The 288,358-nt window shown below is 39.1% G+C and overlaps 3 protein-coding genes across 8 annotated transcripts; all 3 read left to right on the forward strand.

Annotated features, from left to right (window-relative positions):
• The first annotated feature begins 25,317 nt into the window (after positions 1 to 25,317).
• ddhd1a (DDHD domain containing 1a) lies at positions 25,318 to 67,164 on the forward strand. 3 transcript variants are annotated; one of them, XM_052145585.1, is made up of 14 exons: positions 25,318 to 26,765; positions 31,989 to 32,165; positions 44,958 to 45,056; positions 46,206 to 46,334; positions 49,345 to 49,492; positions 51,125 to 51,234; positions 51,528 to 51,634; positions 60,827 to 61,089; positions 63,352 to 63,427; positions 63,518 to 63,667; positions 63,770 to 63,834; positions 64,012 to 64,184; positions 64,751 to 64,921; positions 65,531 to 67,164. In XM_052145585.1, exons 1-14 carry the CDS (start codon positions 25,988 to 25,990, stop codon positions 65,674 to 65,676), a joined length of 2,592 nt encoding a protein of 863 aa, XP_052001545.1. In that variant the 5' UTR covers positions 25,318 to 25,987; the 3' UTR covers positions 65,677 to 67,164. The 3 variants fall into 3 exon arrangements, with proteins under 3 accessions (XP_052001545.1, XP_052001547.1, XP_052001546.1); XM_052145587.1 differs by lacking the exon at positions 64,751 to 64,921; XM_052145586.1 differs by lacking the exon at positions 44,958 to 45,056.
• Positions 67,165 to 72,481: 5,317 nt separating this feature from the next.
• Positions 72,482 to 155,661, forward strand: fermt2 (FERM domain containing kindlin 2). 4 transcript variants are annotated; one of them, XM_052145275.1, is made up of 17 exons: positions 72,482 to 72,655; positions 73,214 to 73,371; positions 110,377 to 110,610; positions 122,943 to 123,071; positions 128,835 to 128,867; positions 132,959 to 133,184; positions 133,261 to 133,363; positions 135,830 to 135,937; positions 138,150 to 138,284; positions 138,446 to 138,495; positions 138,705 to 138,829; positions 138,907 to 139,013; positions 141,013 to 141,231; positions 144,718 to 144,738; positions 147,747 to 147,871; positions 152,629 to 152,770; positions 153,196 to 155,661. In XM_052145275.1, the coding sequence occupies exons 2-17, from the start codon at positions 73,215 to 73,217 to the stop codon at positions 153,367 to 153,369; spliced, it is 2,088 nt and encodes a 695-aa protein (XP_052001235.1). In that variant the 5' UTR covers positions 72,482 to 72,655; position 73,214; the 3' UTR covers positions 153,370 to 155,661. The 4 variants fall into 4 exon arrangements, with proteins under 4 accessions (XP_052001235.1, XP_052001236.1, XP_052001237.1 ...); XM_052145276.1 differs by lacking the exon at positions 144,718 to 144,738 and having other exon boundaries at positions 153,196 to 155,660; XM_052145277.1 differs by lacking the exon at positions 128,835 to 128,867 and having other exon boundaries at positions 153,196 to 155,660.
• A 5,506-nt stretch (positions 155,662 to 161,167) lies between these two features.
• On the forward strand, positions 161,168 to 231,749 carry LOC127656592 (syntaxin-binding protein 6-like). The gene is made up of 6 exons (XM_052144976.1): positions 161,168 to 161,220; positions 171,043 to 171,240; positions 223,571 to 223,701; positions 223,813 to 223,978; positions 226,470 to 226,627; positions 228,876 to 231,749. The coding sequence occupies exons 2-6, from the start codon at positions 171,087 to 171,089 to the stop codon at positions 228,897 to 228,899; spliced, it is 633 nt and encodes a 210-aa protein (XP_052000936.1). The 5' UTR covers positions 161,168 to 161,220; positions 171,043 to 171,086; the 3' UTR covers positions 228,900 to 231,749.
• The last annotated feature ends 56,609 nt before the right edge of the window (positions 231,750 to 288,358 follow it).

Consider the following 288,358-nt stretch of genomic DNA (forward strand, 5'->3'; position numbering starts at 1 on the left):
GGCTGGTGGTGGTGGTGTAATGGGGTGGGGGATGTTTTCTTGGCACACTTTAGGCCCCTTAGTGCCAATTGGGCATCGTTTAAATGCCACGGCCTACCTGAGCATTGTTTCTGACCATGTCCATCCCTTTATGGCCACCATGTACCCATCCTCTGATGGCTACTTCCAGCAGGATAATGCACCATGTCACAAAGCTCGAATCATTTCAAATTGGTTTCTTGAACATGACAATGAGTTCACTGTACTAAAATGGCCCCCACAGTCACCAGATCTCAACCCAATAGAGCATCTTTGGGATGTGGTGGAACAGGAGCTTCATGCCCTGGATGTGCATCCCACAAATCTCCATCAACTGCAAGATGCTATCCTATCAATATGGGCCAACATTTCTAAAGAATGCTTTCAGCACCTTGTTGAATCAATGCCACGTAGAATTAAGGCAGTTCTGAAGGCGAAAGGGGGTCAAACACAGTATTAGTATGGTGTTCCTAATAATCCTTTAGGTGAGTGTATGTATATATATATATATATATATATATGCATTCTACATGTTGATATATACAAACATTTATATAGCTGACATATACTGACATTAATAGCATTCTACAATTTCGCTGTGTATGACACAGTTTAAAGCTGACATCAATCAAACAGAAAATACTCACAATGCATTTGGCTCTTGGTGGGTGTTAACGTCGGACCCTGTCTGTGATTATATTTTCAAAAGACATGGCAAGGTGTCATGGCAGTCCACTAATAATGTTAAAGTGACAGCAGTAGGAATGCCCAATGGCGACTTAATACCTTGAACATCTAAAAAGACCACATCTGTTGCATTTGAAAAAATCGTTCAGTCGCTGTAGCAGGCTCTTGTGGTCACGTCAAGTGACTAAATGAGTTTGTTCTCATGCAGAAGAACTGTCATGCTCTGTTCTGAATGTTTTCATCAGCGAACGCACTTGGAAACATATGCAGATGCAGATTGTAATCCATGGTGATTGTCACCAACTGTTTTGGGTTTCCCATACACCAAAATAATAACATAATAACATCAGAAAGTGATGGCAGAACTGTCTGTATTTATTGGACTTAAAACCTTTTCACTCTGAAGCTGCGTATGGACATAGGGCAATCCCCGTATGGATAAATACACAATCACACACATTTACAGGGTGAAGTTACTCTATGAATTGCAATCTTATTCAGTCGACTAAAATTGTTTGTGTTCACGTGGTACTCCTGTTGTTATTTCAATGTGCTTCACGTGACAGGGAATCAGAGAAGACGGAAATAAATTACAATCATTTTCAATGTCTTTAATCGTACTGTACATTTGATTAGGCGCTGTTTTCTCAGCTATGAGAAATAAATTGAAGCCCTTTGGAGAGGTGAAAGTAGAACAGTTGACAATAACCTGCGGACAACACTTTGATATGGTCTGGTAATAACACACAACATCATCCAAGACTGGACACAATCATGCATACAGTGCATCCATGACTATAAAATAAGGAACATCTAAGTATTTGTTTTGTCATTTCCAGAGTTCTCGTCCTGTTTACTATGTTGGTACACAGAAAAAAATTATTTGATATCATAAACAGGCCCAGTGTTTCCTTTCATAATGCGTTTTATATGCATCTCCAGTCAACACAGAAGAATACCGTGCAACACAATGTCGAAAAAATGTAAGGTGAAGAAACAAAAGTTCTTCAATGTCCTGCCAGCTTTAGACAAGTGATGTTTTACTCTGATATGTTGAATGCCAGAGTTTTTTTTTGTACACAGCGTGTGGGCCAGCCAATTTCTAAAGAAAAATTGGATTTGAAAGCCAGGTGCAGTACTGAAACTGTGTAGGGAACTATTTCCTGTTGTTGTAACTTTATGCCCTTCAATCGCAGATTAGCAACAGCTGGAAATAGGTACATCAACCCTTGGTGCTGGAGACAGACTTAAAATATGAATACTAAAGCTTTAGTTAAGAGGAAATGTCTTCTACATTACAAGATACAGTGCTGTGAAAAAGTATTTCCTGATTTCTTCTGTTTTTGTGTATGTCTCAAACAAAATTGTTTCAAATATTCAAACAAAATCTAACATAAAAATGGCAAACAAAGTACAGTTTTTAAATTATAATGTTATTTATTGAAGCAAAAAAGTTATTCAATACCACATTTAGTTACTAAATCTCCAAATCTATGAAACTGCATTCATGATGGAGTTCAGCTGGACTTGACACATGCAGACCTGATTACTGACAGCCCTGTTCAATCAAATCAACACCTAAATATAACTTTTTCAGCAGCATGAAGTTAGCTAAAAGGTCTCACCCAGGAGTACACTATGCCAAGGTCGAAAGAAATTCCAGAAATGATGAGGAAAAAGGTGATTGTAATACATCAGTCTGGGAAGGGTTACAAAGCTATTTTAAAGGCTCTGGGACTCCAAATAACCAACGTGAGAGCCATTATCTCCAAATGGAGAAAACTTGGCATGGTAGTGAACATTCCCAGAAGTGACCTTCCAAAATTCCGCCAAAAGCACAGCAACGATTCATCCAGGAAGTCACAAAAAAGCCAAGGACAACATCCAAGGAACTGCAGGCCTCTCTTGCATCAATAATGGTCACTGTACATGACTCCACTATCAGTAAGACACTGGGTAAAAATGACATGCACGGAAGAATGACGAGGCGAAAACCACTGCTAACCCAGAAGAAGATTGAGGCTCATCTGAATTTTGCCAAAACACACCTTGATGATCCTCAAAGCTTTTGGGAGAATGTTCTGTGGACTGATAAGTTAAAAGTGGAATTTTTTGGAAGACAGGGATCCTGTTTCATCTGGTGTAAATCAAAAAGAGAATTCCACAAAAAGAACATCATTCCTATGGTCAAGCATGGTGGTGGTAGTGTGATGGTGTGGAGATGCTTTTCTGCTTCAGGGCCAGGGTGACTTGCAATAATTGAGGTAAACATAAATTCTGCTGTCTACCAGAAAAACCTAAAGTCAAGTAATTTTTATTTGTATATAACTTTCACAACACGCAGCTTTACAGAAAATTAAATTGTAAAATCTATAAAGTTTTAGAGAGATCATTGTGTGGTTTGATTAAATGTGATTGTAAATGTGTATACAATTAAATAATATTTGTATTAATAACCCCAGTGAGCAGCTGAAGGCGACTTTGGCAAGGAACACAAAACTCCATAAGATGTTGATTAATGGAGAAAAATAACCTTGGGAGAAACCAGACTGACTGTTCCCCTCTGGCTAAACAGCATGAATATAATGCCAATATTAGTTATTTATGTGCAATGCAAGTCATGATTTAAAATTATTTAACTAAGTAAGTGTTACGGGCCATTGTTTAAGCAAACATTTTGTAAGAACTGTAAGATTAATGACTAATGTCTTTGGATTACCTGCAGAAGTTCACATAGATGAATTTTACTTTGCTAGTTCCCTACCTGTCACTCACTCGACGTTGTGTCAATGTTGTGACACTAGGTGTCACTCTTGAGAGATCTTTGAGAAAAGGCCAATGGAAATTGGCAAGTGGAATTTGCATGCCACTCCCCCGGACATGCGGATATAAAAGGAGCTGGCTCACAACCACTCATTCAGATTTTTTCCTCAGAGCCAAGCGGTTGATTCGCAGAGAGCTGAATTCCACTGCCAGTCCATTCACCTCTGCATGCTTTTGGATTTACAGTGCATTACAGCAATTTCTACCCCTCGTGCATGGATTGAGTGCAGAAAACACCCCTGGGCACTTCGACAGCCTAAAAGAGTACACATTCTTGCAAAGATGATATTTTCTCTAAAGAGTGGCACTGAAGGAGAGTGTCTTTTTAAAGATGCCTTTCCGTCTGTGTTTAGTCCCTGTTGCAGTCGCTACCTCTCTGCCTCTGATGGCCATAATCACTGTCTCACCTTTATGGGCTGCACCCGTGCTGAGACAGCGTTCGTAGATGGATCAAGTTCTCACTGTGAGAACATGACCATGGCAACGTTGCGGTCGCAGCTTTCATTCTTCTCAGGGAAACCACTCCAGCTGCTCCCTGCCACGGACCTGTTACCTATGGGTATGAGGCCACTTCGGTTAGCACTGGGGGCCATTTGGGGATCCCAATGGGAGTGGTTACACCAGGAAATCCCCCACGGACCTCCCATTCCCCAATACGCTCATTTGCTCTGGTGGAGTTCTGGTATGAGACAGGCGACTCACCCCACGGTGAGTTTAATGTCTCATTTGGTGCTCGGGAACAGGATAAGCACTTGATCGCAGCATCAGAGAGCGGGCTGATCCAGTCGATGCAGAGGACTCGACTGGGCTCCCACCTTCAGGTGCGGTTGCCCAGTCTGAGGCCAGTGCAGAGCTGGCGGCCATGCTTGCCCGGATGGAGTTGAACCCTCCACCCTGCCCTGAACTCTCGCGGTTCCTGGGCTCAGAGCGCAGCTCATGGCCCTGCCCCGGTCTTCCTAGAGGTGCACGACGAGCTCACGAAATTATGGCAGGCACCTTTTACTGCATCCATGTCCATCAAGAGGGTTGGGGACCTCCAGGCATCCTCTGTCAGTGACACCTGCCTGGAGTTTGGTCCGGCACACTCTCACGTGATCCTGATACTCATCCTGATATGTGCCCAAGGTTCCCACAACCCCGTTTAGGGATCAGGAGGAGGCAGACCCAGCCTTGCCGTCGCTTTGTCTGGAGTGTGCTTTGCGCATCTACATGGATCGCGCACAGAGCTTTAGACACTCTGAGCAGCTCTTTATCTGCTTCAGAGGACAGCGGAAAGGGAGGGCTGTCTCCAAACAGAGGATCGCCCACTGGGTCAGTGACGCTATCGCTTTGGAATACCAGGCCCTGTACGTGCTGCCTCCCTTGGGGCTTCGAGCACACTCCACCAGGAGTGTGGCGGCTTCCTGGGCCCTTACCAGTGGCGATAAATAAATTAGGTGTATGCCTAATACACAAATAAGAAATCCTTTTGTGAATATTTATATTCTAGGAACTATTAACTGGCCCGAATTTTATGATTGTAATGAATGTGATGGAATATAGCATGGTAGAAGATCACTTAAGTACTGTGAAGCTAGACCAGTCAAAGCTTTGTATGTAGTTAACAGAACTCAAAAAAATTATCAAAAATTTAACAGATAGCCAATGTAACAACGAGAAAATTGAGCTAATATGATCATATTTCTTGGTTCTAGTCAGCGCTCTGACAGCTGCATTTTGAACCAATAGAAGTTTATTTATTGAACTTGCTGTAATGCATTACAATAATCTTGTCTTGAGGTCATAAACGCATAAATTACTTTTTTATCATCAGCAACAGAGTGCATGTGTCATAACTGGAAGGTGGAAGCATGCTGTTCTACAAATATTGGAAATTTTATTTTCAAAGGACTGATTGGTATCAAATAGAACACCTAAGTTTACATTGTAGAAGATGGCGTAACAGTACATCCATCGAGAGACAAAATATATTTTAGCAGCTTATTTTTTAGAGGTTTTTGGTCCAATAGTTAGTAGCTCTTTTTTGTCGAAATTGAGTAGAAGGAAATCTCTGGCCATCAAATCTTAGATTTCATTGACTGCTAATTTGGAGATTTGTGAAGTGGGTATCGTCTGCATAACTTGAAACTTAGCTTCAAGATGGCACAGAATATGGCTGCGAGCGCCGACCCAATATAGCAGTTTTTGTCATATTTATTTCCACTGATTACATGGGAGTTGTACAGTGTATTTTTATTGTATAAAGTCTTCTTATTTTGTGTATACTGTATATTGTATATTATTTGTATTGTATAAAGTCTTCTTATTTTGGGTATACTGTATATTGTGTTGTGTAACAAGATGTGTTATGTGTAAATCAGACGTTTACTGTAATTTTCATACTGCTATGTTGCTTGGAACTGCACCCAAGACTTTCACCCACAGTTCAACTTGTGTATATGCTTGATTGACAATAAAGGGATTTGAAACGTATAGCTTGTTTGCATTCACGTGAATCTTATGATGCGCAAAATTCAGATGGAGGGAAGTCCGAACTGTAGATGCGATTACGAGAGAATGATATAAACAGAAAATCACAACATATGTTGGACGTGATCCTTATGTTATGAAGAGGAGCGATTTTTCAACTGAATTGAAATACTTGCCTGCCATCGAGGCGGTAGATTTAAGCAACTACCCTGTCCTCCAGACATCCTTCTACTCCAGAAAACAAATTAAAGCATACAACTTTTTTGTTAGTGGTTGGGTCAGTGACCACGGTACCAATGTGCTCCACAATGACTGTTGTTTGGTTTTCGCCCAAGAGAGTAGCATTTATTTTTTGTCCTGTGGATTAACCTAACAACAAACATTAACTCTCGTTGTTAGCATTACGGTTGTTTACGTGATTAGGTTAACCACTCTCAAAGGTCCGCCGAAACCCCACTAAAGACATGGATCATTGCGAAACAAGACGGAAAATTAATGCATGGCAGGGTAAGTTAATTACGTTCGCGTGCATATACTTTGTAATTAGCTTTGCTATAGTTATGTATTTTTGTTCAGTTACAGAGGTACAAACTCAAAGAGAAGAAAAAACTATTACTTTAACTTCACAAAGTACGGAAACGGCTAACGTTACATAAACATAGAGACATAAGTTGTATTAACTTACCTTTGACGAAGTGGTCGCTGCACACATGAGCATTACTGACTTGGCTCCTCCAGACCGCAGACACAGGTTTACAAGCCATTTTTCTAGCGTTTTCCAGTCAATTTCTTGCATTTTCCCCCTTATGAACAACAACTTTTAGTACACGATAAAAGCTCCTTGTGGTTTCTCGGTTTGAGCAACCGTAAACGACGCAAAACATGGGCATTTTGAGTTTGTGATAGTGCTTTCCTATGTAGAAAATCACTTCCTGCCCTCCATCTGCATTTCGTGCCACAGTAACGCAGTGCCATGACGTCATGTGCAAACAAGCTATTCCATGATTCCTGATAATACCTCCCTTGGGAGTCAAGTCAATTCAAATCAATTTTATTTGCATAGCGCCTGTCACCACACACATCGTTTCAAAGCAGCTTTACAGAAGATCAGGTATTAACAGAAGATAAAACTGTAATGTCGATGAATCATCATTGTGTAATTAGATAAAATACGATTGTTTATCATGTTTAAAAATAAGTAATTAAATAATAATTGTATTAATAACCCCAGTGAGCAGCTGAAGGCGACTATGGCAAGGAACACAAAACTCCATAAGATGTTGATTAATGGAGAAAAATAACCTTGGGAGAAACCAGACTCACTGTGGGGGCCAGTTCCCCTCTGACTAACATCATGAATATAATGTAAATATTACTTATTTATAGTTCAAGTCATGGTTTAAAATAATGAAACTAAGTAAGTGTTAAGGGTCAGTAGACCCTTAACATAGATTTTCTATGAACTGTAAGATTAATGACTAATGTCTTTGAAGTCCATCCTGGATTAACTGCAGAAGTTCACATAGGTGCAATTGTCCTTGTTAGTTGTCCTTGTTAGTTGGCTGATGAAGGTTTTTGTTGGCAATTGATTGTCTATGTATCCCATTATAAGAGTGTCGTCCATCAATAGACAGATGATGGTAGAGATCAGTGAGGTGCATCGCAGTTCAACCTGGCCGATAATTTCGGTGAGGTTCAGTGAGGTCCATCCTAAATCCAAGGTTCAGACAATGGCATATGAAGTATCCCATGTCTTATGGTTGGAATTGGCATCAGTTCATACTCTGAAGTCCATCATAATAGACTGAAATGATGTTTGGCTGGCACCGGCTGCATTTAGTCATCATCACACAGTGACATGTAGCAGTGGAGCCCGACACCAAGCAGGAACGGAGCTGGATCCAGCTAGTTCTGTTCACCTCAGGATAGGAGTCCCAAGGTTGAGACAGGGAAAAAAATTTAATAATATAAGCAGAGATGCCATTCGATTTATTGCAGAGTTATAGATCATGATCAATGTTTCTGGTTCCAGCAGACTAAACTGAGGGAATGTGTCTGCATCTCGAACAGTGTTAAGGAGACTATTCCATAGTTTAGGAGCCAAATATAGGGTAGAAGGTCACTTAAGTACTGCAGAGCTAGACCATTCAAAGCTTTGTACATAGTTAACAGAATTTTAAAATGAATACGAAATTTAACAGGTAGCCAATGTAGCGTTGATAAAATGGGGCTAATATGATCATATTTCTTGGTTCTCGTCAGCACTCTGGCTGCTGCATTTTGAACCAATTGAAGTGTATTTATTGATCTGCTGGACATCCTCCCAGTAATGCATTACAATAATCTAGTCTTGAGGTCATGAACGCATGAATTAGTTTTTCGGCATCAGCAACAGAGAGCATGTTTCGTAACTTAGCAATATTTCTTAGGTGGAAGAATGCTGTTCTACAAACATTGGTAATTTGATTTTCAAAGGACAGATGGGTATCAAATATAAGTTCTTCGCAGCTGAAGATAATGTAACAGTACATCTATCGAGAGTCAAATTATATTTTAGTGGCTTATCTTTTTGGTCCGATAATAAGTACCTCTCTTTTGTCAGAATTGAGTAGAAGGAAATTTCTGCTCATCCAATCTTCACTCTGCTAATTTGGAGAATTGTGAAATCTCATCAGGTTTTGAAGAAATATTAAGTTGTGTATCGTCGGCATAGCAGTGGAAACTTATTCCACGATTCCTGATAATATCTCCCAGGGGAAGCATGTACAAGAAGAAAAGCAGAGGCCCTAAAACTGATCCCTGTGGCACTCCATGTTTACTTTTGTTTGGTTTGACAATTCCTCATTTACATAGACAAGGTGGTAGCAGTCTGCTAAATATGACCTAAACCATGCTAATGCAACTCCACAAATTCCAACATAATTCTCCAGCCTATTCAAGAGAATGTTGTGATCTATCGTGTCGAATGCAGCACTAAGATCTAAAAGCACTAGAAGAGAAGTGCAGCCGCGATCAGATGATAAGAGCAAATCATTTGTAACTTTGATAAGTGCAGTCTCTGTACTGTGATGAGGCTTAAATCCTGACTGAAATTCTTTGTATATACTATTTCTCTGTAGAAATTAACATATTTGGGAGGATACTACCTTTTCTAGTATTTTCGACATAAACGGGAGTGTAAAGATTTCCACTAAGGATGACATGGGAAACAGCATTCTTGGCTTCAAAGGTAAGACTATTTAATTTAGACACTCTTTAGAATTTACAATACAACAGTTCATCCACTTCTTCTGGTGGCTTTGGTGTCGGGGCTATCTCTCTCTCGAGGCTGCTTTTTATGCCGCTCTCCCCATACTTACTGCAATTAGACACAGGTGTTAGACATAATTTAGCGCAGGTGTAAGCGCCCTTACCGCTTTTCTCTCCCGGACGGGCGCTTGACCACGCCCCCGCTGCCACAGGGAGGTATGAAATCGGTCTATAATTAGCCAGTTCTCCAGGATCAAGTTGTGGCTTCTTAATAAGCGGTTTGATAACTGCCATTTTAAAGTTTCTTGGGACATGTTCTAAGCATAGTGAGGAGTTAATGATATTAAGAAGAGGTTCTGAAATTACAGGAGATACCTCTCTTCATGACCTATGAGCGAAGGATTGAAGTTGCACGTGAGGAAAATTATTAGACAGTTTTCTGAGGTGCTATGACAGATGATTGCACAATTCCAATTTTATTTCTGATTATGTCAATTTTATCTGTAAAGAAATTCATGAAGTCATTACTCTTGTGCTGCGACATAATATCTGGTTCTGTTGAGGCTTTATTCCTAACCAATTTAGCCACAGTACTGAATAAACACCTAGGATTTTTGTTGTTATTTTCTATGAGTTTGCTAAAATATTCTGACCTGGCAGCTTTTAGTGCCTGTCTGTAGCTACAAACACTATCCTTCCATGCACCACGAAATACTTCTAATTTTGTATTCTTCCACATGCACTCCATTTTCCGAGCTGCTCTCTTGAGAGCATGTGTGTGATCATTGTACCATGGTGCGGGGCTCATTTCTTTAATTTTCTTTAATCAAAGTGGGGCGATACTATCAAGAGTGCTAGAGAAAACTGCATTTATATTTTTTGTTATTTTGTTAAGTTCTTCTGGGCTTTGGGGTTTATTGAGTGTATGAGATAGATCTGGAAGATTATTTAGTGATCGAAAGAATAGTTCTATCTTAACAATAGCGTGGTGTAGATTGTGTAACATTAGCTGATTGCAGCATACAAGAGACGAGGTAATGATCCGAGATGTCATCGCTCTGCTGCAGAATTTCTATATTATCAACATCAACTCCATATGACAGAATTAAATCTAGCATATGATTATGGCGATGAGTTGGTCCTGTTACATTTTGTCTGACTCCAAGAGAGTTGAGAATATCAATAAATGCTAATCCCAATGTGTCATTTTCATTATCTGTGTGAATGTTGAAATCACCAACAATTAAAGCTCTATCTACAGTAACTACAAGATCTGATAAAAAAAAATTGCCCGGGTGATCTATACAATGTAGCAAGGTTAAAAGATGACATTGTTTTTTTATTTATATCTGACGGTGTCACATTAAGCATTATTAGTTCAAAAGACTTACATTTATATCCTGTCCTCTGAGTAACACCAAAAACTTCTCTGTAAATTGTAGCAACACCTCCTCCTCGACCCTTCAGACGAGGTTCATGTTTATAACAATAACCTGGGGGAGTAGATTCATTTAAACTAATATATTCATCCGGTTTAAGACAGGTTTCAGCCAAATAGAGCACATCCAAACAATGATCTGTAATCATTTCATTGACAATTAGTGCTTTGGTAGCAAGAGATCTAATGTTTAGTAGCCCTATTTTTATATGATGTTTATCTTTAATTAGTTTGTTTTGTTCAAGTTTGACCTCAATCAAATTTTTTCTAAATGATTTAGTGAGGGTTTTGTGGTTTGTAGTTTGGGGAACAGACACAGTCTCTATGAGATATCTAGGAGATACAGTCTCTGTGTTGTAGTTTATGTGACCTGTGTGATGTCTCAAGGCAGCTAGCAGACGTTCGGATTAACCAGTTTGTCTGCTTCCTGACCTGGGCCCCAGTTAGTCAAATACTATCATTATTAAGACTATGAGCCAAATTACTAGAGAGGAGAGCGGCACCTTCCCTGGATGGATGGAGTCTGTCTCTCTTTAGCAGGTCAGGTCTACCCCAAAAACTCTTCCAATTGACTATAAATCCTATTTTATTCTTCAGATACCACTCAGACATCCAGCCATTCAATGTCACTAATCTAATATAAACCTTGTCCCCAAAACGAGCAGGGAGGGGACCAGAGCATATTACAGTGTCTGACATAACTCTTTAACATTATCATTAGTGATCTCTGACTGGCGAAGCCGGACATCGTTAATGCCGACATGGATAACAATTTTAGAAAATCTATGTTTAGCATTAGCCTGCACTTGTAAATTTGATTTGATGTCAGACGCTCTGGCACCCAAATGCAATTAACAATAGTGGCTGGAGTCTTTATTTCCACGTTCCTTACAATAGAATCTCCTATAATCAAGACTCTTTCAACATGATTCTCAGTGAGTACATCACTGAGTCAGGAAAATCGATTGGAAACCCTAACAGGAATGGGAGAGTGGTGACTCTTTGCTGAGCGAGTATGCCGCCGAGACGTCACCCAAATGCCCTGCTGCGGGGGCTCTACAGCCGGAACCAAAGTGTGTGTGTTGCTCTCTGAACTGCCCGCATCCAAAACAGTATCTACAGGCTTCTCTTTCTCACTGACCTCCACTAGCGTTCAGATGCGTGTCTCTAACGCATTAACATTCTCTGTCAGCCTGACTAATTCCTTACATTACATGAGAATCCCTCACTGCTGATGAATGAAGCTATAGTAAAAATGTGGCATGCATTGCAGGAAGAAATAACATGAGTGGATGCCATGACTTACCGCAATTGTTTGTTGTTGTTGTTGTTGTTATGGTTGTTCTTGAGTGGCGAGGGTTTGAGATCGATGTGGTTCCTGATCAAAAAATCTTTGAGATTGATGCAATAATCCATTTAAAACACAGAGGAGACAACAAATGCACACAGTTGAGTTTCAAGTCAAGCCAAAAAAAGAAAAGTAAAAAGAGAGAAATGGGTGCACGTGGTAAAATACACTCAGTTGAAACAGCAGAAAAGCTAAAAAAAAAAAAAAAACTAAACATGCAGTAAAATGGCAAAGGATAAAACAATGAATGGATAAGAAAGGAGAACGTCCAGTCATCAGTCTGTGAGTTAAAGCTCAAGTGCAACTGGATTATGCAGCAAGACAATGATCAAAGCATAGGAGTAAGTCCACATCTGAATGGCTTAAAAGAAGCTAAATTAATGTTTTGGAGTGGCCTAGTCAAAGTCCTGACTTGAATCCAATTGATATGCTGTGGAAGGAACTTAAATGGGTAGATCATGCTCAAAAACCCTCCAATGTTTCTGAACTAAAGTAGTTCTGCAAAGAAGAGTGGGCCAAAATTCCACCACAGCATTGTGAAAGTCTCTTTATAATAATAATCTCCAGTTATCATAAGCGTTTGGTTGCAGTTGTTGCAAGGTGGCACAACCAGCTATTAAGTTTAAGGGGACAGTTAGTTTCTCACATGGGTGATGTGACTGGCGGCCAAAAGTTTGGAATAATGTACTGATTTTGCTCTTATGGAAATAAATTGGTACTTTTATTCACCAAAGTTGCATTCAACTGATCACAATGTGTAGTTAGAACATTAATAACATGACAAATTACTATTACAATTTGAAGAAAAGTTTCAGAACTTCTTGAACTACTTCAAAGAGTTCTCATCAAAAATCCTCCACGTTCAGCAATGACAGATTTGCAGATCCTTGACATTCTAGCTGTCAGTTTGTCCAGATACTCAGGTGACATTTCACCCCACACTTCCTGTAGCACTTGCCATAGATGTGTCTGTCTTATCGGGTACTTCTCACGCACCTTACAGTCTAGCTGATCCCACAAAAACTCAATGGGGTGAAAATCCAGAACACTCTTTTCCAATGATCTGTTGTCCAATGTATGTATTTTGCCCACTCAAACCTTTTCTTTTTGTTTTTCTGTTTCAAAAGTGGCTTTTTCTTTGCTATTCTTCCCCTTACGCCCGTTTCACACATACTCCGTTTGCAGTCCGATGTATGCGGTGAGTATTTTTTTCTGTACCCATGTTAACAGGTTAGAGCTTTTACACTGCACGCGGATGCAGTCTGTCGATCCGTTCCAGTTGCGGTGCGTATACAGCAGTGCAGCGATCGTTTACGCACCGAGTCTATTTTTGCTGTGCTGCACCGCACTGAATTAATGTGGCAGTGCATTGTTCACATTAAAATAGACATAGACTGTCAAGAAACTAATAATTTCATCATATATGCATAATTACAGTTAATGTGTTCTACAGTTACTAAATTACAGGACCAAGAAAAACAAAAAAGTATGATTATAGTCCCAAAAGTTGCAAAATGCCATCATATATGATTTTTTTACCCTAAAAAAAAAAAGACAGAGTGAACCCAAATGCGTCTCATTATTCTCCTCCTTAGCAACAGATATAGCACGATAGCTTTTCTTCTGTCAACAACTCGAACTACATGTAAAACAAAAAATCACATATTTTCATACGGTTTCAATGCCTTAAACAATCTCAAAGTTAACGTTTGTATTTAAAATCAAAATTCCTTACACATTTTTGATTTTGTGGCACACAGAAACTGCGGATCAGTAGCACACTGCAAACGCAGCATATGTGAAAGCACTATAGCACGTGCTGCTCCTGTACCGTATACGCACCACAATACGCACCGCATACGCACTGCACACGGAGTATGTGTGAAACGGGCGTAAGTCCTGCACCCCTGAGTCTTCTCTTTACCGTTGTACATGAAACTGGTGTTGAGCAGGTAGAATTCAATGAAGCTGTCAGCTGAGGACATGTGAGGCGTCTATTTCTCAAACTAGAGTCTCTGATGTACTTATCCTCTTGTTTAGTTGTACATCTGGTCTTCCACATCTCTTTCTGTACTTGTTAGAGCCAGTTGTCCTTTGTCTTTGAAGACTTTAGTGTACACCTTTGGATGAAATCTTTCAATTTCAAGCATTGTATATCCTTCATTCCTCAAAACAATGATTGACTGACGAGTTTCTAGAGTAAGCCTTTTTCTTTTTTGCCATTTTTTACCTAAAATTGACCTTAAGACATGCCAGTCTATTGCATACTGCGGCAGCTCAAAAACAAACACAAAGACAATATTAAGCTTCATTTAACAAACCAAATAGCTTTCATATGTGTTTGATATAACGGCAAGTGATTTTCTAGTACCAAATGATCAATTTATCATGATTACTCAAGGATAAGGTGTTGGAGTGATGCTGCTGTCTAGATTTGGTCAAAAATGACTTTTTTCAAATAGTGATGGTGCTGTTTTTTACATCAGTAATGTCCTGACTATACTTTTTGATCAGCGTAATGCCACTTTGGTGAATTAAAGTACCAATTTCCTCCTTAAACAGCAAGATCTGTACATTATTCCAAACTTTTGGCCACCCGAGGTGTTGGATAACTTATTTGCTTTAGTAAAAAAAATTACAAAATTATTAAAACTGCATTTCCTATTTACTCAGGTTGCCTTTGTTTTATGTTAGATTTTGTTTGAAGATCTAAAAAAAAAAAAACTTGTTAGGAAAAATACAAAAAAACAGAAGAAATCAGGATGGGGCAAATACTTTTCCACAGCACTGTATATTGAATTGAATTTGTACTAGGTCTGTCAATTTAACATGCTAATTTAGTGCAGTTAATAAAACTGTTAATAAAGCAATTAACGCATTTAATTAATTTGCACTTTGCTAAAACCCTAGCAAACACTAATTAGCAAACACAAACACAGCGTATTACATTCAAAGTTGTTCAGAATCCTTTTGACATTCCTCTTTGGTTAACTCTTTCAAAATGAGGTAAAATTCTGTAAATTACACATAATCTTTACATCTGTACACAAACATCTGGAGGAATGTTACTAATTCCAAGACAAATGTGAGGATTGCTTTAAGCAGGTCTCATCACATCGAATGGACTTGAACAAAGAGTGTCTAAGGTGAACGTCTTAACACAAGAACAGCTTCCTTTCTCCTCTGCTGAGCCAGTGAAATCTCCTCTGGACCTATGAGGACGGAGTGAATCAATTGTAAATCAATTTCAGAATAACAGAGTCAAGGCATCTGGGGTCTTATAAATCTAGAGAGAGTGCGAATAAGGATCAAAGTTAACGTAAGAGTAAGTTTCATTAGATTGATTGAATCAGAGGAGCGTCAGACTGGACCGTCCATGTCAAAACAAATATGCACACCTTGCAATAGCATATCAGACTACAGGGTCACATGATGGCACAAAAATGCACAATCATTTTAGAATGTAACTGGGAGTAAAGATAAAGTAGGACTGTGCTGAAATGAAACTGATGAATGCGTTTAACAGTTTAACAGCTGCGGTAATAATAAGAGATCTGGAATGTGCAAAAAGTCATCCAAAACGCAAGAGAAATGTAGATTATAAATAAAGCTAATTAATTAAATGCCGGAAACTATGTATCATCTACTACTTTATGAGATATTTGTGTGTGCTTTGTATTTTTATGCAAATTGGGAAACGCTGTGCCTATTCCAGAAAGGCGCTCAGTTTTGTACCTGACAGACTAATCGATAGTTTAGCAACATGCTAAGTTCTTTTGGAATCAATTATGAACACTTATTGTTTAGCAGCGATTACATCTTCTTCTAGTGCTTCTGAGTGAAAGCAATGGCTCAACTGTGAGTGTTGCCACCTTGTGGAGCCACTAATTAGTGCAAATTATTACAGCATCTGCATACTGTTCAGAGGTTTCAAAAATTGGGCTGCACGCGTCCTGTGCTGAAGCACTCTGCTGAAGAATACCTTTGCATTAAATGTCCTGTGCGCAAACGTGTTCTCATCTATTCTATTTATATTTTGGGCTTTAGCAATCACCCAGCACACCCTAGTTTTTCACGACGAACTGTCACTTTCTAGTTAATAACTGAATGTTAATTTGGATTTTGTCCTTTTGTTGTGGACCGCCATACTGTGTATGATTATGATATATAATTAAACAATATTAAATTGTTATAAATAATAATAATATATCACAAGTGTCAAGTTAATCTAAGGTCAACACTGTAGTATATTTTCCATCATCTGTCACTGTAAATTTTGGACGTAAGCTTCTCCATTTTCCTGAGGGGCATTTCCTCACACCCCCTAGTCTACACACAACAACAAAAAAGCTTTTACTCAGTCGTGTTGAACTTTGACCTGCAGGGATTTTTTTTACTCCCAAGCCAGTGTTTTCATGCGACTGCATGAATATTATTCATGTGTTTTGATGAGTCTATGACAGACTACATTTATAGGCCCAGATGGAATCTGCATACTTTTTTCTCCCATGGATTTAAGGATGCTACAATGTGTTAAACTGAGCTTAAACCACTAGTCTTACTGGTAGCTCAAAGTGTTATCAAATTAGCCAATGTTTTTAACAATTGAGCATGCATGGGGTGGGGGATGCATGTTACGCTTATGTTATTGATTACATGATTATGATTATGGCATTACTGCACCTTCCTAGGTAAAACTTTTATCTCTATTTTATTTTACAATCTGTTGAACATGTTATTTCAGGTTTGGGTTGCACTCATTTGTAACTTCTTATTTTCCTATGATGAAATGTGGCCTTTTTGTTATAGATTAGTAAAGTTAGGTTCGTATTTCAGAGAGAAGCACATGATTTTATTGGTAATGAAAAGGAGGAAGTTGATCGCTCTTAAAGGTTTGTGTGTGTGGGGGGGTGTTTGGTGATGAGGGAAGGTAATATCATACGGATTGTAGTATACGGGGGTCATGAGGGTCTCCAGACGGACCCCTGTCCTCACCTCTCCTCTATCTCTGTGTTTTCAGAAGGTTTCTTTTCAGTCCTTGTATAGAAGTTTAGTGGGAAACCCAACCCAGCAATAACCAAACACAAAGCCAACAAGGACATGTGGTGACCAGACCTGCAGACCCCCACAAACCACCTCCACAATTCACCCTCAACTCTCTTGTTGCCGGACCCCAGATGGGGGGAAAAGTGTGTGTGTGTGTGTGTGTTTGAAGAGGCCCAGTAACAACTGATGCTCTTTCAGAGTGTCTAACACTAACAAAACTTCATTTCTAAAGAACAGAACTGTAAAAAAAAAAAAAAGAAAAAGCCTATAGGCAGCCTAGAGTCTAGAGTCGCAGCTTTTGTACTGTGCTGCCCTCATGTGGAGATGAGCTTGTATTCTTACAACACACCTGATCTCATCAGAGCAACCACACTTTGGAGAAAGAGCTACATTTCCTCCTTTATTTCTTATTTTCTAATAGACATTTTCTAGAGTGCTTTAAAATATATTTTACACAACAAGTCTCAATCAAGCTCAACCCAGAATGAAAAATTCTGTCATCTTTAATTCACCTTTGTTCCAAACCTGTTTGACTTTATTCTGTGAGGAAATCATTTAATGATGAATTCAGTACAATGGCAGAACAAAGTAACTCACTTTAACACAAAAAAAGCACCCAAAAGTGTCATTAAAGTAGTCCAATGCATCATATTCTAATGCACACAATCACTTTTCATCATGAACAGAAGTTGTTTTAAGTTGTTTTTCCTCTTTGAAATTGAAATCACATCATTGATACGCATATATAAACAGCGTTGAATCCAATATGATATCATGCCGTTTGGTCATGAGATGCACAAGAACCATTGAGGTTTGATCGCAAATTGAATTCAGCTTTTTGGTGCTTTTCTATGTACTTCCTTTGTACTGAATTCAGACTGGATTAATTTAATATAAAATTATCTCCTTTTGTGTTTCACAGAAGAAAGTAAGTCACATGGGTTTGGAACAAGATGAGGATAGGTAAATGATGACAGAATAATTTTTTTGGGTGAACTATTCCTTTAACATAAATTGACCACAGTGGAAATATTTCCTAATGTTTCTATATCTTGTTCCTAACTTTGCTCCTATTACACATACGCACACACACACACACACACACACACACACACACACCAACCATAAATATCCTTCAAAACAAACCACAGAGAGCAATACACAGAAATTAATAAACGTCTGAGTTTGTCTGGATTTCTCAAGCATGTCATAACTATGTCTGACAATGATATCCTGTTTAGATTGTACAGCATGAGTGCTGATGATGTTGATTTGGGAATGTTTAGAGTTGCTCACGCTGTCTGGAACTTTTCAAATAATGTCTGACAACTTCCAACACCCACCAAACACACACGTGCTTCTCTTGCCATCTGTTAGTGCCGGGAATTACAATCAGTCAGTCGGTGAGGTTTTTTCAGCACTATACATTAAAAATCTACTTTGCAACTATATGTATTGTGAAAACGCTACTTAAAGTCAATTTAATTGAATATTTATTGTAATTTTTTCCCCCAGTTATTGAGATGAATAATTTTTTTAAATGATGCGCACAGATACAGGTACAAGAGGTTACAAAAACTGGGCTATGCGCGGACAGTCAGAACAGACTGTGCTGTTGACAAAATTTACATTGTTTGCACCGTGTGAAAACCGAAGCGTTTACACATTTCACGAAGCACTCCAAATGACGTAATCGAATCAAACCAAAAACAACGTATAAAATAAAACTATAACTTACAGTCATTAATGTAGTAGGAAATTTTTATAATAAATTAACATTAATTGCAAAATATAAAAAAATATACAAACATATAACTAATTTGAGAGTGTAGAGAGACTGACTAGATTATGTAATTCACAACCCTTACAAAAATATAAACAAGCCGCAAACTTGACACAAATTTGCAGATTTTGATTCGCCGCAAATGTTTGCCAGAAGTTTGCAACTCTTCGCCAGTAGTGGTGAACCTCCGGAAAACCTTTGGCAATTATGGACAATTTGCCACAAATTTGCCACAAAGCTCATTTGCATGTGAAAATGCTAAGTGTGAACTCGTGATTTTGAAAGGAATGCAAATGAGTGGGCAACACTGCTTTTGCCTGTTCCCATTTCCATTTCAGGATTATGGGTAGCATAATACTTCACTAGGAATTTACCCTTTGCTAAGCTCCACCCCATTGCTTACTATATAGCTTTTCAGTTGAAACGTCAATTTGCCATGGGTTCCTTCAGGGTTCTTGTAATGGGGGTTTTCAATTTATGAGTAAAATATCATCTGTGGTAAACATTACTTCAAGATACTTGGAAGTTTTTTCTACAACATAAATTACACACAGTCATAACCCAAATGTAAATTTTTAAGATGCAGTGTTTTTTTGTTTTTTTATTTATCTTGCTAACAAGTTGTTAAATAAGGACTACAACTACCATAAGCATGTGTGTGTATGTGCCTGATGAAACCGCTGTAGTCCTTACTGTAAATAGCACCTTGTTAGCAACATAGAACAAAACACCCAAGTACAGTTGAAGTCAGAAGTTTACATACACTTAGGTTGAAGTCATTAAAATGTATTTTTTAACCACTCCACATATTTAATATTAGCAAACTATAGTTTTGGCAAGTCGTTTAGGACATCTACTGGGTGCATGAAACGAATAATTTTTCCAACAATTGTTTATAGACAGATTGTTTCCCTTTGAATTGACTATATCACAATTCCAGTGTGTCAGAAGTTTACATACAGTTAATAAGTTAACTGTGCCTTGAAGCAGCTTGGAAAATTCCAGAAAATTATGTCAAGCCTTTAGACAATTAGACAATTAGTTTTGATAGGTGTACTGAATTGGAAGTGTACCTGTGGAAATAAACTCAGTGCCTCTTTGCTTGACATCATGACAATCAAAAGAAATCAGCCAAAAAATGAAGAAACAAACTGTGAAATTTCACAAGTCTGGTTCATCCTTAGGAGCAATTTCCAAACACCTGAAGGTACCATGTTCGTCTGTACAAACAATAGTACACAAGTATAAACACCATGGGACCACGCAGTCATCATACCGCACAGGAAGGAGACTCATTCTGTCTCCTAGAGATGAATATAATTTGGTGCAAAAAGTGCAAATCAATCCCAGAACAACAGCAAAGGACCTTGTGAAGATGCTGGAGGAAACAGGAAGACAAGTATCTATATCCACAGAAAAACGAATCCTATATCGACATAGCCTGAAAGGGTGCTCAGCAAATAAGAAGGCACTTCTCCAAAACCGGCATAAAAAGCCAGACTACAGTTTGCAAGTGCACATGGGACAAAGATCTCTTTGGAGAAATGCTACCCAAAACATTTGACCCAAGTTAAACAATTTAAGTCAGGAATTGTGAAAAACTGAGTTTAAATGTATTTGGCTAATGGCTCCTACACACTACACGACTTTCAAAGACGTCGGATTGTGGTACCGTTCATATTACACAACTGTCTGTCTTGTCATTTAAGTCATAGCATTTTCAAATTACACGAGGAATCGGCGACAGTGGTGAACACATTACAAGACATTTCACCATTGATGAATCCCCGATGACTCCGAAAACAAATGCATGATCATATGTTATGCATTTCATAATATGTTTTGTATGTTTTTTAATATGTATGTTTTTAATCGCCCAAAGGCATCATATATTTTATTGGTTACAATATGAAAAAGCACCTCCTACTGAAAAATCTACCTATTTGTTTACCTGACTGTCCAAGAGAATTGGCAATTTCTCTCCAACACTTCTCTTTCTCCACCCGGTTGTGGTGCAGTTCAGATGAAACATCAAATAGGCACTGGTGCTCCTGCCAATGTTCCACAAATTTTTCCTCCATTTCTTGGTCCAATGAGACTTCCTTGATATCGCAGCCTGTTGCAGGTACATCAGGACTCACACTGAAACTTCCCGTGCCCCGTTTCTTGCGCTCTCATTGGCTGTAGGTCAACACTGCAGTTGTATTCAGTGAAAACATATTTCACACTGCACGATTTGGAGTCGCAGACAGGTCCAGATATTAAACATCCTAGATATCTCACTGACATCGGCGACACGTCGGTGCTTCTCTCAGATCGCGTCTTTGATAATTCATATATTACGATCGTCGTTCACGGGAGTGAGCTCCGATTTGCCCACGATTTCAGGCTTTTGTCGGCGATCTCCACCAAACTGTCGGAGAGCGAAAATCGGGCTTAAAATCGTGTAGTGTAAACTCGGCATAAGGTGTATGCAAACTTCAGACTTCAACTGTATCTTCAGGTAATGTTTAACAGAGACATTATTTTACTCATAAATACAAATCCTGAACAGAACAGCTCATAACGTGTCTACAACACACTCACTCTCATGCTATGAACTCTTTAGTATATCGCCTACGACACCATGAATTAGTACTTTATAAATTAAGTAACTTTAAGTTATTAGGTTAATTTACTTTAGAGCAAATGTAGGTGTCCTTACAAAAAATCTAAACTAGTGAAAATAAACAGCAATTTTGTTGCAACAAACACAAATGTTTGCCAGAAGTTTGCAGCTCTTCACTGTTAGTCAAAACTTTGGCAACAATTTGCCGCCAAGCTCATTTGCATGTGAAAGTTATCAGTGGCGAATTTGCTGCAAGTTTGCAGCAAATATGCCAAGAACTCTCGATTTTCACAAGGGATGTTATACATGTTCATTTGGAAATGAGGGTTGACACATAGTTTAATCCATAGAATCTCTTCTCAAGATTTATTTAAAGATCTAAATGTATATACAGTGAAAAAACATGCATTCTCTCTGGGTACCTTCGGTCACTACTAAGGCCATGACTACACTAAGTTTTTGATATAAAATACATTAATTTCACTACGTTTTGCCTTTCCGTCCACAATGAGAAGGCGTTTTTGTCCAGCGAAAACTGAGCTTTTTGAAAACGCTCTCCCAAGGGGATACATTTCCTTAAGTCTTCCTGTTGTGGTGTGGACAGCGAAAGCAGAGATATCTAAAAACGATGGCATATGTGTTGTCATGTGTTCCATTCAACCCAAAACAATCAAGATGGCAGTCCATGTTGTAGCCGCATTATTGTGCCAGTTATTCACCTTTAGAAAGTTGTTAAAGATAAATGTTACTTTGTACAACCTTCACATTACATTTCTTCAAAGACGAAGGTAAGTTTACTCTTATTGTCCAGCAGCGGAACACAAAAACAGTTGCGCTTCAGACCGAACATGGAAATGACGCAGAGCCACACTTCTCATACTTTCCCCCCACACGCGCAGTAAGAAAGTTTAAGAGTTGCAGACATTTCAGTGTGGACATGCAACTTTTGGTAAAATGTTTGTTTTCAAGGCTTTTTTTTTCTCCCCAATTTGGAATGACCAATTCCCAATGCACTCTAATCTAAGTGTGGAGGCCCACAATATTCATCCAAGCACAACTCACCACGTGCCCCACCGAGAGAGAACCACATTATTGCGACCAAGAGGAGGTTACCCCATGTGACTCTACCCTCCCTAGCAACCGGGCCAATTTGGTTGTTTAGGAGACCTGACTGGAGTCACTCAGCACACCCTGGATTTGATCTCATGACTCCAGGGGTGGAAGTCAGCATCTTTTCTCGCTGAGATACCCAGGCCCCTGTTTCCAATGCTTTTTACGTTTTTTGGGGATAATTTCTCTAATATTACACTTACCAACTACTCAAACACACGACTGCCATAGACATAGAAAAAGCTTGTCAAATGAAAATGGCGGATGGCAACATTTGCTAAGATAGTATTGGACAGTAACAGTTTGAAGGAAGGGCTTAGTGAAGGGTCGATTTGGCTATTAAAAAGGCCTACCCAATTTTTGTACAGTTAAAATCCCTCTGCATATATCATCAGAGCTCACAGTAAGTCCGTCTTGAAAAAATACACTATGGCTAAAATCAATTTAGTTCTGGAGATAATTAATAAGATTTCAACATGCTGAACCAGACTGTTATGCTCCATTGGATGTCTGGAATCTAAAGAGTTAAAGATGTCTGACCACATCTCTAACTGCATGGTGAGCTTGTGTATTCACAGGGAAGCTCTCTGACTTTACATGTGGACTCAATGATGCTGTCCAGAGTGTGCAGTGTTTCTATGAAATATGAAATCTGCTGCCAGATCCCAAGAGCCAACAGACCACCTGCAAGCACTGAATGTGCAGAGCAACATCACATACGTAAAACAACACTCATTTTATATATACAATATACACACACAGGAAATGTAATTGTTTAGATGTTGGTCTTACATAGCTCTGGAGACTTAAAGGAATAGTTCTTCGAAAAATTTAAATTCTCTCATCATCTACTGGGAATAAGGTCTATCGTGTATGTGCATAAACACCTCAGACAGTCTGGCTGTATAGTAGTAGAACATTAGCTGTACTGATTCCCTGTTGAACTAGCTCTCACAACGTAAACAATACAAGCAGACACATCCATCCACACTCACAAGCTTATCTTCAGCTTCCTTGAAAACATGGCTTGACAGTGGAGTTTAGCGGCCTGTGCAGCGTTTACTCATTGCGAGAGCTCCTTGACGTTTCCACATGGGCTTGTTTTGTTCAAATGTGATGCTGTTTTTGTCTATTATCGCCTAGTGGCAGCGGTGGGGGTGCGTTCTCTCTGTTAGGACTGTAAAACTGCCCCAACGCATTAGTGTTGACAGGGATTCGAAATTGAGATACATAACTCATAAACAACATATTTAAAAAATCAAAGACATCAGTTAAATGAATTAGAGAGCCTTTAATTACAAAGATTAACGCATACGAGTGAACAGAAGTCTCACTTCAACAAAGACAACAGCGGCATCTTGTGGGCAATTTTGTTACTATATTGTCAAGAGTGTGGACGAAATCCAATCTATGCGCTGAAATTGGGCTAGTTTTTTGTTTTGTTTTGCAATAGTAAACAAAAGTAAGAAGTGAAAGGTTGAAAGCTACACATAAAAAAACAGAGTTATTAACATAGCATTGATAATTATTAAGCATTTCCCCATTTTTAAAAGACCATTTTGGATTTTATTTTGAAAAGCTAATATTTTATGAATTTATTCAAGAATGTATTAATGTATTTTCAGATTAAATCTAAAATAAATGAACATTCAGAACTACAAAACCCATTGGGACAATGTTTGCATTGAATGTTACTTCAGTTGTGTACTTTAATAATGATTTATAATAGCTCTTAATAATTTAAGAATACGTTAATAATACAAATTGTCATAGATTAAAGCTTTTACTGTATTGATTACACGTCTTTTAATAACAAAGTACTGTGGAAATACAAAAATCTTTATTACCATTTTTTTAATTAATATTATATAATTGTTATATATAATATATCTCCCATACATTATCCCATGCATAGCTCATATTATATATAAAATCTCCACGCCACAACCCCATTTAAGTAAACTACTAAAAAACGGCAACCAACGGTCAACATGTGTAGAAAGGAAGTCCCTCCTTACAGGTACAAGAGCCAATCATCTTTCAGATACAGATATCGCCTGTCAATCAACTCGAGAACGCGCATGTGCATTAGCTACACAACCTGGGAAAATTAGTTTAAAAATTGCGAGGTAAAGAGGCACCATTTATGATTCCAGTGTTGTCAGATGTTACTGCTGATTTGAAATATGTTCTTTGATCGTAGTCTTGACCAACTGTGGTAGAGATTTCGATGTTTCCCCATTCAAGTAGATAGGAGCTGCACTGTCATGACTGGAAATAGCCTCCCGAGAGCGTTACAAAGATGGCCGCCAGTGGACTGACTTGCTAGGAAGACTTTGTTCAATCGTTCATATAATTTTAACCTTGATAAAGAAAATTACATTAAATAATTAAGCGTCAGCAAAATGACGACAATTTTATTTTTCATATTTTCTTTCTTTCTCAGACAGCAGGTCATTTGACATGACACTTTCAGCCTACTGTATCATGTGCGCGCTTTGGCTGGCGTTGGAATATTCCACCAAAACAGCCCGGTTGCCTAGTTTTTTTATTTATTTATTTTTTAATTCAACAATTGCACAGTTTACAGGAACGTTCATCTCCATTATAAAAATAATACATTGTGCAGATTCCAACATTGCGGGTGTTGCCCGGTTGCCTAGTAAGAAGTGCGTGATGTTGCGACCTGACGTAGAAGGATACGTACTGCGTACTGACGTTGGGGCGTATTACGCCATCAGGTCATTCAATCCACATACTTGCGGTAAACTGTCTAAATATTGAACAGAATACAGAGTTATGTTTTGTTTTGGACGCGGACATATTCATGGATAAACAGACGGTGGAGGAATATCATTCTGTGAAATGACGCGCTCCGTTCGGTTGAGTGACAGTAGACTGGTTTGCCTGCGCGTGTAAATCCAGTAGTACAGATTTAAGTGCAGAGAGAATCTTCAAAAGCTTTCAGACGGGTCTTGTTCTTCGTCTAGTCGCAACTGTTAAGTATAAAGCGATAAACAACATAATAACATGACATAGTGCCGTTTATTGTATGCATAAAAAAGGGTAAGCTGCATTTTTAGCACTTTTTGTTGTGATATGACGTCATAAAGTCAGGGTATATGGCTTCTCACCGGTCACTTGGCCTGTTGTACAGCAAAATATATCATGACAATGCCGTTTATTTAATTAATAGTTGGTGTTAAGTTGCTTTTTTGTTCTTTTTGATTTGATATGATGTTTTTATGAATTCAGAGCAGTCAGACAGTCATTAAATGCTTTCAGACCAGTTATAATGCAATACTCAACTGAATAACATAAGTGTCATATCGTTTACATACACATTTGTTATGCATAAGTAGATTTTTAGTACTTTTTCTTTTGATATGATGCCATTAGCTTATATATATGACATCACGGCAGCCAGTTATGAGCAGTCTTACCAAGAAGACACGCTTTAATACAGGAAATAGACTGTCTTTTGGCAATAGAGACTGGGGTGATGGTACCTTCATCAGTTTCTATAATGAGTCAGTTGACAGAGGGATGTACAGAGTGCAGTCGGACATGGACAGACACTGTTCACCACAGGACGGTATGACGCTGAGACCTGGGGACCCTTTCAATCACAAAAGTCCTGCTTTGGACCACCTTCCTACCAGCCACGTGGACCCCAGCAAGACTCCCTTCTCAAACTACCTCCATGCCAGCAATATAGATTACAGCACAAGCCCTGCCTCAAACTACCTCCATAGGAGCTATCTAGACCACAGCGAGGGTCCTCCATCCGAATTCCAGAAAGGGAACCGGTCCAGCACTCCCAGACACAGTTTCGAGGTGGTTGCCGAGTTGGGGCCAGAGGAAGTCAGGTGGTTTTACAAGGAGGACAAAAAGACTTGGAAGCCGTTTATGGGGCATGATTCACTCAGAATAGAAATGATGTATCGCAGGTTCTGTGAGTTAAACCCAGAGAGGAGTGAAAACCAGGAGAGCCGTGGTGGAGAGGAGATGCTTAGAGACGGGTTTGATGCGGATGATGCGGTGCCAGCTGTGCCTACATCCTCACTGGAGACCGCCGAGGAGACATATGAAAGTGTGGACATCACCATAGAAGCAGTGTGTGTCCGAGGAGGACTCTATGAAGTGGATGTGAGAAACAAAGAGTGCTATCCAGTGTACTGGAATCGTAAGTATTGCTCCTCGGTGGGTTTTAGTCCTGATTGGCTGAATTACAAGTGCCAAAATTCTCAACCTTAGGTTTATCGCATGTGTTACACCTGTTCATAACTCAATGAAATGAGTTATTATGTATGTTGCTGTCTGTGATTTCCTGGTTAAAAGTATTTTGAGTTGTTGGCTCCTGTCTAACCTTTCTGGGAACATGTCCAGGTCATATTTCAGCCCAAAATCAAAAGAAAGAAATTTTATATTGTGCTTTGTGTCATTACTTTAGTACAATTTAAGAAATCTTCCGGGTTCAGTACAAGTTAAAGGAATAGTTTACCCAAAAATGAAAATTCTCTCATTATTCACTCACCCCGATGCCATCCCATTTATTCAGCTGAACACAAATTAAGATTTTTAGAATAAGATAAAGCTCTGTCAGGTCCTTATAATGAAAGTATTTGGGTAAATTTAGGGTTTACGGCATTGCGTTGTCATGTTGGCTATAACGTTACACAGAAAAGTTTAGTAAGTGATTTTATCACACTAAAATCATGTTAACACATATTGCTTACGTCTTGTGGTTATACTTTTGAAACAGTGAGTATTTTAACATTTATGGATTGGACCATTCACTTCCATTGTGTCTCACTGGAACACAGATTTTTGCTTTTTGAAAGGAGGGACGAGTCAAAATTGATTTATTGTACTGCCTTTAATTAATCCTTATTTTAAACACTAAAATTCAGTATTACTGTAATTTGTGTACTGTATTAATAACAAATGACTTGCTTTAAACGGATAGTCCACCCAAAAAGGAAAATTCTGTCATCATTTAAGCCCCGAACGCACATGCAGCGACTTTATCGCTTGATGTCGCTAGTCTCTGTACTGTGAAGTTGACAGTGGACGTTTCTACAGGTCTCAACGTTATTGGTGGACTTCACGTCTGGCCAGATCTTTGGAAAATATGATCACTCATGATATATTTTTCCAGTCAAATTATGATATCACTGTAATGTGACAAGGAATTGCTGGGATTTTGTCCCATTCCTCCAGACAGAACTGGTGTAACTGAGTCAAGTTTGTAGGCCTTGCTTGCACACACTTTTTCAGTTCTGCCCACAACTTGACTGTATTTAGGTCAAGGCTTTGTGATGGCCACTCCAATACCTTGACTTTGTTGTCCTTATGTCATTTTGACACAATTTTGGAAGCATGGCAGATGTCTTGAGATTTTGCTTCAATATATCTATATATTTTTCCTGCCTCATGATTCCATCTATTTTGTGAAGTGCACTAGTCCCTCCTGCATTAAAGCACCCCCACAACATGATGCTGCCACCCCCATGATTCACGGTTGGGATGGTGTTCTTTGGCTTGCAAGTCGCACACTTTTTCCTCCAAACATAATAAGGGTCATTATGGCCAAACAGTTCCATATTTGTTTCATCAGACCAGAGGACATTTCTCCAAAAAGTAATATCTTTGTCCCCATGTGCACTTGCAAACTGTAGTCTAGCTTTTTTATGGCGGTTTTGGAGCAGTGACTTCTTCATTCCTGAACAGTCTTTCAGGTTATGTTCATATAGGACTCATTTTACTGTGGATATAGATACTTGTCTTCCTGTTTCCTCCAGCATCTTCACAAGGTCCTTTGCTGTTGTTCTGGGATTGATTTGCACTTTTTGCACCAAATTATATTCATCTCTAGGAGACAGAATGCTTCTCCTTCCTGTGCGGTATGATGACTGCGTGGTCCTATGGTGTTTATACTTGTGTACTATTGTTTGTACAGATGAACATGGTACCTTCAGGTGTTTGGAAATTGCTCCCAAGAATGAAACAGACTTGTGGAAGTCCACAATTGTTTTTGAGGTCTTGGGTGATTTCTTTAGATTTTCCCATTATGTCAAGCAAAGAGGCACTGAGTTTGCAGGTAGGCCTTAAAATTCATCGACAGGTACACCTCCATTTTGGTACACCTCCTATCAGAAGCTAATTGTCTAAAGGCTTGGCATAATTTTCTGGAGTTTTCCAAGCTGCTTAAAGGCACAGTTAACTTTGTGTATGTAAACATCTGACCCACTGTAATTGTGATATAGTCAATTAAAAGTGAAACAATCTGTCTATAAACAAATGTTGGAAGAATTATTCGTTTCATGCACAAAGTTGATTTCCAAAACGACTTGCCAAAACTATAGTTTGCTGATATTAAATCTGTGGAGTGGTTAAAAAATGAGTTTTAATGACTTCAACCTAAGTGTATGTAAACTTCTGACTCACTCGAAACTGCCGACAATTTCTTTTCTACAAATATTTTTTTTAATGTCTATTTAAATGATTACAGACAAATTATATAGAACAGTGTAAACACTCACAAAAACTTTAACTTCTCTGTGTTGCCTGCACTCGACTAGGAGATTGTTGACTTGAGCTCCACTGACGTCTTCTCTCCTATTGGTTGTCGCTGCCAAAGTTCGCTGCATGTGTGTACGGGGCTTTACTCACCCTGATGTCATCTCTTTCTTTCTTCTGCAGAACACAAATTAAGATTTTTAGAAGAATATCTCCGCTCTTTTTCAGACTACAGTGGTTTAATCCATATCTTCTGAAGCGATATCTAGCGCTCTGTTCATGGATCGAGCTCTAGGAAGTGTAATCGAGCATGAAATCATGATTGTGCCTAGAGACTGCAATGGCAAGATGTACAATGAAAAAGGTTCTCACCCAAAATCAATTTGATTAAGAAGACAGATTTAACCACTTGAGTCGTATGGATTACGTTTATTTACTTTTTTGAGCTTCAAAGTTCTGGTCATCATTCACTTGTATTGTATGCATCTACAGTGCTGAAATATTCTTCTGAAAATGTTTGTTTGTGTTCTGAAGAAGAAAGTAAGTCACACATCTGGGATGGTATGAGGGTAAAGTAAATGATAAGCAAATTTGCTTTAAAATTTAAATTGTTTTAGACCGTCTGTACAAAGGAGTTAACATGGTTGACAGATTTTGTCACAAATTTGCTTATATTTGATTAGTGAGGTAGAAATAGTGCAGATCTTAAAGATTTCTTCTTTGTTTTAAATTGTTCAAAATACCAAAAAATTGGAATCCCAGATTCTGAATGATTCTCAATGAATGGCCTAATGCAAAAAACCTTAATGGTTCTTTATGTAAAATGTAACATACTTTTGATGTTTTTAAATTTTTGGGTGATATTCACCCTGAAAATATTAGCATATTGTTCTTTGCTCATGTACTCAAAAACACAGGCATCATACTTGGCTTTAGACCAAGAAGTAGCAGTTATTGTCAATGAATTATTAACATGGCATTGGTGTCTGTGACACCTGGAATATTATTCTCAAGATGTCAGGTGTGAAATCATGTCTCTGAACAGCTCCGGTAACGCTGACCACATTGGTACCGCGGGTGTAACAGGAGGCAGGTGGGATTAGTTGCTAGTTATTTCAGTATGTAACCTGCCTAACTTTTAACCCAGGGTTAATGGAATAGTCCTAACAGAAATGAAAATTCCGTCATCATTTACCCACCCTTAGAATAGAAGAACAGGGAAATGTCCCCCACAGACCCCCACTGAACATCGAGTCCGTCAGAGATTACATGAAGAGACACTGTCTATTGAGGCAGCCGAAATAGACAGAAGAAATGTGGAGAATTCTCTAAGAAGCTTGAACATCTGATCTGCCAACAGCTCAGAATAACTGTGTGCAGGTGTATCTAGGAGGATTTAAAGGCAAAGGTGGTCACTGAATATTGATTTAGCTCTTTTTCTGTTTACTGACTTTGTAGGATGTTCATTGTTTAATGAAAACTATTTCTGTCATATTTTTTTTAAGAAATCCTCACTTTGAAAGTTTTTCACAAGTGCCTAAAACTTTTGCACAGTCCTGTATGTCACATTTATCAAGGTTATTTTTATAGTTTCTGTGTGTGGTTACGATATTGTTTTTTTATAACAAATTACATTTGTTTTGTTTTTTGTTTATTTATTTTTATTCTGCTACAACTAACCATGGTAATGATGAGCATGGTTTTAGCTGTGATTACCATGATCTTACAGATAACACAGTTAAACTCTTGAATGTATATCATAGTTCTTTTACATTGTATCCAAAGAGAAATTCAAAGTTGGGGAAAAGCACTTTTAATGCAACAATGCAAAAGAAGCCTAACGTCAACAAAAGAACAGATTTCTGACATGCGGTACCGCTTCAAGTGCGGCCTCGATCAGCCGTTGTCTGCCGTCTCTCTCCTATTGAAAATGAACCTTGAACCCCATGTGTAGGCTACCCCTTGTAAAAGATCCTTTCATTAGGCTATTTCAAGTACAAAACATAAACCTTGATTGGTAAGGAAAGGATTTACACTAAAATAACCAACAATAAGATAATCTGCAGTTTTCTTTAAGAACGAAGAGAAGAGTGTGTAAAGACGGTGTAAAACCAATGCATCCAAATCAGCACCAAAGGAAATGAACAGCGACCGATCAAACAAAAACATAGACATCGCTATATATTTGACTATAAAAAGAAATCTATTTGACTGTTCCACAGAGATCCGATATAGCTGGCAAACATTACCTGCACATACGTTGATACAATTAATTACCTATTATTAATATAACACAATTTGAAATAATCCATTCAAAAATCTGAGAGGGCAAATGCATATGAATGGGCATAAAGCCTCTGGATATAATATAGGGATGCTAATCAGCCTGTAGGTATCATATAGAAAAGCTCAAATAAAAGTCCTTTAGTCATTCCGCTCTAAACAGTTCCACATGACCGTTGATGCTGTCGTTTTCACTCGGTTATGCTTCAACACATTTAAACCGTGTGCACAATGGCTAATGCAAGTGTGCGTATGATAAATGATAATCAATTTATGGTAATGTTTTAATTGGCTAATAATTTCTGGTGTCCATTTACTTAGCAGCAAGCTAATACATCTTTGTGATTTGGGTTGCAGCAAATTAAAAAGCGCCAAAGAAAAGTGATGTCCATTGGACAGAAAATCTAAATGAGTTCGAACAGACACTAATTTAGACTAGTTGACAAAGTTGTCAAGTTATCACCTGAAATATGAAATATACGGCATCAGATTGCTGGAAGCTTTCGCTGTAAACAATACATAATACATTGAAAAAATCAAGCAGTTTTTTGTTTTGTTTTTCCTGCAGTTTCATTGTGTGAATTTCGTTGTGTCTCTCTTTCAGAACAGGACTGTATCCCCGTCATGAGAGGCCAGTGGTTCATTGACGGCACATGGACACCTGTGGAGGAGGATGAGAGTGACCTCATTGAGAAAGAACACTTGGTCTGTTTCCAAGGGCAACAGATACAGAACGCTTTTGAGACCGATGCGTTGGCCAAGACTTTGGACAGGAAAGATGGTGAGAGATTGTGATCATAACACAACATTTTTAAGATCTACAGACATTCATTGTACAGAGACAGATCTCTCTTGAGTTGTGTGTGAGGCTGTGTTATACAGAGAGCTGCTAAAGATCTGGGATGTTTTTTAATGATTTAAACCTGAAAATAAGCAGAACATTTTAGGATTTATTTTTTCAGGATTTTAGACAATGCAAAATTGATGCATTTTCTCTAGTGATCTCAGATGTTTGGACCCCACTGTATGTTCAGTTCAGAAGTTGGAGGTTGGTAAACTAATGAAGGAACAGAACAGTTGTTTACATCATGCAGGTGATCATATCTGTTGCAGGCTGTCAGATGAATGTTTGTATCCGTCAGTGACAGCTTTTGTTCAAGGTCACACCTGGCCTTATTGTCACTCTGTGTTGATAAAGGTCTGTTTGTGTGTGTCAGTGTGTGTGATATCTCTCACAGGACCTGATACTCATTTCATAGTGTCAGAAATGACTTTTTATTACAATCATTTTTTAATGTGAATAAATATGGCTGTTTATTAAAAAATCTAATCGACATCAAATACTAAAGTAGCTGTATAAAATACTACACAAGATGTTAGAATATACCGCTCTAATGTCAACCGTCACAGTAGATTTTAATGTTATCGCCGTTTTAAAGATTTAGTTTTTTCAGAGCTGATTTTATCAGCCTGATCTCATGAAAATTATTTGACCGTGGTGACAAAACTGTATTACGTGGGTCATTACACGCATCGCAGCAGTTCTGAGGTGAAATGTCCACTGTGTGGCGCTAAAAGCGAGTTAACTGTTCTCTCAAACATCCAGTGGGTACAGAAAGTATTCAGACCCCCTTAAATTTTTCACTCTTTGTTATATTGCAGCCATTTCCTAAAATCATTTAAGTTCATTTTTTTTCCTCATTATTGTACACACAGCACCCCATATTGACAGAAAAACACAGAATTGTTGACATTTTTGCTCATTTATTAAAAAAGAAAAACTGAAATATCACATGGTCCTAAGTATTCAGACCCTTTGCTGTGACACTCATATATTTAACTCAGGTGCTGTCCATTTCTTCTGATCATCCTTGAGATGGTTCTACAACTTCAATTGAGTCCAGCTGTGTTTGATTATACTGATTGGACTTGATTAGGAAAGCCACACACCTGTCTATATAAGACCTTACAGCTCACAGTGCATGTCAGAGCAAATGAGAATCATGAGGTCAAAGGAACTGCCTGAAGAGCTCAGAGACAGAATTGTGGCAAGGCACAGATCTGGCCAAGGTTACAAAAAATTTCTGCTGCCCTTAAGGTTCATAAGAGCACAGTGGCCTCCATAATCCTTAAATGGAAGACGTTTGGGACGACCAGAACCCTTCCTAGAGCTGGCCGTCCGGCCAAACTGAGCTATCGGGGGAGAAGAGCCTTGGTGAGAGAGGTAAAGAAGAACCCAAAGATCACTGTGGCTGAGTTCCAGAGATGCAGTCAGGAGATGGGAGAAAGTTGTAGTAAGTCAACCATCACTGCAGCCATCCGCCAGTCGGGGCTTTATGGCAGAGTGGCCCGACGGAAGCCTCTCCTCAGTGCAAGACACATGAAAGCCCGCATGGAGTTTGCTAAAAAACACCTGAAGGACTCCAAGATGGTGATAAATAAGATTCTCTGGTCTGATGAGACCAAGATATAACTTTTTGGCCTTAATTCTAAGCGATATGTGTGGAGAAAACCAGGCACTGCTCATCACCTGTCCAATACAGTCTCAGCAGTGAAGCATGGTGGTGGCAGCATCATGCTGTGGGGGTGTTTTTCAGCTGCAGGGACAGGAAGACTGGTTGCAATCGAGGGAAAGATGAATGCGGCCAAGTACAGGGATATCCTGGACGAAAACCTTCTCCAGAGTGCTCTGGACCTTAGACTGGGCCGAAGGTTCACCTTCCAACAAGACAATGACCCTAAGCACACCGCTAAAATAACGAAGGAGTGGCTTCACAACAACTCCGTGACTGTTCTTGAATGGCCCAGCCAGAGCCCTGACTTAAACCCAATTGAGCATCTCTGGAGAGACCGAAAATGGCTGTCCACCAACGTTTACCATCCAACCTGACAGAACTGGAGAGGATCTGCAAGGAGGAATGGCAGAGGATACCCAAATCCAGATGTGAAAAACTTGTTGCATCTTTCCCAAAAAGACTTATGGCTGTATTAGATCAAAAGGGTGCTTCTACTAAATACTGAACAAAGGGTCTGAATACTTAGGACCATGTGATATTTCAGTTTTTCTTTTTTAATAAATGTGCAAAAATGTCAACAATTCTGTGTTTTTCTGTCAATATGGGGTGCTGTATGTACAATAATGAGGGAAAAAAATGAACTAAAATGATTTTAGCAAATGGCTGCAATATAACAAAGAGTGAAAAATTTAAGGGGGTCTGAATACTTTCTGTACCCACTGTATTTCTGTCAATATGGGGTGCTGTATGTACAATAATGAGGGAAAAAAATGAACTAAAATGATTTTAGCAAATGGCTGCAATATAACAAAGAGTGAAAAATTTAAGGGGGTCTGAATACTTTCTGTACCCACTGTATGAGGTTTTTAAGGTTAATGATTGTAAAATAGCTCAAGGATGGGCAAGGAGGAGGCGAGAACCGGCTTGTCAATATAAATGATAATTTAATGAAAACTTAAACCAAAACACATAAACAAACACACACGACGGACATGCCCATAATTCTCTCTCTCTCGAACCATCGTCACCGGCCGCCTTTATCCCTCGCGCGCCTCATCAGGCCGATTGGGGACCGGGCGCGCGATATTCTGATCGGCCGCGCCCCCCCCCTCCGCTCCACAATGATCTATTGAGTTTTAAAACAACAAAACGACTCGGTTACTAACGTAACCTCGGTTCCCTGAGAGGAGGGAACGACTATTGCGTAAGTAGCTTACGCTATGGGAAAACTCAGTTTCTCGAGAAATAGTGAAGTCTTTATGTAAAACGCATTGCAGCTGCACAGCAGACAGTGATGAGCAAGGCAGCTCGGTCATTGGCTGTGCTGCGGCAACTGCTCGAACCAGTGACGGGGCGACTTAGAACGCGCGACCAATGGGGCGCGTCCGCGATTCAGCGCTCAGAGCCTGCTGAAATTAGCATATGAGGGCTATATAATGAACGTCCCGTCATGCCAGTTCTTTTAGGTTCAATCGACTGAAGCGAACTGACCAAGCACAGACACGGCAGCTTATGCAATAGTCGTTCCCCCCTCTCAGGGAACCGAGGTTACGCTAGTAACCGAGTCGTTCCCTATCGAGAGGTCTCTCCTATTGTGTAAGTAGCTTACGCTATGGGAACACCATGTAAAACGCCGTGCGTGCTGACTTCGCTCTATAAAGCCAGAGGCAGGTGCCTGAGCCTTAAAGCAAAGTGATATTCCACGAGCCGGCCAGCGGCGAGCTATATAGTGGGGTATGACAGGGCCCTTGCCTTCAAGGTGGGAGCTCCTTGTACAAACACAAGCACATATCTCATGTACTGAGCTTTTGTGTACTGACGCATAATAAACCCTCTAAGTCGGTCAGAGACGGACCTTATAAGGGAGGAGATGATGCCCAGCATATACATACTCCAGTTCATTCCACAGTCAGACTGATAGAATGTTGGAATGCAGTGAGGGGACCTGTAGGTTATAAAACCTGATAAATGTCGAAGGCGAGGCCCAGCCTGCCGCCGCACAAATATCTTCAATGGGTATCCCACTCGACCATGCCCACGAGGAGGCCATGCTCCTCGTAGAGTGAGCTCTGACGCCTAAGGGGCATTGAAGGCCCTTGGCTCCATAAGCTAGTGCTATAGCATCCACTATCCAGCGCGATATTCGTTGCTTTGAGACAGCGAGACCCTTAGTTCGGCCGCCAAAGCATACGAATAATTGTCTGTCTGAACAGGGCAGAACGTTCCAAATATACTCTGAGCGCCCTGACCGGGCAGAGTAAATTTGCATCACCTTCGTCTGCTGAGGACGATAGCGCTGCCAGAGATATCACCTGTGCTCTGAAGGGTGTAGAGAGCACCTTAGGAATATACCCGTGCTTTGGCCTAAGGACAACTCTGCAGTCGTTAGGTCCAAATTCCAGGCAAGCAGCTTGATGACAGCGCGTGCAGGTCAGCCCACTCTTTTAACTGAAGCGAGTGCCAGCAAGAGCGTGGTTTTGAGCGAGCTGCTTGAGGTGCACGGTTCGGAGAGGTTCGAACGGGGCACCTTTGAGTGCGTCCAGGACCGTGGCCAGGTCCCAGATCGGCACCGAAGGTGCGCGAGGAGGGTTCATCCTCCTAAGCCTCTTAGGAAACGAGCGATCAGATCGTTTTTCCTAATGAATGTCCTTTATCAGGATTGTGTGGCGCCGCTATGGCAGCCACATAGACTTTGAGCGTGGAGGGTGTGCGGCCCGCCTCCAGCAGCTCCTGCAAAAGGCGAGTACACTTGGTATCTCGCGACGTTTTGGGGTTCAAGCTCTTGGTATCACACCAGTCACTGAACACTTTCCACTTTTGGGCATACAAGCGCCTCGTAGAGGGCTCGCGCCTCAGTAATGGTTTTCAGAACTCCACTGGGGAGGTTCTCGGGAACCCGTTGAGGGGCCATGCATGGAGGGCCCACAGATCGGGGCGGGGATGAAGAATCATCCCGCTGGCCTGTCCGAGGAGGTCTTGCCTCAGCGGAATCGGCCATGGGGCAGATTGCATCATCTGTACCAGCTCTGGAAACCACGTCTGGTTTTTCCAGAGTGGGGCTACCAGGAGCACTGCACATTTCACCTCCCTGATCCGACTGATGACCTGAGGCAGCATCGCGATCGGGGGAAAAGCATACAAGGGGCGGCTCGGCCAAACTTGGGCGAGCAGGTCCATGCTTTTTGAGAAGAAGAGAGGGCAGTGCGCGTTTTCCTTGGAGGCGAAGAGGTCGACCTCTGCCTCGCCAAAGGTTCGCCATAACCACTGAACCGTCAGAGGGTGGAGAGACCATTCTCCTGGGAGAACTTTGTCTCTGGATAGCATGTCCGCTCCTTGGTTCAGGACGCGGCAGCGCGTCGCTGCCCTTAGCGGCGCAGGTGGTGTTGTGACCATAGGATGAGCTCCTGGCCATAGAGTGCAGGAGCTCGACCTGAGCCCACCTTGGTGATTTATATACTGAAACTACCGTCATGTTGTCCGTTCGGGCCAGGGCGTGTTCGCTTTGCAGGTACGGAAGCAGGGCTCTGAGAGCCAAGGCGACCGCTTTCATTTCCAGACAGTTTATGTGTAGGCGCTTTTCGGGTTTGACCAAAAGCCGGAAACAGGCCTGCCCTCGTTAAGGGCCCCCATCCTATTTTGGAGGCATCTGTCGTGATCATTTTTCTCCGCGTATTCACGCCCAGACTCACGCCGGTTTGATACCAGTTTATGGCTTTCCAGGGCGTCAGGGCTTTTATACAGCCGTGATTCGCTCTGATCAAAAAGTGGCCCGAGCGCCACGCGTGAGTGGGGACACGGCTCTTGAGCCAGCTGGAGAGGACGCATGTGCAACAATCCTAGCTGGAGTACAGCTGATGCCGAGGCCATGAGACCGAGCATTCTCTGAAATCGTTTGACGGGCGTCGGCGCCGTTCTGAACGATGTTGCAAGGCGTCGAATAGAGAGCGCGCTCTGATGAGAGGCGCACTGTCATCTGCACTGAGTCTAGCACTATTCCCAGAAAAGAAATATTCTGGCTGGGGATAGCACGCTCTTTGCAAAATTTATTCTCAGACCCAGGCATTGTAAATGGCTGATAGTCCAAGATCTGTGTGTCATTAACTGAACCTCTGATTGTGCTATGATTAGCCAATCGTCGAGGTAATTCAGTATCCGCACTCCCGCTGTCTCAGGGGAAAGTGCCGCGTCCATACATTGCGTGAATGTACGGGGGCCAATGATAGGCGAATGGTAGTACTGTGTACTGGTATGACTGTCCCTCAAAGCGAATCTCAGAAAGGGCCTGTGGTGAGCGCTATCGGGATGTGAAAGTAAGCGTCTTTCAAATCCATTGATAGAAACCAATCCCGGGCGAACTTGCGCGAGGATATGTTTGGTTGTTAACATTCTGAACGAGCGAATCATTAGCGCTTTGTTCAGATGTCTGAGATCCAGGATGGGCGAAGGCCACCGTCCTTTTCGGGACGAAAATAGCGGCTGTAAAACCCGCCTCGCTCAAAGAGGGAGGAACAGTTTCTATAGCCCTTCTCTATCAGTTTGAGCACCTCGGTGCGTAGAACATGTGACACATCTTTCCTCACTTTCGTCTCGACCACCGCTGAAAAGCGGGGTGGTCTGCGAGCGAATTGAAGTGAGTATCGGTGTTTTATTATGTTCAAAACCTATTTCGGCATGTCGAGGATTTTTTCCCAGGCTTCTGCTTGCACAGATATGGCAAATCGCTTTGTGCTAACACAGAATCTACGGCTCTCAGAGGCGCAGGTGCGCGCTGAGCAGCCGTATTGAGTGCCGAGTGCAGAGGTGCGTGTGAGAGTACAGGCACATGCGCTATTTCCGAAATGCTCACAGCATGAGTCGGAGGGGTGCTTGAAACTGTATGAACAGTGTTTTGAAGTGGGGGTGCATTCATCATTATGGGCACGCGCGCCACATTCATAAAGCTTTCCGCATTTAGCGGGGAGTTTCTTAGCTCGCGCATTGCATCTGTGATGTTTGCGGCATAGCTGTTTGAAACTGTGTGGGTAGCTGTGTGTAGGGGTGCGTGCAATCACGGCAGGCACACGCGCTACACTTATAGCACTTCCCGTTTTACTGGGGAAGTGTTTATAACTGTGGGAACAGTGCTTGTGTGTAGTGGTGCATACATGACAATAGGCACACGATCTACATTTTTGAGACATCCAGCCTGAGCTGGGGAGGTGTTTGGCACTGTTTGGACAGTATTGATATGTGGGAATGCGCACTTTAGTGTGGACATGTGAACCCTTAGTGACACAGGCAGAAAATGACTCTTTTGGTGATTTCTGTGTGTCGCCGTGAAGACGGCGTTTGATTGCAGGTGAGCGAGTTTTTATAACTGGCCCATTGACTGCTGTATAGACATTTCCAGCCGCCTGTAAGGGGACTGGGTAATGTTTTAAATGTTTGCGAGGGAGCGGTCCGGCATTTGCGAGACGCGTACTCCCTCTCTTTCTTCCTGCTGCTAGGAAGACTTACGAGGCTCTGTGTTCAGGGTGATTCTGGGTCAAGGCTTCTTCGGCCAGCGGAACGCGAGCGGTGTCGAGCGTCCTTTTCAGGTCTGCTCTTCGGCTGGGAGACGGGCGGCTCTGCCCTGGCTCGCTGCTGCTGCTGGGGCGGTTTTTGAGATGAGCTGGAGGCGCTTAGGCAGGAAGTGATGCATAGCTTGCGAATCCTTCCGCGCCTCAGTGAAGCGCTCCCTGAAATCTCTAACCGTAGGTCCAAACAGGCCGCTCGGAGTGACAGGTGCGTCAAGGAAGGGTGCCATATCCGCGTCCTTCATCTCCGTTAGCGTTAGCCACAGATGGCGCTCAAGGACGATCAAATTAGCCATGGCTCGGCCAATGAATTGGGCGGTGGCCTTTGTGGCTCGCAGAGCTACGTCCGAAGCACTGCGCAGGTCCTTAAAAGCGTCGGGTTCAGGTCCAGACTCGTCCATAGAGCGGAGAAGTTTGGCCTGAAACACTTGTAGAACCGCCATCGAATGCAGCGCTGACGCAGCACTGATGTGGTTCTGCACGGCTTCGATGGGTGAGAAGCTCTGGCCTTCCATCCAGCGGTGGAGGGTGGGCATAGATGGTTGGCCACAGTCTCCTCTAGGGGCGGAGTTGCCTCGTAGCCTCTTTCTCTCGCGCCGTCCACTGAGGAGAGCGAAGAAGAGAAAGAAGGCTTTAGGCGAGCCGAGTGCGGGGCTTTCCACGACTTTGTGAGCTCGTCGTGCACCTCAGGGAAGAAAGGAGAGGGTCTCTGTCGGGGTCCTGCCGGCGCCCCTGCAGGAACCACTCATCCAGCCGGCTGCGGGCAGGTTCTTCCGGAGAAGACCAGTCGAGCCCGAGGTCTTCCACGGCCTTAGACAGGATACGGACGATCTCCGAGTCCATGCTGGTACCCGCGCTTGTGTCCGCTGATGCCGATGGCGCGGGGTCGAACGAGCCCGACCAGTCGTCGGATGCAGCGTCAAGAGAGAGGCTGTCATCCTTTCCGTCGTCGTCCCCTGATGTGCCGAACGAGACGAGACCCACCGCTTTGTTGGAGGGGTGCAGGTCCGCTCGCTGAAATGGACCGGCGGCGGGAGATATCTGGTAGCGGTGATGCCCGCGGGGACTGAGCCAGCGTGACATCACCGAGTCGGGTGCTCTGGCAGCCTCTGTGAGCGGCGCTTTTTCTTGCGCGGCTCGAACAGAGGTGGCAGCACGGGCAGCCAGCTCAGCTGGCGGTGAAAACGGCAAAGCGAGTCGCGCTTCGGCGAGGCCCAGGAGTCGCATTCAGGGCATCCGCCCTGAATGAGTGCAGCTTCTGCGTGGTCCAGACCCAGGCAGCGAGTGCAGATGGTGTGCCGATCTCCATCGGAAAGAGGGCCTCTGCACGAGGCGCAGGCTGAAGGCATTTGAAACAACGCCTGGAAAATAACTCTTTTACTCTTAAAAGCATCGCAGGGGCGAACGCTTGTTCAGTAAAGGATATGCGATGCGCGCCGGATGGCGTAGCAGAAGGCTTCGAAGGCGGCTGAAGATGCCGGCGTCCTCTCAGCAGTCCCGCTGTAAGCTTGTCCATGGCGGCGAAAGACTCCAAAAATCCGGAAGGTCTTTGCTGAAGGAGATTAAATCTAAAAGAACTGGCATGACGGGACGTTCATTATATAGCCCTCATATGCTAATTTCAGCAGGCTCTGAGCGCGCGAATGCGGGACGCGCCCCCATTGGTCGCAGCGTTCTAAGTCGCCCCGTCACTGGTTCGAGCAGTTGCCGCAGCACAGCCAATGACCGAGCTGCCTCGCTCATCACTGTCTGCTGTGCAGCTGCAATGCGTTTTACATAAAGACTTCAATATTTCTCGAGAAACGGAGTTTTCCCATAGCGTAAGCTACTTACGCAATAGGAGAGACCTCTCGATAGGGAACCAACTTCTACCTTAAACCTAATCAAAAGAGTCAGAAAAAGCAAATGTGAGATGAGAAACACTTTTTATTTTCTGGTTCTTCTATGACGTTTTGGGCTCATGTGCTCTTCAGGGCTCGTACCTCAGAAGAGGGCGAATAGCAAGTGTTTATGAACTGATAATCTGCCGTTTTACTCGTGATTTGTGTGAAACTGAATAAAGTCGTTGTTACCGTTTACTGTTAAGCTTTTTAAGGATTATTACTCTTTCAAAATAAGTCTCGCTTCTTTTTTGCACTGCAGGGAACTCCGAGTTCTCACAAGGAGCTGAATCTAGTTCAGGCTTGATCCTTACAGTCGCTTTATTTAAACATCAGGAGTCTCCTGCAGACTACATCTATGGCAGTAACTGTTTTTCATGTCTCTGGAAGTGTTGAAAGGGCTGAAGATAGAGTCCAGCTGGAATCTGTGTTGACCTTGTTGACTCTGATCAGTGTATGGCAGCAGGTGATGTGATGAGAATGTAACAGAGAGATAAAGGTTTAGAAAAGAAAAGATAATAAATAACACAGCCTCACAGTAAGGGATTTCTCACTGTTAACCAACTGTTCAAACTTCTGTTTTCCTGAATAACGTCCTGAATACAACATAATAACTGAATGATTGGAAGTATAGCCTATAGCCTACTGTAGGAAACACAACAGCTCTTTTAAACAGTTAAATGGCTAAATAATATATAGCAATATTCATTTGATTTATAAAGGAATTAAGGGTTATACATTTGGATGAATACCACGAAACCTGTCAAGAAAATGTCCTGGTCATATTTAACCTCAAATCAATACAGAAAAGTTATTATTTTTTGCATTAAGAAGATGAAGCCTATTTTAGGGCCATAAAGATTGTATGAATTTTACCCCTCAATTCTCATTACGTAATGCATCCAGACATTTTACTTTTACTATTCCCATTGTTTTCATTGATGATTCTCAATACTTTACAATTAACAAAAAAAGCACATTGCATTAATGAGAATATCATAATCACCATCTTGGACCCACTTTGTATTAGGTGCTTCAACTACTATGTACTTAAGAATTTAATGAATGTACATTTACATTTAAAGAATCTGCATTTAATTAAATTTGTACTTACACTGTTAACCTAACCCTATTCCTAAACCTAGCTGTACCTCAACCTCAGTAGCAGTAAATGTATATTTTGAGAATTTTCCAGAACAATATGTAGTTGCACGATAAATATGTTGTATTGTATGTATTTAATGTTAGGACATAGTAGTTAAAGACACCTAATTTAAAGTGGGACCACCATGTTTTTTTGCATTGCGGTAATAAGAATTGGGTGGTAAAATTTGGGTTTTTCTTTATGCAAAATATAATTGATTGGTTTCTTTTGATTTAAGAGTAAAATAAAACATTTTCTGGACAGGTTTCATGAGAATTACCCATTTATCATGAATTGTATTACCAGTCAAAAGTTTGGACACACCGACTCTTTCTTTGTAATTATTTCCTACATTTTAACATCATCAGAACTATGAAATAACACTAATTGATGTTTTGGAATTATGTAGTGACAAAAAAATATATATAAATGTATATATAATTTATTTGTTTTTGATCCCCTTTACTCCCAACTTGGAATGCCCAATTCCCACTATTTAGTAGATCCTTGTGGTGGCGCGGTTACTCACCTCAATCGCGTGACTCGTTATGCATGACACTGCGGAGACTCACAGCATGTGGAGGCTCATGCTACTCTCCACAATCCACACACATCTCACCACACGCCCCATTGAGAGTGAGAACCACTAATCACCACCATGAGGAGGTTACCCCATGTGACTCTACACTCCCTAGCAACCGGGCCAATTGGGTTGCTTAGGAGACCTGACTGGAGTCACTCAGCACACCTTGGTTTAGATATCATGACTCCAGGTGTGATAGTCGGCGTCAGACACCCAGACACCAAAATATATGGTTTTACCTAAAACTACTAACTAAAGTTTGAGGTTGTTCAATGTTGCCACTCTGTGTGTAGATTAAAACCTGAAATAAATTGACAGTAAAATGACACAAGATATTGAGAAAAACGTAACAACATTTATTCTTATAAAAAGACAAATCTATTTGCCAATGGGGAAGAAAAATAAACTTGTTTTCCTTTTTGTAAAGGAATTATTGGAAAGGAGGCGGCGAGAAATCTCTCTCTCTGTCGCACTGCCGTCTTCGGTCGGCATTTATCCCTCTCGAGGGCTAATTAGCCTGATTAGGGGCCGGGTGTGCAGAATCACAACCTGGCCCTCCGCCCTTCCACATTCCTCCCCCGTTCTCTCAGGCCGGGGAGCCCCCGGCAAGACATACATCCCCACCCCCTTTCCCTGGGGGGTGTGCCTTGCGCCCCATCTGCCGGCAGGTCATCACCATCTACCTGGATCAGGGGAGGGGACAAGGGAAGGGAAACCAAAAAAAATGTGGCACCTACACGCCATAGCGGCGATCATGCCAAATAAAACATTTTGAAAAAGAGAAGGAAAGGAAAACACGGAGCAGCAGTGGGAGAGAGAGAGAGAAAACACTCACCGGTTCTCCGATATGCCATAGCTTGGTCCTCGGCCACTCCTCCACCCTCCAGTGGACGACAGCTGTGCCTCCCCGGGTGGATCAGAGGCAGTCTTGCGGCCCCTGGTGGATGAAATGCCCGCTGCATTCTCGGGAAACAGAAGGGGTCTCCCCCGCCCCTGGCAGCGGTTCCCCTGCTCCAAGCGGACGGCATTTTTCACGACCCCGCCATGTTTAGTGGCTCCTCCGTCCCTCAGCAGATGGCCTCTCCATTGGGGTGGATGGTAGTGGCGAGGACTCTTCTACGCCACATCCCTCCTCCTTCCCGGGTTTCGACACTAGTGTAAAGGGATTAATGGAAATGAGGAGGCGAGAATTGGCTTGACAATATAAATAATATTTTAATTATAAACTTAACCAAAAAGACAAACACACACACAGGTGTCGGACAGCTGCACTGCCGTCTTCGGTCGGCCTTTATCCCTCTTGAGGGCTAATTAGCCTGATTAGGGGCCGGGTGTGCGGAATCCCGACCCCGCCCTCCGCCCTGCCACACCTTTGAATCATATTATTTTTAGTTTCTAGTTTCTGATCTGAAATATTTTTTCATGTTATAAGCATAAACATTTTTTTTTTTTAGATTTCTCTGAAAACAAGTAATTTTGCTTCAGAAGTAAATGTATCTCCTTTTAAGAATGTTTAGATATTTTTACTGGAAAACAAGACAAAAATGCTTTTTTGCAGCGTATCCACTCATTGTGTGTTTTATTTATTTCTTTTTATTTTTTATTAAAATATTGTTTTATAAACACATTTATGCTTGGAAACAATTTACAAAACTCATTTAATTTAAGGCTTTATATAAAAAGATCATGAGAAACTAATTAATTCAAGTGTGTCCAAACTTTAACTGAAGATAACACCATATGAGCACTGTTAACAGCTGAATATAAAACATTCAAACAAAGTAATAATGCTGTGAGTTTTTATTTACATTTAGATTCTACCTGTACACATTGTGTAGGGTGACACAGACGGGTGATATTTGTCAATAACACTGACTGTGTTTTTGGTTTGTTAGTTCTTTCCCATTTGCCCCCATTCTACCTCCCCTTTCTGTTCAAATGGAGCGGATATCATCCGACGAGCACTAAAAGTCACAAGAGAAAGCGATGTCAAGGTACTGAAGCCCATAGATTCATGATCTCCTTGTAGATGCTCAGTTGGCCTCCCCCTTCCCCTCCCCCCTATGCTCGTTAGAAATACTCCTCATTAGCGTTCATCTTATTTTCTACTTTACTAATTCTTCAACCCAAAAGGGTTCTTCAAGATATGGTTCTAAGTAGAACTATTAAGAGATTAAGAAACTTTGAAGAACCATCTTTTTTTAGATTGTACACTGAGAATAGATGGGTGAATCTCACAAAACCTATCAAGAACATGTCCGGGACATATTTCACCTCAAAATAAGAAGAAAGAAATTGTTTAACATAAAGAAGAAGCCTTTTTGTCTTTTCATGACTATTAAAGACCCAATTCTCAGTACTCTAAATCAAATGTATTAAATAATTAATAATATGTACTGTAAGGGATACATGTCATTCACAAAATAAACCCTGGTGATTAGGACCCCAACGCAGACCAGGCTTTGTCCCACTTATTACATGGCTGCTTACCAAATAAACAGTTAAATGGATATGAAATAATTATTTGCATTGAAATGACATTAATGTAAGAAGAAAGAGACGGCAGAGTATCCAGAAAACCCCATAATGCCAGTGGAATTCTAGAAAAATAATGTCAGAAATGCTACAAAAACAAATAAAAAATGGGCTGCTTCTTTATGCAAAACAAACTTTATGCAGGAGTGAGTGAGTGAGTGAGTGAGTGAGTGAGAGAGAGAGAGAGAGAGATGTAACCTGACCATGTTTTCGTGACATTCACTCTGAAACATTAGACATTTTTATTTATTTTCTGTACATTTCATCTCATTTGTTGGTGAGATGTGACCCAGAGCTGCTCTTGAGGACAGGTGAGTGTTTGCTGATGTGATCAACTCCTCCAGTTCTTGTTCATGTCTCTCTTGATTGTAAGAGAGAATGACAGGTGGCTTTTCAGTGCGTTCGCTTTAAGGATATTTCAACTCCAAGATTCTGTGCTGTGGCACTTTTAACATCTGAAAAAGGATCCTTAGGGCAAAATGAATGTCTGTGCACTGAAAAGACATTATTTGCTTTCTGTAGTTGTGTGATTTGTGTTCTAGCCCTGCCTGTGATGTGAATGTAATGCCAACATACACTTACTGTTCATGTCATGTTCCTCCATGCAGCCATTCACAGTGTGCAGCTGAGTCGCAGTCATGTTGACTGGTACAGTGACGATGAAGTCTATCTGTACAGTGATGCCACCACGTCTAAGATTGCACGTACTGTCTCACAGAAGCTGGGATTTTCTAAAGGTAAGTACAGAAGCTAGACGTTGACCAATGAATAGGTGCTTATAGTTGTAATAAATATATATTATTTTCTATTCGTGGCCGGTGCTAGAAGACTTAAACAGTATAACATCAGCCTCTAGACAATCACTGACTCCGTGTGGAGTTTGTTTGGATTTTGCCATTTAACTATTTAATGCACAGAACTAACTGATATTGGAGGATGCTAACATTTGCGGTGAGAATGTTACAGTAAGGAAAGACTTAATGTTTTTAATATTGGATAAATCGATTTTTAAAAAACTATCGTCCGATTAATCAGGTATTGGCGTTTTCCATCAGTTTAGATATTGGTATCTGTAAAATCCACTATCGGCCAACCAAGGTTGTTGCAAACTTTTCAGATATATACAAATATAGACGTAGTTTGAGTGTATGGGAAGAGCGACTCGATTACGTCATTCAGAGTGGGCGGTCTCTGCTCAGATCTTTAGTTCGCCTCTATTCTCTGATTGGTCGATTTCCCCTCAGGATCATGGATAGTGTAGTTCTTCACCAAAAATGTTGCGATTTAAATATTTTTTATCAATTAATTTGAAATAATGTGGACTGATGTATTCTATAGACGCGCATACCTTTGATTCACAACCTCAGAGCTCGCGGTTAGTCTATCTTTAAAGGTTTATTCGTTTTATCATTTAAAGCAATTCGTGATTGGTTGACTTGTCCTTCCCAGTGTTCACGTGAAAGTTACGCCACTGAAGGTAATGCAAGTTTTCAAGAGAACAGCTCTATAAAATCTTTTGTCTTTCTTTCAAAAGAAGAGAACAGAAGGTAAAATATTGCTATGATGAGTGTACAGTTACAATGTGTACATGATTTTAACTCAAACCGTTTTCAGGATTTCGCCCATTACGAAGGTAAAATAGTGTCTAAAGGATTTGCATGCGCAGAGTAAGATTTGTGAAAGCGTAAATCATTGCAAGCGTAAAAATAAATTGGATGTGCACAGAAGATTTTGTAAAGCTGTAAGAAAAAATATTAGCAATACTTATGCTTTGCATAAGTGTAATTCATGTGTTGTGGATCTATAATTGCGTATTATCAAAGTAAATTTGGTGTGTATTCTTCTGACTTCCTTTTTTCACACTGTGCCTAAACATGGCCAAAAACAGCATAGAATCAGTCTATATGTGTAAAATAAATTACTGCTAACATGTAATGCCGAGTTTACGCTACTTTTTAATTTTAAGCTCGCCGACAGTTTGGTGGAGATCACCGACAAAAGCCTGAAATCGTGGGCAACTCTGTGCTCACTCCCGTGAACGACGATCACAATATATGAATTATCAAAGACGCGATCTGAGAGAAGCACCAACGTGTCGCCGATGTCAGTGAGATATCTAGGATGTTTAATATCTGGACCTGTCTGCGACTCCAAATCGTGCAGTGTGATATGTTTTGACTGAATACAACTGCAGTGTTGACCTACAGCCAATGAGAGCGCAAGAAACGGGGCACGGGAAGTTTCAGTGAGAGTCCTGATGTACCTGAAACAGGCTGCGATATCAAGTAAGTCACATTGGACCGAAGAAATGGAGGAACAATTAGTGGAAGAGTTGGAGAGAAATTGCCAATTCTCTTGGACAGTCAGGTGAACAAATAGGTTTTTCAGTAGGAGGTGCTTTTTCATATTGTAACCAATAAAATATATGATGCCTTTGGGCGATTAAAAACATACACATCATATTATGAAATGCATAACATATGATCATGCATTTGTTTTCATATCTCGTAACACTTCTCGCATGTATTCTGTTGTGAAATGTAATTTGGAGTACAGACAGAGTCGTCGGGGATTCATCAATAGTGAAATGTCTTGTAATGTGTTCACCACTGTCACCGATTCCTCGTGTAATTTCGAATCACATGCAAATCATTTAGGCACTATTTTACCTTCATAGCCCATAAAACAATTTTGTGTGTAGAACAACTTTTTTATAGCACCGTTTAAACATCCTTCATCAAAACAGCCCAAACTTCCTTTACTAGTTCAGTTATTGGAGTAGAAAAAATTTGTGTCTGTGACAGTGGATGACTGATCTAGAATATTTTTTTTTTCATGATCTTAACATGGATTCTTTACACAAGATTCATCATAAAATAAAATAACCAAGGGTAAAAGGTGCATATTATGGCCATGTGTCCTAAGGGTCAATGATGAAGTGATGCTAATTTTTGTCCAGATCTATTACATTAAAAATACATTTACACAAAACATTTACTTGAATTCACCTCTTCTATGATGAGCATATATTCAATTTCTCAGTTTAAAGTCATATTGATCATTTTCTGGGGCTTAAAGTAAAAAATGTCATGTGGTGTCCAGAGACAGTAAAAAACAAAAAAGAGTAAAAGTCTCATTAACAGCTGAAAAAGAATTGTTGGCATGACTAGAGCCGAATAATCTTTTATTGTTATTTAAAAAAAACAAGTGAAATCATTTGGTCATAGTCATTTGGTGTAACCAACATGTAGGTAGCCATTTTGTTGTTTATGTTGATGATAAAAACACTCAGACACCTTTAGACCCTCAAGACTGAGTGTGAAGTTTTAAAAAAAAACATCTGATATTCATTTTGACATTTTTATGAAAAGCAACATTTTGTTCAAGTCGTGTGCTGGAACCCTGAGAAAACTTCTTGACATTTCTGACTCATTAAAACTGTTTGAAAACTTTTTAAATGAATGATTAAGTTGTTTATACTGTCATATATTCAAGGTGCAAATAAAGCATTATTACTTTATACTTGATGGTTACACCACATGACAATTTTCAAGTTAAAAAAGTGGAAAATGCTATAAAGGATATTCAAAAGTATATGAAACCAAATTGGACACAGATATCTCATTTTAACACATTGGACAACATTATTTGGCAATGACAACACCATCCCACTTGAAACTTTTACAAATAGAGCACTGACAATATTATAATGTACATTAACGTGTTTTATTTTCATTGGCACGTCAGTCTCCAGCAGTGGCACAAAGCTACATCGTGGGTTTGTAGAAGAGGCTTCGCTGGATGATAAACCCCCTCAGACCACTCACATCGTGTTCGTGGTTCACGGCATCGGACAGAAGATGGACAAAGATCGCATCATCAAGAACACTGGCATGTGAGTACTCGAGAGCTGTTATTAATCATCAGGAAATCACTCCGGAATCAAACTATAGGACAGCAGTTGATTTGTGTGAAGTCACTGAATTTCCAATTTTTCTGAACAGTTGTGTTGTTATTAACCAATATCTGCTCTTCACATGTGACTACTGTAGCTTTGATCAAAATCATATGAAATACCATATGCATACACTGTTTATTAGCACATTTTTAATGCATTATTAATATTGCTCAGATTACAGTGTTCACAGGCACAATTCATAACATGTTGTGCAAATAATTAAATCGGCTTCTTTCAGCTTGTTGAATATGCATTTTCATTTGGGCATTTCTAATTTTGTGTTGGATAATGACAGAGAGCAGCAGAGCATGTGAGTCGTTGTCATGGTAACCAGTTAGATTATGAGCGGATTGATAGAATGAAAGTATCGTTAAATCATCATGCAACGCAATAAAATATCTTCCCTCCCCTGCAATCGATACCAGACACGATACTAAGAAGGACGTTGAGGATATTTAATTTCAAAGAAAAAAAAACTGGACATTATTAAAGTTTTTAGAGAAATGACGGGACACCGGGACACACCTCGTAAAACCAGGACTGACTTCTGGTCACCCTAGATTTGTACCTGTTTTGCTTCTCTCCTTGATGTACTGTAGTGATTCCCTCCCGCTCTGTCTTATATAATGAGGGCAATAGAACATCTGCTAGTGCTATCGCCACCTAGTGGCATCTTCATGTTAGCGTGATAGCGGGTTTAAAGGGTTAACAATCTATTTCAACAATAAAAAAAACTTAATATTTTTTACTATTATTTTTACTTTAGTTTAGTTTTTCAGAGCCATGAACATTTACAAGTGACATTTCTCTTGACTTTTCATTGTTTGGTCTCATATTTCAAGCGTGAAGATCACTGACACTTTTGTCCGCTTGGTTAACAAGTGCAATAACTTTTGATCAAACTTTATTGGGAGCAAAATGGAAATAATGCCACAACTGTGGGACAATCGTAATTTTTGAAAAATGTATATAATTTCTTTTTACACAATAAATATTGAGATAGTTTATTTCACTCTTTGTTTAGATGATCATTGTTTTAAACATGTAATTATATATATTTTATGATGCATTTTCATCATTTAATATTAAAATCTGGGTGTGGGACAAGATGAATACAATAAAATCTATAAAGTAAAGGAACCAAAAATAAATGATGCTGACCTGGTAAAGAGTTTCTAAGTCTGTTTTAATGTGATCTTCATATAACAAAAAGAAGAAAAAATCTGTTTGTTTTTATTCAAATCGAAATTGCCCAAAGGTGAAGAATCATCCATATATGTATATATTACATTTTTTAGGTTACACACTAGAAAATACAGGGGTATTATGCTATAAATGTTGTTTATGAGGCCCCCCTAGTGTCCCTGTAATTCAAAAGGCTTATGCTAAACATGCTAAACCATTGTTTTTTTTATATATAAATGCCAAAAGATTTCTGTAAGGGTTTGGTTTAGGGGTAGGGAATAAAATATATAGTTTGCACAGTATAAAACTCAATGTCTATGGAGAGTTCTCGTAATGATAGGATTACCAACGTGTGTCCGTGTGTGTGTGTGTTTGTATTTTCAGGCTGCGTGAAGCTGTGAGGAAAATGGAGGAGAAGCACTTTACAAAACAAAGACAGGAGCACGTGGAGTTTCTGCCCGTTGAGTGGCGATCTAAACTTGCTTTAGATGGCGGTAAGACATTCACCACAACACTGCCACTGCTGTCTGTCTGTCTGCATTCACTCTGAGCAGATGCTGTCAACATACACACACTCTTTTAATGGACAACATTAACAAAAACATGTCACTCAAGAATATAGGTCACTCATATGTCATCTAGTCCTCTGTCAGCTGTGTAAACAAAACAGCACAAACATTGAAATGCACTAATATTTATAAAGTAATGTTGAGAGAAAAATACATTAGCTGATTAATTCATGTTTTGACGTGTGATTTTAAGAGTGTTCTCTTCATGCTGTTTACAGACACTGTGGAGTCCATCACACCAGATAAAGTGAGAGGATTGAGAGATTTACTCAACAGCAGCGCCATGGACATCATGTACTACACCAGCCCGCTCTACAGAAATGAGGTAACACACATTTTACATTGTATCCAAACCTGTATGACTTTTTGTCTTCGGTGTAATATAAAAGGAAAATAGCAGAATGTTCAAGCTATTATTTTTTCTATAGAACACCAAAGCTTTCAGTGACCATGGTAGGGTTGCACCAGCTGTGAGTAAGGTCTTGCTTAAACTGGGATGTAAAGTTTAAACTATGGCGCTAGTAACTACTCAGTGCTTAATTTGGTTGCACCACCAGTTCTTAGGGCAAGACTTCACTTGTTGTTCCTTAGCTCTCCGTAAAGCAATGTGTTTTCATTAACGTTTATCTTTATTGATACAATAAGCAGCCTTCAAATTTGTAAATAGAAGTGTTATCTTGTTACAGTTGATGTTCTAACCTTTTTTGTATCATGTAACTGTCAGTGGTAATTACAGTTTCTATTGAAATTTGAAGCTGGAAAATAAGTAGAATAAATATAATAAATAGTATATTTAAATGTCAATAATAATGTTAAGGAACTGTATCTAAAATTAATGGGAGGCAGTAAATAAATACTAATACAACAGACTGGAAAAATTAACATTTCTTCATTTTAATATCCTACAGTGGGAAGAAAACACATGTGAACCCTTTGGAATTTGCTGGTTTTCTGCATTAATTGGTCATAAAATGTGATCTCATCTTCATCGAAGTCACAATTATAGACAAACACAATGTGCTTAAACTAACAACACACAAACAATTATAATCTTTCATATCTTTATTGAACACATCCCATTAAACATTCACAGTACTGTGGAAAACGTAAGTGAACCCCTAGGCTAAATATGCCAATAAATGCTAATTAGATTTTGGAGTTGGCAAACCTGGCATCCAATTAATAAAAATGAGATTGGAGGTGTGGGTTAGAGCTACTTTGACTTATAAAAAGCACTCAAACATTTTGAGTTCTCTATTCACACGAATCATCTGCATATGTGAACAATGACCCTCAAAAAAAAAAGAAGAGATTTCAGAGGACCTATGATCAAGAATTGCTGCTTTGCATAAAGTTGGAAAGGGTTACAAAGTTATCTGGAAGAGTTTAGATATTCATCTGTCAACAGTTAGACAAACTCTCTATAAATGGAGATGATTTAGTACTATGGGTACTCTCACTAGAAGAGGCCGTTCTGGCAAGATGACTCTACCTCAATGAGGTAAAAAAGATCCCCTGAGTGACAGATAAAGACTTGAAGGAATCATTGGAACTGGTAACATCTCTGTTCATGAGTCTAATATACAGAAAACATGAATGTTTTCTGTATATTACACCACGGAGGATGCCGCTACTTTCCAAAAAACATTCCTGCACCCCTGAAGTTTTCCAAAGACCACTTTGACACTCCACAATGCTACTGGGAAAATGTTTTGTGGACTGATAAAAGTAAGGTTGAATTGTTTGGGAAGAACACTCAGCACTACGTATTAGAGGTCGATCAATATAGGATTTTGCCGATACTGATAACTAAGTTGGGAAGACAAGCTGATAACAGATTAATTGGCCGATGGTTTTTAAAATTGATACTGAATGAAAAAAACAAAACATTTAAAGTAGGGATGCACCGATACCACTTTTTCTCTTCTGATTCTGATTCCGGAAATCTCAGTATCGGCCAAAACCGATCCTAAGCCGATACCAGTGTTGTTTTTTGCATAATCAGTTTAGAATATCTTTACATTATTGTGTGGAACTACATATAGAAGAGTACTCCCAATTAAAGAAACACAAACCTCAAACGACACATTATTTCACTATAAATGTATAGCTTATTAAGAAACACTTTATAAATAACTAGTATAATGGATAATGCAGCAGCAAAATTAACAGTAATTCCAGTCTTCAGTAGAAAAGAAACCAGTGTTTTATTTATTTATTTTTCAAAAAATCAACATGTATCTGGACTTTAAAGGATTCAGATCTCTTTTTTTGTTCAGTTTAGTTGTAAGACATCAGTCCACTTTTCATTCACACAGTTATTTTTGGAACCCATTCAATTTAAATATTATTATAAATTGTAAACAAATACTAATGATGCCAATATATATATATATATATATATATATATATTATTATTATTTTATTATTTTTTTAAATACAACAGTAATATCTATAAATCATGCCCTTTTTAAACTCTCACACTTTTATTTTGACATTTTGAACTCGCCAGGAAATCCTGTATGTGTCTGTTTGTAGGCAAGTTCACAGTAGTTTAATTTGCTTCTAATTCAAATTCTGGTCAAATGCACCTCCGGTGCCGTTCTAAATGCATATTATAAGTGAGCCGACCTGCTGAGCATCTACATCTGAGATGTTGTTTGTGAGTAGCGCTCAAATATCGCGCACCGTTGAAGGCAATAAATAGCCGCGAGTGTGTAAACAGAGCAGCACAATTCACTGACACGCTGCAGCTGCGCATACTATTTACATATTAAACAGCCTTTTGTGATTCACAGAGCTGTTGCACGTGTTCAAGTGGCTGATCACTTCTGGTGAGGGGTCTTTAATGTGAAACTAGGGCAAACCAGAGCCATATAGAGAGAGAGTTGCGACAACGGAAGTTCTAAATGCTTGATCGTCACGTGATTCACGTAGACTTCAGATAGTTCCAGGAAGTGCTTTGGCGGGCATTTCAAACTGTAGAGTGACAGAACTGCGATTTCTGGTAATTAGTAGTCAATAAATGCATTTATTTTATATATTTATGTAACACACCGACATATGTATGTAGCATGAGTATGTTGTTACAGTGATGTTTTTTTAAAGATCAAATCAGCTAATATTTGAGGATTAGTGTTCGCTTACCGTTATTTGCCTCAACTTATTTCAGGCTAGGGTTGCTGTTGCCTTTTTATGTTACCTCATGTTCATTGTTTTCACTAATCTCAAGGTAACTAATGTCATATTTATGACTTTTCAGATAGTACAGAGACAGGCTGGTGACAGGTGATTTCCAGCTCGCACCGCACAATGGGTCAATGAACTATTAACTATTAGCAGCAGTTACGTAAATGTACAATTTTGTGAAATGAAGCTTATTGTTTACAATTCTATATATACCAATATAATTATTTATGTATTATAAATATTATATATCTAATGTATAATTCTTACAATACTTATTCATATACACAATATATTCAGCTTTAAAACAACTTAAGCATACTCGTATATAAACTGCTGTTCAAAAGTAATGAGGCTGAAAATTAAGCTTTTACAATTAATAGGGTGTTCGTTACTAACTTTATCCAGCTCCAATCCTTGCCTAATCTGTTAGTTATCCGATAACATCCCTTATCTCCTAATTTAATGAGTAATACTCAATCAACTATAAGGTTTTAATTTACAAGTTATTTTTATTTAGATATACTGATAATATACAGAATAAGATAATATTATTCTTTAAACGTCTCACCTTTTAAAAGTGTGTCGCAAACGGTTTGTTCTGCTGCATCTCTGCGGCGCGGCATGTGTTTGCTGCTATTTCCGGGAACTATTGAGAGGCTCCACGAGCCACCATTGCTGTAAAAAAAAAACGTTCCATTGGAGTCAATGGAGTTGTCGCAACTCTCTCTCTATATGGCTCTGGGGCAAACTAGTGAATTGCATGTCTTATGCTTTTTTTAATGCTTCTATAAGATTCAGTGATATTTTTGTTTGTATTTTGTGCTGTTACGCTCGTTTAAATTCTCCAAGAAACTCGTGTCACACACACATATCGATCACTTTATGATTATCTAATCAAAATTTAAAAAAATGCGTATTACTGTGAGGATAAAAAATTTATTAAAATCAGATTTGTTTATAAGTTTCTCTTGACTGTATGAAGATATTTTTCTCAAATCTCTCTATACCTTTAAATATACAACTTAGCTGGCTAAAGCATAAACATGACTGTTATAAACTATTGCAAATATATGGTAATACATTTTATTTAAACATTTGGGTAGGACTTGCATGTTTTTTGTCACTTTGTTCTAACCGCTTGAGGTTAGCTTTAATGTTAGCATCCTCTCAGTCTTGTCTGCAAACATACTGCTGTTCTCTATTAATGCAGCATCTATTCAAGAAATGAATTACTTTATAATGATATGACAACATGTACTGTACCAATAGGAATAATAAAAAGGGCGGAGGAGTGGCTTTGTATATAGATCAGTCATTAAGAAGTAAAATTGTAAAAAATGTTTCATACAGTATAGACAATGTTCTGGACTGTGTAACAGTGGAAATTGAAGTAGAACACTCCAGTAATATAATTATTAGCTGTGTGTACAGACCACCAGGAACTTGTTTGTCAACATTTAATGAAATAATTGTTGATTTGCTTAACAATATGACCACTGACAAAGTACAAATAGTGTGTGGAGACTTCAACATTGATATACTTAATCAGTGTGTCTTTAAAGGCATTTCTGAGTTTATAAATATAATGTACAGTAATCATTTATGTCCACTTATTGATAAGCCAAGCAGAATTACAACAGAAACAGCAACACTAATAGACCATATTTTTACCAACAGACTTGAGGAAAAAGTTGTTGGGGGCTTATTTATTACGATGTCAGTGATCATTTACCAGTGTTTGCAATATTTCTTAAATTTTTTATACGAAAAAAGAAATCCCAGACCATTAATAAATTCATAAGAAGATGTACGGCAAAAAATATTGAAGAATTTAAAAAGGAACTCAGTAATCAAAACTGGTCTGATATTTATGCAGAAAGTGATGCAAATGTGGCATATGATACTTTTTTGTATAGATTTATTGAGTTGTATAATATCAATTGCCCCATGAAGATGATTCACAACCAAGACAATAAATCCACAAAAAAGCCATGGATAACAAAAGTTATTGAAAATGCATGTAAAAAGAAGAATACACTATATGTGAAATTTGTAAAAAAAAAAAAAAAAAAAAAGGACTATGGAGTCGGAAGAAATATACAAAAAATATAAAAATAAATTGGGAAGTATTATCCGAAATAGTAAAAAACAATATTTTCATACCCTCCTAGAACAACAAAAGCAAAATATGCAAGGAACTTGGAAAGTATTAAACGACATTATTAAAAAAATGATTAACAAACAAGAGTGTCCAAGTTATTTCATAAATGATAATGAAGTCCCCATTAGAAATCCAAAGGAGATAGTAAATTAATTCAATGATTATTTTGTTAACGTTGGTTTCAATTTGGCAAAAGATATTATTGAATCAAAAAGTAAAAATATAAAGAGTTGTGAAAATATCAGTAGGAACTTTTCCTCGATGTATGTGTCCGACATTATCAAAAATGAAATGCTGGAGATTGTGAATGGTTTTAAAAATAAAAGGTCAATCGATTGGACAGATATTGATATGAAACTAGTTAAAAATATAATCCATTTAATATTAGAACTCCTGACTTATATCTTGAATTTGTCCTTTAAATCTGGAGTGTTTCCAGATCAGATGAAAATTGCAAAAATTATACCAATTTACAAGAGTGGTGATAGTCATTTATACTCAAACTGTAGACCAATTTCCTTATTATCTCAATTTTCAAAAATACTGGAAAAACGTTTTTTGAAGAGGCTTGATAGTTTCATAGAAAAATGCATGATATTAAGTGATGAGCAATATGGATTCAGAAGTGGTCGATCGACTTCAATGGCAGTTATTAAATTAGTAGATTATATAGCATCTGCATTAGACAAAAAGTATTTCACTTTGGGTGTTTTTGTCGACCTCAAAAAAGCCTTTGATAGCATAGATCATAAATTGTTAATGCATAAACTAGAGCAGTATGGTTTTAGAGGCCATGCTTACTCTTGGTTAGAAAGCTATCTTGATAATAGACGTCAGTATGTTCATTTTAATGAGCATCAATCAGAAATGCGTAAAGTAAGTTGTGGGGTGCCCCAGGGTTCTTTGATTGGTCCTAAGTTGTTTATTTGATATATTAATGATATCTGTAAGGTATCCGATTTGTTAAAATGTGTTAATTTGTTCACCAATTAACTATTGATGTGACCAGAGAACTATCCAGAATTAAGCAATGGTTTGACTGAAATAAACTATCCTTTAATTTAAGTAAAACTAAATATATTATATTTAGTAATCGACAAATTAAAACCAGCAAGAGCTTAAAGATTGATGATGTGGAACTAGAAAGGGTAAATGAAAACAAATTTCTTGGAATAATATTAGATCATAAACTATCCTGGAAACCTCACATCGCTCATGTTCAATCAAAACTGTCTAAAGCAATAGCTATATTACATAAAACCAAGTATTTTTTAAATACGCCTTCTTTGTATATTCTGTATTGTTCTCTTATTGTTCCATATTTTTCTTACTGTGTTGAAATATGGGGGCACGCCTACACCACAAACACAAAACCTATTTTTATTTTACAAAAAAAAGCTATAAGGATAGTCAATCATTCCCTCTATAATGAACCGAAAAATTCTATATTCTGTAAATTTAAAGCAATAAAATGTTCCGATTTAGTCCGTCTGAATACTGGCATCTTTATGTTCAAAGTTAATAGGAAAATAGTGCCTGGAAATATACTATGTTTGTTTGAAAACAGAAATATAACCTAAGAGGAGAGAACATGTTTAAAAAACAGATGGTCAGAACAAACTTTAAAATGAACACATCTCGGTAGAAGGGGTTGATTTGTGGAATGGTCTCACTGATGATCTTAAGAGGAGCAATTCCATTCATTACTATAAAAAACAGTTTAAAATCCTAATTTTTGACAAATATTCGGATGCTTAAGAAAAATTGTCTAAGATAAGTTTATGTATAATTGTTGTGTTTAAATTTTAATAACATAAGTAATAAATATTTGTAATCAAGTGCAGAGGTTTGAATGTATGTATGTACATATGTATGTATATGAGTATATATGCAGTATGTGTATATAGGAATGTGTGTATGTAGACATATGTATATTGTTTATGTTCAAATTTTGATGGGTAGTTGTTGTTTTGTAAATAGGGTAGGCGTAATAAGCCATGGCTTCAGCCTACACCTGTTCGGTTACCTTCTTTGTTTGTAATTAATTTGTTGTATATACATTCTGTTTTATGTTTAGTAACCAAATAAACCTTTATTATTATTTATTATTATAAAACAACTACCATGAGGCATCAATGATAGTTTTTATTTTGCCTCTAGAGGCTGCTCTCATACTGTATAATGACAGTGCGCCCTTCCCAGCTGCTCCAGCACCGGACACAACGGGTGAAATTATCGGTGTGGATTTTTGCAGATAACGGATAGTTCCAGAAATCGTTATCAGTGCCGATTAATCGGCAAAACCAATATATCGGTCGACCTCTACTATGTAAAAAGGGTACAGCATACCAACATGAAAACATCATCCAACAATTCAGTATAGAGACAGAGCGTATTTATGCCACGCCCACACGGGGGTTGGCAATCCAACTGTGTCCATTCACTTTGCTTTGCGAGAGGCTGCCTCCTTGTCATTTATGACTTGTAACAAAAAAACAAAACAATGTCTAAAGCTGCTGTGTGACAAGGTATACAGCAAACAAGCTAAATAACCCAGAAATACATTTTTATAAGCTGTCAACCCCAAAAAACGGTTTGTTTCAGGACATAAAAGTGGATCAATTGAGACAGAGCGCAACTAGTTCTTGAACTACTCTGAAAACTACGCCCACTGGAACGCAACATGATATTGTAAAAAAAAAAAAAAAAAAACATTCATAATTTTAACCATGTCGATTGCTTATTTCACCACCCTATGTGAACCTGAGAGGAGGAGATGTATTGAGAAGATACATTTTATTGGTCTATGTCAGTGCCCATTTTCCTTACCTTCCTTTTTTTTTTGGAAAAATTATCCGACTCAATGGCCCAACAGGTTTTTTAGCTTGTTTGCTGTACACCTTGTCACAGCTTTTAGGCATTTTTCTGTCTTTTGTTATATGCCATAAATGACAAGGAGGCAGCCTCTCGCAATGCAAAGTCAATAGAGACGGTTGGATTGTTTCCCCCCCCGGTGGCCGTTGTCTTCAGATTATGACGATTGCGCTCTGTCTCTATGGTGGAGGGAACATCATGATTTGGGACTGCTTTGCTGCATCGGGCCTGGACCGCTTGCCATCATTGAGGGAAAAATGTATTCCCAAGCTTATCAAGATATCCTACAGGATAATGTCAGGGTGGCTGTGCACCAGCTGAAACTCAGTAGAGGTAAATCCAGACATTAATCTAATAGAGATGCTGTGGAATGACCTCAAGAGAGCCGTTCACACCAGACATCAAACGAATATGTCTGAACTGAAGCAGTTCTGTAAGGAAGAATGATCCAGAATTCCTTCTGAATGTTGTGCAGGTCTAATCCACAGATACCAGAAACACTTGATTGAGGTTATTGTTGCTAAAGGAGGATTGATCAGTTATTAAATCCAAGGGTTCACTTACTTTTTCCACAGCGCTGTAAATGTTTAATGGGATGTGTTCAATAAAGACATGAAAGATTATAATTGTTTGTGTGTCGTTAGCTTAAGAAGTATTTAAAATAATGTTCTCTCTTAGAAATGAGTGCAAATGTCAACATCATCATACAGTATATGTCTTAAGTCTGTCACTCAAAACATGAGCTCATTGATGTTATTTAATCAGTTAGATTTTTTTAATTCCAACAGTTACTCTTGGACTGAGATGTCAGTAAATATTTAGTTTATACATAGGATTACATTTCACCTAGTTTTATTGGTGCAACACTTAAATATTTGATAGTGCGTAAATTGTAACTTTGTGCCCATTTATGCTATAACGAGTCTTAAGTTGTAAAGCTTCAAAAAGGACAAAAGGTATCATGGAACTATCATAAAATAGTCCACATGACTTGTGTGCTATGCTCGTAGCCTTCTGAAGTCATACGATAGCTGACTGAAATTTAAGTCGTCAGTCACTGAAAATCTTCCCCTCTGCTGCAGCTTTCTAATCTCATTCTCTGTTCTGCATACGCCATACACAAGAACAGTAACATCATTGAGATAAATGAAACCTGGTGCAGTGTGTGTTTCATGGGAAAAATAACTGCGTACAGATTTGGAATAACTTGACCAAACATTTGGGGGAGGGGGACTTTACAGCTTACTATTCCATTATGTGGTTAATAAGACACTCTGATTTTCTTCCTCTCAGATCACTAAAGGTTTGACACAAGAGCTGAACCGCCTGTATTCTCTCTTCTGCTCACGTAACCCTGGATTTGAGAGGAGAGGAGGTAAAGTATCGATAATCTCTCACTCCCTGGGCTGTGTGATCACCTTTGACATCATGACGGGATGGGATCCGGTCCGCTTCTGTCTGCAAGAACATCAGGAGCAGCTGGAGGGAGAAGATCTGCCTTGGGCAAGTTATGAAGAACGCCACCTGCTGGAGGAGGTGCAGCTTACCAAACAGAGGTGCCACTGTCTCATATTTACATCCGATGTTGATTACCATGGGAAATAATTTTGACTCATCCCTCAGTTTAAAACAAGTGTGGTTACATTATGTATTTTCAACAGAAGTGGACTGGGCCAATGTTCTGCAGAGTTTGAAAGCAGAAATGTTAAGCTTGTATGTTTTTAAAAAGAATGTAATTAGCCGTTAAAAAGTGCTTGACTAATAGTCACATCACATCACGTTGTGTATCAGGGCAACTCTCATGAAACTAAGCTTGAACCACGGCAGTAGGAATTTATCTAAAAGTCATTATGGAATTCTGTTCTAAAACTTGAACACAATAGATACACTCAGTTGATGTGCTCCATCTTGCACAAAGAGATCACAATAGATTTAATTTTTCTTTTAATTTGTAAAGAATTTTCTGGTTCAGATCTCTCCAGTCTTCATTTTTACACAGGTTTATGTTTTAGTCATAGTTTTAGTTTTTTGACAAAATAGTTCATTAATATTTGTCAGTTTTACTTTGACTAACATGGCATTTCAATTTGTCAACAAAAATAACAATTTAGTTTATAATAACATACAAAATGACAAAAAGTGTCAAACTGTAACAGACCAAACTTTAATCAAATATTTAAATATTTAGAAAAAAGCATAAACATTTCATTTAAACATAAGTATCAAACATGCAAAGTATTAGCTACTTTTTGAAGTTAATGTATTCTGATTTCTTGATGTTTTAGAGACCGTTATTAAGTTTCGGTGTTTCTTCTGCTGTTTGTGCACGGCAGTATTATTTTTTCTCTTCATTTTTTCATCAACAGTATTTTAAATTAAAATCATAAGATTTTCATCGGAGTGTGCCTTTTCCGTCTTGTCTTTGTTAGCGTTGACGTAAACAAATACATTTGACAACAAATGTTTTCTTAAGGGAAGGGACGATGTATAGAATTTCGATACATCATGAACCAAAAGGACAAAGAAACATATCGAAGCAAAACTCGATATTTCAAAATTTACACATAGTTTTCGGTCAATGTGATCATAAATGAAATGACCAGTCAGAAATCATAATCTCTTTTTCCTACAGTGTTTACAGGATTCACCTGTAAAGGCCCTTGAAATGCTTAAATTTAGCTTTTAGAAATGTAAGTAATGGAATACCTTTAAAATTGCCTAGTAAAATTGGATCGTTTCCTCCATGTAATGTGTGTCCATCAAAGATGAGGCGACTCCACTTTCATTGAATAATGTGCCAAAATCCTTTTTGTTTTTTTGCAGTTAGATAAAAAAGTCATAAGAAGTATTCATTTTAATCACAAATAGCACAGATGTGCAAAAAAAGATAATTATTTAGTTAATAACTGAACTCAGATGCACGTTGAATGCTTAAAGTGACAGTAACATTTTTAGCGCTTTTAATACAAATGAATGTAAACTGTTATTACTTGTAAATTGTACACATTTCTAACAATGATAGCTCATATCATTATTATATATACAATTTCACACTTATTTAAGGACAGGATCTGTTCAGTTCAATTGCTTGTTTTGCACCTGATCAGCCTGAATGTACGCCACTATTTTAGAAAGCTTATTTGTTTGTGATCTTATAGAGAAAGGTATACAAGCAACTCTTATTATTAATTTTAATCATTTATATTGTGTATTAAAGAACTTTATTTTGATTCGAAATTATAATATCTGTCATACTTTGTCAATTAAATGTTATTATAATGAATCGAGATTATATCAAATCGTGAACCTCATATCGAATATCAAACTGAATCATGTTGCAGTAATAATAATATATATTGTCTATATATATGAGATGCATATTTGATTAGATCCTCTACTAAATCTTTGAATGTTAAGTTAAAACCAATTTTTATTTATTTTTTTAAAATAATAAGCTTTTAGTATTTTTGTCCAGGTTTTTTGTTTTGCGGTAATGATCATTTATTACAGAAAATGTCAATACAAATGTGGAAAAATGTTTAGAATATATTTTGATAATGTTATTTTAAACCTCCCTTTTTAAGTGCCAAACTTGAATAAATTCTTGTGTGATGTGAATGAAATCAGTTTTTCATGGCAATAACCCATCAAGCGAAAGTTACTGGTTTTATGTGATCATGACTTTGCAGTTGAAAGACAACTGTTCAAGACAAACTCAGACAAACTTACCTTGTATTGAACCTGGAAGATTTCTTTTCATTTCAAATCAAAACATCATCCTGCCTTTGTTTATCTTTTTTTATTTGTGTCTGTGACAGATTACAAGAACTGCAGGATCAACTTCAGGGTCTTAAGGCTTCAAACCTTGGACCTTCCCCTACATTAAAGTTTAAGGTGATGTATTGAATTTCACACGGTGATCAGTTCACCTACATAACACTTCTTAGATATCTTTAATTGAGAAGCGCCATCATTGTATTGCAGGTGGAGAATTTCTTCTGCATGGGATCTCCTCTGGCTGTGTTCCTGGCTTTGAGAGGGATCCGACCTGGAAACACAGGATTCCAGGATCACATCATGCCCAAATCCATCTGCCAGCGCTTCTTCAACATCTTCCACCCTACAGATCCTGTGGTAAGAGGACTGTTCAGTCTGTTTTCTCAGTACACTGTGACCTAACAACTGATTTAGCATTTTTGTGTGTGTTTTTGTAACATGTATTTTATTGTCTGCCAGGCCTATCGACTGGAGCCTCTTGTTTTAAAACACTACCGTAATATTGCTCCTGTTCAAATACACTGGTAAGTCTTCATATGGCATTTTATGGATCTTAGAATTATTTTACCTGGCTGAAATGTGCACATCCAGATGTTTTGACAAAAAAAAAGTCACTATCATATCAACATTGAAATGTTGTCATACATAATAAATTACGTTTTTGTTTATGTTTTTAATAACCTAATGAACTTTCCGTGTAGGTGTAACACCATCAGCCCCACTCCATATGATGAGATCAGACCTACATATTTAAACTTGAGTAAAGACTCCATGTCTGATGCAGAGAGCAGTCCAAGCCCCAGCACCTCACCTTTACCAACCAGGAGACACTACGGAGAGTCCATCACAAACCTGGGCAAAGCCAGCATACTAGGTACTGATAGTTAAAAATACTTCCATGTACCTCCATGTTGCATTTAAGTAGCACCTGAGGATCTTAATTTTCCATGGACACCTAGATTGAGCTTCCAGTCCACTCAGAGGACGAGATATTTGACGAAACAATGGGGAAGATGTGTGCATTCACAAAATTGACTGAATATCTATGGACAAGCCCATGGCGATTGCTCAGCTGCGTTAGAGCGCCACCTGTATTTCAGATTTGTATATTGTAAAAATTCCTAGTACTTGCTGCCATCTAATGGAATGAACACTTTTTGTAAGGAGACAGAGCAAACAGAGCCTGAATCACAGACTTATAAAGACAGCATAAAAACAAAATTAATGTGTGTTTATCATAAGATTGTAAACGTATACAATATTATTTATGAATAATTATAATATTTTTTTAAATTAGGAGGTTTAATTTGTCAATTATTCCACTGGTGAGCTTTTAAATTTGGGTGTGAAAAATGCAGGCGGCAGCCAACCTGAAGGGGTTAAAGCAACAGTCATATTGAGTGGGACATTAATTTGCTGTTCTCTGCTGTGTTTTTGCAGGTGCTGCAAATATTGGTAAAGGCATTGGAGGGATTTTATTTTCTCGATTCTCTCGCACGCCCAGTCTGCCATCAGCACTGGATTCTGGGATTGGTGAAAGTGAAGAAACTCAAAGCCCTTACACATTTTCCTCCATATCTCCATCCTCTTCATCTTTGTTTGATACATCAGGTGTGTGGTTTGTATTTTCTTAAAGCTGGAGTTTCTGCACCACCTAACGAAATTGCAAAAGTAAACATAGTTTCGAAACAACTTTGTGAATGCACCCTTCATCTGCCATTAGTCAAACTAACTGATAGTCCCACCCCAAACTCACGCCTTTGGTTGAGCCAATGTTGTTGCGTCGGACTGGACGGTTCGCTCAAAACAAACAGAGGAATGCTAAAAGTGCCACAGTGCCGCCATCCTACCAATGGTGTATCTGCAAAAAACATTTACACACATCAGCTTTAATGCTGTGAGATTATCAAGTATATTTGACCTTATAGGAATAGTTCCACCAGAAGTGAACATTCTGTCATTATTTACTGGCACTTTCTTCAGTGAAACACAAAATTAGATTAAATGCAAGAAAACTAAAAAAGCCGCATAAAAGTAGTCCTGTGCCCTTCTGAAGTGATATGATAAGTTTTGTGTTCTTTGGATTTAAGGTGTTATTCACTGATAATCTTTACCTCTGCCGGTGCTCTCAAATCTCGTTCGTGCAAATGCATTTTCGCCAGGTTTATATCAATGAAACCAAATGCCACTGGCTCTAACTGGTTGTTTTATATCTTCTAGTTGAGATGGAGCATCGCATTGACTATGAACTGCGGGAGGGTCTGGTGGAGAGCCGTTATTGGTCAGCAGTTACATCCCACACGGCCTATTGGACCTCTCATGACGTTGCTCTTTTCTTGCTGACCTTCATATACAAACCTGTGTAGCAAAAACGGCACTTCCACAAGCTCTCTTAAAGAGACACATGCACAAAGACCCCCATCCTGTCCAATCCCTTCACTGTGGCTCCCTATGACACTTAAGTACACTTGGTGCCTCACACTTGGAATTTGTTCCCCAAATCTTCCCATACTGATAAAGGGGAGGCTTGACTATGCAAAACTTGTGCGGATTTAAACTGCAACTCCTAAACTTCGATTTAGTGACAGTAACACAGAATATAGAGCTCAAGTCCAAAGAACTAGTATACAGTAGTATAGTAAAGAATATATAATACATACTGTTATATGCACTAGACAGACTTGCACAATTTTGAATTATAGAGTAGAAATTTATTTCACATACTTCAAACACCTTTAGTGGTCAAAGATGAATTTCTGTACTTAGATTGTAATACTTCCCCTAATAAATACTGGCACTTATTTTGATGTGTACATATATTAATATATTTTTAGATTGATTGTGTTTGTTTGTTTAAAAAACAAAAAAAAATCTGTTTTTGATTTGTCCTGAGGGATCGGTGTCTATTTATTGCAATAACATTTGCAACATATATTGATACGGTGAAGCAATAAACAATGTTTATTTTTATGCAAGAAGGTACTGAAGGATTCATCATTGCATCCTATATTGTGATGTCACTGAACCTTATTTATTGTTTAGTCACAATACACAGGATTATGGATGGCCGGGCAGATATATCAACTTTCTGCTGTAATTATTTTTGTAGACAAATACATTTTTGAGCTATGACCAATAGAAAATAATAATAATATAAAGATGTTAAATCATAAAAAGGGATTCTATGGCCTACATTCAAGAAAAGTTATATGCCTCATGTATTTAAAAAAGTACTTTTACGTTTCTCCATGTGTCTGTGGGTTTAATGCAGATCATATGTAGACTTTGTAGGGCTCAAGACTGTTTTCTTGTGTAGTTTGTCCTTGTTTCTCTGTAACCAGCTTCTCAGGATGCATTTGACCTTCAGCCATTATTTGTTTACATGACAAGCCAATGTAATTTATAGGTCACATGTGGTGTTGATGCTACTGATACTGTTTTAGCTGTCTGTTCACTTCCTGCACTTTAAGAAGTTTTAGGAATTGGTCTCCACATTTAAAGCAGATATGTTTTGCTATTAAAGGAACTATTTGAATTGATTAACAGTTAGTCCAATTAAACTAGACTGAAGAAATTGTGAAAGGAATATTTGTTTTCTATTATGCTGGACATCTCTATAGAATCATCGCTTTTGCAAAAGTGCACATATTTAGTTGTTTAACTGTAGTCATAGCTGCATTGCTCTTACCTGTATGATAATTATCAGTACATGTTTTTAAATATGTTTTGTTAGCAGGGCATCTCAGTGTGTTTCATTACATTGTTGTTAAAGGATGCTTGTTTCAGCATATTGTAGTGCTATCATGTAAATGTAAAAAATTATAAATGCTGTTATCCAGATTTGTCTATATAAACCAGCAAACATCAAAATAATATCCAAAATGACTCTTATGTAAATGTATTTGAATCAATATCTTGATGAGCTGAGAGGTGAGGTTACATACTGTACTGTTTCAACTTACAACACAAATGCAATGTTTCTGTTTTGGGTACAAACTGTAGTAATTTAGTACATCACACAGGGTCAACATTGCTCCGTACTTTAACAACATTCTTCATTCCAGTGGTCAAGTACAGAAGTGGGTCAGTGTGAAATATGATGAAATGTTTGAGATAAGTAACCAGTATTTTAAGATAATTATTTTACTAGATTGAAATGTAGATTAAATACACACCATAATAATAGTCACGATGAATTCACAAAGTATTCAGACCCTTTAATTTTTTTCACATTTGTTTTGTTGCAGCCTTATGCTAAAATGCTTTTAATTATTTGTATTTTCTTTTCCACATCAGTCTACACTACATACCCCATAATGACAAGGCAAAAACCAGAGCTCTGACAACTTTGCAAATGTATTTTTTAAAAACTGAAACGGGGGGCGACAAGCAAATTGGCCCAGTTGGGGAGGGTAGAGTCACATTGGGTGAACCTGCTCATGGTCACTATAATGTGTGGTTCTGGCTCTCGTTGGGGCATGTGGTGAGTTGTGTGTGGATGCCGCAGAGAATAGCGTGGGCCTCCACATGTGCTACGTCTCCGTGGTAACACGCTCAACAAGCCACGTAATAAGATTCGCGGGTTGACTGTATCAGATGTGGCGGCAACTGAAATTCGTCCTCTGCCACCCAGATTGAGGTGAGGCACTACACCACCACGAGGATATATATATCACACTGACATAAGTATTCAAACCCTTTGCTATGACACTTGAAATTTAGCTCAGGTGCATCCCATTTCTCTGGATGACCTTTGAAAATATGCTATACTTTAATTTGGAAAGGCACACACCTGTCTGTATAAGGTCTCTCAGCTGAAAATGCATATCAGAGCAAAAACCAAGCCATGAGGTAAACAAACTGCCTGCAGAGCTCAGAGACAGGACTGTGTTGAGGCACAGATCTGGGAAAGGCTACAAAAATGTTTTGGCTGTATTGAAGTTTTTCAAGAGCACAGTGACCTTCATAATTCTTAAATGGAAGATGTTTGGAACAAACCAGGACTCTTCCTAGAGCTGGCCGCCCTGACAAACTGAGCAATCGGGGGAGAAGGGCCTTGGTATGAGAGGTGACCAAGAACACAATGGTCACTGTTTGAGCTCCAGAGATCATGTGGGGAGATGGGAGAAACTTGCTGAAGGACAACCAGTGGCCAGACAGAAGCCTCTCCTCAGTGCAAGACACATAAAAAGCACCTGAAGGACTCTCAGGTTGTGAGAAACAAGATTCTCTGGTCTGATGAAACGAAGATTGAACTGTTTGGCCTCAATTCCAAGTGTCATGTCTGGAGGAAACCAGGTACCACTCATCATCTGTGCAATACCTTCCCAACGGTGAAGCAGGGAATGGGGACTGGTCAGGGATGTAGGAAATCTGAACGCAGCATAATACAGAGATATCCTTAATGAACACCTGGTCCAGAGCACTCAGGACCTCAGACTGGGTCGAAGGTTCACCTTCCAACAGAACAATGACCCGAAGCACACAGCCAAGACAATGCAAGTGTGCCCGGACTTGAACCCAATCGAACATCTCTGGAGACACCTGAAAATGGCTGTCCACTGATAGTCCCCATCCAACCTGACAGAGTTTGAGAGGATCTGTAGAGAAGAATGGCAGAAAATCCTCAAATCCAGGTGGGCAAAGCGTGTTGTATCATACCCCAAAGACTTGAGGCTGTAATCTCTGGCAAAGGTGCTTCAGCTAAGTACTGAGTTAAGGGTCTGAATACATATGTTAATGTGATATTTCTGTTTTTTTCTCTTTTTAATAAATTTGCAAAGTTATCAAAAATCTGTTTTTTGATTTGTCATTATGGGGTATGGAGTGTAGATTGATGTGGGGAAAAAATAAGTATAGCATAAGGTTGCAACATAACAAAATGAAGGGGTGTGAATACTTTCTGAATGCACTGTATATCACAATAGATTATGGATGTTTGTTGCTGCTGGATCGTTTAAATAATGAAGCATCACAAACAAAGATTTTTAGAAGAATATTTCAGCTCTGTAGGTCCATACAATGCAAGTGAATGGTGACCAGAAAGGTTATGCTCAAAAAAGCACATAAAGACAGCGTAAAAGTAATCGCCACCTACTGGGCAGGAAGGACAATTGATAGTAAAAACGTCATATCACTTCTGAAGACATGGATTTAACCACTTGACTCATATGGATTACTTTTATGCTGCAGTATTGTGCTTTTTTGACCTTCAAAATGTTAGTACCCATTCACTTGTATTCTGAGGTCCTACAGAGCTGATATATTCTTCTAAATATCTTTGTGTTCTGCAGAAAAAGAAAGTCATACACATTTTTGGGTGAACTATCACTTTAAGAAGCTAGAATGTGTCCTGGATGATGAACAGTCCTCTAACTAGACATACTATGGCCACTAGATGGCAGACATCTTCATGGATTTCTTTTGCACCAAAATTCATTTCATCACAGTCTCCCATCCCTGTTTCAGTCCATCTCCTTTTATACATCTATCCAAACAAGTAGATTTGCATTCACTTTGCATAAACTAAGGAGAGCACAGGAGCGGCTAAACACTCTTGCATTTGCTCTCTTTATGCATTAAGCTAGGTTTAACGTTGGGCTCTTATGTTTAAGTGACTACCGCAAGTTTAAAATGCTTTTACAATGTTTTGATCTTTAAGGTGAATAAATGGTTGTCTCTTCAGTGGACCTGTAGGGGAGTGTCAGAAGTGTCTAGGGGGGACCAGGAAAATCTATTGGGGCAATGGCCCCTTTAGACCTGACCATGTTTTCTTGGGACATTTTAAAGTATAAAACAATTTTGAAGTCTTCTAGCAAAGTAATGTTACCTGAATGAGCTGTGTGGAACATCATACTCCTCACAGAAACACCTCTTATTATGAGCCTCTCACAATCCTCTTAATTTCCCTGCACTCTGTCTTGCAGGCTGTTTACATGGTAATTAAAACACAGCCTAAAAAGGCAATGGCTCCCTTGCCAGACACAGAGGAGGAGGTCAGAGAAAGGGGTTATAAATTCTTCTGAAGCAGTCCACGGCTGCAGAATAAAGTCCTGCCATAGAGTGCCCTAAAACAGCATGTATGCAGGAGAATTAGTGCCAAACCATTTAATGTTAAGGGAAAAAATTCACATTTAAAATGCTGGAATGCATTTTGAAGAAAGGGTGATGTCCTTAACTGTTCCGTTTGAAAAAGTATTTTGTGTTTTTATGTGAGTGGGACTGTGGTTAAATAACTTTTTAATGTCAGCACCTTTCATTTTCTCATAAGCAGTTTTACACATCACTATAATCACTTTTCATGATAATGAAAAGGTTTATGGAAATGAAAACCACCTTGTTGTAGCTGTTATTTGGAACTTTTTCAAAAGAAAAAAAGGGCAGAAAACAGGCTTTAACAATACTTTGTTTTGCAGAATATTGATGAATTCTTAAAAACAAATCATGCTGAATATTCTCACTTGTTTATAGTGGTAAATTAAGTTATAGTCAACCATATGGTGCAACAAATCTTTGACTTAAAAGGTAGTATTGATTATTACGCCACTCAGTAGTGAAATAATGTCCCAAATATGCCATTAACTTGTGGATTTACTCAAGTTTTTAAAACACTGACACTACATTATACATCACTGTAATAAGGAATTGTCAAAAGGCAACACGATTCATTCAGATTTTTGCATTCTCTCAATAACTTAATAATTGTCATTAGTAAAATTGCTTTGTTTAGTCACTTTGAATTTGTTTGTTCACTTAAATACTTTGTTCAGCCAATATAGTCTTGTCAAGGCAACTATTTCTTTTTCAGTAAATTATCAATACAAGAACTTTTATCCCGTCAGCATTTCATTCTTATAAATGCTTTTATATTACTTTTATATGAAGTAAATTACCTACTTTGTCTCTGTCAATATGTAAGGCAGCACATTCATGCAAAACTTTGGTTCAGACACAGTTAGACCTCAGCACACAAAACCTCAATAACAATGACAAACCTCATTACATAAAAAGATGAGCTCTGAACATCCCCACACAACAATTTAACAAACAGCCTTATTAAATAACAAGAAAAGAAAAGCCTATAGCACTAACCGTATAATTTATTCATATTGCAATGCATTCTGGGAACTCAGCAACATTGTTCAGACAACTCTGTTGGGCTAGTTAGAGCAACATTTGTGGGAATATTGTTGATCTAACATGTGTTTTTATGTAGATGGAAAGTAATGCATATTTCATAGTAGCTGTGACTAAAAAAATCCTTATACTGTATAAAATGTAGCTACATTTTTGCAAATCGTTTCAACTTGATTACATTAAGGAATGGACAACAGTACTGAAGACAAAAATGAACCGAGGTCAATATTCATAAAAAAATATGTAATTTATAATGAAGTGATTTTAGAGGGTTTTTGAACATTAAAATAAAATAAAATTTTTCTTATATTTCACATTACTTTGTCAACATTTGGATTAATATGTTCTCATCCACAGGTGTAGTTTCCAGGTGGAATGGGGAGAGGTAACTCCCTATATAATCAAAACAAGCAAGTACAACCCCCCAATATTTATACCATGATCAACGGAAACATGTAGATGCTGTAAATTTTTAACAGTTTTAACTTCTTAAAAATGAACAAAAATACATATATATATATATATATAAATAAATAAAAAACCCCGAGCAGATCAGATATAAAAAAATAAATAAAAAAAAAACCATACAAATCCATCATATGTGAAGAAGTGGAACTGGACTGGAAAAGAGCGGAAGACTTTTACTGCTAAAATCCCCCATCGAAAACAAATCTAATCTGATTGGTTGATTTTAGACGGTTTTTGAACATTTAAATAATATAAAACATTTTCTTATATTTCACATTATTTTGTCTGACGTGATAGAGTTTTGTACGGTCTGATAAATATGTTATCAGCAATATAAAAGGGCAGTTTTGTGGGACATTTTATAATAAAAATTTTTTTTTGTTCATTTTAACAAGTAAAAAAAAAAAGACACGTACATTTGAGAAATAAATCCGTCGTATGTGAAGAAGTGACCGGTGACCGATGGACGGGATGGGGGTCGGGGGGACTGGGCGGAAAGCGCGAGCGGCGCGTGAGTGACGTTATGTGAGGGCGGGGGAGAGAGAGAGAGAGAGAGAGAGAGAGAGAGAGAGAGAACGGACACCGGACTCCATTAACGCGAAACCTTCAGGAGCTCCGCCGCAGCTGGACTTTCACGAGGACCCTTTCCTCATGATAGGATTAAACACACGACTGAAGGAAAGAAAGCTCTCGGACTGTTGAAGTTGTGGACATTGAAGCGTGTTTCGAGGATTTGTGAAGGTTAGTGAACGCGATGATTTCACCCCTCAGGATTTGTCTGGCGTACTCTGCAACTCTCAGCACAAATCCCGCTGCTGTATGCTGGAAAACTGACTTTTCGCTTTGTTTTGAAAACATACTGTCATATGACATCAAAAGGAGTTTAAAAATCACTTTCTTGCTCGTTGTTGTTTTGTATCCATTGACCTTACTGTCTTTATGTAGTTTGGAGCGGGGCTGCTGACGTCATCAGAGCCCGAGCTCAGCGTCAGTTTACCGTTAGTTGCGCGAGCTACAGGTCCAATTTCACAAATCTGACTTAAAGAACTGATAAACACCGTAACTAGGTTTTGAGACAAATCTCATCTAAAGAGCTTTGCTTCACATTGGTCTCTTTGCCACTTGTTTGTGATTTTTAGATTGACATTTTAATGGCACCATAAACTTTAGTACATATTTCATCTGCTCACCATGTTTTTAGACCATCCTGTTTCTCGTCGGAAGACCTTTGCTGTTTGTTGTTGCTGATAAACTTGACAGATTCCTGTTTGTTTTGCTCTTATGTCACTGTTTCTAAAGGATGGCGTTGGACGGGATACGGATGCCAGATGGCTGCTACGCAGATGGGACCTGGGAACTGAAGATGCATGTCACTGACCTCAACAGGGACGTGTCTCTGAGAGTCACCGGGGAAATTCACATCGGCGGTGTGATGCTCAAACTCGTGGAGAAACTTGGTATGCACTCTGCTTCCACCCTTCAGGATGTGCGCCTGACCTTTGTGTTTGGATGGTCCAGATTGAGAAGTTTTGTTGGTTGTATGTTTAGGGATCTCACGGTCATGTAAAATGGGATTTTAAAATGGTGATTTCCAGGCATTGAAAATATATGTAAATTCATTAGGGGAAAAAGGTGTGGGAGCCCTGTACGTTGTGGTGGTACTTTGAGTAGAGGTCTGCAATCCGACCCGGGCCTGACGGGACCTGAGAAACCATCGGGTTTCAGGCCGGGTTCGGGTCAGTTTTTCAAGTATGACTTCAGGTCGGATTGGGTTTGCAATAAATAAACAAAAAATAAGCAGGCCTACCTAACTTGCTCTGCACACGCATTCTCACTCACAGACACGGGTGAACGGAGACGTTAGGGGCCATTCACACTGAACGTTTTTTGCACGTATCTGCACTGTTTTTCCATGGATTTCTTATGTAAATACTACTTGCACTACAAACACTACTCTAAGCAAGTACGTGAATGCAGACACATCTTGTAATGCTAGCTCGATTTAGTGTGTCGGTTCGTTCTGAAATGTGTCAGACTGCAATTCATGACCCAACACATGTAAGCGTTGCATTCTCAACATTGCCGCAAGGGGCGCTATAGCGAGATTAGTGTGAACACTTCTATGGTGAGTTTTTTTCTTTCAACTCAACTACTGTCATGATGGAGCAACAGTTTGAAGAGAATATTGCTGAGCAAGTAAGTTAAAGTCAATATATTAATAGCAACTTAACTAAATAATAACGCATCCAGTGATATGGCACAGATGTTTGAAAGTAACTCTATCACCCCCTTGAGTACTGAGATTTGTTCCCGCCATGGTAACGCAAGAACATGTTTTAAGCACGTTTAACCGGACCAAGCATTGGCAGTGTGGTGGCCAAGTGCTTGCATCTGTGTTCACGTACTTGCGTAGAGTATGTTTTGGACATTATTCTTGCACCAAGCCTCGTTTTTTCTTCAGCATCTTGCGAAGGACCTCACGTTTTTTACACCATGTCAAGTTAAAAAGAACTTGAATACAAAAGCATGTCGAGACACCTGCGTTCTGTGCCATTAGTTGAACTGGGTCTATCATGTTTTTAGCACAGGGTTATTTGTCAGAGTTATTTGTTCAAGCAATAGTTCACACAAAAATGAAAATTCTCTCATCATTTACTCTCCCTCATGCCATCCCAGATGTGTTTGGCAGAACACAAACAGAGCTTTTTAGATGAATATATCAGTGCTGTAGGTCCATACAATGCAAGTGAATTGGTACTAAAAGCACATAAAGGCAGCATATAAGTAATACATATGACTCCAGTGTTTTAATCCAGGTTCATTTATATAGAGTCTGGTTTTGAAAGTAAAACTCCCATTCATTTTTTCCATTGGGGAATTGATTATTAATGCAAACATATACACTTTTAAAGACAGACCTACCATGAACAAGGTTGTTCATCGATGGTATTTGCTTCTGTTGAAGCCATCAGTTTGTTTCGTTTCAACTTGGTTTAATAGCATAATTCTTGGTGAAGAACTACTGTAACCATCATCCTGCAGAAAAAGATCCACCAATCAGAGGGTCATGTCAAACAAAGCACACCTAAAGCGCTCTGCAGAGACCGCCCAATGCCATGATGCACTGTGAATAACACAATTAATATAATTACTATATACACAATTAATATGTCTGAATAATTTGCTATTTACTTTAAAAAATATTGATCTACACTGCTTCTGATATGACATCAAGATGAAACTTAATGTAAAATGTATCATTCATAGTACCCTGTAGCATGTATTCCCATATTAAAATAAAAAATTGTGTCAGATACTTTATTTCTTTATTTGGTTATTTTAAATAAAAAAGCCTCGAAGTTTTAATTGCATTAAAAGGCAGCACATTTGTAAATGTGTCTGCTTCCCCACCATTTCGTTACGATTCATCCGTGTTGTTAGCAACTTTAGAACAAATTAGCCTTTGTTTTCCATGATCTTCCCATTCTTTAAAGACAGGGTCATATGGAAGCGGGAGATAGAGAACACATGTGAGCCTCCCTTGTGGGGGAATGACATTATTTGCAGCTACATTCCACTGCTTCTGGATTTCAACAGAACTGACTGATGTGCTGCTCTTGTGTTTTGTGTACTTGTGAAATACGGAGTCAAGACAACCCCTTAAAAGCAAGCTTTTAGTCCCACAGATGTAAAACAGCTATGTTTGAGGGTGAACTTTTGAGAAAAATCATTAAGTCTTAACCGTTAGGAATGGGAGACTATGCCACTTACCACTATATGTTCATGTGTTAACCCTGCATAAACAGTTCAGGAATGTGTACTTGTGGTATATGGCAGGTTGTGCTAGTTTAAAGCACATGTAATTTATTTACACCTCAGAGAGAGAGAGAGAGAGAGAGAGAGAGAGACTTTGAAACATGAGCTCTCAGGGCTGTGAATCTCCATCCTCTGATGCCTAAAGGTACCTGGACCAAAAGAGAAGCATTGTTGTGCTCATCTGTGGGTCGTGCTGTCTTTATGGCTTTTAGAAATGTTTTTTGGATAGACTCCTGCTTCAACAATGGAGTTCTTCAATGCTCCCAGTATTGGTTTTGCTTCAGAACCCAGATATTACATTGCATATCAAGTGGAAGCCCAAAACTGTACCAAATTCTTTTATCATAAACATTTTTAACAAAAATGTCCTTATATTAAAAGATGGAAGCAGTGCCAACTATATTGGACAGGACAGAACTGCTGATGAGTAACTGATTTAGTACTACTGTTTCTGTCTGTGTTTGATATGTAAGGAATTGTATAGACATTTTTATCACAAAATAAACAATGATCAGGACTCTAAGGAGCTTAAAAATGTAGGACCTTGCATTGTATGGACCTACAGAGCCGAGATATTCTTAAAAAAAAAATTCAAATGTGTTCTGCTGAAGAATGGTGTGTAAATGACGTGTCTGTTGTGCTCCGCTTCGACAACAAGACGACAGATGACAAGAAATATTATTTGTGTAATGTGAGCTGTGCAGTTATACAGGTAGTCTGACAGGCGTGTAGTGAGGGCATGGCTTTAGTTTACTTGCACACTAGAGAAAGCCGACAGAGCATTTAACAGATAGGAATGCGTAAGGTCTGTTTTGATGGTGTGTAAAAGAAATGCAGGTCCGTTTAAAATCAAGTGGCAATACTGTGAAATGGATTTCCTAAAAGAACAACTGGACTGCTTGAAATGTTTTGCACCAACCGTAATTGTTTTGAGAAATGAACAGCTTATGATAGCCATGCTTGTATGACAGTTCATTGACTCAATAAGGCTCAGGAAAGTTGAAAGCTGTGTGTTGCTGTTTGTGTTTCTTGAGAGCGATTTGCCACTAATCTTGTTTTATTCTTGCCCTTCCCTCTGCTATAATGTTGTTGAATACTTCAGAACAGGCGCCTCTAAATTTTCCTCAAGTGATCATTGTCACATGTTTTCATGAGCTCTGTGATTGGTGGAAAAAATGGTGGGTCAAATGACTCTCCTTTTGTGACTTTAATTTTGCCCTTGTGAGATTATACTGTGAGTCCATACTGTCTGTTGCACTTTAAGAAGACAAAAATGCCATACGCCTCTGGCATTCGTGACCTTTCTGTATCCTAAAATGTTTTCTGTACCATTGACATGATATGACTGTCCAACAGATCCTAAGCACATGAATGTATTATTCCTTATTTGAAATGTGTAGTTTGGTCTAAATCAGTGGTTCCCAACATTTTTACAGTAGCATACCCCTCCAAACATTCAACATCCTTTTGCGTACCCCCTCTCTAACGCATAGACAACATTCATGCATGGTATTTTGAAAATATGTATATTTACATAATTATCTTTCAGCTCAAGGTGCTTTTTTTATGTCACATTTGACACTGTTAGCAAGGTTGAGCTCATTTGCTGAAAAAACATCATGCAACAGTTTAAAAACAGGTCTCTAGCATGCAAACAAATGTGAGTGAAAAATACTGTGTGTGAATGTGGAAAATTATTTGGCTGCACCGGATGTCTGTCATCAAAGCTTGTGAACTTATATCATCAGAATCAAAACTACCTATGCATTTAACCTTAAATACAAATTACATTTTAAACTGCGAACAAAAAAACAGACAAACTAAAATCATGGACAACTGGGGGCGGCTGTGGCTCAGGTGGTAGAGCGGGTTGTCCACTAATCGCTGGGTTGGGGGTTCAATTCCCGGCCCACACAACTCCACATGCCGAAGTGTCCTTGGGCAAGACACTGAACCCCAAGTTGCTCCCAATGGCAGTCTAGCACCTTGCATTGCAGCTCTACCATCATTGGTGTGTGAATGTGTGTGTGTGTGTGAATGAGACGCAGTGTAAAGCGCTTTGAATACCGCTATGGTTAAAAAGGCGCTATATAAGTGCAGACAATTTGCCATTTACAACATGTTTGGGTCTGGCAAAACAGTGAAGTACCAATTTTACTTACTATCACTTAGCTACGTCACGAAAAAGATACTTGTGTGACGCATGAGTAAATGCATTTTTTTTTAACTGCAAAAGATTTGATAGGGTTATTTCATTGCATATTTATCTGACCTTTAACACAACCAATTATGTGTGTCTACACTAGAGGGCACACAAAACAATTTTTGCCAGTGAGAAATACATGAACTGGGTTTGAATGTTGTTTTAGACTGATGACATTAAAAGAATGGTAAATCTCAGAATTGTATTTGCCTAACTCCATTATCACCTCACGTACCCCAGTTTGGGACACGCTGCACTAAATTATGTGGATCTTGAATACACTGCAAATGTCTATTTAGAGCCTAGAGCTAGAGTCTAATTAGGGCCTACTTGTTGCGGTCTTCCAAGTCGATATATTCCTTGTCCCGCTCATCTAAAAGCTCAATATTAGATCTAATGGAATAAATAAGAATGCCAGGAAAGTACTCTCTCATTGATTACTATGGTAATTTCCTGAAAAAGCATTTTAGCAGATTCCATTCAATAATTAATGATCAGGGGCCTCGATAGCTCTTATTTCTGCCATTGACCTTAAACCCTTAGTTTTGCCTGTTCAGGTAACAGTATGTACTTCATCTTCCAGTAGCAATGTGATTGGGTTGATTGAAACTGCTTCAGAAAACAGAGATTGAAAAAAAGAGAGAATAAAGGGGCATTCACACAGTGATTTGTAACAACAAAACTAAATGAAGTCCTGCGTTTTCAATGAGAGTTTGGTGATTTGAAGCAACATCAGTGATTTCAATCAGTGATTTGTTTTCTGTCCATGTCATCATTAATGAAATGGCCCATCAAAAATCAAGATCGCTCTGTAGTTTTTTTCTGCACTATTTGGAGTGTTCTTACAACGTGCTTGAAGTGCTTGAATTTAGCTTTTAGAAATTTACGTTTGAGAATACCTGGAAAATTGACTTGTTTTGTTGAAAAGTGCTTCAAAGTGCCTGAAATTAAAACTGAACCTTCCGTGTAGTGTGTGTCCATCAAAGATCCATGCACTCCTCTTTCATTAAATAATGTGTCTTTTAATAGCTTTACTGTTCCAGGGCTCTATAGCCTTTGCAAGTGAAAATTACTGCATGCTAATGTGGAAAATTATTTGGCCACACTTGTTCAAATTACATCTGAGACCTGAACTTATGAACCTATATAGCAGGGGTGCCCAATACGTTGATCGTGATCTACCAGTCGATCGCAAAGGCAATGCTGGTAGATCGCACAAAATTTAAATGTACTTTCGTTAAATTTTAATAAAAATAAATATAATGTCTTTCCTTCTTTTAGTTTCTGTCTGACTTGCACTTGACGAGTAAATATTGACCAGGCAAGGTTTTGTTTATTCAGTTGCCATGACAACTAGGTTTGCGAATACACGCCTTCAAAGGACTTCTGAGAACAGAGCGCGAAATTGCGATGCTGTCTGATTCCATTCAGTTTTGCGATGCTACTGCCCGGATTAGGCAAAACTGAATGGAATCAGACAGCATCGCAATTTCGCGCTCTGTTCTCAGAAGTCCTTGGAAGGCGCTTATGCGCAAACCTAGTTATCATGGCAACTGAATAAACAAAACCTCACCTGGTCAATATTTACTCGTCATCAGAATAAGGTAAATGCCCTGGCTATTGTAATCTATTGTGCTATAGGTGTTTTGGGTTTGGTTTTTAAAACTGAATGATATCAACATTTAAAATTATTATATATTTTTTTATTAAATAGAAGATTAATTCCATGTAGGGATACATGCAGTAGTCCCAACAAGCATTTTCTTATTTTAAATGAAACTGTGTTTCTTTTAGTTGGTAGATCTTATTGAGTTGGTCATTTAAAAGTAGATCATCACACAAAAAAGTGTGGGCACCCCTGCTTTATAGTATCATCAAAATAAAAACCGATGATGGTTGATGGTTTAAGTGGACTTTCTTACTTGGAATTATCTGTCAAAATAATGGACAGCATATGAATTATCCATCAGTTTTTTAACATTTGGTAAATGACGGATGTCTTAAAACGTGGTGCTAATGCTCAAGATGCAGAAAAACTGGTGATGCCCAGTGCAACGATCAAAGACGGTTATCTAGCGTGTGTTTTAGGGTTGCAGCGGTGTACTGGTTTCACGGTATACCACGGTATTAAAATTGGCGCTTATCATACCATGTACATTTGCTTGTCTACGGCATTGAGAGAAAAAATGCAACCAGACTGAGAATCTCACCTGCACATGCGCATCTCCTTTCCTCCTCGTCAGACTATTCAACTTGCGTCTCACACACACACACACATTCGGTGGAGAAAATGTCAGAGAGAAGCGAGACGAGGGGGTCTGACATAAGTGAGTGTGTGTGAGTTAAAGCAGTGTTTCTCAGCTGGTGGGTCGCAGGTCTATTCGGACTCGGTCGCAGACAGCAGGGAAAGAAAAATGCCATGTTCTCCCTTTGAAGATATTTCGGCGGCCGCCCAAGTATAGCCTATTTAGGACTGCTGAGTCAGATTTATTGATAATCTCGCAATCAGCTAAAGGCTTCTCATCTGCACTTTCTCATGAGTGTAACGGAACCAGCTTACGATCATGATCTTCTCTGCTCTCTGACGTGTGCAACAACCGGGCTTCCCTCGATACCGCTGAGTGTAGACATCAAAACTGAGAAAGTCAATTCAAACCTCTCAAACAGTAGGCAGCCCTGACATGCCAAACAGCACTGAGGAGGTCAAGAGCAACACTGTGTTATGCGGCAAAAAATAAAATCATTGCACATGATCACCTTAATAAAATTGTGTCACGATTTTACATGAGTAAAAGTAACTGTTATATGTAAAATGTTATAGTTTCATATGAAATAATCTAAACGTAGAATCTATTAAACCACTGTAACGCAGTTCAATGGAAAGGAGGCGGCGAGAACCGGCTTGATAATATAAATGTTTTAATGATAAACTTAAACAAAAGACACAAACACACACACGATGGACACGTCCGTAAACGGTCTCTCTCTCCCACACCATCCTCCGCAGTCGGCCTTTATCCCTCTCAGAGGCTTGATTAGCCTGATAAGGGACCGGGTGTATAGAATCAAGACCCGGCCCTGCCCTCCGCTCTGCCACAACCACATTTTATATCAACAGTAGCATTTTTCAAGATGTTTCAGCTAGTATTTATTTTTTTCATAAATATAGTTGTTTACTATTATGTAAGACTAGCTACACTGACCTCATCTAAAATAATTGGTATTATTATTAGTGTTTGCTCAACCAAAAAAAAAAAACCCTTCTGTTTTCACTCCTTAATAAGGGTTATTGTAACTGATAATAGTAATTATAGTTATACTGTGAACCCGTGATATTTTTTGAGACTTTTACGTACCGTGAAATCTTGTACCGTTGCAACCCTAGCCTGTTTAAAGAAAAGAACAATTACAAAACCAAATATTATTAGATTATTTGTTAAAACTACAGTACATTCAAAAAGTTATGAAAGTTTGATTAATATACTGTATTTACTGTAAATATTGACGTATGGAGTCATGTGACAAAACAACATGGTGCCGATCAGAAAAGAGACTTTTTTGGAGTAACAGCAACAAAAATACATCTGGTAATAAACCTAATTATGTTTTTACATTGATACCTGTTTGAATCAAAAGATTAGAGTATCTAGTTTCATCCGATATGCCATGCTGCTATACAAAATGTGGACAATAGCACTTTTTCAGGATTTCAGGATTTTTTTTTTCAGGTTTAGGATAAAAATAAGGTGCATTTTAAACTGTTCCGAGACCAGTGCAGATGGACAGCACACTTTTTTTTTAATACACTTTATTTATTTTCATTTTCTTTTCTTGCAGAGATAGAGGGCAGTTCAAGAGATCAGTACAGCATAAAGTACAATGCAAACAGCATTAACAATGACCCACCATCATCCCCCCCCTCCCAAACCGCAAACTACAACATAAAAGTAATAGTAATGGTGGTATTAAGTATTACATTAATTTGAGAAAGAAAATAAAAATAGGTTAACAAAATAATAAGTATATAAATTAATAAATCATAAAAATTATATTAGTTTTCAGTTCCGGAGATGGACATGCTATGCACACTCGTTATGTTCAAAGGCTAAAGTATTAACCTGAATAAGGCTGCAGTGCACCTGGCTGAGTAGGGTCTCAAACGTGAGTAAGCTTCATCTCTGAGAGAAGGTCTATTGTGTAAAAAGGTTACAAAATCTCCCCTGCATCTGTCAAAAAGATATGGCTTCTTCTTGAGGTTAAACATGATCTTTTCTTTAGGTATGTATGATGACAGCTCTTTGAGCCACATGGATAACCCAGGGGGCATCTCACTTTTCCAGCGAATGGCTATACATTTATTAGCCGCAATAAGGGCTACTCTGACAAAGCGTGTATGGCCCCACAAGTCGGTTGGCAAAACTGAGTTGTTCCCCAGCAGTATCAGCCTTGAGTTGGTTGTGATCTCCATCCCCACTACTTTTTTTAACGATGTCCAGAACAGACAGCCAATAGTTCTCCAGACACTTACATGTCCAAAACATATGTATAAGAGATCCTGTTTCAACTTTACACCTAGGGCAGTGTTCTGGATAGTTATTACTTATCTTATGGAGGCATTCAGGTGTATTATAAACTCTGTGAATAAGGTTGAACTGTAGTAGTTTGTGTCAACTATTATAAGAGAATGATTGAGAGCTACCACAAATCAAGTTCCAATCAGCATCCTCGAGAGCCTCACCAATGTCCATTTCCCATTTAACCTTTGCACTGATAGCTTTATTTTCCATAAGGGACATGAGCCTCTTATAGGCAAAAGACAGAAAACCTTTAGGATTGTGTTTTTCCTGTGTCATAATGTCTATCTGAAAATCTTCCAGGTTGACAAGTTTCCCTCCCTGCTGCACTCTGATATAGTCCCTGACTTGGAAGAACTTAAAAAAAATTAATAGAAGGAAGCCCATAGGAGGATTTCAGTTGTTCAAAGGACTTCAAGTGATCTTGCTCATATAGGTGCCCAAATGTACAAATACCTCTGTTATACCAGTCCTTTGTAATTACATCTCTCAATGACTCTGATAGAGCAGGGTGAAAGTGGAATGGGGTGGCTCTGTATATTTTTTGGACACTTTGAAGCTTTATTCTAAATTGAATACTTCTGTTGTATGGGATTTTTCAATTTGTTTCCATGCTGGAGGGTGTTCTAGGTTTTTGATCCAAGTCCAAATAGCTTTAGATTGGGCAGCCATATAGTATAGTTGAAAATCAGGTAGGTTAAGCCCTTCCCTGTTCAGTGGGGCGACAGAGAGTTTTAAGCTTGACTCTTGGAGCTTTACCTTTCCACAGAAATCTAGAGATCTGGCTGTACAATTTTTTAAAGAAGGCTTTTGGAACTGGTGTTGGGAGTGCTTGAAATAGGTAAAAATATTTGGGTAGGATGCTCATTTTTATGCTGTTTAATTGCCCAATTAGGGAAAGAGGTAGGGACTTCCACCTTTCCAAGTTCACTTCTACTTTTTTAAGCAGAGGGCCATAATTGAGACGGAAAACCTGGTCTGGTTTGCTGGGTATCTGCACCCCTAGATAACAAATCTTGTGGGGTTCCCATCGAAATAAGATGTTATCTCTTGGTAGTTGTTGTGCTGCAGTATTAAGAGGCAATATCATTCTTTTTTTATGTTTATTTTGTAACCAGAGACAGCCATATTCCTCTAATAAATTACTGAGGGTGGCAAGTGACGATGCTACGTTTGTCAGGTACAGCAAGATATCATCGGCGTAAAGACAAATGACGTGCTTTTCCTGCTCCACCACGATGCCCTCAATAGTAGAGTGTGCTCATATAGCGATTGCGAGGGGATCTATTGCCAGAGTGAAAAGCAGAGTGGACAAGGGACAACCCTGACGTGTTCCTCGTGACAAGGGAAAGAGAGGCGATATATAAGCATTTGTCTGAATCCTTGCTGATGTATTGAGATTGAGTTAAAGCAGTAGGACCAATGTTCATTTTTTTCAAGACTGCGAAAAGAAAGGGCTACTCCAGGCGATCAAATGCCTTTTTGGCATCTAATGACAGGGCAACTACATGGGTATTGATGTCCTTAGCACAGTAAATTATATTAACAAATCTACGTATGTTGTCAGAGGAAAAGTGATTTTTAATGAAACCGGTCTGATCCTTATTTATAAGACTAGGCAATACATTTTCCAATCTAGTGGCTCGGACAGCATACTTGAGGTTAAGTCATTCCCTAATTATGGAGCAAGAGAGCATCCTATAGCGTTCTTTGCAGCTTGGTGCATTCAATCCTAACTTCCTATTTAAAGTTCAGTTTCAGACTGCAGATGATGTTTGAACCACTGAACATGCTTGGCAGACATGGGACAATGGTAATCAGTACTTGCAATTTATAATGTACAATTTTATTTTAACAATGTTGGCTGAGATTTTGTTGCCAAATACAGTAGATAAAACATTGTAACGTAAAAGTCAAATAATTTTTATTTGCGCTTTTCCCAATACACATTGTTCCAACGCAGCTTACAGAAAATCTGCTGTACTGTCTATAACGCCTCAAAAACATGAATAACCAACACTGAAACAAGTTGATAAAAAAAAAAAAATTATCGAAATTTCTGTGGCTTGGTAGTATGTGAAATTTCACTACTTAGTCATGCTGGGCGATAAAACAATATCAATATTTATCGCTATAAAAAACTCCATGATATCGACAATATGCTTTTGAGTAATTTTCAATATTTAGCCTGTGTTCTTTTTGTTAATTTTGTACATAATTGTGAGTCGCCAGTGTGTGTACACAACCACCCTACAATGTTAAAAGTGCACCCACTCCTCTTTCTTATATTTCTATTAATCCCAAATAGTGTCAAAATGAATCGTTTTCATTTCTCCTCTTAAAGTCACGTTAGAGCAGGCCTCGCCCATGACTGGTGACAGACTCCACCCTATTATCATAGATTCTCCCCTGAGTGATTACAGTTCAGCCATATATGTACAGGTATGTATATATGTATGTGTGTATGTATGTATGTATATATGTATGTGTGTATGTATGTATGTATATATGTATGTAATATATATATATATATGGCATTTTCCCGGTGGGCCGACACACTTTGGGGCCGATCAGGGGTGGACTGGCCATTGTGAGAACTGAGCAGTCCAGTGGGTTGACCACGAAATGGGCCGAACGGGCCCCGTTAAGCTAAAATGAGCGTTATGCAGAATGGACCACAAAACTGCGTCGCGATATGCAGAAAAGGACAGCTCAACTTTTGGGCCAGTTGCTATTTAAAATCCCGGGCCGATTTCTCTTCCCAGTCCAGCCCTGGCTGAACTCCGGTATGTACGCTGTCAGTCATATTGATTCTGATTTGTTGTTGCTGTAAAGGCACAGCTCTCTCCCGTAAAGGGGGTGGGGAGCAGCAGCTCATTTGCATTTAAAGAGACACACACAAAATCAGCTTGATTTTGATTCCACCCAAAAAGAGGCATTTATAACGGTATAATAAATTATCCATGGGATATTTTGAGCTGAAACTTCACAGACACATTCTGGGGACACCTGAGACTTGTATTACATCTTGTAAAAAGGAGCAGAATAGGTCTCCTTTAAATAAAAATTACTCGACTTTAGTTTTATTGCTTGTCCTCCACACGATCAGCCTGATTGTAGCCAACTTTTTTGTTTGTTTTTGATCTTTTTTTTATAGTGAAAGTTATAGGAGAAATAATTGTGTTTTACAGAACTTTATTCTGATGATAAATTATTATGTACATTTTCCTCAAAAGATAAAAAAAAAAAAAAAAACGTGTTATGTTGAAAAGTGAACCTTGTACACTAAACTAATCGTAAAATAACCCCCCCCCCCCACAAACACTTTTCCCTCCATAATGTACATTTTTAGCTGTAAGAAAACTGATCCAGTTGTCAATAGAAAATAGAATGACATTGTATTTTTTACAGGCAGTCTATCCCATTTGTTGAATGTGAATACATGGGATTTTAAGAATCAAAATCTGGACCGTTTAAATTAAGATTGATTAATCAGAAAATCTGTATATTTTTACTCAGCCCAACAAACAAGGCTATATGATAGAGCAATACCAAGTGTTTTTTTAAACTGTGTATGTATTACAACCCCCTTCTCAATAGGCAAGGACTTCAGCCAGTGCTGTTTAAATCATATTTCTTATGAGTAAGCAGAGACATCATTAAATGAAGCAGGGCACATTTTGTACAGACTCTGTGGCACAGTAATAGTGTAAGAATCTGCAGTGTGTGTCGTCATGATGTGTGCGCTGGCCAAAAGAAACCCTGTCCTCTTATGGCACTGAAGAATACACTCAAACAATCATACACCCACTCGCTTATTCTGGGGAGGGGAATGTGTATTATTAGAAGTTGAAAAGGAAACCGTAAAAAGAAAATGAGCTCAAAATGACATCAGAGAGAAGGTTGTGAAGGGGACGGCACATTTATTTGAGACCTCTCGACCAAACCGTCATTTGTTCCAAGAGTTCGGTTAGCCTTTTAGAGCTGTAAAAGAGATTGTAGGATAAGTGGTGTTTAGTTGATGAAATAGAATTTCCGCTATGGTGAGAAGGGTTGGGTTGTACACCCATTTCAAGCACAGTTGTGTGACGTGGGATGCTTAGGGAGGAAAAAAATTCATAAAAGTTTTCTGTCAAACAGGAAATTACTTCGAGCATTTGGCTCGTTCCCTGGACAATGCCGTCATCCCAGTATTTTCTGCTGCAGTTCTCAGATCCTTTCATTGTATTAATGCGATTTTGCTCTGTCATAAATGAGTTTTGCTGATGTTTATAATCTGACCAAAAATTTTATTGAGTAATGGAGTATATTTCTAGTAATTCAGAAGGTCTAAATGTGAGGAATGTATATATGATGGTCACAAAGAAAATGATTAACTAGGGTGAGTGAAGGATACTTACTATCCTACTCTAATCATAGCAGAGTTGCAGAGAGAGGAATGTAGAGATTGTAAGGAAATGCACAGGATTTATCAGAGGATGCATCACTTCCTGTCATTTCCCCCCTTTTCATGAGATTTGTGGAGGTTCTTGGCCTGCTCAACTAGAGCTGGGTGATCTTTTGAATATTCACAAAAAATAATGCCATGATTTATAATAATTATCAATACTTTTTATAGTTATTATAAGGGATGCACTGATATGAAAATGTTTGGCTGATACCTATACCGATTTAAAAAAAAATTAAAAAATACTATTGACTGATACCTACCACTTCATCACTGTCATCAGGTCACTGTTTTGCTCAAATTATGTTTTAAAAATGTACAAAGAGGTACAAAATCTTTTTATTGTTCCAACAATAAATAATTTCCATTGAACATGGATTTGGATCTGTTGAACACATGAGAGAACAACATTTTTAAGAGATCCACAAAGAAAGATAAATAGAAGATAAAAATATATAAAATATATATAAAAGAAATAGCTAACCTTCTGTTTGTGAAGTTCAAAACAACAGGACTCACACGGAAATGTCAATCACATCATTGGAAAATAAAATGTTTTAACCAAAGGAGCAAAACAGCCTTTTACGTTCTATTGTGGCATGATTGATTATGGATATGCCATCCAGACCACTAGGAAGCGCTACTTGCTTACACAATGCTGACTGATGTGCTTCTTGCAGTCTATTTTAAAACACAGCCGTTCAAGCTTTAGTAATCGCACAAGACCTTATTGGGATTTCAGTCTTAACTCAATTAATCATGCAGCCTTGATGGAAAGTCAAAGTTTGCTGGTTTCAAAGTGTTTTGGATACATTTACCTCGTCATGAATAGCTAAGTGCCGCTTTTTCAAGTGACACATAACAGTTTTTCGTCATTAATGTGAGAATGATTATAAATTAAATATTGCATGTTCTTAGGAGTGCCAAGCCTGTGAACATCATTATTTCTGGATTGTGCATTTGAATTCAAAGTGTTTTTATAACGTGTGCTTTTCATGTTGGCATTTTCATGCTTAAACCCGATATGCTGATGGATTTAATTTGATAAATAATTCAATAATTGGCTGATAAATATATGCGGCCCATACATCGGTGCATTCCTAGTTTTTATTATGATAATTAAGAGTAACAACAACCATAATTCAGCAAATGAAAGCAGAAATTCATTGATGTGATTTTTAAATATCTAGGTTGTGCAACAAAAAAAATCTTAGTACCAATTCTCCTTGCTTTTTCTTGTTTACTCAACTTTTGTAAGTAACATTTATAGTGACTGAAAAAAGCTGTCAGTGATACATAAAATATTTAGTTGAGGTAACTTAAGATTTTTAGTTTTCTTGTTAGGCACACCTATGCCGTAACTTCAGAAAAATATTTCTGAAGTTGAGTGAACAAAAAAGTGCTATTTGAAATTGGTACCAAGTAATATTATGTTTTGAACAACAATAACATTGCCCTAGTCATAAACAGTGAGACATTTTTTACAAAACTGTTTTTGCCACCAGCTCGTCTTTATCCCCTACTGGCTGATTAGCCCGAACCCTCCTCTTCATCACAACGTTTAATCACACATTTACTGTAATTACAAAAGATTTTTGTGATCATATTTGCAACGTAAACAATAATTTCTGAATTCTACATACAAAATTGTCCAAAATACAGAAGTAGCATGCATTTGCAATAAAGTTTAGGATAAAAACCATTGACATTTCTTACTGCGCTGATAGTTTTAAATGAATGCATCACATCCGGTTGGGCATTCACAGACAAGTCGCATAAGTTGAAATATTTCAACGCAGCCGAAGCTCAAATCAGATCTGAAAATGTTGCAGTCGGAAAAGGTCGCAAGCCAACGCAGCTCCCATGAGATTCATTGGAAATTGATTCGATGAATCGTTTGTCAGATGCAGTGAAAAGGCGGCTTAAGAGTGAGTTAATGAGAATATTGTTAGTTACGGAGCACTTTATTTCTTGATGATTGAAAACTGATTGCATCATATGTATTTTGCATCTCAAATTTTCCTCTAGTGCTGCACAAATCATAATTGTCATTGAGTCGTCTTGATATTGTAATTGCGATTTATTCATTTAGATTTAGAATTTGTCAGCATTGTGTGGAACCACTACATACCTTATTCTTTATGTAGGCTGCTTGTGTGTTTCTGAATTGCTTTATTTTAAGTGCATGAAAAAACAAAGTGTTATTTAAATTTTGACTACATTCTACACCGAAAGTGAGCATTACTGTTATGTCTTTAGACTAAGTTAAATACCGTAAATGATTTTCCTCCTATGTATGGTGTTCAGTGTGCATTGTAAGGAGGTTTCTTCTCTAATGTGATGTTGCTGTTCTTCAGGGCACTCTAATCTATGATACAGGAAGTAGTTACACTAAGAAGCAGCCCTACCCAGTACAGAGCTTTCCTGTTGCATTGATCAAAGCTTGCTGTGATTTAGTGCTTTGAGACTTGCTTACTTACACTGGATCTATCAGAGAGGGGAAGCAGTAGTATGTCTGCTCTGTGCTGGTTCCAGAAGGTGGGGAATTTTAGAGGTCCTAATGCAAGCATGTTGAAGTGAAAATGTATAATATTTATGGGTTTTGAGAATTTGACTATTTTGGCTACATTGCCATGAACAAATGTAAAAAAAAAAAAAAGAAAAAAGTCACATGTTGCATGCTCATCATCAATTTGTTTTCCTGATCAATCATTACTGTCACTTGTGAGTATTTGGGTAACCATTCACATCAAACAACCAAGTGTGAAAATGGCCTTTTAGAGAAAACAGTTCAAAGTTGTGATCACACAGTGTTTGTGCATCTTTTATGAAGTTTAAGTGGAACATACATAATTGGCATATTGATACTGATAGTTGATTATTTTTCCAGTGTTGCTAACACTGGAAAAATAGTCTATAAGCAACCACAGTTTGTTCAGTAAGCCAACTTAGTAAGCCAGCATGCATCTTTAAGTTTACTATTACTCTTGGCACAAATGTGTGTAGTAAGAGTGGAAAAGGCATTTATTTAAGTTTTTACACGCAATTTAAATATATTAAAATATAAATTCTATTTCCACACATTTAAGTATTTTACAACAGTGTTTTGTAAACTTTTTAGTGTGTCTTATGTACGTACACCCACTGTCCCATTATAAGGCTCAAGTATTCACTGCTGTACTAATCAGTAAATATTAATTTAAGTAATTAAAGGAATATTCTGGGCTCAGTACAAGTTAAGCTCAATCGACAGCATTTGTACCAAAAAAATATGTTTGACTTATCCCTCCTTTTCTTTAAAAAACAAAAGAAAAAATCTGGTTTACAGTCAGGCACTTACAGTTGAAGTGAATGGGGCCAATCCGTAAACGTTAAAATACTCACTGTATCAAAAATATAGCTGTGTGACGTAAACAATGTGTTAACATGATTTTAGTGTGATAAAATTGTTTACTAACCTTTTCTGTGTAAAGATAAAGCCAATTTGACAACTTTGTTGCCATGACAACACAACGCTAACCTTAAAGCCTAAAATAAATGCAAAAACAATTATTTAAACTGCTTTTCAGCTCAAATGATATGCAAGTTTTACACAAGGGATGAGTCAAAATAATATTTTGTGGTAATCAACATTATGACACATGCTGTTGATTCAGTTTAACTTGTACTGAACCACAAATATTCTGTTAAGATGAGGCATTCATTTCAATGTTATTTTTCTTTTCTCATCACAGTGTTTCTGTGTTTCTTCCACCAATGTAATTAAGTGTAATTTTTGAACGGAAGGAAGAAAGCTGCATTCATACTTCAGTGTGACGCTGTGATATTGATTGGGACCGCAGCAGAGGATGTGCATTTGTGATTTGCAATGTGTTTTCTCCTCTCTGGACCAGCGTGTGTGCGTTTGTGTGTGTGTGTTCAGGGGTCATGGTACACCCCTCTCTCTCTCTCTCTGCAGCACTGGTGGTCTCTAGTGCTGTTTAATGCATTCTATTACTTAGCATGGATTAATTTTGTTACAGCATTACGTCATCGGCTGCCAGGCTATATTTTTAGACAAGAAATGCAGTTGGCTGGCAGCTAATTAAATTACAGTCCTCTATTTATGCTGTTTGATAGATGGTCTGGGAACAGTTGTCCTCCCAGCACTTGTGTCTGATCGCTGGGTGGAGCTATGGCAGGACAACCCATCACAATGTGGCAGGAGCTGAGAGGAGATTCATTGGGAATCCTCCAGAAAAAGAGACTGTGTGTGTGTGTTTGGTCCATAGACTGGACATGACTGGGTTTGAATGACTCAAAGATTAAATCATACTACTTCTAAAGATTGTGTGCTAATATTTAATTTAAATTCATCAGGGATGTTTGGTCTGATACTGTAAGGGGGCAGCCCACATGCAGCAGTAATGTTACAAAATCATCAGCTGATCACTCCACCCAAACAGACAACTTCCTGTAACTTTAGGTAAACCAAAAATTGTGTCTTTGCCCCTCTTTTTGAAGAGGAAAATAGAACAAGTGCTGTTGTCTGTCTTGTGTTATGAATCAATCGTAAAAGCCCTTCAGCACATCAGACAGATGCATTCAGTGCCCCCTCCTTGTTTTTGTCCATTAATCATGAGAAAGTATGACTTCCAGCCTGACATCCATTGTCTAAATGCCTTTTCACACTAAACACGACATGATTATGAGAGGCAAATCACCCACGATTGATCACTTTCACATAGAAAGCGAAACAAATGTTCACCGTTAGCACATTCACGCCTTTACAATAGGTGCCGCTAATTGATCAGCAATTTTACCCTGGAAAGGTAGGTGGCTCAACTCACCTTTGAGCTGGTCCGCCCTCTGCCCATCACTGGTTGAGAAGAATTTCAACCAGCAAAACAAACAAGAAAAGCTAACGATTCTCTAGCGAGCAGATTGATCAAATAAAAAGCATCTCTCTACAAGCTGCAGCAGTGATGATGTGTGTTTTGTTGATTTGCTCAATTAGAAAGAAAACTTTTGAGACAATTCACAAACTATTTCAGTTCACCTGCTGGACAAGTTGACAGTATTATCATGTAGACCGAGTCTGATGGGTGATTAGAAAGAATCAAGTGTAAAAAATTATATTAACAATTAAAATGTTATAATTTGGAACATCACTGATTATATGCAACTGCCACGCATACTGTAAAACTTTTGTTAAAAATCACTGTGTAATTTACACGTATAATGACTGTTAAAACAAATGTTTATTTATTTTTAAATTGATCCCGTTTTCTCCCAATTTGGAATGCCCAATTCCCACTACTTGGTAGGTCCTGATGGTGGCACGGTTACTCACCTCAATCCTGGTGGAGGACAAGTCTCAGTTGCCTCCGCTTCTGAGACCGTCAATCCGCACATTTTATCATGTGACTCGTTGCGCATGACACCGCGGAGACTCACAGCATGTGAAGGCTCATGCTATTCTCAGCACAGCAATAACCATTTTGTTTTTACTATTCAAAGCCACAGAGTGCACTGCATGTCACAACATTGGTAGCCTATTAATATTATTAATATTTAGCAAAGAAAAAACACTTATGCTCCATAAAGTTGTTTATTAAAAAAGTCATACAAAGGGAAAGATTGCACAAGATATAGAATATATGTATTAGAGATATATAATAAAATGTATTTAAGAATAAATGCAAAGGCCAAACATGGCAGCAATATGGAATAAATGATGAAGACAATGCACATAAGGTCAGCATATTTTTAAAGGGGATGCAAGGCAGTGATGCAGCAATATCATTTACATGAAAAAAATAAGTTTCAGTTTAAGGCATTTGATGCAAATGAGCTACACCGCCTCACTGCTCGAGTTACTTCAGTGTTTAATGTTGTTGGTCAAAAAAGCTTTCTGTGATTTAGCGTCATCAGTTGATCTGCTTCTGACACGTGATCTAAAGCGTATATATTATTGGTCAGGGCTTTTCTTCACGGGGCAATCTTGTTTTGATTAAAAATGTTTATCGTGGCGAGAAATCGTGCCAAACATTCGTGTTTGGTGTGTAAAGGCCTTAATGTCTCCTTCACACCTACATACATGACTTTCAAAGACATCGGATTGTGGCATCGTTCATATTAGTGCTGCACGATAAATCATATCGCAATCGCAATGTCAGCCTGTGCGATTATATGACGGCAAAATGCTGCGATTATATTAAATAAATAAGTGCATGTGTGGCCGTGACAGCCCATTCTCTCTGAGAGCTGTTTGCCCATTTTCTACACCGCTAATAAAAAGATGACCAGTCAGTCTCAGTTTAGGGAGTGGCACATGTTGTCTTGTCAGTTTCCGGTGTTCAGCGTGGAGATTGATGCCGAGCAGACTGACACTGAACTGGTGGCCAGAAAAATAACACAGATCATAGCTTGGCGATCTATCTTTATTTCATCCTTAATTAAAGTTCATATAATATGAGAGCCTGCCATAACTCCAAAACTGTCATTCTCGGTGCAGTCAGAGCCACTTCAACCAGTCGCGGAAGAGACACAATCTGAGCGGGAGTCGAGACTGGGAGAGATATAAAGTTCCGCCGGGTGATGCGCACTCTAACACGGAGGCGCTCGTCTCTCACCGCCGCTGTCTGCGGCGGAGATATAAAGAGACATGATGCACCGTTAGCAAAGTGGGATTTCAGAAAATGATCCACACACTGAATGGAAGTACCAGCAATAAGTAGAACTTTTTAGAAAGAGGATTTGGAAATACTAGTTGGTCATTTAAAAAAAAAAAAAAAAACACAACAACAACAGTTTTAGTGGTTTGAGTGAACCACACTTTTATATCCAGTTTCCTTTTCAAAAGAGTTTATACAAAGTACATGTTACATCCTGATTAAATGTCCCTGTTTGTTTGGACAATCTTATTTTCATGAAAATTTGTATGTTCTTATTTATTGTTCTATTTTATTTAGGTGTAATATTGTGAAAATAACAAGTTTGCAGTAATGCAAAGATGTTATTATTTAATTTAGTAAAAATATAAATTAAACTGCATTTATAGTTGTTGTTGTTGCTAGTTTGTATGTTTGAGTTGAGAAATACACATTTCAGCATTATCAGTAATCTATTTGTGCATTTTCCTTGATAACCAAGCAAGTTGACTCATGATACCATTTGTTTATTATATCGCAATCGCATATCACAATATTAGCCTCAATAATCGCAATTTGAAGTTTTCCCCAAATCGTGCAGCCCTAGTTCATATTACACAACTGTCTGTCTTGTCATTGAAGTCGTAGAGTTTTCAAATTACGCGAGGAATCGGCGACAGTGGTGAACACATTACAAAACATTTCACTATTGATGAATCCCCGACGACTCTGTCTGTACTCCAAATTACATTTCACAACAGAATACATGCGAGAAGTGTTACGAGATATGAAAACAAATGCATGATCATATGTTATGCATTTCATAATATGATGTGTATGTTTTTAATCGCCTAAAGGCATCATATATTTTATTGGTTACAATATGAAAAAGCACCTCCTACTGAAAAATCTACCTATTTGTTTACCTGACTGTCCAAGAGAATTGGCAATTTCTCTCCAACACTTCTCTTTCTCCACCCGGTTGTGGTGCAGTTCAGATGAAACATAAAATAGGCACTGGTGCTCCTGCCAATGTTCCACAAATTTTTCCTCCATTTCTTGGTCCAATGAGACTTCCTTGATATCGCAGCCTGTTGCAGGTACATCAGGACTCACACTGAAACTTCCCGTGCCCCGTTTCTTGCGCTCTCATTGGCTGTAGGTCAACACTGCAGTTGTATTCAGTGAAAACATATTTCACACTGCACGATTTGGAGTTGCAGACAGGTCCAGATATTTAACATTGTAGATATCTTGCTGACATCGGCGATGCGTTGGCGCTTCTCTCAAAACGCTTCTTTCGATTCAAAATGTTGATCGCGGCCAGAAATTGTATTTGGTGTGCAAAGGCCTTAAGCCTTATTTTTACTTGGATAAAAAAACATACAATAAAACACCTTTCCTGTTGTTAAAACACCTTTGTGCTGTCCACAACCAAGAGATAACAAAGGAGGACCAGGTAAATGTCGTAACTGCAATAGTTTTTATTACATTTTATAACATCAACAATTATTTTACATTAAAATCATTCTTTAAAACAGAATACATTTTAGATAGATGTTTATAAATACATTTTTCCATTAAATCAAGTCATGCAAGAACCTGGATTTTTACATAAAAGAAAAGAAAAATCAGTAGTTCTTTGAAAAACAGCCAAATTTACTTGGCAAACATTCCCTCAAATCTCATCCTATGAGATTGAAGCGTCACATGTTGGGATGCGCATATAGACCCGTATTTATTATTAGAATAGATCTATATTCTTTTCTAAGCGAAAATGTAAAGATACACTCTCCTAAAGGATTATTAGGAACACCTGTTCAATTTCTCATTAATGCAATTATCTAATCAACCAATCACATGGCAGTTGCTTCAATGCATTTAGGGGTGTGGTCCTGGTCAAGACAATCTCCTGAACTCCAAACTGAATGTCAGAATGGGAAAGAAAGGCAATTTTGAGCGTGGCATGGTTGTTGGTGCCAAACGGGCCGGTCTGAGTATTTCACAATCTGCTCAGTTACTGGGATTTTCACGCACAACCATTTCTAGGGTTTGCAAAGAATGGTGTGAAAAGGGAAAAACATCCAGTATGCGGCAGTCCTGTGGGCGAAAATGCCTTGTTGATGCTAGAGGTCAGAGGAGAATGGGCCGACTGATTCAAGCTGATAGAAGAGCAACTTTGCCTGAAATAACCACTCGTTACAACCGAGGTATGCAGCAAAGCATTTGTGAAGCCACAACACGCACAACCTTGAGGCGGATGGGCTACAACAGCAAAAGACCCCACCGGGTACCACTCATCTCCACTACAAATAGGAAAAAGAGGCTACAATTTGCAAGAGCTCACCAAAATTGGACAGTTGAAGACTGGAAAAATGTTGCCTGGTCTGATGAGTCTCGATTTCTGTTGAGACATTCAGATGGTAGAGTCAGACTTTGGTGTAAACAGAATGAGAACATGGATCCATCATGCCTTGTTACCACTGTGCAGGCTGGTGGTGGTGGTGGTGTAATCGTGTCACAAGCTGAATAGTCAATTAAGAGCTAATGATTAATCGTTGCAATAATCGCCCGAATAGTCGAATAATCATTTTAATAATCCTTAGATTAGTTGATTATCAAAATATTCATTTGTTGCAGCCCTACTGCAAATCTTACTCCTAAGAATCTTGTTTTCATTTTGTACTCAACCCATCCCATGACCTCCAGACCTGCAGCCTGTAAAGTGTGTAAATAAAGTGTGTGTGTGTGTGTGTGTGTGTGTGTGTGTGTGTGTGTGTGTGTGTGTGTGTGTGTGTTGTAAAGTTGATGGCACATTGTCACTAAACAGCTGTGTTGCCTTTGGGGATCATAACACTGTTTGTTTACTATGAACACCTGCACTGGTGTTGTCATGGTGATGTGTTGTTGACTGAAGCACCGAGTTGTGTTTGTGTAAATTATATTTAATGTAGCCTATTTTAGCAGTCAGGGCTCCTGAATGTGATGTAAATCTAGTTACCTTTGTCAATGGGAAAACTATTTAATGAATCACTTAAATAGATTATAAATCGTTCTTGAAGTTATGAGAAGGAGAGAATTGATCTTGGTGCTTAATGTATTGGTGAAAGCAATGAAGAAGTGATGATCTTCATGTGAATCTATGACTGCCAAAGGATCCTCAAATCATCCACAAAACTTGGATCAACAGGACTTCTTAACAACCATCTCTATTGAGCGATTCTATAATTTGACAAATAAAAAAGTTATCTGAAATATTTAATTCTTCAGTCTTGAGCCCTGGCTGTGTTCTTCAAGGATGATTGTAGGCTGTCATTGAGAACTCTAGATGTGTTCTGTTGTTGTTCTGGCTGTGTTATGTTGGTATGGAGATGAAAGCCACGGTTGGCTATTGAACGAGACACAGTTGTTAAAATGGGACCAATGTGAAGCTGCTCTTTCGGTGGTGTGTAGAGGAGAAAAAAAAACTCAGCGTGCTGGTAGGAAATCATCACAAATATGACTGTTGAAGTGTACCGAGAGTGAGCGATGAGTTGGTTACAATTAAAATCTAAGAACTATATCACAGATGTCTTTTGTCTGTCTGTACGGAAATAAAGACGTCTCGCCATACAGTCCTAAATCCTTTCTGTGTCTTCTTACAAAAAATACATCTGAGCTCAGACCTGTTCTTGCCAAACCCAACCATTTAATCAATTATTATTGCTTTTATAGCAAAGTCTTTCTAGCAAGTCAGTCCACTGTTGGCAATTTTTTGATCACAGCTCCTATCTACTTGATTAGGGGAACACCGAAATCTCATAAGCAGTTGGTCAAGATTAGGATCAAAGAACATATTTCAAATCAGCAGTAAAATCAGACAACACTGGTATCATCACTTGTGCTGCTTGACTTCAGATTACGCTAAAAAACTAAATTTTCTTGGCCTGTATAACTACAGTGCGCATTCTCAAGTTGATTGACATGTCTGTATATAAATGTAATTGGCTACTTTACCTGTAAGACGGGACCTCCTTTCTACATCCGTTATCCATTGGGCATTTCAATTTCTCCTATTCATTTTAATAGAAGTGACCCATCTCTGGTATTTGGGAGAACATGTTTTGTCTAGTGTTTGAACCCAAAAATAAAATAGCATTAGAAAAGAGTTGTTAGAGTTAAAATTATTTTGTTTACAGTTTGGTGAGGAGTGGGAGGTGGAAGAGACACACACAGAAGGTAGAGAAACTGGATAGTGGTGTGCTTAGGGAAATACCCAGGGTTCCCACATGTCCTGGAATTTTTCAATGCAGTTTTTCCAGTCATGGTAAAGTCATGGAACATTAGAAAAATACTTAAATGTCCTGGAAAATAGTTGTGTATAATTAAACTCTTTGACTGTGTCGCTAACAAGGTTTTTTGCTACATGTACAGAAACAATCGGGACCCGGGATAAGGTGTCATATTCACATATTCATATTGTCACTGCTTGCGTCTGTGCATTGTGAAACAAGATCAGTGGCTGACTGTTATAAACTAAATCCTTTCACATACATTCTCTGCTCATCTGCTGTCATCTCTAAATTTCTTCGATCAAAAAAAAAGTATTTATAGTGCAAATTGTGATAATTAAAAAAAAAAAAAAAAACATTTCTGTCCAACATTGCTGTTGTTAACTACAATAACATTCACATTGAAAACTTTAGACAATGATGATTGGACTGCTGATTAAAAAAATGATAATAATAAAATTCAATCCTCAGAGTGGTAATATTTTGATTCTGCCTTTACACCTCAAGATTTTTTATAATTCAGTGATCGGAGACTGCCTATATTGCAGTGACTACAGGTAGAGCCGTATGATTTCCTCAATGCGGAAAACAAGGACAGAATCACAGAAGCCAGTCATAAAAATGAAATAAGCTAATATGAAACACAGAATGTCACAGAATTATACATATTTTGGACGATAATAAATGTTTGAATGCACAATCAATAAAATTAAAATTGCAATATGTCGTAGAGTGATTATTAAACTGCAAAAGGCTGTGATTTAATTTAATAAATATATCATTTGCATGTGCTGTGCACTTCAAAATAACTGTGTGAAGCCGGTAAATCCAACTGCTCATACACTAAAAACACCTCGTGATTGCGAGGCATGTGTGCGCGTGCATGCGTGTGCGCGTGTGTGTGAGATGACCGAGCAGAGCGTTCTTATTTGCACAGCACATACTGACTATATTTAATTAAATCACAGCTTTTGGGGGGTTTAACAATCACACTGGGGCATGTAGCAAACTGCTTATCCAGAGGTCAGAAACTACCGTCGGAAACACCAAAATAAAAGCTGAACATGGGAAATGAAAAATTATTAAAAAAAATTATAATAATACAATTCAATCCTCGGAGTGATTTAATTTGATTAGACACCATTTTGATAATAAAGTTTAATTAAACTTTCAAATGCAGAATAATAAAAAAAAAACTATCCAATAATCACATTTTACTGTACACTGTTTGGCACATAAAATGGCCAGTAAAATTGTTCCTTGTAAAGAGTGGGAACCCTGATACCATTTCCTTTGTCAGCTCATAGGCATACATTATTGACATTATTAGAGGGATGACCACTGGCCCACCCAACATATATTACAGTATCAGGAGAATCTGATCACACCAAGAATGAAATAAAAACACGATAAAAACAGTCTATTCTCTCCAAGAGCAAAATGAAAAAGCACCCCACTCATTCATGTGCTTTACTGCAAAATACAACTCATCTGACAAAAACAGACTTCACTTGCTTTAGTGTAAAATTACATTTCACTTGCTTTAATACATTGATGACGTGATATATGAATGCAATTTAATGTTCTTGTGCACAGACACCAGAGTGTTAGCTCCACTCACAGCTGTCTATCTGGATGAATTTCTTTAAAAAAAAAAAAAATTATCCCTCGTGTATTTGCTCTTTGTGCGAATAGGCCATAACTCTGTAAACTCCGTACCCAAATGTTAACTGTTCTATCTGATCATGAATGAATGAATGTAGAATATGTTTTATATTTGAATAAGCTGACGTTGTTCATCATACATCCTTTTGAGGTGCAGTTATAATAAATAATAATATCTATACGCTAATTTTCATAATTTTTTAATCTTCATGCTGCTAATGTAGAAATGCATGCAGGCCACGTCCTGTGAATTTTGTTACAGCTGTTAGAGAAGAGGTGAGTTTAAAGTGTCAGACTGAGATTACAGTGTGGATTTGGAGCAAACACCAGAGACTTGAACCTGGTATCTTTTTTTAAACATAAAAACACCTTACCGCATTTCACCCCAACTGCTCATAACCATAAACCCCAGCGGTTGACCCCTTGTTCAACTCCATTGCACTACCGAATATGCAGCCAAATTAAAGGCTGCTTTTGGACTGTTGTTTTTTTTTTAATCCAGTGGTCTCCCTCCTTTACCCCAAAGCTTAGCATTAGTAGTGCCCTATGATATATTTTATTTTCTTCCAAGTCTGTATTTTCTGCTTTTTTTTTTATTAACAATTTTTTATTGATTCACGTATTGAAAACAGAAAATCATAACATATATATATATATCAGATCAGATATCCACCCCAAATCTCCACAAACAAGTTCAGTTTCCCAAGTCTTTTAAATGACCCTTATTCAATGTCCGCCATCTTCCCCATCTCCGAGCACCACTCCAGAAATGACGGTGCTCCAGCCAAAAATACAGAGTCTGGGGCAAAATGAAACCTGAGTCCTCAATACATCACACACAAACTCCTGGATCTTAACACCCCCAACCCCGTGAGAATGTTAGCCCATTCTCCCTCCTCCAATACGAAGTTTAAATCTTTTGTGTCCAAAATAAACACACTAGACACATTTGTCCATATCGAGTGCAAATGCGAGATAACTAGGTGTAATTTAACTTGGGTTAGTTCTATAGAAAGGCTTTTCAATGGCGAAATATGGGCAAGAACTTCCTGTTCAATACAAAACAAGAAAGGGGCTCTCTCTGGTTGTAGCAACCAATGAGCCAAATGTTTGAGACCGAATGCATAATAATAAAACAAACTCTTGGGTAGGCCTAGCCCTCCTTTTGTCAATCGGCCTATTCGGCTTACTGAAATGTAATGAAGGACTTCGCTAAGCTATCAAATTGCTTGAAATTATAGAGGGAGACATCTATAGGGAGAGACTGTAGCAGGTAGTTGAATTTTGGAATACAATTAATTTTAATTACATTAACCTTAGCAATCATCGATATATGTAAAGAAGCCCACATGCCCACATCGCTCAAACCTTTTTATTAAAGGGTCAAAATTAACCAAGTCAGACAAATTTGCTGGGAATAAAATACCCAAATACTTAATTCTCTGTTTGGGCCACTGAAAAGCACCTGGCTGAAAAGCTGTTCTTGGGCAGTACGCTGTCAGAGCCAAATATTTGGATTTAGACCAATTAACTCCGTATCCCGAGAACTTAGAATATTTATTAATAATTCTGTGGAGGCAAGGCATAAATCTAGAAGGGTTGGAGACAAATAATAAAATATCATCTGGGTAAAGCAGAAGCTTATGCGCCACACCTCCCGCCATCTCCCCTGGAAAATCATCCACCTTATCGCAGCTGCTAATGGTTCCAGGGCAAGACAGAACAATAATGGGAAAAGGGGCAACCCTGCCAGGTGCTTTTATCCAGAGTAAGATAATCTGAAATTAATCCATTTGTTTTTACCGCCGCTACTGGTTGTCTATAAAGTACCTTAATCCATCCAATAAACGTACTCCCAAACCCATACATTTCCAAAATCTTAAAAAGATAATCCCATTCTATCATATCAAATGACTTTTCGACATCAAGTGCGCAACCGTAGTCTGATTATTCGAAATTTACCACATAATATTGATGAAATGCCTAATATTATCAGCAGAGCTGCAGCCCAAAATAAACCCCACCCAAGAGATGTTATAACTTTACTTAATTGATAAGCCAAAATGGTAATGGTATGGAATGGTAACTCTAACACTCACTTGGATCTTTGTAATTTTTAAGAATCAGACCGATCCGGGCTTGTTTCATGGATGGTGGAATATTCTTTAATGATTACGTTTAAACTTCTAGCAAAAGTGGAGCCAATTCTGTAGCATTAGATCTATAAAAAACTCCACGGCAAAGCCATCTGGTCCCGGAGACCCCTTAATTACCTCGCCAAGGTCATCTCTGTATCAAGAGAATCAGAACTGAGTTGTCAGTTTAGGGAGTTCTAATGGTTCCACAAAGTTTGTAATAGTTTCACCAGTAGACTAAGATGTGGAACTATAGAGGTCAAGATAGAATTATTTAAAAGCATTATTAATATCAATGGCTGATGTAAAAATGTCACCACCAGCAGAGGGAATGGTAGAAAAAGATTCTCTCTGCATTATATATCTAGCCAAAAGCTTCCCTGCTTTGTCCCCCGACTCAAAGTATTACTGTCTTTCCCTGAATAAACAAAACTCCACCTTCCGCGACAAAATAGTGTTGTATCTCTATTTCAAGCGTGTCAATTCTCTGAGGCCATCAGACAACATTCGACACTTTAGCTCTGCCTCGGCACTTTTAATATTCCCTTCCAACTCCAAGTTCTCGTGCTTTGATTTTTTGATGAATGAGACCTAATGTATGATCCGACTCCTAAGAACTGCCTTAAGTGCCTCCCAAGCCACGCTCACAGAGGAGACTGAGGACCAGTTGGTCTCCATATAAACATTAATTTCAGCCTTTAACGTTTGTTGGAAATCAGGATTTTGGAAAAGGGATACATTAAAGCGGCAACTATAGTATTTATTTTTCTTCATATGTGGCAACACCTCTAAACTCACCAGGGTGTGTTCAATAGTGATGTGTTCAAAAGTCTCCAGATATCTGTAAGACCAAGATTTTACACATCCTGTGAAGCATCACTGTTGCTCTAGGGGACTTACACACTCCTGCTTCACTATGATCAAGGACTGAGTCCATCAAAAGGTTAAAGTGTCCTCCCAATATTATATCATGAGGGTTGTCAGCAGCTTGCAACATCCCTTCAAGATTAAAAAAAGCCCTGATGATCAGCTTTAGGTGTGTAATTATTAGCCAAAATCAACCTATGCCACTGAATGTCTGCTAAAACAATAATGACTCTTCATCGTTTATTTTTAATCTGTTTGAGACATCATGTTCATTTCAAGTCAAGTCAAGTCAAGTGGTTTTTATTGTCGTTTCAACCATATACAGTTAGTACAGTACACAGCAAAACGAGACAACGTTCCTCCAGCACCATGGTGCTACATAAAAACAACACAGGACCACATGAGACAACACAACGAAATAAAATACCTATATAAGATACCTATATATATATATATATAATATTATATATATATATATACCTATATAAAGTGCACGTGCAAACATGTGCAAAGTACGGGACAGTACAAATTACTGACAATGAACAGGACAATAGACACAGTGCAGCGCCGACCAGTACTCAGTAGTGCAAAAAGATGACAGTTTCTAAAAACGTAAACATAACATACTATGAGATAGTGTTCTATGCACATAGCAGTTATTGAGGTAGCAGACATATTTATTTATCAGTGCAATGACTCCCCTGCTCGTACTTGAGCCAGCACTAAAGAAAACATGTCCACCCCATATCTTCCCATACGTTTCAGCATCCTTCGGGGAAAGATATCATATTTCTTACGTTTAAGAAAATAAATAACCTTCTTTCTTTTTTTGGTGTGCCCCAACCCATTCACATTCCATGTGGAGAGAGACAATCAACTCATATTAACATTTGACATATTAGGAAAAAATAGATTGTGTGTCAAAAATAAAATTAATGTTGGACCACCTTCCAACATTAGTACAACAGTCAAACCCCGAACATCCCCCAGAACCAAACAAACCGAAAAAAGCTTTAACCCCATTCTCAACAACGCCAACCGGCATCCATCCATGTACAAGAGCCCCCGCGACAAATTTGCTATCGGATTGCTCAAGTCCAGTGCTTCTATACAACTTTTGTGAGACAGAATTACACAACAGAAAATTCCTTTACTACTTGCCTCTCATAACGAGATCTTTATCGGATAATCTCAGAAATTTGGCCAGACTTAACTTTGGCTCATCTCTCTTCACAGATCTCTGAGCCAGAACCCTGTGAGCTCACTTGAATTTCATCTTATGGCCTGTTATGTCAAGTAGACTCTGTAGGAGCCCGTCTAGGAATTTCACCATATCTTGGCCTTCCTCAATCCTCAGGAATTCCAACAATTCAGACGTTGTCTTCAAACTTTTCCCAAGCACGCTCAAAAGTCTATCTTGGTCACTAGCGTATTAGCAGCTAATTCCCTCTCTGATGACTCCAGATAATCGATCAATTTCTCAACATCCAACACTCTTGAGATGTTGAGTAACCATCTCAGGGAATTTCGTCTCCATGGCAGTTATCGATTGGCGTTTTACAGCAAGATCGTCCAAGTCAGTATCGACCTTTGCCAGTATTGCCGACATGTTCAACAGTTGACCCTGAAGCTTTCACCGCACTGTCCAAATTGAGTCCCTGGTCTGTGGCCTTGTCCGGGATATCAGCTTGAGCACGCACGTGTCTTTTAATGTCTGCAGAGCAATTCATTTTGAATTCTTTGACAAATTGTCTTCCTAGAACAGTCAAGAATCAGAGTGTATCGAATCTCATCAGTTTATGAATAAAAAGTATTATAATAAGCCGTTCACACGTCTGACCCTTGCATGGCGCCACACAATGACTCAATGACTTGGATATTTAATCAAATCTCATAAAATTCATAAAACTAATGTAACTTATAAGTTTGTTTTTTGTATAATACATTTTTAGCAACAATGTTTTTAGTTTTAATGACATTTTTGGTCAAAGTGCCACACAAAAGAGCTTCATAATATGAAAACATTACTGCTATGGCTAAATCACAGCATTCTGATATTCAGTAAACTTGCTAAACCCTTTAAGCTCTGATGGGCCTGCCGAGAAAACAATAGTGTACTTATTTAGTACACTAAATAAGTACTGGTTTGAAGCTCAGAAGCTCTACTTTACAATGCATAAGCGGTGCCTACAGAAATTACTTTTGATGGTTCAGTGAACTTTCATAGTCTGTGTGATGGGACATCGTCCTGCTGCTAGTGGAGAGACCACTCAGAACACCATGGCCGTTACAGTTGGTGAGTTGTCAATGTTAACTTCTCTTGCTATTTGATATAAACTCGATTTTCTAGATAACTAGATAACATGAAACCTCAGCTTGAGCTTCCCTCTTTCTTGTGAAATGAGTGAGGTGTGTGGCGTTGGCACAGCTGCGACGTATTAAGGGCAGATTTTTGGGCAACGCTGCAGAGATATTGGCCCGATGGTGGGAACACAGATCGATTTTGGTCTTGCGGCTCCAGGTCTGAGGCTACTGACTCCGGCTGGCCTGTTGATAGCCCTGGCTCGCACTGTCCCGATTGTGGAAAAGTGGCTAATGATGACTCAAATGACACCGATTGGAACTGAATGAGATCTCATTACTCATGCCTACATGCTTTAGAGAGATTATACCTTTAGTCATTAACCCTGTTTACACATGCATCCAGGTAAATTACAGGAAAATCATTTAGTTGCCTTTACTGGTAAATGTACTAAATGTGCTGTTCACACATACCATCAATAAGGAAATTTATAGGTAATGATACAACTTGACATTAATAAAAATTGCCAGAATAATATTTACCAGTATTTTCAAAAGGGTTTTGTTCACACATGAACTGAATTGTCTGGAATAAGCTGTATGTGTGAACATCAGCTGTATAAATGCTGTATGTTTTGAACACAAGGATAAATTTGTTTTGTAATGCTAAAACTTTTGATTGCTTTGTCGTATCCACAAAATTTTACTCTTGTTACAGGTGACATGATTGAAAACAAAACAAAAGCAGTTTTTGGAGCTACTTTATTATAATGTCAAATCGGAAAAAAAAAAAGAAAAAGTAAAAAAAGTATTTTTGCAGTTTCTTAAGCTGAAAGTCTCAAGTCATCATTATCATAATCTATAGGATTACAAATTTGAAAAGTTTTCTTAAATGATACGAAACCCTTGACCGTCCTTGTTTTTGTTGTTGTTGTTGTTATAAGCCTTTAATTTTGGGTATGCCACTGAAACATGAAATCTTAAAACCAATACCCTCACAACTTAAAGGGATAATTTATTGTTATTATTAATATTATTATTACTAGTACATTGAATTTGACAGTTTTTCTTGGCAATAGTACTGGATTTATTTTGTAATGTCTTCCAATTTCTTGCATCCAGTTCAAACTTTTATTGCCGGATAACTTGAGTTTCTGTACGTATTTAATAGTAGTTTTTAATAAGCATTCCATTGTAAATTAAATGTTGAAATTTCAGCCCAAATTGGTCAAATCCCATGAAATTTTATGAGTCTTAATTCCATTTTTATGTTTCAATTACACAATTCTGCGATATGAAAAACGTGGATGAAATCATAGGGCCCTACATTAGGGCTGGGTTGTCCATCACAACATGGTGCATAATAAATTCAACTGAATTTTATTTGTCAAATATTTCATAATATATGATAATATTTCAGTCACAAGATTATAAAATAAATAAATAAATAATATATATATATGTGTGTGTGTGGTGATGTGGGCGTGGCCAAGCGACGTCTGTACAGAGAGACCGGGAGAGGAAGAACTGTAAGGATTGATACTTGTGGGGAAATTATCTCTAACAGCAGTTCTTTGTTACAGTGAGAGCTGGAGAGGGTTGATACTAAAATAAAAAAATATGTAACGATACCAGTGTTTCTCCAGTACCAATAGTACCGAGAACTGACTCAATCCGGTACCAGCGCGCGCAGTATGACTGACACAGGACTGCTTTATAATGCTAATTTTAAGCGTGTACTGTGTTACTCCTTACTCTGAAATGGACAATTAACCAAATTAAAACCATGACATGTCCTAGTGTGATTTATTAAACCACTGAAGGCTGCAATCTTGGTGTGGAAGAGATGCGTACTTTGAACAAATGTATAAATCCGACCACTCATACACTGGAAACTCAGACATTGAGGATCATTCACAACACGTTGTATCAGATGACAGAGCAGAACACTAATCTACTGTGAACCACTATAAAACAGATTTCAGTAGGGCACTATTTAAAAACGCAAACAATGCATCCTTGATTGAGAAACACTTGAAGGAAACATGCATGAAATAATTTTATTTTAATTTATGATTTACATTGAAATTTACAGTACTGTGCAAAAGTTATAGGCACTTTGCCTTAATTGAGCAATTGAGCCTAAATAGATAGAAAAACTGTGGTGAATTCTCCAAGAAGCTTGGTATATCCTATCTGCCAACAACCAAGAAAAACTGTGTTCAGGTGTACCTAGGGGAATTGGATTTAAAGGCAAATGTGGCCACACTAAATAATTATGTAGCTTTTTTTTTATGATTACTGGACTTTGTATGATGTTAATTGATAAATGAAAACTATTTATGGCATTATTTTTGAAGACATTTTTCACAAGTGCCTTTTGCATAGTGTTGCAACCTTTTAAATTGGCTAAACGGTTGTGTTCAAAAAGACATTATCGTATTCATAGATTTATACTGTGGCCCCAAAATTGGTATTGAAAACTGTGAAATTTCACTGGTATTAGTACAGATTACTGAAATTTTGGTACTGTGACAACACTAAAGGGAAGTCCAGATCGCCGGAGGAGAGAGAGCGAGACGCATGCAAGAGTTTTGATGTGTGCAATCAGTTACGTTATGCTGAAAAGCAAACAGTGTATGAGGATACTGAAAAGTATTAAAAATAAAGATTTGTTTGCCTGGCTCCCTCTTCCTCCTTTACAACAGAGCAAGGGATTTGTCACAATGGTGCCGAAACCCAAGATTAGGAGGAAGAAAACGCCGTCATGAGTCTTCGCCACTGGCCGAACTGTTCAAGACTTTCGCTAGCTTGACCTTCTGCTTTCTGATGATTGCCGATCTCGGCCACCCATTTGCCTTAGCCCAACAGCTCCGTGACTCCTGTCGGTAGTGGCTGCTGGCAGCCGAACGCGACGCCGTGGCAGTGATCGACCTGGTTTTATGAACCGGCTACCGAAAGGGGCAGTGGAGTGGGTCCAGTGCCACCTACCGACGTTGGATTGGGCGATTCAGCTGGCTGAGGACCATATGGCTTCATATTCAGGGCCCGGCAAGCTCTCTTCTCTTACTCTCTCTTCTCCCTCCCCCTCTCCTTCCACTCGTCCTGTTCCTATTCTCCGGAAACAGGGTATTAAGACACCAAAACCGGTCCCCCGGTCCCATGGACCTTTCAACTCAACGGTTTTCCCTAACCCTCTCCACTCTCTCCCACAGGCTGGTGAATCTGCTGCTGCAGGTGTGGGCGTGAAGTCTGGGCCGGTCTGATGGAGCTGCGGGGAGCCGGAGAACTTCCAGGACCTATGCCCGTGATGGAGGTGGAGACATTGGTCTGGATCCCCGACGCGCCACAGGCCGCCCCGATCGTGCAGGAGTGTACCGGATACCTGTGAGTATTAAGGGGAGTACATACCAAGCCTTGTTGGATTCAGGTTTCAATCAAACCTCCATTCACCAAAGCTTGGTTCAGTCCGAGGCTTTGGATACAGGCCGGCTAGTGAAGTTAAGGTGTGTGCACAGGGATATTCAACATTACCTTCTAGTGATGGTCATTATTCAATTTCCGGGACGAAATCAGTGTCGAGGCTGCGGTTAGTCCCCGCCATTCCATCCACAAATTTTGGGTGTGAATTGACCGGAATTTAGTACTTTATTGAGGGAAAAATGTGTGGATGGATCCTGCTTACAAAGTGTATCGGTTAGTGGTGTGTGATTCGCTAGCTGTGGAGACGGTGCCAGGGCCATCTACGTCAGCTCTACAGAAGTCTCAGCTTCCCCAGCCCTTAGAGGATTCCCTGGATGGGAATTCCCTCTAGAGCAGACATGAGACGAGACCAAGTGAAAGTGATTGATGGTCAACGCCTCAAGCCAGACATTGCACTCGCATATTTGTATTTTTCAATTATCAAGGATCCGTGAATGTATGCTGGTGAATCCACTGGCCACTCCAAGAGTGCCATTGCATTCCCTTCCATTGATCAAGGTCCCCTGCAAAATAATTGGTATGGACCTCGTCGGGCCATTAGAGTGGATGCCATGCGGGCATTGCTTTATGTTGTTTCTTATGGACTTACGCAACATAATATCCGGAAATGCCTCTGCGCAACATTTCAGTGTGAAGTGTTGCAGAGGCACTCTTCAGAATTATCTCCCGAATGGGTATTCCGAAAGAAATCCTCACTGATCAGGGCACTACGTTTATGTCATGTACACTACGCGAACTGTACAAATGGAATTAAATCGATTTGGGCCAGCGTTTACCACCCCCAAATGTATGGCTTGGTCGAACTATTTAATCAGACCCTAAAGAATATGTTTCGTAAGTTTCTGCACAAAGATGCTCGAAATTGGGACAAATGGCTCGAGCCCCTATTATTTGCAGTTCGAGAGGTCCCGCAATCCACCACAGGGTTTTCACCATTTAAATTATTGTACGGCGTGCTCTGCATCCAATGTGAAATTTGGGAGGAGTGACAACGTTCTTGACCTGAGAGCAAAACTCCACACACTGGGGCAATTAACACAGGAGAATTTGCTCTAGGCTCAAGAATGTCAAAGCCAGCTGTATAATAGGGGTACTCGACTACAGGAATTTACACTGGGAAATAAAGTCCTTGTATTGCTCCCTACATCATGCTCTAAATTACTCTCCAAGTGGCAAGGACACTATCGATTAATGAGGTGAAACGAATGGGGTAATCGATTATGAGGTGAAACGAATGGTTAGAGGCAGAGCACATCAGATTTACCTCCTCAACCTCCTAAAACGTGGAGAGAGGCGGTCTTTGTGACTTTTGCAATGGTGGTTCTGGAGAGGGAGGAGCTAGGACTGGAGGTGAACTTAAAAGCCACCGATCAAGTCACCCTGGTCACTTGTGAAGACCACCTCTCAACATTCCAAGTCACAGTGGTTGCCAGGTAGCAGGGAGAATTTTCCAGCGTGTTCTCACCTCTTCCCAGTCGATTGTATCTCATAGAGCACTATATCGAAATGACCCCAGGGGTAGTGATACGTAGTCATCCCTGGCCTGAGTCGGGCGATGGGGTATATGGTGATGTGGGCATTGCCGAATGACATCTGTGGAAAGCAAGGCCAGGAGAGGAAGAACGGTAAGGATTGACACCTGTGGGAAATGATCTCTAACAGCTGTTCTGTGTTGCAGTGAGAGCTGGAGAGGGATAAAAGAGCAGTCCAGACCGCCGGATGAAAGAGAGAGACGCACTAGGAAGCAGTTTTGATGTGTGCATTCTGTTGCATTATGCTGAAAAGCAAACAGTGTGTGAGGATGATGAAAAGTACTAAAATAACGATTTACTTTGGCTTGTTTGCCCAGCTCCCATTTCCTCCTTCACAACAGAGCAAGAGTTGTCACAGGCAGAGACTTGTCACAATATAAAAAATACTTTTCAGAAAAAATTTATATATTGTTTGAAATACCATTATCATGAAATAATATACTCGTACTGTGACACCTTTGCTCACACCACCCCAGCACTATTTGTCATCATAATTTCTAACCTTGTCATGTTTGTCTCTTTGTATCTCTGTTCAGATGTAAAGAAGGACTGGTCAGATCACGCTCTGTGGTGGGAAAAGAAGAAGACCTGGCTGCTAAAGACCCATTGGACACTTGATAAATATGGCATTCAGGCTGATGCCAGGCTGCTCTTCACGCCACAGCACAAGCTGTTGCGCCTGCAGCTGCCAAACATGAAACACATGAGGGTGAAAGTAAACTTCTCTGACCGCGTCTTCAAGGCCGTGTCCGACATCTGCAAAACCTTCAGTGAGTGCTGCCTTCCTGAAAATATTACACTGCTTTCTGTCTTAACACAATTAGCCTCAGATGCCTGGCAAATGGTTTCCCAGCTATAAGCAGAAATGTTATTAAAGCCCTTTATGTCAGCCTGCGTTTGCTGGTCATGAAGAAAAATATGTTTTGAGCCCTTGTACTTTAAGATAATTGTTTTATTTTGCTATACCTTACTGCACATTAGCCCTGTAATGCTGAGAGCAGACATAGGATTCAGGTGTGGAGCTGGTGCTAAATCAGAATAGGAGGATCTTTGTTGACATCTTTGTACGCATGCGCCTTTGTACGCATGCGCGAGTGGTTGTGTGGCAACAAAACAAACAGTATGGCGGGCTGTAAAGACGCGACGAGCACTTTCAAGAGAGTTAGCGGGCGAAATCCACAATATATAAGCATTTTAACATCTGAAGACCGGAGGAGGTTTGGAGAGAAGCTCAAAATTTGTATTGGTGACAAAATCGAAGTTATTCAAAGCCCATATGAGATCTGGGATGACAAAAAACGTTGGTCCGACTCGCCCGTGTCTTGGCCACCAATCTGCTGGGGAGACATTTATTCTTATTTAATAGAAACCCCTGGACCCTTCACTCATGAAAGATTAAAGGCTTTCAAAAGTCTGGAGGCCTATGATTATTTTGTTTCTCGAAAAGTTGGGCGATCTTTTCTGCCAAACAGAAAGCAGTGATCGTGCTAAAAGCAGAGGTTAGACCTGGCCAAGCAGAGTCACAGCGTGATTCGCATCTCCCGTGGGTGATCGCCAAAGAGAACGGCGAAATAATCACTGCTCACTGCGACTGCAAAGCCGGGTAAGTCTTCATTGATCAGTGTTCTTATTTATTTATTGAAAATGTAGTGACTGTTGTACCAATTCAATTGTGTTCAGTGTGAGACTTTCAATGGCGTCTGTACTATGGTGAAAAATTGTATATCACAGCTTACACATTTCTCCTTCTTTCAAATCCAGTCTTGGAGAAACATGCAGTCATGTAGCAGCTTTAATGTTTAAAGTAGAAGCAGCTGTCAGGATAGGACTTACAAATGCTGCATGTACTAGGTTCAATCGCGTAATTGCACGCAACCATTTCTTTCGTTTTTCGCGATCCTTTTCGGAGGGAATTCGGAAAAACTTTTTATCAGGCCCCCAACGAGCCGTACAATCGACCACACAGCAAGAGTGAACCATCCTCTTCTCTAAATCCTCCTCCAAACGTGCAAAACAATCAAATTACAGGTATCTAGCGGTGTTTCCTGCCACACGATTCCCATGATGCAACGCGACAAACATAAACAATGACGTCACAAAAGATCCGCCTATACAGTGGCAGTTTGAAGACCATGTGAAGCGGTTTGACGAACACAATTATTTTTCCCTTTGTTGTCATATTTCCTATTGAAACAGAAAGTTGAATGTAGTCCAAATAATGGACTACATTCAAAGTTGTTCAAAAGAGTATTGTGATCAGAAAGAATGGTTGGATTTATTGTTGTATGGTTCTGGTGTATGAAGTAAATAATTCCCAATGGTGACGTGTAGAGAAAAAAAGTGTAATTTCTGCTGCTGGGGTTTTGTGTGGCCCAAATATCAACAATATTGAGTGCACAGTTCCCTTGATTGTGTTATTGTCACTAGAGGAGGCATACACTCTGTAGAATCACTATTTCAACGGCTTTCCTATGCAAATAGTAATGAAATGTGGCTTTCTTCTTCGGCCCATTTAGCCCAGTAATATTGAAAGACATAATCGTATTTTTATACATTGTCTTATCCAGTGGTTCCCAGAATGTTTTAAACTATACCTCTTTATAGTGTGCAGTTTTTCTTGTCAATATTGGTGTTTGATTAATATTAATGAAAGGCCTGTAACAGAGAGCAGAAGGTCATTAGGCTGCATTTACGCATCGCATAGTTCCATTGTTTTGAGATTTTTGTTTTGTCTGCTCACACTGACATGATAAATTAATGGCCTTGTTTACATTAATATTGCGTCAAGAGGGGCATTTTTGACTAAGAAACGCATGTGGTGGTTCACACACGCAGATGCATTCAACATGAGACATGAGCGCACTAGAGCATGCGCAGACATGTGATTGTTTGAAAGCCGTCGGCTGTAGTCAAACAGCAACAGGTGCCGAATTGAGTTAACACTCTGTGGGTACTTTTAACATCCGTGGCTATTAAAATATTAAACTGTAGAGATTCCAGGGGGGTGGCACTGATCGTGTAAGCACAATGAATATAATAGAGAATATTTCAAATTTGGCAGATTTATATGTCATATTGTAGCAACGTTACAGGAAGGATGGTCAAGGAGGACACAGGAAACGGGGTTCAAATCACTGAAGGTAGGCTTTTTAATTGCTGTCTTACAAATAGCACAGACTCAAACATATGGCACACTGAGTTGCTTTTTGGGCTCTCTCTCTCGACTGGAGGCTCGGAGTCTGCTTTTATGCCGCTCTCCTCGTGCTCACTGGAATTAGAGACAGGTGTTAGGCATAATTTAGCTCAGGTGTAAGCGCCCTTACCGCTTTCCCAGACGGGCGCTTGACCACGCCCCCGCTGCCACACATATGCTGTGTATCACAAATAGTATAATTAATCAAATAGATAAAAGCAAATATATGAGACTGCTAACACCCATCCCTATTAGTGTTGTCACGGTACCAACATTTCAGTAGTCGGAACAAATACCAGTGAAGTTTCACGGTACTCGATACCATTTTCGGTACCAAAGCAAAACACAAAAACAGGTTACTAAACAAGTCTAAAAAAACATTAGCAGCAGAACTAAGAACAGAAATATGCCATTGAGCAACACTTTAATTTAAATATATTAATTTTTAATTATAACAAAACTGAACAATAAATGCTTAAAGTATTTTTGAACACTTATATAAGATTTGCTTCAACTTTTGCAACTTTTAATTAAAATTTTTACCAAGTACTAAAAAACAAAACCTAAATAAACAAGCATAAAATAGAATGAAAAAAAAAAAACAATTTCCAAACTAATGTGCAAAGTGCTCTCTTATTAATAAAGCTGCATTTTGCCATTTTTCTTCATGATAAGAAATGCATATGGACATTTATATAGATATTATGATTAAATAAGTTCTAATCGAGCTGTGTTAAGCGTCCACGCTCGAGGGATGAGTGTCCCCGAGGCAGAGTCTCTCTCAGCCGGGTGCAGTTTCAATCTCTCCCCCTTAGATCGGGACATTCGCGCAACTCATAGAAGAGGCACCGACCACACAGAGAAATACCAGTTTCTGAGTTTATAGTTATTAACATGAGCTGCTTCTGTATTATTTGAACTTTAATAAAGCTATAACGCATTTCATTGCACGCATTTAAGATGTTACGCAGGATGTTTCCTTTTTAAAGAGCTCCGCCGCCTCTTATTCCACAACGGAATGCTTCTGAATGTACTTTTTTTTTAATCATTCCCTAATACTTTGGGATCTACATAAAATAAACTGTGAAAGTTTCGAGTGCATCTGGACTGATCTGTGTAATTCTTCCTCCATCAGATGTGAACTGCTGCTCTCACGCGTTACCATTACAGTTTATTGTGATTTCATGTTACGTTAAATGAGATCAAACGGCAATTCAACAACGAACATTTTTCTCATCAATTTTGTATTTTCAACGATGCCGATAATGTTGACTAAACGTTTCAGCCCTAATGCAAATTATAATATGCTTTTAAACTCACCTGCTTTATTTGCTTGAATAAATCCAGGTGTCTGTCTTTCATGTGCTTTATTAAGTTTGATGTGTTTCATCCTTTCGTCAGAAAATTGCAAAAGCAGCGTTTACAAATTGGTTTTTGCTGATCTATGATGTTTTCCTAAACTATGAATTTCCAAACCTGGCTTTTTCCACTTTTCATTTCGACATGATTCAGTTGAGGCTCCGCAGCAGCAGCTTTGCTTGTCGTCATCTTTATCTTGTGAGCATTCGAAAGTTCCCGACTCTGCATGGGTACTCGGTACCCCGGTACCTCCAGAAATTCTGGTATCGTAAATAATTTTTTGTTTGAGTACCGACTTGGTACCGGAGTACCGGTATTTTTGACAACACTACTCCCTATAATCAGAGTCTGTGACATCATCAAACGCAATTTCGTGTGAAGTCTAAAATCTATCTCTTCCCTCCTCATTTGCATAACTCCTGACATCAGCATTGTGTGAACAATGTGATCAATACTGTAACATAGGTTTGCTGAACTGGAACAGCCTATTAAACATCCAACCATATGCACGTCAGCTCTCAACCAAGGTCAAAATTATGTAAAAAATCTAAACAAAAACAAAACTTGGTTTTCAAATATACATTGTGTAACAGAATGCAGTGCAGAAATGCAGTTATCATAACCTCATTTTATGTCCTATGACCAGTTCAACAGAATGTTACATAAAGAATACCTGGACACATTGAGACATAGGTAGGATATGTCATAAAGCCTTGGCAAAAGTTCAAAGCCAGAATGGTAGAAACTTCGACATCCTAATCAGCCCTTGATTCTGCAGACGGTTGAAGGTAAAGACTGGTAGTTGGTTTGCACTTGTCCAGTAGTTCACCAAGAAAACCTTAAGGGAAACGATCCACCTATCAAAAAATCGAGACGAACAAAGAGCGACAAAAGAGCTCTGCAGTTTGCTCTCCCAAATTGGGAGACTCTTACAATGTCAAACTACTTAACATATTTGTATATATTTTAATATTTTGCAATAATATTACAATGTATTGTTTCTATATCTATAATCAACATCTTTAAATCAATTGTTTATTATTTCCATCATTTTTTATTTGATTACATAATTCACAATGTTTCATCGGATTGTAGTTTATTCCCTAAAGACATTTAGTATAAAATCTTGTACCTTTGTCTTTTTGTCTGCTTTTCAAATACTTTTTGTTTCAAATCAAAGTTTGTGATGATGTGATTCACCTCAGAGCTGGTTGGTTTGGTTCATGGTGTACAACTTTTGTTTTGTTTAAGGATTTTATGAAATCCGTATAGAAGAAATGAATAGGAGAAATACTTCTGGAACCAAGACGGCTGAATAAGCAGTGGGCACAATTTTGCATTATTGTTTGTTGGTGGCAGATGATATTAGAGGGAGGTGACATTCTGATTATAGAGAGCATTTTATCAGATGACAATTAGCAAACAATCATGAACTAAAATCAACAACACCCCTTTTAACATTTCATTGGGTCAAGTTCATTGTTACATAGTAATTTGCTTTGTTTTTTTTTTTTTTAAATCAACCACTTTCAGCTGGTCTTTTTGGTTTGTTAAAGGAACGGTTCACCCAAAAATTATTTCTTTCTTCAGCAGAGCACAAACAAAGATTTTTAGAGGAATATTTCAGCTCTCTAGATCCTTAAAATGCAAGTGAATGGAGATCAGACCTTTTGAATCTACAAAAATCACATAAAGGAAAGACGACTCCAATGGTTAAATCCATATCTTCAGAAGTGATATGATATGTGTGGGTCGGAAACAGCGAGTGCTTTTTTTACTCTGAATCTCCACCTTCACTTTCACTTTCAGATGTGAATGTGAAACTAAACAGGCACCACATGAAAGCCTTCAGATGTGAAAGTGGAGATTTAGAGCAAAAAAGGACTTTATCTGTTTCTCAACCACATCTATCATATCACTACTGAAAATATGGATTTAACCACTGGAGACTTGTGTATTAATTTTATGTTTCCTAAATGTGATTTTTGGAGATATAAAGTTCTGTTCATCATTCACTTGCATTGCGAGGACCTACAGAGCTAAAATATTCTTCAAAAAATTTTCATTTTTTTCTGCAGAAAAAAGAAAGTCTTTCAATTCTGAGATGACATGTGAAAGAACATAATTTTTTACATTTGCATTTAATTTTTGGGTAAACTATTCCTTTAAACACATTGCAAGCCATCATGATTCATGATTCTGTTCATTGTGTAGATGATTGCTGCCCATGCACCCATCATGCCCTTGAATTGCTCCTAATCCTGTTTTATAAACAGTTCTTATCAAGCTGGCTGATGCTGCCTTTTGTTGTGTCCATATTTAGAAAGCAAGGCCTTGACAAGCTCTTACAGGTTTAATATCGGTGTCAATATCAGCAGAGAACAGGGAAAGTCAGATGTCCTCCTACCTCGTATTGATTTGATCCACTGAATTGCTTGTGATTGCCTGTCCTTCTCTTTTTCTCTTCTTCTAAAGTCCAGCATAATTATTTTGAGTTTGTTACTAAAAGAAATGGGCATCACTACAAAACTCACTTATCACTCATCAGAAAGGGGGGTATTCTTTCACATCTGCCACAATAAATATTTTTCTGTGTGAGAGATTAAAAACAAATGGCCCCTGGCTGCATGTGTCATGCAGTAACATCGGGTGGATGGGATATTTCATACTTCTGTTTTTGGAAACTGAAAACGGCAACTATTTTTAATGTTGCATTTTATAGCTGGACATTGACACTATTACTCTGTTGCTGCTTTTTAGTTGTTGTATGTGTAGTATTCCCAAAAAGTTATACTTCTGTGTGAACTTGATGGATTTAATACACTTTTTCTTTTTTTTTTTTTTTTTGCTTAAAAATCAAAAAAGAAAAGTGAAGTTAGTTCTGAGAAAAGCTGTTGCCCCATTTGAGTTCAGATGACACTTTAATATTTTGTCATCTAATGCAATGACATTTAGACATTTTTAAGTGTGACTTAAAGTGTCTAAATACGTTTTGGGGTGACTGTAACTCCTGTATAGTGTACTAAGTTGCACAGCATTAGAAAATGGTGAGACAGGAAGATTACATCAGTCCAACTGGCAGTAGTGAGACAATGACTGTCCATCTCTCTCTCCCTCTCTCGCTCTCTCACACTCTCTCAGCTGCCAGAGAAATGGTAAATTTCTTCATTATTTGAAATCACCTAGTCAAGCAGTCAGAGTTTGCCAGTGGTGAAATAGATTAAATTATTCCTCCACTGAAAGGGAAACATGTGTTTGGAATTTCCACATTAGAATAAATCTCAATCACAGATGATCAGAAGCGATTACAGCATGGTGCTCAAATGATATTAAATTACTCTTGTCAAATTACATCTAAACAAGTATGTTAGAAGCTCAAAACTTATGTACAACTTTTGAAATAGTTCTTATCATGGCATAGTGCTTTGAAATTTTAACCTGAAACGCAACAATGCCTGCCCATTTTTCCAGTCTTGATTCCGTAAATATGTTTCCCATTCATTTTTTCCATTTCATAAATACAATTTAAAAACTACCAGCTGATTAATCTGTTATCAGCCCTTTTCACCAGCTTAGTTATCGGTATCTGCAAAATCGGTTGACCCCTATTTGAAGTGAAGGAAGAGCAATTTGTTTGCATCATTCATAGTGCATCATGGGAGTGGGTGGGCTCTGTAGAGCTCTTTTGCTGTGGTTTGTTTGCAGCAATTCTCTGGTTGGTGGATTTCCCCCCTCAGGATCATGGGTAGTGTAGTTTCTTCACCAGAAATTCCATAATTAAATGCAATTTTTACAAAAAGAAGCTGAAATAATGTGGAACGATAGCTTCATCAGATGCATGTACCATCGATTAACAACCTCGGAAGCTCACGGTAGGTTTTTCTTTAAAGGTTTGTAAATTATTGTTAATAATTCGCCTATGAAAAAAATAATTAATGGGGTATTTTCTTCTGGAAGCAGACTCCTGCGCTCTATTGCAAAAAGAATAACTGTTTTCAAACAGGTTTCTCTGAACACTCCTGTTATCTTCCATTTGTCGGACAATAAATACACTCACAGCATCGGTTGAGTCAATGTTATGTCAGGCTGAATGGGATGCTCAAACAGACGAATGTCACAATGTTTACACTTACAAAATTTTTTACTCAAAGTTGACTAAGCATATTAAGCTTGTATACCAGAAAGTATTTTTACATTAAAATAGTTTGCTCACACACAAATTCTGTCATCATTTGTTCCATTTCTCCAATGCCATTGGTTCTCAAGTTTCTTATACCCAATAACCGCACCAAATTTGAATATACTATCCCTTTAACTTTTAAATGTTTGTGAATACTTGTGATATGTAGTGCAATTTTTGAATTAGGTCTAATTATGTCATTCAGATATGCTAATATCATGACTCAGCACTGTCTTCATATCCATCTCTCTCTCTCTCTCAGCTGTTCTGTTGCTCTGACTGGCCTGAGTTCTTCTCATTAGTGCTGCTTTCTCGTGTGATGCATCAAGTAAATTTGAGTCTGTTTATTATTTACCACCTCCTAGAGTGTGCTGACTACATTTGTATGGGCCATTCCTCCAGCAGGTGCCAAAGCTCTCCAACAAGAGCTGCCTGTCAGATATGCATGAAATGTCTGGTTTCTCAACAAGCTTCAAAATTTGGGAGCATCTGCTAAAGAATATTCTTTTTGTTGATTGGAATGTCAGAGGCGGTGCTCGCTCGCTCCCAGCACTCCACTGACCTACTACAGGCAGCTTGCATATGGCTGTAAAAGGGCAGATGTGGAGAGAGTGAGAGAACTGCCATCTGGTAGTTCTTAAAACCTCTGGAATGCTTTTGCTTTAGTAACACAACTAAACAAGAGGTTCCTGCCAAGCTCAGAAGCCCATCCCCCTTCAACACACTCTCACACACTCCGTCACACCCGCTATTTTCCAGGACTGTGGAAAATTCAGGGGGTTTGAGTCGTCCTGCCATTATACTTTTATTAGCAATGACTTAAGGCCACATCCACACTAATAAGTTTTCATTTGAAAACGCATCTTTTTATCTTCGTTTTGGCCTTCTCTCCACACTGAGACTGCGTTTTTGTCCAGCGAAAATTTTGCGTTACGAAAATGCTCTCCCAAGTGGATACATTTAAAAATGCTGTCTTCTCGTTCTAGTGTGTACAAGGAAAGTGGAGATTTGAAAACGATTACGTATTTGTTATCATGTGATGCAGTCATGTGATTCATTCAACACAAAATAATCAAGATGGCGGCCCATATTGTAGCGTCGTTGTTGTGCCTGCAATTCACTTTCATAGTATTGTTAAAGATAAATGTTACCTTCTTTGCATTTCTTCAAAGGCGACAGGAAGTTTACTCTGAATTGCTGTCCGGCGATGGGACACAAGGACAATTGTATTTCAGACCGTACATGGAATGGCGAGTTTTCGCATGCGCAGTAAGGGGATTTTTGAGTTTTCATACCTTTCAGCATGGACAGGAAACTTTTGGAAAAAACATCAAAATGGTTGTGTGGACTGAGAGCATTTTTCGAAAACGAAAACATCATTTTCGAATGTATCTGGATTAATGTGAACGTAGCCCCGAAATGCAAGTCAGTGCCAAAACTGTCAACAACAATAACTGACAATTGTTTTAAAATGTGTTCTGTATGAACAATCATCAAATGCTTATTGGAGAAAATGTTGCCTCTGATGAAAAGGTGTTTTTTTTTTTTAGTTTTTATATACATAGCTGGTCTGCTTTAGACATCTAAGTCCTTTTTAGACATCTAAAGACAAGGTGCTGTATACCTCAGCTAGGCTGCCCACAGTCATGGAAAGTGTTGTATAGTAATATAATTTTTTTAAAGGGATAGTTCACCCAAAAATGAGAACACTGTTGGCATTTACTCACCCTCATTAGGGCTCCAAGTTCTGTGACTAAAGGCTGGATTACTACACGACTTTAACATTGTTTTTTTGGACAAATGGTTTTGTGAAATGTAAATACATGCCTGATTTTGAATTTATAACATGTATACATTACAGAAGATAAAAAATAGCAGTTATGCACTGGAGAGAAACAAGTCTTAAGTGCATGAAACCACACAAGACTTCTTTCAATGCACCTGATGCAGAATCTGCCCCATTTTAAATTGTATGCTTATGATAATACTTCATTAATCTAGCCCTAATATCTAAAGCCCAATATTTTTAGCCAAGTAAAAATAAAAAAATAAGTAAAGTCATTTTTATAAATACAAAAATATTTTCAAACATTAAACACACTATGAAAAGAAAAATATGTAATTTTTATAGTGAATATTTTTTATATTAAGAATTCTTAATTTTATAATATAATGTCATATTATGACAAGTTTTAATGACAAGCTAATATCTCTGTTAAGCTATTCAAACGAATTTGTGCTGATGAGTGACTTTATGGTGAGATTGAGAGCGCATTCTTGATAGATAGACCACACGAGTATGCACATACTGTTTCTATGAATTTATTTACTTTACAATATTGCGTCTCACCAAGCGTGGCATGAAATAAACACTCAACAGACACAATTCACCACCGCACTGTTGTCTGTTGAGCTGCAAAAAGATGCTCTGATGGTTAACTTTCAATCTGCTACATTACTGACTGCACTGACAAACTATAGCTGGCTAACATAGCAAATAGATGTGATCAACATGAGTGACATGGTTGTCAGGGACATGGTTAATGTTATATTAGTTATATTGAAAAGGGAAAATGATGGGGTCATTGTTTAACTTTCCAGGATGTATTTCACAAACTAGTTAGTAACTTACCGTAAAGACACCGCTTAACACTGCACTGTCTGCAGAACCGCCATCAGCTCAGCTCTGTAAACAATGGAGTTGGACCACGCACTGTTAGACAACCTACTTTGACACCAATTCTAAATTGCCACAAGCATTGTATTCTGCATTATATATTCTGAAAAAACATTTCATAACTGCGCATATCTGAAAACATATACAAATATACCAATATATCTGTGAAAGGCTAATATCAGAGGGTTTATGGTAGCTCTCTAAATGGCTGAAGCACAGTTAGATAGGTAAATAAAGTGTAGAAGGATGTAATGAATGAAATAAACAAAGACTATCTGAGCTAATGTTCAATGAGAGTGGCAGTCCGTCAACGGGTGCGATCATAGAAATAGTATGTTACTATTTCTATAGTATGTTATGCGCACACGCGCAGTCTATCGATCTAGAATGCACTATTAATCTCACTTGAGAGTCACTCGTCAGTGTGAATCTGTCAGACTCATTTGAATAGCTTAACAGAGATATTTGCTTGTCGTGAAAACTGTCAAACCGGAAAAATATAGTTTATCCTGCAATAACGGCATTGAGACGCCTTCACGCAAATCATGAGAAATTGACCAGTTACATCATTAATTTAGGCTTTTATATAGGCTTGTATGGTAATATATTATATTATAAAATTAAGGAAATATTAATATAAAAAATTTTCACTTTAAAAATAATATATATATACTGTGTGTGTATAATATAATATATAATATAATATAAAAAAAAATATTTTTAAGCATATAAACAGATTAAGAACCTATAAATTATACTATATACAACAGGTGTCAAAATATAATATCCTACTGGAGTGGTTTCATATGTCTGCTATTCCAAATCAAGTTTGCCAAGATGTGCAGCAGCGAAGTTGTGCTTTCATTTACTCTCTGTAAAAGTTGGAGTCTCTCTGTCTCAGCACAAGTTTCTGGTGCCGTCATCTTATTTAGTTGACTAAGCAGCATTTCTGTTGCTCGTCATTTAGTGTCATGATGTGTGATAATGGTATGGCCACCAATATATTGTGCATCCGTAATGCACATAAGCAATATAACAACTCTTAACAGGTGCTTTTTTATTTGCTGACAAATTAGAAGTGGTTTATTTTTCAAATTTTTGAAATATAATTATTTACTGTACACCATACAGTGAAGCATACGGTCATAACATCGGACATATCTGAAAGTTTTCGAGTGGAATTCAACAAATACTGTGAGCCTCACAAACCAAATATATATGAGAGAGAGAGAGGAGAGAGAGAGAGAGAGAGAGAGATCGATCTGAGGAAATAAAGAGCACAGTTGTGAACAGATTTCTTTTTGTTCATTTTTGCTTTTTACTTAATGAAACATAAACAGAACATGAAAACAGCAGATGCTCCAGATAAAAACTAGCTTAAATACAATGTATTATGATACAAAGATCTTAAAATAATCTTGTAGAAAATGCGACGTTACCTCCAGATATCCTTTTATCATCCTGTGGGACACAAAAAGGACCAATTACAACTGGTGTTGTCTGTGTTGAAGCGATGTGTGTTTACATTTTCAGAGAGGTGCACGTCAGACTATGGTATATGTTAGCCTTTAGTCCCCATCAAGCTTTCTTGCTTTTTTTTTTTGTGAAATATTCCCCCTTAGGTCGTTTCTTGAACTGGCTTTAGTGCTGTTCTGACCTATAATTACAATGAGTCTCTCTTCTACTTGTGCAGACATCCGGCATCCTGAGGAGCTCTCTTTACTGCGCAAGCCCCGCGACCCTAAGAAGAAGAAGAAAAAGCTGGAGGAGGCCGAGGAGGAGGCACTGGAGCTGGAAGGACCTCTGCTCACTCCCGGATCAGGTACAGATCACCATCAGAACCATCATATCCACCTGAGAATCATGTGCCTTCGAACTGTATAGAATTCTTCTCTGTATGTAAATGTTCCCGTCAGGTAAAAAGAGCCATGAATATCTGCTCTGACATATCAGAAAATTGTGTTTCAACATTATTGTTAGTTACATGCAAATATAATACCATCAATACAACTTACTCTGTGTCTGCACTGCAAGCGAACAAAACTAGAATGTTACTACTGCATTTCATCACATAATTACATTTTCTAAAGAAAATAAAAGTGTTTTTTTGTCCATTCAAATCTCACGGTCACTCAATGGAGTTAATAGTTGCCAAGGTGTTGATATGCCATTGATAAGGATTTCTAGGTGGTTACTTTGGTCAGATGCGAATGCTGAGCATCCGTGTACAGGTTGCTTGACACAAATTTTGTCATCTTTAGAGTCCACAGCACGATTTTTGTAACCATGTGACTTTGAACGTGCAGAATGCTCATGCGCCTGGAATTATTTGCAATAATTTGTGGTTCCACAAGGTGGCAACACTCACATTTGAGCTGTTGTTGTCACAAAGAAGCACTAGAAGAAGATATAATTACTGGTAAACAATAGGAGACAAATGTGGAAACGACAACAGTGAATGTGCACATCAAGAACTTGTCTGTGGGGCCTGGGTAGCTCAGAGAGTAAAGATGCTGACTACCACCCCCGGAGTCGTGAGTTCGAATCCAGGGTGTGCTGAGTGACTCCAGCCAGGTATCCTAAGCAACCAAATTGTCCCGGTTGCTAGGGAGGGTAAAGTCACATTGGGTAACCTCCTTGTGGTCGCTACAATGTGGTTCTGGCTCACAGTGGGGCACGTGGTGTGTTGTGCATGGATGCCGCAGAGAATAGCATGAAGCCTCCACGTGCGCTATGTCTCCGTGGTAACACGCTCAACAAGCCACGTGATAAGATGCGCGGGTTAACGGTCTCATACATGGAGGCAGCTCAGATTCGTCCTCTGCCACCCGGATTGAGGTGAGTCACTATGCCACCATGAGGACTTGGAGTGCATTGGCTATTGGGCATTCCAAACTGAATGGAAGAAAAAAAGAAAACATGTCTGTGAGGAGGTTAGGAGATACATGCATTTGTTTAACCTAAGTCTGGAAGACTATAAATACATCTTTATGTGTCTAAACTCCTGAGAAATAGTCCGGTATGTCATAGCAGTTGTAACGCGTATGCGGCAATCGCCTGTGTATGCACGCACAGTAAAATGAAGTATACTTTGACAGGCCCATGTTCGACTGTACACAGACACCAAGTTTTCTTGGAAAAACCAGAGTATACTTTGGACTTGAGTGGTTACTTACTGGCCCATGTAAAAAAGATAACCCCCAATCTGGTTCTGTAGTTTTAAGGGAGTTTCAGTTATTGTCCTCCAAGAAAAAAAGCACAAGTCTAGTTAAAAAAGTGATTAATAGCACACCTCTCCTCAATAAGCTGTATGATTTGAGTAGCACAAACAGTGCGGGATGAATTTACATGCTAGGGTTGAACGATGTGGACAAAAAAATCTAATTACTAAAGGTTTTAGTCATGGGCAAACATGCTTTACTGACAATAGAAATACTATTCAAGAGATGGTGTTTACACTTGAGTCCTCTTAAAAAGAACCTAACTAAATAAATAAAAATTCAGTAAAACAGAGGTTTTCACATCGTATTAACTTTTTGTCCACATAGTGACAACCCTAATAGGGATTAATCTAACTAAATATCATGATACGAAAACATTTTAAACGGTACAATATCATTTAGTTAATTTTGGTACCATGTTTAAGTATGCTGCCATTAGCTAAATGTAATGTGAGTTTTTAGATAAAATAAAAGATAATACAAAAAAATTTCTTGATATGGCCTGGTGTGATCAGTAAACAGCAGGAGGATGTCATTTAATTAAATAATTTGAAGTCACATGCACCACAGAATTGCACATGTGGTGCATTTGAAGTCTATGCACCACAGAATAAATGAGAGGATCTGTCGTGCTCTGTCATCTCCTTCACACAAACAGGCATGTAGGTGTATACACACACACACATGCAACACACACTACTGATGCTTGATTTTCATGCAGTGTGTCCAATAGAATCCATCTGCAGAGAAGTATGTTTATTGTATTAATGGCTGAGAACTCAAATGACCCTTTTCACCGTTGCGGCTCAGATATTTCAGCTCATGAGTCACAGGAAGCTTGATATAATGAACCTTTCACAAACAGGAAGAACTTCAAAGGTCTTTCAAAATAAAAATCCCACTGAAATGAGAGATCTATTTAACATGAAATTGAAGACATTTCGTCCAAAAAATATTACTACTGTATAAAAGTGTAATAATCAAAATAGTACCAATAATACTCATAATAACAATAATATAATATTAAATGGTTTTATTATTTGTATTATTATCTGTAAGCAATATCACAAAAGCTGAATACTAGTACTGAATATCAGCATGTTGTGATTCTGCCTTGGCAGCCTTTTGCTTCAGGTAATCAGATTGATTTCATTAATACTGTAAAGATCTGTTGTGCAACTTTTATTTATTTATTTTTACCAAAAATAAATATTTATAAATTATTATATTTTCATTTGATTTAAAGCTGTTCAGTATGTATTTGATTAAACAAAATTTGATCATAACATTTAATTAAAACTTTTAACATGGAATCCAGAAAAATGTAAACAGCAAAAGCATAATTTTTATGCTTTTTCATCATACTGAAGCCAAAATGTTGGTATCGAAGCAACCCTAATCCCTACTACATGCCAAGGCTTTATACTAGAATAAGCAATAGCAATAGTGATGCTTGCCATAGCAAGCATTCTAGCTTTGTCGTGTCACAATGCGTTGCTCACTTGCAGTGTAGACACAATGTTTGATGGTTTGGAAGCCATGAAGTTCCATAATGGTGCTTCTGTGGTATAAGAGCAGGAAAATAAAAGGGTTGTTATGATGAAATAGTGCTGAAATGAAAAATGTGTGGGTTGAGAGCAGCTTATCATTTGCAGACACGCTGCTCTCTCTCACTCTCACTCTGGAACGTGGATGGGTTAGATTCCGTACATATTTGGTCACGCTGCCAGTTTGAAACAGAGCCGTCCGCCACCTCGCTGTGCACCCCACATGATGCGCTGAAATCCATTTAAGATGCACAGAGGACAGTCTCCATCTCAGGTCCACATGAATGGGGTCTATTGTCCTGCGACTCCAGGGCCCCTGTATAAACTCAACACGCAGGCCAATTGGCTTGAGCAGTGCGACTATTTCTGAGATTTGTTCTCCATTGGTTTCTTCATTACTAGCATTAAACCTCATTAAAATAGTGCAGGAGACCTGCATGATGTTTAGGGGCTGTAAAGAAGCCCGTTTTACTGCACAAAGGCTCTTTAGGGAGGAGAGAATTGAACAGGAGATGCTGTGAGCCATATTGGCCAACAACAGGAAATGAGCTGAAGAACCTCTGCTTGATCCCTTCTCAAAGGGCACCAAACACTCGATTAGAATCACTTTAATAACGCTGTGAGTGGGAACTCCACCCTTACAAGCTGTAGTATTGTTGTTTCTTCCCCATTCCACACTGATCTTCTAGTGTCAGGAACTGCTGGGGAAGTAGAGCTCTATCTGTCCTGTATCTGAATGTCTTTCACAGCTGTGACTGTTTCTCTGAGCATCACTGAGGGTTTTGTGCTGAATGAAAAGTAAATTACATTTATTAAGTACAGTATGTTTATGAACATCCTTTGTCTTTGTCAACATGAATTATTTTCTTTTTGAGATTGTTAACCAATAATTAAGGCCAACCAATAATTAAGGCTGGGCAATGTATCATATATTCACAATAGATATTTGTGATGATTGTGTTATATAATAACTTTGTGTAATATATTATTAACAAATATTATTTAGGGCTGGGGAAAAAATATATTTTTCTGATTTAATTGTGATCTTCATTTGAACGATGCTGACATTGATTCTTAACCACTAGATACATATTTGACAGTATGCCAGGGGTGCTCATTATGTAGGTTGCGATAGACCAGTCGATCGTAAGACAGCCACTTGTTGGTCTCGTTAAGAGGAAAAAAGATAACAGCAGAACTCAAAAAGCAACCTTATTTATCGACCACCATTTCTAACGTTTTCTAGCCTTTTTCAAGGTACATTTTCATCACAATGGAAGACTACCGTAAACAGTCAATAATTACTAACAAGTGGAAGCAGTGACATCACAAATAGATGTTTCTGATTCGCCAACAAGCCTGTCTCAACTATTAAATTAAATGCAGATAGAAAGAGAGTAGAGAGAGAAAATGCAAATGACAAAAATCTTAAAGATCACTTTTTATTTTCTCACGTTGGTACGCACATGCCGTTTACCCGACTGACAGGCGGCTTATGTGTGCATGCTAAAATACACTTAAATGACAGTTTACATTAAAATTACATTTTATGTCTTAAATTGTATGTAAAACAGTAAAACAAAATAAAGGACTTGGAGTAAAGAAGAGAAAAATACAGCCTATATATAGAGAGAGAGAGAGAGAGAGCATTGTAACAGAGCCAAGTCTCCGACATTTCAAAATAAGAGCCCCTTGTGTGTCTTGATTTGTTTACAGTTAAACGTCCCGCATTATGCACCAAATGTTCATTTTTTCTGGTTATTATTGGGATTTTGGTTGCACAATAAACTGCACAATAACATTTTATTCATTTTTGGACTCTTGTAGCCTCTATGTCTGTAACCATTGTAAGGAAAGACTAAGACGTTTTTTTTATTTTTTATTATTCTTTAAATCTAATTTAAAAACTATCGGCCGATTAATCAGTTATTGGCCTTTTCCACCACCTTAGTTATCAGTGTCGGCAAAATCCACTATCCAATCGACCTCTATTTTCTAGTATGTCTTTAATATTAATCAAACAACTATAACTAGAAAACGAGGAAACCACTCTCTGGTCTGGACTGGAAAACCATAGAAGCTTAAGTCTTGAATAATTAGAGCTGTTTTCAAAGATTTAGTATTTTGTTCTGGTATTGAATTGGTATTGATAATCGTCAAATTGCTTTTATAAGTAAGCAAAATGGACTAGAATGGAATTAATTGGAGTCAAATGAAATCACAATTGGAATGGAATGGAAAGGAATTGTGAGCTTGTGAATCAGAATCAAATTGGTCAATCTGTCGATTCCCAGCCCTAATAATATTAAGCACCATTGTGAATATTGCAATGATTTTAATGTGCTTTTATTTTTAGCCAATAAGTTTCCTAAAAAGCTTGCCATTAGAATAATTTTGTGATCTTTCATGAAAGCGTTAAGAGAGAGATATTTTAAAAGCATCTGTCATTTAAACTTAAAGTATAGGACAATTTTTTTTATTTCTGTGTATTGTTATATTAGTGCATATACTTTAAAATAATTAAAATGTATTTTTCCTTTCCCTTCATTTCTTTTTTGTGTAAAAATGTATGGTACATCTGAAAGGGAAAATAATTATCCTATTTTCCAAACAAACATATTTTGTGATGAATGTTCAATATGGTTAAATGTCTATTTTATGTTATATTGCCCACCCTACATCTATCGTCTTTTTTTGCATGTTCTTTAACTCTTTCCTTTCCTCCGATCTGTTAATCTCTTTAATCTGTCCTTTAAATCTTTGTTACTTCTCTCTTTGTTTTCTTCTTTTCCTCTCCATTTCTTCCTGTTCCTCAAGCCTCTGAGATTATATACATTGGACCGGTGAAAGGTAAGGCTGACTGTTTTGACTTTTTGTTTTCCTGCATTGCTTCATTCCCCTCCCCTTACAACAGCTGAAGCAGTCACCTGACCCCTGCTGACAGGAGGAAATCCCTGCCTCTGGTCACCTGACTGTGTGCTACAGTAAGACTTCAGCTGATGAGGGTCATGAGATGCGTTCCCATACCAATAATCTGTTCACAGATTCACTTGTTTAACTCTCAAGCTTTGCCCTAAAATCCATAAAACTAGAAATGAATTATCAGGTCAAGGCATCTTTCTGAAAATTAGCTGGACCATAAAGTCCCTTTCACACGAAATGTTTTTTGTTTGTGCAATAACTCGCCATGAGACAACATGCATTGAATAGAAACGATAGATTCCTATGAATTTATTGTTGTTGTGGTGTTTATTTTTCTTTTCAGCCCTGCAATTAAACCTCACAGACTAATAAAATGTAAGATTTGTGTCAGGTGCGTTTAGCTGTCGCCACATCAGGGCTTGAACGCATTGAATATTTGTAACTGCCTTTAAACACCAAAGGATGAAGAATTAGAATTAACTAATAATATATTATTAACAAATATTATTTAGGGCTGAGGGGAATTATTTTTTTTTTTCTGATTTAATTGTGATCTTCATTTGAACGATGCTGACATTGATTGTTAACCACTAGATACATATTTGACAGTATGTCAGGGGTGCTCATTATGTAGGTTGCGATAGACCAGTCGATCGTAAGACAGCCACTTGTTGGTCTCGTTAAGAGGAAAAAAGATAACAGCAGAACTCAAAAAGCAACCTTATTTATCGACCACCATTTCTAACTTTTTCTAGCCTTTTTCAAGGTACATTTTCATCACAATGGAAGACTACCGTAAACAGTCAATAATTACTAACAAGTGGAAGCAGTGACATCACAAATAGATGTTTCTGATTCGCCAACAAGCCTGTCTCAACTATTAAATTAAATGCAGATAGAAAGAGAGTAGAGAGAGAAAACGGAAATTAGATTTATTTTCTTATATTGGTATTTTTAACTGCCTTTAAACACCAAAGGATGAAGAATCAGAATTAACTTAAAGAAAAAAGCATTTTGGAAATGATTATAAATATGCAGTTTGGAAAGCTTTTTGTATAAATATGTAATATTTTAAATAAATATGTCAACGTTCAGCAACCATTCACACTTTTGCCATGACGTGAGGAACAAAATCAATCTATCCACATCAATGTTCAGGAGGCTGCAGAGGCTGTCGTAGATGTTTAAAGTTCTTATTCCCCTTCATTGAAGCATTTGTCTCCATTTATTTTTCACTCTTTCTCACCCCCTCGACCATTTCATTAGACAGTTATAAGATGTTATAAGATTAAATTATTTTGATATTTGGCAAATAAAATAGTCAGTGCTTCCATAATCATTCAATCAGTTTTTTGCACGTGCCTACAAACACGAGCGTGAACTAGAGCTTTAATCTGATGAGTCTTTGTGGTTTAGAAGTTATTTGAACACTCTCAAATAGTGCATAGAGTGTAAACATCCTAACCCTGCTGACCGTCAGGTCGCCTCAGTTCCCTGATGGGAGCGGAAAACCCTCCAATGACCTTTTCCTGAGTTTCTGAGAAAGCCCTTCCCTCATGTCTTCTTCAGCCCTCTCTCTTTTCTCATGACCTCTACAACTTCAAGCACTTCCTGTACCTCTCCATGATTGTGGCTGTATAAATGAGATTGCCTGTAGCTTTTGTCTTCTTACACCTGATTGGTCGCTTGAGTGGTTACAGAAGAATGTGTAGGGTAACCATGTCATTTTTTTGGTTTGTGACGGTGAATAAGCAATAAAACAGTGAGTTTCTGGTTGCATTGAATTTTAAATTTTGATGAACTTCAAAGTACCAACATTAATGAATGGCCACATTAAAGCAATTGTAATATGAAATTCAAGTTAATGCAAAATGTAAACGTGTATTTCTAAATGTCTATTCGATTCTTTCTAAATCTAGTGTGTACACTTTCTCTTTTAATGAAAGAAAACAAGATAAAAATGTCCTTAAATGAGAAATTAAATTTTCTCATATAAAGATTGAAAAATGTATATAATTTAAAGTCTCATCTGGATTCGGTTGATAAAAAATTAGACGTTTAATGAGGCCTTTTTGTATCAGTAAAATCAATTCAAAAAATTAGTTAATTAAATATTTATGGCCATAAAAGGTAATCTCATAAGTTAACGCATAAACTTTTGCAGCCCTAGTATATAATAGTATAGTATTTACAAATCATTTGTTGTTGTTTTTTTTACAATAACTTAAACATAAATTGTACTGATGGATACTTAAACAATAAAGTAAGATGTATTGCTATATTATGAATATAGTCACACAAATTTAAGTGCAACCCCTTCAACTGCCACTATTTTTTCAAAAAAACACAACCTTAAGTGGTTAATACATAATACAACATGCATTAAAAAAAAAAAGCAAATTTATGTTTAAATCTAGTCCCTAACTTGTAAGCTTTGGTAAATAGTTGGTATCTCTGTGTACGGACAGTTATATCCATAGTAACAAGGTGAACAGGTGTTGTGTCATAGCTGTTACTATATTGGTTATTTTAATACGGCCGGAACGCTGTATTGGCAAACAGTATCCAGGACCATTTGTAATAGGCTAACTAAAAGAGAGGAACAAAACGCTTTTCAGTTGTTCTGTAGGCAATAACTGAAGTAATTTAATGACTGACCCTGCACTAATGAACTGAATGTGTTAATGATCTGCTGTAATAACAGCTTAAATGGTGCACTGCTGATGTAACGCTCCTGAATCACTGGGTTTATCAAAATATTGAGCACCTCAGAACCCCTCATTTTGCTGGTTGTGCTGGCTTCTGTTTTGTGCCCTATTCAGTGTTGTAGTGTGCATCTGCATGCTGCTTTGGTCAGGGATGTGCAGTCATGTAAATTCATTTAATGTATGTTATTTATGGTGATGTTCACTCACTGGAATTTGAAGGTATATCATCTGGCTAGGGGTGGGCGGTGTGACCAAAATCTTATGAATAATATTGAATCATAGTAATAGGATGTATAACAAAACAGTTTTGTTGTTTCTTTCTTTTTTTCCTGGAAATTCAACCACAACTTTTATATATATATATATATATATATATATACACCATTCAACTATTCTTTGACAATCCAGTTTAGCATCAGTGCAAAAAGCTACACGAGTTATGTAACACAAGTTAAAAGCAACATTTTTAAAAATGTAAAGCAGCTTCTACAAGATTCGCGCTGGAGTGCCAACATCTTTGTCATGCATCGCTTTGTCCACCACACAACAAGCATTGCAGACAGTGTGAGAGAAGGGCGAATTTACGGGTTGGCAGGCAGCACCGCTGTGGGTATCTAATAAACATTGAAAACATGTATTTGGAGAAAAGTCAATTACTTTGGTACATTCATTACAGGAGTAATAACTCCTGTATGACTCGTTCACTTGAAGGTCTTAGGATGTTCTTACGATAATGTAAATATTATTGAATAAAACTAAATTATAAAACATTCAATATCTCTTTGGTTCTGACAGGTCCAACTTGGTAGTGAGTTTCGTACACGTGTTTACATCACTAATGATGTCTTTGAGTAATAAATGCTTGATGGAAGTGTAACGTGGCACTGGAGATAACGCTGGAGCGATCACTTCACTCCATAGATCTTAATGTTTTGGTAATGCTGACTCCAGTCATGGAAGCCCCTAAATACTTTTTCAAAATTAGCCATGCTCAAAGCTAATATAAATACTTCAGTTAAAGTCTACTGTATAATAATTAGGCAAGATGAGATGTTGCCTGGCAACCATAAACGGCTACAGTTACATTGGGTCTATAAAATTTAATTGCTCCCAATATAATTGGAAAAGGATGATTTGTTAAATTGCACTGCAGAAACGCTACAGAATTACCAGTATAACTCAATCTCTACCAGTTGACACATTTGTACTGTTGCATGGTACCATCATACCGCCCATCTCTACCTCTTGCTTTTCATGTAGATTGTGCTGTGGCCTTGTTAGCTGATTACTAATGGATGTCTTTCATTTCAGGTAGCATCTATTCCAGTCCTGGACTTTACAGCAAGACAATGACCCCTACTTACGACTCTCGGGATGGCAGTCCTTTGTCACCAACCACAGCTTGGTTTGGAGATAGTCCGCTGTCAGAGGGCAATCCCAGCATCCTCGCTGTTAGCCAGCCCATCGCCTCACCTGATATTTTGGTGAAACTCTACAAACCTCAATCCCTCCTGGACAAAGCCAAGATCAACCAGGGGTAAGTATGAGACCTGATCTGAATGCTCCATGATTGAGGAACTCTTACTTATAATCTGCTGAATATGTTTGTGAAGGTGGCTGGACTCCTCCAGATCACTGATGGAACAGGATGTGAAGGAGAACGAGGTTCTTCTACTGCGGTTCAAGTATCACAGCTTCTTTGACCTCAACCCAAAGGTCAGTGTGTTTTACCATTTGACTAACGAGCTGATGGTATGTAAACAGCTCTTATTATCATGCATTTCATTGTTGTATAAGTTAACAGGGTCATATCATGACAAATGTAATTTTTTAATTTGTAATGAAAGATGAATTGTACTATGAAAATGCACAGTGACTTTCAAAACTTCTTCCCCAGTTTCAAAATGACCATTTATCAATGACTTTTCAAATGACTTGTTGTGAATTTTGGAGCACTGCTTATTCAGTGTTCATAAACTTTGCCTGCCTCTCTCAGTTATTAGGAGAATAAAGAATAGTTACTATTATTCTGAAAACAAGAACAACTAATGATAAGAGTAAACTGGTAAAGTCTGTCAATCCAAAAAAGGCACTGCAGCTACGGTAAGTCAGAAAGACGGTGGAAAATAGTCATAAATTAAATTAGGACTTCTTTTGGTTCTAGAAAACTTTGTGAATCGGCTGTCTGTTATTGAAATCATATGGTAACAACACACAACAAATAATATTTTAAGATAAACTATTTGAAATGAAAGCTTTTATTTTTTTAAACTCCAAAAAGCCACTTCAATAACACCTTGCCAATCATTTCTACATCATTGTTCTCTTAGTCCTTTGAATATTTGAATTGTGTCATTTAAGATGATGTTTGTTAAACATAATATATGGGCGATTCTTCATCTTCAGGCAATTTAATGTCACAGAGGTTGATACTTATTACCAGGCCTTTATCATTTATTTTTGGTACTGTCAAATGCCTTTTATGTATAGATTTGACTGTTTTAGCCTTGTACCTGATCCAGACTTCAAATATTAAACTATGAAAATGCTAATTATCTATATAAAAAAGAGTGAAATAAATGTTTTGTATACTATGTTTTGTTTCTTTACATTTTTCAAAAATAACGACTGTTCTGCAGATGTGGCGTCATTTCCACCACACCAAACAATTTTGCCCAATGTAAAGTTTTTTCAAAATGTTAAAGTGTCATTGAAGAGCATGCTTGAGAGAAATTATTTGAGGTAAATATCAGAGCAGAGTTGCAAAACGTTGGATGGCAAGTTACTATGGTTGTTTTTACACTTTAGTCCTCTTTAAACCTCTGTATGCCTACAACGTTTTTGTGTCACTTGTGAGTGGACATTTTCATGTTCGGGGGTTAATCGCCTCACCTGTCTACTCTGGGTGCATTGAGGCTGTCTGCAGTGGACGCTTCAAAGCAAACGTTCTAAGGTGGTCCATTTGACTTGCTGGCAGAAGCCCCAGCACGTGCAGCGAAATATAGACGGGGTATCCGTTTATTGTCGGTGTGACACGCTTCAGCGGACGCTTCCAGTGTTGACAGCATCATTGATTATAATGGGGTTCGCAACGCAGGTGAGTCAGGTCTTAGCTGTCACCGGACCACCTTGACGTTAATTTTGCTCCAAACAAATGTGTGGTTTGAGTAAGCAGTAAATGGTTGTTGTACGCTATGTATGCCTATATTTTCCAAATATTTTTTTTTTACACTGCTTGTTCAAGTAGGCTACTTTTCAAAGAAGGCCGATCACATGCCTGTTCAGTGAGAAAATAAGAAAATGTTCAATCCACTGATCATGTTCAAAACACATGTTCAACACTGGTCCGTCTGTGATTGCTCTGATTTCTGTATGTATTGCTGTATGAATATCATGGTGGTGTCTGGTGTGGACAGGCAGATAGCTTGTCGCTGGAATCTTATCATGTCATGTCTGGTTAGGACGAGGTGTAATGGAGATTAAAGGCCTTGTGTGAGTTTGTTTACAGTACATTTAAATTTTTTGTCAGTTGGAGTTTGAATAGTCTTGGCCCATTTGAATGTTCCATCCAGTCTGATTTTTCATATTTTTGACTGTACCAAAACCATTATTCTGATAAGTAAAATCATAGCAACCCGAGTCACAGCAGTCTTGAGGTCTGTGCCAAGTTTGGTGAATATAGCTCCTCTAGTTAGTTACAGTTCATAATTTTGGAAAAACCCTGGCTTTGTAAAGTCAAAATAATGTGCCTTAACAAGTCAAAGGAGTCAGCAATTTTATTTAAAAAATGTTAAAAATGTCATTTCCATCAGCATAATTTCCAGCACTGAATTCTATTGAACAAAATACAGAATTTGAGATCTGCTGAAAATAAGACTATGGTGGGAATTTTTATGAATTTCCAAACAAATATATAAATCTCCTGTTGTAAGTTTAGATGCACTGTTGGACATTTAATTTTTCTTTAAAATGACTTTCTAGAAATTCACAGGTCAGAAACTGCCCAAAGTTGAAGAAACACCCATATACTGTATATAATATGATTACTTTTATTTCTGTTCATTTTGATATCATTGCAAGGAATTGGTAAATTACTCTGTAAGGAGAGTTTAGCTTTTTTTTGTTTTCTGGATAGAGCACATCTAAAGGTTTTGTGTTTTTAAACTCTCTTGACCCCTACAGTATGATGCCATCAGGGTGAACCAGCTATATGAGCAGGCGAAGTGGGCCATCTTACTGGAGGAGATTGAATGCACCGAGGAGGAGATGATGATGTTTGCCGCCCTGCAGGTATACAATTCTGTGTGCGTCAGAACTGTTGCAGAATTTATGTGAATTTACTGTCTGTTAGTATTGCTGTGTAAGTCGGTGCTGTGACAGCTTGCAGTCTTCACTTGGTTCCTCTTGCCCTGTTATCGGTTTGAATGGGCTCTGTGCCTGGACTTTGACTCTGCAGCATCAGCAGTGTGCAGAAGTTTGGCTGCATTTGTACGCAACATTGGAGGATATGCACGTTTGTTTTCACTGCCCCCTTGGCCCAGGGTGACCCTTCTATTTTTGACCCTCATAAATGTGGAGTGACAACACCTCAGGACGCCACACTGTCTTCACGTCATGTATATATAGAGGGGGCGGGACGCTGAGGACCACCCAGTGTTTGCTCTTCTCTTGAGCTCCGATGAGGTGTTGGTTTCTCAGGCTCAGGATTTGTGGAGACATATTGGGGGTGTCGTTTTTCACTGTTTATGTACAGTGAGTTTAAATTAGTTGCTCTGTCCCTGCCTGTCATTCCACACCACGTTGTGTGTGTCACCTCTGGACCGTGTTGCTGGGTAGAAGAGCTCATCACTTCCAAGCATCAGCATGTCTAACTTTAGCGATCGGCCATCTAGAATTCTAGCCATTTTTAACTGCTTGGAGAAAGCCGTACGTCATTCACTCACTAACCGGTTTTGTCTGAGCATAGAGATGGGGACATGAACACGTCTTTCTCATCTATTTGAAAGTAGAGCTATGCATGAGTGAAATATGCAATAATTGCTCAAGCCAGCTGTTGACTCTGGTACCAAGGGGATCGTTGTATAAATATAATTTGACAACCAGTTTTAATTGGTGCTATTGAGTCACAGGCTTTTAACTGAGGCAGGAAGTGTCAACAAAGATTTAGACTCATTGTAGCAACACACAAAATTAAAATATAGAATTAATGTACTCACTTACGCAATATCACAAGAGCAAGAGTGCTGTTCAGGGCTCAATGGGAAGGATTCGATTATACTTGCCCTGCCAAAAAATATAACTTTATTAAATGATGACATTTTTTGCTGGAAAATGATGACATGATTTTAACACATCAAAGACTGTTACAAATCATTCTCACAATTTCAACAAAACCTTTCTTATTTTAATCAGCTCAATAACTTCCCCTTGGGGACAGATTTAATTCGGCAGTATATCACAGTAAACCTGCGTTTGCTATGTTTACGCCTCTCATAAAAACTAGAACAGCGTTTTCCTCCAATGAAACTGAAAACGTTTTCAATAAGTGCATACTTTGGAAAACAGTGACATTAAGAAACTGAATACAGAAGTTTCAAACTTAAATGGATTAGTGTGGGCGTGGCCTCGTACTAATTGCCATGTTTGCCTTTCTAACATATCTAAAATCTTCCAAATATCATAATACTCATGCTGCAAACTTTACTTAACAAAAGATCTGCAAGCAGTGTTCTTGTGTAAACAAATGAACCTCATGTACATTCCTGCTCAAAATATAAGATAATATGCAGTGCTTCATACTCTGGATAAGAGTATGAAGCACTGCATATGAATGTAAAGTATTTATAAATCAGATTGGAAAGTTATGATGAAGTAAACGGTCACCATTGGCTGTGCAGCACTGGCACACATACACATCACAAACACTCCATTCATTCCCCCACCGCTATCCGCTATCGGAGACGCTGGTGCAAATGCAATACCTTAGTTCACGGACATTTTCCTCACACATTCATTTTCCCCTCTATGTGTATCCATGCCAGTCACACACACACACAGTTTTGTTTGTTTTTGTACTTACCTGTTCAGTGTTTTTTCTAAGCTTATAGTACATCACACCCACGTTGTGCCAACGAAACCATGTTTGTGTTCTAAAGGGGACATGACGCATTTACTTTTTTGTTTTTGATGCAACCGCATTTAACTTGTTCTGCCTGTAAATCATTTTGTGCGATCTCATGGAATTGTAGTTGCAGCAAATTATTGAGGCTTAATGTCCTTTTTAATGCCATGCTGCTCATAACAGTTGTCAGTTGAGGGTGCTATTTTGCTTCTGTTGTTTAGAACTTTAGAACTGTTTTTGTTCGATGTCTGTCTCAATAAAGCTCATTTGGTATTTTGGAAAGAGGGGCGTGGCCTATGCAACTGTTCACCTTGTGGAAATGCTTGAATGGCTCTGATCACTTACAGCACCTTTAACTTTAAATATTTTTTTCATTTGCAGTACCACATCAACAAGCTGTCCATCATGTCTTCAGACAATCACATGAACAACAGTGAGAAGGAGGTGGATGAGGTGGATGCTGCGCTGTCAGATCTGGAGATCACTTTGGAGGGAGGAAAAACGTCCAACACGTTGGTACTGTTACCATCATTTTATCTGAAGCATGCAGAAATTATATTCTGTCTGCTTTCCTTCACTGCAATGTGTCTAATATTTGCACACACAAACACACATGTATGTGAAGGAAGATGGAGCAGTAGAGATTGACAAACTTGACACTTATTTTTTGTTCTCAGGGTGATATCACATCCATTCCTGAACTGGCCGACTATGTGAAAGTCTTCAAGTGAGTTGAACTATGAAAGATAGAAAATTGGCAGTTATATAGGCTTTATGTAGATGAAATATAAGATAATATGCCCATCATAAGTCTCGTCAAGCATTGTTTGAGTCATTGTGTTTACCTCTCCGAAAGCTGAATCATTGACCTTTATGTGGTTTAAATATTCATGTCATTTTTTTGTTTTATTCTGATCCTTTTTTGCTTTATGTCAGACCAAAGAAACTCACACTGAAAGGATACAAGCAGTACTGGTGCACATTCAAAGACATCACAATCTCCTGCTACAAGATCCGTGAGGAGGCGCATGGCACGCCAACACACCAGATGAACCTGAGAGGTAAAAACACACTGTGGACATGTGACAAACACTGTTTACCACATGCACACTGCATCTCATCTGTTGTTTCTCTGTAGGCTGTGAAGTCACACCAGATGTGAACATCTCCAGTCAGAAATTCATCATCAAGCTGCTAATCCCCGTAGCAGATGGTATGAATGAGATCTGGCTGCGGTGTGACATGGTGAGAGAGACATGTTTTAATGAAATTCTGTAAATCACCTCGGACCCTCATTCTGTTGGTTCAGACAGACAATCTATGCAAATGTCTCATAAACAGTGTTGATGAATGTTGCTTTTAAGAGCAATGTTATATTTTTTTCGTACTCGTGTTTAATTAGTGAAGCATGACTGTATAGAGTTCTGCACGGGCATTAAAATAAAACCTGACCCGTATATATAGAATATGTGACCAACACGAATGATACAGTCCTATTTTAATTCTGAAATTGCTCACTCTCTTTATAATTTGTTCTCCAAGCAAATATTGTTGCAATAGGCTGTATTTTATGTATGGCTGTCAATCGATTACATTTTTTAATCAAATTAATTACATGGTGTCCCGATTAATTAATCGCATATACAAACATTTGCTGAGAAAGCCCCTCATATAACAATAATTCAGTATATAATGTTGAAATAATTATACATAGTTATCTTTAAATATTAAATATATATATATATATATATAAAAAAAAATAGAAAATGTTCAGATAATTAATGCATTACATTCTTGTGGCAGAAGAGTTAATCATTGATAATAGAATACAAAATGTTATTTTGTTATTTACCATATTATTGATCATTCAATCATTGGCATACATTTCACAGTAATCCATTTCACAAGTGAATTTGTCAATCAGTTGGAGATTTATTATGAGGGCTTGTTTAAGAACCCGTCAATTTACACCTGTGTCAGACATGCTTGTGTAGCGTCTCGGGTGCGTTGCGTCATAAACAAAAAAAATGTAGGTTACCTTGTCAAGTTAAATATCTAATACTTAGAACACATCTTGAGATCCCTTAGTTCGAATTTGCGCTCCAAGTGTTTTGAATGCAAGAATGCAATGCATGTCTGTGTTGTGCTGCTGCTGAATGGTTGTTTTGTTCACTGTATAAACTGTGTGTTGTCCATACAGCTGAAGTTTCACTTACTGCCCTCTGGAGTAAACAGGTGGTACTACAAGCTTGCATTTCTCAGGAATATTCCTTAATACAGATTTTTTTATTAAATGAATCGCACGGAAATAACGCGTTAAATCGACAGCCCTAATTTTATGCAAGCATCATAGGCAGCATGCGTAACCATGTAACAGTAAACATACACAGTTTTTAAAAGGCACAGCAGCTCCTCAGCACACCAGGAAATAAACTTGGCTTAACATTTATCAAGCAGTAAAACTTTGCTTGTCCAGAACAATCTGGAATCATGTGGAACATTGTAACAGTCATGAAGTCCTCTTTGCTGCCTGAACTTCTTCAAAATGTCAAATCTTTGTCACACCTGCACTTAAAACAAGATAGATGCAGCACAAAGAATGAAGCAATATGCAGGTATATCGAGGTTCGTTTTTGGAACTTTTAAGTTATTTTTAACTTGACACCTTGTCTAAACAATACAGCGGTCCTGCGCAAGACTCTGAAGAAACAGTCATAGATGGGTCCATACAGCTCGTGTTTACATAGTAACATTACGGAAAAACAGCGCATGTGTTCAGAAACACATTTTGTGTGAACGGCCCCTAACTCATCCAAAACATTTATTGAAAGATGTAGCCAGACCATATCTTGAGACCAGAATATCATAGAGTATCATAATATAATTGCTTTTTTACTTTTTCTTACTGTCAAATGAATAAGTTGCATAGTTTGCATGCAGCAACTATACCTCTATAAACATTGCAGTGTAGACAGCTTGATTGATAATAATGTAATCTAGTTTTGTCATCACATCGCATCACACCGCTCACTTGCTGTATAGAGATGGTATGAAGTGCATTGGTCTTTGTGATTATGTTATGGGAAAGGGAGAGGAAATCAGTAAATAAATAGTAACTCTGGCAAATGATAGTGTTCATTCAAGCAGTAACACATACTCCTTACTTTCAAACAGTGTGTTACTCTTAGTGTTACTCTGCTCAAAGGATCAAACTTTTTAGATGACTGTTTTCCTGTTTCTTTAGGAAAAGCAGTACGCTCAGTGGATGGCGGCCTGTCGCCTAGCCTCAAAAGGGAAAACGATGGCAGACAGTTCCTACAACCTAGAGGTGCAGAACATCCTATCCTTCCTGAAGATGCAGCACATGAATCCTGACCCTCATATCATAGAACCCATCACCACTGACATCAACCCGGAGTGTCTCGTGTCACCACGATACCTGAAGAAATACAAAAACAAGCAGGTAAATGAGACTATAGGTCTGAGAGAGATCAGTCCACCACTGAAGCTCATCCAGTGTAGAGTGAAGGAAGAGAACTGCAGGAGCTAAAGTGTGCGAGAAACAAGAAATAAACAGGGAAACTGAATGGAACTGACAGAAGTGAAGAAAAGACACAGAAGTGTTAAATTACACAAAAAAAATGAGTCAACGTGGAGATAACTGGTAGAAAGCTTGTTTAGTACACTCCGTTTGGAGTGCTGTTGTGTGTTGGGACCAGCTCGGGTCAGACAGGGTTAGATTCTCCAGAAAGCTTGCAAATATAGCTAATGCAATTAGGCTAGATCCTAATATTTTTCAGCCGTTTTACAATATGCAAGGTATATCTCAGTATCTATTTTCTCTGAAATGGCTTAAAAGGGTCCTTTTTCAGAGGAACTTTTTTATTTCAACCAGAGAGCCAGACTAGATTTTTTTTTTCCCCAGTAAAAAGTTGTTTAAATGATGCCAGCCATGTTTTCTACACTATTACACAAAATTACCAAAAGGAAGAATTATTTTTAATAATGTTTTCTTTAAATTGTTTTTTTTTTTTTTCACGGACTTTTGAATCTTATTCACTGAAATGAATCAACATTTTTGCTACTGAAGTTTAAATAATAGTTGCTAATAAAATGCCTTAACGCTCTCATTATCAAGAGTTATGATGCAAGGAATGGGTACAGACCTTTTTACTAAACAGCTAAACAAAATACTACACAATATATTGTAAATATTCAATACATTATTTAGCCCTAGTTGTGTGGTAGAAAAAAAATAAAAGCTGTATTAAAGCAAAATATTCTGCATTTTTAGAGCATTTGCAACCTTTCAAAATAATGTGGTGTTTTCTTTTTTTTAGTTCATTGAAAAATATGAGTAAAGTGGGAATATTTGGGGAGAGAGTGTGTGGGAGTCAACAGAGGCTCCTGTGTGCTGCTGCTGCTGGTGTCATTTTACAGTGGCCCTGTAATGCTGTGGGGGGCTTCCTGTCGTCCAGTCTCACTCACCCCCCCCCCCCACCACCACCACTAGCTTATGTTGTATTAACTGCAAGAAAGCTTCTGGAGCCCTGGGGTGGGGTCTTCACAAAATACAGGAAACAAGCCTTTCCTGGAAATGTGGGGAGAATACAGCAGTTTTTCAAAGCTGTGTGAGTGTTTTTACACTTACTCAAGTTCAATTTCTTCTCTTGAAATGATTCCTCAGGGGAAATCTGTCTTTATTCCCACAGTTCCTACAGTACATGGACAAGGATAGATTACTCTTTCACTTAACTTACAGACTGGAAAGAAAGGAAGTAAAAGCTGACAAGCCTACCAAAACGGATGTAGTCATATAAATGGTGGGAAATTTCAGAGATGTATTCTCTTTTATGTGGCGCCACCTAGTGGATCCTGGAGAAAATGTGATCTAATTGTAGAGTATGTGGAGAACTGTTTCAGGTTAATGATAAACTACAGCTCTGCTGAACTTTGGACCCCTTCCATTACAGTATAGAGAAGCTAGTGATCTTCTATCTTCTGTGTACATCTTAAAAATTCTAGATTTTAAGAGTTCAATAACTGGAGCTTTGGACATACAGTATATTACAGAAAATTTTATTTTAACATTTTAGATTTTTCATTCTCCGGACACTTCTCTCATCTGATAGATCTGCTTCATAGAGAGATTTTCTGTCAGTTAACTTGGGAGTACACCAACTAAAGAAAGAAGGAGTGCAATTTTTTGAGTATTTCCACTACATTTTTCCAAGCAACTTGCATTCTACTAGATATTTACCTGCTGTCTTTTGGGATAAGAAACACACACATACTATATAAATATATTAGAGTTGTCAAAGTTAAGGTGTTAACGCATGCAATTAAGCATAAACCAGCATATACACTGTCCGAACAGGGCGGAACATTTGCATTGTTTCCGCCCGGATTCAACACATTTGAAGCACACACAACAGCTATGTCAGTGATTAAATTATGGGGAAAGATCGCTATTTGTTGTACAAAACAAACCCAGATTGGATAAATCAAGTAATTTGCAGCCTCTGTAAGTCACAATTTAATTACCACAGGAGCACCTCAAGCCTTCACTGTCATGAAAATGCAGAACAGGATGTCTGCAAGCGCTTTTCATGGTGAGTTCAAAGCGGCGTTGACCCCCTAACGTGAATCATAAACGCGGCTCACGATTTCTTTAAAGCGGACAGTCTACCGGCAGATTAATATTGTGGAGGATGAGAGTTTAATAGATGTAATGCCCATTGCAATGAACATGCAACCTATGTGGGGAGACTAGTTGTTTCAATTAGTCAACCTTACACATTAGCTTTGGGAAATGTTTAATGTTACTTGAATTGGTGCTATTATAGTGCATTTCTATCTTTATACTGTGGAAGGCTTTGATTGAAAATTTTATTAAAACATCATTGTTATTGTAATTTCCTATCCTGCATTTTGAAAGGAAAAGTGTGTATATATATATGTGTGTAAAATTTAATCACTTTCAAAATCTGCAATTAATCGCGGTTTACTATGAAATATTATGATTTTACTTACGTAAATACAGCGACTTAAAGCATCTATATATATATATATATATATATATATATATATATATATATATATATATATATATATATATAGATTTACACTACAGCCCAATTGCAAGTGTGATATAGCTGGACAGTGTGATATTGCTTTAATATACTGACTATATTGAGTTTTACTGAATGCATTATTCCACATGTATTTGTGTCACTATAGCTTGTGTTATATCATCCAGGCAAAAAAAAAGAGAAGCTGGGTTCTGGAGTTCGTTTGGAATACAAATAATGCAACAGCCTAGACAGATTCTATATTCCTCAAAATGCATCAAAAACATGGAAACAACATAATGAAACAGTTATTCCAAATTGGGTAAATAAATGCCTTAAAAGCACCAAATATATTAGTCTCATGCATTGACTGCTGTATCCATGCTGTAAACCAATTATTTTTGTAGAACACCATCTACTGTACAGGGGTGAAATCGTTTTTTCAAGTCTTGTTGTAAATGGACCTTTCGTCTGCAGTTCCTTTTGCAAATTTGTCAAAGATTTGTTAAAGAACAGTTCTGTATTGTTACAATTCCATGCTGTTACAAACCAGGTTGAACTCTCCTGATGTTGTGGACTTTGTATTGACATTGTGTATACAGCTACATTTGAGATGCTCGTCATATCAGTCCTGTTTAATGTATGTGATTCCAGTGTAGGCCTCTCATCTTTTCTGTGTTGATGAATGTTTCTCTACTCTCTCTTCTCTCTAGCTGCCTACAAGAGTCTCCCCTGCCGTATATATTCACTTTTGCACAATGCCCGCTGTCTCTCTGTGTATTAACAGTTTTAAATCTATTTTGTCTGCTTGTTTGCTGCTTTATTCATTTATTTGCTTATCTTTTATTCCCTCTCTGTTCTCCCGTTTCAACCCTCAGCCAGGCTTTGTCAGGGACATGGTAAGTTAATCATTTGACAGCTGGTTGTGGTAAATGTTCAAGGTTTTTCATGCTAGATATCTTTCACTAACACTGGTTAAAGTCATTTTGGTGTGGTGATATATTCCATTGGTCTTTCCTTTAACCATTTGACCATTTATACAATAGCACTCTAAAATATCACATTTTCTGTTGAGTCCTAATTTTTTGAGTCACTGGTATCTCCCCAAGAACATTTGTTTGCTTGAACCAATAAAGCCGAAGGTGTCAAACACTAATGTTTATTTTTGTTAGCTGACAAATGGCTGTTATCATAATGCTCTGAAGTTGTTGATTGGTCAGTTGATCCACCTTGTTAGAAAATGTGTAACATTAACAACCTGGTCTCACAGAATCACGTTACTATAACTAAATTTTTGCTAAATGGTTTTCACATGGCTCATTGTACGTTTCGCAGCAGTTTCTTGTCACAATGGACACTAGAGGCTCTACAACAATGACTTTTATTCGGTTTAACACAAATCATGAGTATAACGAGATTATCGGTTCATAAACACTTTTGCTTTGTTTCTCACATGACACTATCTTGTGACATCTAAACACTTTTACTATAGCACATAACTTGTTTTAATATTTGCATTATATAACCAACTAAATTTACAAGCTTGTTTTTGTGCCGTTAACTTCCGCAGTAGCTTTACTGATAAAGAGTTGCACTTGTGAAGAAAAGGGCCGCAGTACAAGTACTGAAGAGCAAGCAAGTCAACATGTGAGCTGAAAGTGTCATAGAAGCACTACAAAATGACGTGGTTGCTTCAGCAATTGTGTTTTTTGCTTTTTTGACACTAGGTTTTGTTTTGGTTTAAGGTTTAGGGTAAAACTCGATAGAGAGCATTAACCTTAAAAACTTTATCTGATCTGGAGAACATTTAACTCATTTTTAGCTTCACACTGCAAACATATCACCTTGGAGCTGCCTTGATATGTGTAAGTAACCATGTGATATCATTATGCAAAATATTGCCACAGTTCCATAATTTTCATGATTCATGAGACCTGACATTAAAGGAATTTGTTAAATGTGTTCAGTACAAGTTAAGCTTAATCGACAGCATTGTGGCATAATGTTGATTAACACAAATATCAACTCGTCCCTCATTTACCATTTCAAAAGTATAGCCACAAGCCATCAAAATGATTTGTGTTAACATGATTTAAATATGATAAAATCCTTACCCGAGTAAAGTTAAAATATCAGCATTAGGTCGAGTCACAATTATTTTTGTGTCATAAATACTGTTTATTGAGATTAACTTGTATTGAACCTAGACAATTCCTTTAAATATGTTAAATTAATTGCTTTGCTAAGTGTTGTGTTGAACTGTATTTTAAGTTTGTAGTATTTAAACTTATGTACACTGCCTGGCCAAAATAGTCGCCATTTGGATTTAAATAAGCAGATACTTAAGATAACCTGGAAGGATGGTGGTGAACCACTGAGATGTGGTCGGAAAAAAAAATTCTAATGATCATGATCGGAGATCACTAAAACGCTTTTGTCACATCGGCCACTTATTAGTGAGGCTAATCGGAAAAAGCAAATTCAGTTTGCTAGAGAGCATAAAGATTGACCTATCGAGCAATTGGAAAAAGGTCATTTGGTCTGATGAGTCCAGATTTACTCTACTCCAAAGCGATGGGCACGTCAGGGTAAGAAGGGAAGAGCATGAAGTGATGCACTGCCTCTGGCTGTGTTATGATCTGGGGTTGCTTCAGTTGGTCAGGTCGAGGCTCAGCAACATTATGTGGCAATAAAATAAAGTATGTACTGAATGACCAGGTTATCCCATCAATGGATTTTTTTTCCTTCCCTGATGGCACGGGCATATTCCAGGATGACAATGCCAAGATTCGCCAGGCTCAAATTGTGAGAGTGGTTCAGTGAGCATGAGGAATCATTTTCACACATCAATTGGTCAACACAGAGTCCTGACCTTAACCCCATTGAAAGTCTTTGGGATGTGCTGGAGAAGACTTAAAGGAGTGGATCGACTCTCTCATCTTCAGTACAAGATCTCGGCCAATAATGAATGCAACTGTGGGTGGAAATAAATGGTGTGATGCTGCATAAGTTTGTCGAAATAATGGCACGATAAATGCCCCCCCATAATCAAAGCTAATTGCGGTCCTGTTCAATATTAGTGTATGCGACTTTGTTTTTTTAAATTGATTCAAACTGTTGAAATGAGCGGTTTCATTATTGAGGTGATCAAGGGGAGACTCCAGTGACATCACTCATTTTTCTACTTATAATGCCCCAAAAAGTGTTTGGACACTTGTGTAAATGCAAATGAAGTCATGCGGTATTGTGACACTTTGTGTTTGTGAAATGTTAGTGGAACAAGCTGATGGTGAATGTGCTTAACTCTACCTGTGGTTACTTTGCTAGGTTACCTGTGAGATCTTAAGAGGAAACTGACTTCAAACATCCACTCAAAATCAACAGAACACCAACTGATTAATTTATTGGGCAAAAATGTCTCAGAAGATTGAAGTTAGTTCTGAGCAAAAATCTAGTGGCATTTGAGCGTAGATGCCACTTGCTTTCATATAAAATGCTGTGAGACATTTATAAATATGTCTGAAGGGTCAAAATACTTTTTGGGGCCAATGTATGTGAAAATGTAAAAAAAAAAAATTAGGGACTAAACAATGGTAGCTGGGAATGTAATGACTTCTGTGAATATAGTACCAAATGTACGCAGCATGTATAAAACTGACTGTAAGGAATACTTGAGGAAACGTCTCTTGTCAGGTGTTTAATGTGAAATCTGTAGTGATTGAATACAGCAGCACTTAAATAATGATAAAGTGTGTGAATTCACTGCTGGATTCTCTCACTGGGTTTGTAGGATTTACTCATGTCTAATGAGAACAGTATATCTGTGTTGAGTGTTACTTGTGCTCAGGTTATGGAGCTTTCTAGTTTGATTCTTATGAATTAATTATGTTGTGTGTGTGATTCTTAGATATCCGCCCGCATCCTGGAAGCCCATCAGAACGTGGCCCAGATGAGCCTCATTGAGGCCAAGATGCGCTTCATACAGGCTTGGCAGTCCTTGCCGGAGTTTGGAATCACTCATTTTCTTGCCAAGTGAGTGTCGTCTATAAAACATGATAACTCTCTCAAAAATCTTGGTAAATGTTTGTGTGATGTTTCCATCATCTATTCATTACACAGTTGAAGTCAGAAGTTTACATACACTTAGGTTGAAGTCATTAAAACTCATTTTTTAACCACTCCACATATTTAATATTAGCAAACTATAGTTTTGGCAAGTCGTTTAGGACATCTACTTGGTGCATGAAACGAATAATTTTTCCAACAATTGTTTATAGACAGATTGTTTCACTTTTAATTGACTATATCACAATTCCAGTGTGTCAGAAGTTTACATACAGTTAATAAGTTAACTGTGCCTTGAAGCAGCTTGGAAAATTCCAGAAAATTATGTCAAGCCTTTAGACAATTAGACAATTAGTTTTGATAGGTGTACTGAATTGGAAGTGTACCTGTGGAAATATTTTAAGACCTACCTTCAAACTCAGAGCTTCTTTGCTTGACATCATGGGAAAATCTAAAGATATCAGCCAAGACCTCAGAAAAAACATTGTGGACCTCCACAAGTCTGGTTCATCCTTGGGAGCAATTTCCAAATGCCTGAAGGTACCACGTTCATCTGTACAAACAATAGTATGCAAGTATAAACACCATGGGACCATGCAGCCATCATACTCATGAATAAGATGTTGCATTGCTTTCAGAAGATGTCAAGTTTCTTGAGGAAAGTTTATTTAATAATTCTAGTCAACAACATCAGCCTGAAATGTGAAATTTAGCATTGTACGGTTGATCACTACTTTTTGAATGCCTCCAGTTAATTTTTTTAAACTCTGACTATGTTTGTCAAGTTCCAAATAAAGAGAAAATGATTCATGAGTATTTAATTAAATTAACAAAATAGGCATTACAATATATTTAATTTATTAACCAATTTTTTATCATTATTTTTTTTTATTACAATTTTTTGTGAAAAATGAAACCATATCATGATATATTTTGTTGTCGTGACATAAAGTTATTGATATTGTGATACAAGATTTTGGTCAGTTCTTAAAGGCATACCATATCATTTTGAAAGAGAGATAAAACTGACTTTTGGGAACATGTTAAACATAATATTACAACATTCTTTTGTACATAGTATAAAATGTTAAAAGATGTCTCTGTGTGGCTGTTACAATCTTCACTCTTATTGGTAGTTGCTTGCGAATGTTGCTCGTCATTTGCATAAAGTTGACATTTTCTCAGCTTGTCTTGTCGCTCTCCACGGCAATCTCTGTCGCCAATGGCCAAGGCAGTTCGTGTCGCCAGAAGTCGCTGTCCTCTCATTGAAAATTATTTGGATCATGTCGCTTTCTTGCACAATGTCGCTGGTGGTGTGAACAGGGCTTTATGGTTTTCACACAGCAGAACATGCAGAATTTGAAAAAGTCCCATTGACTTGCATTCGCCCAATTGTTAAATGGGTCAGCGGAATGCTTATTAATTCAAACTCCTGTCAAAAATTCAGATGTAAGCTGCTTCAGTCTCTCTCTCTCGCTCGCTCTCTTTCTCTCTCTCTCTATTTGTCTACCAATCTATCTGACAGTTTATCTTACGATCTATTGCTTGGTTTCCATCCACGTAGTTTTATGCACATTTTGAGATATCACATAAAAACTGCTGGATGGAAACACCAAGATGCAAATAAAATCTCCAACATGTGCATAAAAAGTATCCACTCGTTTGAGGTGTATGGATTCTTTATTTGCTTATTAACATGTTTACAGAATAGACTCCTATTGAATGTATTAGGAATACAAGATGTGCATCAAAAAATTCATGTGACTGAATAATTCATTCTACCAGAGGACCAATCATTGCATCTGAAATATTGCTCTCGTCATCCTGAAATATCTCCTCCTGAAAGCCTAAAAACAGTTTGAAGAGTAAATAAGTCAAATAAAATCTTGGAACTTTGCAGATGAGCAGGTTTATCGGCACTTTTGAAAAATATATTATTAAACCTTATGAGAAGCTGTCTGCAGAGTTTTCGTGATAATTTTCCTGTAGGATTCCTACTGGACTCCTGCATGAAACCTATAGTAAAAGTGTTACATAGGATCCCCGCAGGACTATTACTGGACTCCTTTCACCAACAAATATATATATTCTACATTGTATAAATAAATATATATGCCAAACCTTATTTGCAGCTTGTGTTCTTCGTTCAGTTTTTCCAGTAATGAAGCACTTGGAAACTTCCGTGCAGTTGCTGGAAATCGATTTTGAACAGTGTCTGAGATTCAAAAATAAAAAAAATCACAACTAAACTTCAGGGGGAGAGTAAAGCAGTAGGAAAAATCGACACTTGCTATTAAATAAAAAAATTAAATAAAGACCACTTGAACGCATTTCGTCCTCATACCTCAAATAAGTTCCACTTTCTCTTTAAAAAGTGGTAACCTGCTATTGTTACCTTAAAAGCTGTTCTTCTACTTGATTCAGCGCTAGAAATTTGGTTTTGTCTATGTAACCTAATGTATTCAGGTTGATTCAGTTATTTAGTTAAATACTTTATTTTTTAGTTTACTTTTTTTTTTTTTTTTTACCACATTAAGCATGTTTATGTAGGTATCCTGAAAAAATAACACTTTACAGTGCAGTTTTACCTGATAGGCTATGTGTATCCAGCATATGCCTTCCTAAAACAGTCAATGTTAGTTACTCATGGTTGGCCATGAAGTTCCCGCCCTACCACATCATTGGGAGGTCTCTTGTGGGATTTCAGCCTGCACAATACCTGTTCAAACAACAACATTTAGGACAAGAACAAGGAGGGGGCGGGGGAGACAACTCTCCAGTATTTTTAATTTGGACTGCAGTACCCATTTTAAACGCTTGATGTCAATGTTACATATTGCTCCTTTAAGTACAAGTTGTTTTTTAAGGAAGAGTCTTTTCTTGAACCAAGATGAATTTTATCCATAAGCTGATTGTAATATCTTACAAAGGATATCTAACAACGAGGTTCAGACATGATCCAGTAGAGGGGACTTGAAGTGGCTGGGTGATTGAGTGTCAGATTCAAAGGCAGGGTTAGGAGCTAAAACTGGCAGACAGGTTGGAGCAGCAAGCTTGGTTACACTCTTACAAGACAATTTGGCTAATCACAGGATCTGGTAATAATGTCTAAATAAATACTCTAAAGTTTCACAGTAAAGCTTTGTAACATCATCAACAACCTAAAACGGACCATCAAGAGTGAATCACATGACTAAATACCTCTTTGGAATGATTTTCATCGCTCTGTGACTTCTATCAAGTTATTAAATGATTTGATTTATGTTGATTTCTTCTTGATTTGAAGCTTACATTTTTCTGACAAGGTGAAAGTATGTGCATGTAAATGCAAATGAACATTTGTGAATCAAATATTTTATAGATATAATCTAATAGAATAGGAAGTTCATCCTTAATTTCTCTACATATGTAATGGACTATCTAGTATAACTTGTTCTCTTTTAATGAAGTGTGCTGGTTCATGAGAAGTACCTGGTTATTTTTCTGTATTCACAGCTTTAAAAGAAGAGTTGTAGAGTTTTCTTCATCATATTACTAGGGATGCAATTTTTAGACTGATCAGGTATCGGTCTGATGAGCCCGATCCAAATCCAATTCTGTGTATTAGTCATGTTTGTTACTGTCACAATAAAAACACCATTAAAGAAGTTCATATGACTCATGCATTTTAGTTAAAGCCACTTGAAAACGTGCGATAGCTCTGTGAATCACAAAAGGCTGTGTTTAATAAGTTTTATATAAGTTTAATAAATATATATTATGCACAGCGCGTTAGTGAATGGTGCTGCTCTGTTGACACAAATTCATGCACAGGCCAGTGATTCACTCACGGCTATTTTTAGCCTTCACAGCGGTGCGCAATATTTGAGCGCTACTCATGAACAACAACTCTGTAGATGCTCAATAGTTCGGTTCACTTTCAATATGCATTTACAGGGTTTTTCCTTGCTCAAAATGAGGCAGAGGTGGTATCATACTGATCAAAAAAGTGACATTAAAAACACATAAACTTTGGCTTTGCATTAATACACTCCTGGCAACTGAATACTAGTGTGGTTAATAGCCAGCCTGGTTTCTGTACAATTGTGGTGAGAAGAATATAATGTCAGAATGCGATTCGGAGATGCGGGTTGGCGCTGTGTTGGCGGCACAAGGGGACCTACACAATATTAGGCAGGTGGTTTTAATGTTGTGGCTGATCGGTGTAAATATATATATTGTGTGTGTGTGTGTATGATTTATCTTGCAGGAATACTAAATTCCTGTAGGACATTAGGCAGTCCTACTGGACAAGTCAGTAGAAAAATCCACAAGGCTCTTGGTAGGAATGTACCCTGTCCTGTAGGATTTTGTTCGGTCATGCAGGATTCCTGCAGGTCTTTTTTATTTTGGATCTGCATGGTAAAGACATAAGGAAGGAGGAACAAACACACAAAGTACTTACAGAACTGTGATGCACTGTCACTCCCAGACATGAGACAACTTCTTTACATTGTCTGTGTGCTCTAAACCACGAATGTTTTATTGATAAAAGAGTCACAGTTACACAATTACTCCGGAAACGATGAATTTTTTATTTTGGACACATGGAATGGAAACGTGGCTTTGTTCACACATTGATTTTTAAAGTTATAATTAGTTGATTAGTTTTAATTAGTTTCTGATGACTTTTTATTTGATCAATTAGTTGTTGCAGCATTAGATTAATTGTTGAATTTGATTAGGTTTCAGGGGAGCAAGAGAGATGAGTTGATTGGCATCACCTACAACAGACTGATCCGTATGGATGCCAGCACAGGAGATGCCATCAAGACCTGGCGCTTTAGCAACATGAAACAGTGGAACGTCAACTGGGAGATCAAGATGGTAACAGGCTCTTTATATTCAGACCAGTGGTGACTGACACACTGCAAATAAAACTATTGTCTAGACACAAACTTTGGTAATTAGGGGTGTGACAAATGTATTGTGCAACATAATTCACTTGTATGAATTCAAATGTATGTCTGTATGCTCATAACAGACAGCGTCAGTTAAGACTGCATTTACACATCGCACAGATCTGATATTTTAAGATGAAATATTTTTGTCCTGTTTGTTTACACCCAGTTTGGGAACCACTGCTCTTGAAAAACAGCCACTGGATCTTTGCTCTTTTTCTTGCTACAACCTTAAACACAAGACAGAAGAGATTCTGACATGAGATCATCAAACACTAAATACATGAAGTTCATAGTATAATCATGTATTATGCCTGTACATAATGATCTGCTGCTCTATTGTCACTGTAGGTAACAGTGGAGTTTGCTGATGAGCCCAGTCTTGCGTTCATCTGTGCCGAAGTGGACTGTAAAGTGGTGCACGAGTTCATCGGCGGCTACATCTTTCTGTCCACACGTGCCAAGGACCAGAACGAGTCTCTAGATGAGGAGATGTTCTACAAACTGACCAGCGGATGGGTTTGAGTGCTGCTCTTCCCATAGCATCAGGGGCCCGGGACTGCCTTTTTTCAGTTACTCACACAGCTTTTCTTTTCTCTGTTTTAACCACTTCAACTCGCCACATCATAGTTGTTTAAAAACCTTATGCTTGTGAAAGTGTTTATATCACTAGCAGACATACTGAGTGAGGACACGGAGTCCATGGAGACAGTTCCTCTTAGTCTACTTCAGAAGTTACTTTCACCAGAGCGGTTAACTGCATCCCTCCAGGAATTGTTTAGTTGTCAAGATGAAGTGAATAGATATATGCTAGCGTTGTCCTCCAAGAAATGCCAATTATTTATTTCTCACTAACTACATTTACAACGTCTTTCTGGGTCATTTTTGAATGTTGTCGTGCTCATTAGTGCCTTTTAATCCTTTGCGATAATTCAACGATGTCAACACTACAGAAGAAATTGTTTCACTAGCTTTAAAGGAATCGTTCACTCAACAATTAAAATTTGGACTGTTTACTCACCCCCATGTCATTCCAAACCGGCATGCTGTTATTTTTCTTCAGTAGAACACAAAATGAGACATTTTGAAGAATCTTTATGCAGCAGTTTTCCATACAAAACAGCACCATAAAAGTTGTCCAAATTAGCCATTTCACTACAAATTGTTTTATGGAGAAATAAAAAAGCTTCATGAAGTTTCTTCATAGTTTCTCCTTTTGTGTTCCACATAAAAAAATTAAAGCAGATGGGTTTGAATAAACATGATTGTGAGTAAATGATGACAGAATTGTCATTTTTGGGTGAACTATAGCTTTGTCGCTGCTTCTGAAGAGATCTAAACTGTTTTGACTTGCTACACTTGAGATGATCTCAGCTGTTTTTCTTCAACAATCAATTCAGTTTTTGTTTTTTTCACGTCTGTGAGATGAAGTTAATTTGAAGCACTTCTACCGTAAGGTAAGAGTCTCTCCATCAATAAGCTGTAGTTTGAAGTTTCTATTAGTGTGTTTGACTATGCCCTCTGGTTTTAGCTCTCATATGTGTTTGACACTACTTTAAAGTTAAGTACACAGATATTTTTGTACACTATGACAGTGGGATGCCCACTTCTTTTTCGTAGCAAAGGTTCGCAATGCAGCGACATAGGAGAACGTTTATGAAGAAATGAATCTATGGTTACAGATTCGGCTTTTGAAGGTCATTGAGTAATCAAAATGTAAGAAGTTTCTTTTTATTATTAACTTCCTATGAAGTCTGCTATTTTATTCATCAGTCTTTATTGTGCACCAGTATAGTATTATTCAACAGCTTTTCATTATTATGCACCAGCGATAGGTCACTGTGTTTTAAAACAAGAAAAATGCAATTTCCATTCTTTTACTTTTCTTATATGAAGGAACACTAAATGAAGTATTGTTTTTTTTTTTTTGGTATGTAATATAAAACCACTGGTTTTAAAGAATTGTACAGTTGTTTTGTTGCTGCTTTTTTTTCTGCCATTTTTTCGGAAGTATATTTTGTTCCAGAAGAGAGGGGAAAAAAAGCGATTTTTGACATTGAGGATTTGTGCCTGCCAATGTTACAATCTTGTGGACTTTTAGAATTATATATATATATATATATATATATATATATATATATATATATATATATATATATATATATATATATATATATATATCCCAAACTCTATCTTTGAATGGATTCATTTAGATCACGTGTCTTTTATATCTCTGATAAAATCATGAGGAGATTTTGATTAGCCTTTTGTTTTTCCTGCCTTAACTGATATAAATCCATAATTGTTTGATTCTGCTGCAAACAAAAAAATGCCTTGTAAGAAAGTGTCAGTAATGATCACTCAAACACTATTGAAGTGCAGCGGAATCTGTTTTGTGTCTTTTGTAGTGCATCAGATCTTGTCTGTTGTATTTTCTTCTGTTTTCCCATATGAAGCTGGTTCAGAGCCAGAAGTGAAGGTTGTTTTTATTTGTTTTTTTGTTTTTTTTTCAGATGCCAGCAATGCAGTGCATGGCCTGTTTTAAGAATGACAAAATGCCATTTACATTAAAAAAAGAATTAATAAAATCATTTTTATTTAAAATCCTAAAATGGCAATGGTTCAATTTGTTAACTAGACTGCAGTGCCTTTTTCCACCATAAGAGGAAGTTTTTCTGCAAACAATGTTAATTATTCACTTAAGCCATTTCTGCCATCTGACCCCGTTTACACAATTTGTTCCTGGTTAACTTTTTGAATAGCTTACACTTGAAAGTGAAGTTACTGTAGAAATGTCAATGTGATCTTGATGCTTGCTGTCCAAAATCTGATGAACATACTACAAATTATTGTATTAATAAAGGCACTTGTTTCATGTACTTCAGAGGGAGAAATAATACACGTCAGGGGAAAAAATATCATAAAAAGTTTTGACCTCCTTGATTATTTCCAGAAATTATAGTCATGCAGTTTGTTGAATTACATTTTGGCAGACAAAAAGAATGTTTTAATTATGAAAAAATAGGGGAAAAAAAGTGTCTGTTACTACATAATTTTCCTCAATTACAAATATAGAACATTCCATAAAACTCAGAAAGTGACATCATTTTCATATCAAAATACATAAGATGTAAAAACAGCATATATTGAATTTTTAGAAGCAAGAAGTCAAAGCAGCAGCCATTGAGCTTCTTCACCTTCTAGTGCATTCTTAAGACAAATACCCATATTATCACTACAAACCATCTGTGTGATTCAGAAAGTCCATCTTTGACAAACATTATCAACTCAGTAGTCACTATTGTGAAAAAATTTGGTCAGTCACTTTGCTAATAATTTAACATTTGAAATGTCCAAACACTGCTAAAATAATTCCACATTAATTGTTCTCATTATACGCCCCTCACTGTGAGGTGCAGCTGGCTTTTTTACTGGCTAAAAGGGACAAGATTTAGGAAAACTTGATATCAATAATGGAAAAAGTCAAATATACAGTATGTATGAATGTCTGACATAATGTTCTACAAATAAGCCATGTGTATGTGATGAGGAGGTCAATAGGTCATGTTTATTTTCAATAGGATTACTAGACCCAGTGGATTTGATCTCACATTAATGGAATTCTTGTGTTTCCAGACTCTTCTTTTGCTGCTGTGAAGCTTTATGTGAGAGTTCATTGACAAGCCGTTGCACTGTTTATTCTGTAGCACACAATTAAAGACGTTATGAAGAGTTTCCAAAACCTTTCCACACAACCAGACTAATATTAACAATATCAATAATCCCCTTCATCTGGTACATCACTTCTATGGCATTTACAGTTATGTATCTTTATTGTTTTACTCATTTTGTTTTCTCAAGTCATGCAATAGTGCAAAGCCTAACAAATATACAAAAAAGCAATTCAATGTAATTCATAATTCAAAAAGTATGTGTGTCCCTTGATTTCATGTCATTGTTGTTATCAATGTTAAAAACATTTATTTTCAAAATACAAAAGGTTCTTATGACAATCTTTGAAGATCAAAGTTCAGAGGAATAAGAGGATGTTAAAACGTACACCGAAAAAAAAAAACGACACGTAAGATTTAATTAATTTTTATTTGGCAAGTTTTTGCACACAGTTTTTCTAAGTAAATTTGAATGGTATAAAAGTCAAATATACTTAAAACTCAACACAAGCGTCAACAGAGAATTGCAAAAATAAACAATGTTTTCAAAACAGCTTTTCGAATACACCCCTCTTCTGCTGTTGTTCAAACAGTAAGAAAGTCTCACCCCCAACTCACGCCATTGGTTGAGTAACACTGTTGGGGCTGGTCTAAGCGGGTCGCTCAAAACAAACATGAAGCGCCACAGTGTTTACAGTTTTCGAGAAAATGAACCTATGAATGGCTTATAGTTGTCTCTACATATTAAAATGGGATAGAAGTATATTAACACTGAATAGTTGCAAACTTCATCTTTAACTTCATGAAATAATACTGATTAAAGTGACTAAATGTAACATTTTAGTTAATACAGTAAGTTTTACTTACAGTGGCAAGAATAAGTATGTGAACCCTTTGGAATTAGCTGGTTTTCTGCATGAACTGGTCATAAATGTGATCTCAATCGAAGTCACAAGTATAGACAAACACAATGTGCTTAAACTAACAACACACAAACAATTATAATCTTTCATGTCTTGAACATCCCATTAAACGTTCACAGTACTGTGAAAAAGTAAGTAAACCCCTAGGCTAAATATGTCAATAAATGCTAATTAGATTTTGGAGTTGGCAAACCTGGCATCCAGTTAATAAAAACGAGATTGGAGGTGTGGGTTAGAGCTACTTTGACTTATAAAAAGCACTCAAACATTTTGAGTTTTCTATTCACATGAATCATCTGCTGACGTGAACAATGACCCTCAAAAGAAAAGAGAATATTTCAGAGGACCTATGATCAAGAATTGTTGCTTTGCATAAAGTTGGAAAGGGTTACAAAGTTATCTGGAAGAGTTTAGATATTCATCTGTCAACAGTTAGACAAACTCTCTATAAATGGAGATGATTTAGTACTATGGGTACTCTCACTAGAAGAGGCCGTCCTGGCAAGATGACTCTTAACGACACACCGCAGAATGCTCAATGAGGTAAAAAAGATCCCCTGAGTGACAGATAAATACTTGAAGGAATCATTGGAACTGGTTAACATCTCTGTTCATGAGTCTAATATACAGAAAACATTAAACGGGTATGGTGTCCTGTGGTAAGCCACTTTTCTAACAAAAACATTGCTGCACACCTGAAGTTCGACAAAGACCACTTTGACACTCCACAACACTACTGGGAAAATGTTTTGTAGACTGATGAATCTAAGGTTGATTTGTTTGGGAAGAACACGCAGCTCTGCGTATGGCGTAAAAAGGGTACTGCATACCAACATAAAAACATCATCCCAACAGTGCAGTATGGTGGTGGGAACATCATGATTTGGGGTTGCTTTGCTGCTTCAGGCCCTGGACCGCTTACCATCATTGAGGTAAAAATGAATTCCCAAGTTTATCAAGATATCCTACAGGATAATGTCAGGGATGTTCTGCACCAGCAGAAACTCAGTTGAAGTTGGCTGATGCAGCAGGACAATAAACATCGAAGTTAATAAGAACGGCTTCAAAAAAAGAGATGCTGTAGAATGACCTCAAGAGAGCCGTTCACACCAGACATCAAACGAATATGTCTGAACTGAAGCAGTTCTGTAAGGAAGAATGATCCAGAATTCCTTCTGAATGTTGTGCAGGTCTAATCCACAGATACCAGAAACACTTGATTGAGGTTATTGTTGCTAAAGGAGGATTGATCAGTTATTAAATCCAAGGATTCACTTACAGCACTGTGAATGTTTAATGGGATGTGTTCAATAAAGACATGAAAGATTATTATTGTGTGTTGTTAGATTAAGCACATTGTGTTTGTCTGTACTTGTGACTTTCATGAAGATGAGATAAAACATTTTCAGCAATTAATGCAGAAACCAGCAAATTCCAAAGGGTTCACATACTTTTCTTGCCACTGTACATGTTACTTAAACATAAATAGTACATTTTAAATTTAAAAAATGTTCACGTTTAAACATGAACCAAATGACATACAGAAACCATACACAGAGAAGGTTCATGCTGTGAGTATTAGTATGCATTACTAGCTTTGGAATAAAGACACAGGGCTGGCACACAGACTTCAACACTTGATGCACAAATCCATAATGGTAACAATCAACAGATGATTTCTTTTTATCATGAACGGGTTATTTGGTGTAGAAAATTAACTTCAGACTTCACAAAACAAGAAGGAACCAAACGCAACAAAATCAATGAAAATATACCTGTGAAATTTACTCATAAATAAATATGACAAGCTTTTCTACTTTGAAACATGATGACACATTGTAAAGATAACAATCATGAATAATATTTATTTATACTGTAGACTTTAGAGAATTCATTTTTACATGTTTGAATTGAGTACAAATATACTGTACAATTTACTATTTCAAATTCACAATTTAACAAATTTAATGTAAAAGAAAAAAAAAAGCTAAGTTATATTTAAAAAATAAGTTATATTTACTTAAAGAAAGTCCCTTTTTCAGGACACTGTATTTTAAAGATACATTTGTAAAAACCCAAATAACTTTACAGATATTTATTGTAAAGGGTTTAAACAATGTTTTCATGCTTGTTCAATGAACCATAAACGATTAATGAACATGCACCTGTAGAACGGTCATTAAGACACTAACAGCTTACAGACGGCAATTAAGATCACAGTTATTAAAAACTTAGGACACTAAAGAGACCTTTCTACTGACTCTGAAATTGGTTCACTTTTCGTCACCAACTGCTCATATTACACACAAAAATTAACTTTTTCCACCACCTGCTGGCTAACGTAATGTTAAAAAATAAAATAAAAATACATGCAAGAGACACTTATTCATTAACTCCTAACACATTTGCACTGCTCTAACACTTTAGTTTAGAACGGCACGAACAGAAGCGGAGTGATACACATTTACATTTATGCATTTGTCAGATGCTTTTATCCAAAGCGACTTACAGAGCCCTTATTACAGGGACAATCCCCCTGGAGCAACCTGGAGTTAAGTGCCTTACTCAAGGACACAATGGTGGTGGCTGTGGGGCTCGAACCAGCAACCTTCTGATTAACAGTTATGTGCTTTAGTCCACTACACCACCACCACTTGGAACATCAGTGTTCATCCAATCAGATTCGAGGTCCGGAACTAACTGTTTTGTGTGTGTGTGTGTGTGTGTGTGTGTGTGTAGTATATATATTCTATGTGTATATGTAGAAGTCTGCATATACACATAGAAAATGAATCGAAGAGAATTGTCACTGGTGTTACATACATTTCTTCATTCTTCATAAATATATATATACACACAGTTGTCAGAAGTCTACACCTTAGCCAAATACTTTTAAACTCAGTTTTTCACAATTCATGACATTTAATCGTAGGAATTTTCTCCAAAAAGTAAGATATGTCCCCTTGTGCACTTACAAACTGAAGTGCTGAATGTTTACGTAATGACATTTGTTTTTGGTATCAGAGCATTTTTGCGTCCAGTATCGGTGCATCCCTAATTGTATGCTTCATAAGACTTGAAATATGACCTACAAGTCTCATAGACTAATTTTATGAAAATTATGGGGCTTTATTTTGTATAAAACGTTTTTTTTTTTTAAACACTATGCACTGCTGGTGTATTGAATTCAGCCAACATAAAATTGATTAAATTATTTATTTTAATGTTCCACAAAAGAAAGTCATACATATTTGAAACTAATTGAGGGTAAATGATGACAGAATTAAACATTTTAGGTAAATTATTCCTTTAATGAAAAGAGAGGGAGAGTAGGCTATACTTGTGTGTGTGTGCGCGCGTGTCAACGATTACAAAATATAACAGAATGTTTTTTTTTTTTTTTTTTAAGAAATAATATTGGTTTGATAAATTTTCTAACAATGACTTTGGTAACAAGGTTTAATGGTCGAGCTTTAATACAGTCAAACTTCCATCCTTCAAGTAAAATGTGAGAAAATGTCAAAAAGAAAGTGTTACATATTAGCAGAAAGTGGGAATATTGTTGAGTATACAGATTTAATTTTGACTGAGGAGTCTAACAACGCACACACACACACACACACGAGAGAGAGAGAGAGAGAGAGAGAGAGAGAGAGAGAGAGAGAGAGAGAGAGAGAGAGAGAGAGAGAGAGAGAGACGTGTGTTTAAACTCTGGACGTTTGCAGATTGAAAGACCTGCGCAAAGACGGATCGCAACACAAGGACGCTGAGGGTGCAGTGAGGTAAGAAACAAACAAACGAGAATAATTTACATCATCCCAGATGTTTTCAAACTAAGTATATGGTCAGTAAAATGATTTCTGTCAGTGTTCATGGTAACCGAGCGCTGTTCATAAAAACAATGTGACAAAGCCGCGCTGTTTCGCACACTAATAACAGCTTTACGAAACACACACACACACACACTCTCTTTCGCTTTTCAGGCGAGTTTGATGTGAAGATACTGAAGTTAAACTGAAGTGCAACAACCCATTTTTACCAGGATTCTCGCGGATTTTACTGTTAAAGTGTATTTTATTCATTTTATACAGCCTTCTGCTTGTAATTCGTTTATGAGAGCGTTGATAAACTGAGAAAAGGAATGAATGAATGTCTGCAGAGAGTGACTAAAGAGAAATAGCCGAATGGTTCTCCCAAATATTTATATTATGTCTTTCTTTACTCATCCTCATACATGCTGTTATTTTGTTCTGTTACACACAAAAGAAGAATGTTTGCAGCTTGTTTCCATACAATGGCAGTTCATGGAGCACGTCTGTGAAGCTCCAACAGAGGCGTCGTCATGCCTATTTGAATGGATCATTTGATTTAATTTGTTAATTCAGTGCGATTAATTATGTAACAAATAACATGTTAATAAAATGAATGTAAGTAGTCATGTCAGATACATCTGTCTGAGCAATTAAAGCTTGTAGTACCACCTGCTTTCTCCAGGGGGCAGTATGCGAAACTTCAGCTCTATAGGCAACGCACAGCTCATACAGAGAACAAACCAACCTTTCAGCAGACAGCACTACAGGACATGTTTCATTCAAACACTCGATGGAACACAAATCTGAAGGCAGGGATCTCAAGATGTGTTTTTCTAAGTTTCAAGCTTTGTTTTACTTGACACAGCGACCTAAAAACAGTATATGACGCAACGCAACCGAGACGCATGTGTACATTGACCCATCCTGAAACAAGCCCTCATAATAATTTTCAACATAATATTACATTATGTTGAAACATACCATTTTTAAGCATAAAAATAGTCATTTCATTTTGGTGTGCCAGCTTTCATTTTGGGTGGCATTTGCACACCCTGGCACACATGTGTCTATTCTACTGTGCAAGATGCCTCTGAGCTCCACTAATGTCAAAACACCTAAAACTACCATAGAAGTAGTCCATATGACTTGTGTGCTATATTCCAAGTCTACTGAAATCATACAATATGTTTATGTGTGTGACTGAAATGATAGTCAGTATTAGCCTAACTGATAATCTTCCCCTCCAATGATCTGTTAACTCGAGAACCGCTGTGACCGGATCACTGAGACAGTGAGAACGAAAAACACTATGATTCACAAACAATGCATTGTTTTGAGCTACAATTCGGAATGAACTATCCAACTCTCAAAGAAAATTATCTTATTGAATTTCATATTTGATTGTCTCCTTGTTTGGACACTCATATTACTGTACATGGTACATTGTAAAGCATATTTCCACTCTTAGACATAAAATATCATGCCCTCAGTGTTTGCTGCAAAGTCATTGACCTTTCACTGGTGATAAACCAGTGCATAAGAGCATCAGGTTTAAATGTACTTAAAAAGTAGTACTGCATAAAAATACAGAAGTATTTTGTCCTGTTTTAATGGGCCTATCTGTCATTTATCAGCACAGGTATGAGCTTCAGCTTGTGATTAAAACCAGTAGGGTGTGTTTGGTCAGTTCTTAGAGCTTGTTAGAGTTTTCTCCTGATTTATGGCTGATGTGGGTTTTGTTTGGAAGCGCTGCTGGAAATGTAATGAAATTCACATCAGCCGTCTTGAATCATGGCTGTCTATTGGATTCTCAGCAGTAATGCTCACCTTCACTAATAACTCTTGTGTTCTCTGCTGAATCACCACAACAAATGAACAGCCTTTTCTGTGCTGCCTTTAAATACTTTCTGAAAATGTTTAATAACTTTTCTTGCTAGTGTATAAGGTTATGTTTACGTGTGGGTATCATGGATACTGGTAGATACGATAAACCAGTAGCATATGACAACCTGTATAAAGTTTTGGTTATCATCTCTATCGCAGTTACGCAAAATCGCCACCGTGTGGCAAGAAATGTTCACTGCATTCTATTCATGTTACGCATACGCGGTCCCCATTCTGTCAGAGAAATGGAGGAAGGCGGATCAGCTGCTGGTTCCTCAGATCCCTGTGAAGGAGAAGATGAGGAGGAGTTTCAATTTCAATCACATTCAACTTGCGTTCTAAATATGCTTCTCATCTGACACGTGCAGCCGTGTTTCACATGATTGTCGCACGCGCTGTCTCTGAAGCATGCAAGTGTGTGCAAGTTCAGCAGGGTTCCCGTTTGTGCTCCAGAGACGGGAGAGCGCAAAGCCGGATCACTCGCACTACCTGATCCAGTTTCCCTTGATGTCATGGCACAAACCACAAAATGTACGTGACTCATTTGAATTTGAGTGTTTTACCCTTAAAGCACAATGGAGGAAGTCAAACATCTCAAATGGCTTGACAACCCGACATTCTAACCAAAACTGATGAGGGAAACGGCTAGAACATTGTGTCATGCGGCAACAATTATTGCAGGTTTTTTAAACTACATATCACCCTTAATAAAATTCTGTTCGAATGACTTTAGATATGAGGAAACAACCCAGCTAGGTTTGCCTTCAAAGATTCATATCTACACAGGTGACTTATTTACGTAGGACATTTTTTGACTTTTTATTATTTTTATAATAATACTGTTATTTTTTTTATGTTTTATTTTCTTTGTTGCATTGCTTTGAGAAGATGTCTATTTTTCTTGAGGAAAGTTTCTAATAATGAGAAGAATACTAGTCAACATCATCAGACTGACATGTGGCATAATGTGAAATTTAGCATTATGGTAAGGTTAATTTAAAACCAAATTGAGTGTTTTTTTCTTTTATTATATAACAGGAAGTATTTTTTTATTTTTAAAGTATTTAATTATTTGACTGGATTGTTCAAATTGTAGATTTTTGTTTATTTTAAGAAAACAAACTATATCGTGATATACACTCACTGAGCACTTTATTAGGAACACCTGTACATCAACTTATTCATGCAATTTATCTATTCAGCCAATCATGTGGCAGCAGTGCAATGCATAAAATCATTCAAATATGGGTCAGGAGCTTCAGTTAATGTTCACAACAACCATCAGAATGGGTAAAAATATGATTTCAGTGATTTCAAATGTGGCATGATTGTTGGTGCCAGACGAGCTGGTTTGAGTATTTCTGGGATTTTCACACACAACAGTCTCTAGAATTTATTCTGAAAGATGCCAAAAACAAAATACATCCAGTGAGCAGCAGTTCTGTGGATGGAAACACTTGTTGATTAGAGAGGTCAACAGAGAATAGCCAGACTGGTTCTAGCTGACAGAAAGTCTATGGTAACTCCGATAACTGCTCTGTACAATTGTGGTGTGGTGATAATATCGTTTCAGAATGCACAACATGTGGATCATTGAGGTGGAAGGACTACAATGGCAGAAGACCATATCGGCCACTTTATTAGGACCATAGTGTTCCTAATAAAGTGCTCAGTGAGTTAATGTTGTTATCGTGATATAAAATTACTCGTATCATGATATACGTTTTTAGTCATATGGCCCACCCCTAAGCTGAATTGTGTACGACAGTAAACGGAGGAAATGCAAATTATTTTGAATTCATTCAATGGCAAAAATATAAATTATTCTGTGAAGTGTTTTACAAAGGAAATCAAAAGTAAAGTAATTAGTAATGTGATTACTTTTTAATTAAGTAAATGTATTACAGTTTTAGATGAGTAATTTGTAGAGGATTGATTTGTATTTATTTATTTTTTTATAAAAATCTTTAGAAACATGTGAACACTGTAATTCATGCAGATCATTGTAGAATTCCATGTAAAATTCTGTAACTCTGTCTAGTATTCAGGTGTTTTGGATTAGTTATTTAGCAGTGGTTGTGAATGATCTAGTCTGGTCCATCTCAAGCTTTAAGCTTCATGTTTTTTTCCTTGTTTTTCTGTGGATTCAGAGCTGATCGTCAGATTTTCCGCTCTGTGGTGTAAAGTCTTGACAGCCTGCAAATGGCTGATGGGAGTAAAACAGCAGTGTGTTGTATGCTTTGTACTGTCTTTTTATCTAGGTTTTAATGGCATTCTGTAACTGCTTGTTTTTGATTTGACACTACAACGTGTTTTTCTAATAGCACTATGTAACACAATTTTTGTTCCTGGGTTGTAAGTGTTATTTCCTAATTGCTTATGCCTCAAAAGTATTGATAATGGCAATTATTCCCCACAAACTTTTTGCTTTTGTGACCAGGTCAGTGATATTTTGAAATGTACCTTTTTCCAATTAGAAAATGGGCAAATTTGTGTCTTTTCATTCACATAAAGTCAGACACAAAAAACATATAAATCCAAATTAACATGCATTTATACTAAAGTAATAAAAAAAGGACTGCAAATGATTTACGAGTAGTTATTTGAGTTTTACTATTATACTGTAAGTCACTTTCACGAATCAGCCCCCAAATATAGTCTCCCATCATTTTCTCGTTCTACTGTCCTTGGTAGTGGCGTTCAAAGTCCAGTATATCCTGATTGAAGTGTTAGTCTTGCTCCAAGTACGTTCCCAGGTTCTCCTTGAATTTGTCAAAATGAGCATCAAGGATATGGACTTCCTACAGCCCATTGTGCCCTAGTTCTTCTCCAGAGTCTCAACCAGCTCCACATAGTTTTCAGCCTTGTGATTGCCCAGGAAGCACCGAACCACTGCAACAAACTGTTCCAAGCTGCTTTCTCATTACTAGTGAGCTTCTTGGGGAATTCATTGCACTCCAAGATCTTCTTTATCTGTGGTCCGACGAAGACACCGGCTTTGACCTTTGCCTCAGACAGCTTAGGGTAGAAGTCTTGAAGGTACTTGAAGGCTGCCGACTCCTTATCTAGAGCTCTGACAAATTGTTTCATAAGGTCCCATTTGATGTGCAGTGGTGCCAACAGCTCCTTCTGGAGATCCACCAGTTGCTCCCACTTGACATTGTTCCTTGATGTCCCTGCTGTCCCAAAGGCAAAGATAGGGAAACTTGGTAAAACCACCTTGGAGACCCATCAGGAATGCCACCATTTTGAAGTCTCCTATGACCTCCTAGCCATACTCTTCATACTTCAAGGCGTCCAGCAAATCTTGATGCTGTTGTAATCCTCTTTTAGGTTCACCGAGTGTGCCAGGGGAAGAGACAGGTACTTGTTACCATTATGGAGCAGCACAGCTTTGAGACTCCTGGATGAGCTGTCAATGAAGCGGTGCAACTCATTCTTGTTACAGGTGATTCTGATTCCCTCGAACAGACTGGTCACATTATGGCAGAAGCAGAGTCCATCTTTACAGATGAAGAAGCTGGAAAAAGGTGATGCTTCCTCTGATCTCCGTCTTGCAAACTTTCATCCAACAAGTTCCACTACTTGAGCCTAGACGTCAAAAGCTCGGCATTGGACTTGGTGAGACCAAGATCTCTAATCAAGTCGTTGAGGTCTTTTAGGTTGGGGTAGTATGGGCTTCTCTCCTCAGCTCCACCTCTGAAATCCATCGAAGTCCATATCCTAGATGTCCATCTTGATAAATTCAAGGGAGCGTACTCAGAGGAGCAAGGCGAGCGCTTCTATCAGGATATACTGGACTTTGAATGCCACTACCAAGGACAGTATAACAAATTATATTGTTATACTGTATAAATTATATTCACAATATTTGTGAAAGTGAATTACAGTATAAATGTAAATCTCGAGAAACTACTCGCATCTAAATCTTTTGTAGTCATTTTTGTATACATGTTAATTTGGATTCATATGTTGTTTTTTTCCTGACTTTATGTGAATTAAACATTCGCCGTTTTGTCATTGTAAATAGGTACATGTCAAAATATCACTGTCCTGGCCACAAAAGCAAAGTTTTTGGGGCATAATAGCCATGTTCTACATGTTTGAGGCATAAGCAATTAGGAAATGACACTTACTACCCAGGAGCCAAAAAAAAAAAAATGTTGCACAGTGTAGTTGTCTATTTCCTCAGTACTTTCTCAGTTTTAATGTGAGATACAATTTTCCAGACATCAGAGCAGCTTCAAAATCACTGCCTTAAACCTGAACTGATAGTGTCATAAATGCAAAAACCCCTTAAAAAACACAATTGATAAAGCAACCACGTCATTGGTCGTTGTGGTGCTTCTATGACACTTTGGGCTCAAGTGTCGACTTGTGTGCTCTTCAGGACTCGTACCCCGGTCCTTTACATCACAAGTGCAACACTATCAGTTGAGCTGCTGCACAATTTGATCACACTCGAACAAGTTGTAAATGTAGTTGGTTATGTAGTTGGTAATGCAAACATTAAAATACATTGCCATACAAGTCATTCGCTACAGTAGTTTTTAGATGCCAAAATATAGTATTGTGTGAGAAACAGAGCAAAAGTATTTATGAACTGATCAGTTGCCATTTTATTCATATTTGGGTGAAAGTGAATAAAAGTCGTTGTTTTTTAGCACCATTTCTCCAGGAAATTGCCACAATACATGCAACGAGCCACATTAAAAAGATTTAGCAAAAATGTAGGTATAATAATGCGATTTATGAAACCAGGTAGGCCTTTTTCACACAGGGCAGTCTGAGGCCTAAATGAAATCAAATGGTACCTTCACATCATACCACTGCTACATGGCAATAGATGAAATAGGAAAGCAAAACATAAATGCATTGAATCAACTTTATTATTTATTTATCAACTTTATTAAAATTATTACCCCACCCTAACCCCCAACAAACATCCCTGTGGTCAAAGCCAAATCACAGACTCAAATAAAACCCCCAGAAAAAAACAAAACCCACCCTGCCCATCTCCGTGCATCACTCCCAAAACAAGGGTGCACCAGCCAACTTCAATCCCCTCAGAACGATCTGTCTACCTACCGATCATGACACTGTGACCCAAGCACACAATTTCTTATATGACCACCCCATCACCTAAAATACAGTTTAGGGCAAAATAAAATTTGAGTGCCCAATATGTCACACATAAAACTGAACCCTCAACCAGAATTCTCTGATCTCAACACACTACCAAAAAACATGAGTTGTGTCCCCATCATCTGATTGGCATCACCAGCAGGTGGGTGTGTCTTTAAAAGAATAGTTCATCCAAAAATGAAAATTTGCTGATAATTTACTCAACCTCAGGCCATCAAAGATGCATCGGAGTTTCTTTCATCATCAGGATTTCATTTCAGGCCTTCTCCTTTTAAATAATGCAAGTGCAAGTTCTTCTGAACACAAAAGATTGATTATTTTTAGAAACAAAACAATACTTATGTATTTTTAATTACAAATGTTCGCTTCCGTACATCTCTGTGATGCACGCTCATGAGAGGGTTGACGTAAGCTCATTGGTAAGGTCACATGGAGGAGAAGACAGGAAGCGCATCATTGTTTACAAGAGAAACCTGCACAGACCAAGCGTCGTTCACAAACCAAAACAGTTCAAAACAATATAATAATAAAAAAACATTATTGCAGTAAATAACCATCCTTTATTTTGGATCAATGCTGTTGCGTTATCTACTTGTACTTTTTATTTAGCAGAAATATATAGGCTATATGATTGTCAGGAATTCAAGCCACACATGTTGTAGTTAGTGAAACAAGAGCATTTACTTAGATTTGCAGGATTTACACAAAGAGATCAATTGTACAGGTGATGAGAAGCTTCACAAACGTATTTATGCAAGCAGTGATGAGCAAGTGAATTGAGTGCAGATGCGTTGAATTAGAAATAGGGTGATGAGGAGTGGAGCACTGAGGGAGGTGCAGAGCCCGTGGGAGGCGAACATTGACAAAGTTTTCACACATACCTGGAGTTTGCTGGAAAAACGGCACCGGCACACGATTCATTCAGATATCGACCCTTTGTTTCTTTTGATGGTCTGAAATCCTCAGGGGTAAAATGTTCACAGCACACCCTCCAGTATTTGAGAGAATGTAGGGGTGTACTGATATCCAGCTTCAGCGCCATAAGCCAGAGCTTCAATCGCTCATGATTATGTATAGGCAATCGATGAAAAGTTTATATTTTTCCCAGCGTGCATTTTCTTTGGGGTTTCTGAATGTTGAAGCATCCAGAATACAAACACCAAATGACCATTTCGAACAATGTAAATCTACAGCAAAGACTATACAATTTTTGTGCAGCGCTGCTCCTCTTGTAAACAATGATGCGCATCCTGCCTCCAATTTTTTTTGTAATAGGTTTAATTTTATCTATTTATTTTATTAAATTTTATTCAGAACTTCAATTTTGTTCCAGTGTTGTATTATTCCATAATGTGTCAACAATGCTCTTTCATATGCGTCTCATTTACATGTATATTAGTACGGTACACTGTGTTCATGCATTAGTTCTAATGCGCAGCCTTCAATAATAACTCTAAAACAAACTTGTGTCTGATTAATGTAATGTTCCGTTTAGTGAGTTAGATGTGATTATTTGATTGTGGTTGATGTCACTAATGGCAGATTATACCATGTGATGGTAAAAATCAGTCAACCAGTAGATATTCTGCTACCAGCTTATACTAGGGTCGCCAACTGTCCCGTTGTTCACCTCACAATAATGGTCTTTGACTGAACCTTTGCTAGAGGTTGGCTGTTTTTATCTAACACTACATGTTAGCTCACTATCAACCAATTGGAATTGTTTTCATGGATGTTATGAGGTTATGTCCATCTATTTTGCTGTGCCTGTGACGAGTGCCCTCCCTCAATATCTTTGCTGATAGATGACAGATAAAACAATATATTAGAACATATGACAGTCTTTGATTTGAGCTACATCTTATTTATAGCTCTACCATACACTATGCATCTCAGACACTGAGTTTAAGGGAGGGATTACCATAGGAATTATTTGGGAGTTGTACGTCATACATGCGTCTGTTATTTTTAATGAGGGTAAAAATACTGAGTGCATTCTGGACATATCAGTGAAGGATACATACAATACTGCCATAGAATTTGGCCAAAATGGGGCATCAGTTCGCAGCAGGGACACCTATTTTATGATGTATTAAATTTCTAGGTAGGAAGCTGATTGGAGTTTGGAACAGTTCTATCATCTGCACTGGCTACATCTTTGAGTGTGTTCATGATGTGATGTATGGTCTCATGTACTATAATGGTGTTTAAAGAGTCTATAGGTGCAATAATGACAGTCCTAACATTATATAACATCCCAACACCTCACTGGTGCTGGATACTGTCCACAACATATTCGTGACCTAGTTACATGATGCAGCGTCCTGGCAGTGTCAACAATCTCTTAATGTCAACAAGATAAAAGACGTAACCGTTGACTTAATGGAGTGGCCGTGACCCAAATGCTGCGCTCTACACTTGGTAAAAAGCATTTAAAGACACTGTCAGGCTCCTTGATTGGACTTGTTTTTTGAATAAAACTGCATCAGTTGTGAAAACTTTCCGGTTTTATGAAAGTCGCCATCTTTGCTATTTACTTCAGTCGCTGTCACCATGTTTACAGGTGTTAAAATGCGGTTGTGACTGTGGTTCACACAGACCGTATTGAAGACGCTACTGTAAGCTGATGATGAATGGGTCATTAGAGTCACCTTTAGACACCTTTTAGTAAATCTGTCTGTCAGTTTCAAATCCAAACACTGAATGTGAATGAAAAAGGCTGGCTAGATATTGATTTATTTTCCTCAATGTCTCTCACATCAGAGTTAAAGAGATTCCTGCTGTGTCTGCCTGCGCGGTCGGCTACAATGAGTGGCAAATCGGCCCTCAACAAAGACGTCTTTATTCCCAATGATGAAAGAATGCTGGCAGCCGTGGTGGTGAAGAGGAGAACAAAGAAGAAGATTCCATTCTTGGCTACAGGAGGTCAGGGAGACTACACCACATTCATCTGCTTATCAGGTAAAGTCTTACCTCCACTTCTAAAATGTTGTTTTGTGCTCTGATTTCAGGGCTACTCTATTTTGGAAAGCTCAGGGGCCACAAAGCAGGACCCCTAAAGCATTGAGGGCCGCACTCTTAATTAAAGTCATTGTAATATAAAAGATTTACTGTATTTTTTATTTTATAGTAAAAATGTAATAGTGAGTTCATATTTAAAATCTAAATTGGGGGTGTAACATTTCAAATATCTCATGGTTTAGTTTTCATTTTTCTAAAAGCCACTTTCTACTACATTCATTGCAGTACAGAAAACAGACATGATCAGTTGTTACAAAAATGAACCATGGTTTTACTATAGTAATATTGTAGCAACTATGGTTAATTTTGTGGTTGTTTAACTACAAATACCATGGTTAAATTGTGGTAACTATAATAAAACCATGGTTAATTTTCCTAAATAACTGTCAAAGACATTGTCAACCAATAGACAATGAGTGTTCGGCATCACACAAACCTGTGATGCGTTCAAAAACAAGAGATATATTTACTGTACTTTGTCCAAAACTGCTCCAGTGACAAATCTTGTCACTGGAGCTTGTTACTTGATGGAGTGGTGGTGGTGAAGTGGCCTAAGCACCATAACTGGTAATCAGAAGGATACTGATTCGAGCCCCACAGCCACCACCATTGTGTCCTCGAGTAAGGCACTTAACTCCAGGTTGCTCCAGGGGGATTGTCCCTGTAATAAGGGCTCTGTAAGTCACTTTGGATAAAAGCATCTGCCAATGCATAAATGTAAATCATTAGGAATTGTTCACCCTCTGTAGCATTTTGCTGTGAAGTAATGCAGTTCATGAATAATCAATTGCGTGATGATGTAAAAAATGCCATTATTGCAGGATAAACTATAATTTTTTTTTCTGTTAATAATGTGATCGTGATGGTCATGCATATATGGTGAGCTATTCAAACGGTTTGAAACAGATTCGCACTCTTAAGTGACTCGAGCATGTGCGTGTTTGAATCAGAGCGTAGACTGACCGCCGCTCTCATGTAACATCAGCTATACTCAAATATTCATTGTTGTTTAATGTTCATACACATTTCATATTGTAAAATATATTTTTGAAGATGTCGGCATAACGCACGTCTGGAGGGCCGCGTGTTGAGTATCACTGATAGTTTATAAAGCCGTTTATCATCGCCATCGATTTATATCAGTGTGTAAAGCAACGTCTGGCCTTTTGGTACACTCATTTACAAAACTAGATGCTGTTTACTGCATCTGAGGAACTGTCGCAATTTAAATGCATCTGACTACAGATCATTAAAAATACACAGCATGCAGCTAAATTGGTAAACCTTTCCTAATATTTGGATTTCTTCATGAATGTCCTCTAACAAAAGATCTGATATTCATTCACGGTCAAAGTGAAATAAAGATGGCACTCAGTGGTTTAATGGTTTTACCAACCATTAAAGTGAGAAGTATGTTAATGTCTCTAATTATGACCTCTGGAAAGTTCAGTCAGTGCACTATTAAATAACTATACCCTAACTCTTTAGAAACCATTTTACCAGTACACATCTGTTATTTTGGTGCTTCAACCATTTAAGCTTGAATGGGCCTGCGAGGAATTTGTTTTTGTCTAAATATTAATAACTGACCAATGCAAAATAGTTATGTTTGAAAGCTTAGAAGCTCTACTTTACAGTGCATGCATGCATTATGACCAAAACTGAACAAGTGCCTTGAAAGTGTACTGTTTTAATAATTTATAAAAAATGTGCACTGTACATATTATTGCAATCAGTAAAAACATCAACCTGATCATATAGTCATGTGTCATATGTTGTCGGAAAGTTCTCAGTCAAATACAACCAGACTATTTGTTTTACTCTCAAAAATATAGCGAGTAATATCTAAGTATATGTCTTTGATAATTATGTTGGTGTTTCTTACAGTAATGCCACATTTTTGCTTATAATAATAAAAAAAATGTAATCTCCAAAGTACCATCCATTGGGTATGTTTCCCATAAAACTACGTAACTCACCGCTTAACCACTGTAGCATGATGTATCATTGGAGAAATTAACTAGCTAGTCATGACTGTTTCCCGAAACAGTAGTAACTATGTTGCACTTCCGTCATTTGAACCACGTTGATTCAACAATATAGAGCTGTTGTTAATGAAGTTACTCAGTTGGTGGAGGAATAATTTCTGCTGATATCAACTTATAATAGCTCATTTACATGTACTTCAGAAAGTTGTTTAGTGCGTGAAGGCTGCTGAAAACACGAAAGCTGCGTGCACTATACAAATGCGACAGATATGTTTCATTGCAATAGTCGAGTTTCCCTCTACATCAGACTTCGGGGTTCCCCCGATGTACATGCGCACTCTTCAAAAACATTTAAGAACGGCACTTTCGGTTAACATTGTCACAATAAAAAATACAGAAGCCTCAGATGATGTTCACACTAGGAATCTGCAAAACCAATTTTCATAATCGACCAGTCGGTCGTTTGATCGACTAATCCATGTTAAGGAGAATGTATAATTAGGATTATGTTCACGTGAACCCAATCAGATGACTTTCAGAGGTATATATGGATGCTAAGGGCAGCACTTCAACATAGTGACTAACGGATATTCAACAAATAAATAGGCTAAATAACTATAACATCTTCTTGCACAAAACTATCAAAGTAAGAAAATTAAGATATAAGAAAGCTCCAATACAGAGCGGCACAAAACTTTTAATGCACATCCTGAACGCAAAATGAAATGCTTCAATGTAACCAGAGTTTTTCAAGGTTTTTTTGCACATTCAAAAGCGCAGAACTGCAAGATAACATTGCCTGTACACATCAAGTTCACGACATCAAGCAGTTTAAAGATTTTTTTACCGCAACTTTTTATTTAAGCAGTGACCGACAGAATCGGACAAAGACATTAATCTCTCCACTACACCTCACAATTTAACATCTGACAATGGTCGTCATTAAATATGACGACCTTTGCTGTTTCTTTTTGCAAAAGGTTTTACTGTGCTGACTGTTATTCACTGCACAGCAATCTTTCATAACACAAAACAATTTCTAAGTAGTTGCGTCTTTCAATTAAATGATGCCGTTTGCGAATGTTTATTGGAACTACGGTTTCAGGGAAACACCAAATCATTGACATTTTTTGGTATCAATGGAACTTGCAACCATTGTTGGCTAATGATGCTTTTGGTAAACGCAACCCTGTAAAGCAACTCGAACCCTATACTGCATTTTACTGGTTTTAACTGCATCCGGCAAGCAATAGACCATCTGCGGATGTAGAATATATTTGGAATCTGATTTGAGGCTTGGCTGCATTTAAATATTTCAACTTGTGTGACTAGACCATATGGGACTGTCTAACCGGATGTTCATTCAAAACTACGAGTGCAAAGAGAAATATATCAATGATTTTTGTCCTTAAACTTATTCTAAATGCCTGCTAATTTGGGATGTTGGAAGGTTATGAATGTAGAAGTCAGAAATGATCATTTTGGTTGCAAATACATCACAAAAGGCTTTTGTAATTAAATGTGTAAATTATATTTCATTATATTGCATTGTATTATATTATATTTAAATTGAATTATCTTTCACCTTCATATTAAAATCATATCTATGAGTGTGTACTCCCTATTTGTTGAATGAATATGTATTATTATTTTTATTATTATTAATGATCATAATAACTATAAAAACAGTAATATTATATTTATTATGTTTTATTTAGAAATATTTTTTTCTTATTCACTTTAATATTTAAACCATATCTATGAATTTGTACTCCCTATTTTCTGAATTATTATTGTTATAACTATTAAAAACTGTCATCATAACAATAATAATAATACTGAGTGAATATGAATCATACATTTGATTTGAATTCATCCATCTGCTAAACAAAATTAACACAGGTTTGGTAGCAACATACAAAACCAACAACATTACTATCTTTCTTTAAAGCCTCATTTAAATGTTTCTAAATCTTTCTGTATGTCTCAAGGGACTGAGTGCTCTGACATCACGATTCGTGAGTACCTTCTCCCATGCAATGAATACAATCCTTGAGAGCAAATTGAAAATTCCTCACAACTTACTCTAGGGGGAGAAATACAAGTATGCGATCATCGGAGATCGTAAAAAGGAGGCTTAATGTGGTTTGCTGTAAAAAACAGAATCATGACAGTGATTAAACTGGCACTTCAAATATGATTCCAAAATGAAGTACATAATGGACTAGAAAGGGTTACAAAAGGATTTCTCCAGGCTACAGTCTGGCCTCTTGAGATTGATAACACCTGTACTCCTGAATCTAATTAAGATTACTCAACATCAGAGGAAACAACTGCTGTTTAAAGAAATATTACTACAATAGTAAAGCACAAGGCAAGTTAGACAAGCCGAGACATTTCATCTCTCCCAGTGCCAACACAGAGTCTGATTCCAACTGTGAATCATTGTTCAGGCCCTGAGGCACATCAGAAATCTCACGACTCGCACTCACTGCAGGACTAATAAATTCCACACTAGAGACATCAGGAAACTCTGCTGCACAATGACTGTATGTGTTTCTGTGAACTCCGATTCAAAAGAACTTGGGTTGTACCGCATGACAGTCTAAAACACAGGAGTAAATGAATCACAGAATAGAGCCTGGAGCTCATTCTGTGATTAAGACCAGAGAAAAAGACATCCTGAAAATATGAGTAATCAGCCCCATGGACACACATTTATACACTGAGCCAAAAGATTATGGCCCATTGCCATAAACAGCCATAACAGCACTGACCTGACAAGGCATGGACTCTACTTGACCCCTGAAGGTGTCCTGTGATATCTTGCAACCAAGACATTAGCAGCAGATCCTTCAAGTCCTGTAAGTTGAAAGGTGGAGCCACTATTAATTGGACTTGTTGTCTACCACATCCCACAGATTCTCAATTGGATTGAGGTCTGGGGAATTTGGAGGCCAGGGCAACACCTTGAACTCTTCATAATTTTCCTCAAACCATTCTTGAACAACGTGTGCAGTGTGGCAGTGCACACATTCCTGCTGAAAGAGGCCACTGCCATCAGGGAATACCACTGCCATGAAGGGGTGTACCTGGTCTACAACAATGTTTAGGTAGGTGGCATGTGTCAAATTGACATCTACATAAATGGCCAGATCCAGGGTTTCCCAGCAGAACAAGGGGTCATCATGGGCACTATGACCGGTCTGCAGCTATGCAGCCCCATATGCAGTAGGGTGCAATTCACTGTTTGTTGTTACACATTCCACCTGTAACAATCATTCAAATTTTCTGTGACTTGTGCCACAGAGCCTTTGTTACACTCATGCATCGATGAGTGTTGGGCCCTCAACACCCTGTCGCCGGTTTGTCCCTCCTCAGACCACTGTCGGTAGGTACTCACCACTGCTGACTGGGGCACCCCACAAGTCTTGCCGTTTCAGAGATGCTCTGACCCAGTCATCTGGCCATAACAATTTGGCTTGTGTCAAAGTTGCTCAGGTCTTTACTCCTGCCCATTTCTCCTGCATTTAACATGTTGCCAACGAGAACCGATTGTTCGCTTACCATTGAATCTACCCAGACCTAAACATGTGGCTTTGTTAGGAGATGATCAACATAATTTGCTTCACATGTGAGTGATCAATGTTTTGGCTCATCAGTTTATAGTGAAATGGGCTGACAAATAGTACCTCCTAACTCCTGCCTCCCAAAGTCTGTTCATAAACTAATTAAGATTATTGCTTTAAAGCTGAAGTGTGTAATTTCAGTACCACTAGCATTACCAAACAGAATTGCAAAAATCACTACAAAAAACACCCCAAACTCAAGTCATTGGCTTTGGTATGTCGGGCTCGAAGGGTCGCTCAAAATAAACAGTGGAATGCTTTGAAAGTGCCACTGAGACATAATGTTTACAGTTATTGAGGACTCAACCTTAGAACATCTTCAAGGTGGCTGTATATGAAGCTGGGATAGACAGAAGAATTAAAAAATAAAAACACTATTTTAAAACCAGTGGTGTAAACCATTTGTACAGTACAGATATGGAACTGTAAAATGGGTTCTGTTACATGAAACTGTTATTATTATTATAACTTTCAAACAGTGGGGATTTCTTTAAGACTGCAAGGGAAGCTCAGCTTCCCCTATAATGTCAAAAAAATAATGGTCAAATATGTACTATTGTGTAAACAATTTATTGACTAAAAATGCGTTAGAACACGTTCATCTCGAAGACGAGTTCGTTCAGAATCAGCTACATTACATATAGCAGGTCGGCTGACTCGATTTACTTCTCATACATTCCCGTAGCGTCAGTGCATTTCCCTGTTGAAGCCGAGCGTCCATTGACTTCAATGGGGCTGCTCTGAACAGTTTTTTTCAGTGCTCCGAAAATAGACGGTCATTGGATAAATGCTGCGATTATGTCCCGCCCACGGACGCTCAGCGTCTCTGGGGGTGAATGAGGAGTGGGCTGGCCTGGACTCCGGGCTTCCGCGTGATGATTGGAGGATCTGTCGAAAGACTGCATCTCCTTTTGATTGACAGCGAATCTGTACTATAAGAAGTCACTGAAGCTATTTCGCGCTCAGTCCCATCGCGGATTTCTCAAGTGTAGTCGAAAGACAAACTGCTGCAACCTATTTCTTTATATTTGTTTGGTGAAATTGCTAGTCAATTTGCATAATACATTTCACACAATTATACACCACATTCCTTGTTTCAGTTTTACCAAGTTTAATATATTTTGTTTTAGAGCGTTCGTTCGTTCGTTCATTCATTGATTCATTCATACAGTAGGCTAGGCTAGCGTCGTACGGGTGTAACGATGCAGACGGTGCTAATATTGTCGACCTGATTTTGGCGAAGCCATTTGAAAGTCTTCCTTACGAGGAAAAAATTAGAATTAAACAGCAGGGCAGATCAACACCTAAGATTGATTTAGTGCAAAAAATAGGGTAAATAAGTTTATAATGTTGGCCGAAAATGAGCTTCCCCTCTTTGAAAGACCAGCAGCCGCCACAGCTTTCAAATCACATTAAGATGCCATTCATGCAAACTTCTAAATCTGGGTTTATCAAACACAAATTGATATATTCAACCATGTATGTTGGACTGTACATACTGAACAACTGATTAAAATATGTTATAGCACCAAACCCTCATTCCTGACCACTCCTGTTAAAATAATGCTTCTGAAAAATCTGCTTATGTCAAGAAAAGTATGTTACTATGCAAAAAGAGTTCTTGGGCTTCATTGTTTGTAATCAAAATGTTATTTCTTTTTATTGATTTAAGTTTTAAATATGACCCATCCAAGACATGTTCTTGACCGGTTTTGTGAGCATTGCACAAAATGAACATGGCTAAAGTTGACACTGTGAAGAAAGTAGTTGTGTCATGATAACTTTGATGTAGTGATTTTAGGTGTATCTTGTCTTCTTCTGTAAGCAGTTTGATTAGTTGTTTTTTCTGATTAACACTTTTTATTGGTACACAAAATTGACAAAGAAAACCAAAACATATTCAGAGAATCAACGAGTTGAAATAAATGTTTGTGGTAATCAACAATATGCCACAAATGCTTTCGATTGAGCTTAACTTGTATTGGACCAGAACATTCCTTTAAAGTGTTCGACTGGAAATTCACAAAGGGTTATGTTAAATTCACAACAATCATCATTCATAATTGAAATGTGATAACTGATTCAATAAATAAAATTCACTTAAAAGAAGGTGAGAATTTTTTTTCCAACGGTTCTGAATCTGAAAAATTCAAAAACGAATCAGAGTTTAATGTAAACCGCTGGAGAGCAATGGCACCTTTTTCCTTGCAACAGACATACAGTGCATCCGGAAAGGATGCACTGTATGTAATCAATATTCTGGGTTCAATACAAGTTAAACTCAATCAACAGAATTTGATACTACAAAAAATAATTTCAACTTGCCCTTTCTTTTCTAAAAAAATAAAAAAAAGCACTTACAATGGAAGTGAATGGGGCCAATCCGTAAACGTTAAAATACTCACTGTATCAAAAGTATAGCCACAGCACTTTTTCCACATTTTGTTATGTTACAGCTTTATTCCAATTAAATAATGATTAAATTCATTATTTTCCTAAAAATTCTACAAACAATACCCCATAATCTTTGAAAATGTATTAAAAATGAAAAAAATCACATGTACATAAGTATTCACAGCCTTTGCTTTGAAGCACCTATGGCACCAATTACAGCCTAAATCTTTTTTTGTATAATGCTACAAACTTGACACACCTATTTGTGGGCAGTTTCTCCCATTCTTCTTTGCAGGAACTCCCAAGCTCTATGAGGTTGGATGGAGAGCGTCAGTGCACAGCCATTTTCAGATCTCTCCAGAGATGTTCAATCAGGTTCAAGTCTGGGCCACTCAAGGGCATTCATAAAGTTGTCCCATAGCTACTCCTTTGTTATCTTGGCTGTGTGCTTAGGGTCATTGTCCTGTTGGAAGGTGAACCTTCAACCCAGTCTGAGGTCCAGAGTGCTTTGGAGCAGGTTTTCATCAAGGATGTCTCTGTACATTGCAGCAATCATCTTTTCCTCGATCGTGACCACTCTCGCAGTTCCTGCCACTGAAAACATCCCCACAGCATGATGCTGCCACCACCATGCTTCACTGTAGTTATGGTATTGGCCAGGTGATGAGCGGTGCCTGGTTTCCTCCAGACTTTACGCTTGCCATTCAGGACAGAGTTCAATCTTTGTTTCATCAGACCAGACAATTTTGTTTCTCATGGTCTGAGAGTCCTTCAGGTGCCTTTTGGCAAATTCCAGGCAGGCTGACATGTGCCTTATACTGAGGAGTGGCTTCCGTCTGGCCACTCTACCATACAGGCCTGATATGTGGAGTGCTGCAGAGATGGTTGTTCTTCTGGAAGGTTCTCCTCTCTCCACAGATAAATGCTGGAGCTCTGTCAGGGTGACCATCGGGTTCTTGGTCACCTCCCTGACTAAGGCCCTTCTCCCCCGATCACTCAGTTTGGCCGGGCGGCCAGCTCTAGGAAGAGTCCTGGTGGTTCCAAACTTCCATTTACGGATGATGGAGGCCACTGTGCTCATTGGGACCTTCAGTGCTGCAGAAATGTTTCCATACCCTTCCCCAGATCTGTGCCTCAATACAATCCTGTCTCGGAGGTCTACAGACAATTCCTTGGACTTCATGGCTTGGTTTGTGCTCTGACATGTACTGTTAACTGTGGGACCTTATATAGACAGGTGTGTGTGCCTTTCCAAATCATGTCCAATCAACTGAATTTACCACAGGTGGACTCAAATCAAGTTGTAGAAACATCTCAAGGATGATCAGTGGAAACCGGATGCACTTGAGCTCAATTTTGAGTGTCATGGCAAAGGCTGTGTGGCTGCAGGTTGGGCTTCCCATAATACCTTTGCCAGGTTTTTATAACCTGCTTGTACAGTATCTTTCTAGATTTTCACTAAGAAAGATGGTTGACAAGTTGGTTTGTGTTGTTGTATTGGATGTTAGATCAAACTATGGTCTCCCTATTCCCGCTGGTGAGAATGCAAACAAAGTTTCACTACCCTGTTGGCTAGTGTCCTGCTCTCCCCATTCCCACAAAGAAGATGTGCTAAGACATTGGACCACTACTTTGTATAAAGTCTCTGTCTTGGTGTTATGAATGCAGACGAGGGCAGACAAGGAGTGGGATCTAAATGCGGGTTCTTTATTAACTGAAATGAGTAAACACAAATCAAGCAGGAACAAAGGAAAACATCCACGGGGGGACAAAACTGAAACTAAAACACGAACACAACGGAGGAACACGGAACTAGGGAAACATGGCAGGAAGAAAACACGGCAAGACAGGCAACGAAGCAAACATAGGAACATCAACATTCAACAATCGACAAGGAGTGGAGAACAAACAGGGTTTATATACACAGACACAGGATGATCACAAACAACAATCAGGTGCGAACAATGACAGAGTGCTGGTAGTGATAAGGGCCGGGAATTGTGGGAAGTGTAGTTTTAGACAAAGACAAGTGAAACACAGGGCAGACAACAAGGGAATCGTGACCGAATCCCCCCTCAAAGGAGCGGCTTCCAGACGCTCCTAACATAAAAAGGAATACCCCAAAAAAAATAAAAAAATAATCCAAGGATTGAGGGGGACGGGCAGACCAAAGAGGGCACAAGGGGCAAACAGACAGTAAGAGGGGGCACAAGGGGCAGACAGGCAGTCCTAGGGGGCACAGAGGGCAGACAGGAAGTCCAAGGGGGCACAGGGGGCAAGAAGGCAGTCCAAGGAGTAGGGACAGGTTCAGGATGCCTGGGAGGTGGCCACAGGACAGCCATGGGGAACTCCGAGGGCGGAGCCGAGGTAGGCGGAGCCATGGAAGTTTCTGGTAGCGGAGCCATGGAGTGCGGAGCCGTGGAAGACCCAGGTGGCAGAGCCAAGGGTGGCTCAGGAGGTGGAACCGTAGAAGGCTCGGGAGGCGGAGCTGAGGGAGGCACGGGAGGCGGATCCGAGGGAGGCTCGGGAGACGGAGCTGTGGGAGGCTCGGGAGACGGAGCTGTGGGAGGCTCAGGAGACGGAGCCGAGGGAGGCTCAGGAAGCGGAGCCGAGGGAGGCGGAGCCGAGGAAGGCTCGGGAGGCTTAGGAGGCGGAGCCGAGGGAGGTGGAACCATGGAAAGCTCTGGAGGCTCAGGGGGCGGAGCCGTGGGAGGCTCAGGAGGCAGAGCAGAGGGAGGCTCAGGAGGCAGAGCAGAGGGAGGCTCAGGAGGCGGAGCCATGGAAGGCAAAGCCGCGGAAGGCTCGGGAGGCGGAGCCGAGGGAGGTTGAGCCGTAGGAGGCTCGGGAGGCGGAGGCCTGGAAGGCTCAGAAGGCAGAGCCGAGGGAGGTCGCGCCTTAGGAGGCTCGGGAGGCGGAGGCCTGGAAGGCTCAGAAGGCAGAGCCGAGGGAGGTCGCGCCGTAGGAGGCTCGGGAGGCGGAGGCCTGGAGGGCTCTGGAGGTGGAGCCGAGGGAGGTGGCGCTGTAGGATGCTCGGGAGGCGGAGCCCTGGGAGGCTCGAGAGGCGCTGGCTCTGGGACGGTCGAGGCTACAGGCGCTGGCTCTGGGAGGGTCGAGGCTACTGGCGTCACCGGTGGCAACCGCTCCTTGAGCAAACTGGTCAGGTTATCCCGGAAGAAGACCACCAGGGAGGAGTCAGGGAAGTCGGTGGCACTCGCTAGGTCCAGAAAGTCTCTGACATGATCCTCCACCGGACGGCTTCCTTGCCTCAAATTCAATAGTCGACAGTTCGCCTGAAGAACCGCTACATCCATTGTGGTCGATCGTTCTGTTATGAATGCAGACGAGGGCAGACAAGGAGTGGGATCTAAATGCGGGTTCTTTATTAACTGAAATGAGTAAACACAAAACAAGCAGGAACAAAAGAAAACATCCACGGGGGGACAAAACTGAAACTAAACACGAACACAACGGAGGAACACGGAACTAGGGAAACACGGCAGGAAGAAAACATGGCAAGACAGGCAACGGAGCAAACATAGGAACGTCAACATTCAACGATCGACAAGGAGTGGAGAACAAACAGGGTTTATATACACAGACACAGGATGATCACAAACGACAATCAGGTGCGAACAATGACAGAGTGCTGGCAGTGATAAGGGCCGGGAATTGTGGGAAGTGTAGTTTTAGACAAAGACAAGTGAAACACAGGGCAGACAACAAGGGAATCGTGACCGAATCCCCCCTCAAAGGAGCGGCTTCCAGACGGAAGGGAATCGTGACACTTGGCATCAAGCCTTAAGGTTTATTGTTTCTCCAATTTCCTTTCTATTTTCAATATGAAGTGGTGGGTATAGCAGTGTCATTTTACTACTCTATTGGCTAGTGGGCTTTTCCTTATCAGTAGCATGGCATTATGGTATACGGCTACTAAAGCAATGTTTTAAGATGCTGCATAGCTGTACCGCCCTTCTGATTTTCGCTGTTAAGGGACTGAGAGATGCGTTCTAATTCCTACAGTCAGAAAATCTTGATGAATTGACACTGGGCTCTGGATTATATGCCTGGGATGACGGATGCATAGGGCCAAGCGTCACCAGCCAATCAAATTGGCTTGATGGTATAGGGTTTCAAGGTCACCGCCCCTAGGAGGAGCTACCATAGCATCAGCTACTGTTCCCTTGTTCCCTCCTTTCAGGGATCCAAGGTTACATCAGTAATTGAGACTTGTTCTTTAATATGAATTCAATTTTCCCTACCTCAAACTCAAAAGTTGTCCAACTTTTATACTGTAACTATTTGCACACATGTAGAAAAAAGCTTTCCGACAAAAAAGGTTTTCCGACAGCAATGAAGTCATCAAAAGTCAGTCCGATCGCAGTTTACTTGCCATATAATTTTTATTAATAGTTATGACTAGGGATGCACCGAAATTTTGGCCGCCGAAAATTTTCGGCCGAAAATGGCACTTTCAGCACTTTCGGTTTTCGGCCGAAAGAGAAAAAAGGCCGAAAATATGAGCCGAAAATATATACCTCCTCGCCCCGCCCCTCAGTGCTCAGATTTCAATCTGGATCGATCTAGCCCTTATCACAGCGCTACCAAACAAAGGCGATCATGTCAGCGGTGTGGACATTCTTCAAAGTTTCTGATAAGGACATCAAATTTGCGATCTGCAGTGTTTATTCAGCAGAACTTTCAAGATATATATATATATATACAGAATACAGCAAGAGATTCTACAGGAAAATGTCACAACTAGCGCAGCTACAACACAACTTGAGATGTATAGCTGAACTACGCCAGAAGCGACAATCCCCTTGACTACGGTCGCATAAACAAACACCGCTTTCCTTGGCTTGCGCGGATTGCGCACAGGTATGCAATCTGCCCAAGCACCAGCACAGAGAGTGAGAGACTGTTCAGTGCAGCATCTCATGTTCTTGATGAGCTTTCTGACAGGAGAGACTGTCAGAAAGTGTAGCAACTTTTGTTCTTGAAGAGAAACCTGTCACTTGTACTTAAATAGAAAGCGGTCCAATATGATGTGTATAGCAATTACATTACACTTGTTCTTCACTTGAGGATACATCTGTCGTTTACAGTAGAGGTTGGATTTAGTTCAATTACTGCTGTTTTGCACTGTTGTTTTTGTTGTACATACGTTTACATAAACAGAATAGAGCACTGATCTATATATATAATTATATATTATAGATATATATAGATCAGTGGAATAGAGACCATTCTGTGTTCTGCCTGTTGTTTTAATAAAAATTACTGTTGCATATTTAAACTTTTTGAAAGATGGTAGCTAAGTTCATTACTTGACTGTTGTTTTGCATATAATAGTTTTCTAAAACTTTACATTATTTGGATAATTGTTAATAAAATCTGTAAAATTAGATTTTTACAGAACTGAAAGAAGAAGAATATTTAATATAGTTTTAATATATTTTTTGTCCAATTTTGTTGTGCTACTTTCAATAAAAGTGTGATTTATTTTATTGGTTTGTAGTTTTTCAATTCAGATTAATTAAATTCATGAAATTAATGAAAAAGTATAACATTAATACAATTATACACAACATTTTTATTTTTTTATTTTTTTTTAAATAGGTAAAAATTTCGGTTTCGGTTTTCGGCCAAGTGCATCCTGGATTTTCGGTTTCGGTTTCGGCCCAGAATTTTCATTTCGGTGCATCCCTAGTTATGACTGTAGTTCTTTTTAACATAACTTTATTTGTTGTAGTCTTAACATTAAATCCACACATATTTACTTTAAATGTCAAAGTTGAGTTTCTGTCTGAAAACTAGTTTCTAAAAAATGATGGCTTTATTTTTTGGATTGTCCTCACCAGATAAAAAAACCAAATGTGTCTTTATTCAGTAGCCCTTTTGGAATGTTGGCATGTCTGCTATGAATGTGCTTTTTCTTTTGCTATGAAAGTGTCTCAGATCCAGTTTGCAGCATTCTGAAAAACAAGTTCCATGGAAGAATGACTTAAATCAATATTCTGGGTTCAATACAAGTTAAAACTCAGTCAACAGAATTTGATACTATAAAAATAATTTCAACTTGCCCTTTCTTTTCTTAAGAAAAGGCACAATCCGTAAACATTAAAATACTCACTGTATCAAAAGTATAGCCAGAATACATAACCAATATATGTTAACATGATATTAGTGTGATAACTTGTTAACCTTTTCTGTGTGAGGTTATATCCAATTTTACTACTCTTGTTGCCATGAAGACGAAACGCAGTGAACCCTAAAATTACCATGAAAATAATTATTTAAACAACTTATCAGCTTAAAAAAACACATAGTTTTACCAGAAGAATGCATTTTATTTTATAAAATTATAAGCCTCATATTTCTGCCTTTTTAAACCCTCCAAAAATGTCCATTGTAAGTGTCTCATTGTGACACGTCAAAATAATTTTTTGTGGTAATCAATATTGTAAGGTGGTGTGACAAGGTGTTTGCATTCAAAGTACAGAACTCCCCAGGGAGACAAAGAGCAAACATAGAGAAGAATTGCATCATTGTTGTCTTTCACATCTGTTTTCACTTCTCATCCCCTCTCCTGTCCCTCTCAGTTTAAAATCACCTTAAAACACACTTGAGTCTAGTAGGAACCAAATGTCTAATAATATATCTGGCTATATATGTTTCATATAATTGAAAATGTCTCTGTGCAACTGGTATGAAGGTCTCATTACATTAACTGTAAAATACATAACACAGTTTTGAGAATTTAGAGGAATTCTGATCAATTCCGGGGATGTGCCTACATCCTGTATGCAGATAAGGTTTGACCCTAGGACTTCTAAATATATTCATCCCCAAATTCGGATTTCATTTCATTTCAATTAATTTGGTTGTGGTCAGGGTATTTACTCACAAATTGTTCATTTGGAATTTTCTGTAGCCATAAAATGCATATGTTACTATGCTGACTACCACCCCTGGAGTCACGAGTTCGAATTCAGGGCCAAATTGGCCCGGTTGCTAGGGAGGGTAGAGTCACATGGGGTAACCTCCTCATGGTCACTATAATGTGTGGTTCTCGCTCTCAGTGGGGCATATGGTGAGTTGTGCGTGAATGCTGAGAATAGTGTGAAGCCTCCACACGTGCTACGTCTCCGCGGTAACGCACTCAAGCCACGTGATAAGATGCATGTATTGGCGGTCTCCGACGCAAGAGGCGACTGAGATTTGTTCCCCGCCACCTGGATTGAGGCGAGTCACTACACCACCAAGAGGACATGGAGCGAATTGGGCATTCCAAATTGGGGAGAAAAAAGAAATAAATAAAAAATGTATGATCAATAATATTTAGAATCGCTAACTAAATTCGTGGTCTTTATAAAATTGGAGTCAGATTAAATTATTGGAGTCTGATTAGGTCTTAACTAAGTCAAATGTTCACGCCGAAAAGGGTTTTCAAGCGGGGGGGGGGTTATCACCAAACTAGATCGTGCAGCCTTAAAGCCCAGGGGATCCCCGGGCAGTCAAGGGCCCCCGATAGTCATTGGCCCGGTTGGTAATCCATCCCTGGATGTCCCAATTGGTCTCTCCACTAACAGCAGGATGATGTCCCAGCACACAGTCCTTGATATCGAACAATGGAAAGTTCTTTCTTTGGGCACCGCTTTGTCCATTGTGTGATTTAACAGATTTGTACTGTACCCACAATGATTTATTTTTTCCCAAACCTGCACAATGGTGCGCTGGATACACAACCTGGCAAGTTTGGCAAAACTCCGCCTTTGACACTGCTTCACTATCCAGTTGGCCATGTTTTGCCCAAGGGAAATCGGCAGACCAGAGGCCACTGGCCGAGAAAGCCCTGAAAGTGACAGTGGGAATGCAGTTGGCCCTGGCACACACTAGCATGCCCTCATTTGACCAGATAGTCGAAACGCAACTAATGTCGTCCTCGAGTTCTTTACTTCATCAAACTTGCTAAAACTCCAATTCAATCAAGATAAGGGCAGAGCCTCAGTAAAATTTATCCCTAAAAGCTCCTTGTCAAGTTTTTCATTATGATGGACTTTAAGTCAGGAAAAGTATGATAGTCCTACAATTCTTGTCCTATTTGCTTGGCATTTTATTAAACCTTTGCTAATCTAACAGTCAAGTTAACAGACAAAACCTCAGAGCACATAGTGTTTGAAAGATTCCAGATTATACTAGATAATGATTCCAAAAATCAACCCACAAGACATCTGTTGAAATATTTCCTGTCAGCCAACCAATCACTCACAACATGCACATTAGATATGTTGTGGGACCATGTTAGCACATTACAGTGAGCACGTTTACACACACGTTCTTATACTATTATGCCTAATAAGCTGACAACGTATGTGGGCATGTAAATGCATTAAACCGCTTTCCTTTATCTGTGTCATTTTATTTATAAGATCACAAGAATTAACTGATCAACACGGGTAGATTTGGGCCAATTACCCTGACTTTACATTGCATGCAAACACCTACAGTATAACAGTGTTCTTACTAGCTTATTCAATGTGTGTTGTGAGCATATCTCTTCACGGTTTGATGTAGCAGAGAATAATTTGGTCTTTTCAAATCTCATATAATGCATTTTTCTTGCTTTGTCTGAATTTATTTTAGGTCAACTAATTTTTGGGAGTTATCAGCGTATTGCTGTGCATGTAAAAGGACTCTGTGTTGTGAGACCATGTCAATATAATGTCTTTTCAAACTTTTGTGTTTAAGTCTTACAGTCTTTGGCATGTTCAGTTGTTTTGTTCTAATGTTTCCTAGAATTGTTCAAGTCTTCCCTGCTTTGTCCTGCATTACTACTTTCTGCAGTTCTCAAAGTTTTACGACTTTTTGTCTTTCTATCTTAAATGTTTCCCATGTGCACTTTTACTTTATTGTGGGGCCCTCGTTAGAATTAAGAGCTTATATATATATATATATATATATATATATAGTGACATGGAGTCTTTTTCCATGTCACCTTAGTCATGTCACTCCAAAACTTCAAATCAGTTAAATTGTGTTTGGCATCAATGAAATGTCTAGCCACTGGAGAGTGAAAATCCTCCCTCCTTACAGCACTCCTATGCTCACTGATGCAGATTTTCAATTGAAGATTGGTCCTACCTATGTATTGGAGGGCACTTGGACATAATAATATGGATAACAAATGTAGATGAGCAAGTGACGGTCTCTTTGACGCTGTACATTCATTGTGTTGTACTGCTTTGGAAAGAGTCTGTTTTGGTAGCATTAGGCCCTTTCCCACTGGCGGTACAAAAGCCTGTTTTAGGTACTTTTACCCAGGGCTAGTTCTTTCAATTGCTTTTGCGTCTGAGGATCTATAGTTCCTTGAAGTCATTTTAGGGGACATTTTAGCTCCAATTTCGGAGTAGGCACTTTGGGGGTAGGTACAGTGGAAGACTGTGGGTTGTGCTTCAGCCTGTGATTGGTCAAAAAAGATGACACACAAAGCAATGAGAAAGGAGAGATGCTCCACAGCCGCCATTAGTAAACACACTCGCTGCCTAGCCTGCTACATGGAGGATTGCAAAATTATCTTATCAGAAATAAAATAAAACCAATGAAGTATCCAAAGAGCATCAGCCGTTTCACATACAGCTCTGGAGAAAAAAACAGCAAGGTGAAAAGAGATCATGAAAAGACGTATGAAAGCTGTGATTGGAAATCAGGGTTATTCCACCACATATCTGAACTCTTCCTATGGTAAAATATTATTGTGTTGTTTAAAAATGAATATGAATTATTCGAAGTCTGAAAACACTGCATCTTTTTTGTTATTTTGACCAGTTGTTATTTAAATGACACATTTTATTTGGGAGAAATGTTGTTGAGAGACTCGAGAGAATTGAGAGTCTTGGGAGGCGGAGCCCTGGAAGACTCGGGAGGAGGAGCCCTGGAAGGCTCGAGAGGCGCTGGCTCTAGGACGGGCACGACCACTGGTGCTGGCTCTTGGACGGTCACGGCCACTGGCGCTGGCTCTTGGACGGTCACTGCCACTGGCGCTGGCTCTTGGACGGTCACGGCCACTGGCGCTGGCTCTTGGACGGTCACGGCCACTGGCGCTGGCTCTTGGACGGTCAAGGCCACTGGCGCTGGCTCTTGGACGGTCGAGGCTACAGGCACTGGCTCAGGGACAGTCGAGGCTACAGGCACTGGCTCAGGGGCGGTCGAGGCTACAGGCACTGGCTCAGGGGCGGTCGAGGCTACAGGCGCTGGCTCAGGGGCAGTCGAGGCTACAGGCGCTGGCTGGGTGACCGTGGAATGCGCTGGCTTGGGTTCGCTGACCGTGGCTGACGAGGACTCGGGCTCGCTCACGGTGATGTGCGAGGACTCAGGCTCGCTCACGGTGATGTGCGTGGGCGCTGGCTCGCTCACCGTGGAAGGCGTGGGCCGGGAGGCGGAAGCCCGTCTTCTCTTCCTCCTCCGGGCAGACGAAGTGGACATGGGGAACGACAGGCATGGGGGTTGGCTCGCTGGCAGGTGGGGCAGGCATGACAGGAGGCGCTACGGACGACTGGGGAGTCACCACAGTGGGTGGAGAGGTTGGATCCTCCTCAGTCACACCCACAGTGAATGGCAAGCCACAGACCAGCACGGTTTCCTCCACGAATTTCAGGAGTGTCCAACCGCGCGTCACTGGTGGTAGCCGCTCCTTAAGCGTACCGTCCAGATTACCCCTGAAGAAGGCCACAAGGGAGGATTCAGGGAAGTCCGCGACACTCGCCAGTTCTATGAAGTCGCGGACGTGGTCCTCTATAGGTCGGCCTTCTTGCCTCAGGCTGAGCAGCCGGTAGTTAGCCTGCTGGACCGCTGGATCCATTGGTGGGTCGGTCGTTCTGTAGCGAATGAGGACGGAGTCAGACAAGGGGTGAGGATCCAAACGCGGGGTTTATTTGACATAAACTGAAATGAACAGGTAAGAACAAACAAAACTACCACGATGGGCAAAATGAAAACAAACATGAAAAACTGGAAACTGAAAACACAATGAAACTGATATAACACGAGGGAACAAAACACAAAACCAAACCAGGAACTCGGGTGATGAATACGGAGAGCAGGCTGGACGACATACAGGATACAAACATTACCAAACAACGACCGACAGAGAGTAAACAAAGAACCAAGGTTTAAATACACAGACAAAGTCGAGACTAAACGAGACACAGGTGAAAACAATGATGAGTGCAGGCAGTGGGGGAGGCCGGGAATTGTGGGAAATGTAGTTTAACACACGGACAGTGAGACTCAGGGCGGACAACAGGGAAAACGTGACATGGAGCGGGATCGGTGACGGGTGAAAAGGAAAACACGGAGCGGACAACAAGGAAACGTGAAATCAACGTGATAGTCAAGTCAAGTGGTTTTTATTGTCGTTTCAACCATATACAGTTAGTACAGTACACAGCAAAACGAGACCACGTTCCTCCAGGACCATGGTGCTACATAAAAACAACAAAGGACCAACACAGGACCACATGAGACAACACAACGAAATAAAATACCTATATAAAAAAACCTACATATAGCTATATAAAGTGCATGTGCAAACATGTGCAAAAAGTACAGGACAGTACAACAAATTTCTGACAATGAACAGGACAATAGACAGTGCAGCGCCGACCAGTACTCAGTAGTGCAAAAAGATGACAGTTTCTAAAAATGTAAACATAACATACTATGAGATAATGTTCTATGCACATAGCAGTTATTGAGGTAGCAGACAGTTATAAAGTGACAGTAATTAAAGTGCAACTCAGGACATGTGTGTGTCAAACCAGTCTCTGAGTATTGAGGAGTCTGATGGCTTGGGGGATGAAGCTGTTACACAGTCTGGCCGTGAGGGCCCGAATGCTTTGGTACCTCTTGCCAGACGGGAGGAGGGTAAAGAGTTTGTGTGAGGGGTGTGTGGGGTCGTCCACAATGCTGGTTGCTTTGCGGATACAGTGTTTTTTGTAAATGTCTTTGATGGAGGGAAGAGAGACCCCAATGATCTTCTCAGCTGTCCTCACTATCCTCTGCAGGGCTTTGCAGTCCGAAACGGTGCAAGTCCCAAACCAGGCAGTGATGCAGCTGCTCAGGATGCTCTCAATAGTCCCTCTATAGAATGTAGTGAGGACGGGGGTTGGGAGATGTGCTTTCCTCAGCCTTCGAAGAAAGTAGAGACGCTGCTGGGCTTTCTTGGTGATAGAGCTGGTGTTGAGGGACCAGGTGAGGTTCTCCGCCAAGTGAACACCAAGGAATTTGGTGCTTTTGACGATCTCCACAGAGGAGCCGTCGATGTTCAGCGGAGTGTGTTCACCTTGTGCTCTCCTAAAGTCAACAACCATCTCTTTTGTTTTGTCGACATTCAGGGACAGGTTGTTGGCTCTACACCAGTTCGTCAGCCGCTGCACCTCCTCTCTGTATGCTGACTCGTCGTTCTTGCTGATGAGACCCACCACGGTCGTGTCATCGGCGAACTTGATGATGTGATTCGAGCTGTGCATTGCTGCACAGTCGTGAGTCAGCAGAGTGAACCGCAGTGGACTGAGCACACAGCCCTGGGGGGCCCCAGTGCTCAGTGTGGTGGTGGTGGAGATGCTGTTCCCGATCCGGACTGACTGAGGTCTCCCAGTCAGGAAGTCCAGGATCCAGTAGCAGAGGGAGGTGTCCAGGCCCAGCAGGTTCAGCTTTCCAATGAGGTGCTGGGGAATGATTGTGTTGAATGCTGAGCTGAAATCTATGAACAGCATTCGAACGTATGAGTCCTTATTGTCTAGGTGGGTGAGGGCCAGATGGAGGGTTGTGGTGATGGCATCGTCCGTTGTACAGTTTGAATGATACGCAAACTGCAGTGGGTCTAGTGAGGGGGGGCAGCTGGGTCTTAATCTGCCTCATGACGAGCCTCTCGAAGCCCTTCATGATGATGGGTGTAAGTGCGACGGGACGGTAGTCGTTGAGGCAGGACACTGAAGACTTCTTTGGCATGGGGATGATGGTGGTGGCCTTGAAGCACGTTGGAACGACGGCGCTGCTCAGAGAGATGTTGAAGATGTCGGTAAGAACATCTGCTAGCTGGTCTGCACATCCTCTGAGCACTCTGCCAGGAATGTTGTCTGGTCCAGCAGCCTTCCGTGGGTTGACTCTACGTAGAGTTTTCCTCACATCTGCCGTGGTAAGACAGAGCACCTGGTCGTTGGGAGGAGGGGTGGACTTCCTCGCCATCATGTCGTTCTGCACTTCAAACCGAGCGTAGAAGTCGTTCAGCGCATCTGGAAGGGAGGCATCTTTGTCACAGGCAACTGATGTTGTCCTGTAGTTGGTGATGGCCTGGATGCCCTGCCACATGCGCCGCGGTCCTGGAAGTGACTGTGGATTCTCTGGGCATGTGCGCGCTTTGCCTCTCTGATTGCCCGTGACAGTTTGGCCCTAGCTGTTCTTAGGGCTGCCTTATTGCCTGCTCTGAAGGCGGAGTCTCGGGACCTCAGCAGCGTGCGCACCTCCGCAGTCATCCACGGCTTCTGGTTGGAGCGTGTGGTGATGGTCTTGGAGAAAGTGACATCATCAATGCACTTGCTGATGTAGCTGGTCACTGATGCTGTGTATTCCTCCAAGTTGGTAGAATCGCCATATGTTGCAGCCTCCCTGAACGTGCCAGTCAGTACACTCAAAACAGCCCTGAAGAGCAGAGATGGCTCCTGCTGGCCAGGTTTTCACCTGCTTCTGAAGCGGTTTTGTGCGTCTGACGAGCGGTCTGTATGCTGGAATTAACATAACAGAGATGTTGTCTGAGTAGCCGAGGTGGGGGCGGGGCTCCGCCCGTGCAGCGCCTGGGATGTTTGTGTAAACAAGATCAAGCGCGTTCGCCTCTCTCGTTGCAAAGTCCACATACTGATGGAATTTAGGGAGCACTGTCTTGAGATTTGCATGGTTGAAATCTCCGGCGACAATAAACAGTCCGTCGGGGTGAGCGTTCTGCAGTTCGCTCATAGCCCCATACAGTTCACAGAGCGCTTCCTTAGCGTTAGCGCTGGGGGGAATGTAAACTCCGGTTATGCAAACAGTGGTGAATTCCCGTGGTAGATAAAAAGGTCTGCATCTAACAGTCACAAGTCCAACAGCGATGAACAGTAACTAGAGACTAGCATAGAGTTCTTGCACCATTCCGTGTTGATGTAAACACACAAGCCACCACCGCGAGTCTTACCGCAGAGAGCTGTATTTCTGTCGGCACGAAACGAGGCGAGCCCGTCTAGCTGAATGGCGGCATCCGGAACTCTGTTGCTGAGCCACGTCTCTGTGAAAACAAAGACGCAGCAGTCTCTAAACTCACGCTGCGTAGCCTGCTGGAGTCGGATATAGTCCAGTTTATTGTCCAGGGAGCAAACATTTGAGAGCAGGATAGACGGGAGAGCTGGCCGGCTAGGGTTTGTTTTTAGCCTAGCATGGACCCCCGCCCTCTTTCCGCGCTTCCGCTTTCTCGCACACCGCTTACGACGTCCTCTCCCCCGGCTACCAGCATCAGGCGACGCCGAGGGCTGGAGGCCTGGTCTCTGCAGCAAGCCGAGTACGCGTAGCGCCTCCTGCAGGTCATCATGCAGCTTGGTTTTTGCATGAGTCTTATATTTCAGTAGTGTCTGGCGATGGTAGACACGAACACCGGTTGCTCCGATGTCCATGTGTTGCAAAAGTCGGGCTTTTTTAACAAAAATAGCACCATTGTGGATCCGGAGTGGCCGCTGCGTGCTACCGCGCCGCCATCTTGGACAGTGAAACAGAGAACAGAGGGCAGACAACACAGGAACGTAACAACTATATAGAAATGATCACATCACTTTTTTCCTTTGATGATGAACATAAATAATCAGGTGTTTATCGAGAGTGGGTAATTACACTCTACTGTACATTAAACTGTCATGAAATCTATTTTGCATGAGGGAAGTATTGGGTGCCTGTCACTGCATGGTTATCTTGCATCAAGATATCTCCTAAGTCAGTGAGTGAGTATGTCAGTTCAGTCATTTATGTTTAGTCATAAAAGCCTATATTGTAAAAGATTGTGTTAATAAATAGGTTTATAGTGCATTTTCAACATGTTGTCTGCTGAGCTCAGCATGTGCTGAACGGTTAAAGAGCCCTTTCGCTGACTCGTCTCACCTCTCACTCCAGCTGCAGGACACTGTACGTGTGCCTCACCCACCCAGTTTAAACTATAACATGAAGACACCAACTGCGTCCGAAAACTGGAAAATGCTACCTTTGGAAGCTGTATAAAGATGGATGAAATAAGGTGCTTTTTAAACTGTTCAGAGTTCCATCATCCAAAAATGTGGTCATTTAAACTATTAACTGATTAGGCAGCTGTCTTCATTTTCAGATGTAGCCAAAGTTCATATAAAACGACCCTAATGAAAGTGTAACTCCGATCCCGGCGTTCTCTATCGGTGTGGCTGATTTAGATGATGTTGCTATTGCATCACGTGTGCAAATAAACCAGAAAAATGTTTTTGTGAGTTAGAATGCAAAAGATGAAAAGTCTCCCCAGGTCTTCTGTTCCTCATAAGAGATCTCATCTAGAAAGTAACTAAGGGAATAGTTCTAGGACTGTAGGTGGGAAAATACCTGTTGTCACTTGCCGAAAAGGTCCTGCATGGAAAGAAACCTGTAGAGTGATTCAGTCATCATTTTACAGAGGTGTCAGTGTTTACCAATTGATCCCTGATGTTATGACCTCTATAGTAGGTGAACCGAGGAGGGAATATTTTTTGAGTAATTGTGCAGCACTTTTAGGTGTCTTTACCATGTACTTCAGCATTTAATACAATGTACTTATGTACATACTAGGGGTGTAACGGTACTCTGTAAAACCATACGCCACCCACGGTTCGGTAAGTATTGGCTAATGGTTAATGGCGCATCTGGAGCAGATGATTTGGTCAATAGACAGGCACAGTTACAACCTCCGCTAATGCACCTGTATGGCTCTGTAGATAGACAAGCTCCGTCTGTTTCACATGGGTCAATTTGATAACATTACAGTTCTGCAGGTGTTGTGTGAAGTTGAAAACACAGAAAATAACCCCCTGTGTTTCTCCTCTCTGGGAACATTTTCTTTCTGCAGTCAGTTACAATACCGGTACAATATATCAATAATGTGCGCAAGGGTTTAAAACGGAGCGAGTTAATGGCATTAAAAGACCATTATAGTAATACATTGATACATGATTAATCATTTACACCGACATAACCTATGGAAATATATAGCACGACATGCACAAAGCTGCAGGTGAGCCGAAACTTTGCACGCTAACTTCTGTTTTTAAGCAGGCACTCATAGCTAGGGCTGGGTATCGAGTTCGATACATTTTAGGCACCGACCGAATTGCCTCTAAACAATCGAGTATCGAAAAATGTCTTGTCGTTCGGTACCAAATTTCAATACATAAGGGGTTAAATTAGTCAACGTCAGTGACAAGCATGTAGCATGCTAGATGTGCCCAAATCTAAAAGTGCCGGTGATTGGCTGTGTTTAGGCATCAAGGAAAAGCACTAGTTAACAGTGGTTACGCCCAGAGATGCGGCTCACATGTGAGGCTGTAGTGTGTATGTGTCCCAAACCCCATAGATGTAAAACATGTGGAAAAGATCAAAAGTGTGGCTACATTTCACCAGGCTTGATGCCAACAGCGCGCAATTCAATATTTGGGACAAGAGGGTTGCTGCCAAGACCGGCAACACGACAAATCTGATGAAGCATTTGACACTGCACGGAATAAACTTAAGAGCAGAAAGTTGCCCCGTCTTCGACTGCAAGAAGACCGAACCGGTGCAGTCATCCTCTCAGCGTCCTCCTGCCACAGAGCTTCCTTCAACATGCCCACCACGAGTCCTCCTCCAAAACTACTGATGAATTCAGCGGCGCTATGACTTAGATTCCAACAGTTAAGGTTAACGTTTAGCAAACAAACCAACAAACAAAATCAGGTAACTTGTAGTGGTACATGCTTGTGTTCTTGTTAAATTAACATTTCTGTGCACGGTGACATAGTCCTATAAACGGGGACCTACGTAACGTTAGATATTGTTTGGATGTATGGCTATAGCTAGCTAAATCCATGCTAAAAATGATTTAAGGTTGACAGTAACTGATCAAGTTTAACGTACATTAAACTAGTTATGTTGTTAAACTGTACTTCTCCTTGGGGTTGGCTGAATTAACAGTTTAGCTTTCTTTTTTTTTTTTTCTCTCTTCACATTAATGTTATAGCTTCTGCCGACCCTGGCATGCGGAGACCAGAAGGCTCAGGAGATGAGTCTGAGTCTGAGTCTGTAAAAAAAAGTCAACAAACTTAAAAAATAAAACAGTTTTTTGGAGGTAATGTTTGTAATCTTGTTAAAATGGATTTCTTAAAATTGGTATAGAACAAAATTATCGTTTAGGAACCGGTATCGAAGTCAAGGTATCTGTATCGATATCTACATTTAAAAAAAAGAATTTTTAATATATTTTATTTTCCATTTTTTACATAGTGTACAAATTTTAAAATAAAGGGAAAACTAAGCACTACAACCATAACAAAACAAAAAACAAAACAAAACAAGGGGGGTTGGACTAACATAAACCAAACCTAATCATAGATTAATTACAGTGAGAACAATAATTATACACTAATCAGACTTGAGGAAATCCATGAAGGGCTGCCATACAGTTTGAAATTGGCAATGAGATTTGGATTCCAAGGAACGTATCCTTTCTAGTTGTATGACATGAAACAGTTCACATAACCAAGCTTTGAACGGTGGAGAGTCTGAAGATTTCCAGTTTAAAAGTATTGTTTTCTTCGCAAGAGTCATGCCCATCAATAGAGGTCGTTGCTGAGATCTTGGAAGAGCATTCAATGCCTCAGAGGATCAGAGAATTGCAAGACCATGGTCTGGCTTAACCTCTTTTTGAAAAACTTTTGAAAAAAAAATCAAATATAGCAGTCCAAAAATTAAACAGTTTGTGACAAAACCAAAACGTGTGTGACAAAGACCCTTCCTCAGTTTTACATCTGTCACAAATTGGAGAAATAGAATTGTATATTTTACTCAATTTCGTTTTAGAATAATGCAATCTATGTATCACTTTGAACTGAATCAACCTGTGTCTCACATTTATTGAGCAATCCTGGATGTTACTGAGACTGTTATTCCAGGTTTCATCGGACACATCTTCATCAAAATCCCTAGCCCAGGCTTCTTTTATATGATTGGTGTTCACAGGCAGTTGGAAAGAATTAACCCATCGTGAGACCAGATGTCTAGAGCTTGGATTTAACAAAAAGGTTTTCTCAAATGTATTAACCTCTGGTTCGTCAATAAATTGTGGAATAACCGTTTGAACATAATGTCTCACTTGCAAGTATCGAAAAAAGTCAGACCTTGGGAGATTAAATACAGATTGCAATTGGTTAAAAGATGCAAATTTACCATCTATATAAAGATCCCCAATAGAAATCAGACCTTTACTTTTCCATTCAATAAAACCTCGGTCTAGCTGAGAGGGTTTAAATGTGTGATTGTTAGCGATGGGTGTGAGGACGGAGACGTCAGGTGATTTAAGATGTTTCCTTATCTGATTTAATATTCGTAATGAATTTTTAACTATTAAATTAGTACCAATTAGTTTTGTTGAGGGAGAGGCTTTTGAGAAAAGTAAAACAGGGAGACAAGATTTTGAAAGAGAAAATGTCTCTATCTTAAGCCATAGAGGGTCAGCCATAGAGAAAGTTTCACTAATACCCCTCTGCCAATAAGATAAAGCCCTGGCATTCGCTGCCCAATAGTAATATTTAAACACTGGGAGCCCTAGGCCTCCCGTCCGAGTGGGTTTCTGTAAGTGCGCTTTTGCTATTCGGGGAGTCCTGTAAGCCCAAATAAACGGTATGATAACCGAATCCAAAAGCTTGAAAAAAGATACAGGTATACAAGTGGGCACATTTTGAAAGAGGTAAAGGATCTGTGGTAGAGTGACCATTTTAATTGCATTAATTTTGCCAATCATAGATAGTGGAAGGAGCCTCCATCGCTCAATATTATCTTTTAATTTGTCAATCTTAGCCAAAAAGTTTAATTTAAATAATTGCTTGGGGTTCTTTGGTATCACAATGCCAAGATATGTAAGGTGGTCTTCGACTATTTTGAAAGGCGAGGCCGAGGGACCAACCTGGCTGGAATTTGTGTGTCTAGCAAGTGACATAAACTGACTTTTGGACCAGTTAATAGTATATCCGGAGATTTTACCGAAAGCATTAATATAATCAAGCAAATAGGGAACTGATTTGGCTGGGTCAGAAAGATATATTAATAGGTCATCAGCATATAGACTAACCAAAGCTTCATCCTTTCCTATCTTTATTCCATGTATATGTGGGTGACTTCTAATCCCTACTGCTAGCGGTTCCAACGCAATATCAAAAAGAAGAGGGGAAAGAGGATCTCCTTGCCTAACTCCTCGATGCAACTCAAAGGGGTTAGATTTGTTAGAGTTTGTCAGGATGGATGAACGAGGACATAAATATAAAATTTTTACCCACTTGATAAAACGACTCCCAGACCCAAAGTGCTCAAGCGCTTTTAGCATAAAAGGCCACTCTATTTGATCAAACGCCTTTTGGGCATCTAGTGAGATGATCGCTCCTGAGGCTTCCTTATCACGCTGCTTATAAAGAATATTAAGAAGGAGACGAACATTGCAGAAGGAGAAACGACCTGGTATAAACCCAGTTTGGTCTGGGTGTATTATTGTTGAGATATGCTTTCCAAGTCTGTTTGCTAACACTTTTGTTATCACCTTCTGATCAAAGTTAAGAAGCGATATAGGTCTATAATTGGCCGGATCCGTGTCGTCTTTGCCTTTCTTTAATAGAACCCAGATATTGGCCTCATATAATGAATTGGGGAGTCTGCCATTTTCAAATGAGTCATTAATCATTCTCAATAAGTAAGGGGCTAGTTTTAAAGAGAAGATTTTATAAAATTCACATCCAAAGCCGTCTGGGCCTGGTGCTTTGCCCGACGGGAAAGACTTGATGGCCTCCAATATATCCACTTCAGAAAATGCGCGTTCTAGATCTTCTTTTGCAATTTTATCTAACTGGGGGAGATTAAGACTATCAAAAAAAGATTCATAATCCTCTTGACTGACATTGCATTTTGAGGAATACAGATCAGAGTAAAAATCCCTAAGGATTCATTAATTTCTTCTGGGTTGGTTACAATCTCAGCTGTGTTTGACTTAAGATCGAATTATATTCATATTTTAAATTCAGTATCTTATTATAATCTTGTTGTAATCCGGAGATTCTGTATGCCTGTTCTAATGTTGTTAGTAAATTTTCAATTCTCAGAAGCCTGTTATTGCTATTTCTCTTGCTAGCAGATTCAAAAGCAATAATATGACCCCTTATGACTGCCTTAAGAGTATCCCATAAGATTGAATCAGAGACTTGGCCATTGTCATTATTCATAAAGAAATCGTCCAGTTTAGCATTAATATAGCTTCCAAAAGATGGGTCTTTAAGTAGGTAAGGGTTGAATCGCCAATGATAACCTTGACGTGGCAGGATTTTATTAATCTGAAGTGAGACAGGACTATGGTCTGATATCAGCATGTTATGGTACCGTGTATCAGTTATTCTGTTTATCAGTTCAGAGGTAACCAAAAAACGGTCAATCCTAGTGTAAGATTTATGAACCTGCGAGTAAAATGAGTATTCCCTTTCTGTTGGGTGTTGCAACCTCCAAATATCTACCATGTTCCTTTCCTCAATCAACCTATTGAGGATCTGTACTGAGGTTATACTAGGAGGTGGCTTTGAGGATGATCGGTCTAAAATCGAATCTAAATAACAATTGAAATCACTGCCGATAATGACATTTACACACCCAGATGGTATTAGATCAAAAACCCTTTTAAAAAATTGAGGGTCATCAATATTAGGACCATATATATTTAACATTGTGATGTGCAAGGAACTAAGTTTTCCTGAAATCATGACATATCTGCCATGAGAGTCAGTAGTCATCGAGTCAAGCTGAAATGAGACACCCTTACGAAGTAAAATTGCTACCCCCCTGGCCTTACTGTTGAAAGGTGCCTGATATACCTGAGATATCCAATTCGCTCTAAGTTTATGTTCTTGTCCGACAGCTATATGCGTTTCCTGTAGAAATAAGAGGTCTGCTTTCAAGGACTTGAGATAGGTAAACACTTTGCCTCTTTTAATGGGGTGGCCAAGCCCTTTAACGTTCCAAGATGCCAAGGTTAAGGTAGCATTTCCTCTATTAGTTCCATCGTTCCCTTTCATTTACACAAAGTAAAACCACAATAATATTCCCCCTCCAAAAAAAAAAAAAAAAAAAACAACAACTTAAGCCTCGAACTTTAGGCCCCCCCCATCCCAATCCCTCCCAATGCCTCAAATGACTTCCCCAAACGAAGCATTATGGCTCCCCCTAGTGACTAGAGAACACGAAGCTTGAAGCAAAGTATTAAATTACACTAACACTCACAACTAAGCTAAGTAAAACGGGCTAGTAGAAAGGAACGAAATGTAAAACAAAACAAAAAATGCAACTCCACAACCAAATCTTATCTAAAAAAGATAAGCACTCACAGTCTCTATAAACTCCATAGCACTACACATCAGAATTTATTCTTAATCCGTCCCAGCGACTTGCCTCAGTTCTTTGTCTATGTATAGCTTTGCGTCCGTGGGAGACGTAAACATTCCAGTATTTCCATTATAGGTGATGCAAAGCTTGGCAGGGAAGCGCAGAGTATGACGCACATTAAGCTCTCTTAACTTTTGCATCGCCTCGCTGAAGCTCCGGCGTTGTTCCATTACCTCAGCCGTGTAATCCGGGAAAAACGGCACCTTACGCCCCTGGTATTCAAGCTGACGGCCCTGACGAAGGCGTAGGATGCGCTCTTTGTCTTGAAAGTAATGGATTCGTGCGATTATTGCGCGACTTGGCTCCTTCTGGAGGCTTTGGCTGCAGTACTCTGTGTGCACGATCAATGATTGGGGGGTCGGAAAAGTCTTCTAAAAGTTGCTTGATCAGCTCCGTCACGAACTCAGTTGGTCTTCCTTTTTCAGCTCCTTCTGGGATACCGACAATCCGGATGTTATTACGGCGCGATCGGCCCTCGAGATCATTAAGCTTGGACTTCAGCATCTTGTTCTCTTTACTTAAGGTATCCAGGGAAGTTTCCAAAGAGAGGATACGAGTTTCATGATCACTGGCCTGTTCCTCTACCATCTCGACTCTCTCACTTAACTCTCGTTGTGTCGTTTGTATGGTTCGAAGAGTCGCTTCTAGTTTATCAAATCTCTCATCAAAGGCACTGATGATCTTTTCCGAAATCTTCTCCATCATTCGTGACATGTCTTTTTCTTCCAGCGCGAGGCCTGCCGTTTGGTCAGCCATCGCCATATTGTCAGAAGCCTCCGGTTGCAGCTGAGAGGGTTTAATGCCCTGAGGTTGCTTTTTTGATGGCATCGACAAAGTTTAAGATTCGAGTGAAGTGCTATGGTTGTCAAGCTAGACTTTCAGCCAATTTAAAAGTAGATTAGAGACATTTAGATTGCAGTTTTATCGACTTGGTTGTGGAGGAGATGGCAAACACGTCTACCTCCTACATTGCTCCATAGCGCCCCCATCGATGTCTACATTTGAACGATACCCAGCCCTACGCTAATTCAGACATACATGAAACAATAACAAAAGTGCTTGAGGTGTTCATGTGGGATTTCCACGTTTATTAAAATACTGGAGCGGCATTATCACAGCATATCATGTCGTATCCATTTTCCTTCTACAGCGTCCGAAATGTGAATATATGTTGAATTGAGTTTCAAATACACTATATGTTGATGCATGAATCATAATGGTGCAGGTATTACATTTAAAATGTTGATTTATTAATTAGAGAAAATAGTTTTTTTTAGTTAAGGACTCTTGTCAAAAATGAACCATGGTTTTACTATAGTAATATTGTAACCATGATTATGATAAACATGACTGCTGTCACCATGGTTTTCTTAGCAGTAATCATGGGTTTGATTCAATTAACCATAGTTTTATAACAGTTATACTGTAGTTTCCATATAGTACCCATGACATTAACCATGTTGATTTTGTAGTTACCATGATTAAACTATGGTTACTTTTGTAAAGCCATGATTTTTATTAAGGGCAACCCTGTTAAAGTGTTTACCAAATAAATGATTCTTTGGATTTGGCGGTAACCTTTTTTTTTTTTTTTACATCCTTAACATGGCAAATACCAAAACCGCGACCCTAAAATCATGATACAAACCGAACCATGAGACATTTGAACCGTTACACCCCTAGTACATTTGTGTTGTTGCATTGTACTTGCATTTAAAGAACCTGCATTTAATTGCATCTGTAGTTACTCTGTTAACCTTACCCCTAACTCTAAACCTAGCCCTAACCCAATCCTTATCCCAAATCCTACTACTTTGTATCGCTTATGTTGCATTAGTCCTCTTTTGTAAGTCACTTTGGAGAAAAGCATCTGCCAAATGAATAAATGTATTCCTGAACCTGCCTGTGCCTCCACCTCAGTAGCAGCAAATGTGAATTTGAGAGAATTTTGCAGAACTACATGTAGTTACACAATAAGTGCATTGTACTGTTTGTATTTTAGTGTTATTACATAGTAGTTAAAGATAGGCTGTACCAAGGGAGTACTATCTTAATGGATCAATACTTTGCAATGCCAATAATACATCTTTTTCTTCATGCTGCAGTAATGAGAATACCGTAATGAACATCGTTTATCGTGTTGCAATAATGAGAATTGGACCGTAGAACTGTCATGAAAATGTTACAATATAAAAATTCCTATTAGCCTTAAAAATAGCCTTAATTGTCTATATGCAAACTATAATTTCTTATTTGTTTCTTTTGATATTTGGAGTCAAATTAGGACCAGGACATTTTCTTCAGCAATTCTTCCAAGTCGTATAGTTCTTTAGACTAACTGTAGGTTGTTTATGGTTGTTGAAAAGCACAGAAATTATTACAAAGATTCACACTCAAGAGCTCCAGAGGGATCTTCTTACACTTGATTTGTGCCCATCAGTTTTTATTTGCCTTTACAGGCAGGATTCATCAGTTGTAGATGCTGCTGCAATCCAGGTCTGTTGTTTAATAAAATACAGCACTGCATTTTCCTTTCTGCTGATTAAAGTCTGCATTGATCAAGGTGTCTGATACTGTTAATAATACATTACTGTAAAGTAGCAGGAATTGTGGTTTATGACTGACATCTGTGTTAATCATTCTAATTAACCAAGTCTGCTGTAGTAACAGTTGGACTGCACACACACACACATACATTCCCAACACACTCAACAGGAGCGGTTTCCCATCAGGCACCTGAAACTCACATATGCTTTAAAATCACTGATAATAACTTTTTTTTTTTTTTTTTAAATCATTAAGGTGTTAAAGTTTCAATACATAACAGTTAGGTCATTCATCATTAATCTGATAAAAAAAGTAAATTTTATATCTGATAATGAAACATTTTTCACCCTTCCCAATCTTCCCTTTCACTCCCTCCAAATAAAAAAAAACAAACAAAACTAACAAGACGGTGAACATAATCAGTCTGTTTCTCCACAAAGCATCCAACAGGTGATGTCCCCATACGTTTCCTAAAGTATATGACTCTTGAGTTTCCATTTAAAATGTTCACCAGTTATTGGTGCATGTTGCACAACATTGATAAACATTTATTTTACACTTGTGAAATCAACCTACAAATGGTTTACTTCTAGGTGATTCTGCATATTTAACTGGAATATGATAATTTTTTTTACATTTAAAAAAAAACATTACACACATCGGCTTTTATATATAAGCATGTTTTATATATGTCACATTTAAGGAGTTATTTATGCAGACAAGAAAGCAAACATTTATTACAAATCTATAAACATATCAAAGGCTGAAATACAGCCATCGTTTATTCTGTCCAACATACATTGGCAACGAAAAAATATGTGAACCCCTTGGAATTACCTGCATTTATATACATTTGTCTTAAAATCTGGTTTGATCTTCATCTCAGTTACAATAATGAGCAAACACAATCTGTTTTAAATAACACAAATGATTGTTTTGTTCTTGTACATATTGAATACATGATTCAAACACTCACAGTATAGGTTGGAAAAGTATGTAAACCCCTTGGCAAATGGCATCAGCAAAAGCTAATTAGAGTCAGGAGTTGGCAAACCTGGCATCCAATTAATGAGATGAGATTGGTTGTGTGGGTTAGAGCTATACTGGCTTATAAAAAGCACTCAACAATCTATGATCAAGAATTGCTGCTTTACATAAAGCTGGAAAGGTTTACGAAGTCCACAGTTGGACAAATTGTCTGTAAATGGAGATGATTTAGTACTGTGGGTACTCTCGCGAGAATTGTTTGTTGTTAGTTTTAAGCACATTGTGTTTGTCTATACTTGTGACTTTAATGAAGATGAGATCATCATTCCAAAGGGTTCACATACTTGTTTTTTGCCACTAAATTTGGGTCATTCCTGCAGTAAAAATCAGTTCCTTTTGAGTCCCCAGTAGAAGTTATAGGATTCATAATGTTTAATTTCAACCAGTTTGCCATTTGTTAAAAAGAATAAGGACTATGTTTCACACTATTGTGGGCCTAAAAGTCAAAATTTTAAAGATACATAAAATTGTTCTCATACAATTAAGTGTTTAGTATTACATTCTCTCACTAACATGTAATCATTTAGTAAATGTGTAATTTTAACACCGAATGTTGATGTTTTTTGTGTGTCCCTTGACTTATTGTCCACTCTCTTATGTCATGATACTTTGACCTTTATTTGAAGATATATGCTAAGAAATGATGTCATAGACTGGAGGTGACATCAGCCATTCAGCAAAATAATGTTTATGTTTTACTTGACCACTTTTAACTAACATCACAAAGTAAAGCATACTGTCCATTCTGTTATGTGAACATAAATGGGAAATGAATGTAGTTTTTAAGATGTCAGTATATTTATGTTAGGGGTATTAAAATCATCATTGTAAGTTCACAAATATGACTCGATATCATTTGAAGGACTATATAGTGGCTAATTTTACCCACTGAATGTCCGCTCTGGTGAAACTGTGAAATTTGCAGCAAATTTCAAATAGTCATGTAGCAAGTTCCAGAGCTTTGTTCCTTTCACAGAAAAAACTGTCTGAGCAAAATATGTTTTACAGAATGTAACTTTACAATTCACATGAAGCTGCTCTGTTGGATCTACTACAACTCTATTTTTTTTTTTTAATTTACTGTATATACAGAGAGGCTGGGGGCAAAACCATTGAAACATTTTAACACAAGCTTTACACATAATGAAAATAAATAAAGTTATGAATAAAATATAGCAATGATGGTACCTTATTTGCTTTTGGTCCAGAATTTTCAGGGCCCAATAATAAAGACACACTAGGGATTTAATTGTAGACTCGTTGGCCTGAGACCAGATAGTCAGACCACATGACAGATGTGAGTTTAGAAACAGCAAGGCACAGTCAGATGATAGAACATTTCTTATCGTCTTAAAACAGCCTTAATCTTTTTGAGGCTTTTAAATTTAATGGGAGTCTAAAATGATCTCTAAATACTTCTCCTTTATTTCTTTTTGATGAGCTCACCTTTAATTTTAACATAAAAGCAGATAGAATTTGTTTTCTTAGTGTTTAGTGTCAAACAGGAGGCATCAAGCCAAGCTGACACAAGTTTTTAGTTCACTTTTCTGAAACCGCATCACAGGTTTTTCGGTTTCATAGACGACTGTGTCATCAGCACACATCTGAAGACCTATATCAGGGCATATTTCTGGAAGGTTGTTAATATACAAACTGAAACGTATTGGACCCAAAATAGTTCCTTGGGGAATTCCTATTTAAATTTTTTGGGGAACCGACTTAATGTTATTAATAACAACATAATGTTCACGATTCTTTAAATATGAAATCTTCAAACCATGACAGTGACTGCTTTGACAAATTGAACATTGAGAGTTTATGTTTGGATGTTATGAATTACGATATCAACGCCTTTTTTAAATCTAGGAACACTGAGCATGTCCTTTATCAAGTGACTGTTTAATGTTTTCTAATAGTAAACAAGTAGCTAGTTCTGTAGAATGGTTATGTCTGAAACCAAACTGTAGAGGGTGCAAATAATGGTTTGTCTCCAAATAATTCAGCAGTTGTTCTGAGACAACCTTCTCCAGCACTATAGATAGGACTGGAAGAAGACTAATCAGTCTATTGTTGTTAATCTCTTCAGCATTCCCAGATTTTAAAGCAGGCCTTACCAAGTCATTTTCCTTCATCTGAGAATTGCCCATTTTTGATGGAAACATTGATAAGATGAGTAAGGGGCTGAACCAAAATGTTACCAATTTATTTTTTAGGAGTACAGTATCTAGATTATATATATCCTTAGAAAAGTGGTGTATAAATCGTTAATAGCTTTCGAGACAACTGATTAATCAACATCCTTGATCTCAAATGAGTTGACATCATCATCAGAGGATATAGTGTTCTTGTTAGTATTCATTTGAGGAACGTCTGAGGCAAGATCTGTTACAGATTGACCGAAGAAATCATTACATTTGTCAGCAAATAGTACAGGGTCTGAGATAGTGCCTTCCCCAACTTTAGGTTCATATTTATCAATGATATTAACTTTAGGTTTTTATTAGGCTATTTAGTTGTTTCCAGATTATATTACCATTTCCTTTAGCCTCAGATAAAACTTGAATGTAATAATTTGCTTTTGAGACTCTCAGTTCCTTAACTACCGGATTCCTCAGCCCTTTCAATAATTGAAAGTCTGTATCATTTCGAGTTTGGAGGAAGTTCTTTATGGCTGAAGTACAGGATCACTTAGCCATGGGAGCTTTTCTCTGTGGCTTTTTGCATTGTTTAATAAATTCTCAACAACACAACTAATACTAGACATCAATTTATTACAGCATTCATTCACTTGGTCATGTTGTAGAACCTTGTACCAGCTAACTCTCATTAATTCATTCTCAAACACAGTCAGGTCCTTGCGAGGAATCTTGAGTTTTACCTCTTTATGATTGTAGTTAAAATACCAGCGAAACGCTAACTTTGCAGTTAGTTTTCTTACAATTATTATCATATTATGATCAGACAAGCCACTTACTAAGTTGTACGTTTTTGAAACTCGATCAGGTTTGTTTGCATATAGTGTTTGAGTATTCCTGGTTAAATGTGTCTGATGAAAATCTAATTTCAAATGTGTTTTTCTACAGTGCTTGTCTAGACAATTTATATTAAAATCTAAAAGTTCTGAATTCATCACATTTGGGAGCAAGACTTCTAATGTTTAAGTGTCCCCAGAAAATGCCTTTTTAGGTTTTACTGTTGAATCCCAAACTACTTTGGCATGGATAACAGTTTGAAAAATTAGGTTCTGACTGTGTTTAGTCAATGCATGTGCTTGGAATGTTCTTACATTAGCAGAGGCTTTCTTTGTTAGCTTATGGCAGGCACTGTTAGTTGTAAGGACTGCAATGTTCTGGCAGACTGCCTTGTTGTCACCGTCTTTACTCCAAATACTGGTTTGCAGCATGGTTTAAAGTCACGCTCCGGTCTCTGCTACCTCCTCCACACTAAAATATGGTGTAATCGGTTCAGCGAGCCAGGCCCGGACATCTCGAGGGTGATCCTTCAGGTTGCCTGTTGGCAATTCAGTCAGTGCACCAGCGATCTGAACTGCTCTGACACCAGGTACAGAGGGCATATGGACCTGGGTTAAGCTGTATGTCTCTCGCTAATAGAACCAGAAGAGAACAATTTATTTTCACATGTGAATTGTCCATTTTGTTGTAGTTTGAATTTGCTTTGGTGTGTGCTAAATTTCATAATAGAACAGTAGATGGTGAATCCAAAGTTGTTCAGGTGCAGTTTGTCATGAACAAGATTGTTTGTTTGTCCCACTGAATCCTTGCTGAAGAGATCCTGGGAGCCAGAGATCCAAGCATGATTGGGACGAAGAGCAATACAAAACCGATTAACAGCAGATAAAAGCGCAGGCATTGATTGTTTATTACGTGCTGGCATTCTTGACATTGTTTCTGGCTGTCATGTTCATATGTTTTTCGCTTCTTGCCATATATAGGCCTTTGCTGATTTGTCGTTAAGAAGTTTGCTATGAGATTTTGGCGAAGTGGGAAATAATTTGAAAAATGACACAGCAAGCATGGAGACCAACAAACCATGCAGATGCATCTGCATCTACCATAATACCATCTAATATAATGGGTAGGACATTGATAGGATTTGGTCTTGGTGAACTAGATCTGCTACGCTGCTGCTGCTGTAACTTTCGGCAAGCAGTTCCACTCCATCCTGCTTTTCCTGCTGTCCGTCAGTGCTAGAGTCTTGTCACCTGCTAGAAGATAATAAAATGGGAAATAAATGTTTTGCTTATAGTACTATCCAGTTGAGATCAATCAGATCATTTGTCCTGCTACTAAGTTAATTGATCACACAGGATTCAGTCACTGAGACTGACAGTTTTTGACAAACTGAATGCTCAAATTACAATGTAAATGTCCATTTCAGATATGCAGTATACTGCACTGTACAAAGTACAGTAAACATCAGTATCTAAAAGTGCAACAGACTGACGTTTGTGTTCATATGTTATATATATGTGGCAGATTATCCACTGTGTGTTGCTAAGATTGTCCTGGACAGTTTTTTATTCCATCCTGGTCCCAGCCCATCCCTCTAGTGTCATATTTTTCAAGAAAAGAAATGCTTTAGGAAGATGTGTCTCAATACATGTTTAGGGTCACTTGGTGGATGTTTTGCTTGTATGGCCTATTCTAGAAGTGGCCCAATAATTCAATAGGATCTAATCCAGCACTTTTATTTGGCCATTAACTTTTAAGGTGGTACCTTTTAGATGTTTAACAGAAACACGTTACACAACAACTTGCTGTAAAAGCAGAGCTGTGAGTGTGTGGGGGGAGCTGAGGGTTCGGTCTGTTGTGGTCCCTGTGGTTTTAAATAAATAATCAGAATGCCGGTCATGTGCCAAAGAAATGAGAACCCAATAAAGACTTTTGCATGTGTATTTTATTTTAACTTGATTTCAATAGTTAATTTTGTTCAAATATTACCTATGCTACATTTTCATGGTACTGGACATTGAAGTGGTTCAGTTCGGCAAGTGAAGTTTCACACTGCGCTTAACCTGAAATTATCGTCTTTTTAAAACCCTGGGGTTTAAAGATAACCCAGGATTGTGTATAACCAGGGTTAAGAATGAAGGATGGATTAAGAACTGTGAGATACACCATTGAGGCCCCCCCATGTCCAATGAAAATAAAAAATATTATAACTGCTACTGAATGACACTGGTTATGTTACATTCTCTTTTATGCACTGGTACAGGAGGCTTGGCAGATTTGGTTGGATTTTTCAAATAAACAAATGAAAAGTTTAGAAAATTTGGTAGTAATTATTACAGTGAAAAACATGAGCAATGTCTTACACAGCCAACTATACAGTTTTACAATTATACTTTTGAATTATGAACTGAAGAAGAATCATGTATTATTAATTGGAATGTGCACGGGTGGTTGACATTCGGTTGCTAACTGTTCGACGCATGTATTCAAATGCCAAACTATTCAGTTATTCTATTCAGTATTCGGTTATTCTACACATGTAATAGAAAGATTTTTAACCTGATCTGAGTCTGATGGTACTTGACAAACCTTTAAGTTTTGGGCCCGGTTCAGGTACGTTTTCAAGTATGGGGTGAGTTATGGGCTGTTCACACGTGTCGATGCAAACACGTACTGGATAGAAAAAAAGGCTGGCTTATCATATTTGATACATGATTAAAAACAAGATTTCATGTCCATCAAGTTTGTAATACTTGTCACTAGCTCACTCCTGATAACCATTTTATAACTTTCTGTATGGAGTGCAACAGTTTCTGCCAGTGCAAAGTTAATGTGCTGCTTCAGCGTGCTGTGAGCAACAGGCGTAATAATGCATCACTAATGCTTAGGGTTGGGAAGGTTACTTTTAAATGTTTTCCAATACAGGTTACAGAATACATGCAGTAAAATGTCATTTGTAACATATTCCATTAGATTACTCTGTGTCAGTAAAGTAATCTTAATACTATGGATTACTACAACACTTCCAGTGGTGCATGAAACTGGCAGCTGCTTGCATAGTGTTCTGAGCTCTTTTCTCATTAGAAATATCAACAAGGTAAATCAGAGTCATCACAATTTTACTTCATACTATAATTACACTTAATTATAGGTGTAATTATATTATTTCAGTTTTGTGGATAATGCATTACAAATAACATGAGTTATTGTGATAATGATAAGTTTGTGAGCAACGGAGGAGTCAGGAGACAACGAAACCGGTTCAAGATCAGTCCTTTTACTTTGTTTACACACACTCGACGGTAACTGCCAATAACAGAAATCAGTTTGCTGGTAACTAGAAGCACTCTTAAATAATTAAACTCCCAGTTCAGGCTGTCGTGCTTCCTGGTCACACACTCTCCCTCCTCTGCCACTCTGTCGAGCCTATCAGGTCTCCCTCCACCATCACTATAATGAGAGACCGGTTTTAGAGTAATTACAGACCAAGTGATGAGGCTTACCACTTTCCCTCTCCCGCAGACAGACACGTGACCATGCCCCCTCATGCCACAGTTATGTAATCAGATTTTACTTTATTGAAGTAGTGAGAAAAGTAACATATTACGCTTAAACCTGAAGTTGAGTAATATATTACTTTTCTCTTTACTTCATGTATTTACAGACAAAAACTATTAAATACTATCTGCCTTCTCTATCACATAGTAACTTTGCTAAAGTGTAAGATGGGAAAAATCTGTCACATTAACAAGTCTGTATAAGCAGATATATTTTGTGCTATACTGTACATGATGCATATATGCATCTATGATATGCATATTTTCTATTAAAAATAACAAAAGGATATATCGTAATTCGTTTTTTTTTTTCCTAATTTCTTGTTATTGTTGTAAATCATCTTAGAAGGGGACTTTAGCCATTGCCACTTTCTCTTAATCCCTTAAAGACCGTAAGGAATACGGCATTCTCATTTACATGACGTTTCAGAATGCCGCTTTCTGCATGTAAACAGGGTCACTGTGATGTTCTGTTGTCTTTAATGGATTAGTTGTCAATGCAATATCTACTGTAATGTACACAGTTAACCTGCAGTGTGTCTTCAAACTATTTTCGTCCTCTAAATAGTGTCATAAAACAGAGAGGTGATATAAGCATTCCACATTAAAACAACACTGTGTGGACAAATCTGTCAGAATATAACAGCTTGTTTCTTCTAAGGCAGGTTTATTTGGCCCTGTCCAAACTATAACACTTTGCTAATACTACTATGTACAACTTCTTTATATATGGAAAACTATTTGCTTGGTGATAGCGAATTCTTACAAGTAGAAAAAGAGTTCCACCTCATAAGGATGACACTTTACTGAATGAGTAACATCCACCCAACGTATGCGGACGTTACTGAAGTTGAATTACTGGACAGGAAATGAGACTCTGCCACTAGCACAAGAGAGCAGGAGCTCCAGCGAGGCATTTCTATCTACATTCAGATGTTGAAAACACACACAAGATGCCACGCTTGAGTGAAAGTGTTTTTTCTCTGAATTTCAAGCCTTCAGAACTATAGAAATCATAGCAATACTGTGTTGATGATGATGTGGCCCTAGAAATCAAAGGAATATTTTATACTTTTAAAGCACATTTTTGTGTTTGTCGAAGGAGGATTTAATGGAGCCTTCTGAACAATATCAACTGCTGAGCTTCAGTAGAAAATATAGTGCTTTCAGGAGGATGAAACAAAGTTCTGAACTTTGTTTGCAAAATTATTATAATGCTATTAAAACCATAAATGATGTACTCAGGCATTCAGTGAATGAAACCAATATTTAAATGAATAATAATAATAATAATAATAATAATAATAATAATAATAATAATAATACAGATAACAGATGACTATGATGAAACCTATGTCAGTAAGAGTTAGGAAATTGCTTGTAAAACTTAGACTCCCAATCTGACCCTTGTCAAAAAGAAATGGGTAGAGATCATCAGAAAATTATGCAGTTCTGCTCATTGATATCTAGTTTACTTGCAAAACAAAACTAAGAATTTGCTTCTACTATCATGGCAAACTTTGGCATCCAGAGGCTTTGCTTAATTTTCCTAAAATGTGATCATTGCATTAACACGTTATTTTGCAAACATTACTTTATCGCAAATGTATAAAACACATGTGTGCCCTTACTCCCTGAATTTGTGTAAAACCAGGCAGTCAGATTAGAACTTGGTGTGAACAGGCCTTAAGGTTACTGGGACTTTACAGTACAATTAATTCAGAAAGTATTCAGACCTCTTAATTTTTTTCACATTGCAGCTTTATGCTAAAATGCTTTTAATTATTAGGATTCTTTTCACATCAATCTATACTCAATACCCCATAATGACAAAGCTAAAAAGAATATTTTTGACAACTTTGCAAATGTATTAAACATAAGACATTGATATACACTCACCTAAAGGATTATTAGGAACACCTATTCAATTTCTCATTAATGCAATTATCTAATCAACCAATCACATGGCAGTTGCTTCAATGCATTTAGGGGTGTGGTCCTGGTCAAGACAATCTCCTGAACTCCAAACTGAATGTCAGAATGGGAAAGAAAGGTGATTTAAGCACTTTTGAGCGTGGCATGGTTGTTGGTGCCAGACGGGCCGGTCTGAGTATTTCACAATCTGCTCAGTTACTGGGATTTTCACACACAAACATTTCTAGGGTTTACAAAGAATGGTGTGAAAAGGGAAAAACATCCAGTATGCGGCAGTCCTGTGGGCTGAAAATGCCTTGTTGATGCTAGAGGTCAGAGGAGAATGGGCCGACTGATTCAAGCTGATAGAAGAGCAACTTTGCCTGAAATAACCACTCGCTACAACCGAGGTATGCAGCAAAGCATTTGTGAAGCCACAACACGCACAACCTTGAGGCGGATGGGCTACAACAGCAGAAGACCCCACTGGGTACCACTCATCTCCACTACAAATAGGAAAATGAGGCTACAATTTGCAAGAGCTCACCAAAATTGGACAGTTGAAGACTGGAAAAATGTTGCCTGGTCTGATGAGTCTCGATTTCTGTTGAGACATTCAGATGGTAGAGTCAGAATTTGGCGTAAACAGAATGAGAACATGGATCCATCATGCCTTGTTACCACTGTGCAGGCTGGTGGTGGTGGTATAATGGTGTGGGGGATGTTTTCTTGGCACACTTTAGGCCCCTTAGTGCCAATTGGGCATCGTTTAAATGCCACGGCCTACCTGAGCATTGTTTCTGACCATGTCCATCCCTTTATGGCCACCATGGACTGATGGCTACTTCCAGCAGGATAATGCACCATGTCACAAAGCTCAAATCATTTCAAATTGGTTTCTTGAACATGACAATGAGTTCATTGTACTAAAATGGCCCCCACAGTCACCAGATCTCAACCCAATAGAGCATCTTTGGGATGTGGTGGAACGGGAGCTTCATGCCCTGGATGTGCATCCCACAAATCTCCATCAACTGCAAGATGCTATCCTATCAATATGGGCCAACATTTCTAAAGTCAATGCAACGTAGAATTAAGGCAGTTCTGAAGGCGAAAGGGGGTCAAACACAGTATTAGTATGGTGTTCCTAATAATCCTTTAGGTGAGTGTAAGTATTCAGACCCTTTGCTATGACACTTGAAATATAGCTCAGGTGCATCCCATTTCTCTGGATCATCTTTGAGATGTTTCAACACTTTGATTGGAGTCCACCTGTGTCAAATTCAATTAGTTGGATATGATTTGGAAAGGCACACACCTGTCTGTATAAGGTCTCACAGCTGAAAATGCATATCAGAGCAAAAACCAAGCCATGAGGTCAAAGGAACTGTCTGCAGAACTTAAGTACATGATTCTGTTGAGGCACAGATCTGGGAAAGGCTACAAAAAAATTAGGCTGTGTTGAAGGTTCCTAAGAGCACATCGACCTCCATAATTCTTAAATGGAAGAAGTTTGGAATAACATGGCTCTTCCTAGAGCTGGCCGCCCGGCCAAACTTAGCAATCGGGGGAGAAGGGTCTTGGTTAGAGAGGTGACCAAGAACCTGATTGTCACTCTGGTTGAGCTCCAGAGATCATGTGTGGAGATGGGAGAAACATGCAGAAGGACAACCATCACTGCAACACTCCACCAATCTGGGCTTTATGGCAGAGTAGCCAGACAGAAGCCTCTCCTCAGTGCAAAACACATAAAAAAGCACCTAAAGGATTCTCAGACTGTGAGAAACAAATTATCTGGTGATCAGATTGAACTGTTTTGCCTCAATTCCAAGTGTCATGTCTGGAGGAAACCAGGCACCACTCATCATCTGTGCAATACCTTCCCAACGGTGAAGCCTGGTGGTGGTAGCATCATGCTGTGGAGGTGTTTTTCAGTGGCAGGGAATGGGGACTGGTCAGGGATGAAGGAAATCTGAAGGCAGCAAAATACAGAAATATCCTTAATGAACACCTGGTCCAGAGTGCTCAGGACCGCAGACTGGGTCGAAGGTTCACCTAACAGGACAATGACCCTAAGCACACAGCCAAGACAACTCAAGAGTGGCTTAGGGGCAACTGTGTGAATGTCCTTGAGTGGCCCAGCCAGAGCCTGTATTGAACCCAATCGAACATCTCTGGAGAGACCTGAAAATGTCTGTCCACTGACAGTCTCCATCCAACCTGACAAAGTTTCAGAGGATCTGCTGAGAAGAATGGCTAATCTCCAAATCCAGATGTGCAAAGCTTGTCGCATCATATCCAAAAAGACTTGAGGCTGTGATCGCTGCCAAAGGTGCTTCAACTAAGTTCCGAGTTAAGGGTCTGAATACTTATGCCAATGTGATATTTCAGTTTTTTCTTTAATAAATTTGCAAAGTTATCAAAAATCTGTTTTTTGTTTTGTTATTATGGGAAATGGAGTGTAGATTGTGAAAAAAACCTAATAATTTAAAGCATTTTAGAATAAGGTTGCAACACAACAAAATGTGAAAAAATGAAGGGGTCTGAATACTTTCTTAATGCACTGTATTTAATACAGTGTTTACTCGTTACAAATTACTTCCTGCTGATTTAACTTTTCAACATTCATTTTCAAGTGCGTCCAATATTTAATCAAAGGATGTCTCCAAACACATACACAGATGCTGGGCCAAGCCCTGGATATCCACTGACCCTAGAACCACCCCTGACCAGTATGGATAACATTTCCCAATCTCAAGAAAAATTATATTTGTAGACTCTTAAGCAATCCTCCTAGTCTTATTGACCTAGAAATGTTTTTACCTGGTTGACTGTCTGTTGTTTGTGTAGTTTGTGGGGTTTGTGTTCACATGTGAAACAAACGGGCTCATCTAGAATGTTCTCTTTTACTAACCCCCATGTTGTTTCAAACCTATATGACAACTATGGTACTATATGGACAAGTCATTTTTATTTGTATAGTGCTTTTCACAACTTATTCTGTCAAAGCAGCTTTTCAGAAAAGTATACTGTTGTATCTCTTATGTCTCAAATATTTTTAAAGCCCTCACGGAGCAGTTTCATTGAAAAACGTGATTATTCCTTAAACAGGCCCCCAGTGAGCAAACCAAAGGCGACTGTGGCAAGGAACACAAAACTCCATAAGATGTTGATTAATGGAGAAAAATTACCTTGTGGAAACCAGGCTCAGTTGGGGGAGCCAGTTCCCCTATGGTTCTACAGCATGAATATGATCCCAATATTATCGGTCTATGTGTAGTGCAAGTCATGTATTAATTGAGTAAACCAGACGTTGGTGGTCAATGATTAAACTAAAGGACATTGATTAAACTGTAAGATTAATGATTGTTTGAGGTCCATCCTGAATTGTCTGCCGAAGTGCTCAGATGAATTGTCCTTTATTTGTCTAATAAAGGCTTTGTTGGCTGTAATTTATTTGTCTACTGTATGTTAAGAGAAGTGGGGCAAGCAGTGATCAGTGAAGTGTCGTCTCATCAACCACACAAACTTGCAGGTTTGTGCTTTACAACATGAGGAAAATCAGACCTTTCCAGTCTGAATATGCTACACCGCTTCTGGTACAAGTTCTGGTCATCAAGACTGGACTACTGTAATGCTTTGTTGGCTGGCCTCCCTGCTAGCAGCATGTCTGATCTTCAATCAGCCAAAGAGGGCTCAAGTCACCCCACTCTCGAGTTCACTCCACTTGCTACCTGTAGTTGCCCACATTAAATTCAAGACTTTGTCTCTGGCCGTCAGGATAGCCTGTGGAACAGCTCCCTCTTACTTCAATTCACTTTTTCAGGTCTATGTTCCAACTCGTTCTCTGCGGTCAATGAACGCCTGGTAGTTCCATCGGCTCAGACTATGCATCGACTAGTTCCGGGGGCTCCCCGGCCTGAGAGAACGAGGGATGAATGTGGCAGGACGGATGGGCCGGGTCATGATGCTACACACCCGGCCCCTAATCAAGCCATAAAGGCCGACTGGAGACTGCAGTGGGACAGAGAGAGCGATTTACGGCCAGCTGTCCGACACCTTTGTGTGTTCATCTTTTTGTTTAGTTCTTCATTAAACTATTATTTATATCGTCAAGCCAGTTCTTGCCTCCTACTGTTTGATTGGATTGTGGTTGATAGCAGTTTATTCGCTGTGTAGTCCATCCTAGGACCAAGATGATGCAGGCATACACCTGGTGATGTTGGCATGTACAGCCCTAAATAATGGTGTAATGTGTGCTGTAGTGAAGATGCTAATAGGCCAGATGCTGAAGAGGTTTGAACAGCATTACCAGAGGCAGATTTATGTTGATGAACTGGTTAAGGGTATTTGAAACTAGAAAATCCTCTATTTTGTATCATGTGATTGTGGTCACTGTATAATGGTTTTCAGAAGGCAAGCCTGAAAGTAGGATAGATACACCCCGATTGTTAAAGCAGTCTAGAGATGGATGGAGCCTACATCATATCACAAGGAAAAGGGAAAATGGGAAAAAGGGAAAATCACACTATAAACTATACCAATTTATATACACGATTTAAAATATTGACTACTGTCTCAAGTCGGTAGTGCTAAACTACATTGGTGGAATCCCTGAGTTTGACATAAGAGGGAACCCCCACTATTGAAGCACAAGTAAGGCGGGGTGCATTAAAAGCAGTAGAACCCCATTATAATCAATGATGCTGTCTACACTGTAAGTGTCTGTTGCGATGCGTCCATCACGCAACAGTAAATGGGTGTCCTGTTCAATGCTACTACTGCCAACAACACAAATCAGCTGTTTAGAATATTCATGTCAACGTGGCAAGTGTAGACACTCAAGCCATTGTGGTGCGGCGCATTGCGTCAACGGATGCGCCCAGTGTAGACAGGGTGTTAAGCTGCTTTCTCGCAATAAACAGCTTTCTAGTGTCCATGTAAACAAGCTCAATGACTAGCTTCTAGAATATAGAATATGTTCTAAACTATTGTGCAATATTCAGGTTCATAAAGAAGAGCCTGGATCATTGGTGAGCTCTGGTAATGGGTTAGACCCCGAAGCCGCCGTCAGGCGCCGCCATTTGCGCCATTTAGAATTTCAGCCGCCGCCAGCCAATAATTTCGTAAGCCAAATTGAGCCGCCATCTGATAAAGTTTGGCTGAGCCGGCTAGAATTATTTGCATCAAATAATAATTCTATCACATAGAGACATACACACACGAACTATATAAACAATACACGAGATCTATTTTCCCACTGGATTCATAACAGCGCAGTCTTGTGCCCGTTGCTACGATACACAGACTCACAGTGAATTGACGACCAATTAAAATTGCTCGTTTTCCGTACAGAAGAAGCGATGCATTTTTTTCTCAGCACTGAGGTGAAATGGCGGAAAGAAGCAAGCAAGGTAATTTTGATCTCACTTCTCACATACTTTCCTAATTCCTACTTACTTTTTTCTTAACTTAGGCCTACCCAGACTTTTGTTAAATCTTCAGGGCACGGTTGCACAAACACCTGAATCAAAGATTGATGTTATGAACCAAATATTCTGGAACGGAGAGATTTATAGCACTGAACGTGATATTACTGCAGTAACAAACCACCGTTTCCACATTGCTAATTCACGACGCATGCTTCAGTGTACATTGAAGTGAAATGTGCAAAACTTTGTCCAAAATAATAGGCTACTGATAACAGTGTGTGTTTATTAAGGCGAGACACGGCAGGCAAAAACATAGTTTTTTTTTTACTGGTCAATTTTGAGATTTTTGGATATTTGTCTTCAATAACATGTCTTCTTTCAGACTTGTGGTGAAAAAAGTCCGAAATACACATTTAGGTCTTTATTTTACTACACTTCGTCTGTTTGCGCCTGTAGATTTCTCATAAAATTCAACAAAAGTTTGCATTCTTAATCAAGGTGTAATATGATAAGCTTCATCCATGATAATGCCAAGTTATTGTATACAACTTAGCCTACATGCATTTAGCCTAAACACAACACATTGTAGGCTATGTGAAAATGTTTAGTAGCATACAGACTACAAAATATATGTACAAACGTTGTGAAAGTAAAATCTGGTGTTTTCTTTATTACATTATATTGCATTTTGTAGAAATATAGTGTAAGCCATGCATTGCTTGGAAATATTGAGATCTAGTAAATCAGTATAACATAGACAGTGGTGGACGAAGTACACATACCATGTACTTGAGTTAAAGTAAAGATACTCAAGGTAAAATATTACTTAAGTAGAAGTGCTGCCTTTAAAAATTCACTTGAGTAAAAGTACAAAAGTATTTGCCTTCAAATGTACTTAAGTATCCAAGTACTATGATTTTTTATGGCCATAATGTCCTATTATAATTTGTCACAAGACTCTTGCTTAACTCAGTCTACATGAAGACTAATGTCACTCTTGGCACACCAATCTATTAATAAAATGACATTAATTAGTCAGATGTGTGTGTATATATATATATATATATATATATGTATATGTGTACTACTAATATATGTGTATATATATATATATTTATATTTGAATTGAATACATTTTTTGTGTGTTTAATTTTGGAGGGAAGGGGACTGTTCCCATAAGGTATAATACATTTACAGTATTTACTGTATATATTTTTCTCGAGCGTCTATGGTCATAATTATTAACATCCTAATGTTATGATACATTCACATAAACCTGCAAAATGCCATTAAATATAAATATATATATATATATACACACACACACACACACACACACACACACACATACATAGTATATATATATATATATATATATATATATATATATATATATATGTTATGGGAGCAGCCAATTTCCTCCAAAATTAAACACAAAAACGTATTAATGCAGTGTTTCTGCTACTCTCCAGAAAAACAATGCTATTATATGCAAGTCATTTTAGTGTCAACATAATAAGCAATGTACATTATGCGTCAGTATTTACCGATAATTGCTGCAATAATAGCTGCTGCTCTCTGCCCCGCTTAAAATCATTGGCAACACAATTTGTTTGGAACTATTGAGAGCTACACGAATCACGTGACCGCGCGGCGGCGAGATCACTGTCGCAACCGTGTATGTTAGCAACTCTCATATTTAATGGCTCTGGGGTGTGTTTCCCGTACAACAACGTAACTTGCTGCTCCACTACCGTAGTACGATGCACTGTTGAAGAAATCAACTTGCTAGTCACGACTGTTTCCCGAAACCGTATTGTCGCAAATTGGTTGTTCAACCACGTTGGTTAATGATGTCACACATGTGGTGAAGTAAAAACTACTTTTAATGAATCTGTTTGCGATCGAATTAATGCTAGATGTTTTGCTATAAATTACGGAAATGTCATCTGAGGACTATCTCATATTTTGCTCAGTTATTTGCTTTATTTCCAGATTCAATCATAGGCTCGTTCTTATGCACTAGAGCACGTTCACACATGCGCACTCTTCAAAAACGGTGCTTTAAATCTATTGACAAACTAAAAGACATAAAGGACATTTGTATGTCTTCTAAATAAAAGATACTGATTGTACTGAATGTCATCTTGCTTATTTGGCTCAAGATAATAATTTATTAAGCCCACATGTTATAATAACAAGAAACTCTGCTTCTAACCACAGGTCGAGAGCTGTCGTTCCAACCACACAACTCTGCAATGCTGTTTGTGAATGTTCGTTGGAACGATGGTTTCGGAAACACCGACTCGTTGAACTATGATGATAACGACGGAACTTGCTACCATAGTTGGCTAACGATGCTTTTGGGAAACGCACCCCTGGTTCAGCGCTTAGCAGATGCCGCCAAGGCAAGTTCAAGACAAAGCGCGCGCTGTACTGTGATTGGTGGCTCGTTTGACCAGTTACATTTTTATCCACTCATAAATAAAAAGGAACGACTGATTTTGAAAATGTAGTAGAGTAAAAAGATATTTGACTTTGAAATGTAGTGGAGTTAAAGTAAAAGTCTCCCCAAATTTAAATACTTCAGTAAAGTACAGATACACAAAAAAGCTACTTAAGTACAGTAACGAATTACATTTACTTCGTTACTGTCCACCACTGAACATAGACATCTGTAGACATGAAGTGGCAGCTTCAGCCATTTGCAGCTATGAAAAGTTTGGCGGCTGCAGCAGCCATTTAGGTTTTGGCTGAGCCGGCTAGCCAGCCAATAACTTCATCAGCCAGCCATTATTCTCAAAACAAATGGCTTCGGGCTCTATAATGGGTAATGACATCAGCCACTTTAACACATTATATAAAAAATCCTTGTCTGTCTCTTTCGTCTGTGCTAGCATCTTTACTACTCCAGCCACTGTAAGAACTTAGCAGTCACATACTGAAGATGTTATACTTTGTATGACAAATTGCTTGCTATGCTTTAGCATGTGCTAAATGACTAAATGTAAATGTAAAATTGTTGGATTGCCTTTACTGGTAAATGTACCACATCTGCTCTTCACACTCGCAACAGCTTTCCGTATTTTTTTTTCTGTTTTGCTACCAGTCACACATCAGCACCAAAATACCATTAAACTCTGAGATGCAGCTGTTTTATCAGTAAACAAATTTCTTCAACCACTCGGATGAAGAGAAATGCTTTAAGCCTCGATTATCCCACAGATCTTCTCAAATCTAAACAGAATCTAAAAAATACTACATATCATACTCTCACGACTTTATAAATGGCTTCAGACAGAAACAAACACAAAACGACTGAGTATGTGTAAAAGCAATTATTGACATGACTAACTTCACACAAATTTACAGAGAGTCTGAGGGAGAGGCAGAGGATGAAAGGGAGTGTCGTACACTGAGGCCTGAACAAACCGTTCGCTGTGTGCTGGATACCCAAGAGAGATGGGTGTGGTGTGATCTGTAAACAGTAGCCTTTGATACGAAAAAGAGAGTGCTTGTGACTGCTGATGTCCTACAGAGAGAGATGTCATATTTAGCTTAGGACACCAGAATCACCACATAATTTTTGGGTTCCCCAACCTCCAAAATCCAAGTATAACTCCTTTTATACTAAAGTTTAGAGATACTATAATAAAGTACAATGGTAAATGCCTATTTTTCAGCAGCCTTGGTTCAAGAAGTGTTTTTCCTATTAATTTTTTTTACAACATTTCAAACTTTGGTTTTAAAGCAATCAAGTACTGTTAATGACAAGTGGAAAAAGACAAAGATATGACTGTGTACATCCCTTTTTTAGGAACTTCTCATTCCATGAAGCATGCAATTATTTAATTAAGATGAAGCTGAAAAGTCCAGCAACACTGGTGTTAAAAAAGGTACATTTTAAAGTAAAAAGTTCACTCAGCGATTCCTGATGAACACTGTTGATATTCGCGCTCAACTGCCAAAACAAACACACCCCTCCCCTCAGTGCTCCTTTGGAAGCTCCGCCCCCCAAATTGATGCACACAAGACGGTTTTATGCACACAAGCTCCAGACACTCTCAACTCTCCTGCTACTAAATCTAACATCACAACAAAAGCATAAAAAGTTTCTGTGAAACAGTTACATTTATGTTATCCACCTATCGAGAAGAAAAAAAGTAAATTCTGCATCCGACTTCAAGCATTTTACATCTCGGAGATCTCTGAAAAGCCTAACCGATGTTGACACGGCTCCTAGCCCTTGACTTATAATCCTTCTTTTTTTTAGTTTATATGGTCTGTTTCTCAGCCAGTTGCCCTCCTTGGAGTTTAGAGAGTTTGCATCAGCAAGATTTGTCATCGCTCTTCTCCTCTCACTCTGCCCCCACCCCCCATCCTGTGCACGTGCAAGAACCACCCACTGCTGATTGCCTGGAGTAGTGTTGTGTGGATCATTGTGATCTACTTTGTTTTTGTCCCATTTACAGAGTCAGGGCTGTGTACAAATTCTAGATTTTGTTTCTAACAGACTGTGAGGAAATATTTGTAGAAATAGACAAAGTGTATATTTCCACAAGTGTACTGGATTTATCTTTGTCCAACCTAATGCGTGCAATTTGGGAGTAGGTAAAGTTGCGCTAGATTTACTTGCTCATTCCTGATTCAATAATGTAATTTGAGCATCAAACTATTCATTATTGTATGGAAACAAATGATACAAGTATATTGCAAAATACTCTGATACATACAAATATATAAGTAGTATATAAGTAATAGAGCGTGGGGAGACAGACTTGATTATTTGTCGTTCACAATACCTCATGGGAGTTAGCGGTTACATTTTTCTTTTTTGGCCGTGATTTACATTTCAATGGTAACTTCTCTGATTGGTGGATCTCTCTTCAGGATTCTGGGTAGTGTAGTTCTTCATTAGGAATGGGCTATTATTTGGCAGCTCAGAACTTTAACAATACACTGCTACCACACCAGTGTAATCCATATCTCTTAATATTATTTCTTGCTGTATCATGTTGATATATTTTTTCATATTCCCTTTCATTTCAGTGACCAATAAGAAACCAGCGCAGGTTTTAATCACTAAAGTCAAGCAGTTTCATGGTTCATCATCTTTTGTTAGAAGATCACAGTGGACTATCGGCCAGCTGCAACAGGTCAATGGCATTGACTCCATCCGGGTGAGTACATGAGATGTTCCCCTGGCTCTTTCTTAATTTCCACTGTCACTACAGCAGATGTTTGATTAACGATATTATTGCTCTTTGACTCCTTCTTCCTACAACATTTAGGATTGTCCAGAGTTTGACTTGACGTTTGAGAATGGATGTGACCAGTGGACAGCAGGTTCTGCTGGAGAAAAGTGCATATTTGTCCAGATCCTCCATCACACCTGCCAGAGGTACATCCCTGACAGAAAACCAGAGTTTGTCAACTGCTGCTCAAAAATGCTGGGAGGTGAGGAAATCCATTCTGACATTCAATAGGTTTTGTTGCTTTATAACAATGAATACTACATCTCCAACACATTATTCTACTGCATTTTCTATTCTGATTTAATTAGTACAATCAGTATGATACATATGAGACCATATAAAGGAACCAAAATATCAAATCAATTAATAATGCCCCAGAATCTGACGTAAATTCTGTGAGGTAGGGCTGTTCCTATCATCTGAGTAATTCAAGATGTTTTTGTGAATATGTGGCAGTAGAGGGGCAGTCAGCACAACTCCAGCTGTACAGTCAACACACCCCGTCAAACCAACATCCAGCACAGCCATCAACAGATTGTTTGCTTTTGCGCTCAAAGACAGCTGGACTGAGCACAACTGAATGCAGGGATCTCGAAGTGCATTTTTCAACATTTCAAACTACGTTTAACTTGACACAGCATCCTAAAAAAAAGTCTAAAAAGTGCTTATGACTAGTCACTGAAATCTACTGAGCGTCCGTCTGATGCACGAGCACATGCATCAACTATTTAAAATAGTACAGATGGACGTAGACCAAAAAGATATGGAAATATAATAAACAATGTTTTGTCTTTTAAAGCAACTTTTTGTTATGTCTAAATTATTTACTAGACTGCTGCCACAATAAAAGTATATAATGTAATCTAATTCTCTGAATCGTAATATATATTATATAAAATGTATAATTTTAATTATTATAAACTAAATATTTATTTGAGGGCCTTTCTCAATAATTATTGATTTATGCGATTCATTGCGATTATTTAGATTAATTAAATTGGCAAATTATGTAATTAATTTGATTTAAAAAAAAAAAAAATCGATTGAGCCACAACATCCACAAAAACTGTTCTGTCTGCAATTAAATCACTCAGATAATATAACTGTATCTTCCTCATTTGAAGTATTTATTTGAATTAGCTTTTATTTCATTTAAAAAGAACATGACGTTTTTTGTTGTATTATGTGATACTATGTGATTTTGTGATTATTTCTGTGCAGTTCTGTGTGACTTTTACATGACTTCTGTGTTTGTGAAGATCTTTGTTCGAAGTATCTAATCGAATAACCTGTAAATTAACATTATTAGTGTCTGGAGCACTTTTCTTGTAGCCTGAATACTCTAATACTCACCTTATTTTAGAGTTTCCCTGGTAAAAGGTGCACCCTTTCTCCTCCTCCCTGCCAGTTATTCTTCAGTAACCTTCCTCCCACTTTATAAATAACAGCTTTTAGTGTTACTTCTTGACTTTATACTTTGAGTTGGGCTCTGACTCACTAACTGACTTTATTTTTCTATAAAGTAGAGCAGAGGTTCCTGTAGGGTCACATGCTCCGATCCTGTTGCCTGGCAGGAAACGGTAGACTGATCCATTTAAAGCTGAATGAACATTAATGCACTTGATTGTGAGGCATTTAATGACTGAAAGAAATATAATAGTTTATGAATGTTTTGGTAATGGGAACAGTATTTTACAGTATTAAGACATCTCAATAATTATCCAGAGAAATGAGATGCACCTGAGCTAAATGTCAGTGTCATAGCAAATAGTCTGAATATTGTCAATGTGATATTTCAGATTTTTTATTTTTATTTTTTTACTTTTCCTTACAATGTTGGTAGGTCATTGGTAGTTGTGTGCGGCCAATAGCTGAGACACATTCGTCGCTAACAAGAGGAACGTCTCCACCTTATTTATTGACCACGACATGGTTTTGTGCACAGCCATTTCTTTTTACAATTCGAAAGTCACGTGTACTAATGATACTGCTAACTTTAAAACTAGCAGGTTGATGTCCCATGTTGCAAATCCAGTGAAGCTGGTAGTGACGATTCTCTCCGACCAATCAGTGATTTACAGGATTTTGACATCACATATAGTATGGGCTCAGCTCGCTTGGAACCTCAACCGAGGTGGTACTAAAAAAGTACCAGGTATCAGGTACTATCCACAGTGGAAAACCCCCAAAAGCGAGCAGAGTCGAGTCGAGCTGTAACGTGCAGTGGAAAAGCCCTATAAGGAGCCTGCCTGCGGTATGCTGCACGATTTGACATGATGGATCGACTGAAAGTGCATGAACAAAAACATTTTTTTAAAGGCTGCATCTGTATCTTCCAAGTTGGGGGAGGGCAGTAGAGTTATATGCCCTTTAACAATGGTGCATAGTAGATCTAGAGTTTCTTTTTCTCGAGTTGAACACTGGATTATAGGTAGCATGAATGAAAGCACTGGTTACTGGTTGGTTGTGACTGTGGATAATGTCACATTCTGCCTTTCCATTGCTGTAGATGGTATATAAACAATAATAAAGATTTCTGCCTGCAAAATGGTCTGCTGAAGTTTGCTGATAAAGTTTGTTGCGCTGTTACCTCCCTACTGTTCTGTTATCACACAGTTACCATTACAAAGCTAATTCTGTTGTGGTCTACCTGTCTAGGTTTTACATTGTTCTACCTGTCTCTGGTTGTGTAGGTAAAAGTGTCCTGAACAGTGCAGCAGACAGTGTTACCAGTGCAGTGCATAAGGCTAGTCAGGCGCTGAATGAGCGTGGCGAGAGACTGGGACGTGTGGATGAGAAGACGGGTGAAATGATGAACAGTGCCCAGCATTTTGCTGACACTGCACACAAGGTAAAAGCACCACCACGGGTTTGTTTGTTTGTTTACTTGGTCTTATTTCAGTTCCTTTTGATTGTCTATAAATTGATTTAATGCATTTATTCAGTGCGATTTAATTATAGAAAAAATAATACATAAAAAATATTAATGTAATTAATCATGTACACAGACCATAATAAGGAATATCCCTTTCATATATAAGCAATTCAGTATGGAGTACCTGTTTTCTCCAGGGGGCATTAACTGAAACTCACCGTATAGGCAACAACGCAGCTCAGACAGAGAACAAACCACACTTATCGAGGGCAGACAACACGGGGTCTGTGGTCTTCTCGTTTGGAAGGATGCGTCCTCCGGAGGTCACATTTGACGGCTGCACACATCATCAAGGCTGTGTTGTTTCAGAAAAGCGAGTAGGACACTTCGAATGCAGCTTTCGAATGCGACCTTCTTTCTCGGGAATTCAGAGGATGCGTGAGGTGTATCTTTCGTGGGAGCTCACAACCCACAATTCTTTGCTTCAACGGAAATGTTCTAAAGAGACTTTGTTCCCTTCTCACTCAAAGCGCTCGCACTTGTTAAAGAGTTGCATGCTGTCATAGCAACCATGTTACGTTCCGTTTGTCCTATGAAGGCCGTCTCATTTCAACAAGAATTGTTTAAAGGAGGACACTCAGTATACTGCAGCCTTCAAAGGACACATCCTACCTAGCACGCAGCCTTCCAAAGGAGACACAGCCAAGGTGTGCTTCTCATTTCTGAAATTGTGCATCCTCATTTCCTTTCCTCACTTCCTAGATCCACCCTCTTAGGAAATGAGCAAAGGATCCAAGGAAAGGAAATGAGGATGAGGAATCGAAGCAAGATGGATTTGTGATTTGGAATATCCTGCTCACTCGTGCGTCACTTCAGAGCGTGTTTTTGCACAGATGCAGTACTTCAGCACTTGCTGTTATGTTAATTAAACATAATTTATAAACATTCACAATAAATCCAAATAATTCAAGATGCACTGTTGAAGTATGTGTCAATTATGGTTTATTTAAACTGCAAAGTTGATAAATGTATTAAAACTATTGTGTCAGATGAGAAGGGGAGGAGAATAAATACCTGCGTCTTCTGCATAGGATGCACCTGTGTTTCCCCGAAATGAGAAATGAGAAGCACCCAAGATGAGAACACGTTCTTGCGCACAAACACAGCTTGATGGAGCGCAAATCCGAAGGCTGGGATCCCAAGATGTGTTTTTCTAAGTTTCAAACTTCGTTTAACTTGACACAGTGACCTAAAAACAGAATGTTTATGACACAATGCAACCAAGACGCTCAAAGTATCCGTCTCACACAGGTGAACATTGACCCGGACTGATTGACCAATTCATACAAAACAATTGTCTTTTTTTTTTTTTATTATTATTATTATTTTGTGTGTTTAAATAATGTAATGCATTTTATGTATTATAAAAAATAATAATAATTATATACACATTATATATATATATATATATTAATTATTTAAATGTAACTTTATAATTATTTAATCATTATGTATTATTGTTATTTGAAGGGAATATTCATACGATAGTATGTGATAATTGTGATTAATGAATCAGCATACCATCTAATTAATTCAATAACATTTTTTAAGTGATTGACAGCCCCAATTTAATCTTTGTTTATTGAATGAACTCTACGTATTTCCAGTACAATCACAGTGCAGCGATAACACACTTATGGTATCGTATTGAGCCGTAGCAAAAGAGTAAAGAGTCACAGCAAACTATTCCTCTTTCTAAAATAAAATGATTGATGACAACAAATGTGATATTCATTTATAAAAGTATAAAAATGCCCTCAGTTATGAGCTCCAGTAAGTGTAAACAGATGCTGTATGAAGCCTGCAGAATGGCCACACACTGCTGTCCCGTTGTGTTAGGCTTTCTCTGTGTGCAAAGTGTTTAAATTACATTTACATCCAGCGAATGTTCAGAAATGTACAAGTGACACCATAACACAACCAAACACCATAACATGAAGTTAGAGAGAGTCCGTTGCTCAGCTGAGGTTTTAGCGCCATCCACAGGGCAACAAATTATCACTAATCAACACCACAAAGTTTAACCATTCAAACATTCTGTGGAGTGTGGGGCTGCTTTAGAGTTACCCACGGACTTCATTAGAAGATTTGTATATACACTACAGTAAATATAGCTTGTCATATGCTGCTGGACATTAACAGTCCTTTGTCTCTCTCCGTCTAGCTCGCCATGAAGCACAAGTGTTAAGCCTCTGCCATTTCTTTGAAGGATCTGGTACTCTTTCAATTGGCCCTGACTCCGTCTCTGCTGTCAGATACTGATGATGTGCATGAAGATTCATGTGAATAGATGAGGACTTTGTGCATCACACTGTGGGTTATCAAAATGGCTCTTGCCTCCAAGAAGTCCTCCTCATCTACCCATGGAAGGGATTTTTGGTCATTAAGCTTAAGTGTTGTTTCCTGTGTCCTCGCCATACGACTGACCTGATCATTATTATGTTTTTAAAATATTCTAACAAGTTGTACAATAGTTTGTTTCAAATGCCTGCTGATATATTTGAAATATAATTTTACATCGTTTTAACCTAATAAGTGTTTGATAAGTGCCATTTATATAATCATTTATGTGTATGAAATTAGATGTATATTTTTTAAATCTTAAAATCTGCTCTTTTCTACATCAGAAATCACCAAGTATTAAAACTGGATTTATATTCAGATACACTCAAAAGTTCTCAAAGTCAAAATGTAAAAGCTGAGGTAAGTGTGGAAATATCTCCAGAACGTTCAGAGAAATCAAAGGTGAGATCATACCAGCTTCACGGGCTGCATTACACACAATGAGAGCGCTGTGGGCCTCAGCTGAACATGTGGGAGATGTATGAACAATGAAAGAATGAGAGGAGAGGCGGTTAATTGATTCATGCTGTGTCCAGACAGAGCAATGAGTCAGTGCTCACTGGAGAAAAACATTATCCAGCGATGATTGGAGGGAAATAGCAATATTTCTATTTCTTTATCTAGTTTTCCCTCTGTTTATAGTTTAAAGCTCTCATTACAGATCTGGAGTCAGACAGTGCTACTGTAAAAACATGCACTCATGCCACAAATATGCAAAAACTATTTTTTTTCTAAATGTTTTTCTTCTGGGGAATAATGTAGATCTTTGAGAAAAGAAAGATTAGCTGCTTTCTCAAAACACTTTGTATAACATGAACAATAACATATGGCGAACATATTAGTGAAAGTTTTGATTTTGGTTTAAGTTTTTGCCATTTATTATGAAATCTTCACTCACTGAGCACTTTATTAGGTACACTATGGTCCTTTTAATGGTCTTCTGCCGTTGTAGCCCATCCACCTCAAGGATCGACATGTTGTGCATTCTGAGATGATATTCGGCACACTACTATTGTGCAGAGCGGTTATCGGAGTTACCATAGACTTTCTGTCAGCTAGAACCAGTCTGGCCATTCTCTGTTGACCTCTCTCATCAACAAGGCATTTCTGTCCACAGAACTGCGGCTCACTTGATGTGTGTTTTTTTTTTTTTTTTTTTTTTTTGTGGTTTTGGCACTTTTCAAAGTAAATTCTAGAGACTGTTGTGTGTGAAAATCCCAGAAATACTCAAATCAGCCTGTCTGGCACCAACAATCATGCCATACTCCAAATCACTGAGATCACATTTTTTCCCCATTGTGAGGGATGATGTGAACCTTAACTGAAGCTCCTGACCCGTATCTGTATTATTTTATGCATTGCACTGCTGCCACACGATTGGCTGATTAGATAATCACATAAATAAGTAGGTGTACAGGTCTTCCTAATAACAGGGTTGAGGAGTAATGGAATACATGTAATGGGATTACATATTTAAAATACAAAATATAAGTAGCTGTATTCCACTACAATTGAAATCATTGGTCATTAGAATACAGTTACATTCAAAAAGTATTTTGATTATTGATTATTTGATTACTTTGCATTTTATTGTCATTTGTTTCATTTAATATTTAGTCCTTTCAGATGGAAAACATTTATCCATATAAATGATGTGATCCAAAGTGCATTTGAACAGCGGTGAAACACTTTCTGATGATGTGTTACAGTCATACGAGCAGACAGAGAAGTACGTTTGAAGTAAGTTTCAGAAATAGAAATAAACCTTGTGTAAATTGTTAGCTTTATGCTAAGCTAAAATGCTATTTCTAGCCATTTTATACGCACATGTTAGAAAGACCTTTTGATATTAGGGGAAAAATCGTATTCTTGATGATAATTTTTTTTGTTTTCCCAGTAAAAATATCTAAAAATCCTTAAAATAAGATCAATTTGATTAATCTTGTTTCAGAAACAACACGGCATCAGATATTTGGGTTTTTCAGAGAATGTATTTTTAACATGTCAAAACAAGTGAAAAAACCTAAAAGTGCTGAAGAAGTAATCCAAATATTTAGAATATGTTGCAAATTAAATTTACAGCATGTATTCTGTAATCTGTAGTGGAATACAGTTCAAAAGTAACCCTTACAACCCTGCCTAATAAAGTGCTCCGTGAGTAAGTTGGTAGTGTTTGATTCTCCAGTTACTAACTGTGGTTTCAAAGATTTTTGAATAAAATGTCATTCCTTGAAGAACCTCTGACAATAGTGTATGACTTACACATCTGTATTTTGAGATAAATCTCATTTGATTCACTAATAAAAACAAGTGATCTCGTTGTTTGCACGCTGCATTATAAACATCACATAAATGCCGTATGTTCAGAAAATCTGGACCAATTTCTCTGGAATGCTTTTGAGAAATATTAATGAAGATACTGAAGAGAGATGTCTGTTTGCTGATGCTCTGATCAGAGAAAAATGAAACGATCGTGTGGATCCCAGGCCTACACTCCGTGCTTCTATAATGAAAAACAATCCCTGCTTTAAAGATGTTTATTTGCTCAATCGTGGTTTGATCACTTCAAAGTAGCAAAAATGAGTTTCAAGTTTGTTTCAAGTCAACATTTGAGCCTTTTATTAATATACTTTAATGTTTAACCTGTTTCAGGCTGTACATTCTAATGTGCCTGTGCTATTGTGTTCTCAATGGAATAATGGATGATAATTAAATACAGAGACACAACTGTGGTCTCAATCTGAGACATTCATTTTGGTGTGTCATATTTAGGATTATGCTATTATAAAATCTTGAGGTTTTGTTTCAGTTTGGCTGTTGATTGCGTCTGTGTGAGCTCTTTTTCCCAACTCCTGTTTTATTATGCTACAATCTATGTTCAAACAAGCCTAGGTGGTCATTTGGCAAAGTCATTTTTATCACTCATTGGGCAGATAAAATAAACGTCCGACAAATTAAGATTATCAGTATACATACTGTATTAAAAACTACCCACACTAATCACAATCATCCTTGTGGTCTATGGTCTAAAGTAGGGGTTGTCAACCTTTTGACACTAGGGACCCCCAACCTAGAAACTCAATTATAATAACAAAGATCATTATATTATGCTAAACTATTATTGATTTATCTTCTCAATTATCCTGAATGCATTACACCATTGTAATGTCCAACAGACAGGTGTTAACGTTTGTTTAATGATGGTTTTATGCTCTGCAGAATCAACTGTATTGTACACTGAGTGCACAAATATTAGTCAAGTGAGTATTCTGATCTTATCATTATTTCCATAAACTTGAATGCTTATTGGATTCAGGTGGTATGTACTTGTGTAATGAGGGAGGGGGTGGCAAAGTGACTAACACCTTATATCAAGGTGTGCATAATTAGTAGGCAGCTTCATTACCTCACGTAAAATGGACCAAAAAAGAGATTTAACTTACACTGAAAAGTAAAATATTGTAAAATGCATCTCAGATGGATGCAACACACTTGAAATAGCTAAACTATTGAGGCATGACCACCGGAAAATCAAACTTTTTGTTGCGAACAGTCAACTAGGTCGAAAAAAAACGCACTGAGAAGAAAAGGTGCAAATTAACTGCAAAAGACTTGAGAAGAATTAAACGTGAAGCTACCCATTATCCTCCAATGCTACCAGATTCCAGAACTGCAACCGACCTGGAGTGTCCAGAAGTACAAGGTGTAAAGTGCTCAAAGACATGACTAGGTCAAGAAGGCTGAAACACGACCAACACTGAATAAAATTCAAGGTTTTATGGACAGATGAAATGAGAGTGACTCTTGATGGACCAGATGGATGGGCCTGTGGCTGGATCACTAATGGACACGGGGCACCACTTCGAGTCAGGCGCCAGCAAGGTGGAGGAGAGGTACTGGTGTGGGCTGCCATTTAATGATGAGGTAGTTGGACCTTTTAGAGGTGAAGATGGACTGAAACTCCACTCTCAAACTTACTGCCAGTTTCTGGAAAGTACTTTCTTCAAGCAGTGTTACAGGAAGAAGTCCTCAGCATTCAAGAAGTTCATGATCTTTATGCAGGACAATGCTCCATAACATGCATCCAAGTACTCCACTGCTTGGCTTGCATGCAAAGGGCCTCAAAGATGCCAAAACAATGACTTGGACCTTTTCTATTTAAGTCAGGTGAGGAAGGGGGCCAACTACCTCATCCATAATGATAGCAGGCCACACCGGTACAAAAAACGTTTGATTGTCCGGTGGTCATGCCTCAATAGTTTAGCTATTTCAAGTGTGTTGCATCTGTCTGAAAGGCATTTTACAATGTTTGACTTTTGAGTGTCAGTTAAATCTTTTTTTTTGGCCCATTTTACGTGAGGTAATGAAGCTGCCTACTAATTATGCACACCTTGATATAAGGTGTTAGTCACTTTCGCCACACCCTCCCTCATTACACAAGTACATACCACCTGAAAATGATTGAATCCAATAAGCATTCAAGTTTATATGGTTTAGAGTAGGAAAATGTTCATGAAAAAATGACAAGATCAGAATACTCACTTGCCTAATAATTGTGCATGCAGTGTATATACATACATCATTCAATGCAGCATTAATCTCCAGTTGTGGGATGACTGTGGCTTTGGATATGGTAATAACTGAAATGTTGTTTTGAGATTGGAAAGAACTGGCAGTGTGACATTCTGGTGCTTGATTTGCTGAATATCTCCTGAGAAATTATTTGTCTTTTGACCAATGATTGTGGACCACCAGTTGGTAAAGAATGTTAAACATATGTTCTTGATTTATCATCTAATGTGTCTACATTTTTTTAGAAGCATTCGATTCAAAGTAGCATAATTGAAAATTGAACCATATAACACATCTGGGATTGTATGTTTGCTGACATTAAGAAGATGATGACTAAGTAGTCAAGGTTTCTTCCCCTAAGTGTGTGGTAAAGGATTTTATGTGTACATCCAGTATGTGCATTGAGGTTCTGTGTGGTGTTGATGTCACCTTTGAGCTTTACTCCGAGTGATTTGGCAGATGTGATCTGTGACGCAGTGGTGAGCAGCTGTCGTCTATATATATGGATCAGGATGCCTTTGGCTTCCTGTTGAGTGCAATGTCAGGCTCGCTGGTGTAATCATTAATCCACTGCACACACTATACTGCTGTCTGCTGCAATGATGTTGAATAGGGCAGGGCAAGAAGCCACCTTTATTTTTGTCATACATTATACATTTGCACATATACAGTGAAATAATTTTTTCGCATATCCCAGCTGGGGTCAGAGCACAGGGTCAGCCATGATACGGCACCCCTGGAGCACATAGGGTCAAGGGTCTTGCTCAAGGGCCCAACAGTGGCATCTAGGCAGTGCTGGGGCTTGAACAACGCTGGGGCTTCAATCTTCACACTGTTTTCCGAGCTTGTATTGTGCAGAGAAAATGGAAAGCAGTCATTTTGATGTTGTATGAATCCTGCTTGAAACCATGGCATCCTAAAGTCAGTGCTGACCTTGCTTGACCAACTGCTCTAAGTTCTGCAAGACAAGTCAGTCCACTCAACAGTCATCTTTAGAACGCTCACATGCAGCTATTTTCTATGGATACAAGCAGCACAAAAGAACAGCTCCTATCTACTTAAATAAGTAATGGTCATGATTACTATCAAAAAACATATTTCAAATAAGCAGTAAACTCTAACAACAATGGTCTCATAAATTGTGCTTCTTTAGTTCAGATCATACTAAAAAACGAAATTTTTCAGACTGGTCCATCTAATGTGCACATGTGTTCCAGAGTTGACTGACATATTGGGTGAAGTGATAGTTCACCCAAAAATGAAAATTCTCTCATAATTTACTCACCCTCACGCCATCCCAGATGTGTATGACTTCCTTTCTTCTGCAGAACACAAAAAAAAACTTGTAAGTCCTCTGTAGGTTACAAGTAAATGAGTATAAAAATGTCAAAGCTCCAAAAGAACACAAAAGCATTATAGAAGCAATCCATGAGACTCCACAGGTTAAATCCATATCTTCAGAAATAAGATAGATGTGGGTGAGAAGAAGATCAATATTAAAGTACTAGTTTACCATCAATCTCCACTTTCACTTTTACTTCTTTTGTTTTTTGGAGATTCAAATTATTTGTGCATATCGCCACCTACTGGGCAGGGAGGAGAATTTATATAAAAAAATGACTTAAAGGTGCACTCAGTAAAAGTTTTACTCCTTAAGAAATTAACTGTAATTTTGAAACATATGTATAAAATCATGAGCACTCACATTAAAATGAAGACTCCAGTCATATCAGTAACCTTATAAAAGTTGTTTTATTCTACATGGAGAGGGTCCACACATGGGGGCTGCCATGTTAGAATCACATGACCAGCCGAATACTACTCTCTTAATCTCAGTAACCATCCTGTCATTTGACACTTTCATTCATTGATTAAATTAATCATAACTGACTGTGAATTTCTACAACGTCATCTAAATCTGAAAACTATTGATTTTAAATGATGCTGCATCCAAACCACTGTGTGTCAGTGTAAGTCCAAGATGACATTAAAAAAGTTATAGTTTCTCAGCCACACCTATAATATACAGTGCATTCATAAAGTATTCAGACCCCTTCATTTTTTTCACATTTTATTTCAATTTGTTAAAAAGAAAAAACAGAAATATCACATGAACGAGTCTGAATACTTTCAGCCTCTACAGTCAGTTCTTTCATGTCAAGTACTGTCATGGCAGAGCCTTGAAGAGAATGAGAAAGTTTCCATGTTTATAGGTTTAATGACACAGATATTTGAAGTGAACTCTATCGCCCCCTTGAGTTCAGAGGTTTGATACCGCCACAGCAACACAAGAATTAATAATTTGTATGGATGGACTATATGGGATGTCAGCCTGAATGAGAGGTAGAGCTGGGCATTTTCTGTATATATTAGGAGCAGCCAATCAGATCCTTCAACCTGTTCTCATAGAAACACATTACTATGCCTAGATTATTGCAAAATTATTTTTACGTAGCTCGTTGTGCATATCTCCTGGTGAAATGAACACTATACCGTTAATTAAATGAACGTTAACCAGTATTCAATTACTGTGCTAACCAGGGGCATAGATTCCAGAGGGTATGAGGGTGAGGTAACCCCCAAAAACCTTTAACATTAATGATGAGAAAGAAAAGGAAAATTATGTAAATTATGATTACATGTTGATTAAACACAATAAAAAGAAGTTAAACATGTTTTCCTCTCGCTTTTCTTCTTTTTTCTTTCCTCCACCAAGGGGCAGCAGTGTTCAAGAAAGCAGATTTCACAGTGATGCAGTTCAGGACTGTCTCATGGCACCAATGCAGGAAGTTCACATGAGCTGAGCTGCTTCATTTTATCTCTGCAATATCAATTTCAAAGCAGCTTCCCTGCACATTTTTCATGTGTCTAACTCTTCTTTTTTTACCCCTCTGCTTTTGATGAGATGGGAGTTATAAGAATCTCTTTGAGCCTGTATTTACTATTCTGTATAATTAATATGTATTTTTTTTTTTAGGCTGTAAATGTTACATTCCTAAACTCTCCCCTTCTTTGCTGTTCTCTTAAAGAGATCCCTGCTGAAATAAAATACCATCTTAGACCAGCATAAATGTCCATGATGGTCCAGGCTGGTTTCCTGCTGGTCTAGCTACTACTTTCAACTATCATAGTTTAATACGTAAAGACAACTATAAGTCATTGGCAGGTGGACCTCCTGAAGAGTGTAAACACAGTTTCTGTGTTCAGAACCGCTCACCCGTTCACTCATTCACTATTGTGGATGTCAGTGAGTGCACTTTATCAGCAAGGAGTGAACGAAATGGAGATTTCATTGAGATGCTGACGTTGACACCGTGCATCGGAGAGAGCACTGCTGGAGCTGTCGCAGAAACTACTTTGTCACTTTTATCTTACATGTAGGATAATAATCATAATAACAACAATAATAAAAACATTTATACTTCTAAAATGGTGAAGACACAATAAATCATTATTCTGTCATGTTAATATACATTTTCATATATAATACAAATAATAATAAAAAAAACTGCAAACAAGAATAAACACATTTGAACAAGCGTACATTATTATTATTATTTATTATTTTTTAGTATCTTGAAAGTCTCCCATCCAAACTAGGCAACATTAATGTGTTAAAGGTGGAGGAATTTCTGTGCTACTAGCGTCACCAAATGGCATTACAAAAATAATTCCAAACAACCTTCCCAAACACCAGCCAATCAACATGAGCCGCTTCATTGTGAGTCATGTGGCATTTATGGCTCAGCTGATTGGCTCTGATAAACCTGTATTCAGAACCGATGCTGTCTTCAAGTGCACCTGGGAAGCTACTACATCACGTCACACATTCAGAAATAAAATACAGAAAAACATAAACAAATACACAATGAACGACATGAAAAATCTCTTTTATTTGTATCTTTTGTACCAGTGATTAAGCATAAGTGAATAAACGTAATGAACAAATTATCAATTAATTTGTTTAAAACAAACAGCGAAGGGTTTCTGTTATTAGTTAACTGTCATACACGTATAACAAATTCATCTTATTGAAATAAAGCATTGAAATTCACAACTCGGCTGTCATCTAGAATTCAGAGTTTCGCACTGGTAAATACGACTTTGCTGGGTCAATTATGCACTTGCATCTCGTAATTACGATATTTCCGACTCCACTTGAAGGCCACATATGGACATGCACTTCCAGGAGGTCACATGCCAGCCTAGCAACTGCCTTTTATATGAAATGGGAATGTTAACGGATAACTGTACAGAGTTAATATAGTCCTCTTTGGCTGGGATGCTCAATGTTTTGACAGCGCTACAGAGTCACAGTATTTACAGTCTTCATGAAGTCGACCTACAAATGGCTTACTTAGAGTTGACAGAGAGTCTATTGAAACAAGAAAGTATTTCAACATCCGAAAATTGGTAAGCTAAGATAAGCTTTGAAAATACAAGAGAACTACTTTATTTATTCTCTCCACCTTTTGACCTGAATGCAGAAGTATTCAACGATGGATAACGGAAGCTGTTTTCGTTTTCCTGTCTCTAGCGTTTTCACTCGCATTGCATATGATTTTAGCAGATAATGTGACGTTTCGAGTTTTTTTTTTAAACTGCTACATTTAGTTGACGATCCTTTACAGAATTGCTATAACCGTCCTTTGGCAGTGACTCACCCGAGTAGGTAGATGACATAAAGTCATCGTTCACACACACACTGATCCATTATTAAGCCAAGAGGCTAAGAGGGTTTTTCTTACTTTTGGACTAGAGCACTACCAAGTATTCTGAACACATGTTCTCCTTTGAAGCTTGCAAGCATGTACATCTTGAAAAACATACCTTCCTCCATTGCTCAACAGCCTCCATGAAATTTGAAAAGCTTCCAGGAAAGAGTACATCAGCGATGAGGCTGTAATTCAGACTGCAGCTGTAGAACTTCTCTGTTCTGCATTTTCCAGGATTCAAATTGTTCCTCATCAGTGATGGAAATCGATACAGTGAATTCACGTGATGATCAGACCTTGAGAGGATCTATGGCTTTGAGGAAACTCAGGATGTGATCGATTGCAGTCTAAGTGAGAGGAGAACACATGTACAGAGAAACACAGTCTCAAAGTCAGCACACGGGTACAGGTTCATACTATCAACTGCTTTGAGTCACCCAACTTTCTTGGCCTGTTGTCCAGGATTGCCAACAGAGACAACCCAATGACCAAAACTAGCCCAAAAACTCAACTTGGTCTGAAAGGATCATGTTTCCATACCTACATTTTTGCCATGTTTTTGAAATAAACACTAGAGGCACTACAACAAGAATTACTTTGATTCTTTTTCCACACAAATCACGAGTAAAACTGCAGATTATCAGTTCATAAACACTCTTTTTGCTCTGTTCACACAATGCTATCTTATGACATCTAAACACTTTTACTATAGCCAGCGCTTGACTCATAAGGGGATACATTTTAATGTTTGCATTACATAACCAACTACATTTTCAAGCTTGTTTAAGTGTGATCAAATCGCACTGAAGCTGAACTGATAGAGCGTTGCATTGTGATGCAAAGGACTGGGGTAATACTTGCTGGTCTCATTGAAATCCTAGAGAACAAAATGGTAAAAGTTAGCCATATAAAACCCAATTCTCTGAACATTAAAAGTTAACAGTAAAGTGTTATCTAATTATGTGTTATTTTGTTTTTGATAGATGGACAGACAGATAGATAGATAGATAGATAGATAGATAGATAGTTTCCTTATATAATTTTGTTTTCTAGGATGAGTTCTGTTATACTAGCAAATTCCATCTATCCATTTAAATGCTATGTATAATGTAGTATAAATATCTACATTTTAATTTTAAGAGAGGTGAGATAACATTCTGCAAGAGGAACGACACTGAGCCATTGAGTGAGAAGACGAAGCTTCCTTGTCACATTATTTAACTAATCAGTTCAGAGTTAACTGATCAATGAACTCCCTCACGCTTGGGGAAAACCTTTTTGAGTAAGAAAGTCATGCCAAAAGTATGAGAGGATCAAAAGGGAAGTCGGAACAATGTAAATTGGATTATTTTTGGGGGTAAAAAAAAACAAACATATTGTTTAAACATTTGCAATAGCTTATCTTTACACTGATAAACATTGTGACTAATCACAGGTGATGCGAATAACATTGAAGGCCACATGTCAAGGTCTGGGTAGATTAGATGGTAATTTCAATCCTAGTCAACTTGTTAAATGAAGAAGAAATGGGCAGGAGTAAAGACCTGAGCGACTTTGACAAGGGCCAAATTGTTATCGGCCAGACGACTGGGTCAGATCATCTCTGAAAAAACAAGACTTGTTGGGTGCTCCCAGTCAACAGTGGTGAGTACTTACCGACAGTGGTCCAAGGAGGGACAAACCACAAACTGGTGACAGGGTGTTGGGCGCCCAAGCCTCATCGATGAGTGAGGACAATGAAGGCTACTGTGGCACAAGTCACAGAAAATTTTAATGATGGTTATGGGAGGAATGTGTCACAACAAACAGTGCATTTTGTCAGTGCATCACATTGTCTATGTAAATGAGGAATTGTCAAACCAAACAAAAGTAAAATATTGAGTGCCACAGGGATCAGTTTTAGGACCTCTGCTTTTCTCCTTTTATATGCTTCCCCTGGGAGATATTATCAGGAATCGTGGAATAAGTTTCCACTGCTATGCCGACGATACACAACTTTATATTTCTTCAAAACCTGATGAGATTTCACAATTCTTCAAATTAGCAGAGTGTATCAATGAAATAAAAGATTGGATGGCCAGAAATTTCCTTCTACTCAATTCTGACAAAACAGAGGTTCTAATTATTGGACCAAAAAACTCTAAAAATAAGCCACTAAAATATAATTTGACTCTAGATGGATGTGCTGTTACATCATCTTCAACAGCAAAGAACTTAGGTGTTATATTTGATACCAATCTGTCCTTTGAAAATCAAATTACCAATGTTTGTAGAACAGTTTCTTCCACCTAAGAAATATTGCTAAATTATTGCACATGCTCTCTGTTGCTGATGCCGAGAAACTAATTCATGCGTTCATGACCTCAAGACTAGATTATTGTAATGCATTACTGGGAGGATATCTAGCAAGATCAATCAATATAGCTCCACAGTACTTAAATGACCTTCTACCACGCTATATTCATCACGTTCAGTACGATCACAAAATTCTGGCCTGTTAATAGTTCCTAGAATATCAAAATCCACAAAAGGAGGTAGATCCTTTTCATATTTGGCTCCTAAACTATGGAATAGTCTCCCTAAAACTGTTCGGGACTCAGACACACTCAATCAGTTTAAGTCTAGACTAAAGACTCATCTATTTAGCCAGACATACACCTAATTTATCCTCCAACACACAATTAGGCTGTTTTAGTTGGGTCTCCCGGAACCAGAAACATTGATCATGATTTATATCTCTGCAATAAATTGAATGGCATCTATGCTTATATTATTTTATTTGTTTCCCTGTCTCAACCTCGGGACTCCTATCCTGAGGTCACCAGAACCGGCTGGATCCAGCTCCATTCCTGCTTGGTGTTGGACTCCACTGCTACGTGTCACTGAAGCTCACCGAAATTACCGGCCAGGTTGAACTGCGTTTCACATCCCTGATCTCTGCCTGCATCACCTTGGACTATTGATGGACTACGATCTTGAAATGAAATGCTTAGACTAACAATTGCCAACAAAAGCCTTCATCAGCCAACTAACAAGGACAATTGAATCTGTGAACTTCTGCAGTAAATCCAGGATGGACTTCAGTGTCATTGGTCATTAATCTTACAGTTCATACAAAATCTATGTTTAAACACTGACCCTTAACACTTACTTAGTTTAATCATTTTAAACCATGATTTTACATATACATAATTAATATTTACATTACATTCATGATGTTAGTCAGAGGGGAACTGGCCCACACAGTGAGTCTGGTTTAGGGTTAGGGTGGGGTTGGTCAGAGGGGATCTGGCCCACACAGTGAGTCTGGTTTAGGGTTAGGGTGGGGTTAGTCAGAGGGGAACTGGCCCCCACAGTAAGTCTGGTTTCTCCCAAGGTTATTTTTCTCCATTAATCAACATCTTATGGAGTTTTGTGTTCCTTGCCACAGTCGCCTACAGCTGCACACTGGGGTTAATACAATTATTATTTAATTAATTATTTTTAAACACGATTAACAATTACAGTTTTATCGTCTGTTAATGCCTGACCTTCTGTAAAGCTGCTTTGAAAAGATGTGTGTTGTTAAAGGCGCTATACAAATCAAATTGACTTGACTTGCATCGCACCCTGCTGCATATGGGTCTGTGTAGCTGCAGACTGGTCAGAGTGCCCATGATGACCCCTGTCCACCGTCGAAAGCACCTACAATGGGCACGCGAGCATTGCAACTGGACCTTAGAGCAGTGGAAAAAGGTTGCCTGGTCCGATGAGTCCCATATTATTTTACATCATGTTGATGGCCGTGTAAATGTGCACCGTTTGCCTGGGGAAGTGATGGCACCAGGATGCACTGTGGGAAGATGACAAGCCGGCGGAGGGAGTGTGATGCTCTGAGCAATGTTCTGCTGGCAAACCCTGTGTCCGACCATTCATTTGTACATCAATTTGACTTGTGCCATCTACCTAAACATTGTTGCAGTCCAGATACACCCCTTCATATAATTATGGCAGTGGCCTCTTCAGCAAGTACGCCCTGCCATAATTACATTGCCAAAATCATTTCTGAATTGATTCTTTTGATTTTAGATTTAAACATTTTCTTGAGCAGTAACTCTGTCAAGCCCCAAGGCAAAGTGGAAACCTCAGATAAAGTGCATCAGATATAACATCCCCACAATGTTTCCTTGTAAACGCAACAATGCTATTTTAAACCCATTTTTGTGCCATTAGTCACAGGGCACAATGTATCTTCCAGGAGTTCCAGTGTTATCTCCCCAGACTAAATAATGAATATGTGTTTACAGCCCAAATTGCATGATGTTTCTTCTCATGTCAGCAAGTGAATTCAGGTTGAGCTCAAGTTCCTTCTTATTGAGCAGCCTGCAATTTGTCCTATGGACAAGGTGAACAAGACCATTACTACATTTTAATGACATTAAAAGCTGTTAATAGGGGATTAAACCTTGAAAATGAAGCTGCACCGTTTTTATTTCCCTGTTCATGTTCCATAAAAGAATGAAATATCCTGTGAGTCCCTGACTCAGTTAAATCCATCTTCAATTTGTGCCTCTATTGCTCTGCAGTGTGTCATATCTCTGCCCAGGCCAAGAGCGCTTGATTAATTGCCTCCTTTGTGCTGTTTTTTGTTTGTTGTGTTAATTTAAGATGCTGACAAGTAGGTTCTTGTCTCCTTCTTGAATTAATAATCTTTAAATGTCTCATAAGGTGGGGTGGGTGGGCTGGGGAATCTGTGACCTCCCATAAGAAGTAAAAAATAGACTTAGGGGGGTCCCCAAGATACTTTTATTTTTGTAAAAATAATAATGACAAACCTGATTAAATTCATGCAGTGGTTATGGTAAATTTCGTGAATTAATTATTTACAATAATTTATATTAAGTTTGTTTATAGGCTAGTTACCATGTCTCTTTAAAATGTAAACGCCCCGCCCCACATCTAAAGACCGCTAAGCGCATGACATCGTTGACATGACTGCTTGCTAGCGCCGCTCCGGTGAAGCTAAGTTTAGCAAAAAAATGGAGAATAATAAACCTCCACTCACAGTCGGGAAGAGAAAGCTTCTTACTGACTTTTTTGAGGGGTAATTTTCTCTCTCTATATATCTTTCTACTTTATCTATCCACTACATGTTGGGGCTTTTGTATTCCTTGCATAAATTGGAAACATTTAGGCTTACTCATCTATCTCGTTTGTCTGCTCGCGCTTCCCAGAGCATTAAAGAATCACACCAGATGAGGGGAGCGTTTGGTGTGCTTTAAAAACACTGCAGTGACAATCAGTCTTTATCTGGCCTTGAATGTTGTAATACTTACTCTCTGTGCACTCATGGAAGGACTCTTCGTCTTATGTTTTCCTTGATGTTACTTGTGTCTCAGATTGGACTTCAGATAAGTGTTTTCTACGAGTGCTGTTTATATTGAAAAAGAGACTATCCTTGTTTGATTCCTGACTGTTATTTCTCGATTTTCCTAGAATGTGCACTCGGCTTCTTCAAAGTTCGATTTTTTATACTACGTTTATTCCCACCTGCATTGAGAAACATGTTCAGTTCTCCGTTTCAGTTGTGGGCAAATAGATTGAGTTTATACCTAGCCTGAGTATGCATTTCTGTTTGAGTTTCATTCCTCATTTGAGATTTTCATTATCCCTGCTTCTGAAGAAATGATATTTACCTGTTCTAATCTAAGGAGATGTTGTTGAAACTAGCCAGTGAATACCTGTCATGAGTTTTGATTTATGTCTTCACCCACTGCTTCCTGAAATTACCTTGATGTCTGTTATGGATGAATGCCGAGTTGACTTGAGAATCTCCTGTGGAAATGACTATAGAATAGTTTATAATTTAAACAAAGACTGTATCCTGTTTATCCTTTTGCTACTGTTTAAGTCATAAAAAAAGGTGCTTAAACTGGTCCTTTTGAAGTTACTGACTGTTCATTTATCACTGCTTTCTGAGACCTTATGAAATAATTATTCCTGTGCCACTGCTGAATCTGACAGTGATACCATCCAGTGAGTCTGGAAGCCATCTGATTATTTTGAGACGTTTCAATGTATTTTGAAATCACATGCGGGTCTTCAAGTGCCTTATATGTAGTCCCCTGGTATATTTGCCATAGTTGCCCTTTAGGGTCTGCTGCTTTGTCACCCTCTAAATCCAGTATTAATTGGAGTATGCCATTTAAAAGAAGAATAGTAGCTTATCTCTTTTTTTATTATTATTCATTATTAATACAAGACTATTCTTATGTTGATCAATAATGGGGCGGCTGTGGCTCAGGTGGTAGAGTGGGTCGGCTACCAATCGCAGGGTTCGATTCCCGGCCCGCACAACTCGACATGCCAAAGTGTCCTTGGGCAAGACACTGAACCCCAAGTTGGGGTTGGCATTGTCACAGCAAACTAGTAAAACCAATTGACATTTTAAACACACGTCAACGCATGAAAGCCAGAACTTGAAATGACACTACAATTTTCAAGCAAGACTCATTTTAACCGCAGCATGACTGTTTGGAAATTAACGTTTTGAACAGACATTCAAAAACTACTTTTCAAAACTTGATCTGACACTGAATGCTCCAGCATTTCAGATATAACAATGCAAAAAGCACTTACCAATTTACTTGAAATGAAAATAAGTCCTCCTTTCCTGATTAATAAATAAAGCAATCACACAGTCATGCAGAACATCTCCTGTTTTTAAATCCATAAGGATCTCTTTCTCAATGGAAATGACAGCCGACTCCTCAGACAGCCTGATCTTACGCTTTTCGCTCTTGAATTATGTACATCACTTAAAGTGTGATAGCATCACTCAAGGCCAGCTAAAATCAAGATTGATACACAGGTTACTCAATCAGTGAACCTATCTCTCGGACATGCCTGACACTACGACTTGAGTAATTTGATCCTAGAAATAGTGATGCCTGCTTTTGCTAACACTTCTTTGCAATGAACCGCTCTAACTAGTTAACAATTTGTACTGAACAATCTGGTCGCAGCAGTTCTTGAGTCAACTGTACTTTGAACTTAGAACCTAATCTTTCAGACATGTCCGAAATGAAGAGAACTGATAAATGAGCTGCTGATACTATAAGCATATGTGTACCAAGTGTTTGGCAAAATGTATTTTCTGTTATATTTTGTAGAATAGCTGAAAGTATAAAAAAAATAACACGTTCTGGAAATATGTTTATGATTGATTGTATTACAGTTTTTTCAATGTATGATGGTCCTGTTGGCAACCATTCTCAACCTTACACTGACTGTCTCAAAACAGTTCACGAGATGAAAATGAATTTGTACTATTGTTTACTGTGCGTGCAGATTACGTTATGATCTGGATCATGGTTTCTATAAAATGGGCAAGTTGACTTAAGACCTTATTCTCTTTATATGCTTTAGACTCGTAGAAAATCTCTGTGTTTGTACATAATTTGTTGGGTTTCAATCCAAATGACTCATTTCAAGGATGAAACCCTAAAAGGCACAAACTGATAGGTTCTCTCCATCCAAAACCAAATGCAAGTACTCAGCAATTCTCTGTATTGCCAAAAGGGGCGCTAGAGTATGTTTTCTGTTTTCAGTCAACAACAGTCATGGCGGAGCAAAAATTTGAGAAAAGTCTTGCCGAACAAGTCAGATTATACAAACATATATACAACCCCTCGTCCCCACTCCATTCAAACAAAACAGCGATTGAAAATGCTTGGCAAGAAATTGCAGCTTCCCTAAATTCTGATAACGACACTGTAAAGAGAAAATGGAAACAACTACAGGACTGATTTGTCTGGGAGAGTAAGAAATGAAAAGGCATCTGCAGCGGAGATGCCGCGACTAGCTATAGATATTCAGTCATTTTGGACATGTTGGGATGGATTTTTGACTTCAACACCGGACCAGTGTAAAGTTTCCTGATTTGGTTTTTTGGCACCTTAAAAAATGCCCCCCTTGTGGTGTGAGGTTTGTAACCACCAGAGCAAGGCAAGAGCACACATAAAGTATGTACAACGGTACCACACATTGGCCATGCCTTGGCCAAGCGCTCACATCTGCGTTAGTGTATTTCCGTGAAGTATGTTTCGGCCTTAATTGTGCAGCTGTTTGTGATATATGCTGGTTGCAGCAAGTCAAAAAAAAATTCTAATTGTGCAGCAGAAGCAGCAGATTGTCGATAACTCAGTAAGTTTAAGTTTAAGTGTAAGTTCTAGCAGTAGCAAGTCCCCATACTTGGTCGGCAGCAGCAGCAGCATAGCAGATCAAGTCCGCCAAGACTAATATCCTATCAATATGTCATACCCACGTTAACATGCTAAATCTTTCCGAGAGTTGTCATGATTGAACTATTTTTATGCAAATGTAAAATTTGTGATTACGAAAATCTGAATGGAAATGCTTAATACGCAACACAGAGACCAATTTTCTGGAGTTTCATGTCAAATGTCCATTAATGTTTATTTGCAAAACAATTATGTGATTTGACCTTTTGTGCATGACATTCTATCTGTTTAACCCACATCAGAACAGTTTTCAACACAAGCACTCCCAGGTATACGGAGGTGTATGAGCACAGCAGCCCTCATTATATAATATATTACGCTCATTCTACAATGCATCCTGGCAGTAGTTAATAAATATATACACGATTGCTCCAATTCTGCAAATACTACAATCCATGAAGCATGGAGGTCATTAAGCTGCTCCATAAAAACCAGGTGGGATCCCTCAAGATAATGTGCATGACGTAGTGGATGGAAACACACAATGATTTGCATTTTCTTTTGTCTGCGCTTAAACATTTTTAAACATTTGCATGTAAACCCAGCTACAGTCTATATTGTGTACTTAAGGTCCAAAACCTAATTTAATTGATTAAAACATTTATATTCCACAATCTGTGCTTACATATCACTATATTTGGATGTATTTGAGCATGTATACCACGATGCTGGGATGTAAGAATTATGAACTTGTAGCGCCATTACACGATGATGTAAAAGAACTGAAGAATTCATCTTTTGAACTGGTTAAATGAATCTAACCATTTAAAACAATGGTATCACTATTCAATTGGTCTTTGTTTCTCTCTACACATATTTGCTTACTCAATTGTGATTTGTCTTTCCTTTCTTGCTTCCATTCAACCATCTATAGCCACCTTTACACTATGAAGACAGTGCTGATTATCGAGCACATCCAACAGAAATCTTTGTATTCTGAGTGTTATGACAATGGCAAGCCTTGCAAGTACAAATTGTTTTCTTAAAAAAAATAAAAATACAAACCCTCTTTGTCACGTCATCCTTCCTCAGAGGCTGTATAATACTGCTGATGCATCATAACCGTAACAGATTAGAGGGCAAACTCGATTTGTTGCAAATGCTTTTTTTTTTTTCATTTCTTTTTTATTACAAATCGAATTAATCTGGTCCTTGTTTCAAATCCAATTAAGCTGCATCAATGGATTTAATAGGCTTTGGGTCGAGGGAATTCATTGAATAGTTTGTCTGTAGTGAAACTGATCCTTTTGTGGAGACAATCAAATATCCACTTAAAGGAATAGTTCACCCAAAAAAATTATAATGAATTTACTCACACTTATGTTGTCTCAACCTCGTATGATTTTCTTCAGTGGAACTCAAACAATGACCTTTTCATAGATCCATGCAATGCAAATCAACTGGCCCAGCACTTTCAAACACCAAAAAGGCAGCATAAAGGTAATCCATACGACTCAAGTGGTTTTATCCATGTCTTTTGAAGCGATACGATTAGTTTTGGGTGGGAAACAGACCAGCAATATAACTCTTTATTACTATAAATCTTTACATCTACAGTCTCCATGATGCAATCATAATTTGAAGTTTGATTACACTTCCTCATGCTTGACGAATGTGCAGAGCGTATGCACAGAACTAATGATCGAACATACCGAGTTCTGACCCAAAAGTACAATGTGAAAAGAGATTAGCAGAGGAATGGGGTTGTATCAAACTAAGGTTTAGATAAAGCAATTGAACCAAAGTGCCATAGGTAATAACCCATTAACTACAGTGGCAAGAAAAAGTATATGAACCCTTTAGAATTAGCTGGTTTTCTGCATTAATTGGTCTCAATAGGTCAAAATGTGAAGATAGGTCTTCATCAAAGTCACAAGTATAGACAAACACAATGTGCTAATAAGCTAACAACACATAAACAATTATAATCTTTCATGTCTTTATTTAACACATCCTATTAAACATTTACAGTGCTTTACACTTACTTAAAAGTAAGTGAACCCTTGGATTAATAATGAATTAATAAACGGCTCTCCTGAGGTCATTCCACAGCATCTCTATTAGATTTAGGTCTGGGCTGTGACTAGGCCAATCCAAAAGGTGGAGTTTAATTCTTTTTAAGCCATTCTGTAGTGGATTTACTTCAATATTTAGGATCATTGACTTACTGCATCACCCAACTTCTACTGAGCTTCAGCTAGTGCACATCCACCCTGACTCTATCCTGTAGGATATCTTAATAAACTTGGGATTCATTTTTCCCTCATGATGGCAAGCCATCCAGGCCCAAAGCAGCCCCAAATCATGATGCTCCCTCCACCGTACTTCATCATTCAGGTTTTTTCATGTCCATATTTTGCGTCCATATGTAGTGCTGCATGTTCTTTCCAAACAATTCAACCTTAGTTTCATCAGTTCACAAAACATGGTGGTCTTTGGCAAACTTCAGACATGCAGCAATGTTTTTGTTGGAAAGCAGTGGCTTAATTCATGATGTCCTGTCATAAACACATGCCTGTTTAATGTTTTCCGTATGGTAGACTCATGAACAGAGATGTTACCAGTTCCATTGATTCCTTCAAGTATTTATCTGTCACTGTAGGGTTCTTTTTTACCTCATTGTTCATTCTGCAAGTGTGCCCTTTGAGTCATCTTGGCTGGACGGCCACTTCTAGGGAAAGTACCCACAGTACTAAATCATCTCCATTTATAGAGAGTTTGTCTAACTGTGGACAGATGAATATCTAAGCTCTTCAAGATAACTTTTTTACCCTTTCCAGCTTTCTGCAAAGCAACAATTCATAATTGTAGGTCTTCTGAGATCTCGTTTTTGTGAGGCATGGTTCACGTCAGCAGATGCTTCTTGTGAATAGCAAACTCAAAATGTTTTAGTGCTTTTTTATACTTCAAAGTAGCTCCAACCCACACCTCATTAATTGGATACTAAGTTTGCCAACTCCTGACTTTAATTACTTTTTGTTGACGTCATTAGCCTAGGGGTTCACATAATTATTCCAACCTACACGGTGAATGTTTGTATTATTTATTCAGTATGTACAAGAACAATATAGTAATTTGTGTGTGTAAAGGGGTTAAGGAAAGGAGGAGATATTTTAAATAATATTTAATTATTAACTCAACCAAAAAGACAAACACACACACAGGTGTCGGATCTTTCTCTTTCTCGCACTGCCGTCTTCCGTCAGCCTTTGTCCCTCTTGAGGGCTAATTAGCCTGATTAGGGGCCGGGTGTGCGGAATCAGTTAATCACTGCTCTTAGGTGTTGCCTCGTTGCACAATGAAGTAACGTGCAACTTTAAACTGCGGCCATACAATCTCTATCTCGCTGGACGAGTTGGGATTACTCTGTGTTCCACCGAACACTGTAACGGATCCGAAGAAGACCGCCGAGCAATCCGCCGAGCAATCTTCATCTGTTTGCCTGCAGAAGTAAAGAAAGAAGAATTCCCTTCCCTCTTCAATCAAGTTGACGTCACTGATATCTCCACCAGCCCACCGAGAATCAGCTGCCGTGCCGCCTGCCAACAGAGCAACGAAACGGCCTCCCGTCATCACCCGAGCCTCGAGCAACTGAGACGGAGTCTAACGACGGATGAACACAAGTTCTACATGCATCCCCACGCGATCCAAGAGGTTAATGTCTGGGAAGAGATAGGATATTTAGGTGTGTTAATGTTGTGGAGCAAATTTATTGTTTGTACAGTTTACGGACCGCCGAGTCCGCTCATTGTTGCTAATAATACTCAAGGTATTATTGTAACATACTGTTATCACAAATTAGAGTTTGCTGTGTTGTAATCCAACCACGTTGGACTGTGTTTATCCATTAAAGAAGGATGGGTTACGCGTTCACCACGAGCCGTTCACCGCGTCTCTGAGTGATAACAGTTCCCTTCTCTCCCATGATCGCGAAACTGGCTTCGGCGCCGCCACTTTCTCTCTCTCTCTCTCTCTGTTGTACTAACCACACACACATACACACAGACCCCTCACAAACATTTGGCTAGTTGATAACTTTGTGATAAAGCTCAGCTTTGTCCCCAAGTTATCGTACAAGCGAAGACATGCCATACACGGGCAGACACCATTAACCGGCTTCTCTCCGCCCACATTCGCGGCCATACTCTCTGGACGGAAATCTCACGTGATGTACTCTCCACGAGAGTCACGTCCGCCATTTTGTGCGTGTCACTCCTCTCTCTCTCACACACACACACACACACACACACACACACACACACACACACACACACACACACACCCCATCCTCCCATGTGTTATAGGCTTATTTTGGTTACCATATCTAATCACGTCACTGTTTAGTTTGTAGTTGTAGGTCAGAAGTTTATTGACTGCATTGTATTAATTATTAATTGATATTACTGCATCAATAAACTTTGTTATATTTCAAAGAGAAGTGTTTTGGTTTGTTTTGCATACACATGTGTCAATGGCTGGCAGGGGGTGCCAGTGCTCAAATTCAAACCTTCGTTGTTCCCTTTTTAATCTTGATGATCTACGGACATCAATTTTCCTAAGAGAACAATCTAATATTGAGACTGTTATACTGTCTGGTTATTAGTCCCTGATTCCAGGGTGGTGCCCCGTCGACATTAATCCTAATTAATATTCTATTGATGTTGATAATTGACAATTATCTTTGATGATTGTTGAATTTGAAGGATCAATAAGCTATTGTTAAGTCTAATCAATGTTTAATTAATTTTAATAATTAATTATTAACTTGGATATTAATTAATATTCTATTAAATTTGATGATTGTTGATTTAAAGGATTAAAAAGCTAACATTGATTCTAATCAATGTTCTAATGATTTTAATAATTGATTATTGCTAATAACCAAACCCGCTCCTAAACTGTGAGCCCTACACGCTGTTATGCGATCGTGCCAAATTAATAAAACATTAAAAAAAAAGAGGGAAAGGCCAACACGGAGCGGCAGTGGGAGAGAGAGGAGAGAGAGAAAAAAATACACTTACTCACCAGTTCTCCGATACGGCATAGCTTGGTCCTCAGTCACTCCTCAACCCTCTAATGGATTACAGCTGCGGCTCTCTGGATGGATCGGAGGCGGATGGAAAGCCCCGTTGTGTTTTTGGTGGATGATAGGATTCTCCCCAGCCCCTGGCAGCGGTAACTGCTCTAGGTGGTTGGTTGGGAGCCCCTCCTCCCCTTGCGGTTGGTGACCGTTCCTCTGGCTTCTAGGCGGCCGGGCTCCTCCGTCCTCCGCCAGATGGCCACAGCTGCTCCTTTGGGGTGGATGGTAGCGGCGAGAACTCCACTACGGCACATCCCTCCTCCTTCCCGGGTTTCAGCACCAGTGTAAAGGGGTTAAGGAAAGGGGGAGGCGAGAACCGGCTTAACAATATAAATAATATTTTAATTATAAACAAACACACACAAAGGTGTTGGACAGCTGTCTGTAAATCTCTCTCTCTCTCTCTCTCTTTCTCTCGCACTTCCGTCTTTGGTCGGCCTTTATCCCTCTCGAGGGCTAATTAGCCTGATTAGGGGCTAGGTGGCTCAGGTGGTAGAGCGGGTCGGCTGCTAATCGCAGGGTTGGTGGTTCGAATCCCGGCCCACACGACTCCACATGCCGAAGTGTCCTTGGGCAAGACACTGAACCCCAAGTTGCTCCCAATGGTAGGTTAGCGCCTTGAATGTGTGTGTGAATGGGTGATTGGGACACAGTGTAAAGCGCTTTGGTAACCTCTGAGGTTAGAAAAAAGCGCTATATAAGTGCAGACCATTTACCATTTAGGTGTGCAGAATCACAACCCGGCCCCGCCCTCCACAGTGTGTTATTGGTTCAAATAGATTGTGTTTGTTCATTATTGTAACTTGAATCTGATAAAGATCAGATTTTAAGACAAATGTATACACAAATGCAGGGTTCACATACTTTTTATTGCCACTGTATGTGTGTGAACATTTGGTCAAATTTAGCCACATGCTAGTTTGTGGATTGATGAGTGTATCCCTCGCAGTCAGTGTGTGTCTTGTTGGTCTGGTGAAACTTGTGGGTAATCATCATTTATGAGTGTATGTTTGGGTGATGAGTATGTACCCATTGGTGTTGCGAACTGTCCTTGGCCTGGCACAGCTCACAGAAAAGAAAACATGATGGCATCTATGATTCATGGTATGTTTATCAAAAGGGCAATGACTTCAGCACAAAGCAGCAGTGCCTCTGGCTAAAGGTCCTTAAAATCTTGAGAGGGTTATACACTTTTTTTCATTCACACACACAGGCTTACCAACCTTTAGTTTCTGTACAGTTGGCTTAAAGATGAAGGGCCCTATTTAAATGCCGCCATGTCTTAAGGACACTGTTCTGTATACAAGCAAAGTCAGTGGGCATGACCATGAAGTTTTGATAAAGTCTTTGGAATTAGTTGATTGGTGAAATAGTGCACTCAAAGCGTGAATGGGTTCGGTCAAGAGCAATTTAATATGCGTCCTATTATAGATTCCATTCCCTTTCAAACAACGTTGATATAAATAAAGACAGCACATTCATAAGAATTTGAAAATGTAAATGGACTATCTGTAATGCATTAGAATAATTGAAATATGGACCATATCGACCATCCTGTTTAATGTCAGGCATATTGCTTTGACAGTGACACATTCCTTCTATATGCATGGTAAATGTAGTCCTGGTCAGGACTAATTGAAAGTAGGCTCTGTTAAATTATATAGAATGCAATTATAATTAATCATTTTGGTATACTGACACACAAATCATGGCTAGTATTAAAAATAATCAATGGCTCTTTGATAATGTCTGCTGGTGGTATCCCCAAACTTTGCGCCGAGACACAACTACCTATTTCTCAGGAAAATGGCAAATTGTTATTTGAGCCACTTCATTAACATTCAGTACACCCACAGTCTGCGTGCATATGCCCACAGGTTGCGCAAACACTCCCATCCATGATTTTTTTCTTACAGCAACCTTTGATTTTGCTTCAGAAGACATTCACTGATCAACTGGAGTCGTGTGGATTACTTTTATTATGCCTAAATATGCCTTTTGGACCATCAAATAGCCAGCAGTCTAATGGCACCCGTTCACTTTCATTTCATTGGACAAACAGAGCTGAAATGTGCTTATAAAAATCTTCACTTCGGTTCTGCTGAAGAAGGAAAGACATACACATCTGGGATGGCTTAACGGTGTCAATCAGGAGAGAATTTTAATTTTTGGGTAAACTAATCCTTTAATTGTAAACAAATTTGGCTTGCTGTCTGTAAAGGAGGGTGGGGTCAAGGCTGAAGCATGATTTGACCAATAGACACTCAACTAACTGATGAGAAATACTTAAATTTTTTATGAGCTGTGGAGCACAAAATATGACTTTTGCCAATTTCAGAGATTTTTACTTTACACTGTGGAGGATCTCATAGGCAGAAGAATCATTCATTTCCACATTAAGAGGCCCTTGGACATTCCTAAAAAGCCATAAAAAGAGCTGACAAAATGGCTTCTTAAAGTCTGGCATAACCCAGCTAAATGAGATGAGGATGACCATCTGTGTAACGTAATCATCTTGAGAAACAAGGGCAGATCTGTCTGGACACACACACTTGGAAAACCCCCACCGCTTCAATGGCACAGAGCTAAAGCAGGTTTCCTTGTAAAGACGCTAGTGTTTGCACGATTCTAATACTAGGACAGCTCATCTTAATCCAGGAAAATTTCACACAAGGTCACAGCACTTTGCTGAGTTAAACCTATACAATTTACAGAATGCATTTGGACCCAAAATGTACACAATACCTTGCCTTGCTAGATGACTTTATGACCTTTGATCACTTTTATGATGGACAAATTAATGGTTATAGCATGATGTATCGTTTAAAATATGTGTAGTGATTAGTAAATCACTTATAAATGACAAATCGATGATTATAATCTTTAATCTTGTGTTATTCATGTTATTTTTACTTAGAATGGTAACTATTCAGGATAAAACACCTCACTATCATTGAAATTCTTGTATCCAAGATATAAAAGTTCATGATTAAATGTACTATTTTGAGCGGGAATTTTAAGAATCTTTTACACAAAGGATCATTGCTTAGAAAAGGACAGACAAGTTGACCATGTGACTCTGAAAAGCTGCCTCTGATTGGCTTAGAGCCTCTTTGTGGTGAGGCCGGTCTACACTCAAGACTCTCATACCAAGGAAGATGTTTTTAGTCTTCTCTCTCCTTCTCTCTTCTTCCTTCTTCTCTTCTTGCTTCTTCTCTTCTTGCTTCTTCCCATTCCTCTGCAGCTCCTCAATCCATCCGTGCTCTTGCCCTCATGGCTTGCAGCCTCTGTGCCATGTAGAGTCCAAGGAAGCTAGGGCCATGAAGTCCTGAGGAAGCCACTCACTTGCTGCCCTATGATTCACACATGTAATGGGAGTCGTGAGTCTTCCTTGCGGAAGGCCTCACTTTAAAGACCCGCTTCATCATCCATCGACGCAACAGACAAAGAAACATCAACGATCATTAACAGAGGTCCAAGACATCGACGCAATGAACTTTCTACAAAGAGCCAAGCAACACAAGGAAACGCAACGACACGCAAGTACATCTCCAGACTTTTGCTGAAAGTGCTGGTGTATTATTGAACTAATATGGGTAATCCGATAGCAAATCGATGTAAACTCAAAGAAGGATAAACGGTTCATAAGGCATTGTCAACAGACTCCATAAAGTTCATTTTCACTGTATTGATAATTTCTTTCACGTTCTGTCACTTTTCACCAACCTGTTTCATGTTTGCCTGTGTTAGATTCGTTTTTATGTTTAGATTAGCAATAAAGTCTTTTGTTTATTCAAAGATAATTTGACTGTGGACTATTTTGATATTAATCTAATCACTTGATTTTAAAAGATCTTGCTTCAAAGCTCAAACATAAACTATTTGTGTGATATTATTTTCAATAAGTCATGAGAATAATATTACTCCAATAAGTGAATGAATCTTAATTCCCTTATTAAAGCTAATTCCTTACAATAGAAACTGTAAGCGGATACGACGAGATGTCGAATTTCATTCATACAAATAATCTAAATATTTGTCATTTACATTTCTTATAATGGTTGTTGAACATAGCTAATTCCACAAAAAATGTCCTTACATAATGATGGAGGTACCCGGCACTTTAATCCGTACCGTGCACATCTACATTAACCAAACTTCCTACATAATGACGTAGAATGCAGACAGTTTAATTTAAATCCTAACACACATACTTTTCTTTTTCTCTATGTTTTGGCCTTCTGTCCACACTGAGATGGCATTTTTGACAGCCAAAACTGAGCTTTTTGAAAACACATGCTGGTCAGGTGTTTACATAAACTCATCTGGTGCACTTTGAACTTCACTTTAAAAACTGCAGGCAATTCTACTGAAATCTTAGGAACTTTTTTATGGAAACACACAGTGGTTAAATGTGGAATAAAAATATATGATAATTTCCTCTCTTTATGAAATATTTGCAGCGTCAGGCAGATCTGGCCTACAATTGAATTGACACAACTTCCTTTGAAACAAACTCAAGCAGGCCGATAAATTGAAATGTTGTGTAAAATGATAGGGTTAAATGGCATGAATAGAAGTAACCACACAAGACAATTAAATTGGTGTATAGCACACTCCTAACATAATTCACTGCTGTAATCTTATTCTGTGTCTTAGCGGTGTTAAAATAATGAAGCTGTATTCCACAGCATGCAGTGAAAGTCACTGGAAAAATGCATCCAGAGTCTTCAACTTGATTTGCATGAGTTGTTACTAATAATAAACTCATTTACATAATCTGTGCTGATCTAAACTCTGAATATCTGATGTAGTGTACTGTTATTCAGGTCAACGTGATTTAAAAGTTTGTATTAAAATAGAGTTTTTATGCATCCAAAACTGAATGAGAAACAAAGCCTATTTTTTTCAACTTTTTTAAAATTAGGAAAAGCTTGTGTGAATTTTGAGATACCCCTTCAAACAGTATATTCTATATTGAATATTATTATATTACTCAGAATAGCACTCAGATAAGTGTTTTTACATACACTCATAGAAAAAATGCACATAATGGTAAAAAACTTTTCTTACAAAGAACAAATTTATCTCTTGCCATTTATTAATTGACCCAAGTACTTTGGGTCAAGTCTTTTCATAGCACCATTCTGTACCTTTCAGGAAACAAAGATGTGCGAGTACAAAAAGTTGCCTCTCTAGAGGTCCAGAAAATGTTTGTACCATTTACCTTTTGGGACTATTTGTACTCTAAAGTACATATTTGTTTCTTTTCTTTATTGTTGGAAGACTTTGGTAAGCAATTTAATGTCTTTCATTCCAATGAAATCAGTTTCATTGTGTCAACAAAATTAGGTTGGATTAGGCCAAATCAATGTACTATAGTAATTTTACATAAACTTCATCAGGTTCGTCAACTCAATTTACTACTTTTAATTTATGTTAGTAATCATTAGTATATGCTAGGTAAGCAAGTGTAAGGACAGGGAAACTGTTGCACTGTTAATTTCATTGCGACTGCTTAAAGAACTAACTATCACTAAAACGTTAAAGTCCATCCTCAACCTAAGCACAAATACCATTCTTCACCTTATTTACCCCCAAAACTCCAACATAACAGACACTTTTTAAATACCAATATAACAGAACATTAAACATTAAAAAATTATTATTGGAACTTTTTTACACAGTTGTCTGTCAACTATTGGTACATAAATTCCTCCAAAATTTACAGTATCTGTTTGTTAAAGTTGTAATGACAGAAATGTATTTTTGGGTATTAATGTCCTGGTATTGCAGACCATCTGTTACACCTAATTTCAACAAAATGACACAAAGTCTCTGTGACAGGGCAGAGGGCTTATCAGGCTAATCAAGCCTCCGAGAGGGATAAAGGCCGACTGCGGATGGTGTTGTGACAGAGAGAGAGCATTTACGGGCAGCTGTCCATCATGTGTGTGTTTGTGTCTTTTTGTTCAGTTTTATTTTAAAACTATTATTTGTATCGTCAAGCCGGTTCTAGCCTCCTACTTTCTCATTAATCCCTTTACAGTCTCCATTTAAACCAGCTGTTTAATTCAGAGCAGAATAGACCATCTTATATCTCTCTTTCTCTGCTGTTTGGCTGATGATGACAGGGCTTGACCTCAGATGTCTGTGGATGACATCCAAGGGCTCATGAGAAGATTTTTCATATCCGACTGTAGAACAGGGCAGATTCTGCTTGTTGTGCATTCATGTAAAAGCTATTGATTTTTCCTCTCTCTTCCTATGCCAATCAATACATATCCTGTGCAATGCATGCAAACAAAGTTCGAAAAATAACAGAACATGTCTCCCAATCATCTTTCAATGGTTCTTAGTAAAATGGCCTTGTAAGTAAAGAATTAGAAGTATATATTTTATTAAACACTGAAGCTTATGTTACAATATATATATATATATATATATATATATATATATATATATATATACACACACTCACACCATTTAGGGGTGTGGTCCTGGTCAAGACAATCTCCTGAACTCCAAACTGAATGTCAGAATGGGAAAGAAAGGTGATTTAAGCAATTTTGAGCGTGGCATGGTTGTTGGTGCCAGACGAGCCGGTCTGAGTATTTCTGCTCAGTTACTGGGATTTTCATGCACAACCATTTCTAGGGTTTACAAAGAATGGTGTGAAAAGGGAAAAACATCCAGTATGCGGCAGTCCTGTGGGCGAAAATGCCTTGTTGATGCTAGAGGTCAGAGGAGAATGGGCCGACTGATTCAAGCTGATAGAAGAGCAACTTTGCCTGAAATAACCACTCGTTACAACCGAGGTATGCAGCAAAGCATTTGTGAAGCTACAACACACACAACCTTGAGGCGGATGGGCTACAACAGCAGAAGACCCCACCGAGTAACACTCATCTCCACTACAAATAGGAAAAATATATATTTATTTAATTTAGTTCTCAAGTTACTCCCACCCCATGACGTCATCTTGCACGTGCGCAAGTACGCCATCATGTGGACATTCATTGTAGGTCATCTCTTTTCTCAAATTCTTTCTCCCTGTGAATATTTACAGGGCGGTTTAACTGTCAATACATATTTGCATTTACAAGCTTTGCTTGTGCTAATATTATTGGATGTTAAACAATTCTTCTACCTCCGACTGTTACACTTAATTGGGTTCAAACAAGATTTGAATTTAAATTTAAAGTTAAGTCTCAGTACAGTGACTAATGCCCACTTAGAGGAAACGCGCCCCCTTTGGTGGCCTTCCCTGCTAAGTCGGTTTATCACTTCCTTCCTCCTTGCGTTCTGTTTTGAAGTGGTTAATTTCCAGTTGGTTTTATTTCAGATGCTATCACTGATATCTTACAGCAATCGTGATTATCATCGGATATAATTCTGATCTCTAACTTTTCGTACACTTATTCAAATTTGGTTTGAAACAAACAAATTTTGAATGTAAATTTGAATTAAGTTTCTCATTTCAATTATTATTAATTAATGTGATTAATTATTATTAATTATTATTAATATTATTTGTATTTATTTATTTATTTATTTTTTATTTCTTTTTCCCTCTTTGATACTTTATTACGACTGTATCCTTACTATCTTAGATGCTACTTGACATCTCTTTGCACGCTTATTTAAATTGAGTTTAACAAGTTTAAATTTAATTTAAATTAAATTTGTCTGTTCATCCTGCCTTGTTTACTTCTGTCTTTTCTTGTGGTTAGATTGTTTTGATAATTAACATCATTATCAAACTTATTTACTTATCATTTGGTAAAGCTTTCGCCTGTTATTTCTACACACATAATTAAACAATTTGGTTTAAACAAGAAAGCCTTAATTCACTTTAAGACTTTCACTTGCTAAATCCTGTTCGGTGTTTGCATGTAGAATTCCCTAGTGTGCTGTGGTGATTCGACAGTCATCTCTGGTTGGTTCCCAGCAAGCTGGTTTATCCGACCGGCGTTACCGACGCTGGCCGTATTTGAATCTCGGACTCTTCTGTCTCTTTTCATTGGTGCGGCACGCAACGACATCAGCAATTTGGCACTCCAAAGGAAAGTCAACCCCGTCAGTCGACACACACGGCAAGTTTGGAATAATTACCTAAACCACCGTGCGCACCGTGATAGTGGCGCACCGTGATAGTGGCAGAGGGCCCGGGGACACTGCGGTCAAGTGTTTGGGACCGTTGGAAAGATTGACCACGCGCTGGTCCCCAGCAGAGTGACATCGATTCACCCCAGGCAAACTAAAAGAAGGTAAAATCCATCCACCAGTATAGGCCACATAATAGTAGACATTCCCCGGTCATTTAAGCGTTTGGCCCATTTCTTGTCTTTCTCTCCCTTAAGTCACACCATCTCCCTAGGGTTTATACCTCGATAGCGCCCCACCCTGTTGGTCCTATCATAAACCCTAGCAGTGGTGGTAGACTTAGGCCCTTTTCCTCCTGCCTATCTATTCCTAACATTAATTGTGTTCTACTTTATTCTGCTGTTCTGTTCTGTCATAGTGTGTACTTCCAGTTCACATTAAGCACGAAAGCTCTATCTCGCCATCACTGTGGAACATGAGGTGAGACTCGAAGCCCTGGTAGACACTGGAGCAGACCTCACTTTGATATCAGCTGAACTTTTTGAAAGACTCAAATTTGAAGCTAAGAGACAAAATCGAACTCTAAAATCTCAGAATTGCGTGCTAAATGTCCAGTCATACAGCCAAAATGACATCCGGCTTGAACAGGTAGCTCCCATTCACCTAACGATTGGTCCCATGAGCCTGGTACACCCTGTGTACATCTCACCAATGGACACATATCCCCTCCTCATCGGCAAAGATCTGCTAGACCGCTTCGAGCCCCTGCTGGACTTCAGACAGCTGAAGATTTGGGCTCAAGATGAGAACCTCTCCCCCTTCAGCCACCCCGAACACCTGAACCAGACTGTCAGGTCACAGAGGTCACGGGAACTCTCACAGCCAGCCACAGGGACACAGCATCAGCACCAGAGCGAGATTCAAGTTCGCTACTCTGCGCATTTCAGCTCACCCAAGACTTTGACTCCTTCTGCCCCAAGGTCAAAGCTGACCTGCACTTGAATGGTGTAACTGCCACTGACATCATACTTGCACTATGGGCAGACAACTCAGCCATCAGCCTCTCACTATACAATGCTCTCATTGAAGACACACCGGACCTTCCATCTGCCAGCAAGCACACCCGTTTCCCTTTGAACTCAGGTCCATCAACAATGGTGACTGCCAAAAGGATCTGCGCCTTGAACTTGAAGTGGAACTACCGGTGTCTGACCCACTACTTCTTGGTCCTTCCAGAACTGCCCCGTGATGTCTACATTGGAGCAGACATTCTGATTCGCCTCAACGCTCATGTAGACATTATTAATGAGGTCTAGTGGACCCCACTGACTTTACAGCCTCCTGTGATTCCAACCAACACTGCCAACCTCCGGTCAGGCCAGACCATTCCAGAGGTCTGCACCTTGGTCAACGAACAGGAAACTGTAGTACCAGCATACACCAAAGGGGTCGCTGTTCAGCTCAACATGCGCTGTGGTCAAACCCTAAACCACACGCTGGGTTTCTTTCAACCTTCACCCGAATGCGTTGAACTTGGACTCACGCTGGAAGCCACGCCCCTCACTGAAGTGTCATCCCGTGCTGTTTACATCCTCTTCAACAACTGCATGGCAATGGACATCACAATTCCAAAAGCCTACCGGGCTGGATGGCTAGTGAGCCACGACTTTCATGACTTTGAACTCACATTACCAATCATTGGGCCCATCCCAGCTTCAATGATACCTGAAGGGTACACAGACAACACAGTGTTCACAACCCCTTCAAGATCATCTCCATAACTTCAGTCATGCCAGTGGACAAAGACCAGGTATGCAGAACAGAACTGACAAAGGACCAACACCTTGCAGTATATACAGTCTCCAAACAGCCTGCCTGCGAGATTGATGACACTGCTGCACCTCTGCCTGCCAACACGACAGACGACACACCGACAGAGGAGCCGTATCCAGGGTTTGAGTCTCAAGTTCAGCAAATTCTAAAAGACGCTGATGCAATTAATAATGATGCAGATCGACAAGAACTCAGACGAGTCCTTTACAAGTTCAAAGCATCATTTGCCAAAGACTCCTTAGATTGTGGTCTCACCAAGCTCCACACCGTGCGCATCCCAACGCTCCTCCCACTTTTGTCAGGCAGTACAAGATCCCCATCGCGTCACACGAACCGGTGCAAGAGATCATCGAATCCATGCTTGAAAAAGGTGTCATCCGTCCATGCAACAGCACCTATTCTGCCCCCATCTGGCCCGTTCTCAAACCAAACGGCATGTGGCGACCCACCATTGACTACAGGAAACTGAATCAACAAGTGCCACTGTCACGATGGCCTATGACTCAGCTGGAGCAGGAAATACCCAGAATCAGAGGAGCCACCATCTTCTCTACACTCGATGTGGCCTCTGGATTCTGGACCATACCAGTGCACCCAGAAGATCAGCACAAGCTAGCTTTCACGTTCGGCAACAGACAATTCACTTTCAACAGGTGTCCGTTCGGCTATGCCAGCTCACCTGCTGAGTTCAACATCTTCCTGAACAAAGCATGCCAGATGCCAGAACAAGAGGCAATCTTATCTACGTAGACGATATTCTCATGAAAAGCACAACAGTAGCCGACCACATGAAAGTAATAGACTCTGTTTTGAACCAATTGTCCACTGCCGGCGCCAAGATCGCCCTCCACAAAGGACAGTGGGGTCAAACTAAGGTCAACTATGTGGGCCTACTCATAGGATCACAGGGCATCGAACCACAGTCCAGCCGTATTCAAGCCGTTCAAAACATCAAGCCACCCACCAACATCTCAGAACTGCAAAGTTTTCTAGGGGTGTGCAATTACTCGTGGCAGTTCATCGAGAGCTACTCAGACATTGCAAAACCTCTAACTGCCCTTCTGAAAAAAGACTGCCCATTTGAATGGACAGAGGTCCAAGAACATGCCATGGACGAGCTGAAATGACACCTATGCACCGCTCCGTGCCTGGCCTACCCGGACCCACAAAAAGAGTTCTACTTAGAAGCTGGATTCTCCAGCCACTGTCTCAGTGCTGGCCTGTACCAACGGCATGACCAAGACAAAAGAGTAATCGCATATGCCAGCAAGACACTTCTTCCACCCGAGAGTAAATTCTCAGACTGTGAAAAAGCTCTGTACTGTATGGGCCATCCAGAGATTCTCCAACTACATTGGAGCCCAGAAAGTTATCATAGAGACTTGCCACCAGCCTGTCATGTTCCTCAACAGCCAGCGTATCCGAGATGGCGTGGTCACCAATTCACGCATAGCCACGTGTTTAATGGCCCTCCAGGGGCGCAATGTTGAGGCACGATATGCGCAGAAGCACAAGTCGACGCTGGGCAACGGCCTGGCTGCCTGCCAGAACTGCTCTGATAACACACCAGCTGCAACGGTGGATGTGGAAGAACCACAACAACTAACCTGTCACAGGTACATCGAAGAAAATGCATGCCAAGGTATGCCCACAGCCTACGTCGATGGATGTTCCTACAACCAAGAGGGCATTCGTCAAGCAGGAGCAGGTGTATTATGGGTAAATGACCTGCCGTGCCCACCACAACACTTCAAGCTGGGCCCGCAGTCATCACAGTATGCGGAGGTTGCAGCCATTCTCATAACTCTGCAAATCACATCGATCCATAACATCACAGAACTCCTGATCTGCACAGACTCCAACTACGCCAGACTCAGTTTCACATGCCACCTTCAAAATTGGAAACAAAATGGCTTTAAAACTTCGAACGGCAAGCCTATCAAACACCAACACCTGTTCCAAGCATGTGATGACATCACAAGAAATCACAACATGATTGTCTACTGGAAGAAGGTGAAAGGACACTCAAGGCAACCAGGCCTTGACAAAGACTTGAATGACCAAACCGATGCACTTGCCAAGACTGGCGCACTGCATGGTACTCTATGGTCACCTCCAACCCTCCCACCCACCTTGAACGTTGCAGTGATAACCCGTAGCAAAAGAACATTTCCTGCAACAGTGCCGCCTTCACAGCCTCTAACGCTGGCTCCGCAGATGTCAAACAACGACATAGTGGACATGCAAGCCTCTGACACATCCATACAGACTTTCCTGAACCACCTCTCAGACCCCACCAACCACCCTCTAGTGCCGTCTGACCTCACTGACAACCCGTGCCTCAGACGACTGCATGGCATAAAGCACATGCTGCGTGTGATACACAACATTTTGTGGTATGCACCTGATGACATCACAGCGCCAAGGCTTGTGGTGCCACAGTGCCTAAGGGGGGTCATGCTAAGTTATGCCCACGACGCACCATGTGCCGGACACCACGGCGCCAGAGCCACTTATGAGACACTGAAGCAAGTGGCATACTGGCCCCGCATGCAGGAACATGTGACAGAATATGTCAGAGAATGCCTGGTTTGCTGCCAGTTTCAACCGGCAAACCCAAACCACATAGCTCCACTGCAACGCAGAAGAGTCACATTCCCATGGTCAGACCTCCAAATCGACTGGGTAGGACCTCTGCCCAGGTCGACGAGGGGCAACAAATAATTCCTCACAGTCGTGTGCCAGTTCACAAAGTGGGTAGAGTGTCTTCCAGCACCCAACGACACTGCCCAGACCACGGCATAAATCCTGATGAACCACATCTTCTCCAGGTTCGGACTGCCCCTGAGAGTCAACTCAGACCGAGGCACTCACTTTACGGCCGAGATTATGCAACAGATCTGGAGACTCCTGGGAGTCCAAGTTCAACTACACATCAGTCATCATCCAATCTCATCTGGCCAAGTGTAACGATCCAATCGAACCGTGGTCAGTATGTTGAAAAAATACGTGTCTGCCAATCAGAAGGACTGGGATGTAAAACTCCCGCTGGTGCTAATGGCTCACAGAGCCACCCCGCAGGACTCGACTCACGTGTCTCCCTTCAAACTAATGACTGGGTGGCAGATGACACTGCCACTGCATCTGCTGTATCAGCCAGGAGACTCCAGCCTCGTCACAGCCTGCATCACTCACCAATACCTCGACGAGCTACACCGGCACCTGAAAGCAACATTTGCTTTTGCCCAACAACAGCTAAAAGAGCAACTCACCACACAAAGTGCATCCCTGCAGACCATCGGCAAGACCTTGAGAGGAACTGTGGTAATCCTCAACACTCACAGCGCTCTACTGAACCAGACAGTGAACTCCATGAAACAGCTGTTTACTGTCTTCCAGAACGACTTTGCTCAAACGCAGCTGGTCACAGCCCTGATGACAGACATGCTGCGGGAGGTGAGCTCCTCCATTGACATTTGTTTTGGTTTTGTCTGTTTAAGTTTTCTCAGTGTTAATAAAGTTACACTGCATTTAGATCCTGTCTCCACGTCTGCCTTCATCTGCAAGTGTAACAGAACGATAGACCGCAAATGGATCTAGCGGTGCAACGTGCAAACTTCCTGCTGCTCAGCCTGAAGCAAGAGGACCGTCCATTGGAAGACCACATCCGCGACTTCATCAAACAGGCGTCCACAAACATCAACGATAGACAAGGGAATGGAGAACAAACAGGGTTTATATACACTGGAGACATGATGATGACAAACTACAATCAGGTGAGCACAATGACACAGGGCTGGCAGTGATGAGGGCCGGGGATCATGGGAAGTGTAGTTTTGGACAGAGACAAGTGAAACCCAGGGCAGACAACAAGGGAATCGTGACACCCTCATTTCATCCGTTGTTGACTGCTTGAAAGCATCTTAGTCTCAGATCATGCCCTGGTGAGTTGATAGGTGTTGACACATATGGAGAAAAAGGAATCATACAGCTGGCACTTTAATTTGTCACTTTTGCAAAATTCTGATTTCCAACAAATGTTAAAGGCTGTATCAATGTCTATATGGAGACCAACTAGTCCTCAGTATCTTCTGTGGCCATGGCTTGGGAGGCACTTAAGGCAATTCTTAGGGGTCGGATCATACAGTATGCCTCATTCATCAAAACATACAAAGCACAACAACTAGTGGAGTTGGAAGGGAATATTAAAAGTGTCGAGGCAGAGCTGAAGCACAAAATGTCATCTAATGGCCTTAGAGAACTGACCCGATTGAAATACAGATATAATACTTGTAAAGAAGTCAATGGAAAGGAGGAGGCGAGGACCAGCTTTTCAATATAAATAATAGTTTAATATAAAACTTAAACAGACGACACAAACACACACATGAAGGACATGTCCGTAAACTATCTCTCTCTCCCGCACAATCCTCCGCAGTCAGCCTTTATCCCTCTCGGAAGCTTGATTAGCCTGATAAGGGACTGGGTGTGTATAAACACGACCCGGCCCCGCCCTCCGCTCTGCCACAATACTATTTTGTCACGGAAGGTGGAGTTTTGGTTATTCAGAGAAAGACAGTCATACTTTGAGTTGGGGGACAAAGCAGGGAAGCATTTGTCTGGATAAATAAATCAGAGAGAGTCTTTATCTACCATTACCTCAGTGAAATCTGCTGGTGGTGAAATTTGTACCTCAGCCATTGATATTAATAATGCCTTTAAAGAGTTCAATCTTGATCTTTATATTTCCACGTCTTCGTCTACTGGTGAAGATATTAGAAACGTTGTTTCTCCCTAAATTGACGACTGAGCAAAACATTTCTCTTGATTCCGAGATTACCTTGGAGGAGCTTGACAAGGTAATTAAGGCCCTACCTACAGGCAAGGCTCCGATGGTTTTGCCGCTGAATTGTATAGATTTTATGCTACAGGACTTGCTCCACTTATTTTAGAAGTTTATATGGAAGCATTGAAGAATTGAAAGCTTCCCCCAACCATGACACAAGCCCGGATCAGTCTGATTCTTAAAAAAGGACAAAGATCCAAGAGTGTATGGGTTACCATCCAATTTCCCTGATCCAGCTAGATTTTGGCTATTCTATTAAGTAAATTGTCAACTCTTATGAATATAGATCAGGTGGGTTTATTCAGGGCTGCAGCTCTTTTGATAACATTAGGCGATTCAGCAATATCATGTGGTCAGTAGCGAATGATCAGTCTCCGGTCGCTGCCATCTCACTTGACACCAAAAAGGCATTTGATATGGTAGAATGGGATTATCTTTTTAAGATTTTGGAAATGTATGGAAATTCGGGAGTACGTTTATAAGGAGGATGATTTCCAGGGCTGGTGGTGGGAGGTGTGGCATATAAGCTTCTGCTTTACGCAGATTATATTTTATTATTTGTCTCTGACCTTACTAGATATATGCCTTGCCTCCACAGATTTATTAATTAATTTTCTAAGTTTTCAGTATACAAAGTCAATTGGTCTAATTCCGAAGCGTTGGCTCTGACAGCATACTGTCCAGTAACGGCCTTCCAGCCAGGTACCTTCCAGTAAGTATTAAGCATTTGGGTATTTTATTTCCAGCAATAAATGATTTAGTTAGAATTAATTTTGAACCTTCAATAAAAAGGTTTGAGCAATGTGGGCAGGTGGGCTTCATTACATTTATCGATGATTGGGAAGGTTAATGTTATTAAAATGAATTGTATTCCAAAATTCAACTACCTGCTACAGTCACTCCCTATAAATGTCTCCCTCTCTTATTTTAAGCAGTTTGAGAGCATTGCGAAGTCTTTCATTTGGAATAGTAAGCACCCCAGATTACATTTTAGTAAACTGCATAGGCCAACTGAAGAGGGTGGGCTAGGCCTACACAAGATTTTGTTTTGTTATTATGCGTTCAGTCTCAGACATTTGACAAATTGGTCGCTTCCACCTGTACTGAATTATTCTGTATTGAACAGGAAGTTCTTGCCCTATTTTGCCATTGCACAGCCTTTCTCTATCAATCTAACCAGAGAAGTTAAGAAGTTATTTCACATTTGCACTCTGTATGGACAAAAGTGTCCAGAGTCTTTAATTTGGATATTTATCTAAATGTTGCATTGAGCTTATGGCTAAACCCCAAACTATGCATTAATAAGTCCCCTTTCTGCTGGTCATTGTGGATTGTGAGGGGGGGTTACTAGACTCGGTCACCTATATGTGATTAGTGTGTTGAGATCTTTAGAAAATTTGGATAAACATTTTGGGATTTCCAGATCTCATATTTTTTAGGTATCTACAGCTGCGCCACTTTCTCTGTACTATTTTTGGGAATAGCATACACCACCCTAAAGCAGCAGATACTATGAGAGTGGTGACTACTGCTTTTGGAAAAGGTCATGAGGCATCAGTGTATTACTCCTTGTTAATTCCGAGTCTGGGTGACAAAGCCTCAACCACTCTCAAGAGATTAAGGGTGAAAGATTTAAACTTGGAATTGGAGGAGGGAAAGTGGGCTAGGATTCTAAAAAACTCAAAACTGCATCTAGAGATGCTAGGGTGCACCTTATGCCATTCAAGGTTTTACACCAGTTCTATTGGACCCCCTCTAATTTGTATAGGTCTGGCTTTCAATACACACCCACCTGCTAGCGATGCCAATCAGAGGACGGAGACAAAACCCATGTCTTTTGGGGGTGTGTTGTGATATAGAAGTTTTGGTTAAAAGTTCAGTATCGGTTAAAAGTTTGGTGTTGGTTGCATTAGGCACTCAGGCATCATTTTGCCCCAGACTCTGCTTCTTGGGTGATGGGGTGGTCATCGACATTGAAAATAGACAAAGTGTTGGGTCTTAATCAGTGTCATTATCACCAGGCAGATCATTTTAAGAAGCTGGGGCACCCTCTTTTCAGGAGTGGTGCTCGGAGATGGGAAGGGTGGTGGCCTATGAGGAAGGGACATTTAGAAGAATAGGGAGGTACAATTTGTGGAGAAATGGGATGGGTATATGTAATGAATGGATATGTGATTATTATTAATATATTTTGTATTTGTTTATTTATTTTTATTGTATTTATCTATGAATTTAAAATGTGTTTGTGTGTCTATATAATTTGAGACCACTGTGATGTTGTTGGAGTCAGGGTGGGATTGGGGATTGGGAGGGGCAGGGGTAATAGTGGGGGTTAAGTGTATTAAGTGATTCTGTTTAAATATGTTTTGTTTTACAGTGTTCATTTATGTAAATCAATAAAATCATTCTCACCGCCATGCTATGGTAGTGTTGATATTTTCATTTTTAGACCAGGGTGCTAGGCCAGCATGAAGAGCTCCTATGAGCCTTTCACTGTCACACTCCAAACATCAGATAATTGCTTTACAGTTCTTGGCTTGGTGAGATTTTGAGGAGCAAGAGTGGAAACAGTGGAGTTTTCCCTGAGAAAGGTCTTACACTCTTCTTTGGGTATCCTCTTCATTTATGGAGGGGGTGTGGCTTCTTATGAATTGGGCACTGTTTGTTGAAGTCTTCTTCCTCCAACTTAGGCCTTACCTTAAAATTAACATAGTCAACTTCAGTCTCGTGCACAGCAACAGGTGACATTTTTACTCTTGAACTTTTGACCTGTAGGTGGCCCTGTGCTTGTAATGTTGAGTTTCTTATATGTGCCTCATTCCTGATTAAGGTGGAAAACAATGAAAAAAGAAGCTTAAATCATGCTTTTGCTTATACCTAGACCCTTGCTTAATCTACCTCTCCTGGAGCACAAATGGTAACTTCTCAAGAATAGGAGCAATCCCTCGGGAGGAGTCCAGTTAAGACAGACCAGGTAGGTATCCTTCTGTTTTTGTGCACTCAAGCGCTAACAATAAATTTCCTAGTTCCCTGAGATGTTGAGGGTCTCTATTAGAAATTCTGGGGAAGCGATCAGTTTTATTTAAAAGTGCTGACTCCATAGCTTCATAAGAGCCATAGCACTGCTCCAGCCTTTCTCAAGTCCTACTGAGGCCTACAGGTATCCTTCTGTTTTTGCATACTCAAGCTCTAACAATAAATCTCCTAGTTCCCTGAGATAATGCGGGTCTCTATTAGAAATTCTGAGGAAGCGATCAGTTTTATTTAAAAGGTCTGACTCCATAGCTTCAGAAGAGCCAGCAATGCTCCAGCCGTTCCTAAATCCTACTGAGGCCTGCAGTAGGATAGTTAATATGAACTAACCTTATTTGTCAAGCATGCTCAGTTGATGCTGGACCAAGCCACTTAGATATCAAATCGAGCTTTTCACTAGGCTTTAAGTCAATGCCTTCAATGTCACTTCAGACTGTTGATTTCCATGCCCAGTAATTCTCTGGTTTATCATCAAACTTTATGAGACCAGCTGTGAGTGGGTCTCGGCAAGCTAGAAACTTGGCTAAATTTAAAATGGTTAGCAAGAGCCTCTATTACTGTTAAACTAGTTGTTGATCTCAAGTCTTAGTTTTTTCTTTGATGAGATTTTAGACTGTAACAGTAAAGAACGGTTGAGCAGAAGAGAGGATCATTCACTGCTGTTGTTGCACTGATTCAATACTTTGTGGACCTTAATGTCTCTTCCAATTAGAAGAAGAATCTCTGCAACAGGGTCAAGTAGGGATATCTTACAAGCCATTGAATTGAGATGAGTATGGTTCCAAACAGCATCAGTGGAAGGAATCTCAGCTCTGTTGTATGTAAGTTTCCTAATAATTTATTTATTTATTGTTTGTACAACCACTGTATCAGTTATGTAATTTTTAAACCCTTTAAAGAACTAAACATAAAGTCATGTTAGTGCTGTGTTGCCAGAGATAGTAGTTCTATTATATTTTCATCCTTTACTGCAGTTTCACTCTGTTTCAACATATTCATCATGGTATTGAATACAATTAAAATTAATCTTCAAGCCTATGTGTTGGAAGGAGTTTATTTATCTGTCTAACTGAGGAAAGGGTCTCCAAATGTGAGGACAGAACATGCCTTAATATAATTTCTGTTCTTTACATTCAGATAAAAATTAAAAAGAATGTGCTAAAGAATAACTGGAACAATAACATTAACCCTGTGAAATGCACGTTAAAACTCTTAAAGTGACAGTACCTTTTTAGTATCTCTTATACAAATTAATGCAAACTCAATGATTTTACTTGTAAATTGTACACATCATTTCAAACAGTCATATCTCATATCATTGTTGCATACTATAAACCTTTTCACAATATAATATTAATTCATAGAATGAAGAATTTATAAATGTTTATAAAGTTAAAATGTGATTATAATAATGATGACAAACAAATGATAAAATAATCAGCCTGAATGTACCCCACTATTTTTGAAAGCTTACGTTTGTGATCTTTTCTTATAAATAAAGGTATACGAGTAAATCTTATTATTTAATATTGGAGCATTTATATTGTTGTAACGAACCCCGCTCCTCTAGTTCTCCCCGCTTCATCGAGCTCACAGGCTCGCTCCCCGAGCTCACACGCTCACTCCCAATCACCCCCCTCTGGCTCTCATGCACGCTCCCAATCACCAGAGTATTAGTTTCACCTGTACTCGTCCCAATCACCTGGTTATTCGTTTCACCTGCACCGCTCGTTTTCTCCCCTATATATATCACAACCCTTTCGTTTCACTCTTGTTGGTTATTGTTTAGTTTACCCCTTCGCTTTGCCAGCTCTAGTGTTCCCCTAGTTCCCCTGTCTATTTAACTCGCTTGTTTACCCGTTCTGCTATTCTGACTTCCCCGGCTTCGACCTTACGCTTTCCTCGACCACTCTTTTGTAGTTTTGCCCCGTTGCCATATCCTGATTCCCCGGCTTCGACCTTACGCTCCCCTCGACCACTCTCTTCTGGATTTGCCCTATTTGTACTTTTGCTTTGCCTGCAATAAACGCAGTTTGACTATACATTGTGACTGTCTCTTCTTGTGCGGGTTACAGAATAACCAACCCTACAGAAGACAGTCACAATGGAATCCATTGAGTATCTCCGCAGCTCGCTAGAGCGGATTTGCACGGCGCTTTCTGCCCAAGGATCTACGGATGGGAAACACGACCAAGCGCTCACGGCTCAGGGACAGCAAATACAGGAAATACTGCAAACGGTACGTACCATTTCCGATCAGTTTCAACCTGTTCCACCTGTGTCTGTCCCTGTACCCGTTGATGTTCCCACCGCATTTCCCAGCGCCGCGAGCTTTCAACCCCCTGAGCGGTTTGACGGTTCGTCGGAAGCTTGTCAGGGTTTTTTAATGCAATGTCCTGTTTATATGACGTATCACCCCCTTTTAAGCACTGACAGTGAGAGAGTAAATTTTTTAATCTCACTGCTCTCGGGTAAGGCACGGCAATGGGCCACTGCATTGTGGACTGCCGAGAGCCCCCTTTTGACTTCATATGATCAGTTTTGTCACCAGATTGCCGTGGTTTTTAATCACCCGGCAGCTGGTAGGGATGTAGGCAGCCGCCTCGTGTTTTTGAAACAGGCGTCACGCACAGCCGCTGCCTACGCACTTGATTTCCGCACCCTTGCCGCGGGTAGCGGGTAGCGGGTGGAGCGACCCCGCTTTGTTGACTGTATACCGCCTGGGTTTGAATGACATAAATGGAATTGGCATGTCGAGGAGAATCGCTGTCGCTGGAGAACTATATTCAGCTCTCCATCACAGTGGATAACCTGCTTCGCGACCGTGCTTGTCGGAGCCCCTCTGTCGTCCAAGAGCCTGCTACAGGTCTCAACTCGCCTAAACTCATTTCTCCCGAGTGCTCTTCCAAATCGAACCCATGCAACTTGGTCGCGCGCCACTAACCCAGGCAGAACGAGCTAGACGGTTGACACAGAGCCTCTGCCTATACTGTGGCACCCCGGGTCACCGAATTGACTCATGCCTAGCCGGTCCCCGGCGTTCCCTCTCCAAAAGCCAGGTGAGGACGTCTGTCTTTCTCAACATTACCCAGAAACAAGTCTGCCTCCCGGTAATGTTGAGTTTTAACAATGTCTCTTTTTCTACCCCAGCCCTAGTGGATTCCAGGGCAGCGGGAAATTTTTTAGACGATGGCTTGGTCCAGAAACTATCCATCCCACTCAGTTCGGTCGTGCAACCTCTCAGAGTTAACTCTCTAGATGGGGCACCCCTCGGATCGGGTCTCATTTCCTTCCGGACCATGCCATTGTCCCTCCAGGTGGGCTTGTTTCACACGGAGCTCATCCAGTTTTTTATAGTGCACTCACCTAGAGACCCTGTGGTTTTAGGCCACCCCTGGTTAGCGCTTCATGACCCCCACATTTCCTGGCGCACGGGGGAGCTGTTGCGCTGGACCGACCACTGTTTGTCACATTGTATTTCCCTTCCGGTGTCCTCCACCTCCGTAGAGAGCCCCGAAGTGAAGTCTCCTGTTTCCATCCCTCCTGAGTACTCCTCCTACGCTGATGTGTTCGAGAAGACCCAGGTTAGTCTCCCCCCACATCGCAGTGTGGACTGCGCCATCGATCTCCTTCCGGGGTCCCCACTCCCTAAGAGCCGAGTGTACCCCTTAACGCTACCCGAAACCAAAGCCATGGAGGACTACATCGACGAGGCACTCAGTCTAGGCATCATTCGGCTGTCCACCTCCCCGGTGGCGTCCGGCTTCTTTTTCATGGGCAAGAAGGACGGCGGGCTTCGCCCCTGCATCGATTACCGGGCCCTAAATAAGGCTACGGTGAAGTTCGCCTACCCCCTGCCTCTCATCCAACCGTCCCTCGAGCAGGTCAGTAAGGCTAAGATCTTTACTAAGCTCGACCTCAGGAGCGCGTACAACCTTGTACGCATCCGCAAGGGAGACGAGTGGAAGACTGCGTTCATCACCACCAGGGGGCACTACGAGTACTTGGTGATGCCGTACGGCCTCGCCAACTCCCCCTCGGTGTTCCAGTCATTCATGAACGACATCTTCCGGGACATGCTAGACCTCTTCCTCGTCGTCTACATCGACGACCTTTTAATTTACTCCTCCACACTCTCTGAACACACCGTTCACGTCTCGAGAGTGTTACAGAGACTGCGAGAACACGACCTGTTCGTGAAGGCAGAGAAGTGTGCCTTTCACCGCCCCTCCGTCTCCTTCTTGGGCTACGTCTTATCTGCTGGAACTATGGAGATGGAGACCCACAATGTTGCCGCAGTCCTGTCCTGGCCCATGCCCAGCACGCTCAAAGAACTCCAACGATTCCTGGGTTTCGCCAACTACTACCGGCGTTTTATTAGAAACTTCGGCAAGATCGCCGCACCCCTCACGTCCCTGACCCGAGGCAACCCGAAGTTCCTCACTTGGAACACACCCGCCCAGCAGGCCTTCCAGGCCCTAAAGGAGGCCTTTACAACCTCCCCAGTTCTCCAACAACCCGACCCCACTCTGCCGTTCATGGTAGAGGTGGATGCCTCAGAGGTGGGGGTGGGAGCTGTACTCTCCCAACCACACGGGACTCCCGCCAAGCTATACCCTTGCGCTTTCTATTCCCATAAACTGTCCTCCCCCGAACAGAACTACGACGTTGGAATAGAGAGCTGCTGGCCATCAAGCTAGCCCTGGAGGAGTGGCGTCACTGGTTGGAGGGCTCTAGGTTCCCTTTCGTCGTTTTCACCGACCATAAGAACCTGGAGTACCTCCGCTCAGCCAAGAGGTTGAACCCTCGACAGGCCAGGTGGGCGATGTTCTTTACCCGCTTTAACTTTTCTGTCACTTTTCGCCCGGGCTCCCAGAACATCAAGGCTGATGCCCTCTCTCGTCTCTTCGACCATGGCTCAGAACCCCTGGGGTCGGAGAAAATCCTCCCCGCGTCGTGCGTCGTCGCACCCGTTAGGTGGGAACTGACGGAGGCCATCCTGCAGGCTCAAGGCGACGAGCCCGCGCCTCCTCAAACGCCCCCCAACAGGATGTACGTACCCACCATTATTCGCCCCCAGCACATGCAATGGTTTCACACTTCCCTCTGTTCTGGCCACCCGGGGATTACCCGTACTACCGAGCTCCTTGCTAGGAGATTTTGGTGGCCCTCGCTCAAGGACGACGTCCATGACTACGTCCTCTCGTGTCCGGTCTGTGCCCAGTCCAAAACAACTCGTCACCTTCCCGCAGGACTCCTCCAGCCATTACCTATCCCTGACCAACCATGGTCCCACATCGCCATGGACTTTATTACCGACTTGCCCCCCTCCGACGGCCGGACCGAGATCCTTGTGGTAATAGACCGTTTCTCCAAAATGTGCCGCCTGATTCCCCTACCCGGGTTACCCAACGCGACACAACTGGCCGACCACATGATCACCCACATCTTCCGAAACTTCGGTATTCCCGAGATCACTTCGGATCGGGGTACCCAGTTCACTTCTCGCTTCTGGCGGGCCTTCAGTGACAGACTGGGTATCCAACTCAACTTCTCCTCGGGATACCACCCCCAGACCAATGGCCAGACCGAGCGTCTCAACCAGGAGATTGGCAGGTACCTGCGAGCCTACTGCGCCCAGACCCAAGGCAGCTGGCACACCTATCTCCCCTGGGCCGAATACGCCCAGAACAGCCTGGTCAGCTCTTCTACTGGTCTTACCCCTTTCCAGTGCGTCCAGGGCTACCAACCACCCCTTTTCCCGTGGGAAGCGGATCCCAGTGACGTTCCGGCTGTGGATGCCTGGGCCCGAAGATGTGCTCAGGTCTGGAGAGCCACCCATGACCGGATTCAACGCTCCACCCAGACCCAGAAGGCTAAGGCAGACCGCCGACGCCGTCCTGCACCCCTGTTCCATCCGGGCCAAAGGGTTTGGCTCTCGACCCGAGACATCCGCCTCCGTCTCCCGTGTAAGAAGCTAAGCCCCAAGTATGTCGGCCCTTTTAAAATTATTAAACGTATTAACCCAGTCACTTACCAATTACTTTTGCCACCCCGCTACAAAATTTGTCCTGTGTTTCATGTTTCCCTTTTGAAGCCCGTGTTCTATAGCCCCATGTTCCCGCCCACAGCAGCCCAAACACCCCCTCCACCACTCGATGTCGGTGGTCAACCCGCCTATACGGTCCGGGCCTTGCTAGACTCCCGACGTCAGGGTGGCGAGTTGCAGTATCTGGTCGACTGGGAGGGCTACGGACCTGAGGAACAGTCGTGGGTACGATCGAGAGATGTCCTGGACCAGGCTCTCAAGCTAGACTACCATCGGCAACATCCCGATCGTCCCGCACCGCTTCCCAGAGGTTGCGCTCCTCGCAACAGAGCGCGGCCGTCCGGAGCCGTCCGTAGCAGAGGGGGGAGTACTGTAACGAACCCCGCTCCTCTAGTTCTCCCCGCTTCATCGAGCTCACATGCTCGCTCCCCGAGCTTACACGCTCACTCCTAATCACCCCCCTCTGGCTCTCATGCACGCTCCCAATCACCAGAGTATTAGTTTCACCTGTACTCATCCCAATCACCTGGTTATTCGTTTCACCTGCACCGCTCGTTTTCTCCCCTATATATATCACAACCCTTTCGTTTCACTCTTGTTGGTTATTGTTTAGTTTACCCCTTCGCTTTGCCAGCTCTAGTGTTCCCCTAGCTCCCCTGTCTATTTAACTCGCTTGTTTACCCGTTCTGCTATTCTGACTTCCCCGGCTTCGACCTTACGCTTTCCTCGACCACTCTTTTGTAGTTTTGCCCCGTTGCCATATCCTGATTCCCCGGCTTCGACCTTACGCTCCCCTCGACCACTCTCTTCTGGATTTGCCCTATTTGTACTTTTGCTTTGCCTGCAATAAACACAGTTTGACTATACATTGTGACTGTCTCTTCTTGTGCGGGTTACAATTGTGCATTAATTAGCTTTATTTTGATGTGAAATTATAATGTGTATTTTGCACAAATACACAGATAAATTGCCCAAATGTGTAATATTTTGTAATTTACAAGTTATTATATAGAATCGATATTACATAGAATCGTGAACCTCATATTGTATAATGAACCGAATCGTGAAATAACCATATTGTCCCATCCCTAATATTTAGCAGCATTACTGCCAATCACTGCTGAGAATTGCGTCAGCAGTAATTACACACATCCAATAACGCCAATAAGTTTAGCCATTGTTACTAGTTCTACAGTGATGCTTTTTAATTGGTAATGGAAGCTTCGGCACATCTTTCGAACTAGCAACGACAGCTTTGGCTGTTTCTGAGAAAGATCTTGAATTTGTGGTGTAAGACAGTAGTTCAATCATAAACTTTTTTGAGACACCTCAAAAAAGAGGTTTGACCTATCTTTTGATTATTTCCTGGTCTCAACGTGGGATCTGAACCTGGGTCTCGCATGTTGACACAATATGCTTCCTATCACACCATAGGGCAAGGTAAATACAGTGGAGTTGATGCAAAAATGTCTGATAGGTGATTCCGCTTGTTGGTGAGTCGGCATAACGTGGCCGATCCTTGGGTACTGCAACTGTAAGAAACAACATGCAAACCTACCGTGTGATCATCAACTATTATTCTTTGAGATTTTAGCTTGCTCTTATTTGCTTGTTTCCTATGATCTCATGCTCTTTTAAGCATTATGGGACATAAGTCTAACTGTGCTCCCCATCTCAACGATGTTACTTACATGCACCACATTTATGCATTAACACATATACATTCTGAGCATTTATAACTCTGCCAAAAGTTTCAGCTCCATGCAGTTGTTTTAGTTAAGAGGTTTATAACAGTTAAAATGTTTGTCCATGGGGAAGTACAATTCTATCTCTATGTTTTGGTTCCAGCAGGATTAGTCATGTGCTCCAGCTGGGTCTTGCTGACTTTCGGCCTTGATGAGGAGAGATACTGTACCTTCAGTGTGTGCTATCTTTAATGTTGTGACTGCAAGAGGTGTTTAATGTTGTGAGAGAAATGTGATGTAGCCCATTGTTAGGGGCTTCAAGGAGGAGAAGCTGTGATCCAGAGAATATTTGGATTTGTTATAGATTTCTTTCAAGCACTGGTTGTTACAATTGGTTTAACTGGTACGATTCTCAAAGGGTAAATGTTAGGACTATAAAATAATGGAAAGAGTGTCTCTGTAAAGATGTTTGTTTATGTGTGTAGATGTGTGTTAGTTACAGGATCAGAGAACACCTGTCCCTTGACAGAATGAGTTTGGATGTGCAGTATCTGGATCCAGAGGGACTTGTATGACCACAAGAGGTTGTCTTCGCGCCTTCCGCCAGTCATACAGTTCATTCCAGTGGCCCGGCCTGTGTCTTTGAGATAAAGAGGCACTGGAATATGTAAAAGTTTCCTCCGTGTGCCCGGTATGGGATTCTCTCATCTGGATGTATAAAAAATGGAGGACCAGGGGATGAGATCTGGGGGCTTCAAAGCCTCTGATTTTCAGAAGATTTGTAAATCCTTAGTACTGGCAGTTAGGGCTCTAAATAAGATGTTACTTACAGAGTACCAAGTGGAGTTGCTGGAGAAAATGTGGCAGGAGCTGGACTTGGGTACTCCGAACCAGCACTGTGAAATTCACGCCCCAGTCTCCACCCCATTCTAGATTGCGGGCCCTGAACAAACATCTGAAAAAGTACAGGCTTTAAATGCTCACATTTAGAACACTGTCTCACTCTATTTGTCCCAGAGACTGGTTTACCTCAGTAGATTTCCAGGTTGCTTACTACCATATAGACTAGGGATTCACAATATATTGGCAGCCGATATATTATTGGCCGTTGTCGTGGAATATCGCGATGAATCTCTCTAAGTTGTAAGAAAACTCTCGGAGTCTTGAGTTCCAGATGCCAAAATTGTAGTTTATTGAACACCAACAAACATGAGACCGGCCAGCTGTCCGTTCTGACTGTCTTAGTCCAAAACCTCCTCTTCTATACAGTTTGTTATCTGGCATTACCTCATTTCTGTGCCCCTTTGTTATTTTTGTAACCAATGGATACTGTTTGCCACCATTATCTCACAGAGCCTTTTGATATCTTTTTACTGGTAGAAACTTGGCTTTAGTCTATCTTCAAGGTCCTTAGTCTCATTATTTTGTTACAGCTGGGTGCTCTTTGTGGCCTCTGCAGCATCAACACTTTTAGTAACCTCATATGCTCTCTCCTGGGTCACACAAAGGCCAGGAAACTCATATAAGTATTTTGATATATAAGAAACATACTAGAATATTGAAAAATATACTATACCGTTTACTTGGAAAATATAAATATTATTATTGCGCTGATTATGGAATTACTGCAGATATTTTCGCCGATAATATGTTACGGTTTATTTGCTTGTGGCTTACAATCTCTGACTTGCAGCTTCTCTCCTTCAGGCAGAGACTCGGGCAGCTGCAAAAGACAAGGTCGCTTGTCTGTGTGAGTGAGAGTCAAGCTTGTGTCGCTTTGTGAGGATAATTTCAACATCTCTGCCCCTTGTCATGTTGTTTTGGGGGTGGTTTTTGTCATCTGCTGTACAAAAACATGTATGTATATTACTTGGGGGCTTTTAATTAATTAGCTAGCAGTTCCAGTTTAAAGGATTAAAATGTAGAACAGGTTTTTATAATATCGGTTATCGGTACTGGCCACAATGAGCTGAGAGTTATCGGTTATGGCTATCGGCCCAGAAATTCCTTCTTGATGCATCCCTAATATTTTTTAATTAACATCGACTCTGATGAACAAGTGGTTGAAAACAATTATTATTGATAAAGGGGTCATGACATCATGAATACAAATGTCCTTGATCTTTTGACATATAAGAGGTCATTGTACTATAAAACATACTGTACGTTTCACAACTGAAACCTTCCTTAATAGAAAAAAAGCATGTATTTAAACCAGTGGTTCTCAAACTTTTTCGGTCATTCCCCACTTTGGACAAGGGGGAATTTTCAAGCCCCATCTGCCCCCATTGCCCCAACACAATGCTAATGAAATATGCAACAAGCTTAAAATGTTCCAATTTATTGAACAGTAGTAACAAGTAACAAGTAGTATCAGTAACAAGTTGTATCTAAATCCAAACTAACTATTTACATGAAATAACAGCAAGTTCAAAAATAAAGAAAATAAAAGTGCAGCTGTCATAACTTGCATGAAATTCAAAAATAGAGAAAATAAAAGTGCAGCTGTGTCAACATTTGTATCAAGATAAAAAAAATTAGAAAAGAAATACAAGCGCTACTTTGCAATCTGTTAAAAAAAAAGAAAAAAAGAGAAATCCATTTGGCAAGAAAGTATTTAAAGAATTTATTTTCCCTGCATTAGTGGCTGCAATGAGCTTGTTTTGCATTGCACAGTTTCTCAAAGCAGGGTTGCAGGCTTGATACTGCCACTCTCAAGTCATGCTCAATGTTCAGTTGAGATCTGTACTTAGTTTTCAGTGAAGCAACAGCTGAAAAGCCCATCTCACAGAGATATGATGTGGCAAAGGACTAACATCATTTTGTACTTAAAAACGTGAAATATATATATTTTTTAAATAGACATAACACACTGTGTTTGAAATTGGATTAAAATTATGGGCAGTGTAGCTATAAGATAAACTAATGATTCATTATTCTAATATTCCTTTGTTCCGATCAGAGCATGTGAGCAGAGCGCGCATTTCTGAATATTCCGCTCTGCTCGCTCATTCCACTCAGGGTCGCGCACTCAACCCAGAATGGCCTGCTGGTTCAAAAGTATGTGAAATAAGGGCTGCCTCCGACTAAAGTTTTTTTCTAGTCGACTAGTAGTTGTTCATTTAAGCCATTAGTGGACAAATCGCCCCTTTATATTGATTTAATAACTTAAGTAGGCTATACAGGATACTGAGCGTTATATAGCCGCACTCAAGCGCACGACCGCACGCATAAAGCTTGCCACAAAGAACCGGCAAAAGTAATGATTATGAATGTGAAACAAAAATAGCAAGGAGACATTTAATTGTTTATTAATAAACTGGTGTTTTATGTGTCACTGCAAAGATGAAGTTGACGATGCGGACTCGCCATGAACGAATAAAGACAGAAATGCATAAAAAGGAAAATTTCCCCCCGTTTGGCGCGCCCCACCTGTCACGTCTCTATTCCCCACCAGTGGGGCGCGCCCCACACTTTGAGAACCGCTGATTTAAACCAAGCTGCAGAAATGGCTCGTTTGGAATTTGTGGAACTTGTGATGTCACAAGGACGAAATACATCGGAATATCCAATGCATATTTTCCATCATTGCACCCTTGGCCCCGCCCACTGGTGCTCAGTCAGTCACACAGGTGAATAGGAGAGAGATGGGCCTGTCATGGGAGATTTATCCAAAGTAGACTTACGCTGGACACCTTCATGTGCTTCATCTGGATTTAAACGTTTTCTGCATAAACATGCAGTAGACGAACGGCTTTGACCATTATCATACATCTCGCAGCACTTTTAAAAGTCATGATGTGAAGTTATAACTCTAAAATAGAGATGCTGTTGTGTTGTTTTGAAGTTGTCTTGGACAGTTTTTGAACCCATCTGTGCTATTTTTAATTGTTGGCCTTTTGTATATATAGACGTCTTTGATTGTATCAGTGCCTTTCACACAATACCGTAATGTGTGCTGCTTTTAAAGAGCGTACAAGCACAACTTTTAAAAACACATCTCATTCTGCTGCTGCCACTGACTGGGAGAAACAAATGCAATCCTGTGCATAAACAAACATGGAAGATGTGAGATGTGAAGACCAGCTTCTCTACTTTAGCCTGTTGAAGCACCCAACATTATGGATTGTATTACAGTCACAATATGATTCAAGCTTTGCAAAGGAACTGTTATTGAAGGATGGGCCAGTTAAAAAACTATTGGACTGCAAATCTGTAAGTAAACAGTTTTATTCATTAATATTTCATACGACATGACTTTTTAATATTTTATGGTGTTGCTTGAGTGAACAGTTTAATATATTCAGATGAAATGTGTTGGGTGTATGATGTGTTAACCCCGTAATGTAGCTTTAATGTTGTGTGGAGTTGATTCATTTTCTTTGGATTGCATTTCAAAGCTGTATTGGAAGGAATGCATGATGTAAGCCAATCAGAACAGTGGGCATTTACTTTGAAGTCTTAAAGGGCCAGGTGTCAGGTTTCAGATGAGGGAAGGACCCAAATGTAGGAGGCAATTCAATTGGCCATTATTGATAAAAATAAAATATAACAAAGCAGATGAAGGGCTGGGCTGGAATCAGACAAACAGGACAGGAAAGGAACCAACTGACAGGGAATAATCCACAATACATTCCAGAACGAACTGGCACAAGACAACAAATTCAATGGTGTTAAATAGGGAAGGAAACTAGGAGATAATGAGGAGGGCAAGTGAGAACAATCAACTAATAATCAGACAGATAACAAGGCAAACACAGGGGGAAGTCCCTGTCCTGTGGAGCACCTATTCCAGTACAGGGTAGATTGAGTACCCGGATTGGATTTGGTCGGCAAATTCTTCCGCTGAATTTCTCCTGGGATAAGAGCGTATGGTTTTACCTCAGCAGAGGCAAAGGGCGCTAGGTGCAAGTGGTCCACCCAGTCAGTTGACAGCTTGTTACCAAGTTCTACTGACTCGGACCTGAGAAAACACAGGAAGAAACAGACTCAACCCTGAGATTGTAAAATATTACAAAGGTATTGGGTGTTGCGCAACCCGCTGCTCTGCATATGTCTGCTAGGGAGGTGCCTCTGGCCAGTGCCCACAAGGACGCAACACTTCTTGTCGAGTGTGCTCGGCCCCGCAAAGGGGGTTCCCTTTCCGCTGTCCACCAAAGCAGACAAAGAGCTGCTCAGAACATCTAAAGCTCTGCTCTGGATAAGCAAAGCACGTACCAGACACAGCAACGAAGGGGCTGGACCTGCCTCCACCCGGGGCAGCTTCGCTTGCAGGTTCACTATCTGGTCCCTGAAGGGAGTCGTAGGAACCTTGGGCACGTAGCCCGTTTGCGGTCTTTGAAAAACCTGAGTGTCTGCCGGACCAACTCCAGGCAGGTGTTGCTGACAGAGAACGCTTGCAGGTTCCCGACCCTCTGATGGAGGCGAGCGCGATCAGGGGGGCCGTCTTCAGGGAGAGGGCCTTGAATTCGATTGATTCTAGCAGCTCGAGGGGGGGGGGGTCTCTTAAGGCCCGAGAGGACCACTGAGAGATCCCAGGGGGGGAACAGGCCGGGAGGGATTCAACCTCCGGGCGCCTCTTTAGGAACCTGATAATTAAGTCGTGCTTACCCAAAGACTTGCCGTCTACTGCGTCGTCGTGGGACAGTCTCCCCTCCAACCTCTCCTGCAGGGAAGAGAGCACTGATCCAGCTGCACACCTCTGTGGGTCTTCAGCCCTGGAAGAAGTCAAGTCAAGTCAATTTTATTTCTATAGCGCCTTTCACAGCACACATCGTTTCAAAGCAGCTTTATAGAAGATCAGCATTAACAGACGATAAAACTGTAATGTCTATAAAGTCGATGAATCATCATTGTGTAATTAGATAAAATACGATTCTTAATCATGTTTAAAAATAATTAATTAATTAAAACGGCCTAGGTGTGATAAGCCAATGTAATGGCATCAACTACCCAGTGGGAAAGCCTCTGTTTGGAGACAGGCGACTGATGCAATTGTCCTTGTTAATTGGCTGATGAAGGCTTTTGTTGGCATTAGTTAGTCTATGCATTCCATTTCAACATCGTAGTCCATCAATAGACCAAGGTGATGTAGGTTGGAGTTGGTAACAGTTCATCCTCTGAAGTCCATCATAATAGACGGAAGTGATGTTTGGCACCGGCAGCATTTAGTCATCATCATTCAGCGACACGTAGCAGTGAAGTCCAACACGAAGCATGAATGGTGCTGGATCCAGCCGGTTCTGATGACCTCAGGATTGGAGTCCCAAGGTTGAGACATGGAAACAAATAAAATAATATTAGCATAGATGCCATTAAATTTATTGCAGAGTTAGAGATCATGCTCAATGTTTCTGGTTTCTGGTTCCGGCAGACCCAACTAAAACAGCCTAATTGTGGGTTGGAGGATAATTTAGGTGTATGCCTGGCTAAATAGATGAGCCTTTAGTCTAGACTTAAACTGAGAGAGTGTGTCTGCATCTCAAACAGTGTTAGGGAGACTGTTCCATAGTTTAGGAGCCAAATTTCCCTCACGGAATTGTTTGTTGTTGTTGGTTGTTCTTGATAAGCGGTGCTTTGAGATCGATGCAATAATCTGTGTACCGCAGAGGAGAAAAAAGGGGTGCGCGCTGAAAAAAATGCACGCAGTTTAATTGCGATAAAAATAGAACGCGGATGCAGGTGGAATATGCGTGCAGTTGAATCACGATAAGAGAATAATATGAGGGAAAACCCGATGCGTGCTTAAAAATGGCAGATGTTAAGGATTAAAGGCTGAAAACAGATATATAAGCGATGCTAAAAAGAAACTAGCAGGCTACAAACACAGATTCTAGCTAGGTGCCAGCTGCAACATGTAAAATAAACTCTTTTAGGAAAACATTCTCTTTTAAAAGCGCCCAGGGGCAAAGCCGCTGATATGCGCCATAGATCCAACAGCATACGCTCTGAGAGATGAGAGGAACAGTTTTTGTGAATCGCAGTTCACTGCTCACACCACCAGTCGGCTCTGAAGAAATTTTCTGAATGAAACAGACGCATTTCCCTCCCTTTATACCCATATGTCTGGGGCGGGACATGCAAATTCTGTCTGCCAATTTCTCATTGGCCTTTTCTCATAGATCAGAGATGCAAAAGGCTCTCGAAGTGAGCAACAGACAGGGAACCCTGGCACCAGGCAGCTTAAAACCGAGTGTTTCATACAGAGGGCCAGAGATAGGGTGGAACATTATTATATATAAGACTAAATTATAACAAAAAATTATACTAAAATTATATCAGTTACAGATGCTATTGTAGAAATGTAGTATTCACAATCAAACATGATTAATTTAATCAATGAGAGAAAGTGTCCAATAACAAGACGGTTACTGAGATTAAGTGAGTAATATTAAGCTGGTCGTGTGATTCTAAAATAGCCGCCCCCATGAGGGCGCCCCTGCCCCATGTAGAATAAAACAGCTTTTATAAGGTTACTGATATGACTACAGTCATGATTTTATACATATGTTTCAAAATTACAATTAATTTCTTCAGGAGTAAATAATTTTTAAACGGGGAAAATTACTGAGTGCACCTTTAAATAATGAAGAGTCTGGCAAAAGGAAAACACTTGATTGTTTTGGATAATATTAATATGTAACAGAGTTAACATAGTCCTAGATAAATTAGCTGCTAATTAACTTTAGCTGTTTTTCTGTAGTTAACATGAATACATTTTCCTGAAGAATTGGCTAATTATGGACCGATTTCAAATCTCCCGTCCAAAATACTAGAAAATGTAGTATCCTCCCAAATATGTTCATTACTACAGAGAAATAGTTTATACAAAGAATTTCAGTCAGGATTTAGGCCTCATCACAGAACAGAGACTGCACTTAGCAGAGTTACAAATGACTTCCTCTTATCATCTGATCGCGGCTGCACTTCTCTTCTAGTGCTTTTAGATCTTAGTGCTGCATTCGACACGATAGATCACGACATTCTCTTGAATAGGCTGGAGAATTATGTTGGAATTTGTGGAGTTGCATTAGCATGGTTTAGGTTATATTTAGCAGACTGCTACCATTTTGTCTATGTAAATGAGGAATTGTCAAACCAAATAAAAGTAAAATATGGAGTGCCACAGGGATCAGTTTTAGGGCCTCTGCTTTTCTCCTTTTATATGCTTCCCCTGGGAGATATTTTTATCAGGAAACGTGGAATAAGTTTCCACTGCTATGCCGACGATACACAACTTTATATTTCTTCAAAACCTGATGATATTTCACAATTCTCCAAATTAGCAGCGTGTATCAATGAAATAAAAGATTGGATGGCCAGAAATTTCCTTCTACTCAATTCTGACAAAACAGAGGTACTAATTATTGACCAAGAAACTCAAAAAAATAAGCCACTACAATATAATTTGACTCTCGATGGATGTACCGTTACATCATCTTCAACAGCTAAGAACTTAGGTGTTATATTTGATACCAATCTGTCCTTTGAAAATCAAATTACAAATGTTTGTAGAACAGCATTCTTCCACCTAAGAAATATTGATAAATAATGGCACATGCTCTCTGTTGCTGATGCCGAAAAACTAATTCATGCATTCATGACCTCAAGACTAGATTATTGTAATGCATTACTGGGAGGATGTCCAGCAAGATCAATAAATAAACTTCAATTGGTTCAAAATGCAGCAGCCAGAGTGCTGACGAGAACCAAGAAATATGATCATATTAGTCCCATTTTATCAACGCTACATTGGCTACCTGTTAAATTCTGTATTAATTTTCAAATTCTGTTAACTATGTACAAAGCTTTGAATGGCCTAGCTCCGCAGTACTTAAGTGATCTTCTACCACGCTATATTTCATCACGTTCATTACGATCACAAAATTCTGGCCTGTTAATAGTTCCTAGAATATCAAAATCCACAAAAGGAGGTAGATCCTTTTCATATTTGGCTCCTAAACTATGGAATAGTCTCCCTAAAACTGTTCGGGACTCAGACACACTCAATCAGTTTAAGTCTAGACTAAAGACTCATCTATTTAGCCAGGCATACACCTAATTTATCCTCCAACACACAATTAGGCTGTTTAGTGTAGTCTGCCGGAACCAGAAACCAGAAACATTGATCATGATTTATATCTCTGCAATAAATTGAATGGCATCTATGCTTATAGTATTTAATTTGTTTCCCTGTCTCAACCTCGGGACTCCTATCCTGAGGTCACCATAACCGACTGGATCTAGCACCATTCATTCTTCGTGTTGGACTCCACTGCTACGTGTCGCTGAATGATGATGACTAAATGCAGCCGGTGCCAAACATCACTTCAGTCTATTATGATGGGTTTCAGAGGATTAACTGATGCCAACTCCAACCATAAGACATGGGATATTTCATATGCCATTGTCTGAACCTTGGATTTAGGATGGACCAAACTGAACCTCACCAAAATTACTGGCCAGGTTGAACTGCATTTCACATCCTGATCTCTGCCTGCATCACCTCGGTCTGTTGATGGACTACGATCTTGAAATGGAATGCATAGACTAACAATTGCCAACAAAAGCCTTCTTCAGCCAATTTATTTTTGGATCATGACTAACGTAACGTTGTTATATAAGATTTTATATGGCTTTGCCCCACCACCTCTAAAACAGTTTGTAACACATGATACAACAGCTACAATGTTAGCTAGGTCTTCTTCAAGAGGTGATTATTACATTAAATATAGATCAAAAAAATTTGGTAGATCAGCCTATTCAGTTACAGCAGTAGAATATTGGAATTGTCTTCTGAGAACTATGAGAGATTGTAGTACTTTAAAATGGTTTAAATTAGGTGTTAAAACATGGCTTCATGTCCTCACTAAATAAAGTTGCTATGGTTTGTGTATAAATGTTGATTTATTGTGGCACATAAATGAACTAAATGAATACAGCTCTGTAGATAAATGCATATACAGTAGACATTGCTTGGCTTTACTTGTGCAGTGTGAAACTACTTTTGTGATCTGTCATTCCTGAGAGGCTCCTCTGTTGTGAAGAATGCAGTTATTGATCATTATTGCTAATGCAATAATAACATGGTATTGGCTTGTGTTGTATAATCATTCTTGAAAATTCAGATATTCTACATATGAAAAGGTAAAGTATTTAGTCAATCATTTAGTGTAAGGAAATTGTGACTGTGAGTCCCTGTTGTGTGGGACAACAGAAGTGGATGACTGCTCACTGGTTATCACTGGTTAAGGAAATAGAGGTAGAGGATGAGGAAGGATGCGACTGGAGGGTGAGGAGGAGGTAGTGCCGGTCTGGTGTTAGATACAGATGCTGATGAGGTCGGAACGCAGGGCAAGACAGCAGCATGTGAAAATGTCAGCAGACAGAAGAGATCACAGCGCTGACAGAACATCCTGAAGGAGAAAAAGGCCACTGCCTCTGCATCAACAGTGTTATCCTGCATGCACAGATCCTCTATAGATCAACCCCCAATACACAAACAATCACATAGATGGACAGACAGATAGACTGATGCTTTATTGATGCCATGTGGGAAATTGGGGTGCATTTGCAGGCAAACAATAGACATTGCAAAATACACAGAGCATACAAACATGGCCTATCGTACAATGCAAAAATATTTTGGAAAAGTCTGTTATTACAAAGTAATAACTTGCTCCACCACTGAATAAACTTTTTGATGTCAAAAACCCCTATACAGTAGAAACACCTTTTTACCATCCAATCAATCCCTGATGGATCAAATGAATTCCTGCCCTACTTTCTCTTCCAGTAATATACAGTATCACTTCACAGATGTAAAATGGAGTTTCTTTTTGACTTCAAGGTTGTCTGAATGGAGTCATGAATAGATGAGAGCCAAACAGATATAAAATGGTTAATAATAATAATAATAATAATAATCATCATAAAAAACTGTTGAGGACAAGCAACAGAAAAATACACTCAAAATATATTTTCCAGACAGAACTATCTGCCATTAGATGGTAGGCTGGTCCTCACTTTAATAATTAAACCCTGGGGGAATATTTTATGTATTGCAGCATTATGGCAATCACTTATTTTTGTAAAGCAAGCCCA

The sequence above is a fragment of the Xyrauchen texanus genome, chromosome 16 (assembly GCF_025860055.1).
Source record: "Xyrauchen texanus isolate HMW12.3.18 chromosome 16, RBS_HiC_50CHRs, whole genome shotgun sequence".
Classification (NCBI taxonomy): Eukaryota; Metazoa; Chordata; class Actinopteri; order Cypriniformes; family Catostomidae; genus Xyrauchen; species Xyrauchen texanus.

Excerpts from the sequence above, each read along its gene's own strand:
- ddhd1a (XM_052145585.1), top strand. The coding sequence starts at position 25,988 with ATGACATCACGGCAGCCAGTTATGAGCAGTCTTACCAAGAAGACACGC. Across the intron at positions 45,057-46,205 it reads CAAGAGAAAGCGATGTCAAG|CCATTCACAGTGTGCAGCTG; the intron begins GTACTGAAGCCC and ends TCCTCCATGCAG. Across the intron at positions 46,335-49,344 it reads GAAGCTGGGATTTTCTAAAG|TCTCCAGCAGTGGCACAAAG; the intron begins GTAAGTACAGAA and ends TTGGCACGTCAG.
- fermt2 (XM_052145275.1), top strand. The coding sequence starts at position 73,215 with ATGGCGTTGGACGGGATACGGATGCCAGATGGCTGCTACGCAGATGGG. Across the intron at positions 128,868-132,958 it reads ATACATTGGACCGGTGAAAG|GTAGCATCTATTCCAGTCCT; the intron begins GTAAGGCTGACT and ends CTTTCATTTCAG. Across the intron at positions 133,185-133,260 it reads AAAGCCAAGATCAACCAGGG|GTGGCTGGACTCCTCCAGAT; the intron begins GTAAGTATGAGA and ends ATGTTTGTGAAG.
- LOC127656592 (XM_052144976.1), top strand. The coding sequence starts at position 171,087 with ATGAGTGGCAAATCGGCCCTCAACAAAGACGTCTTTATTCCCAATGAT. Across the intron at positions 223,702-223,812 it reads ATGGCATTGACTCCATCCGG|GATTGTCCAGAGTTTGACTT; the intron begins GTGAGTACATGA and ends TACAACATTTAG. Across the intron at positions 223,979-226,469 it reads CTGCTCAAAAATGCTGGGAG|GTAAAAGTGTCCTGAACAGT; the intron begins GTGAGGAAATCC and ends CTGGTTGTGTAG.